The 288358-nt window shown below is 33.6% G+C and overlaps 9 protein-coding genes and 2 long non-coding RNA genes across 15 annotated transcripts; 4 read left to right on the top strand and 7 right to left on the bottom strand.

The window, feature by feature from the left end:
* The first annotated feature begins 16165 nt into the window (after window positions 1-16165).
* On the top strand, window positions 16166-20810 carry LOC145303741 (uncharacterized). Its single transcript, XR_013873801.1, has 4 exons — window positions 16166-16323; window positions 16835-16891; window positions 18142-18232; window positions 19885-20810. It is a non-coding gene; the product is annotated as an uncharacterized LOC145303741 (long non-coding RNA).
* On the bottom strand, window positions 20794-23532 carry LOC145303740 (uncharacterized). Its single transcript, XM_080145343.1, has 6 exons — window positions 23400-23532; window positions 22875-22988; window positions 22394-22488; window positions 21757-21863; window positions 21282-21377; window positions 20794-21161 (listed from the first exon to the last, which is right to left on the bottom strand). Coding segments are annotated over exons 1-6 (591 nt in total). The 5' UTR covers window positions 23402-23532; the 3' UTR covers window positions 20794-20984.
* Window positions 23533-47607: 24075 nt separating this feature from the next.
* On the top strand, window positions 47608-50794 carry LOC145303739 (uncharacterized). The gene is made up of 5 exons (XM_080145341.1): window positions 47608-47740; window positions 48122-48235; window positions 49390-49612; window positions 49752-49880; window positions 50414-50794. Coding segments are annotated over exons 1-5 (645 nt in total). The 5' UTR covers window positions 47608-47738; the 3' UTR covers window positions 50591-50794.
* A 2998-nt stretch (window positions 50795-53792) lies between these two features.
* Window positions 53793-98066, bottom strand: LOC145303901 (synaptic vesicular amine transporter-like). Of its 2 annotated transcripts, XM_080145562.1 has the most exons (23): window positions 97764-98066; window positions 82877-82915; window positions 82500-82600; window positions 77951-78035; window positions 77281-77348; window positions 76262-76328; window positions 75260-75317; window positions 74844-74893; window positions 72414-72472; window positions 69700-69783; window positions 69135-69230; window positions 68772-68849; window positions 68058-68134; window positions 67670-67767; window positions 66994-67107; window positions 66526-66577; window positions 65840-65903; window positions 65251-65302; window positions 64753-64820; window positions 64178-64240; window positions 63210-63298; window positions 62137-62250; window positions 53793-54509 (listed from the first exon to the last, which is right to left on the bottom strand). In XM_080145562.1, the coding sequence occupies exons 2-22, from the start codon at window positions 82912-82914 to the stop codon at window positions 62155-62157; spliced, it is 1557 nt and encodes a 518-aa protein (XP_080001688.1). In that variant the 5' UTR covers window position 82915; window positions 97764-98066; the 3' UTR covers window positions 53793-54509; window positions 62137-62154. The 2 variants fall into 2 exon arrangements, with proteins under 2 accessions (XP_080001688.1, XP_080001689.1); XM_080145563.1 differs by lacking the exons at window positions 82500-82600; window positions 82877-82915; window positions 97764-98066 and adding an exon at window positions 82320-82365.
* A 5357-nt stretch (window positions 98067-103423) lies between these two features.
* LOC145304082 (uncharacterized) lies at window positions 103424-111185 on the bottom strand. Its single transcript, XR_013873971.1, has 4 exons — window positions 111165-111185; window positions 109956-109991; window positions 104095-104150; window positions 103424-103665 (listed from the first exon to the last, which is right to left on the bottom strand). It is a non-coding gene; the product is annotated as an uncharacterized LOC145304082 (long non-coding RNA).
* LOC145304416 (uncharacterized) lies at window positions 111184-124450 on the bottom strand. Its single transcript, XM_080146295.1, has 22 exons — window positions 123635-124450; window positions 123243-123377; window positions 122975-123032; window positions 122636-122700; window positions 122328-122394; window positions 121758-121854; window positions 121068-121108; window positions 120774-120822; window positions 120572-120629; window positions 119909-119982; window positions 119161-119279; window positions 118733-118813; window positions 118335-118460; window positions 117928-118040; window positions 117443-117534; window positions 116700-116771; window positions 116224-116314; window positions 115854-115908; window positions 115453-115502; window positions 114833-114958; window positions 113959-114061; window positions 111184-112059 (listed from the first exon to the last, which is right to left on the bottom strand). Exons 1-22 carry the CDS (start codon window positions 124448-124450, stop codon window positions 111980-111982), a joined length of 2568 nt encoding a protein of 855 aa, XP_080002421.1. The 3' UTR covers window positions 111184-111979.
* Window positions 124451-126389: 1939 nt separating this feature from the next.
* Window positions 126390-136967, top strand: LOC145304239 (apoptosis-inducing factor 1, mitochondrial-like). The gene is made up of 13 exons (XM_080146081.1): window positions 126390-126537; window positions 126936-127076; window positions 129154-129291; window positions 129537-130282; window positions 131814-131987; window positions 132377-132493; window positions 133099-133166; window positions 133585-133655; window positions 133972-134084; window positions 134437-134492; window positions 136159-136215; window positions 136396-136503; window positions 136878-136967. Exons 1-13 carry the CDS (start codon window positions 126522-126524, stop codon window positions 136954-136956), a joined length of 1884 nt encoding a protein of 627 aa, XP_080002207.1. The 5' UTR covers window positions 126390-126521; the 3' UTR covers window positions 136957-136967.
* A 1761-nt stretch (window positions 136968-138728) lies between these two features.
* Window positions 138729-181035, top strand: LOC145304237 (uncharacterized). 4 transcript variants are annotated; one of them, XM_080146079.1, is made up of 31 exons: window positions 138729-138813; window positions 139157-139277; window positions 139934-140013; window positions 140506-140685; window positions 145618-145710; window positions 146479-146572; window positions 147047-147137; window positions 147963-148058; window positions 148603-148936; window positions 149283-149456; window positions 149804-149888; window positions 150636-150831; window positions 151296-151399; window positions 153229-153277; window positions 153995-154050; window positions 154666-154762; window positions 156964-157038; window positions 157588-157954; window positions 158297-158483; window positions 158721-158808; window positions 159449-159645; window positions 159931-160100; window positions 161573-161932; window positions 162345-162393; window positions 166581-166619; window positions 177833-177928; window positions 178064-178175; window positions 178461-178749; window positions 179107-179402; window positions 179708-180176; window positions 180480-181035. In XM_080146079.1, the coding sequence occupies exons 2-31, from the start codon at window positions 139174-139176 to the stop codon at window positions 180572-180574; spliced, it is 4722 nt and encodes a 1573-aa protein (XP_080002205.1). In that variant the 5' UTR covers window positions 138729-138813; window positions 139157-139173; the 3' UTR covers window positions 180575-181035. The 4 variants fall into 4 exon arrangements, with proteins under 4 accessions (XP_080002205.1, XP_080002206.1, XP_080002204.1 ...); XM_080146080.1 differs by having other exon boundaries at window positions 145618-145725; window positions 149283-149438; XM_080146078.1 differs by having other exon boundaries at window positions 145618-145725; window positions 159934-160100.
* Window positions 181036-182666: 1631 nt separating this feature from the next.
* On the bottom strand, window positions 182667-192142 carry LOC145304080 (solute carrier family 12 member 2-like). Its single transcript, XM_080145839.1, has 9 exons — window positions 192045-192142; window positions 188617-188773; window positions 188088-188154; window positions 187545-187647; window positions 187124-187242; window positions 185370-187016; window positions 184453-185157; window positions 184035-184120; window positions 182667-183478 (listed from the first exon to the last, which is right to left on the bottom strand). The coding sequence occupies exons 2-9, from the start codon at window positions 188760-188762 to the stop codon at window positions 183310-183312; spliced, it is 3042 nt and encodes a 1013-aa protein (XP_080001965.1). The 5' UTR covers window positions 188763-188773; window positions 192045-192142; the 3' UTR covers window positions 182667-183309.
* Window positions 192143-200581: 8439 nt separating this feature from the next.
* Window positions 200582-205755, bottom strand: LOC145304079 (bumetanide-sensitive sodium-(potassium)-chloride cotransporter-like). Its single transcript, XM_080145838.1, has 8 exons — window positions 205602-205755; window positions 204904-204970; window positions 204525-204615; window positions 204282-204400; window positions 202478-204124; window positions 201655-202356; window positions 201467-201555; window positions 200582-201048 (listed from the first exon to the last, which is right to left on the bottom strand). Exons 1-8 carry the CDS (start codon window positions 205739-205741, stop codon window positions 200970-200972), a joined length of 2934 nt encoding a protein of 977 aa, XP_080001964.1. The 5' UTR covers window positions 205742-205755; the 3' UTR covers window positions 200582-200969.
* A 62516-nt stretch (window positions 205756-268271) lies between these two features.
* LOC145304415 (uncharacterized) lies at window positions 268272-278459 on the bottom strand. The gene is made up of 6 exons (XM_080146294.1): window positions 278209-278459; window positions 271411-271551; window positions 270906-271015; window positions 270141-270564; window positions 268506-269208; window positions 268272-268327 (listed from the first exon to the last, which is right to left on the bottom strand). Exons 1-6 carry the CDS (start codon window positions 278314-278316, stop codon window positions 268272-268274), a joined length of 1542 nt encoding a protein of 513 aa, XP_080002420.1. The 5' UTR covers window positions 278317-278459.
* Between the last annotated feature and the right edge of the window lie 9899 nt (window positions 278460-288358).

Here is a 288358-nt window from a genome sequence, read left to right as displayed (position 1 = left end):
CAGAAACAAGCAACTTCTTTTTACTTATTATGAAATACATTTTAGAACAACATTTGGGTATAGTTCCACTTCGACGTTAGGGACTCCTGCGTTTGTCGTAGGACCGTTGCAACGCCTCTTAAGGGGCGTTCCGTTGTATTTTCACAGCAGATTTTCTCTTATTTTTAGCCCCTGCGGGGGACTCTAACATTGCGGGGCCAATTACCTAACCCTGCAGACAATCACCTAACCTAATATAACCTAACATAACCTATCAAAAGCTGCCGCGAAAATACGAAGAAGAGGGTCCTACGACAAACACAGGAGTCCCAAACGTCGGAGTGGACATTAACCTAACCTAACCTAACCTGCGGGGGGCTTATTTGTTCATTCATATCTTAACTTAACCTAATCTGAATAGAAATACTTAATAAAATTAATATTTTAACACTCCTGCGTGTACCCACTCTGTCGTTTGGGACTCCTGCGTTTGTCCTGGAACCGTTGTCACGAAAGGGACTATACCCCAACATTTTATTATAACGTAAAATATCATGAAAAGTGGAATCCTATTTAATGGAGGATAAATATTTCATATGTTTTCTATTTCTTACCTTGGATAAAAATATAAATCAAAACCGTATTTTTTTTGTTTTTGTCCACTTTTAGTTGAAACAACATTTCCTTTTTATTACCTACTAGCGGCTTCGCCCTAGCCTCAATGGGCTTTGCCCCAAGAGATGATACAAAAAAGTTAAGGTGAAATTCGTAAAAAAAATAAGAATACCTAAAATAAGGATATGTCCTACAAAAAAGAAATGGGGGGATTTTTTTGTTTTTTTTTTGGGGGGGGGGGGGTTGGGGGTGTCCCACCCCCCCAAGAAAATAGCATGAAACCACCACAGGACCAGTAGGTATATTCTTTAAAGAGTAGAATCCGATCGGTTCCGTGGTTACTGAGTTCTTAAGCTTCAGACGGACGGACGGACAGACATCAAGCTACTTTGTATTAAAGATGTTGGTTTGTCTAAACACTTTTGGTAGACATGCAGAAACATAAAAAAAAGTAAGGATAGAGATTTCTAGCTAGAATATGGTATTTATACAAAATGAAAAAAAAATACAGGAAGTTAAATTGTAATACAGTAAAAATTGAATGTCACTGCCCTTAGTTAAATTCGTAAATTAAGGACAAATATATCCATTAGAATCACAGATGAAACAAGCTTACATGAGCTAGATTGATAAACAAAACAGTACAATATAACACAGTAAAAAGAAGATTTATGTAAAAAGGTTTCTGTGTCACGCTAGGCTTTTTAAAGGGAAAGCACCACCTATTGCTAGCAATTTTATTTTCAGAGAAAGCCCAAAGTGTCATATGTGACGTCATAAAAATCCATCTCTTTTTGGGGGGTTTCCTTTCCCAAATCTCCACTCATCCTTCCTTTTTAGACGTATTTTTTTGACGACACAAATGACACTGTAGGCTTTCTCTTAATTTCATTGACGGACAGACAGATCTTAGCAAAATAGTACTTTTTTTAGTAAATTGGTCAAAATGTGTAAACATAAAATGAAATTAGCCTTCCATATCACCTAACTACATCAGTTTAACAAACATACTTTTATGTGAAACAAGCCTTAACTTTTTTTTAAAAACATTTTTAAAAGCGAAGCTTATTTATGGCCTGTACGTTCGTCTGTAACTAACATAAAGCTCTCGCCATTATGTTAGCATTGTCTCATCGATTTCAAATTTAGCATGGTGATTCCTGTTACTGTTAGGTACAACCTTGAAATAGGAGCAACTCGTTACAAGAAAATCCGTAAATCCATTCAAAACTTTTTTATATTTAAACAATTAATCTTATTTTTGGAACAACGATTTCTAGGATAACAAGGTCCAATATTTTTTAGCAAACCAACCCTAAAATAGAGTGCAAAAGTGTATGTCTTTTAACCGTTAACGTTCGTTTTCCTGTGGTCTGATTTTAAAGCTTCGGTTTTATGGATGTTGTTATCCTTGTTTTATTGCGTTTAAAATGACTTAATATTTAGGAACAGGTATATGTTAACTGAAGAAAAACAAATTGGATGTATGCTTGTGTGTATGTAGGCATCTAGGTAACCACTGGACTGATTGGATTATACTTTTCATGAAAGCTCAAGGTACTAAGATATAGTCTTTAATGCGTCAATTTGTAAAATAGAATGTGGACATTAATTGCTAAAGAATAAAAGACAAAATATATTTTCCGGTTGCATTAAACCTGTTTCTACTTAAATTTAAAGATTTTTTATACTTTATCTTTTGATATGAATATAAAAAGTCTTTTTGGTCGATCTTTTAGAAAGTCATGTGTTAGTGAAATGAATTAAAACACTTAACTTACACATACTACACAAAAAATCGAATAAATTTTAGTAACGTTTTATAATTCGAAATTGCTGTCAGTATGTCAATTTGTCCGCAAGAAAGTATTGAATAAGCGTAACTTAACTGTTTTATCAAAGATATACGGGTGACATTTATTTGTGATGGTTTGTCAATTCGTGATTTGTTTTGACTTTGAATGTTATCATTCTTGTTTATAATAAGTTATTTACTTTAAACCTATTTATCATTAAAAACTATTTCTCGTATTCATTCGAATCCGGTGGACAGGTACCGGTTCTCATCAATACGAAAAAACTAAATCAAGCATCGTATTATAAACCGCTTTCTACGAATATAGAAATGTACAATCATAAGATTAAAACCAGCTTTTTAGCCCGTGCCTTCGGCACCTCGGGGCTAAAAAATGGTTTTAATCTAATAATTGGACATTCCTATATCCGCGGAAAGCGGTTTATAATACGATGAAAGAAATAACTATTCTTTAACGCATATTTTTATTTAATCAGTCAGAAATGTGTTTGCTTTTTTGTTATTCATATCCCTTCCAGCGTGCCTACATTTCTGTTAATAATCACACAGGCAAGAAGTGATAGCATGTAATCAGGAGTAAGACAACGGCCGATAAATTGATATACATCTGCAATGATGGTACACAAAATTACCCTACTTGTAGATTGAAAAAAGTACTTAAACACTCAACTTAAGAATCCACATGTTAAAATTCACCAAAGTCCCCAAGGCCAACGATTAAGAAAACATTATAATGAAACTTTGGGGACTAGTAAAAAAACAGCTAATTGTTTTCTGGTAAGTAAAAATGATGAGCGTAAAGCAAAGTTTTTGTTGTAAACTGTTTAAATAATTGATCATCCCTAAAAAAAATTGTGTCGTTATTATGTCAACATGGATACGTAGTTAATGTGTCATAATACTGTCGATATTTTGTCAGCCGCGGCCATTTTTTCAAAACCAGGGAGGGAGGGGACATTGGGCTGTTTTTTACAGTAGTCCCCAAAGTTTTTTAACAACGTTTTCTTAATAGTTAGCTCAATAATTTTGGGAACTTTCATTTAGTTGTGATTAGTTGGTTCATTAAATTGAGTTTCTAAAGGTTTATACCACTAATTTTGTGTATCATCAATTTATCGGCCATTGCCTTATAACTTCAGATACCTCAATACCAAAGGATTTTTTTATTCTTTTATTGTTAATGTTCGTTTGTTCTGTAGTATCTTAAAATTTCGCTTGCTTGATTGTTGACGTCTATCTATAATACAAAGTAGAACGATGTCTGTCCGTCTGTCTGTCCGTCTGTCCGTCTGTCCGTCTGTCTGTCCGTCTGAAGCTTAAGATCTCGGTAACCGCTGAACCGATTGGGCTCTACTCTTCAGGGATTATACCTACTGGTCCTGTGATGGTTTTAAGCTATTTTCCTGGGGGGTGGGACACCCCCAACCCCTCCAAAAATGAAAAATACCCCCCCCCCAAAAAAAAAAAAAAAAAAATTTCTTTTTAATACTAAAATTAAAATAGTGGGGTCGACTACCCCCCCCCAAAATAATTTTTTTTTAAATTTTTCTTTTAAATCTAAAATAGGAAAAATTGGATTGATTAAACCTCTTGGGGCAAAGCCCCTAGAGGCTAGGGGCGAAGCCGCTAGTGTTTTATAAAGGATATAAGGAAATGTATGATAAAGTACGCATAATCAAGATTACAATCAAATTCATAGGATTAACATAAGTTTTCTAGAAATCAAATCAATGTTATTCATAGTTTATTAAATGTCATCCATTATCTCGTAAAAGCAAGGCTGCTGTCCATGACACGTAACATAAGGTCCAAGGATAAATTATAAGGGGACCAATGTATTTTTTGTTTTAAACACCAAAGTAACACCAACAAAATTGCACGACCATTGTCTGGAAGTCTTGTAATGAGTAGCACCTGTTAACGGGCCAAGGCATTCCCGCTACTCATGCTAATTATATAATGTGTCTGACATTGTAGCAGCAGGTACCATTTAAAGATCTTGTGTATCCCAGATTCGAACCCGACACCTCCCCTAGAGCAAGCCAACGCTTTACCAAATACTTCGCGGGTTTATACACCAAAAAGACTAACAACTTTTTGTATTCTTTCGTCCGATTTAGAGATTTTAATTTAAACATTTATGAAAAAAAAAAAATTTAACTACATATTAGTTTTCATGATGAAATTCTGTATCCCTATCAACAACTTTTGTTTTATTATTTTGTGTGGGAGGAGTTTTTAATCTTCCTTAAAATCTCATCGTTTAAAAAGTAATATCAATAATAACAAGGATGACAACATCCATAAAAGCGAAGCTCTGAAATAGAAGGACAAATGGACATTAACCCTTGTAGAGTGTCAGAACTGAATAAGTAGAATATTATTGCATAAGTCTAAATAAAATTGTAAGTAAATTTTTTCCAAAACAGCTTAAATATGTACATGATACTGTTCCAGGACATACTTACTTGATTATAGAGATGCTGCGCTTATAAAATTATAACTTGTTGTAATAGGAATCAGTACTCAAAAAACAGATGAATCAGATAATTTTAACTTACAAAATATTTTTGACAAAAAAAATAAAAATCAGCATGTTTTAAATAGACATACGGACTTTCTGGTAACGATTATAGAGTTGCTGCGCTACACAAGAAGAAACCTCATCCCTAAAATCGACAAGTCGAGCAAACAAACCCACCTACCTCCTTATTTTGAAATAAATCAAAAATATGTCTCTAAAAAAAGTTTTAAAAAAACTGTTTCAATTTCTTTTGAAACCAAATAATATCCGCTGGATTAGAACCGTTTCTCAGCAATACTATAAAAAATCATGTATAGTATCGTATTACAGACAATTTCCCACGAATAAAATAAATTTTTTATTATTTTTGTTATCCCAGCCTTTTAAAACTGGTTTTAATCTTTTAACTTACCATTCTAATATCTGCGGAAAGCTGTCTATAATACAATGTTTTGAATAACTGTTGTAAACTTTACATATAATTATGCCGTCAAAAATATCTATTCATTAAATTGCAATTTGTTAAAATATTTAATTTTCTTTAAAAAATTTCTGAAAATTTTTAGGTAATTTGTCATATATTAATTTCAGTAGGCGGTGACTTAATTCCTTATTTTCTTGAAGCAAAGGTACTCTGCAATTTGTAGGTGTTGGTATATCTGTATGTTGGTGTGCATCAGAAAATAGTGCCAAGGACAAAGGTCGTGCAATTAAAGGGTTGGTTATCCAATATTTGTTACTTTGTTAAATACCCTGGACGTATGTGAAGGTTTTTTAATAGGCAGTTATATTGATACTAGCCCTGCAGGGCGACCCAGCACCCAATATAACCTAACCTAACCTAATCCAAAGTAATAAATATGTCAAAGAAGGATTACCCAACTTCCAACATTATTTTTTTAAAAAGGTGTTGAGTTTTAGCGTCTAACCAGGCGCTTTAAGAGAAAGTTTTTTTTACTTATTTTGGTACTTTTTCATACTCGTTCAAAAAATTTATTTTGTCATACTTTTGACATGTAATATGTTGCACAACTCATTACTAACACAAAATTTCTTCTTTTCCGGCTTGGAACTAAATAAAGTGGTGCTTTTCTTTCAAGTGCCTGTTGAGCCCTGAGCCCCCCCCCCCCCCAACCGCTTTATCTTTTAGAAATATCCAATACTTTAAGAATTTTAGAAGATTTGTAGTGTGACAAAGTGACTTAAATATCAGCCAAGTGACGTCATAAAAATGAGGGATTGTAAATTTTTTAGGGGATTTCATTCCCACTTCTCCTCTCATCTCCCTTATTTTCATGACGTCGCATGGCTGATTTTTGAGTCACTTTTTCCCACTACGAAGATTTTATTAAATAAAATTTTTTCTAGTTTGCTACTACAAACGATGATTTCACACAAACTTTCTGTTGAGCCTTAACCCCCCCCCCTCTCTCTCCATCTTTTTAAGAAATTGAAAATTAGAGGGAAAAGGTGTAAAGTTTTTTATCCTATCGCTAACCCCTGCAGGGATTCCTAAAACCCAATAAAACATTACCTAACTTGATAAAAATATTAAACAAATAAACGAAAAATTACCCTCTTGCATATTTGTTAAAAAAAAATTTAATAGGGATATAAAGACAGTGTGGGGGAATTCAATCTTTACAGAACAAGCGTGCGTGTAAAAAAAAACAATGATTAATTAGTTTAGGAAATACAGATGTAATTTTGCTATAAAAGGTAAGTAAAAAATATTGCATAATTAATTTTAAAATAACTCGCATAAGGTAAAGAGATAATAATAATGTTGATTTATTCATGTTAGATTTATTCTATTGATTTCATACTTGGTATGATGATTCCTGTTACAGTTAGGTAAATTTAGAAATCGTAGCAAATTTTCGTTCATTTAAAACAAGCTGATTTGAGAACTTTTTTTTCAAGAATAATGATTTATAGGACGATTAAGCACTACATTATATCTCTAAAGTAAAGTCTTTAAAGTAAGTATGTCCTTCTTTTTGGTAAGATAGAAACGTAATTTTTGTTTGTATTTCTGTCTAATTTGTAAAGCTTCGCTTTTATTGATGTTGTCATCCATGTTTAATCGATATAAAATTTATATTTATTTCCAGAGATCTAAAGGGATAAGTCGATTGCTTTTAAATACTTAATGATGACACACAAAATTACCCCTTCTGTAGATTAAAATTAGTGGTTAAAACGTTTTAACACTCAACTTAATAAACCAACTAATCAAAATTTAGTTGAAGTCCCCAAAATTAAGCCAACAACGAAAAGAAAATGTTATTTTAAAATTTTGGGGACTAACATAATAATCAGCCCATTGTCCCCTTTCTCTCTCTCTGAATATTTCTAAGTTAACTAGTATGAACCAAGCCCTAAATAATATGTAAGAAAATTGCATAAAATCAATAATGAGTCATTTATAAAAATTAAGCGCATAATATATCCGGTTACTTCAAGGACCTTAGGGTTAAGACAATGAACGTTACAGCGGTGATAAAACGAAATTAAACCTTTGGTAGATGAAATATTAATAAATTTTTAAGTAATATTTAATATTTTCTGCTTTACTACTTTATATGTATACTAGCGGCTTTGCCCCTAGCCTCTAGGGGCTTTTCCCCAAGAGGTATATTTGCATCTTTTATTACCTGGAGAGCCTTAACTCCACTACCATTTTAAATAATTTTTTTAAAAATGGTGGGGGGATTTTTTTGTTTTTTTTTTGTGGGGTTGGTGGAAAATATAAAATAGCCTAAAACCACCACAGGACCAGTAGGTATATTCCCTGAAGAGTAGAATCCGATCCGTTCATTGGTTACCGAGATCTTAAGGGACAGACGGACAGACATCATTCTACTTTGTATTATAGATGTTTTTTTTTACAAATTTTCTTAAGAATTCATTACATTTTCCGTCGATTTGTAATGAGACTTTTATGGCTTGGTTATGCAAACATGAAAAAAATCAACATCATTAATTCTAATCAGGAGATATTGTAAGACAAAAAATAAATAATTCTATTATATCAAGAAGTAAGCTTTTTGTCTGTACAAAAGAATCTCGCCAACCGGTGAAGCGATATACAGGGTCGTTCAAGAGAAATGATTTTTTTAAAAACTTAATTATGCATCGAAAATAAAACAATTATGAAAAATCCTTTATATATTTGGAAAACCTGTTCTAGGACATTTATGTTTTAAATATTTAAAAATGATTATTTCAACAAATTATGCCCTTAAAACCGGTTTTTTCAAAGGCCTTTATTTTCGAAGATTTATGGATTTAAAGGGTGTGCAAAAAATACACAAACTTTAAAATTCCAATTGCGCGGCTTGTGTTAATAGTAGAAAAATATTATGCATATCGTTAGATTCGTCATAAGCTCTAATTTTTGAATATATAAGTACCGTTTTTGTGCTATTTGTGGTTTAGGAGCTACGTAGAAAATTGTGATAAAAAAAAATGAAACGTTTTAAGTAATTGGAACATTTTATCATGTAGCTCCTATACCACACGTACCACAGTAATGATTTTTATATATTAAAAAACTAGAGCATATGACGATTCTAACGATATGCATAACATTTTTCTACTATTAACACAAGCTGCACAATTTGAATTTCAAAAAGGTGCGTATTTTTTACAACCTTTAAATTAGTAAATCTTCAAAAAAGACCTTTGGAAAAACCGGTTTTTGGGGCATAATTTGTTGAAATAATCATTTTCAAATATTTGAAACATAAATGTCCCAGAATAGACTTTCCAAATATATAAAGGATTTTACATAATTGTTTTATTTTCTATGCATAATTAAGTTTTTAAAAAAATCATTTCTCTTGAATGACCCTGTAGTTCTCCCTTTCAGTGAAGCTTCTTATAGGTTCTATGATGGTTCTTTGCTTTCTTATTTTTATAGATAAGTCTGGGTAAGGTTTTAGCTATTTTATACCCTTCCTTATTGCTTCGAATATAGAGCCCTTAGATGTTAGGGGCGTAGTCACTTGTGTAAATATAATAAACAGGGATGAATAGGACACTGGACTGTAAATTATACTGGTCTCTAAAGTTATTTATAAACATGTTCTCTTATTCGTTAGCTTAAAAACTTGACTAGTTTGTACAATTTAGTGCAATTTCAACTGTAAGGTTTCGTGATTTTTTTGTATTTTTAATTGGTTTAGTATCTTTTACGGCCAGTTTATATACGTAATACCAATACGATAACAGTTGATTGTTATTTTTTTTCATCAACTGTTTTTTACTGTAAATGTTGTACTACATATGGACATTTTTATTGCTTTTTTGGGGTTTTAAAAACACTTTTTAACCATGCCTTTCTAAATTAACTGGCTGTCATTCCTTATTGGATGTCATTTTTCAGATCCGAATTCCAAAATGTCTTGGACCTGGGCAGGTTTCTGGATGGACGATCCTGTTTTCAGGTATAGTTTGCTGGTAGACCCAAAGCATTAACATAAATGATAGCCTTGCGGTCAGGGAGGTGTCGTGTTCGATTCTGGAACATATAACGTCATAACGTTAAAATGGTACCTTATGCTTTTATGTCAGGCGCATGATTTTTGCTCAAAAACTCTGGGTACCTTTATTGAACTTTGATTGGTTGGTTCCAAACTATATAGTGTCTTTCCTTTTCAAACAACAATTTTGGACGAACCCCAAACTGTCCCACTTTGAAAAAGACGATTCCAGTGACGTCATATACGTTTAGGGAAGGGGGGAAGAAAATCTCTTCTCTTTTCTCCCATCTCTTTTGAAGAAATTTTCTTCACCCCTTCCCTTTTTCTTTTCCGAAACATATATGACGTCAATGGAATCGTCTTTCTCAAAGTGGGACAGTTTGGGTTCGTCCAATTTTAATTATAACCATTTTTGTGCATAGTATTAAGTTTTGATTTTTGTCTTATTTTTTTTATTATTAGGTACAAACAAGGAGACTTTTTCCAATCTGGTCGACATAAGGTAAAAATTTAAGCATGGCTCTGAATCAGCCAGTTCTGAGCCATGGTAAAAACATTTCTCGTATTCATTCGAATCCGGTGGATAGGAACCGGTTCTCATCCATACGAAAAAACTATGTCTAGCATCGTATTATATCCAGCTTTCTACGAATATAAAAGTGTACAATCATAAGATCATAAACGGAAAGCCGTTTATAATACGATGAAAGAAATAACTATTATTGTAACCCTTGTCTATTAAAATATAATAAAATCGTAGGATTAATTCATCATATTTTGTTGACCCGGGACTTGGATCCCTTGGGGCCAACAAACAGGAGTTGATTCTAAAATTTATCTCTAGCGGCCATTGAAAGGGGATTGGGGTTTATCTATAATACAAAGTAGAACGATGTTTGTTTGTCTGTCTGTCTGTCTGTTTGTCTGTTTGTCTGTCTGTCTGTTTGTTTGTAGCGAAGGATCTCGCTAACCGCTGAACCGATCGGGTTCTCCTTTACAGGGTAGCTTTTCATAGGTCCCAGGAAGGTTTATAACTATTTTCTTGGAGGGTGGGACACCCCTAACCCCCCAAAAAATGAAAAATACCCCCCCCCCAAAAAAATTTTTCAATTTTTTAAAAAATCTAAAACACGAAAAATTAGTTTGATAAAACCTCTTGGGGCAAAGCCCCAAGAGGCTAGGGGCGAAGCCGCTAGTATTTTATATTGTCTTTGACTTTGGGTACTAAAACCAACTACCTATAATTGGCTAATTCATATGACTTTGGGTTATTGCACAGAATGCTACTAAACTGACCTATCCCCATATCACAGCATATCATTAAATCTACATACATTAAAAAAATATTTTGGATCATGGAAAGAAAACAAAGTCATTCCTAATTAGGACAGAAGTCACTGGAAATTGATCTAAGGAAGGCTACTTATGTCCTTCATCTAACAAATTCTAACTTAAGGGAGGTGACTTATGTCCTTTGTCTGACAAATTCTTACATTAGGAAGGCTGCTTATGTCCTTCATCTTGCAAAACATAGCAAATTCTTGCAAAACATAGCAAATTCTTGGAAAACTTAGCTTTTCTGTCCTTCACATAGCTAATTCTTGCAAAACATAGCAAATTCTTACAAAACATAGCAAATTCTTGCAAAACATAGCAAATTCTTGCAAAACATAGCAAATTCTTGCAAAACATAGCAAATTCTTGCAAAACATAGCAAATTTGCTATGTTTTGCAAGAATTTGCTATGTTTTGCAAGAATTTGCTATGTTTTGCAAGAATTTGCTATGTTTTGCAAGAATTTGCTATGTGAAGGACAGAAAAGCTAAGTTTTCCAAGAATTTGCTATGTTTTGCAAGAATTTGCTATGTTTTGTGAGAATTTGCAATGTTTTGTAAGAATTTGCTATGTTTTGCAAGAATTAGCTATATGAAGGAGAGAAAAGCTAAGTTTTGCAAGAATTTGCTATGTTTTGCAAGAATTTGCTATGTTTTGCAAGAATTTGCTATGTTTTGCAAGAATTTGCTATGTTTTGCAAGATTTTGCTATGTTTTGCAAGAATTTGCTATGTTTTGCAAGAATTTGCTATGTGAAGGACAGAAAAGCTAAGTTTTCTAAGAATTTGCTATGTTTTGTAAGAATTTGCTATGTTTTGCAAGAATTTGCTATGTTTTGTAAGAATTTGCAATGTTTTGCAAGAATTTGCAATGTTTTGCAAGAATTTGCTATGTTTTGCAAGAATTAGCTATGTGAAGGACAGAAAAGCTAAGTTTTGCAAGAATTTGCTATGTTTTGCAATAATTTGCTATGTTTTGCATGAATTTGCTATGTTTTGCAAGAATTTGCTATGTTTTGCAAGAATTTGCTATGTTTTGCAAGAATTTGCTATGTGAAGGACAGAAAAGCTAAGTTTTCTAAGAATTTGCTATGTTTTGTAAGAATTTGCTATGTTTTGCAAGAATTTGCTATGTTTTGTAAGAATTTGCTATGTTTTGCAAGAATTAGCTATGTGAAGGACAGAAAAGCTAAGTTTTCTAAGAATTTGCTATGTTTTGCAAGAATTTGCTATGTTTTGCAAGAATTTGCTATGTTTTGCAAGAATTTGCTATGTTTTGCAAGAATTTGCTATGTGAAGGACAGAAAAGCTAAGTTTTCCAAGAATTTGCTATGTTTTGCAAGAATTTGCTATGTTTTGTGAGAATTTGCAATGTTTTGTAAGAATTTGCTATGTTTTGCAAGAATTAGCTATATGAAGGAGAGAAAAGCTAAGTTTTGCAAGAATTTGCTATGTTTTGCAAGAATTTGCTATGTTTTGCAAGAATTTGCTATGTTTTGCAAGAATTTGCTATGTTTTGCAAGATTTTGCTATGTTTTGCAAGAATTTGCTATGTTTTGCAAGAATTTGCTATGTGAAGGACAGAAAAGCTAAGTTTTCTAAGAATTTGCTATGTTTTGTAAGAATTTGCTATGTTTTGCAAGAATTTGCTATGTTTTGTAAGAATTTGCAATGTTTTGCAAGAATTTGCAATGTTTTGCAAGAATTTGCTATGTTTTGCAAGAATTAGCTATGTGAAGGACAGAAAAGCTAAGTTTTGCAAGAATTTGCTATGTTTTGCAATAATTTGCTATGTTTTGCATGAATTTGCTATGTTTTGCAAGAATTTGCTATGTTTTGCAAGAATTTGCTATGTTTTGCAAGAATTTGCTATGTGAAGGACAGAAAAGCTAAGTTTTCTAAGAATTTGCTATGTTTTGTAAGAATTTGCTATGTTTTGCAAGAATTTGCTATGTTTTGTAAGAATTTGCTATGTTTTGCAAGAATTAGCTATGTGAAGGACAGAAAAGCTAAGTTTTCTAAGAATTTGCTATGTTTTGCAAGAATTTGCTATGTTTTGCAAGAATTTGCTATGTTTTGCAAGAATTTGCTATGTTTTGCAAGAATTTGCTATGTTTTGCAAGAATTTGCTATGTGAAGGACAGAAAAGCTAAGTTTTCTAAGAATTTGCTATGTTTTGTAAGAATTTGCTATGTTTTGCAAGAATTTGCTATGTTTTGTAAGAATTTGCTATGTTTTGCAAGAATTTGCTATGGTTTGCAAGAATTAGCTATGTGAAGGACAGAAAAGCTAAGTTTTCTAAGAATTTGCTATGTTTTGCAAGAATTTGCTAAGTTTTGCAAGAATTTGCTATGTTTTGCAAGAATTTGCTATGTGAAGGACAGAAAAGCTAAGTTTTCTAAGAATTTGCTATGTTTTGTAAGAATTTGCTATGTTTTACAAGAATTTGCTATGTTTTGTAAGAATTTGTTATATTTTGCAAGAATTTGCTATGTTTTGTAAGAATTTGCTATGTTTTGCAAGAATTAGCTATGTGAAGGACAGAAAAGCTAAGTTTTCCAAGAATTTGCTATGTTTTGCAAGAATTTGCTATGTGAAGGACAGAAAAGCTAAGTTTTCTAAGAATTTGCTATGTTTTGTAAGAATTTGCTATGTTTTGCAAGAATTTGCTATGTTTTGTAAGAATTTGCTATGTTTTGCAAGAATTTGCTATGTTTTGTAAGAATTTGCTATGTTTTGCAAGAATTTGCTATGTTTTGCAAGAATTAGCTATGTGAAGGACAGAAAAGCTAAGTTTTCCAATATTTTGCTATGTGATGGACCAAAAACCAATTTTATGCAAGATTTTGCTTTGTGAAGGATCAAAAAGCTAGGTTTTGAGAGGTGAAGGGAGGCTACTTATGTCCTCAATCTTGCAAAATCTTTGTTAAGGAAGGCATGTTATGCCCTTCATCTAACAAATTCTCACTTAGGGAAGGCTACTTATGTCCTTCCTAGGAAGGTGACTTCTGTCCTAATTTAGGAATGACTTTGTTTTCTTTCCATGATCCAATATTTTTAATAATTTTAGGCAGAGGAAAGATTTTGGAGAAATTATATACATGATAATGGAGGTAACCTAACTTTTAGTAAAGAAAATTATAACTAGTATTTGCATTTTCTGCGATCTTAAAACAAAACCCTACATGTGTATTATTATTTAACTAACATCTAGGGGCGCAAAAATAGTCAAAAACCATCCAATGGATAAAAAAAATAGCTCTAAACCATCCGTTGACCTATTTGAAGCTTCCCTATAAAGGAGAACTCAATCAGTTTAGCATTTATTGAAATCTTACAAAAAAAACTTAGTAATTTATATAATAGGTTAACCGTTTACAATTCTTTTCACAACTTAGATCACTTGTTATTGTGAAGTTTTCAGTTATAGAAAAGTCAAAATTGCACTTTCTTTCTTTAAGCAATCAATAATTAAAAGATTGTACCTCACTATTATAGATACCATCATGCCAAGTTTAAGATTGATAGGACAATTGCAACATGCCTAAATTAAAAATGTAAAACGTGGCAACGTTCTAAATATCTTTTATGATTTGGTTTATATTTTAGGATATAAATCCCCAACCTATTGGAAATACAGGTACACTTGAAAACCTTTTTAATTTCATATAATATTATATACGTTATTTTTGGTAGCACGTCTAATATCTTACGTACTTAAGTAAGCTACAATTTTATTCACAAACAAATTTTGTACCTTGAGGCTTAGGACTCAAAACCTTGCAGCCAAAGTTCTTATAAAAAATGGAAAGTAAATGATTAATGATTTTTTATTATATTTTAACTTAAAAGAGATTTGTTATTTTTTTCTTATGATAAGTGAATCTTTGAACAGTTTTAAACCGCTCTAAACTTCAGAAAAGGTTTATAAATATTTTAGAAAAGGGTAACTCCATCCTCCTAGGTATAATCGCTTCTAGAAAAAAATAACCCCCAATTATTTTTTTTTCAAACTAAAAGAGGAAGTGCAGGGTCAACTCCTCTCCTCCATTCCTCAGGTGTCCTTGGAAGCCTCTAGGGGCGTAGCTAATAGTCTGAATATAAAATATTTAATAATCTTTTTATTGTAGACAAACCCAAGTTCCTAAAGAAGAGCCACAAGAAGGTAAGTACACTCATGTTAGAATGGTCCTATCAATGTTAAACTTAATGTTAATGTTCGGCACAGGACATCAAAAAGAGTTAGAGTAGGGGGGAATGCCTTGGCCCCAAACAGGCGCAACTCATTACCATGCACAGTTAGGATCTCCAGACAAAGATCGTGCAATCATAGGGTTGGTTGTCTGGAATGTACTGTACCACGGGTATGAGGTGAAGGACCAAGAGTCTGGCCTTGAGTTGACAAGTTGACTGTGCAGTCCAGGTGCAACTCACCCACACGACATTAACAATTTTAAACTTACATAGGATTTCTATTTTTATGTTGATATCCTATATTCTCTAGCTAATTTCAAAACATTGGTTGGTAATTCAATATCTTAGCTTAGGGATTCATATGACAATTAGTCATAACTTGAGATAACATAATTGGAGTATTTTGCTTTTAAGACGACAACAAATATCAATAAAAATGAAGTAAAAATTTTTTTAATTAAAATCACTAAACCTTTCACATAAAATGATTGCTTAATTTAAATTACACACACAAAAAAAATGCTTAGTATATCTTATTCTAAGTAGGTGTATCTATCCCTTGAAAAGCCTGCCTATCTCCTAAAAACTTAATTAGTATTTTAACATTTGATTGAAGGTTTACAAAATAATTCGGAATCTTCATACAAATTATCTTATTGAGCAATAACCCCAGCTCACTTATTTTGAAAATCATTTGAAAAGAATTGGGGGAGATGTGGGGGGCAAAAAAAAATTATTTAAATGATTAGACTGAGATTTCGAGTAATCAGTGCTCAACAGACACTCAGCGTGAAAGCACCACTGTTTGTTTCTTTCAAATCAAATAAATATGTTTTAATTTATTGATTGATTATTTGCTTTCTCGTATTCATTCGAATCCGGTGGATAGGAACCGGTTCTCATCAATACGAAAAAACTATGTCTAGCATCGTATTATATCCAGCTTTCTACGAATATAAAAATGTACAATCATAAGATTAAAACCAGCTTTTTTAGCCCGTGCCTACGGCACCTAGGGGCTAAAAAACTGGTTTTAATCTTATAATTGTACATTTTATATCCGCGGAAAGCCGTTTATAATACGATGCGAGAAATAACTATTAATTTTAGAAAAAGAAGTGATCATAGAAGAAAAGAAAACTGACCAGGAATTATATCCATTACAATTTAACTATTTTTCAAGGTCGTTTGTTTTACTATAAAAATCAGATATTGTACCTCCTCAAAAAAATACGTCCTTTTCTGAAAAAGGATCAAATGTTTTTTTTTAATAATTTAATAATTGAATATAATAATGACAAATTAATGAAAACATATGCAGACTGAACCCATCGACGAAGAAGACATGAAAAAGATCAAAGAACTCGAGGATAAGGTTTGTGAAACCGATTAATCTGATTCTCGCAGATACTGAAAAACCATGTACCGTGCCGTAAAGACAAATTTTCAAGAATAGAACAATTTTTTAAAAACATTCTCGGGACCAACTAAACTGGAATTAATCTGATAATTTTCATTTTAATATCCGCGGAAAGCTGTCTATAATGCTATAATTATAACTTTTATATTTTTCGGTAGCGTAGCTGCCAAATTGTAACCTCTACAATAATTCTTCTAAAAAAGAGTTCAATTATCAAAAAATCTGGCAATTTCTTGACAACGCCTCTTAAGGGGCGTTTCGTCGTATTTTCACAATAGATTTGGATAGGTTATTTCAGGTTAGGTTGGTGATAGCCCCGCCGCAGGGGCTAGAAATAGGAGAGGAGCTACTAAAGAGGCGTTGTCACGACTATACCCAATTTTAAAAATATAATAAAATAATGGGGGGGGGGGGTGGAATATTGTTCGCTGGTAATTTGAGGGAAAGTTTATCTTTTTTGTTGTAGAAGAAAGAAGTGGAAAGACTTTGGAATGATTTGAGAATCAAAGGTTGGAAACGAAAGGTAATCTTTTAGATTTTCAAAGGTAGGGGGCATTGCACTATAAATTACACTGGTACCCAAAGTTTTATAATTCCGTTATGTTAGAGAGGTAGGGGACTTTAAATTACACTGGTACCCACAGTTTTATAATTCCGTTATTAAGGTAGGAAGGGGACATTGCACTTTAAATTACACTGGTACCCAAAGTTTTATAATTCCGTTATCTAATTAACTTTGGGTACTTTTATTGAATTTTGATTTGTATTCTCTACATAAATGAGTAATGTCAAAATTTTTCAACCAATAATTTTAATCTATGGAAGAGAAAATTTTGTTTATCATCATTGGGGATATATATCAAATTATTGTCCAATGTCTTATCCCTTAGGATCCCTGAGGAAGGATCAGCAATATTTGACATAATATCATTTGACATAAATTCATTTCACATAAAACATTTGGCATAAAATCACTTCACATAAAGGTACATTTGACATAAAAACATTTGCCATAAAGGTACATTTGCCATAAAGGTACAATTCACATAAAAACGTTTCACATAAAGATACATTTGACATAAAGGTACATATGATATAAAGGTACATTTGACATAAAGGTACATTTGACATAAAGGTACACTTGGCATAAAGGTACATTTGACATAAAGGTACACTTGGCATAAAACATTTCACATAAAGATACATTTCAAAGTGTACCTGAGGTAGTCATTTTCTCCCCGAGCATGGCAACCGGTGAACAGAATCTCAGTTCTGCACCACAAGCCTTGCATGACTGAAGTTCCCATGTCTATACAGTCATATTTATATGAAAATATTTTTAGAAGATTTTTGAATTTTTTTTTGAAGATTTTCCCCAAGGTAATTTTGCTTTCTTTTAATAATAATTAAAAATTTCTAAAATCTTCAAAAAAAAATTCAAAAATCTTCTAAAAATATTTTCATATAAATATGACTGTAAGTGTACCTTTATGTGAAATGTACCTTTATGCCAAATGTACCTTTATGTGAAATGTACCTTTATGTCAAGTGTACCTTTATGTGAAATGTACCTTTATGCCAAATGTACCTTTATGTGAAATGAGTTTATGTAAAACGTTTTTATGTCAAATGTACCTTTATGTCAAATGAGTTTATGTCAAATGATACTTTATGTGTAACGTTTTATGTGAAATGAATTTATGTGAAGTGATTTTATGTCAAATATTACTGATCCCCTGAGGAATAACAATGATCTTATCTATCTTTCATAAGGAGCAAGCTAGGAATCTGAAACCTAATGATCTCTGGGAAAGAGAGGATGATAGTGTCTCCAATTATGTTTGCTCTGTTTGTAGTACTCATGGTAAGTTTTATCTACAGATAAATATATTATATCTGCTCTGTTTGTAGTTCTCATGGTAAGTTTTATCTACAGATATTTATATTATATCTGCTCTGTTTGTAGTACTCATGGTAAGTTTTATCTACAGATAATTATATTATATCTGCTCTGTTTGTAGTACTCATGGTAAGTTTTATCTACAGATAATTATATTATATCTGCTCTGTTTGTAGTTCTCATGGTAAGTTTTATCTACAGATAATTATGTTATATCTGCTCTGCTTGTAGTACTAATGGTAAGTTTATCTACAGATAATTATATTATATCTGCTCTGTTTGTAGTACTCATGGTAAGTTTTATCTACAGATAATTATATTATATCTGCTCTGTTTGTAGTACTCATGGTAAGTTTTATCTACAGATAATTATATTATATCTGCTCTGTTTGTAGTACTCATGGTAAGTTTTATCTACAGATAATTATATTATATCTGCTCTGTTTGTAGTACTCATGGTAAGTTTATCTACAGATAATTATATTATATCTGCTCTGTTTGTAGTACTCATGGTAAGTTTATCTACAGATAATTATATTATATCTGCTCTGTTTGTAGTACTCATGGTAAGTTTTATCTACAGATAATTATATTATATCTGCTCTGTTTGTAGTACTCATGGTAAGTTTTATCTACAGATAATTATATTATATCTGCTCTGTTTGTAGTACTCATGGTAAGCATGTAGTCATAAATCTCTTCAAACTTTTGGTACAATAAGGTGGTAGGACATTAGCACCTGTAGAGTGTCAGAACCTATTAAGCGGATATAAAGGGAAAATAAGGTTGCGGGTAAAATCCGTACAGGTTGTGTGTTTTAATTTAATTAAAAACGGTAGTAGAACGATAAAATTTTCTGTTAACTTTTTAAAAAAAAATTTGTATATAGTTCTTTTCAATAAGAAATATTTATACATATAAGTGAATATTATCGTTTTAATACTATTTTTAAGCCTTAAAACAAACACTTTTACGGATTTTACCCGCAATCTACTTTTCCCTTTATACAAAATTGCAAATTGTGTTTAAAATTTTTATAAAATTATTGAATACAGGATACTGTTGTAGGAAATGCTTATATTTTGAGGACTTAACTGTAGGGATGCTTATTAAATTTTACCTTGTTGTATATTGGAATTAGGGTTTTCTTAGCCTTTACAAGACTATCTAATTGTATAAAGTAGTAAGAAGTTTTTGTCTGTAGCCAAGGATCTCGCTAATCACTGAACCGATGAGGTTCTCCTTTAGAATGAAGCTTCGTATATGTCCATGGAAGGTTTTTAGCTATTTTGGAGTACAAATCCTCTCGCCTGAAGTGCCCCTAGAGGCCTTTATGGGCGTATCCGGTAGTCTAATCATATAAATTAAGTAGTAAGCTTTTTTGTCTGTAGCCAAGAATCTGAACAGATATGGTTCTGCTTTAGAATGAAGCTTCTTATATGCCCATGGACGGTTTTTAACTATTTTGGGGGAGGATAACACTCCAATTAATTGCCCCAAGAGGGCTCTAGGAGCGTAGCCGCTAGTAATTTAATATATAAGGCATAGGAAACCCAAACCTCCTATTTATAATTAAAGCAACCATTTTTAAAATCATTAAAATTTTTCATTTTTAGGTGATGATGTCCAGAAAAGAGTTTAAGATTCATCAGATCAATTTAACAAAAATAACAGTAATGTATTATACATGTAGAATAAAAAAGGCATACAGTTTTTACTTTTTCCATTAATTGATTTTTTAGTCTCTATCGTCATTAGTATGGCCTAATAGACATGGGAACCTCTAAAACAGTGTTCTCCAAAAAGAGTTTCTTTGTGTCTGTTTTTTTCACACTTTATTTTATAATGTCCTCCTGTTATGTGATTTTCCTATGCAAGGTTGCGTGATTATTTATTATTTGTTTCATCGATTTTCAAGTTATTTTCAACTAAAAAAGCATTAGAATAGTTATTTTCCAGTATGACATGTATCTACGAATATAAAATGTACAATCATAAGATAAAAGCCATTGTATTTTAGCCCGTGCTTTCGGCACCTCGGGGCTAAAAAATCTGGTTTTAATCTTATGATTGTACATTCTCTAACCGCGGAAAGCTGTTTATAATACGATGCTTGACATAGTTTTTTCGTATGGATGAGAACCGGTAATTTTCCACCGGATTTGGATTAATACGAGAATATAAATTACAAAAGTTCTGTACAGTAATTAAAAGGAAGTCTAAAAACTTTTAATCTTTTTAAAAAGGCATCAGTTTCCATTAAAGCCAATCTTGTTTCTTTGTATAGATTATGCATAGAATAATACCATTAAAAAAATTCTCTTAACATTTTAAGTAATGATTATTGCAGATGTTTTTTTGTGTGGGCATTAATTTTGTAAATGTACTAATGAGCTTAATCTTTTATTAATTTGTATTTTAATTTACTTTTAAATTTTATTAACCAATCAGTATTGCTTTTATTATTATTATTACGTATTACTATTGTATTTTTAATATTTTTGTATTAATAAATAAAATAACAATAAATTTAAAACGTTTATTCATTTTTGCATGAGATTCCTTTTTAAGTTTCACAGATACAAATTGTTAAAGTCGAAAATCGTCAACAAATTGACTTTAACATAACAATAAATCAAGGTACAAAATAAATTAAGTTTAAAGTTTGATATAAAAAACATCAATCTTTTTATATAAAAATTAATGAGCGAGGTATTTAAGCAAACATATCAGTGCAACCAACGACAGTAGCACCAGTGCTATCCAGAACAACAACACGCATGCCAACTATAGAAGTCTTTGCATTGGCACCGTCAATGTTGTAGGCATCAGTACGGCCTTTCAGGTAGAATCCATTGATCAGGAAAGGAGGGGCGGTGATGTCGGTCAATTGCTAAAAAAAATTGATAGTAATAAGTTTTATGGAAGTGTGTTTCTTTTCATCTTGGAAAAATTAATTATTTACAGAATGACATGTATTAAAATATAAAGAATTACTGCTTAAGACACTCACCATTCCTCCGGTGGCAGAACAGGCAGCATTGATTTGGACCTTGAATGTTTTACCAGCAAGCTTCAACATGCCATCAGCGGAATCTCTCATCCAGATCTAAATAGACAGATAGATAGTTTAATTTGTATGAATACTGAATTATTTTGAATAGGCTAAACAGATTATCTGCTCTAATTCCAAATTTCAAATTCCATTTAAAATTAATGCCATTTTTTTAGGGAAAATTTAAATGTACTTTTCGAACAATACAAATATCAAGCAGCGTACTTTTAATTTAAAAAAAAAACAATTATAGGCCACGAAAGCATTTAGGGGCATTTGCTAGAGGGGCAGGAGGTAAGTTGGCTTATCATATTCATTTTGTTCTAAAATGGAAAAGCAAAAAAATAAGGAGATATTTTTTGCGCGGGCAATTTCTTTAACAAACAGACAGATTTATATTCTGTTACTTTTATAAAATGCATTGCCAACTTACAATGTATTCGGCGTCAGATCCAGTGAAGATATTCTGTTTGATCTCAGCATAACCAAACAGCCCCATACCCAGAGTGGCATCAAAACCAGCAGTTTTCATGTTAAAACCTGATTATAAAAAAATAAGAGTTTTTTTTGAGGATTATTGGAGCCCATTAAGAATCAAACACTCTAAAATTTGAAAACTTGAGCTCACCCATAGACGTTTATTTCCTATATAGATCTGACATGGATCTTTATGCGATAAAACAAGCTGTTTTGAATATGTTTAAAAAGTTTAAAAATGTGTAATAAAAGTTGTCGCAAATATAGGTATTAAAGAAGACTATAAAGTATTAATAGAATTAACTATAAAATATGGACTTGAGGATTTTTTTTGGATAATTTGCAAGAGAAATTTCGCGTATTAGCCTCTTAAGGGGTATTTCGTCGATTCCCCTATTTCTAGCCCCTGTAAGGGGAGGGGGGCTCTAACCCAGCGAGGCCAATAGCATAACCCTGCGGGGCAATCAACCTATCAAACCCAACTTAACCTATCAAAAACTACTGTTAAAATACGACGAAACCCCCCTTAACAATCGTTGTCACAAAGACTGATCCAAAAATTTCTCGTGAATATTCCCTTATGGATGAATTACCTGGAAGGTTGATAAGTCTGGTGGAAGCCTTGACTTCAGTAGTATCGACCTTAGCGTCAACTACTTGTTGAGGGTAATAATATTGGGGCACATATCTAGAATTATATAGATTTGTAAAAGCATTTTCTAAAGCAGGTATTTACTATATTGTTAAAAAGTAACTTTATGCAACTATTATTTTTGTAAAAACTATTTGAAAAGAAACATAAAAGATTCTTTTGAAGTATTCTTATAAAGAACAAATGTGTTAAGTTTGAAAATTTCTAAACTTTTAAGAGTATGAATGTAAATTTGATGAACAATAACACCCCGTCTGTAAAATAAAATTATTGGTTGAAAAATTTGGACACTAATTGGAAACCAATCACAATACAATAAAAGTACCCAGATTTTTAAGCAATGAAATAAGATAACCTAGTTTAAAAAAATTGAATACTATTGCAATAAACAGTCCAATGACACCTCCTTTCCTGTAAATTACCTAAATGGTGTCTGGGGCATATAATACTGGTACTGGGGGTACACTGGATAGTGGTACAGGGGGATTTGGGGGGCAGCAGTAGCCCCAACCACCAACAAAGCAAGTACAGCCAACCTAAAAGAAAAAGTCGCATGAAAATTTTGAACATTTAAGAATCAAAAAAAGATGTATAAAACAAAAACATGATTTAAATTAAATTTCATAAGTTTCAGCTTACTAAAAATAGCATATATATTCTAAATTGCAATTAATTTTATTATTTTAAGCTATTTTTATAATGAATTAGATAGATTTAGATTATGTTATTGAAACAAAAGATTAATGATTTAAAATAAGAAAATTATGAATAAGAAAATTTTTACAAGGATAAAAAAAAACTTTTTCCATATCAAAATAAAATTAAAAATTAAAATTTTTATTATTCGTTTAAGAGATACTCTAAAACCATACAAGCTTTAATTTTCCTATACATATAAAATACAAACATGTACACTTTTAGAAACTGAAACAACAAAAAAAACTTACATTTTACGGCTTGATGTGTAAACTTTCGTTTTTTGGTCTTGTAACGTGTTTACACTGTGAACGTTGGTGAATGAATGACCTAGGTTTCTACCATGTCAGGGTAGATAAAAGGGCCTAGGACCTAGTCTACCAAATTGTAATCACGAATTAGGGATAGACAAGCAGATTTTTAGAAATTAGAAGCATGCATAAAAAAAATGATTATCATTATATAAAGTAGTAAGCTTTTTTAGGATCTTGCCAACCGCTGAACTAATATGGTTCTCCTTTACAGTGAAGCTTCTTTTAAGTCCCGGGATGGTTTAAGGCTATTTTACCTTTATAAGAAAATGCCTTGGTATGGTTTAAGGCTATTTTATGCCCTTCCATATTCCTTCGAATGTAGAGCCCCTATATGCTAGGGGCGCTGCCGATAGTCTTATATAAAAGTAACAATATATCTGTTTGTTTTTATGTGTCAGATTAAACATCTAGGGTAATAAGTCTATCTTATAATATAAAGTAGTAAGGTGTTTTTTTGTAAGTAGCGGAGGATCTCACTAACCACTGAACCGATACGATTCTCCTTAACAGGGTAGCTTCTCATAGGCCCTGGTAAGGTTTATAGATATATTGGGGAGGGTAACACCCAACCACCAAAAAAAAACTGAAATATAAAATGGTGGTAGTCGAATTTAAGCCCTGAAGTGCCTCTAGATGCCTCTAGGGGCATAGCGACTACTTATAGAGATGGTAAGCATCTAAAATAAATTTCATGCATTAATTTTTGTTTTATTTGTATACCTTATCCATGGAGTTTGTTTCAAGGATATCAGGTCGATCTCATATTTAATCTCATACATATTATGTCGGGATATGGTCAGGGGTACAGGGACTGGTCAATGCAGGAAAAATATATCCTTCTTCAATCTTTAAAACCTAATATTTTGTCAATTATACCAGTATATCGTTTAGACAAAATTTTACCCCCGTTTACCCACTCCCTTAGCCCTGAGTCGGGGAGAAAATGAAATTTTTTTCCCCCCGATCCACATGATTAATGGCACCAAAGCTGCCTTTTTTATAACTAATTCTTGACACGCAATTTTTGTTTTATAAGCCATCGATTTTTACACTTAATATTTAAAATTCAGTTAAATTTGACATTTTTTTTGTGTAAGTGATGCTTTTTAATTTTGTTTAAATTTAGGCATGTTAAAAGCGTCATATGGTTTTCAAACTTTGCACGGTGATTCCTACAATAATTAGATACTCTATAATGTCCAATCTAAACATAATCTAATTTTCAAGCTTTTGTTATCCATTTTTTTATACGATATAATCTTATTACTTGATTTTTTTAATATAGATTCCTAGGATGATTAGAAACAATGTTATAAGCGTAGCATCTCTACAATCAAGTCTTTAACTATAAGCATTTCTATATTTAGTCATTTTGAAATATTTATTCTGAATTTTTTATCTTATGCTTTTATTAATGTTGTTATCCTTGTTAACTTTATTAGCTTTATTCTAACTATCGTTATGGTGAAGTCCTGGGTTAAAAACTAATTGGAGTACGATTAAAATTGATTTCTTAAATAATCAGTTTTCTCGTATTCATTCGAATCCGGTGGATAGGAACCAGTTCTAATCCATACGAAAAAACTATGTCTAGCATCGTATTATATCCAGCCTTCTACGAATATAAAAATGTACAATCTTAAGATTAAAACCAGTTTTTTTAGCTGATGCCTTCGGCACCTCGGGGCTAAAAAAACTAGTTTTAATCTCATAATTGTACATTCTATATCCGCGTAAAGCCGTTTATTATACGATGCGATAAATAACTATTCTTTCCTTTACAGAGAAGATTCCTTCTATTACTGTGTCTGTCAGTTTATGGCTATTTTTATTATTTAAGTAAACTGTTTGCGTGTATGAGCTTCGCTATTTATTGATGCTGTCATCTTTGATTATATAACAAGGATGACAACATCCATAAGGCGAATGGTACCCTCTCCAAAAATAGTTATAAACCTTCCATTTAAGCTCCACTGTAACGGAGAACCATATCAGTTGGACATCCTATTACTTTTACAAGAGGATTAATATTTGATTGAAAGTGACTGTAGGCGAAATGAAAAATTTCTGAAATGCCAAAAAACTACAAGCAGGCCTTTTTCAAGATATTAGGTGAAATCATAAACATATGTATTTTTAAAAGCGAAGCTTTTCTATAAGTAAGGTCGATCCGTCGGTACGTCTGTAACGGATAGATACCAGCCTTAATCAAGACATTTTAGAATTATCCTATCGATTTCAAACATAGTATGACGTATTTTTCAAGCGAAGCTTTCCTTTAAGTAAAGTCCGTATGTTCATATTATTTTTTAACTTTTTTGAGAACAATTTTTATATGATATAATTAGCCTATCCATCTGATTTTTGGAATAATAATTCCTATGACAACAATGTACAATATTTTATACAAAGCAAAGTCTTAAAGTCGAAAAATGCCCTTATCTTCAATTTCATGATTTTCAACGAAAACTAAACATAATTTTGCTTACTGATATCTGACAGAGTGTTAGTGATCTCTCTTTCTTCTGTCTGATTTTAAAATTTAGAGCTTCGCTTTTGTTAATGTTGTCATCCTTGTTACATATATACATGAGATAGAAGTAGATTGGTTTATCTGAAAAGTACATAAGATATATCTATAAGGTCATTTTCCACAGGCCCAATTCTTTAATGGGCCTTACAGTTCATAAATACGAAACCAAGAAAGATTACGTTTAATAGCTTAATCATTATAATAAAGTAACAGGATGTGTGTTTGTCTGTCTGTTTGTTTGTACCGAAGGACTTCACTCACCGCTGAACCGATCGGGTTCTTCTTAACAGGGTAGCTAGTCATAGGCAACTAGAGGACTCTAGGGGCGTAGCCGCTAGTAGTTGTTTATTGTATCGTATTATAGATAGCTTTCCGTGTATATCATAATGAAAAATTATAAATTTTGTTAGCCCTTAGTGGCCGAAGGCCAGAGCTAACAAAACTGGTATTAATCTTATGATTTATATATTTTAATAATTTTGGGAAAATTGTCTGTAAGACGATACGTTACATGATTTTTCAGCCTGGATGAAAAAACAAAAGCGAAAAATAGCGCTACAGACATACAGAAGAATGGTCAGACAGACACTTGAACTTATAGAATTGCTTCGCTACAGGGGCGTCCAAGCTTTTTTTGTGGGGGGTGAGGTAAAATAGCGCGCGAAGCGCGCAGCAAATTTTGTTTACCCCCCCAAAACTTTTACCCCGGGGGTAAAATTTGCTTGGGGGGGTAACTAACACCCTGAAATCTGTTGACAGGGGTAAATTTTAGGGAGGGTAATTAAAATTTTATCAAATATTTAGTATTAAAAATTTTTTTGCTAGGGATTTTTTTTGGGGGGGGGGGTAAATACCCCCTCCTAAATGGATGTTTTATTGTTAACAAGCGGCTACGCACCTAGAGGCCTCTAGAAGCACTTTAATGTTTTATTTTTTAATAATACGATACCTATCTATGTTGCATTCAAGTTTCTACAATATCTTACAATGTTGCATTGAAGTCTGTTTAGGTAAAAAAATTGCCTTCCTAGGGTCTCTGAGAAGCTACCCTGAAAAGGAGAATCATATCGGTTCAGGGGTTAGCGAGATCCTCAGGTACAAACATACAAACACACAGACAAACATACAAACACACAGATTAACAGACATCCTGTTACTTTAGTATAAGAATATGTTGCATTGGATTTCAAATACGGCTGAACCAAAAGAAGTTGACTCCTCTTTAAGACTAGTTGCTTCGCACCTAAACTTGAGGAAAAGTCGGGTGAGGGTGAATAATAGCTTCAAACCATCCCAAGATATTTATAAACAATATTTGACCTACAAATTTAGTTCTACTAGAATTATATTTGAATTTTAGGGGAGGGTAAAGGTGCCCTTCCCCAGTTAGTTATAAACCATTCCTGGAACTATTAGAAGCTTTATCTGTGTAGCGGTTTGCGAGATCTTAAGCAACATACAAAGGAAAGAATACGACATTTAATAAGAACTTATGAACGTACCAACCAACAACAAAATTATAGTGTAGATGTAGTTTAACTTTTCTCTAAAATTGCTATTTTACATTTGTATTATTCATTTATGTAATTGAGGGAGGAAGGGGACATTAGGGTGTTTATCACACTAGTCCCCAAAGTTTTTATGATAACGATTCTTATTCGTTGGCTTAACAACTTTGGAGACCTTAATTAAATTTTTATTGGTTGGTTCATTAGGTTGAGTGTCCAAACGTTTCAACTAATGATTTTAATCTACAGAAGGGGAAAATTTGTGCGTTATCATTGGGTGATGCACATCAATTTATCGGCAATTGTCTTATCCCTTCAAATCCTTGATGTAGACCAATTTTATGTTAATTTAAAGTCAAAACATAGTCATTATCATTCAAAAGTCCTCCTTCCACTTTCTCTTTCACTCGCTATCTCTCTCTCTCTCTCTCTCTCTTTTTTTCTCTCTCTCTCTCTCTTTCTCACTCTCTCACACTCTCTCTCTCACTTTCTCTCTCTCTCTTTTTAGAAGGGAAGCTTTTCTATGATTCTGAAGGTCGGTCTAAAACATGTAAAGATAAATGTAATTTACTGTGCAACAAAAGAATGATATTTTATAAATAGATGTAAATAAAATCCTTTCAAGATTCCGCTGAATCAAAAATGGTTAATGTTCCATTTTGAAAAGTCGTGTATCGTAACTAATTAGAATATCAGTTTTTATTCCAGTTTTTTTTTATTTTGCAATCCGCGAATTATACATATACTGGCTTTACCACACATGGATATTGTAATTCTTGTTTTCCTGCATAAAAGTTTATCTTGTCTTGTGGTTTTTTTACTACAGTTCCTAAAAGTTTTCCCCCAAACAGTTAAAAAGGTATTTATTATGCGATATAATTGTATTTTTGGGTATATAGTCCCTTTCGTGACAACGGGTGACAACGACAAGGAGTGTTTCATCGTATTTTGATTATTTTAGGTTAGGTTAGGTTTGGCAATTGGACCCGCAGGGTTTGAGCCAACCACAGGGGCTAGTAATAGGAGAGAATATACTGTGAAATACGACTATACGCCCCTTAAGAGGCTAGGTGTTGTCATTATAGGGACTATACCAATATTTTTTAAAGATTTATAAATTAACAAAGATGAAAACATTTATGAATTTTCAGTGACAATCCTTACTGTCCTAGGATTCTCAAATTTAATAAAAAGGTTGGGGGAGGTGGAAGTTAACCTCCCCCCCCCCCTTGTTTTCAATTTTAATTTTGATTAATCAATTTATCTTAGGGATAGATTAATTTACACTGCACTGTAACGTAGAACTATATCGGTTTAGCAGTTAGCGAGATCCTTCGTTACAATCAGTAAGACAAACAAACATCCTGTTACTTTTAAAAACCAAACTTTCAAATGATAATTCTTTAATAAAAAAAATGGCTGGTTTCTTTGAACACTTGACGTGTCCCTGGACTTGCTTGTATGATATACACGCTTCTACATGAATTTTTTTCTCCTAGAGAAAACGCCCATTAGGCTGGTTCTTTAATTTTACGAGTATCTATTCACAGGAAACTAAAAGGATAAGACAATGGCCGATTTATTGATGTACATCCCCACTGATGGTGCACAAAATTACTATTTTTGTAGATTACAATTAGTGGTTGAAACTTTTGAACACTCAACTTAATAAACCCACTTATTATAATTCAGTAAAAGTCCCCAAAGTTGTGTTAGCCAACGAATTTGAAAACGTTATTATAAAACTTATGGACCAGTGTAATAAACTGCCTGCCCATTGTCCCCTCTCTCTCTGTTTAAAAGTAGCGAAGCTACTCTATAATTACTAATTGCCGTCTAACTATCCGAGCCCGTCTAATATTTACTTTATGGAGGGGTTGGGTGGGGGAATATGATTTTCTTTGCTGCTATTAAAGATAAACAGGGGAAATCTTTGTGAATATTTCTGTATAAATGAGCATCCAGTATATAATTTACTAGGTGCTATAGTCTGACGGTAATGCTCTGAGTTTTTGAAAGATGAATGCCGCGTTTCAAATAGAATTTCAACAGAGTATACAACTTAAGAATTTAAAATTTTAAAATTATTATTTTAGCCATTTGCATAATGTCTAATACAGTTTTAAAAAGATGCATTAATAAATATGCAGCAAATATGGATTGAAGATAATTTGTTTCTCTTCCATGAAGGCCGTACCAACAAAAGCGAAATAATTAAAGAAATAGTTGTATACTCTGTTTAAATTTTGCGAATTGAAAAAACGCGGCATTCATCTTTCAAAAACCCATCTCTGACAGTCTTGCAAGAAAATGAAATATTTGCTCAGCTGCTATTATAGATGGATTGCTAGTTCTAATTTTAATATTCTACTATCCAATGAGAGAGCATCTATTCTATAACTAATTTGGGTCGTCAGTCTGTTTGTAGTGAGTTAGAGAACATCAAATTTATAACTGTTCTTATGATTTCTAAGCTTCGCTACTATTTGGATGTTTTCTTCCTTGTTCATACTTCGGTCTGGTACATGAACATGAAATTGGGTAAAGTAGAATTTATTTCTTATTGTCCTATGACTAGCTATATCCTCTAGAAATTAAAAGAGAAAATATTGCTCTCACAGAAGATAATTAGTATTTTCAAAGTTTGAGCTGGGTTTTTAATTAAAAGGTCAATATTTTTTTTTCTGTTTTCTTCTTTGAAAAGAAGTTTATGTTAACAAGGAAATCAACATCCATAGAAGCAAACATATCAGCGTGTCATACAAACTAACAAAATAGTAGTAAAAACGCATTCAATATTCAACTTAATTTACAAGTTTAAACGAAAATCCTTAAAGAACGTGTCTTAACTTTTGTATTTTTTTAGAAATAGCTAGCCGGTGCTTCTAGTAAGTAGTAGATGTAAAATGATCCATAGAATTTAGATATGCAATCGGTTTTTTTTGTAGACCTCTTAATTTTGAAGTAACTTAAGTTAAAAAGATAAGTTGGTTTGAACAAAAATAGTAAGATCTTTAATTTGACACCTTACTGTTTGAATTCTGTTGATTTTGTAGAAGCCCGGTGAATCAAGACTTGGAACTTTGGAAGCTCGTCACGAATGGGTTAAAACAAAATAACAAAAGTTAGGACACGTTCTTTGAAGAAATTTCTTTAAAAAGGTGTCTTAACTTTTTTGCTTTTTAATTAGAATAGCTAGTCGGTGTTTTTAGTAAGTAATAGATGTAAAATGGCCCATAGAATTTAGATATGCAATCGTTTTTTTGTAGACCTCTTATTTTTGAAGTTTTTTTTTAAAAATAATTAAGTCGGTTTTAACGTACTAAAACGCAACAAAATAATAGAAGAAAATTGCCAGTATTAATTATTTTCAAAAAAAACTTGAATTACTAAAAAAATAAGAGGTCTACAAAAAACCGATTTCATATTTAAATTCTATGGAACATTTTACATCTATTACTTACTAAAAAACACCGACTAGCTATTCTAATTAAAAAGCAAAAAAGTTAAGACCCCTTCTTTTAAGACTTGATTACTTACTTGATTATGACACGGTGTATAATGGTATAACCAGTAATCAATAAATAAAAAATCAATGGAATAGGACAATTATATCATATTTTTTTTAAATCTGATGAATAATTATAGAATATTTTAACTGTTAAAAAAATCAATAAATGATTAAAAACTGTCGATCCATAGATCTCTTTTCGAACCACAAGTCCGCAAAGAAGTACGACTTAATTCATTTTTAAATTAACAATTTTTCCTTAGGCAGTAATATGCTACATACTTATAGATATGGTTCATAAATGATATATATGTATACAATAGACATAGTTTCTTTTAAATTATTGGTTTTAAAACAAGGATGACAACATCTATAAAAGCGAAGCTCTGAAACTATAGGACAAATAAACATTAACACTTGAGTAGAGTTTCAGAACTGAATAATCAAAATATAAATGTATTTAAGTATACGAAACAAAATTGTGAGATCTATTGAACAACTAATTATATACAGGATATTGTTTAAGGACATACTTAATTAATTAAGACTTGATTATAGAGATGCTTTGCTTATAACAATGTATCTTGTTGTCCTAGGAATCAGTATACCAAAAATCAGACCAATCGGAGAATTTTATCACATAAAAATTAGTTGTTAAAAAAGTAAAAAAAAGCAACATGTTTAAAATGGACGTACGGACTTTTTGGTAACGATTAAAGAGTTGCTTCGCTTTCTAACTCGTACCTAACTCCTATAGGAATCATCATGTAAAGTTTAAAATCTATAGGACAATTCTAACATGTCTAAATTTACAAAAAAGAGCTATTCGTTACGGAAGGACGGACCGACCGTAATTATAGAAAATCTTCGCTTTTAATAATAGTAATTTTAGTATAAATAGGACAAAATGTAAATTACATGTACTTATTTACAAAATTAGTAGCACTGCCACTCTATAATTTGCTTACGATTTCGATACCTACTGAACCGATTGAGTTCTCAATTTACGGGAAGAAAATCACATAGTTCCCGGGGAAGTTTTAGGCTATTTTGATTTTAGATTTTAGATTTAAGTCTTTGGGTGGTTTAACTGCCCTTCTACATCATTTGAAATACAGAGTTAAATATAGGATGCTAGACAACGAACTGTTTTTGCATTTAAAAATTTTTGAATTCTTGTATAATGTTTTAAAATCGATTTACATATTATACTCCAGTATGGGCGGCTTCGAAACCTGTAGTTTAGATTCTAATTCATACTGAAATATCATTTATCGTATCGTATTGTAGACATTTTCTACGAACAACAAAATACAAATCGTAATATCATGCTAGTTTTGCTAGCCCAGGCCTTCGGCACCCTGGGGCCTGCAAAACTGGAATCAATAATTTCACAGTTTACTATTGACGGAAAGCTGTCTATAATACGATGCGATAATTTGTATTTCGTATTATAAACAGCTTTCCGCGGATATAAAAGGTACAATTTTAATATTAAAACCAGTTTTTTTTACCTTATGATAATACATTTTTATATTCGTAGAAAACTAGATATAATACGATGCTAGATATAATTTTTCCGTATCGCTGAGAACCGGTTCTAATCTATTGGATAATTACGATGACAATGCCACTAGAGGCTAGGTGCGTTACCATATATATTTTATTTACTTATTATTATTATTATTATTTCCTTTCAAGTACTATTATTCTAATTCTTAGTTTAGTTCTCACGGAGTTATGGTAACCCCCCCCCCCCTCTTCCTCCATCCTTATTCTACTAACCTAACCCAATTTGTTGGTCAATAACTAGATGTTCCAGCAAAACCACAGACGAAATGATAATTTTTTTAGTAGCACAGCTAATGTACAAACAGGGTCTGCTCGAACATCAGTCTGTATTTTAATTTATTTTAACTTTTTTAAAATCCTTCTTTGCTTCATACGTATATCCAATTTTAAGAAATAAATTTTATTTGTGTATCTCTTGCTTTTTAATGTTTTAAAATATTTGATGTATTTTTGCAATTAATTCAAGTATGACTGAAAAAGTTTACAGTGGTTTATATTTATTGACACAAAAAAAAACAGTTGTAAAAACGGCAGCATCCTAGCTATACTTGTTAAAATGTTAAAGGGACTGTGAACGTAAATTTTTCTCATCTTAATATCAAATCTTAACATTATCTCATTCATAATATCTCACAGATAAAGCAAAACGCGCTTTTGTTTGCTTAAAAAACGGCTTTTTCCGACGATTTTTATAAGGTAAAGGGAAAGGAAGAAATTTTCCGTATCATTTAAAATGTGCATTAAATTGCTTTTTTCTCCCATTATAGCTAAAATTAAACTTTTTCACATAGGTTTTGATTTTTCCTAACGGCTAAGCTGACTTTTAACATAATCCTTGCTTTAAACCAATGTATAGTTACTTAGAAATTGATTAAATAAGCAATATTTTATATTGAAAATAACAAAGCTAGAAACAGGTTTTTAAAAGCGAAGCTTTTCTATAATTAGGGTGGGTCCGTCCGTACGTCCGTCCGTCCATACGTCCGTCCGTCACGGATAGCTTTTTTCATTAATTTAGACATGTTAGAATTGTCCTATCGATTTCAAATTTTGCATGGTGATTCCTTTAGTAGTTAGGTACGATTTAGAAAGCGTAGCAACCGTATAATCATTACCAAAATGTCCGTACGTCCATTTTAAACATATTGATTTTTTTACTTTTTTAAATAGCTTTTTTCGTTAATTTAGGCATGTTAGAATTGTCCTATAGATTTCAAATTTTGCATGGTGATTCCTGTAATAGTTAGTTACGAGTTAGAAAGCGTAGCAACTCTATAATCATGACCAGAATGTCCGTACGTCCATTTTAAACATGTTGATTTTTTTACATTTTTAACAACAAATTTGTATGTGACCTAATTATCCGATTGGTCTGATTTTTGGTATACTGATTTCTGGGACAACAAAGTACAATATTATAAGCGAAGCAACTCTATAATCAAGTCCTAAAAATGTAAGTATGTCCATAATTATTATCCTGTATCAAGCAGTTTTTCAACAACTTTACCTACAATTTTGCTTTGACTCTTATACATTCGCATTCTGATTATTCAGTTCTGACATTATACAAGTGTTAATGTCCGTTTGTCCTACTGTTTCAGAGCTTCGCTTTTATGGATGTTGTCATCCTTGTTTTATTAGAATCCAATTAACTTTAGATGGCCCATCTCTTGCCCACCTTTAATTACAAATTTGTAAATAATAAAGACGCTATATTTCTTTATAAACAGTCTGATAAAAGTGTAAACTAATTCTCCAAAGTGGGTTATTTATTGTCCAACACAATAAAAAAGGATATTATTATTTTAAATAACCTATGAGATTCAACCCTTTGTAGACAGTGGGGTATTTTTTTGTCAATAATAAGAATTTAAAATAGGTCTTTATTACCTAATTACTACGTTATATAAAAAACTAATTGGCAATTTTATATCATAAAATAAATCCTTAACAGTAAGTAAATTGTTTCAACTATATATGACAAGTTACATATCCCTACAAACATTATAAGAAACAAAAACGTTCAAATTTTCCCTGTTTTTTCTTTTCCCTCCCAAAATACCTTAAAATCAAGGCATTATTCCTGGATATTTTTGTTAATAAGACGTTTTTGGATGATCAGTGTAGTGAAATGTGCTAAGAAAATGTTAAGAATTGATAATCAGATGAGAAATTTTTACGTTCACACTCCCTTTAATAGAATAAATCTATGGATGTATAACCAATTACCTGGATCACCATGTTGAGGAACTTTTTCGTCAGCTGGCAAATTGCTTTCTGCTCTTTTATATCGACTTTGCTGTGTTAATGTTCCCGACGCTGTTGGTTGATTTTCAAAGACCCAAGAAAATTGAAGTCTCCGGTAAGGAGGAAAGTTATTTAACCCTTTCCCCCTCTATTGTTTTACTCTAATGTATAAACTACAATTAAATTTTACTGTAATATATAAACATACCATAAGAAATAATAAAAGCAACCCTTTAGTCAATTGTCATAATATTGGCAGGGATCTAAAAGTATAAGACAATGACCGATAAATTAATGTACGTCCCCAATAATAAAACACAATATTCCCTCTTCTCTTAAGATTAGAATTATTGGTTAAAACGTTTGGACACTTAACATAATGAATCAACCAATCAAATTCAATAAAAGTCCCCAAGTTGTTTTACCAACAAATACGAAAACGCTTTTATAAAACTTTGGGGACAAGTGTAAAATACAACCCAATGCCCACTCCCTTCCTGTATTTTCATAGTGTTTTTTATATTTGCAAAAAAAGGTAAAATAGAAAAAAAACTTATTATACAAAAGTGACAGGATGCCTATATGTGTACGTACTGGCTATCCGCTGAACTGATAGGGTTCTCCTTTACAGTAAAGCTTAATCTAGGTCCAGGGAAGGTGTATAAATAATTTTAAAAAGTTATAGTGCTTACTAAATATTTTTTAATCTATGGTTTTACCCAGGGAGGGAGAGGACATTGGGCTGTTTAACAAACTAGTCCCCAAAGTTTTATAACAGCGCTTTCGTATTTGCTGGCTTAACCACTTTGGGGACTCTTGTTTAAACAATTTAACAACCACTGTCTTATCCCTTTAAATCCTTGGGTTTTACCCCTATTTGTAATTCTATTCCTCCACACACCCCCCCCCCCCCTCCCCCCCAACCCTCCATATATTGTTCCCCATTATTGTCAGCCACCCCCCCCCTCCCCCATTGAGAATTGGATTAAGTGTGTGTTATTGTTTAATTCACAAATAAAAGTGGTGGTAAGTGGTCAATTTCCTACTCTAATTACACACACACACACATACACACACACACACACACACACACACACACACACACACACACACACACACACACACACACATATACATACATAAACACACACACCCATACATACACTCAATATATGCATCTCTTAACTACTTATTACTACTATTAGTAGTGGCGTCCTCAGGGTTATGACAGAAGGGGGGGGGGGGGTAGAATAAGGGAAGTCACCAAATTTCAATTTAAATGCAATTTTTTTAACCAAGTTATCTTAGCCGTTGGTTAAAGAACTTTAAGAACTTATCGAATTTTGATTGGTTGGTTTTTAATTAGTGGTCTACAAACTTTTAAATCAAAATTTGGTATTATCCTCTTAAAAATATTTTTTTTATTTTTAAGATTTTTATAGTTCTGTCGGTGGGCGGGGGGTACCAAATTATTATCCATTGTATTATCCCTTGAAACCCCAAGTACATAAAACTGAACAAAAGTACATTAATGTCTTAGAAAAGCATACACCTTAAAACCAATAACATTTATATTGACTTAAAATATCGTTTAAATAAACTTTGCAATGAAAGCAAAACTTATTGTAATACATATTGTAAACAAAATTAGCAAATAAGTGTGTACATTACGTAATTTTTGTTAAAAGCGAAGCTTTTCTATAATTATGGTCGGTTCGTACGTCCGTCCGTTACAATTAGCTCTATTCGTTAATTTAAACAAGTTAGAATTGTCCTATCGATTTCAAACTTTGCATGCTGATTTCTATAACAGTTAGGTACGACTTAGAAAGCGCAGCAACTATATAATCGTTACCAGGAACGTCCATTTAAAACAAGCTGATTTTTTTCTTTTTGACAACAAAATTTTAAATGTTTAAATCATCCTATTCATCTGATTTATTGAATACTGATTCCTGTTACAACAAGCGAAGCATCTCTATAAACGTCAGTGTGTCCTTAAACAGTAATATGTATTTAATCAGTTTTGCATCAAATTTACTTATAATTTTGTATAGACATTTGCATTAATATTCAGTTTATTCAGTTCTTACACTCTACAAGTGTTAATGTTCATTTATCCTTCCATTTCAGAGCTTCGCTTTTATGGATGTTGTCATCCTTGTTTAAATAACGTGGAATAATAAAGTTTTTTTGTACTATATTTGTTGATGTTTGACAGATTAGTTCATTAGAATTATCCTAATCATCTGATTTTTTGGAGCAATGATTCCTAGGAAAACAAGATACAATATTTTAAGCAAAGCATCAAGTCATACAAATGTAAGTATGTCCTTATAAAGAATCCTGTATTTACGTAGTTTTGCTACAAGTTTATATACTATATTTGTTGATGTTTGACAGATTAGTTCTAATAATTATCCTAATCATCTGATTTTTGGAGCAATGATTCCTAGGAAAACAAGATACAATATTTTAAGCAAAGCATCAAGTCATACAAATATAAGTATGTCCTTATAAAGAATCCTGTATTTACGTAGTTTTGCTACAAGTTTATATACTATATTTGTTGATGTTTGACAGATTAGTTCTAATAATTATCCTAATCATCTGATTTTTGGAGCAATGATTCCTAGGAAAACAAGATACAATATTTTAAGCAAAGCATCAAGTCATACAAATGTAAGTATGTCCTTATAAAGAATCCTGTATTTACGTAGTTTTGCTACAAGTTTATATACCTTTCTTGATATTAATATTCTGGTTGTGGTTTTTAAGTTTGACACTCTACAAGAGTGCATGTTCGCTTATATGGATGTTTTCATCCTTGTTTTAATGAGTCCTGAACGTAATAGGAAAATTTTGATTTGGCTGTCATAATCATCAGATAGAGAGTGGACAATAGGCTGTTTATTACACTTGTCTCCAAAGTTTTATAATAACGTTATTTTATTAATTAATTTAACAACTTTTGGGACTTTAGTGAATTTTGATTGGTTGGATCATTAAGTTGAGTGTTCAAACTTTTCAACCACTAATTTTAATCTACTGTTGGTTAATTTTGTGTGTATCATCATTGGGGCTGTACATAAATTTATAATTATTGGCCATTGTCTTATCCCTTTAGATCCCTGCATAATCATCCATTTTTTTGGAACCAAATGTGGGCGTACCTCAATTAGGACTTTAAACAAGGAGTCAAACATTCATAATACTCATATCCTAATGTACGGAAGGATATCGCTAACTGCTAACCAGATATGGTTCTCCTTTACAATGTAGCTTTCAACAGGTCCGGGGAAGGTTTATAGCTATTTTTGGGGGGCGTGCTCTCATGTAGCTTCTAACAGGTCCTGGGAAGGTTTACAGCTATAGACAAATAGGCCCTAGAAAAAATACTACCCCCCAAAAAACGTTTTTGTACTTTTATCTTTCAGAACCAAATGTAAGGTCATCTAGGGGCGTAACCGTTAGGACCTGATTAAATCAATACCTTATAAGTGAAATTTACGATTTAAAAAAATATCAAATATATAATTCAATATTTATGATTTTTGTATATAAATAAAACTAACCTGTTGATTGCAATATCCTTGTTTAAAAGTCCTAATTAAGTTATGATCATAGTCAAATTGTTTTCAAGGTTCTTTTTAGAAATACCCGGTACAGTTATCAATCCTAAAGTTTTTCATTTTCCAATAGTAATAAATGATAAATATCAAAGAAAGAGGGGACAATTGGCTGTTTATTAAACTAGCCTTCAAAGTTTTATAATAACGTTTTGTTATTCGTTTGCTTAACAACTTTGGAGACCTTAGTGAATTTTGATTGATTGATTAATTAAGTTTAGTGTTCAAACTTTTCAACCACTAATTCTTATATAAAGAAGGGGTAATTTTGAGTATAATCATTGGGGATAACCATCAATTTATCGACCACTGTCTTAACCCTTCAGATCCCTGGATAAATATGCAAAAAAAATGAGGGAAGCTGAACGTTATATGCCACGTTATGCGTGTTAAAAAAATAATTACTTCAAATTTTCGACAAAAATCAATCTTAAAATATTTGTAGACAAGCAATTTAAGAAAAAACGCCCATTTTCATAAAAATTCTGACATGAAGTTTTGCCCTAAGCTTTTTTCCCATGAAATCTTAAAAAAAGTAAAGTGTACTGTTGGTGATTTTCAAAAAAGGGCTTCGCCCCCAGGGGGAGATACACATCCCTCCCAGATATTTGTTTTAGTTTTATGATACAAAAAGAGGTATCGTTTGGATGGTTAAACTTTGGGGTATTTATTTAAATTCAATCCTCCTCCACAAAACAAGGTTTGGTCCAGCCGTTTAAGAGATATTACTATACATATACACTTACACTAATACACACACAAGAAAAACTTAATACTGATTTTTTTTAAACTAGAGGCTGCGATTCTAGCATCTAAATATGGCTACTTACTTTAAGTGGAATGGAAGGGACAAAAAGACCTAAAATTTAAATTTAAAAAGCCTAAAACCATCCCAGTTTGGTTATCCTTAAATTGAAAACCTTCTCGATTAAGTGGTTAACTAGATATTAAAGGACAAACAGATAACCTCATTTGTACTTATAATTGAATTAGGGGAGGGGGGGTATAGTGGACATTTTTTCTAGGAGCAATTTATCTTGGGATAATTATAGAACTTCGGACCCATTAGGACCTTTACTGTAAAGAAGAACCGTTTCGGTTCAGTGGTTAGGAAGATCCTACGCAGTGAGACATCCTGTTACTTTAGTAAAAGGATACCTTTATGGACTGAATCATTCTTGTTTTTAAAGATATATAGTAGGTGAAAGTTTTAATAGTTACTACCCTATTTTCTCTCTCTCTCTCTCCCTCCCCCTCTCTCTCTCTCTATCTCTCTCTCTCTCTCTCTCTCTCTCTCTCTCTCTCTCTCACACACACTGTATTTTGAGTAAACCAGTACAATGTATAATCAAGGCTAAAAAATCGGCCTAGTAGTAATCACAGAAAAATGGAACGATAAATAACAAAAATAAGGAAAATTTTTTTTAAGGGCAATTTGGTTAGCATAGCATCACTAAAAGCGGATTATAACCTTTTTAGGCCATGTAAGAAGCTTACCTGAAATGTATCCATTTAGAACAAAAAAAACACACATATAGATAGACAGAAAGGCATCCTTTTACTTCTATTTAGGATATTTTCATAAGATATGTTTATTTTTCTTCTTTTTAAATATTATCAAATACCTTGTCGTCGCTAGACATTTAATTTAAATTAATTTTACTTTTTCCCTGGTTTTGGCATTTTTACATGTTAATTGACTTCACGAATACAGGAATAGTTAAATTGAAGTTGAATTAATCGTTTCCTCTAAATTCAAAGCTGTATAGAGTGTTTTTTAAATAGAATTTAGGTGATGATTAAATTGTTTAACATTGACCTCTCCTTACTTCCCTGACAAACTGCTACTGCCCTAGCTAAATCTAAATTTGGGCCTCACCAAAATGATTTCTCTCATACAATTTTTATCTGTCTATTTATCTATCTAATTATATATCTATTTATCTATCTATCTATCTATCTATCTTTCTATCTATTTATATATATCATTTTGTTTCAAAGTATCCTTAGGTTTTTCTCAAATTTGAGTAAAATTTAAATCTACTGAATTAAAAGTAGTAAAACTGTTCAAACTACCGCTGCTTGTTTAAGGCTAGAAATAGGATAAATCCCGCAGGATTAGATAACCCCGAAGAGTCCAAAAACATTAAAAATATAATTATTTTAAAATTTCTTGTTTAATGTTAGGTTAGGTTAAGTCAAGATTAAGAGCATCCCGATGGTTTAAAACATTTCCCAAGAAGCAAAATTTTCATTAGTTAAGCAAAGCTTTTCTATAACTAGGGTAGGTCCGTACGTTCGTAACGGATAGCTTTGATAGTTATTTTTAGGCATGTAAGAATTGTTCTATCGATTTAAATCTAGACATGATGATGTCTAAAACAGTTTGGTACAATTTAGAAAATGTTAAATTTATAGTTATTTGGAAAAAAATATTATGTGATATTGTCTATTGGTATGATTATTGAAATGCCAATTCCTTGAACGATTCGACGACATATTTAAACGAAATCATTTATTTAATCTGGTCTATGTTAAGCTATGATATTAAATATTCTAAATAAAAGCATATAAACGACATAATAACATGAACCTATTAATATAATTTTAAATATTTTGTTTCTTAAATAACAATAATTGCAGCCAAGCCACTTTCATAAATTATCTTTTAGCTAGCTGTGTAATCTAACACTTACTTTATCTTTTCTTATCCTTATTTTATCTCCTTCTTAATCACAAATAATCCAGAGATCTTAAGGTATAAGACAATGGTCTTTAAATTTATAAACATCCCCAATAATGATACACATAATTAATCCCTTCTTTAGATTCAAATTATTCGTTGAAACGCTTGGACACTTGACTCAATAAACCAACCCATCAAAATTCATTAAGTACCCAAAATTAATAAGCCAACGAATAAGAAATCGGTAAAAATAAAACTTTTGGGACTGGTGTAATAAATAGCCAAATGTCCCCTCCCTCCCTGCAAATAATCAAGTGCTCTAACACAATCACAAAAAAATTTGTCCATAAATATACAATTCACTTTATCTGTCCGAACGTCAGTCCATCCAAAACGCTATGGGTGAAATGCTATTTTTTCGGATTCTGTTTAAGATAGATTGCCTATTTATAGGTGAAGATACCCCTTACCAAAAAAAACATACATATTACAACTTGTTTTGGTCTGTCAGTCTGTTTGTTTTGCCACACTGTACATTTTTATATTGATGTTTAAAGATTCCGTGATTTTCTTTTAAAAAATTTTCCTTATTTTTTTCTTTCCTTCTTATTAAAAATGCTTCCTAATGGCAAATTCTCATTAAATGTTTATAAACTGTCCTTGGACCTATAAAAAGCTTCACCATAAATGAGAACCTTATCAGTTCAACGGGTAATGGTACCTTTAAATAAAGGTTGCAATGTTTTTTTTTGCTTATGAAATAATTTTAAAAGTTTGCGAAAAAGGAGAAACGCTGATAATGTTTCTTTTTATTACAGGTCTAAGAATAATTTTGGGTCCGTTAGAAAACATAATCAAACTTTATTTAAAAGCGAAGCTTTTCTATAATTAGGGTCGGTCCGTCCGCCCTTACGTCACAGTTAGTTCTTTTTGACAGGTTAGAATTGTCCTATCGATTCAAAACTTTGCATGATAATTCCTGAAGTAGTAAGGTACAATTAAGAAAGCGTAGCAACTCTATAATCAATACCAGAATGTCCGTACGTCCATATTAAACATGTTGATTTTTTAAAACTTTTTTAATAACAATTTTTTATGTGATAAAATCATCCGATTGATCTGATTTTTTGATTACTGATTCTTATTACAATAAGGTACAATATTATGAGCAAAGCATCTCTATAATCAAGTATTAAAAATGTCAGTATGTCCTTAATTCAGAATTCTGTTAAGAAGTTTTGCAACAAATTTACGTATAATTTTTTTCAGACCTTATATTTTCATATTTTGTATATTCAGTTCTGACACTCATAAAAGTTAATGTTCGTCTGTCATATTGTTTCAGAGCTTTGCTTTTATGGATGTTGTCATCCTTGTTTAAGTTGTTTTTTTCTATCTCTGTAGTGTTGGAAAATTGTGCAGCAAATTAATCAGGTACCTACAGTTTTATGTATAAGTTCTCTTATTTGTTGGCTTAAGAACTCTGGGAACTTTTATCAAATCTTTCAATGACGAAAGTTTTAAATCGTGAATTTGAGTCTACATAAAGGGTAATTTTGTTTATCATCATTAGGAATGAACAACAATTCCATCTCTATTGACTTTACCCTGGATAATTCAAAGTAGTATGAAAATAGGGTTAGGCACAAGGACATCCAAGCTTTTCTTTAGAGGGGGTTAAATGAGGTGCTTTAAAGGTTTATTGGTAGTAAACAGATGCATTTCTTTTAATTCTAAGGGGGTTAAAATGAGAGGTTTCAAAGTTTGAGGTAGGAAAATACCCCTCCCCCAAATATCTATGGGTAAGCATATATGCCACTGATAAATTAGAACATTTTTTCTGACCTACCAAACGAGGAAAAAGTTTATAAGTGCAAAATTTAGGCCGTCTCGTACAATCTATCTATCTACAGAATTAGCTAGCTATCTGGCTATCCTTAATTAGGTATCTGTCTATATGTGGTTCAATTGTACACATTAAATTGTCCCATCCGAAGAAAATGTTCTTAAAATTTTGTCTTCCACATTGATGAATTAAAGAAAAGGGTGGGGTAGTTTTTCGGGTCACCTTATCCTACGGGGTTACCCTGAACACAATATAATCTAACCTAACCTGGAGAAAGATTTTCCCTTATTTCCAATATATTTCTGAATAATGGGGGGGGGGGGAGGTGTTGTATATTAGACTAAGCACTGTGAGGCAAACTGCTGATTCATATTTTATAGAATCAAGAAATGACCCAATAACCTGACATTTTAAAGCTTGGTATGATTTGTTACCTTAATGTACCACAATTTTAAGAGTTTTTTCTCAGACGGGACAGTTTTAAATTTTAGTGGGCATAATATACAGCCTGCAAAATACACCCAACTTAACCCAGTGACGCAGATCTAAAGCCTTGTCAAACCTGAAGTTTGCTCTTCGGATTGTGGTCATAACTTTTCTGCAGATTTTTCTGCAATTAATCTCTAACAAAAAAATCTTTTATGCCTATTGTAAGTTAGTTTAGGTTAATAAATTATGGACTTTTAGAGCAATGGATATCTTTTGTCCATTAGTTAAAGAAACCAACAGGCTTAGAGCTATACCGTTGAAAGAATTTTTTCAAGTATGAGTTCGAAACCGATATATATATCCGCTGGATTAGAACCGGTTCTCAGACATACTAAAAACTAGCATCGTATTACAGACAATTTTTCACGAATATTAAAATAAAAATCATAAAGTTTACCAAAGTTTTTGTTAACCTGGGCCTTCAGCCCCTAAGGAGTATACAAAACTGGTTATAATTTTATATTATTCATTTTTATAACCGCGGAAAGCTGTCTATAATGCGATGTTATAAATAACCATATTGTTTTTACAGATAATCCATTTCATTGGTAAAAGATTTTTCCTTAAAGAAATAGGACGACAAATTATTTTATTATTCAATGATTATAGAAAGCTTAAAGCCTATGTTCAAATATTCAAATGTTCAAAAACAGCTCCCCAACCCTGTGGCGAAAACACCCAGTCCATAGGTCGGCCTTGGCGCAAAAATGGTTTCATTCATCAAACCTCATATGCCCAGGAAAAGGGATATTGCACCAGGCGAAAAAATTGTAACCAACTTTTTTTTGGAGGGGAGAGTAATTTTTCAGACAAAACACAAAAAAAGAGCAAATTAACATTCAAGTTTGAATTCGAATGATAGCTTCTTTTATAAAATCATCTAAATTGTAAAAAATAATAGATATTAAATATTAAGTACCTATCAATTTTTCTCTGGTAAATTATAGCTTGCAAATTTAAGGGCCCTAGTAACGAGATAAAAACAAGAATGACAACATCCATAAGTAGCGAAGCATAAAAAGTCATGCATGGGTCATAGGACGAAATAATCTAAAGTGCAGACATCAGCAAATTTTTTTTACCCCCCCCCCCCCCCCAAAAAAAAGAGATTTGTTAGAGATTTTTTATTTTTTTGGGGGGGGTATTTACCCCCCAAAAATATTGTTGGGGGGGAGGGTAAATACCCCCTCCTAAATGTTTGGGGGTGCATAAGGCACCCCCAAGGAAGGGGTCAATTTCAATTTGGGGGGGGGGGGGGGTAAAATGAAAATATTGTTAGGGGTGTTGGGTAATCACCCCATTACCCTCCCCCCCCCCATTGGTCGTCTAAGGACCAACGGACCAAATAATGATCTTTGTTATACGAAATCTTCACACAAAAAATTAGGCCATCTACCTCGAAAAATTAACATTTCTCCACAACGTTACGGATTGACGGATGGACAGACAGACAGACAGACAGACAAAGTAAAATACAGAGTAGCTTTGCTACTAAAAAAAGGAAACAAGATAATTTCTAGTTCATGAATATAATTAATGATTCCTGTGCTTTGAAAAGAGGTCCAATATTTTTTAACAAGAACAATTATGTCAATTAGTAGCAGGGCATTGTATATGTATACACACAAAGACAGACATCCAAGCTTTTATTTTGATGGGGGGGGGGTAAAAAGGAGAGGGGGTCCTTGACGTCTTGAAAATGGGGGGGGGGGGGGGGGATGAGAAGAGAAGTGGGAAAGAATATCCCTAAAAAAGAGAAGGATAATCCCTCAATTTTATGACATCACGTGGCTGATTTTTGAGTGACTTCTTCCCCTACCACTCTACAAGTATTAATATTCTTTGTTCTACAGTTTGATATCAAAACCTTCGGCTTTATGGATGTTGTCATCCTTGTTTTGTTAGAGAAATCGATTGAATCTGATATATCAATTAAATTTGAAAGTACGTTTCCAACTTGTTCTAATAAAAAAGGCTTGTCATTTTATTATCGATAAAGTCGTGCATTAACCTTTTAGACAAATTATTGATAGACTACGTTTTAATATTATTTCTACACTTTTTTTTAAAAGCGAAGCTTTTCTATAATTAGGGTCGGTCCGTCCGTCCGTCCGTACGTCCGTAACGGATAGCTTTTTTCGTTAATTAAGGCATGTTAGAATTGTCCTATCGATTTCAAATTTTGCATGGTGATTCCTGTAATAGTTAGGTACGAGTTAGAAAGCGTAGCAACTCTATAATCATTAATAGAATGTCCGTACGTCCATTTTAAACATGTTGATTTTTTTTACATTTTTAACAACAAATTTGTATGTTACCTAATTATCCGATTGGTCTGGTTTTTGGTATACTAATTCCTGGGACAACAAAGTACGATTTTATAAGCGAAGCAACTCTATAATCAAGTCCTAAAAATGTAAGTATGTCCATAAACATTATCCTGTATCAAGCAGTTTTTCAACAAATTTACTTACAATTTTGCTTTGACTCTTATACATTCGCATTCTGATTATTCAGTTCTGACATTATACAAGTGTTAATGTCCGTTTGTCCTACCGTTTCAGAGCTTCGCTTTTATGGATGTTGTCATCCTTGTTAATGTGAGCGTTATTTAACTGAAGCTTTACTAAGTGTCTTTAAAAATAAGCCATGTGACGTCACAAAAATAAGGGATGAGAGGAGAAGTGGGAAAGAAAACCCCCAAAAAAGTGATGGATAATCCCTCATTTTTATGACGTCACGTGGCTCATTTTTTGAAACACTTTGTAAAGCTCCTCGTTAATGGATGTTTCACTGTGTCTTTCTGTAGTAAAGGACCTCGCTAACCGCTGAACCATTATGGTTCTTCTCTGTCATGAAGCTTCTTGACTTGTAGATTGTATTTTTATAACTATTTTTGGGAATATTAACTTCAACCTTTCAAGATAAATCGCCCAAAGAACCCCCCCCCCCCCCCTCCCCCAGAAAAAAAGTAGAATTGAAATGGAGGGTCGACTACAAGAGCATAGCTGCTAGTAATTAATTATAGGAAGAAATTTTCTCGTATTCATACGAATCCGGTGGATAGGAACCGGTTCTCATCCATACGAAAAAACTATGTCTAGCATCGTATTATATCCAGCTTTCTACGAATATAAAAATGTACTTTCATAAGATTAAAACCATTTTTTTTAGCCCCGAGGTGCCGAATTGTACATTTTATATCCGCGGAAAGCGGTTTATAATACGATGCGAGAAATAACTATTAGATAATTCATATGGAAAAGAACAATTAAGAAAAGTTAAGAATGCAATAATTAATAAGCAAAAAAAATAGCATTCTTATCAAATGCAAAAAAGGAGAACACAGTAATAGTGTCTGACTGATTATGACGTAACAAAAAAAATTAGCCAATGAGAGGCCACTATAAATTTACCATTGGTCAATAACGGCCTCTCATTGGCTAATTTTTTTTGTTACGTCATAATCAGTCAGACACTATTACTGTGTTCAAAAAAGGATGGATGGACAATGACAAACACATGAGATATATAGTAGCTCTGCTACTAAAAAGTAAAATATATTTGAATAAAACAAAACTTGATTACGATACTGTTTTGAGGCGTTTGAATCAACATATCTTTTTAAAATTTAAAGCATGAAGTAAAAAGGATAATTCTAATTATAGGTAAGCTTCTCATAGGTTTGAATTTTCTTTTATCTTGATCGAGAGCGAGGATATGTAAGCCCTTCAAAGAATAGAGCCCTGGAAAGATCATAACCAAATTAATAATTAGATGGACGAAAGTTGAAACCAATTTTATGACAAACCATAAAAGTTAAAACAATAATAAAGTAATCTATACCCCCCCCCCCTTCTCCTTGCTTACTTTCTTTGCTAATATAAAATTTTACCCCTTTTAGATCAAGTAACATATGTAAGGTCCCCCGCAAGGATTAAACAAATTTGAACTTGGACTATTTAAACTTAAATTTACTTTATATTTAATCCATTTAGGTCCATTTTCAGTGCTACAATTTAATATTTTTTTCTTAAAGCAAAATGTTTAAAGTTTTAAATTCAGGCACTCAATTACATATATGTATGTAGTACATTAGCTTGAGATGTATCTATCTATTACACCTACTCCCATATAGACAAAGATAATGTTTTGACAGTGGTATTCCATATGAGGTCAGTAACGCAGTGACTTGCAAACTGTAAACACCTCAAAATTTTCCCAACAGTCACTCAACCCTATTAACACACACATAATGTAAGTATTTTACAATAAAGAAATTATTTTTAAAGGATTTTTATTTTTTCCTCAAGGATCTTTTTTCTTTCTTTGATATATCAAATTAAAAAAAAAAGCTTTTCGTTTTTATTTATGTTATTAATACTCATTTTTGAAACCTTTTCTATAAGCTAAAGTAGTATGATTTCTTATGTCTGTATGTATGTATGTCCTTTAAGATCTCGAAATTGTCCAGACTAATTTATACTTCATTTTCGGGGATGTTTTGCATTTGTCTAGGGTAAACAAATTTTAGGATACAACCCTTGTTTGGTAAGAGAAAAAAATTTGGGGGTGTTGGGTAGTCTCTATGTTCATACGTTAGTCTGTACGTCGATTAACATTATTTTTTTATTTTAGGTTTGCCCTGTTTGCTTTATTGGTGGTGGGCGCCACCGCCGCCCCCCAGGTGCCCCTGTATCAGTACCCCGTGTACCCCCAGTACCAGTACTATGGGTACCAGCCTCAGTTAAGGTACAGTCACATTTTTTAGGGAGGGAGGGAACTTTGGGCTGTTTATTACACTGGTCCCCAATGTTTTATAATAACGTTTTCTTATTAGCTGGCTTAACAACTTTGGGGGCTATATTGAACTTTGATTGTTTGGTTCATTACCTTCAGTATTCAAACGTTTCAACCACTTATTGTAATCTACAAAAGGTTTTTTGTGTATCATAGTTGGGGATGTACATTAATTTATCGGCCATTATTTTATCCCTGGTACTTTTCGTTGGCTCAAAGACTTTTAGTAATTTCAATCTACAGCAGGGATAATTTAGTTTCTCATGATTGGGGGTGTATAATAATTTCACGTTCATTGTCTTATCCCTTAAGTTCAATCTGAAACTTAACCAGTTTAAAATATTTGTAAAAAAAAATTCCTAAATTACGTCTAAATTTTCTCTTTGTTAGCATATAATTTAACCTAAGCTTTCTAATCTGACCCAATTCTACTTCAGTGGCCTTTCTTGAAAATAAGAATTACATGGGTTCTAAAAATTCATATGTTAGAGTTCTATAACAGTAAATTTTTACCTTTGTTAGACACTTACTGAACTGTTAAGACAGAGTGCTACAGTAACTTTAGAACCAACTGTCAATAAAAAAATATGCCTAGTCATGGCTTGTTCATAATATTACAAGAATTACCACAAATATTAATTGAAAATTCCAGATTTCCTCCATTTCTAGCAGCTGCGCCCCTAGAATCTAGGAAATATTACTTCAATTTTGTAAAAGTTGGTAGAATAATAGCATAAAACATCCCTCTGATTAAATCTGTAAATGAAATAGCCTGAAACCATTCAGGAACCTATATGAAACTTTTTTCAAAAGGAAGAAGTAGAACTCAATCAGCTTATAGTTCTCGAAATCCTAAGCTTGAGACAAAAATATACTTTACAAAATAAGATTAATTTTTGGCTCAAATACTTTTTTATTCCCACTCTCTATTGCTTACATTTATATCTCTAAGAATGCTTTTATAAAAGTTCTTATTAAACATAATATGAAAAAATTCGCGGCATATACGCTTGCGTTCAAAAATGGACCAATAAGAACATAGTATATAATCTCTTGATTGATTGAAACGAAGACGACATTAGCATTTTTATATATTTTATATTTAGATATATCCCCAGCCCTGTGTATCCTAGCTATTATTATCCTGGAGCCGTTTCCCCCGTCCAGGCTCAGACCCGCGGCATTTTTGGCCTTCCCGATGACATCAACATCCTTGGCTTCCAGTCGGCGAGTGCTGGCTTCTCGACCCAAGGCAGCGACAAAACCATGGTTCTCCAAGGAAATGCTGAATTCAAGCAGAACCCTTTCAGCAGCGATTCGTCATACACCGTAAGTACCTTTATTACTCAAACATTTTACAATTTATAAAAACATAAGTAGTAAGCAGTTTTATTTTCGAATCCATATTTCTCCTTTTAGTTATTCTTCTTAGATCTACTTGGTTTCTCCTTATATTTATTCTTCTTAGGTCTACTTGGTTGATGGTGGAAACGTGGATGTTGCCGGCACTGAGTTCAATATCTATGTGTACGACACTGCATGCACATCCTCTGTTTCAGCTTCTGACGTCACAGGAGCTTCTTCTTCTAAAGCCACAGTAAGTGTTTTTAATTAAATTTACTAGAGACGTCTGAGGCGGAAAGGGTTGTGACAAAAAAAATTTTAGTCCAAGTAGGCATCCCTGAGGCACCCCAAAGTTAAGAATTAAAGTAATTCAAATGCATTTTTTAATCACTGTTAGATTGCTTAATTATAAAAAGTTGTAGAAAACTTTGGTTTTTAAAGTTAATACAGTAATATCTTAAACATATTTCTGTATTAAACACACTCTTAAATGTGTTGATATTTCTCTCAACACAGATGAAAGTTTTGAACATTTCAAGTTCTCTTTAAGTTTAACTAAAAAATTTGTGGGTCAAAAAGCTAATTAATGTGCTATACACAGACAGACATGTAAACTTTTTGGAGACCATCGTTTTGGATGTCCCAAGGGCCATACGAACGACTAAAAAGCAATAAAAAAATTTAAAATGGTTGAAAACTATATGCGCAACGACTAGCATCAAAGTTTCTTATAGAAGCTGTAAAACTAGTAAACAACAATAAACAATTATGCCTTATTTTTTTTAGTTAATTGCCACCGTCACCGCCCCCAGCCTCCTGGTGAACGGATTCTACGCCAAGGGAACTACTAGCACTTACAATGTTGATGGTTCTAATAGCAAGACAACGATTAAGGGCAAATATATCTATGTCCTTAACAAAGACAAGGACACCATCAACGGCTGCACTGGTGCAATTGCATGATTACTTCAAACTAAACTACGAACAAAAGAACCGATTTTTGTTATTGTTATTATTTGTTGTTATAAAACAGTATCTTACTTTTAAGAGGGCCCCAAAAAAATCAATGCCCTTGATTATTATACAAAAAAAGAATCTCAAAATTGTTAAAACTAAATTTGTCAAATGTATCCAATTTCATTGAAATAAAAATTTAGATAAAAAATTGTTGTTGTTGTTACTTATCTAAGACTAGTGCTGCGCCCCTACCTGAGGTTCTGCAGTCGAAGATTGAACATATGGCCTAAAACCTTCGTACGACTAAAATCTTAAAATAAAAAGGCGTAAAGCCATCTGGGGACCTTTGTTAAGGTTTCCTAAAATGGAGAACTCAATCGGTTCGGTAGTTATGGAAATCTTAATCTTCAGAAAAAAAACCTTACTACTTTATAAAATAGGATTGATTAATAGCAACCATTGCAGGGATAGAAGAGGATCTAAGACTTTGGTTACTAAAACAAATGCAACTTTTCTTACTTTGGCTAATTTTAAGGACTTTGGGCACTAGTGCATAGAATGCCGCTAAAAAGTTATTCTCCAAGTAGATGAAGCAAAAAGAACTGTACAACATGAAAAAATTGATATCACATTTATTTTGGTTGGTTCCAAAAAAAAATTCTAGATAAATCTGGTTTTGAAGATTATTTAGCTGGAAATTTAAAATTGAATTTAATGGCCATTGTCCCAACCTTATATCGCAAACAACCCTTTAATTGTCAAGACCAGGGGCTGTGATTCCGAAAGTTAATTCCATTTAGAAATCTTATGATATACCACTTGGCATAAAAGACTAAAAAACCAAGGTTTATTGAGAATTGTCCAATTTGTAGAGGTTTTTTAAGATTTTCTCAGGCTAGGAACGAGATTTCTTTAAACGGTCAAAGGTTCCTGATTCTACTCCTCAATGCCTTTCCTGGGAGCACCATGAAGCCATAGTTCTGATTCTATAAATTTTGACACCCATTTACAAATAGCTATACAATTGTATGTCTGGTCGTCAGCGGTTTTAAGACTTAGGATAAATTTTAAATCATCCAGAGGTGTATTATACTCATAAAAATCATTTGCAGATCCCCGCTTTGACCCCAGAAAAAAAATGTCCAAATCGACCCACCCTACTATCCCTTGTCTCTGGTCAAAACACACGAATATTAAGGGATAAGTCCTGACGATAATTGTTTTGTTTACCCTACTCATGATAAACAAAATTATTAACCTTTCTGTATGTAATATTTATTCATTGAGAAGTGTATACACTTCTAGTTTGTACCAACCAATTAAAATTCCATAAAAATACCCAAAGTTTAAGTTAACCATGAGAGAGTTTGTTTATATGGTACCAGTGTTATTTTCATTTCAATGCCCCCTACCTATTTAAAAATACTTGGTGTATGTCGTGAACTTAAAAAAGTATCATTACTGGCCAATTTTATACAAATATTTTATTTACAACTAGCAGCTAGAAGCCTCTAGGAACACTTGAGTAGGGATAAAGCAAATTTTTTTCTAGGGGTGATTTCTATTGGGAGGGAGGTAAAACCCTTCCTCCAAAATATTTATAAACCTTCCCAGGACCTAAGAGAAGGTACCCTGTAAAGGAGAACCATATTGGTTCAGCGGTTAGCAAGATCCTTCGGTACAGACAGACATCCTAGCCTGTTACTTAATAATAAGGATTTACATTGTCAGTTTATTTTTTGTAAAAAAGATACAAAACTTCAAAGGCAGTTGTGGTCCAAGTGAGCGTGAGGCCTCTTTCCGCAGCTGCTGGGTCGGCGGAAAACGGCGGCGGATATTTACTTAACTTTTATGTGTCATGACTTATGAAAGAGGCCTTTGTTTTAACCTACCTGCAAACCTAAACTTTGAATGCAAACTCATACTCTTATTAAAAGCGAAGCTTTTCTATAATTAGGGTCGGTCCGTCCGTCCGTAATGGATAGTTTTTTTCGTTAATTTAGGCATGTTAGAATTGTACTATCGATTTCAAATTTTGCATGGTGATTTCTGTAGTAGTTAGGTACGATTTAGAAAGCGTAGCAACTCTATAATCATTACCAAAATGTCCGTACGTCCATTTTAAACATGTTGATTTTTTTACTTTTTTAACAACAAATTTTTATGTGATCTAATCATACGATTGTTCTGATTTTTGTTATATTGATTCCTGGGACAACAAAGTATAATGTTATAGGCGAAGCAACTCTATAATCAAGTCCTAAATATGTAAGTATGTCCATAAACATTACTGGTATAAAGCAATTTTTCAACAAATTTACTTACAATTTTGCTTAAACTCTTATATTCTGATTATTCTGTTCTAACACTATATAAGTGTTCATGTCCGTTTGTCTTACCGTTTCAGTGCTTCGCTTTTATGGATGTTGTCATCCTTGTTTAGTTTTGATTATTATTGTATATTATGGTATTTTCATCACTTTTTACTGCTTTGTTACGGTCCTAAAAGTTTTGCTCTGGACCTGGATGACGCTGCCAGGTTTTCTGGCATCCTGCGCACGCCAGAATGATGATATTACAAAAATTTTTATTTTCACTGATCTTTTACACCAAAAAATTGAAACCAGCCCCCCCCCCCCCCCTACCTACCCATTCTATTGAGGTTAAACAAGGATTACAACATCCATAAAAGCGAAGCTCTGAAACGATATGACAGACGAACATTAACTTTTGTTGAGTGTCAGAACTGAATATACAAAATATGAAAATATAAGGTTTGACAAAATTATACGTAAATTTGTTGCAAAACTTCTTAAATACAGAATTCTGTTTAAGAACATATTGACATTTAAATACTAGATTATAGAGATGCTTCGCTCATAATATTGTACCTTATTGTAAAAGGAATCAGTAATAAAAAAATCAGATCAATCGGATGATTTTATCACATAAAAAATAGTTATTAAAAAAGTAAAAAAAAATCAACGTGTTTAAAATGGACGTACGGATGTTCTGATAACGATTATAGAGTTGCTACGCTTTCTAAATCGTACCTAACTACTACAGAAATCACCATGCAAAGTTTGAAATCGATAGGACAATTCTAACATGCCTAAATTAACGAATAAAAGCTAACTATCTCGGACGGACGGACGTACGGACCGACCCTAATTATAGAAAAGCTTCGCTTTTAAAAATAAGACAATAATGAAGTATATAATATATTTGGATTAAATATAGGTGATATTATATAGACATACAATAAGATATCTAGCTCATTGATGTCTTTGTACAGACATCAAGATAGCTAGACATCAAATTTACAATAAATGAGATAGATAGATCTTCCTTACTTCTTAAATACGGTCAACTAGTGGATTCAAACTTGTTATTAGACATCTAATATTACAACATATAGATAATTAAATTATATTTTATAATATTTATTCAACCCTTAAATACTAAGTCCTTACATACTAATGTTTTTATCGAAAATTTGAAGCTTGTATTCTTTATTACAGCAAAATGTTATAGATGGATAAATTTGCCAATTTTCGATTTCTGACGCGATTTTATACAATTTTATGTTTAATTGTATTCATTATTATATGAGTTAATTCCTTATAAACTAATAAAAATCTTGTAAAAAATAATATACAGGATTTTTATGCCTTAAATCTAAATTTATATAAGCAAAACTCTGATATGTAAATTTTAATGAAACATATAACTCATGCTTAAGAAGAGTTTTATAATGCATTTTTTGTCCAATTACAAAAATTGGTTGTCGGAGCATCATAAACTGTTTTTTATTCAAAACTTCCAGATATATTATCTAATGACTTAGATGTTTTTATAAAGTCAGTTTTAAATGGGTTTTGAATTTTTCCATTTTTTCATGTTTCTTTCTTCATTAAATCTCATTCTGAAAAAAATAATAATTAATAAACAAGGATGACAACTATATAAAATTAGTGGTTGGAACGTTTGAGCACTCAACTTTTTAAACCAACCAATCAAAATCCACTAAAGTCCCCAAAGTTGTAAAGCCAACGAATAAGAAAGAGTTATCAAAATACTTTGGGGACTAATGTAATGACTGCCCATTGTCCCCTCTCTCTCTCTGGTAATTTTTAGTATTAAAGGAACTAAATATTATTTTTGAATCTTTCAAAAATTCTATTGATCTATAGCAAAATACTTTTAAAAAGGATACTTGATACGGGCAAACTTTCATTCTAAGATTTAATTTTATATGTATGTATATAGCTTAGAGGCCGTTTAATAGATCTTATCAAACTAAAAATTTGGTGTTTAATGAAGTCGGTTAAAAAATGTGTACTTTTCTTTGATAAAATTAATATCTTTTAATAGCTGTCAGATGTGAAGCTTGATAGCTTAATCCTAGCTGGCTTTATTTTATAAACAGTGTTTCCTTAATTATATAGAATTCAAATAAAGCAAAATATTGTAGCCGTCTATAATGCCCTAGCAAAATGGGGATAGATCACTACTTTTAGCCTATCTATTCTATTGACGTCAGGAAATGTCCTATACCCCATCCCTTTTTCTCTTCCCTTCTTCTTTTTTCCTCTTTTATGACGTCAAATGAATAGGTAGGCCAAAAGAGGTGACATTTATTTCTATTTTCCTAGGGCACTAAACACAACTACCAAAATATCTCTAGTAGGGGGTAGGAGGGTATACCTCCAAGGTAACAAACATTAAAATTTTATGCAAGGGGGGGACGGGAGGGGTGCAACTTGAACTTGACACCCAGGGAGGAGGGAACATTAAGCTGTTTATTACACCAGTCCCCAAAGTTTTATAACGTTTTCTTATTCGTTGGTTTTACAACTTTTCGGACTTGTTGAGTGTTCATACGTTTCAACCACTAATCTACAGAAGGGGAAATTTTGTGTATCATCATTTGCGCTGTACATCAATTTATCAGGAATTGTCTTTACCCTTTAGATACCTGCTCGACACCCCCACCCCCCTTGAAGAAAAACTAGCATTTATATTTTTGCTAATTCCAAAAACATGCATTTTTGTGGGAAGCACCTATACGCTTAACATGTCAAATTTGAAATTAGGAAATTTTGATTAAAATCTAGCTAAAAGTATTATTTGGTAAACCATAGGATGAAAAGTCATTTTTTTCAAATTTCTATTTTTTTTACCAATTTGATATTATGCTTTATTTATATTATTTTTAAATTTTTGCTCAAAAAAGATTTTTTTGGTGTTTTGCTAATTGTAAGAAACAAAACAGAATCCCCAAAAGGCTAGAGACGTTCCTCATAATATAATATAAACGTTTTCGTCCCAAGACATAACTTAACATTTGATTGCACGACCATAGTCTCGAAGTCCTCTAATATTGCATGGTAAGGAGATGCACCTGTCTTGAGCCAAGGAATTCGAACTAAACTTAATATTAAAGTCACGCATCTGACATTGGAGATGGGTCAATTTTTAATGTATTTTGTTATTATGCGATTTGGGCTGAGATTTAAACACATCACCTTTCCAATGACGAGCAGAAACGCTTGTTTTATGCTAAATCTGGAAATCTGTAAATCGGCTTAGGAATAGTTTTAAACTTATCCTTATATATCCTTATAGGATGTTATGAACAAAAGTATCTCTATAACCATTGGACTTATATGGTTCACCTTTACACATTTTTAAGTTATGTACAATTTTGCAACTTTTTCTTTTGAAAACTAAAATTTGAAAGTGTTGTTAGGAGCGTATCCGCTAGTAAGAACTTAAAGGAATCACCAAAAAGCTAGGGATAGAGGCCTTTCTATTAATTCATTTTTATTTTGGTATGGGAAAGCAAATATCAAAGTTTTTAAAAGCGAAGCTTTTCTATAATTAGGGTCGGTCCGTACGTCCGTCCATCCGTCCGTCCGTCCGAGATAGTTACTTTTATTCGTTAATTTAAGCATGTTAGAATTGTCCTATCGATTTCAAACTTTGCATGGTGATTTCTGTAGTAGTTAGGTACGATTTAAAAAGCGTAGCAACTCTATAATCATTACCAGAATGTCCGTACGTCCATTTTAAACATGTTGATTTTTTTACTTTTTTTAAATAGCTTTTTTCGTTAATCTAGGCATGTTAGAATTGTCCTATCGATTTCAAATTTTGCATGGTAATTCCTGTAATAGTTAGGTACGATTTAGAAAGCGTAGCAACTCTATAATCATTACCAAAATGTCCGTACGTCCATTTTAAACATGTTGATTTTTCTACTTTTTTAAATAGCTTTTTTCGTTAATTTAGGCATGTTAGAATTGTCCTATCGATTTCAAATTTTGCATGGTAATTCCTGTAGTAGTTAGGTACGATTTAGAAAGCGCAGCAACTCTTTAATCATTACCAGAATGTCCGTACGTCCATTTTGATTTTTCTACTTTTTTAACAACAAATTTTTATATGATCTAATTATCCGTTTGATCTGATATTTGGTATATTGATTCCTGGGACAACAAAGAACAATATTTTAAGCAAAGCAACTCTATAATCAAGCCCTAAAGATGTAAGTATGTCAATAAACATTATCCTGTATCAAGCAGTTTTTCAACAAATTTACTTACAATTTTGCTTCGAATCTTATACTTTTATATTCTGATTATTCAGTTCAGACACTATACAAGTATTAATGTCCGTTTGTCCTACCGTTTCAGTGCTTCGCTTTTATGGATGTTGTCATCCTTGTTAATTTGTAAAAGGCGTAGGAGTAGATACATGTCATGTCAGATTTAAATTAATAGTACAGTCTTTCAGTTCAGTTTTTAGTTTCAAAAAGGAAAATTTTAGTTTTTAAAAAAAAATTTTTTTTTTGGGGGGGGGGGAGAAGTTTTTCTATGGATGATTTTTCTTTGGAGGTTGGTGGCGCCATTTAATAGAAGTTATATCGGTTCAGCGGTTAGCGTGATCCTTCGGTACAGACATTCAGACATCCTGTTACTTTATTTTGTTACACTATTGATTGGTTTGAACTTAATCTACATACTGTGAAAACAAACAATCTCTAGTTTCTTTGTCTTTATGAATGTAGCATAAGATATTGGACCGCTTATTTTTTCAAGGAATGTATTTCTACTAAATAATTTCACCATATTCTTACATAGAGGTATAGGTAAAACAAAATATGATGTTAAGGGAAAGCCCCTAACCCCTTAAGATCTTGGGAATCGACCGACCTATTAGGTTCTATTTTTTAAGAATATCTCAATTTACTGGCTTTAATATGGTTTACTGGTTGGAAAAGTTGGAAGGAAAAACTTTGAGGTGAGCCCTAACTCTTTAATGAAAGACCCTTGTTACCAAAAGCGAAGCCAATAGATTAAATAGAAAATCACTTAAAACTTTTTAAGACTAAGAATCTCCCGTTGCTGTTGGTCAGATTCAGACAGGCAGTGTTTTTATATGGCTTTCTCTTTATATGCCCAATTTAATTATACAAACCCTCCCACATAAAATTTCTACTCCCTTTAAATTAAATCAGGAAATATAGTAATTGGTAGATTTGTTTAAAATAATATCATTTTTTGACAGTTTTGATTTAGTTTAATTAACGAATCCACTCTATAACTAACTTTTTTCGTCTATGAGTTCCTTACGGCTAGAGAGAAAGGCAATTTTCTAGGCTACTGTCTATAATATAAAGCTCAAGTATTTGGTAAAGTTTCCTATGACTTATGCGAAGTCACTCTTGACCGTCAGTCTGTCAGTAAATCTAAGAGAGTCATTTCATTATTTATAATAAAGGTGATTTTATTAAAGCTGCAAAGCTGAAATTTGTTAGAAAATATCCCTATGACTTATGCGAATCCACTTTTTAGATTTTTTTGTCAATATGTATGTTAGTAATACTTATTACATTTTTACAGAGGAAATGTGATTTACTTAATCCATCAACCATGGAACGCACACACATCCTTTTATTGACCTAACCCTCCCTATAGCTTTCTTATGCCTAGTTCAATTAGAAGAAATCTTGTTTATAGCGATGCTACTGTTTAATTTCATTTTCATCCAACATTTTAGATTCTTAGTGGTAAGGAATAGAAGAAGTTTTTACCAGGTTTAAAAAAACGTGTTCTAGTCGAGTATAGAGACCCCCAAATATTTTGAAACAAATCTTTTCAACTGTTTATTGATTAATCTAGGTGGGATTATGCAAGGTTAAAATGGGTACTGGGTTAGGGTACCCCGCAAATATAGGGGAAATGCACACCTCCCCCTCATATTTATTTTAAGAAAAAGGATAGAGTTTCAGTACTCAATAGTCACTTTGAGCTTTCCGCACCTAGTACTTTGCTAAATTACTCTCCTTTGAATGGATTGATCCTTGTAAATTTAATATTGTAAATATGTTGTAAAATAAGGTTTATCTTGACACGACTATCTCTATACAAGTTACGCCCATATACCCATAGCAAAGGATATCATTAGGAGCGAAGCTACTTTACAAAGTATTTTGTGTCTGTTGGTCGTTAGATCTGTTTGTAATTCTTATGAGTTTTAACATGTTTTTCCTTATTCGGATTCCTAAAAATTTTAATTATCTCTCTCTCTCTCTCTCTCTCTCTCTCTCTCTCTCTCTCTCTCTCTCTCTCTCTCTCTCTCTCTCTCTCTCTCTCTCTCTCTCTATCTATCTCTCTCTCTCTCTCTATCTCTCTCTACGATACCTCTTTATGTTGCGTAGAAGTCTCCAGCCGAATGAGAAGCTACCCTGTTAAGCAGAACCCGATCGGTTCAACAGTTAGCAAACAAACAAACAAACAAAAAATAAGCAAACAGCAAGCAAACAAACAAACAGACAGACATTGTTCTACTTTGTATTATAGATTACAGTAAAGATTCTTACATCACAAAATTTACAATAAAAGAGGGAAGGGAACATTGTTCTGAAAATTTTACTGGTACCCAAAGTTTCATACACACTATATGTTATTAGTAAGCTAAAAAAAACTTAGGTTACTTTTGTTGTATTTTGAATGGTTAGCTAAGGGCAGAAAAGAAATTTATATATAATTCATAGTATCGTATTATAGACAGTTTTCCGCAGATGGGATGTTTTTTTTTGCTTGAAGGGGCTAAATGCCCGGGATAATAAAACAGATATATTGATTATTTGGTTTTTCATTTAATTTTGTCTGTAATACGATATCAGAATGCTTTATTATCCATGTGCTACCATTTAAATTATATGTAAAAATTCACGTACTAGGGAAAAATTTTTTCTACATATATATTTGGTCCGTCTGTTCGTAACAGTTAGCTCATATATTTGATTAAGAATTAATTAGAATTTTCCTTTTGATTTCAAACTTTGCATAATGATTCCTGTAACAGCTAGGTTCAATTCATTTTTACATATTATGATCCTCCAATTCAATTCCAGTTTAAATATGAATTATTAGGACAATTTTTATTAGATATTATATTATAAGCGAAGCATTTCTTTAATCTACACTTTAAATGTAAGTATGTCATAGTTATTTCTCGCATCGTATTATAGACAGCTTTCCGCGGATATAGAATATACAATTTATATTCGTAGAAAGCTGGATATAATACGATGCTAGACATCGCTTTTTCGTATGGATTATAACCGGTTCTTATCCACCGGATTCGAATGAATACGAGAAATAGTATTGCGTTCAGATTGCTAAATAATGACGAATATTAGTGTTCATTTTAATTCATTCTGAGGTATTCAAGCAAACAAATATGGAATTTCTTGCTTTTTATTTTGGGTAAACGTATATTTATCTCCCATTTGTCTAACCCTGTATTCTAGGAAAAGGTTGGACCACTATACTAAACTACTTTCTAATGCTTTCTCATTTATTACATAGGTGAGAACTGAAAGAAGAGAGAAAGGGGAAAAGGGAGAGAGAAAGATTGAAAGACAGAGGGGAAAGAAGAGTGAGAGAGAGAGAGAGAGAGAGAGAGAGAGAGAGAGAGAGAGAGAGAAAGAGAGAGAGAGAGAGAGTGAGAGAGAGAGAGAGAGAGAGAGAGGGAGGGAGGGGTGAAAGTTTTCTAACTTGTTTTCATTTTGAAGCCTTAAACCATTTTATTTTGTTCATGCCTCAACCACAAAACCTAGTTTAAACAATATTATAATACAGGGACCTAAAGGGATAAGACAATGGATGATGAATTAATATTAATAATAAGATAAACAAATTAACCCTTATATAGAATAAAGTATTGGTTGAAATGTGTGGACACTGCTCGTTAATGTATCAAAAATTCAAATTTTACTAAAAGTACCCAAAGTTTTAAGGCCTAAGATAAGAAACATGATTATAAAACTTTGGGTACTATGTGTCCAATGACCTCTCCCTCCCCGATATGTCCACATTATGTCCTCATTTTCAATATTTATGTAAAATTATTGAGATAAGTTATATACAAAATGGCATTTTAAGTATGATATGATTTTAATTACGTTTGAAAAAGTATTTTGTACAAAATATTACGTAAAAGAAAAATAAATTTAAGCACATAAAAAAATCTAAAATCTTATTAATAAGCTTTTTTTGCAACGTATAACATATTATAAATAAAAATTTTATAATAAAATTGCCCTTTTTCTATAAATCGAAATAAATAAGTTTATAGTATTTCGTCATTTATTTACCATAGGCTAGATTAGGTTAGGTTATATTGGGAATGGGTAGCCCCGCATGGTTGAGACAACGCAGGCATAGATTACCGGGAATCTAAAGGGATAAGACAATGGCCGACAAATTAATTTATATCCCCCATGATGATACACAAAATTACCCCTTCAGTAGATTAAAGTTATGGGTTGAAACGTTTGAATATTTTAGTTTATGAATCAACCAATCAAAATTCAGTAGAAGTCCCTAAAAATGTTAAGCAAACGACTAAGAAAACATTGTTATAAAACTTTTGGGATTAAGAAACAGCCCATTGTCCCCTCTCTATCTGATAGACTGCGCAAGTTAAGGGCCATACACCATCACATGGGTTGGGCATTAAGTTATATAAGTTGGAAAGAATTTTAATGTTAGAGGGAGATTTGAAATCTGTATCAAATTTTAAGGATTTTTTTTATAAAATTCGTTTTTTGTATAATTCTTTATTTAAAAGCGGAAATACAATTTAAGTTAATCAATTTTGACATCTGTGATTGGTGGATTGAAAATTATCTTCGCTCTGATTAGAGAAGCTTAAGTGTCGCGCATCATTCAACCAATTAGAGCGCAGGTAGTTTCCAATTCACCTATCCTATTGGTCAAAATTTATGAACTTAAATTGTATTTTTGCTTTTAGATAAATAATTATACAAAAAACGAATTTTATAAAAAATATCCTTAAAATTTGATGCAGATTTCAAATCTCCCTCGAACTTTAAAATTCCTTCCAACTTATATATCCTATTGGGCATACAGAAAAAAAGCTAATAGTATCTTGTCCCCCCTCCTTGTTTCAATTGATTTAAGAGGGGGGATACTGTGCTCGCTAGGCATTTTTAGGGAAAGCACCAGTAAAATTACCTGTTTATCCGTCTGTCTTTATCTTTCAATATAGATTCTGTCCTCATCTGTGCCCATGATCTGATCATCAAAGTTGGCGTACTTCACTTTTGTCTTCTCACCAAACACCAGATGCTGAAAATTATTTTTTATAGAGCAGCTGCGCACTAATAATAGTTATAGATAGCTTTCCGCGGATATTAAAATAAAAATCATAAGATTAAAACCAGTTTTTGTTGACTGGTATTGATATAACTATTTTTTAGTATTTAAATTGTCTGTAATACGATGCAATACATGATTTTTCAATATGGCAAAAGGTTTCGAAGCCATATTGAAAAAGGTATTACAAAATCCATAGTTAGCTAAGCACAAAAAATCATGGATTGATTAACGGACGAAATGAGTTTTTGAGCAGATGGTAAAAAAAAGATAAAATATGGAATAATCCTCTTTTAACTCACGAAATTTCTAGATAAAAAATTATTATTTTCTTGTTAGGCTTGATAACAGACTGATGGAACAAGTAAATTATTTACTGGGATGCTCTTTGGTAAAGGGTATCATCGCTAAAAATAAATCAAATTTCTATCTTAAATAGTAGCCGAAAAAATCATATTTGTGCTACGGATGGACTGATGAACAGAGAACTTTAACTGTAGAGAAGCTTAGTAAAAACATTTTGATAAAATAGACCTTCCCAGGACCTATAAGAAGCATCACTGTGAGCGTGATCCTTTGATACAGACAAACATCCTGTAAGTTGTAACTCTTATATAATGAAAGGTTGGGTGATTAAAATTTTGTAAAACAAGGATAACAACATCCATAGAAGCGAAACGGTAGGACAAACGAACATTAACACTGGTCGAGTGTCAGAACTGAAAAAGCAGAATATAAATGTAAAAGTCTAAACAAAATTGTAAGTAAATTTGTTGAAAAATTCCTTAATTACAGGATACTATTTAAGGACATACTTACATTTTTTAGGACTTTATTATTGAGATACTTCGCTTTCAACATTGTACGGACGCTCCGGCCGTACGAACGGACCAATCATAATCATGAAAAGCTTCGTTTTAAAAAATACCCACCGAATTTTCATCGTTCTTTTCTTCAATTGTTTTGCCAGGAGGATTTTTTAGGTAGATTAAAAAAGGACAGTATATCAAACAGATGAATCCTAAAATATATTGATAGATAAATTGATTGTAAATAGATGAATAAATAGGTAGATTGATACATGAATGGATTGTCATTTGGATTCGGGATAGAAAAATAGATAGATAGATTAAAAGAGGACAGTATATCAAACAGATAAAACCTAGAATAGATTGATAGATTAATGTAAATAGATGAATAAATAGATAAATTGATAGATGAATGGATTGTCATTTGAATTTGGGATAGAAAAATAGATAGGAAGATAGACGTTGGACAATGTATCAATGAGATAAAAACTAAAATAGATTGATAGATAAATGGATTGTCATTTAGATAGATAAATAGATGAATAGATTAACAGAGAACAATATTTCAAACATATAAATCCTAAAATAGATTGATATATAAATAGATTGTCATTTGAATTTGCGATAGTTAGAAAGGTAGATTAAAAGATAAGAGATTAAATAAATTGATAGATTAATTGGTTGTCATTTTGATAGATAGATTAAAAGAGGATAATATATCAAACAGATAAAACCTAAAATAGATTGATAGATCAATTGATTGTCATTTGAGCTGTGGACAGATAAATAGATTATTCGGTAAAACGGTATTTGCAACCATTTCACAAAATAAGCTATGAACTATGTGAGGTTTTTGAAGGCTTAATATCTATAATACAAAGGTAGAACAATGTCTGTTTTTCAATAGGGAGAATCACCCACCCCAACCCGGAACGAAACTCCCTGAGAATAAATAACTCTTCAAAAGATAAGGGGGGAGGGGTTTGCTGAATTGCTTAAATTTTCAATGGAAACTTATAAAATGTTTGATAGCACAGTTTTTTTTTTGTCTGGTGAATTATGCCTGAAAAATATTTTGATTAAAATATTACCTATTCCATTCAGCATTTTTCGAAAGCCAATGTTTTTAACCAAAACTCCACTTAAAGATGGACCTGAAATTTTACTTAAACTTAATAATTCTATAAAATCAGTTTGATTAAATTAAAATTAAACTAACTAATTAAATCATAAGGCTTTGTTAACAGATAGTTGTCCTTTTTTAAATTTAACACAAAAAAATTGTGTTACTTTAAAAAAACAACAAGCGGCTATGCCCCTAAGCCTCTAGGGGCACTTAAGTGAGTAGGGGTAAAAGTCGACTCCCCCTCCCCCATTCTTAGTTTGAGTTTTAAAATTTTTTTGGGAAGGGTCATTTTTATTGGGATTGTGAAGATAACCTCTCCAAAAATAGTTAAAACCTTCCCTAGACCTATAAGAAACTTCACTGTAAATGAGAACCATATCGCTACAGCCAAAAAAGCTTATTACTTTATAAAATAGGGTTGAATTAGATTTCTTGGAAAATAAAAACATTGTGCTAGGTTGCGTGATAATTAAAGTTACAATTTTCTTTCAGCTATTTTAGCTAATACTCTATAATGAAAACAAAGTGAGGCGTACGTACCTACGGCAAAGCCAAGACAGAAAGCCACGTCGCCAATAGCATAAACACCCCCATACACAGCTGCGTGCCTGAAATTTAAAGTTTTGTCATTGTCTTTTCGTTATATACATTTTCTATCTGTCATCAAATCTATAAATATTTTTACTTAGGGAGGTAAGGGATATTGGACTGTAAATTATGCTAGTACCAAAGTTTTTTAAACACGATATCTTATTCGTTGGCTCACAAACTTTTCGGTACTTTTATTGAATTTGGTTCCGGAGTAAAAAGGTCTATGATTTGATTCTACAGAAGGGTAATTTTGTTTATCAACATTCGCGAAAATCAATTTATCGTCCATTGTCTTGACCCTTTATCTGTAAATCTATCTCTTTTTCTGAAGCTTTTTATATTGCCTATAAATAAATGATGTCATATTAATTGACCAATACAATGTTCTGCCAGTATGACGTCATACTTTATGGGCACTATAAAAAAACATATATTTTGCTGCTGTACCTGAGATCTACGAGGTTTCCAAGTTCAGGCATCATGGAGCTGTCAACCATTCCTGAAAATTTTAATATTTCAATCTAGTGGCGTACGCAGGGTTTTGCCAGGCAATTCTTGAGAAAGTGAAAAGGGGTAAGGCAGGTCTTTAAATTAAGAATTTTACAACTAGTGGATGTAATATGATAATCTAGTTAAACAGATTATAATCATTTCATGGCTTAAATTTTGATTTACATAGCCTCAAACCATCCAAGGACAAATTAGAAGAATCCCTAGAGCTAAATTGGCCCAGAGGTTAGCGAAATCTTAATGGACAAATAAGATAACGAGGCAGCAAATAGGGCCTAATAAAATATGATGTCATGACCAATGATAGGCCAGTGTGCATTGTAATTGACCAATGGTAAAATATGTAACAACCTATCATTGTACATTTGTATTGTATTTGTATGACGTATATTTTTGATTAGGCACTATTTCCTGCATTCAAAAAAAACTTAACATTTATATATTGAAAATAAGAACTTAAAAAATACTAATGTAAGACTCCACAATAGAAAACACAAAACTAGAAGACTAATGAATATTAACTAACCAATTGCAAAGCCCAGGGCCCCCATTGGAATAATCAGCTGATGAAAGGATGTAGCTAAAGGAACCTGAAAATAAAGAATTATCATTACTGAGACAAAGTTATTTGATTTGCAACAATATGCTTTAATATTTGATAAACATGAAAATGGAGGCAAACAAGTTTGTTTGTTGCTAATGTTATCCAGGTACTTAACCTCTAAGTGCCTATTGAGCACTGCAACCCCTATACACTTATTTTTAAACTAAATTGAAAATAAGGAAAGTGGGGTAGTTTTTTATCCAAGACCCAAAATAACTTAACCTAACGAGACCTAAAGTAATAAACCAACAAACAATGACCTACCCTCTCAACTCATATTGTCAATAAATTTTAAAATAAGTGGGCTCAGCAAGACACTTTTAGTGAAACAGCTGGTTTACTTGGATTTTGTTTAAGTTCAGCTGTTCCATGTTCATCAGCTGATTTGGAATTTGTGATAACCGGTTTCACTCACTCAAGGAGGTTGTGACGCTATTGATCATCACAGCCAAGTTGAGTGAGTCAAACAGATTATCATATGTTGCATCTTCTCAGAAGTCAAGCATCTCCATAGAATATGTAGAACTCCATTTATTCAACCAATTCTTCTTGAGCTCTTTCTGTCTTTTTGGAAGAATCATAAAAATCAACAATTTAAATCAACTTACCAACATTAATGAAATGCCAATTATTGCCAGCCCAATGAGAGATGCCCTCCATCTAAAAAAGAATTTATTTATTTATAGTTATATTGATTCATAAACAGCAAAGTTTTGTTCCTCATAACCCTTACTACTGTTTTTGTTAGTCGGATTTTACATTTTTGGGCGATTTCCCTCAAAGTGCCTAGTCAAGCAAACCTCCCCTCTCCCACTTCTAAAAATGAATTGAAAAAAAGGATGGTATTTTATATTTTATCTCAGTACCCTGCATGAATACCTGTACACCATATATTATAATTTTAACCAGCCTAACCAAAAGTAATAAGTAATCAAAAAAATACACTCCAACTTATCATTCAAATACTTCAAAAATAAGGTTTTAGGGGAGAGAACGGGTTAAGATAGATTCCTTTACAAATTTTGCTACTCCCAACCCATAACAACTAATTTCTGCTAAAAAATAAGGTTGCTTACCTTCCCATCCTATGGCCAAGTGGGCCAAACAGGTTTGTGCCAATAGCATATGAGATACTGGCGGGGAGGAAAGCCAAACCTTGCTGTAGTTTCTCACTCTTCATTACATCCATCCTAATACAAATAATACAAAAATGTATAAAAGTTATTTCTTGCATCGTAATATAAACAGCTTTTCGCGGATATAGAATGTACAATTATAAGATTAAAACCAGTTTTTTAGCCGAAGGCATGGGCTTAAAAAACTTGTTTTAATCTTATGATTGTACATTTTTATATTCGTGGAAAGCTGGATATAATACGATGTTAGACATAGTTTTTTCGTATGAATGAGAACCGGTTCCTATCCACCAGATTCGAATGAATACGAGAAATATATATATATAATCCAGATAAGTACCCGGATCCAGTGTTGGGGATCTTTGTTGTAAGCAAGCAAATTTCTTTCTGCTCTTTTGTAGTGAATTGGGTTTGTTAACATTATTGACACTATTGGCTGATATTCAAAGACCCAATTGAATGTTGACACAGGGTCCAAGGAGTGGGGACATACAGTTTTTAGACCCCTTAAATCTTAAATTAGTCCCATTTTAAATTTTTTACAAAATATATATCTTATTAGCATAAAAGTAAGATTAATATTTAAATCTTATAAATATCTTTGTAAATAACTTACATGTGTATTGGTAAAGATGGTTCTAACATAGCTATACCAGTGTTGGCAAATGTGATTGCTCCTGCAGCCACCAAGATGTAGGGATCTGTTATTAAGGCCTAAATTAAAATGTGAATTAATAAGTTAATGGTAAACCAAAGCTTTACAAAGTGTCTCAAAAACTCAGCCATGTGACGTCATAAAAATGAGGCATTATCCATCTCTTTTTTAGAGGTTTTATTTCCTTCTTCTCCTCTCAACCCTCATTTTAATGACGTCACATGGCTGAATTTTTTAGAGAGGTTCTGTGCTCATTAAAACACTTAGGGGAAACAAGGAATAAATAGCAAAATCAACAAAAGGCCTAAGGAGCTTTATAAGTGTTATACAATAACAATATTGATTATACCTTAAGACTTGGGGCATCTTCTTCTTCCATTTTATTTACAGCTGGCTGTAACACAAGCAGCTGTAGACAACCATCAGCTAAAAAGATTGATACATTTAAAATTGTATATTTACAGCTGGCTGTAAAACATAAAACTGTAGACAACCATCAGCTAAATAGATTAATACATTTAGAATTGCATATTTACAGCTGGCTGTAACACAAGCAGCTGTAGACAACCATCAGCTAAATAGATTGATACATTTAGAATTGTATATTTACAGCTGGCTGTAGCACAAGCAGCTGTAGACAACCATCAGCTAAATAGATTGATACATTTAGAATTGTATATTTACAGCTGGCTGTAGCACAAGCAGCTGTAGACAACCATCAGCTAAATAGATTGATACATTTAGAGTTGTACATTTACAGCTGGCTGTAACACAAGCAGCTGTAGACAACAACCATGAGCTAAATAGTTTGATACATTTATAATTGTATATTTACAGCTGGCTTTAACACAAGCAGCTGTAAATAACATCAGCAAATTGAAACTTTGTAGTAACAGTTAGCAGTAAAATTAATGTATACATTAATTTACAGCTGTAATACTGTAATACAATCAATTGTAGAAAATTAACTACATAAGCTTAATGTTGATAGATTTATTTTAAAAATTCATCAGCGTTCACAATACTAAAAAGAAACAACTCACTTCAAGAAGAAAAATGTTACCTAATGCCAAACAGGCTAGTATGAGAAATGGGGCTGTTTTTCCAAAGAACTCATACATGAACCCTCCAAAAGGTGGACCTACATGAAAAAAGAATTATAATATAGTATAATTTTCTTATTTAAAATATGCAAAACTTTAAATCTAACATCCATATCTCTGTTTATTTATCTATCCATATATCTATCTATCTATCTATTAAAGAATATCTATCTATCTATACTACCTATTAAAACACCAAGAGCTAGACCTCCTAGAACTATACCCATATCATTTCCTTTCTCTTTTTCATCTTGGTATCTATCTATCCATCCATATGTCTGTCTATCTATCCAGCTAACTGTCCATCTATCTATCTATATTACCTATTAAAACACCAAGAGCTAGACCTCCCAGAGCTATACCCATAGCATTTCCTCTTTCCTTGTCATCTGGGTATCTTTCAGCCAACATTCCCATGCCTAAATAAGAATATTTTATATATTTTTTCCAATTATTATTTTCTAAAATCTTTTATGAGTTTTTGCTTTCATATCTTATCTTTTACCATCCATGTAGCCCCATGTTGTATCACTTATAATTAATTTAATCATTTATCTATTTATCAACTATCTACCAATGTATTTCTATCAAATATGACTATCTTTCTACATTTCTATCTATCTATCTACATACCAGTTACAGTGGAACCAGAATAAGGCTCTATATATATACCTATCTATTCTCATATCTATATATCTACCCTTATCCATCTATCTATTTATCTATCTGTAAATTTATCTATCTATCGATATGTATATTGTATATCTAACATCTATCAACCTACCAGAAACAGAAGAACAAGAACTTCCCACATCCTGCAAGGCTCTGGCTATGAACAGCAACTGTATCTACCTTTCTTTCTTTCTGTATATCTATTTATCTACCTACCTGAAACAGAAGAACAAGAACTTCCCACACCCTGCAATGCTCTGGCTATGAACAGTACACTGTAACTCCGTCCGAAAGCAAAAACTAAAAATAAAAACAATTAATAAGACTAGAGTTTTATTGTTCATAATTAATATTATTAAGATCTTTGATTCAAAATGTATGAACTAAACTATAAATTTATATCATAAAACTAAAAGTTCCAATAGTTGTATTTCAATAATGTGGAATAACTATTAATATGTATAATAGACAGTTTTCCGCGGATAAAAAAAAACATAAAAAATTACAGATTTGTTGATAACCGGTTCAAAGCAATACTAAAAAAACTTCAACTTTAAAATATAAAGCAACTAATTAAAATCCTAAAATTCAGAGTTCAATATTTTTTACTTAATTCTTTAAAATTGTTATATTATAATAAAAAGTTGTTATTAATGTAATAATTTTTATAGTGTAAGTTAATGTTGAAAACAAAAAATACTATAATAACCTTTTATAGTACATCATTATTCATATGATGTGATTGTATGGCAGTTGTAAGTGAACTAAATGATATTAATATTATGTTGCTATCTTTTCAATGCGCTTTGTGGTTAATCAATTAAATCCCAGGGGGGAGTTATTATTCTACACGCCAGCTTTATCTTTACAAGGGGGGGGGGGGGAGGGTAGAGGATTAAAACAATAATAAAAAGAGGATTATTTAGAAAGTAGAAATGAAAGCATAAGTTATATAATCCTATTGTACGGGGAGAAATTCATCATGTGACGTCATAAAAATGAGGGAGATGAGAGGAGAAGTGGAAAAGAATACCCCTTAAAAAGAGATGGATAATCCCTTATTTTTATGACGTCACATACTGATTTTTGAGCGACTTTCTCCCCATACATCCTATTTGCTAAACTAACTTAGAAGCCCTCCATTAGAATGAGCATAAAAAAATAGACTAAAACCATTTCAAAACTAAAACTTTAAAATAAAATCCAAAATCAATCTCGGTATCTATGCGAAGATTCTCTAAAATGGAGAACTAAAATTATCCTAAGCGAGATCCTAGAAAGGATTAGTAAGTCGTGGATTTTTGTGTATGCCTGAAAATTATGATCTCATATATAGCAGAACCAATCATACCCATAATTTCTGGCAAGCTTAGAATTGGTCATGAAAGGTTTAAAAGCTTTTAAGAATAGGGGAGTGGGGGGGGGCCATAAGTCAACCCTCTTCCGTGTTGTTTACAAACATTTGAGTATTTAGAGGCTAGGGGCGAAGTCATAAAAAATTTAAGTCTATTTAGGCAGAATAATACAGAATTTGACTTTGTAATAATTTTGATGCATAATAGATATAAAAAGTTCAGAGCTGGATCTTTAAATCATTTCAATGGTGCGCCAAATCGGGTTGCTCCGAATTTCAGCCAATCACAGCGCGGCATTTCGTAAAATGCTGTGCTCTCATTGGTGGAAAGTTGGCTCACCCCGATTTGGCGCACCATTGAAATGATTTAAAGATCTAGCTCAGATTTAAAATCTCTTAATTTTACCGATATGAATACGTGGGGGGAATAATTCGACCACATTAATGGTTAGAAAATGTACATATTTTGATATTAAAAGGCAGCATTTTTTCATTTCTCATTTTGTGTTGTCTAATTGACCATTTATGGTTTTAAATCTATTTTGCAGGCATTTATTGTATCTGACCACAATTTAATATTTGATTATTGTCAATATTTGCTTACTGACACTCCAACACGAGTTTAAATATCAAAATTTTATATTATTTAAATCATTAAATATGTCATTTAAATAGACTTACAATTGAATACAAAAATATGTCAATTGCACAATTTAGAGAAAAAAAATTTAACTTTAGCTTTTTAAAATGTTGAACTTGTGAAATTATACACAAATGTCCTAAGAATCAATACATAAATAGTCCATTATTCTAATATGACGAGTTAAAATATAATTTTTTTTAACATTTTCTAAATTATTTACAAAATATGTCATTTAAATATACTTTTAATTGAACACAAAAATTAAGTCTTTTTAACAAACTTAAGACAATAGAAAAATTTGGAGCCTTTTTAAAACTTTTTACAATGGATCTAAGATTCCATATTTTTAAAATCAATTGAATAGTATAAAAATATTATTTTTTAAAAACCAAAAATAATCATGTTTGAAAGGGACAAATGGACTATCTCCTAAATTTTATAGAAATGCTACCAGTGCAGTGGCGTGTGTTAGTGGGATGTCAACACCCCTTTAAAATAGATATCGGGACGGCCAGCCAGCCCATTTTTCACCTTCTAAAGGTTCTACAGCCCCTTGGTGAATCGCTGTGCACGCCACCGGTTGGAACGCTTTCAAAGTTGTAGCTAAATGTTACAGAAATCAGCATGCCAAGTTTGAAATGGATAGGATAATTTTAACATGGATAAAATAACGATAAACAGACCTATATGTAGAAAAGGTTTGCTTGGTAGCTGTGTTTAGTGCCCTAGGAAAATATGGATGGATGTCACCGCTTTTAGCCTACCTATTCTTTTGACGTCATAGTAGAGGGAAAGAAACCCCCTAGAAAAGAGATAGGGTATAGGATATTTCCTGACTTCAATAGAATAGGTAGGCCAAAAGCAGTGACATATATCCCCATTTTGCAAAGGCACTACAGACAGCTATCTTTGCAGTAAAAAGAATATACTTACTGACTGTAGAAATAAACATGATGATAAATCCACAAAACATAGGAATACTGTAGCCTATCCTAAAACAGTTTTAAAAATGTTAAAAAAAATAAGTGATAATTGTAGAAAGTTTAGATGAGTATTTCCTTACTTGGACAATAGTTTAAAACAATGGAGGGGGAATGGGTTAAATAACTGTATATCCCCACCTCGTAGACCCTGTGATGACTTAGGTCTTTGAATATCAACTAGAATCGTCATAAATATTAACACAGCTAAATCGCTTCCAAATAGCAGAAAGCAGTTTGCTGGCAGACGAAAAAGGTCCCCAAGTAAGGGGCAATGTAGTTGTCTTGGTTATACAACTATACTAATTACATTTAATACTTGGACTAATCAAAGGACAGTGCAGGAACAATCCGACCACATTATTGGTTGGGAAATGTACACATTTTGGTACGAAAGGACTGTCATCTTTTTATTCCTTGAATAAAGGATTGCTTGAGAAATTCTCCGAAATTATGTCGATTGACTATCTGGGGTTATAAATCTCTTTAATATAAAGTTAGAGAAAAATTTCAATGTCGCCGTTATGCCGTTATTGTTGAAAGCAGATTAAAATTGGCGGAAAACTTAGATTTTAAATAAAGACTATGCATTTTTAAAGGCGACATAAGATTGAGATGGAAAGTCCGAATTACGACGAAGTATTTCAAAAGTAATGTGAGGGATTCCAATGCTCAACGGGGAAAACGCCGATCTTAAGACTTAAAGAGTAGTTTCGCAACAAGAAATTAAATCTATGAACAAGGGAAATAAATTAAAAATCATAATGCACATATAAGCTCTCCGTGTGTATTCACTTCCGCATATTATCACATCCACATTTATTTATACAATTTCAAAATAGTTTATGTAAAAGATAGGGATTCCCTCAAATTGCCAAGTCGAACCCCTCCCCCCCCCCCCTTCTTATTTGGTAATAATTGAAATAAGATTTTGGGGAGAATGGGGGGGGGGGGGAATTAGTTTATTAATTTAGGTCGGGTTAGGTTAGGTTATATCGGGTACTGGGTACCTTTATCTCGGCAGAGTTTGGGTACCGAATGTATAGGCCCAGAAGGGATTAAGCCTAGGGATAGGGGGTTTTATTGCTCGAACGGCACATTGAGGAAAAGTACTGGATATTTTGTTATTTATACATGTGCGGAAGTAAAGGCGCACCATGCATGTCTTTATGATAAATTTATATTTAATGTAAGTTAATCTTTTACAGGATTAATTTTGTTTTCATATTATAATGTACAAATTATTATCATAAATATTTAAATAGTAGTAGAGTTAAAATAATTAGAGTGTTAAACATTTAGTTTTTACAAATCATTGTAATAAAGTAACAGGATGTTTGTCTTATTGTCTGTTTGTACCGAAGGATCTCGCTAACCGCTGAACCGATATAGTTTTCTTTTATAGGGTAGCTAGCTCCTGGGAAGATTAATAACTATTTTTTCTTAAATGAGGGGGGGGGTATCAACACCCTTCCATGGGAAATCCCCACTAAAAAATACCCCCCCCCCCCTCAAGAGGCCTCTAGGGGCGTAGCCGCTAGTAGAAAATATAAAGTAGTAAAATTTTTATCTGCAGCAAAAGATCTAAAAAATGACATGTCCGATAAGGTATTAATCTTCAGGAAACCTTCAAATATGTCTTTGGGTAAATTCTGATTTTAAATTAAAGTCTTTTATGAACATATTCTAATTATATTTAGTCTAGTATGTATGAATTAATCATATTAACTTGCAGATTAAGTTGCAGAGAATATATTTTTTTTAAAAGTTGAAAAAGGTTTAATTACAGATTTAGATAGATAAATAGATAGAATAAGAGAGAGGTAGATAGAAAGAGATAGAGATAGATAGCTAGAAGAATAAATAATAAATTCATAATAACAAGAATGACAACTTTCATACAAGCGAAGCTTAAGGACAAACGAACAATAACTCTTGTAGAGTGTCAAAACCTTAAAGCAGGACATTATTATGCAAGTCTAAACAAAATTGCATGTAAATTTATTTTAAAATTGCTAAAGTACAAGAAACTGTAAAAGGACATTTTCAATTTTAAGGACATAATAATAAAGATTCTCGATCATTATATTATACCTTATTGGTATTAGAAATGAATCATTATTTCAAAAATCAGATAAAAAGGATAATAATATCATAAAAAAACTGTTGTCAAAAAAGTAAAAAATCAGCAAAATAAGGGATCTAAGTACTTTCAGTTAGCGGTAATAAAGTTGCTACGCTTTTAAAGTCGTACCTGACTATTACAGGAACCATCATTCAAAATTTTAAATTGATAGGACAATTCTAACATGCCTAAATTAATGATAAGAGCTACTTTAAGGACGGACGGAGGCCTTTGAAAGAAAGTTCAAGCATAGTTTACCTGTGTGTTAAAGGTCCAACAAAAGGATTTGTTATCAATTGAACCACAGCCTTAAAAAAGGAAAATTTAGAATTAATATGATTTATGTCTTTAATATATAATAAAAGAATGATATACGTAGCAGCTTAAGATCCCGGTAACCCCTTTTTTCCTCTTCTAATAGTTTGTCTTTCAAACGTAGGAACAAAAATCTATCACATCGTATATAGACAGCTTTTCGCGGAAAGTAAATCAAAAAGCACGTAATTAATTTTTTTGGCACCGAGATGTCAAAAGCCCGGGCCGAAAAAAAAGTTTAATTTCATGAAAAAGTCTCTACAATAATATACAATAAATGATTTCTCAGTATGGCTCAGAACCGGATCTAATCCAGCAGAAATTAATTGGATTCGAGGCCATACTGGAAAAGAATTTACCTTTGAAGCAAACATAAACCCAGTCTCAACATTCTCCTCAATCAGCTCCCGATGTTTTCTAAAAACAAGGATTACAACATCCATAAAAGCGAAGCTCTGGAATCTTTAGAAAGGACAAACAAGCAAAACTCTTGTAGATTGTCAAGACTTAAATGGACGTACGAACTAATTGGTAATTATCATATAGGTACAACGCTTCCTAAAACGTTTCCTAAAATTGTTATAGAAATCATCTTGCAAAGTTTGAAATCTATGGTACAATTCTAAACTGTTTAAATTAACGAAAAAAGCTAAATGTCCGTGACGGACGTGACCGAGCCTAATTATAGGAAAGCTTCGCTTTTAAAAATGCAAGGAAAAAAACGATATTGTTATAAGGATTATACATTATAGGAAATTTATTACAATTATTATGACATTACATAGAAATCAATAAATAATAGAAAAAAATTGTAATAATATCATACAATTTATAAGATAGTATACAAACGTAAAATTTCTTAGTAGATGAACTGCTCTATAATTCAAAATGTTCGCCTTTTTGTCCGTTCGCATTGAATTATGATTGGTTTGTTCATTAACTTTAGAATCCAAAAGTTTCAACCACTAATTGTAATCTACAGGCTGGGTAATTTATGTATTACTAGCGGCTACGCCCCCTAGAGGCCTCTAGGGGCACTTGAGGAGAAGAGAGTCGAATTTAATAACCCAATTTCTTATTTTAGATTTTAAAAGAAAAAATAAAATTTTTTTGGGGGGGCGGGTTTTTTATTTTTTGGGGGAGTTGGGGGTGTCCCACCCCCCCCAAGAAAATAGTTATAAACCTTCCCGGGACCTATGAGAAGCTACCCTGTTAAGGGGAACCCGATCGGTTCAGCGGTTAGCGAGATCCTTCGGTACAGACACACAAACAGACATCCTGTTACTTTAGTATAAGGATTATTGGAGAAGTACATCAATTCATCGGCCATTGTCTTATCCCTTTAGATCACTGATATTTACCTTTCCTCTGGAGAGAGAGTTGTTGTGTGGTGGTGGAAAGTCACGTGTTCATTCTCATAATCCTCATCTAAAAGAAGGTGTACTAACTTTTGTGATGTTTTTTTTTAAATAGCTACTCGGTGTTTTTAGTAAGTAGTAGATGTAAAATGATCCATAGAATTTAGATATGCAATCGGATTTTTTTTGTAGAAGTAATTTAAGTTTTTAAAAAACATTACTTTTTTAATTCTGTTGAGTAATTATTGAAAAAATCTATTTTGTTAAACACCGTTTAATAAAAACTTTGAACTTTGGGAGCTCGTCACGAATGGATTAAAAAAATAACAAAATTTAGGACACGTTATTTGGAATATTTCCCTCAAAGTGCCTTGTTGAGCACTGATCCTCGCCCCCCCCCCCCTATTTTTAAAAACATTGAAAATAAGGGGGAAGGGTAGTTTTTGTTGTTTGTTTGTTACATTAAGTGAGGTTAGGTTAGGTTATATGGGGTACTGGGTATAACCCATGTATAACCAAGAAGGGTCAAAGCCCCCTACTTGTTTCCAATTTATTTTAAAAACAAAGGTGAGTGGCGGATGTTCAGTGTTCTATAGGCACTTAAAGGAAAAGCACAAAATTTGGATTCACTCATGTCTGTCTGTCCGTCTGTATGTCCTCTGTATTTGCGTCTGTCTGTCCGTCTGTCATGTCTGTCTGTTTTCAATTTCTAGACCCTGCGGGGGGGCTCTAATCTTGCGAGGCCAATTGCCTAATCCTACGGGGCAATCATCTAACCTAACCTAAAATAACATAACCTATCAAAAACTACAGGGTAAATAGACGAAACGCCCCTGAAGAGTCGATGTCATGAAAGAGACTATACCCAAAATTTCTGGTGAAATTTTATTTTCTTAGTTGCTGAAAAACGTTTTGTATTTCTTGTAAAGAATCCTAAGGTAATATGTATTTACCATTTAATATTTTAATTCAATTTTAAAAGCATCTACTCTATAATTAATTTCGTTTGAATATCATTTTACCTGTATATGAAGAATTATAATCTTGTTCCAAAGTACTGTAGTCAATATAGGGGATAGTTACTGGTTCTCTAGATAAACAGAATTATAGTCTGGTTCCAAGGTACTGTAGTCAATATAGGGGATAGTTACTGGTTCTCTAGATAAACAGAATTATAGTCTGGTTCCAAAGTACTGTAGTCAATATAGGGGATAGTTACTGGTTCTCTAGATAAACAGAATTATAGTCTGGTTCCAAAGTACTGTAGTCAATATAGGGGATAGTTACTGGTTCTCTAGATAAACAGAATTATAGTCTTGTTCCAAAGTACTATAGTCAATATAGGGGATAGTTACTGGTTCTCTAGATAAACAGAATTATAGTCTGGTTCCAAGGTACTGTAGTCAATATAGGGGATAGTTACTGGTTCTCTAGATAAACAGAATTATAGTCTGGTTCCAAGGTACTGTAGTCAATATAGGGGATAGTTACTGGTTCTCTAGATAAACAGAATTATAGTCTGGTTCCAAAGTACTATAGTCAATATAGGGGATAGTTACTGGTTCTCTAGATAAAAAGAAAATACAGGAAGGAATTTTATACTTCAAGAGAATCTATTCTGAATTTAAGAATACTTTTATGTAAAGCAAAAGATCTATTTTTGGCGGACGGAAAATTTGAAGGCAAAATTACCTTGTAGTTGTTTGTCTGATGGTTGTCTGATGTTCAAGTTCATGCCGGTGTCGGATCTCATACAGGAAACCAGGTATAATTGGAACTAAATTTATAGATAGATAGAAGGATAGAGATTGATAGATAGATGTATACAAGATGAATAGATAGTTGATGCCAGTGCCGGGTCTCATACAGGAATTCAGATATGATTGGAACTAAATTAATAGATAGATAGTGGATAGATAGAAATTGATAGATGTATTCAAGATGGATAGATAACTATATAGTTAATGCTGGTTTCGGATCTCATACAGGAATCCAGGTATAACTAGATGGATAAATAGATTTATAGTTAGCGAGGTAGATAGATACTGCTGGTTTCGTATATCTTATAGGTATCCAGGTATAATTGGAACTAAATAGATAGAGAGATAAATAGATGGATATCTAATGATTGATAGACAGATAAATAGAAAGATGGATAGATTCAAAATCAACACAAGAAAACTCTAGGTAGATTTCTTTTCCCTTTGGTTTGGTTATATAGACAAAGTTAGCTAAGGGTTAGGCCAACACAGGTATAGACCACGATTGGCTAGGCAAAAAGTAAAACAAACTACCTCCCCAAATACTAAATTTCAATTCATTAGAAAAAATATTGGGGAAGAGGGTTTTGTCCTCGCTAGGCAATTTGAGTTAAAGCGCCCTAATATATTTTTCTGACATGTGGTTGTTGTGAATCATCTTGGTGTTAACGAGCCCTGTGGGAATAATAACCCCGCAGTGATAACAACCATGGATCTTAAGGGATAAGACAATGGTTGATAAATTGATGTACATACCCCAAATGAAGATAAACAAAATTACCTCTTCTATAAATAATAGTTTGGACATCACTAGTTTGGAATAAAAACTTAATATAAAAACCCATTTTGAGCCAATGAATAAGATAACATGATTTTAGAACTTTGGGTACCAGTGTAATATACAGTCCAATGTCCTATCCCACCCTGGTTATCAACCCTTTCCCAACAAAATCATATCATAACTTAATTATTCCATTTATTTATATTTTTTGCAATAACATAGAAAGGGGTGAAATTTCTGTCTGTAATGCCCCTTAAGATCTCACAAATGGCTGGGAGTTATATTCTCATAATTTTTTGTTGCTTATGAGGGTGGTTAGCTTTTTTCCTCAGGCAAAATCCATAACCTAAAGAACAGCCGTTTACGAGATCTTACTTAAAATACATACAATTCATCTACTTTAGTAAAAAGGATCAAGTACTGTATATATTTATATTTTATATAAAATAAATGTAAATGCGTGAAATTGAGCAAATGCATTCTTTATTATTTCTATCTAAATTTATTCATCCCCATCAATTCAGTGGTGTTGTGGTCAGATTCAGGGATAAACTGATTGTTAATCAATGTGTGAATACGTAATATTATTTCACAATATTAACGCACATACTCTGTAAGTCTCAATGTCTGTATGTAACTTTTCCTTAAATATATCTTTTATTGTTTAAGTTTATTTCCATCTGTTAGACCATTTGTCTCTCTTAAGGTTAATTTAGGCATGTTATAATTGTCCTATTGAATTGTGATTCCAGTAAAAATTAGGTACAATTTTAAAAATGTTGAACAGAACTCTATAATTAATACCAGAATATCTGTTTTTCATTTTAATCTTATTAATTTCTTTAGTTTTTTTGACAACAATTTTCTTATTCAGTTGACTAGAATCGTTTCACTGTTGGGGTTAGACAGGGCTTGTCAGCCGACTGAAAGCCACAGGGAAATCAACCTTTTACAAATGAAAAAAATTATCTGGAAAAAAATTTTGTAGAATTCAAACAGGTTTAGGTTATATGATTATACATATAAATAAATTATCCTAACCTTTATTCCTGGTTTAAATATATTTATCTAGTTGACTAGAGTGGTTTCCTTCATGGGTTTAGACCAGGGCTAGTCAGCAAGCTGTAAGTCTCAATGAAATCAACCTTTTACAATTTCAAAAATCCGCTTGAAAAAAATTTCAAAGCACCCAAATGGGTTTGAATGTGAGGCTTAGTCACAGCTGACGTGCAGCTGCCAAGCCCATTTTTATGTGTATAAATTCATAATCCTAACCTTTATTCCTGGTTTAAATATACTTTGCTAGTTGACTTTTTAAGTTGACAAGTGTGGTTTATATTCCCTGTGGTATTTTAAATCTGAACCTCAGGGATAAAGAATCATTTTTAACTTACAATTTGTAATATTTTCCTTAACCTTACAGATCGGGGGGGGGGGGGGGTCATATTGACCCCCCCCCCTATAGTTTTTTCAATGTCATTTTTTTTGTAGGTAAGATGGAGAGCTGTTACTTCATGACTTTTTAAGTTTAGTAATTATGCGTCGGCAAGAGTTGATTTTATTAGGATATCTGGTCTGTGTCGGTCGTGGTGTCCGGTCAAAGTCGGTTGGGTAGCACCAAAATTTAAAAAAAATTATAAATAGTGTTGTGTATAAGGTAGAAACCTATAATTTTTTGGTGAATACTAAGATATCAATGACCTTATGAGAAAAGTGGTGTTATGACCGTTTGACCGCACCCTGACTGACTTTATGACCGATTTTTGTCTGGCTTTTACTACAGACATATATCCTGAATATCGTGGCTTCTATTACAGCTAGAGACCTGAATTTTTTTTGGTAAATTCTGGAGCAACAATAAACAGATAAAAATATTAATTGGCGCCGCCAACCGCCGTTTTACCACCGTAACCGCCGAAAATGGCGGTTTCCGTTATTTGCCGTTTTTCGGCGATGATCAGAAAAAGTTATTTTTTTGTTATGAAAAATAAAAGTTCGTCCTAAAATTTGGTCATCCTAGCTGCAAAATTGGCCGTTCTACAGCTGTTTTAAAATTTAGCGGCTGGCCGCTAAAAAGCGGCTAAGGAGCGGCCTGGCCGCTATGACTAGAAAAAGTAATTTTCTCTAAAAATACACATGAACCACCAGAAAAAAAATTTAAGTCTTTATCTGTAACAGAAGCTGAGATAGAGGGGGGGGTCAATATGACCCCCCCCCCCCAATCTATTAAGGTGGGAATTGGGGCCCGATCTGTAAGGGTTAAGTCCATTCTTGTTCTTTTTTTTATTTTTGCAAGGCATAAGAAGAGTGTAACATATGGTTCCAGCTTGTTTTAAAACAGCAAAGAAAAGTACATAGTAAGAAAATAATTGTATGATTGCTTAATTCTAAGTCATATTTGTAAAACTTTTTTGCTTAATAATAAATAATAAAAATGTGTCTGCTTATTCCTTATGAGATTAAATAGATATATAGATTGTGTTTTGTATTTGTATTCCCTAGGGAGCTCATCTGTGAACACTTATACTTATGTGTATATCTCTGATTGTGATAGATAGATAGAGTATTAGAATTAGATAGATAGTGGCTTTTATTTGTATTCCCTTGGGAGCTCATCTGTGAACAAATAAACTTATCTGTATTTCCCTGATTATAATAGATAGATAGAGTATTTGAGTTTGATAGATAGATTGATACTTGTATTCCCTAGGGAGCTCATCTGTGAACATTTATCAAGCTTAACACCTCTTTAGACGATATCTATCTATTTATTTTATTCTAATATGTAAAAGTTATGTTTAATCTAGCAGTAAGACTATTTAATTCTAGAATAGAAAGTAGATGTCTTTTCTTCAGTAGTTGAAAAGCATATATCTTAAAGCAGAGATATTGCTACAAATTAAGATAGCAAGAAATTATCTATCTTACCTCCAGATGTCAGTTACATGTTATCTAGCAACAGAAAATAGCTACAAAATAAGATAGCAAGAGAGATAGAATTTGAAATAGTTACAGACAGATAGATAGATAGCAAGATAGAAAATGGATATCTTACCTAAAGTTGTTATTAGCATGTAATAAGAAGTAAAGCACAGCTAGAAACAATTACAGATGGATAGATAGAAAGATAGAAATATCTATCTTACCTACAGTTATTAGTTACATTTTATTTAGAAGCAAAAAATAACTACAAAATAAGATAGCTAGAGAGATAGAAAATGAAATAGTTACAGATAGATAGATAGCAAGACTCGAAATGTACATATATCTTACCTACAGTTGAAAGTATCATGTAATAAAGAAGCAAAGAACAGCTCTCAATAAGGTCATTGAAAATCAACCAATGGTGTCGGTTATATTAAAACAGCCAAGTAGTACAAAATAATTTGCTAGTAGACAAAAAAAGGTCATTGAAAAAGGGAGAGAGGTAGTAATTTGTATATACATCTATACTATAGATCTGTTCAGCTAGAAATAGTTATAGACAGATAGATAGTAAGATAGAAAATATCTATCCTACCTACAGTTGTTAGTAGCATGTTATCCAGAAGCAAAGCAATGGCAACAATTACAGATAGATAGATAGCAAGATAGAAAATATCTATCTTACCTAGAGTTGTAAGTAGCATGTTATCCAGAAGCAAAGCAATGGCAACAATAACAAATAGATAGATAGCAAGATAGAAAATGTATATCTTACCTACAGTTGTAAGTAGCATGTTATCCAGAAGCAAAGCAATGGCAACAATTACCAGGACCAATTTTCTTGATTCCCTGGCTTGATGGAAATGTGCGCCAATCCTAAAATAAATTGATTAATTCATCTTTTGAGGAAATCACAAAACGCGGGAACAGATACTTGCAATGGAATTGAAAAAAAAAAGACAGGTTTCTTCGTGTTGCATTAAGCTACAGAAGAAATTTTCTAATAAAACGTATTTTGATATTTTCGGGGCAGTTTAGGTTGAGCTAAGGTTATAAGAACCACACAGGAAGAGTACCCCGTAGAAAAAGTACTCTGCAGGGGTTAGAAATGTTTTTTTTTTAAATACCTTAGGTAATTTTAGATAAACATACCTGGTTCTGGACACATAGTCCCCAACCTTGGACCCCATCCTGAAACAAAATAGAAACAAATTACTTTAAACGTCAAATCTAATTTTTAATAGTATAGTTCATATAAAATAAATAAAGGAAGCCTGCAAGAAATACATCGATCTAACTGCTGAAAGACAGCCGCTAGTAGATAAAAAAAATTTCATATACCTAAAATGTCATTTTGAAAAGCGCATAACTTTTTTGTTATTGAAACCGAAGGCTTCAAATTTGGGATATTGGGTCTACTAGTGACAGTCTTTCAGCAGTTAGATCTGGGTTTTTCTTGCAGGTTTCCTTTAAACAAATTTGAAGATCTTAAACCACAAGTTACGCTACAAAATTTAAACTAACTGAATGAGTTACTTGCATAAATTTTAATTTGAAATTTTATGTTTTAAACCAATAGATTTATTAATCAGCATATTGGCTATTATGTTTTTCACCCCCAATTAAAGTTTAAATTACAAACTAAGTTCCCCCCCCCCCCCCCATCTTTACACCCCCAGACGATAATCTAATGTCCCCCTTTTTGTCTATACTACACCCGTCATGAAGCTTAAAACCCTGTGCATGCCCCTAATATAAGTGTTATTGCTGTGCTAACAATAGATAAAACTTAAGAGAGAGAGAGAGAGAGCTAGGGGGGCAGTGAGCTGTTTATTAAACTAGTCCCCAAAGCTTTATAATAACGTTTCTCGTATTCATTCGAATCCGGTGGATAAATAGCCTGTGCCTTCGGCACCTCGGGCTTAAAAAAACTGGTTTTAATCTTATAATTGTACATTCTATATCCGCGGAAAGCCGTTTATAATACGATGAAAGAAATAACTATTTCTTTTACGTTGGCTTAACAACTTTTATGACCTTAGTGAATACAGTTGAGTCTTCAAAAGTTTCAACCACTTTTTGTAATTTACAGTAGGGGTAGTTTTGTGTAATATCATTGGTGATGTCCATCAATTTATTGGACATTGTCTTATCCTTTTAGAATCCTGACAAAACTGTCTAATTTTTAACAAATCACTACAGCACTATATAATGATCTTTGACAAACTAATATTGAAACAAAGTAGTTAGTTGGAGGAATAGATATACAGATGTTCTAGATGGTCAATCTGGCCATTAATCCGTCAAACTTAAAAAAGGATTTCTAGACAAGGATCTAAAGGGATATATCAATATCCGATAAATTTATGCAAACCCCCAATGATGATAAACAAAATTACCCCTTCTGTAGATAACACTTAGTGGTTGAAACGTTTGGAAACTCAACTAATTAAACCAACCAATCAAAATTCAATTAGAGTCCACAGGATTATTAAGCTAATGAATAAGAAAGTGTTATTAAGAGACTAGATTAAGGGACTAGTGTAATATCAACCAATAAATTAACACTTACTAAAAATACCAAAAATATGGCAGGATTGTTCCTCCTTTGTTTTTCTATTTGCTGATATAGAGATTATGTGTCTAGTGTTTTATAACTATTGTTGGAGGGTTGTTAATTAGTAAGAATGAAATAATGACATCTTGCTAAAATTTTAATTGTCATTGGCATTTATACAACATTATATAACTAAAATTTTTACACAATTTTTAAAACTTTTGATGTTAAATGCAATAAATCTAAAAATATAGATGTATTGTATACCCAGACAACTAACTAAATACCCCTGTTATGGGCCTTTTTCGTCTGTTAGCAAATTGCTTTCTGCTCTTTGTAGCAACTTTACTGTGTTTATATTCCCGAAACTATTGGCTGATTTTCAAAGACCTAATTAAAAGTCGGCAGAGGGTCCTCGGGGTGGGGACATACAATTATTTAACCCTTTCCCTCTCTTTTCTTTTACTTTAATGATAATACATTGTTATCAAACGTATCGCAGCTTTTCTATAATTTTATCTATTCTTACGTAGCAAGTCGAATTTAAAAATATTATCTCAGCTCCTATTTAAGACAGACTGCTGAAAGATTTTTATCGTTTATCATATTTTGTTTATGACCTCTAAACTTAGCCAAGGATTTAAAGACAATGGCCGATAAATTGATGTTGTTCCCAATAATGATGCACAAAATTATATGGAGATTAAAATTAGTGATTGAAACGTTTGAACACTCATCTTAATAAATCAACCAATCAAAACTCACTAAGAAATTGTTAAGCCAGCGAATAAGAAAACTTTGGGGACTGAAGTGATAAAAAGCCCTTTGTCCCCTCTCTCTCTGAAATTTAGCTTTATATTTTACACTGTCTGTTTGTCCATCTATATACTTCGTTACTTAAGAATGTTGTCATCCTTGTTTCCAATGTTACTTAAAAAATCAATATCTCAAAAATAACAAAAAATCTTTATAAAAATATAATGATTATTAATGGGGGATATATCTCTGGGATTATCCATATTTTTCAGAGAGAGAGAGAGGGGACAATAGGGTGTTTATTATACTGGTCCCCGAAATTTCTTGGCGTTTTCTTATTCGTTGACTGAACAACTTTGGGGACTTTTGGTGAATTTTGATTGGTTGGATCATCAAGTTGAGTGTCCAAACGTTTCAACCATTAATTGTAATCTAAAGAAGGGGTAATCTTATGTATCATCATTGGGGATATACATGAATTTATCCCCAATTGTCTTATCCCTTTAGATCCCTGATATTTTTACTTTACTAATGCATTATTGCAAAGGTTTCAGTAAAGGGGGAATAAAATATTCAGCTAGCAATGGATGGATTACAAAAAGTAGTAAGAATTTTTGTCTCTTTAGTCCGTTAAGATCTAGCGTAACTTGACAAAGTGTCTAAAAAATCCGCCATGTGACGTCATAAAAATGAGGGATTATCCATATCTTTTTTTAGAAGTTTTTTTCCCACTTCTCATCTTATCTCACTCATTTTTATAACGTCACATGGCTGATTTTGAGACTCTGTCAAGTTACAGATCTCGCCAGCCAAGAAAAGAGTGACTTCTCCAACCTGCTTTACATAGGACTTAATAATGTTAAAACCAGCCAGTGCAGTGTTCGAATAGTAATTTATCCCATCGTATAATAGACAGCTTACCGCGGTAGAGGGACTAAGTGACTCAAAATCATCCATGTGACGTCATAAAAATAAGGGAAATGAGAGGAGAAGTGGGAAAGATAACCTCTAAAAAAGAGATGGAAAATCCATCATTTTTATGGCTGATTTTTGGGTAACTTTGTCCCTCTACCTTACCGAGTATAGTAAAATGAAAAATTAAAAGATTAATTACAGTTTGGGCCAACTAAGCTAATATTGATTTTTATTTTTTATGAATTCTCTGTTATAATTCGTGAAACTGTCTATAATAAGATTCAATTCATGATTTTTCATTCTGATTCAAAACCGGATCTAATGCAGAGGATATTAATCAACCCTAAGACATACTGAAAATAATTTATATTTGTTATTATTTCCGCGCAATGAATGGACGTAATCCTCCTTGCCCAATTGATTTCAAGAATTTCTTGATGATTTCTGAAACCTTACAAGCATTAGGCACTATGTTATGAGCGAAGCATCTTTATAATCAAGTCTAAAAATGTTATCATATCCATAAACAGTATACTGTATTTAGGAAACATTATATACAATTTTGTTTAGACTTATAAATTAATATTCAACTTATTAAGTTCTAAAACTCTACAAGTGTTAATGTTCGTTTGTTTGACCCTTTGATTTGTTGAGCTTCGCTATTTATGTTTGTTGTCATCCTCAATGGCTGTAATATATTTAGTACCAGGGATCTAAAGGGATAAGACAATGGCCAATAAATTGATGTACATCTCCAATGATAATACATTAGAGTAAAACACTAGAGGGAGAAAGGGTTAAATAACTGTATCTCCCCATCGCAACCGCCTTGTGAAACCTATCTATTGGGTCATTGAAAATCGACCAATGTTGTCGCTTAAATGTACAAAGCCAAGTAGCAGAAAATAATTTATAAGCAGACGAAAGAGGTCTTTGAAAAAGAAAAGGAGGTAGTTGTCTGTATATTCATCTATACTATAGATCTGTTGTTAATACACAAAATTACCCCTTATATAGATTTAAAAATTGTGGTTGAAACGTTTGTTCACTCATTTTAATAAACCAACCAAATCCATTAAAAGTTTCCAAAGTTGTTATGCCAACGAGAAATAAAACATAATTATAAAACTTTGGAGACTAGTGTAATAAACTTTCTCTCTCTCTCTCTCTCTCTCTCTCTCTCTCTCTCTCTCTCTCTTCTCTCTCTCTCTCTCTCTCTCTCTCTCTCTCTCTCTCTCTCTCTCTCTCTCTCTCTCTCTCTCTCTCTCTCTCTCTCTCTCTCTCTCTCTCTCTCTCTCTCTCTCTCTTCTCTCTCTCTGATAAGTACTCTTCTTTTTTCTCTTTTGTGAATATAAATAGCCAGCGATGGTAAAGTATTTATATTGAATGCTTCAAGATAGCTTAAACATTTTCAATATGGTAATAAGATCATAACAAGGATGGCATTTATTCAAAGACACAAAGAGCAAATTTCATACATTTTTTACTATACCTATTTGAGCATGCAATTTACAAAGATGATTTTTTTTAGCTGCTGGAATAGTTGAATGCAAAAAGGTTTTCTAAGAGAGAGGAGATACAATGCAATGAAAATAATTCATCCCTCCAAAACTTTCATTGGTTTGGACAAAATGATATTTTCCAAACTTTTCGCCGATAAATTTGCATTAGAATTTTCTAACCACTCGGCCAAAAAGATTGAAGCTTTATATAGGCTCCAACCTTCTGAGAGAAATCGCGCCTGAAAGAAAAATAGTCCTACCCCCCCCCCGCTATTTTTTTTTTTACTTTACTTTTAACTAAAATGGAAAATAGAGGGTCGATCTACCCCTTCCCACCATTCCATCAAGAGACCCTAAAGTATTTTAGGGGTGTAGCTGCTAGTTACAAATACTTGATCAAGAATAGTTATTTATCGCATATTATTATAAAAAGCTTCTTGCAGGTATAAAAATCTACAATTATAAGATTAACACTGGTTTTAATATTATGATTCTATATTTTTATATTATAGTAAAATAATACTATACGATACATAATTTTTCAGTGTGCCAGAGAACCGATTCTTATCCACCGGATAAGAATCGGTTTCAAAGTCATACTAGAATAGCTTTGCTCTCCCCTGTGCAATATAAAATGAAGAGATGAGAAAGAAAAGTGGCTGCTGATAAAACTGGTCAATCAAAACAACTTTGCACACTCAAATATATACTTTTTCTTTTTTTATTATATAGCATCATTGATACTGTAGTAGGTGGATGTTTGTTTGTGTGTTACATAGTATCTATAAATCTTTATGATCCTATTTACATGGTTTTCATAAACATTTTACCAAAATAATCTGTCCATTAAAATTTAGATTTAGATGTATTTCTAAAAAGACAGATACAGAGAACGTCCTTAGTCGAGCACAAAGCCAATCTACCTTATCTAATATTTTATTCAAAATAAACGGGTATGTATATTTTCGTAGTTGTCTATAGAACATTAGCAAAACTGGGATATATGTCATTGCTTTTGACCTACCTATTCTATTGACGTCAGGAAATACCCTATACCCCATCTCTTTCCATCTACTATAATGTCAATAGAATAGGTAGACCAGGTGACTTATATCCCAACTAAACACAGCTACAAATTTTCCCATGTCTAACCTCTCCAGTGCCTCTGCCTTCGATGCCCTAATCCTGCAGACTACTAAGTATTCAATATAACCAAAAGTAATAACAAATACTTAAAATACCCCTCCCCCTTATTTAAAAAAATATCTTTGTTCTCCTTTATTCTATCTCTAAGAAAACTAGTTTCATAGTATACACTGAACAGTTAATGGATGGGAAATAATGTCTACAGAAAACTAGTTTCATAGTCCACACTGAATAGTTAATGGAGGAAAAATAATGTCTACAGAACACTAGTTTCATAGTCCACACTGAAAAGTTAATGGATGGAAAATAAGATCTAAACGAAGGGAATAAAACAGGGAGGGAGGGGACAATGGGCTGTTTATTACACTAGTCCCCAAAGTTTTTAACTATTTCTTAGTAATTGGTATATTAACTTGTGGGACTGTTATAGGTCATTATGATTGGTTGGTTCATTAAATTGAGTGTCCAAACGTTTCTGCAACTAAATGTAATCTGCAGAAAGGGTAACTTTGTATATCATCAATTTAACGGCTATTGTCTTATCCCTTTAGATCCCTGGAATATAAAAAGTTGTCATCACAGAATTAAAAATAATTGAGTCTAGTGTTAAGGACTTTTTACACAGGGATGTGGCATCCCAAGAAAAAAAAAAACATTATTTTAATTTTTCCGCCAATGAAAATTATATTCTCTTATAAAAACTGTATTGTTTTCAAAACAAAAGGAAAAATATTCTTTCTTCATTTTAAATTCCTGTATTTTTTCTCTTTTTTTGGTAGATCGTAATAGAAACACATACTTTTAGGGGTATTCGATTTTGAAAAAAAAGTTAGATTACGTTGAACAGTACTTTTTTATTACAAATTACAATTAAAACAATAAAAAAAACTAAGCTACTCTATTTTATGAAAATGAACGTTCAAATTAAAAGCTTGGACGTCCTTGTAATATTTGTCTGTTACATTTGTTTTTGGAAAGTCTTAATTTTTATTATAGATTTAATTTTTTTTACATAATTTGATTATCCTAATCCCTTAATTTCAGAAACATTGATTCCTATGTCCACCAGGCATAATATTAAGATAAAAAATTCTGAAATCAAACAAATCAAAATTATTTAAAACAATAATCAAATCAGACTAAAGGAAAATTTTAATTAAAACTGTCTTAAACAATTTTTCCCACTTATACTGTTGCAATGCCATATTATATTATAGGTTTTTTTTGTCTTTTTAAATAAAAGTTTTTTGTTTAAAAGTAATTGTGCATATTAAGTTACAAAAAAGAAGCCCTTTTAAAATCTATACACAGGATTTTAACAATCTAAACCCTATTTAAAATCTGTACATTTTGATATAACAAGTATAATGAATATAATTCGAAGGGTAATGAGCAGAAATATTGCCTACTAGCGGCTTCGCCCCTAGCCCAAAGAGGTTTGATGAAACAAATTTTTCGTATTTAACGTTTAAAAAAAAAATCTTAAAAAAAAATTGGGGGGGGGGTTATTTTTCATTTTTTGGGGGGTTGGGGGTGTCCCAACCCCCAGGAAATAGTTATAAACCTCCCGGGACCTATGAGAAGCTACCCTGTAAAGGAGAACCCGACAACAGACAAACAAACACACAAACAGACATCGTTCTACTTTGTATTATAGATTACCAACCTAAGACTTGCAAACAAACAGCCTAAAACCATCCTAAGAACTACAAGATTAAACTCCAAAACAGGGGGGAACTTATATATCATATGATATATGCATATGTAAAATAATTTAAACATTTAAATCTCATTTATCAGTGGCTCAGCAGCAATATAACTTATGTCATTTCATATACAAAGAAGAATAGTATAGAAGAAACGATTATCTCTACTGCAAGGGTGTTAGTGAGTAAGGGCGTGAGTAACTGTTTTGAGACTGTTTTGAATAGTCGTATGTTCAAACGAACGGACAAATTTCAGTTAGAATACATTAATAATTCTTTAATAAAAAAAAGATAAGGAAATAATTATTCTTTTTATATCTTTAATAAATACATCAATAAATTTGATGTAAGAGGACCATTAATTGTATAAATTACTGTAATATGGGATAATAAACTCGGTAAACTAAGGCGTTCCCATGGTTAGGGGGTTGGGGGAGGGAGAGATAACTTGAGGAATTAATAATAAAAATTCCAGAAAGGTTTCCATACTTGTACAGTGTACACACTTGTTTCACAGGGACGAATTATCTATAAAATATAATTATACAATTTTCGATGATTTACTTTAATATATTATTTCATTTTTAGGGCTTTAATGACATGGTAGATAAAGGTTTCTAGAAGTAAGTATAATCAATAATATTGGTGTAAATTAAGTAACAGGATGTCTATGTGTGTTTTTCTACACTTAAGAGAAGCTTCACATAGTTCCCAGAATGGTTTTAGGCTATTTTATTTTTAGATTAAAGTCTTATGATTTTATGCTATTTTTGTCCCAATCTTACCATCTAGAAAATAGACCCACTAGATGCTAGGGGCGCAGTCGCTAGTATAATAAAGGTAATTAAAAAATATCTATTTAATTTAAATTTATGTCCACAACTAAGTATCACTCAGGGACTTAAGGAGATAATACAATAGCCCAGTTCTCAAAAGACAGAGGTGACCTCTGGAAATTTTAGGTCGACCTATAGAAGCTTTAGGTTGACCGATTTTATAAACGTATTTGTGGGTTGTAGTTGTTTAGGTTGACCTACAGAAAGAATCGGTCAACCTTTAAAAGTTATTTGTGAACTGGGCATATGGTCCATAAATTGATGTAAATCCCCATCCCCAATGATGATAAACAAAATTACCCCTTCTGTGTTAAAATTAGTGGTTGCAACGTTTAAAAACTCAACTTAATGATCCAACCAATCAAAATCCACAATAGTCCCAAAGGTTGTTAAGCCAATTAATAAGAAAACGTTCTTCTAAAACTTTGGGGACTAGTGTATTAAATAGCCAATTGTTCCTTCTCTCTCCGAGTATTACTACTGTATAAATGTAGAATTTTTATTAGACTTGTACCTCTCCTGGCTATTCTATTATATTGTGCAAAATTTTCCTAATCAGTGTTTTTATAAAATAGATAAAAAAAATTAGCTGTTTTAAAATTTTTCATGTGTTATTAAATGTTTATCATTATGTTTATAACATAATCCTTATAATAAAGTAACAGGATGTCTCTCTGTCTGTTTGCACCGAACCGAAGGATCCTACTAACTGCTGAACAGATATGGTCCTCCTTTATAGGGTAGCTTCTCATATGTCCTAGGAAGGTTTATTACTATTTTGGGGGAGGGTATACCACCAGCGTCCCAAAAGGCGCAGCCGCTAGGGTACTTATATTGTAACAATCAACCGTTAAAAGAAATGATAAGTCTAAGTTTGTTTTTATAGGCCTACACATACTATTTTTAATATCTTTAGCATGACGCAGTTTTGTATAAACTTCCCTATAATATTCCCAGCGTACTCTTAGTAACACAGTGTGAACCTTCTTTATTATCTTCATAAGTTCATAACACCCAATATAATTTTGATTTATTGGGGGACAGAGTCCGATACGCAAATATAAATAAGGACGGTTAAGGCCAAATGTGATATAGGTTTTGAAATGATAATATAATCATGAATGATCTAAAGCGATAAGACAATGGCCGATAAATTGATGTACATCTCCAATGATTATACACAAAATTACCCCTTCTGTTGAGTAAAATAGGTCATTGAAATGTTTGAACACTCAACGTAATAAACCAGCTAATAAAAATTGGACAAAGTTGTTAAGCTATTCAATAACAAAAGGTTATTATAAAACTTTGGGGACCAGTGTAATAAACAGCCAATTGTCCCCTCTCTCTCTGGATAATGATAAGGGCTTAAGGGAGGGAGTGAGTGGACTGTAAATTCCACTGGTACCCAAAGATTTAAATACACGTTCAAGAATAAGACAATGGCCGATGAAGAGATTTGATGATACACATCCTTACCCCTTCAACAAATAACAATTAGTTGTTGAAATGTATGACACTCAACTTAATGAACCAACCAATCATAATTCAATAACAGTCCCCAAAATTGTTATGTCAACGAAGAAGATAAAGTTTTTATAGAACTTTGCAGCTGGTGTAATAAACAACCCATTGTCCCCTCCCTACCTGACCTTTAAATTGAACTTACCTTATTCGCAAGTTCAATTTAACAAAATTGTTTGTATAACATGTATAATTAATTTTCTATCCATCATTACTATCTTTATATTATTTTTAAGGATTGAACTAAAGGGTGCTAAGTTATTTTTATTATAAATAAATAAGTGCACTAAGTACCATTAAAACAAGGACAATTATATGTACTCTAACGCAGAACAAACTGATCTATTTAAAGTCAGTATTCTCTCAAATCCGTTAGCATATTAATAAAAAGACTTTATTTGTTAGTAAATATTTCGCCAGATTCCATTATAGTGACTGGTAGAGCACAAAACTCCTCCTTGCATATTAAAGAAATTGAAAATAAGTGGGTGGAGGGATTATTTTAGAAATTTTTTTTTACTGTATGTCAGGTTAGGTTAGGATATATTGGCTAATTGGTCGCCCTGCAATTAGGCCCTTTCGACAAAATTAAACATGGGGGGGGGGGGGGGGGTGTTTGTCAATCACTTTGAGGGAAAGCACCAAATATTCCAAGCCTTTTGGTATGTGGTTGTAAGGTCATGGTTAAACCACATCAAATTGAGTGCATAATGAACATACACATAAAAGCAGTAGGACGTTAGTCAATAAGATCTTGATTAATAAGAGGAAAATTTAGGTATCTATATATGTACTTTAAGGAAAGCTTTATAATGTGAAATAATGCGTGTATACATATTATACATATTGGGGAACTGAACTTTTAGAGAGTGGAAGGGTTAATCAGCTTTCTCAGGGAAAGATGCTTTGTTTATATCATACAGCATAATCGCCCTATAAATCATTATTCCAGAAACCATATGAATAGAATAATTATAGAAAATTGTTTTAAAAAGTTACAAAAATTAACAGTATCTATCATGCCAAATTTGTAATCGGCAGTACAGTTCTAAAATGCCTGGATTACGTTACGTAAAGACGACCGATCCTATTTATAAAAAGGTTAAAAACGGTCGAAAATCTCTTCCCTGCTTTGAACTTGAATTTAAAACCTAGCATTGAAATAATTTTGATATAATATAATTGTGGATTCATGGTTCACATTCAAATATTATTAACATTGTAATCATACAGTAGAAGTTTATTAGTGGCTTCGCCCCTAAGGGATTCTCCCTGAGGGGGTAATGGGGTTTCCTCTTAGGATCTAAAGAGAATGGCCGATAAATTGATGTGCATTCCCAATGATCATACACAAAATCCCTTCTGTAGATTCAAATTAGATTGAACACTCAACTTAATTTACTAAGTCCCAAAGGTTTTTAAGTCCGCGAATAAGAAAACGTTATCATAAAACTTTAGGGACTAGTGAAGAAAAAAATACAGCCCATTGTCCCCTTTTTGGGTTTTTTTGAAATATCTTTTAAAAATCATAATCAAAAATATTTTTTTTCTAAATAGGGTGGTCAGGGCAGACTGCAATTATTTCGTCAGAATTCATCTCTGACCCCCCCCCCCTCAAAGGACCATAGGTATATGCCCTGAAGAGTAGAATCCGATTGGTTCAGTGGTTACTGAGATCTTAAGGGACGGACAGACAGACATCAAGCTACTTTGTATTATAGATATGAGTGTTATAAGAAATATGAAAAGTTATTATGGGTAATTGTTTAATAGCTTCCTTCGTATTAAGTGTACTTATTCTTAGTTCCGAATGGCTCTTTCTTACTAAATTTTGAGGGAGGGAGGGGACAATGGGGTAAATAACCGTGGTACCCAGAGTCTTCTTTATTGGCTTTTGGGGGGAACTTTTATTTAGTTTTGGTTGGTTGGTTTAAAAGTTTCAATTAATAATTTTAATCTACAGAAGGGGTATATTTGTTTATTATCATTGGGGATGTACCGGAATTTATCTTCCATTGTCATATCCTTTAAGATCCATGTAGATTACACAAAATTGTAGCTATTCAAAATGTACTTTTTTTCTCGTAACATTCGAATCCGGTGGATAGGAACCGGTTCTCATCCATACGAAAAAACTGTGTCTAGCATCGTATTATATCCAGCCTTCTACGAATATAAAAATGTACAATTATAAGATTAAAACCAGTTTTTTAGTCCGTGCCTTCGGCATCTCGGGTCTAAAAAACTGGTTTTAATCTTATAATTATACATTTTATATCCGCGGAAAGCCGTTTATAATACGATGCGAGAAATAACTATTATTTATTTCATTATTCTTTCAATTTTCGATATTACTTGGCTTATTTTGCATGATATACATGTATTTATTTTCTCTATGATTTATTTCTTTAAATTAATGTTGTTAAAAAATATCTGTGATTCCTGTAACAGTTAGGTATAATTTAGAAAGCATAGCAACTCCATAGTCAATACTATGACGTTGTTATGTTCAAAATAGAAAATCATTTAATGGAATTAAATTAGTCCTCTCTTAAATTTTTTCAAAGTCCTTGGGAAATTATTTTCAAAAATGGCTTCGAAACCGATTAATATCCGCTAGATTAGAGCCGGTTCTCAGCCTTTCTGAAATCCACGATCATTAAAATAAAATCATACAAATTAATACTAGTCTTGTTGACCCAGGCCTTTTGCCCGTCGGAGATAACAAAACTGAATTTAATCTTATTTTTTTATTTTAATATCCACGGAAAGATGACTATAATATAATGCGATAAATAACTATAACACTCTAAGAAATGGAGTTAATGTTAATTTATCTTTCTGTGTCCTATCATTGTACCTTGATAGAGTATAAGAAGAACAAAGATCATTATTTTTTTTACTGATGATGAGAAAAACAAGTTTAACAAGCAGAAAGTTAGATCACATGGGGATAAAATAATAGATTTATTACCCTAGATGAATACTCAGAAAGTCAGATCTCATGGGGATAAAACAATATATTTAATACTCTAGATGGACTGTCAGAAAGTTAGATCACATGGGGATAAAACAATACATTTATTACTCTAGATGGACTGTCAGAAAGTTAGATCACATGTAACAAAATGTTACACGTTCTAACCAATAAAATGGCCGGATTGTTCATAAACTGTGTTCTTATTGGTTAAATTTACTGAGTAGTGATCTAAAACTATCATATCTAATGATAAAAAGTTCACAGGACACTCAATAAATTTTATATATTTGCTTTTTTGAGAATGGAGAAATCACAGAAAAAAAAATATTCTTATATATTCTTGTTTTCCTTATTGCCATTTTTAATAATTTAAACCTATTCATAAAAATGAATATCTAATCTTTACCATAATTGTTCAAAATATATATTTTGCTGCCAGATTATTGCTTTAAAATCTCATTGTTACTTGAAAGCAATGAATCTCTAAACAATATGACAAATCGGGTTGCCGTTTTGTATTTTGAGGGAAAGTTAAATGCTGTGTTTTAGTCAAAAGAACATTAAATATGGATACAAAAAGTTAACTGAAGTACAAAAGCAGTGCAGTGGGACAAAGTTTCTTTTAAAAAGCCATGTGACGTCATAAAAATGAGAGAGATGAGAGAGTAGAAAAGAAAACTCAAAAAAAAGAGATAAATAATCCTTCATTTTTATGACGTCACGGGGCTGATTTTTGAGACACTTTGTCCCAGTACGTACAAAAAACTTTTAATAACTGGTATAAAATGATTTTAAAATCCAGTTTTTATCAATAATTATGTGATATAGTCTGACTTTAGATTATATACATCAATAATAATATAATAATTAATAGTAAGGCTTCAACCGATTAATATCCAGTAGATTAGAACCAGTTCTCACAAATACTAAAAATCATATAGAGCATCGTATTACAAACAGTTTTCCACAAATATCAAAATAAAAGTCATAAATTAATACCAGCTTTGTTATTACATAGTTTTCCTTCAAAGGTTAATTTAATATTTTCATTTTATTTAACTATTTTAGCAATGTAAAGCTAATAAGATTAAATCCATTTCCAATATAGATTTTTGCCGCTTTTCCTCAGAGTGCTATGCAGCAAATCAATCCCCCCTTCCCCATATTTATTATTAACTATAGGGGGAGGGGGGGTTGTTATTCTTTTTCTTTATGCCTAGCCCTGCGGAACCACAATGCACCATGTACCAATACAACCTAAACTAACCTAACTGACAAAAATTAAAAAAAAAAAAAAATAAAACTAGACCCTTATCAATTAATTAAATTTATTTCAAAATATTTGGGTTGGGGTTTAAGTGCGCGATATTCTTTGATTTAAGGACAGTCTATGTTTCTATTAATTAAGAAATCTCAAAAACGTAAAATAAATATGGCCTTGTACCATCCAAAACTTTAATCTAGAAATTTAATCTAAAACCATGTTAGAAAATACGTGAAGTTTCCTTTATAAAAAGACTGAATCGGTTTAGTGGTTGACAATATCATAACGAACAAACAAAAAAATTAACATCTTTAAATTAGAGGATAGCATGAAAAAGTTAAATTGCTGGGTCAAAAAAAGGAAAGAATATTAATAAGTAATTTGGAAAGAATTCAAACTTAATCAAATATATCCATTTCATGTTAATATTTATTCAGCGAAACTTTTCTATAATTGTGGTAATATACCAGTTAGATTCGAGTAAGACAACAGCTTTTTGTATGGTATAATTGTCCCATTAATTGGATATTTTGGAATAATGATTTTAAGCTTTGCTTTTATGAATGTTGTCATATTTGTTTAATTAAAAACTAGATTTAATGAAACAACCTAAAATTAAAAAGGTAAGAAGTGTGTCTGGTTCTAAAGCTCTTGAAAACAATGAACACTCATTTTAACATTTTAAAAGGAAAGTTTTTTCTTCAAAGAAAATTTATTTAATACAATACAATTCCTAGACTAATTGTGTGAACCCTTCTAAAAATTGTGATTCACCTACCTTTTTTTTGTTAGTGTTCAAAATTTAGTTTAATATTCATATGTTTTTTTAAAACTTAAGATTTAAATTTCTTACCTTTAACCCAAAAAAAAACTTAATAAAAAGCTCCGAGGCTAGATGTTGATGATACGTTGAAAATCCAAGATTTTCCAGTGGCCGAAAACGTTGAGGCGCATTGAGTCTCTGGTTGAGGGGGGGAGCTGTGACACAGTGACACAACTACTACTGTGTGTGTGTGACTGGACACTCTGGAGAGAGTGTGTGTGCTCCCTACCCCCCCACCAACCAGACTACTGAAAAGATTGACTCCATAAAGCTGGCAGAGAACTGGTGCCTGCAGCTGGTGGTCAGAGAATGGCCGCTCATCCAGCCATCTTCTCCCCAGCTCAGCTCAGTTCAACAAGTGGTGCCCCATACACCCCCCCCCCCCCCAACCCAGAGAGTTCAACAATGATTTTTGAGATGGGAGTGTGGTAGTGAGAAAATAAATTTGGTGTTTCTATAAAAAAAACCTGCAAATACACTTTTTTTTAACAGTAAAAGATAAGTCAATTAACAATTAAAATACATCCCTGATTTTAAAAATCAAAATTACCCTTCTGTTTATTAAAATATACTTTTTTCATGGATTTGAAGGGATAAGTCAATGAACGATAAATTGATATATACCCCTGATTTTGATGAAAATGATGAAAAAATAAATTAACATTTTTACATCAAAATTATTGGTGTAAAAGTTTGTACAGTGATCGTTTATACATCCCAATTTAGATTTAAATAAGAGTCCCCAAATTTTTTTTTATAATGTACGAATTATTACAATGCAAAATAAAAATTTAAGCTATTTTGAAAGAACGTCATTGATATGATGCTATGTTAAAGGGGTTTAATGGAAAAGGGGAAATAAAGGGAGTTATTATGAGCCGCCATTCTATCTGTGAGAGACCAAACCTCCCTTCTCGCGGAGGTTCGAGGATTTAGAGACCGATAAATTAATTTCCCTTCCCGCATTTTCTTACGCAACTGGTGTTTTCTTCAATAATATATCCCTCTCCCCTTTTATCCTAAGAAATAAAGGGAAATTGCCGCCAAATTTTTGGCGCTAAATATTTTTTTTTATTGAGGTCACTTAATGTTATTTCTTATTGCCCTATTCATCTTTACTTACGTCATATTAGTGCAGTGAAGCTACTCTATAATAAACTAGCGGGTTCGCCCCTAGCCAGAGGTAATTTAAAAAAAAATATTAAGTACTTCTGGTGCTGCGACCATTAATTTTGCATTTATCTTAAATTAATTGCCTTAAAAAAATTGGGGGGGATTTTTAATTTTTAGGGGGGTTGCGGGTGTCCTACAGCCAAGAATATAGCCTAAAACCACCATAGGACCAGTAGATATATTCTCTGAAGAGTAGAATCCGATTGGTTCAGTAGTTAACGATATCTTAAGGAACAGACGGACGGGCTGACAGACATCGTTCTACTTTGTATTATAGATTACTAAAAACAAGTGTCCATTTAATCAAATAGTTTTGAAAAATATTTTTTAATACGAAAGACGAAGCACAACAAATCCGTAATGTTATTAGTAATGTTTTCTTTTTGATGCTCAAGATCTCGGAAATTGCTAACCGGAATTTATAGTATTCTTCAATAAAGAAGTTTTCAGTTGACGGACCTAACCTACTTATGGTAATGACTTCTGTACTAGAGAAAAAAGATGACAACATCCATAAATGCGAAGCTTTAAAATAGTAGGACTAACGAACATTAAAACTGAATAAGCAGAACATTAAGGCATAATTTTAAAACTGTAAGTCAATTTGTTGCAAAATTAAGGACATACTTATATTTTAGAACTTGTCATAGAGTTGCTTCGATTATAACATTAAAGCTTGTAACAGGAATCATTATTGGACTTTCTTGTAACGATTATAACATTAAAGCTTGTAACAGGAATCATTATTGGACTTTCTTGTAACGATTATAGAGTTGCTAAGCCTCCTTAAATGTACCTAATTGTTATTGGAATCATCATGCAAAGTTTGAAATCGATTGTACAATTCTACCATGTTCAAAATTAACGAAGAAAGCTAACTGTTCGTAACGAACGGTCCGACCCTAATTATAGAAAAGCTTTGCTTCTAAAGAACATACATATACAAGAACATTCATATATAAAGAACATTCATATATAAAAGTACTTAAAAATGAAATTTAAAACTTTATTTAAACAGAATGTGATTGGCTTATACAAAATAGCAGTGTCCCAACTTTTCCACAAATAATTTTTTCATCTTCAATTTGGGTAATATTTCTTGTCAGACACGTTTTTAAGTTTTCTTTTTAGTGATAAATAATATAGCACAGAAATTTGCAACCGTACAATACCCTTTTTTACTAATTCTTAATTTGGGGACTTTTGTTCTTTTCTATTTGTTCTATTTCGTTAGATTAAAAATCTTGGGGTATTTTGTTTATCATCATTGGATGTATTATCCATAGTCTTGTCCTTTAAGAGCCCTAAATTTTCAAACAGTCGAAAATTACCCTGCAAAAACATTTTTTTTCACATGGTAATTAATTTTTTAGCATTAATTTTCAAATTACGTTTCAGGGGAGTTATAAAGGGAAAAATGTTTTTAAATTCAAATTTTTGAGATTTTGACAAAACACATCTCTATTATAAATTTTCCACCCTACAAATATTGGTACTTTCCCCCAAAGTGCCTGTCGAGCACAGGAAACCCCTCCCCTTATTTTTAAAATAACCTCTACGGGTGGCCCTAACCCTGCAGGTATAACCAGAACTAAATATTACCTAACCTAAATCCTCCACCATACAAAATTTATTCAAAATAAAGAGGGGGAAGGGGTTTTGGTGCTCAATAACTGATTTAAGGGAAACCGCCGAAATATTCTGTAAGCCTACATACACGTAGGACATCTTAATATTTCAACTATTTAGATCATACAACAAAGAATTTCATTTCCACAACTCAAGAGCGTGAAAATAATTTTAAGCAGACTCAATAGAAAAGATCTTTAATATGGTAAAAGATAGGAGGGTGGGAGAGAACCAGTGATATGAAAATGGACGATAAATTTATATAAATCCCCAATGATGATAAACACAACTAACCTTCTGTAGATATAATTATTGTTTAAAATGTTTGGACACTTCTAATTTGGAAAAAAATAATCAAAATATAATAAAAGTACCAAAAGTTCTTGAGCCAATCCATAAGATAACGTAGTTATAAACTTTGAGCACCAGATAAATTTACAAACGGAGGGGTCTTTTCTCTTGGGAGGTTATTGGTACCCTTCTACAAAATAGTTATATACATTTCCAGGACTTAAGAAATTAGATACACTATCGGTTCAGCAGTTTGCGAGATCCTACGGTAGGCATAGATAGACAATCATTACTTTTTATGCATAAAGATTGTTCATATATGAAGTTAATAAAGCTAGCTACAAACTTTAAAAATAGATTGACAGAAAAATTTTCAAATAATCTAGAATGTTTTTGGAAAAAATCTTTGAAAATAAAAATGACAAACAAGAAAATCGAAGCTGGAACAGATTTGTGTTTTTTTTTATAACATCTAACAATTCTATTACCTTATATAAAAGTAACAGGATGTCTAGTTTAAGATCTCGCTAACGGCTGATATGGTTCTCTGTTACAGTGAACCCTTATTTAGGCCTAGGAAATATTAACAACTATTTTGCAGGAGGGGTTTTACACCCTTTTAAAAAATTCCCCTGGGAAAATAATCTCCCACGACTACAATTTTTTTTCAGACCTGAAATTGTAAGTTTTTCTAGAGGGGTCTCTAGGGGCGTAGCCGGTCTAGTGAATAAATATATAATCAATACCTCTAGCTGTGTGTGTAGATATCATGACCTATGATCATGTATTTATGCATAATAATATTATAATGCGCTTAATAATCATCAACCAGAAGGAATTTAATTAAGAGGGATCCCACAGGACGGGGATATGCCAACTAAAAATTATATTTTTATTAAAACTTTCTGTAATGTAAATTAACATATAGTTAGAAAGTTACTGTATCTATTTTGACTATTTTATAGAAGGTTAATACCTCCATTTTTCCAAGAAAAATCACCCCTGGAACCCTCTCCCCACCCAAAAAATGTAACTAAAATTTTAATTAGAAGGCATCTAACTATACCCCTCCCTTAAATGCTCCTTGAGGCCTCTAGGGGCGTATCCGAAGGTTCATAAGGCAAGGACGATAAAATCTAATAGGAGCGATGCCTAAAGACATGCAGGAAAGAAAAGCCTTACTTAAACTTTAACATTGTAAGTTTGTAACTATTTAATGAAAAGAATGCAGTCTGACAGTCTAACATACAGAAAGACAGACTCAATTACCCCAAAAGTAGCAGGAAAAATATTTTTTTCTAGATGAAATATCCCTCACTTAAGTCTATAATATCATTAAATTATTTATAGCATTTTAGCTAGAAAAAAAAAGATGACAACATCATCCATAAGTAGCGAAATTATAGATAGACATTTATTTAGACAAAGTTAGGTATAAAAGGACGAGGATGACAACATCCATAAAAGGGAAGCTCTGAAATGGTATGACAGACAAACATTAACTCTTGTAGAGTGTCAGAACTGAATATACAAAATATAAATATATCAGTTTTGACAAAATTATACGTAAATTTGTTGCAAAACTTCTTAAATACAGAATTCTGTTTAAGGACATATTGACATTTTAAAGATTTGAGCATAGAGATGCTTCGCTTATGATATTGTACCTTATTGTGATAGGAATCAGTACTCCAAAACTAAGATCAATCGAATGATTATATCACATAAACAATTGCTGTTAAAACGTTAAAAATCAATATGTTTAAAATAGACGTACGTACATTCTGGTAATGATTACAGAGTTGCTATGCTTTCTAAATCGTACCTAACTACTACAGGAATCATCATGCAAAGTTTGAAATCTATAGGACAATTCTTACATGCCTACATTAACAAAAAAGCTATCCGTTACGGACCCGACAGACTGGGATATCTTTACCAAAATATCATCAATCTAACTGGAAGAGTAGCCGCTAAAATCCCGATTCCCCTATAGCGTTATAGACGGATAGACAGAGAAAGTATATTATAGAGTAGCAGTTGCTGTTTATTTGGCCTTTAAAGCAAAAATCTAAGAAACAGAAGATCGATCGAGTCCAGTAAACGCAGTTATTTTTTTTAAAAGTAAGATATGAAATAAACAGCTATTTGGTATTTTGGGTTGTACTTCTTAATACGACCAGTTAAAAATATGATCATACAAAAAAAGTCTTTAAGAAGATTTTTTTACCCTCTATCAATAATAATGAGCTATCTATCCAATCAAACTAAGGGAATAGTAGCTTTCACAATATTACGTAAAGTTGTGAGTAAGATTCCAGTCAAAGGCGCTTATTAATTCTAACTGTTCTTAATGAAGAAACGCATAGAATAATTACAACGCATATTTAGAAACAGTTTGGCCTAATAAGCGCCTTTGACTGGAATCTTACTCAAAACTTTACGCAATATTGTAAAGCTACTATTCCCTAATTAAAAAATTTGAAAACAAAATCTCGTCGCTATTGAAGAAGGTCAACTTTCATACAGCCGAAACCATAAAGGTTCCTTAGTCAAAAATAATCTCTCTTATCTATTAGTAATACAAGGATAACAACATCCAATTTATACAAAGTTTATTGTACGTTGCCATATAAAAATATAACAAAAAAATCACATTATTTATTGAAAAAAATAAGTTCAATATGAAGAAGGTACCTACACAAAAAATATTATGGAAAATTATTAAAAGTTCAAAGTATCACTTTTTATTTTATGTTTCAGCTTTTTAGCTTCGTGCTTCAGTTGAGATTTTGCTTTAGAATGTTCTGTCTTGAAAAGCACACAGCCGAGCTCACCTTTTTTTATACAAACATTCTAATAATTTTTTTAAATTATTTTTTACGTGTAAATACAATGAAAAATTGGTGGATTTCCCTCAAAATGCCTCTGGGTTACTCACCACCCCCCTCTTTTGATATAAAATAAAAATATTGGCTAGTTTAACATTTGATATGTTAGCCCCCCCCCCCCCAAAAAAAAAAAACCCACCAGGGGTTAGGGACTATTTCAAGCATAAGGAAGCTGTTACGGTTTTAGTGTTCTACTGGCACGATGAGTAAAACAACAACTAAAAAATAGAATTAAAAAATATACTTTAAGCTAAAATTTTACTCCCCTTTGTCAACTTTTGTATAGAAGTAAAGCCTCTGATCTATACACCCCTATAGATCGATCGGTTGGTAGTCCACCAAAATCTTAGTTAATGTTGTTATTTGTTTGTATTCCTGTGTAAACAGATGCCTTAGGTTTAAGAGATTCTAATTCTCCCAATGCAACATCAATCTATAATGAAATGTGTTAATAAAATAAAAAAATATAGGGGGGTGGGGGGGGGGGGGGGTAATGCAACCATCTCGTAATCAGTGAGCAAACGGCACTTACAATTCGAATTTCGATATAAAATTTTTCATGAGTAATCCTTGGTAGGTCTATTTTCCCTAAATCGAACAAAAAGTTTAAAAATTAACGGCTAACGGCTCAGCCGTTTAGCCGTTTTTGGCTATTTTTAGGGCAAATCTGCCATAAATTATGTTGGAATTAAATTTTTGAAACATATTTTTGCTTTAAATCATGTGAAATTATACAAAAAAACATTTTTAGATTTCTAGTACCGGCAACTAGCGGATAGAACCGTTTGAAAACGTTTTGGAGCAGCATAGAGTATTATGTGGAGATAGGTTTCGTGATGATTTCCCTTGAAATAGTTTTAAAAATGGCTAAACTGCTGATCCACCAGCCGTTAGCCGTTACTTTTCCAACTTTTTGTTGAATTTAGGAAAAAATAGACCTACCAAGGATTACTCATGCAAAATTCCAGATCAAAATTCGAATTCTAAGTGCCATTTGCTCACTGATTACGAGATGGTTGCATTAAACCCCCCCCCCCCTTATCAAAGGGAATTATGCACGAACAAGAGCAAATGATTCTAAGCCCCCTCCAGAAAAAAATAAAAAATTAAATGCAACCACATTCAAATGTTAAAAAAAATCTTACGCTTTTGCTTGTCAAAAAAACATCAAATATATCTTGTTGCTAAAAATTGCTTATAGGTGCTTTGATCGCCTTGCTCTCGTTCGTGCATAGTCCCCTTTATTCTATATTTTCTTCACGATAGTCTATCTTATGCATAATATGTAACTTGGTACATATAAGAGTTGGAAAAAAATCCGCCGACTTTTGAAAAGTCCGGTTTTAACCGGTTAAATATTGTGAAAAAAAGAAGGAAATATTTTTTGTTGTAAATTCTAATGTTTTCATACTGTGTGTACAGGCATTTTCAGAAAAAAAAATAAGTTTCATAAGAACAAGTAGTAATTTTGGACCTTTTTCAGGGTGGACTTTTGCTATGGATTTTTGTTAGTGATTAAAACCGGATAAAAGCCATGAGGTTTAATCTGCCCTGGACTTTTCCTGCCAACCCTGGTACATTTGTATCACAAACAAATACAAAGTAGTAACCAATGTAATAGGTACTATTCTTTAGAGTAATAGTAATGTTTACAAGAAAAATACCTAAAAAAGGTAAGGCCGGGTGGTAAATTATTGTATACTAGTGAATCGGTGGTGCAGGCACCACCTAAAAAATTATATTCTACGTTATCTCACTTCTGAATATTAACCCTATTCTTCCATTGACCTATCCCCGACTATTAACCTTTTTTTATTCCATTGACCTATCCCCGACTATTAACCTTTTTTTCTTCCATTGAGCTATCCCCGACTATTAACCTTTTTTTCTTCCATTGACCTATCCCCGACTATTAATTTTCTTTTCTTCCATTGACATATCCCCGACTATTAATCATTTTTCTTCCATTGACCTATCCCTGACTAATAACTTTTTTTCTTCCATTGACCTATCCCCGAATATTAACTTTTTTTTTCATTGACCCATCCCCGACTATTAACTTTTTTTCTTCCATTGACCTATCCCCGACTATTAACTTTCTTTTCTTCCATTGACCTATCCCCGACTTTTAAATTTTTTTTCTTCCATTGACCTATCCCCGACTTTTACTTTTTTTCTTCCATTGACCTATCCCCGACTATTAATCATTTTTCTTCCATTGACCTATCCCCAACTATTAATCTTATTTCTTCCATTGACCTATCCCCGACTATTAATCTTATTTCTTCCATTGACCTATCCCCAACTATTAATCTTTTTTCTTCCATTGACCTATTCCCAACTATTAATCTTTTTTCTTCCATTGACCTATCCCCGACTATTAATCATTTTTCTTCCATTGACCTATCCCCGACTATTAATCTTATTTCTTCCATTGACCTATCCCTCAATCTCTCTCTCTCTCCGAACCGTCCTACAAATCAAGTTACTCATAAAGATTATTACGACTTTTATAGTTTCGTTTATTCATCATTTTTTAAAGATTTAATGTCTCTCTCTCTCTCTCACTTCCCTTTTCTTCCGTCTTTATTTTAATTTCCTTATTTTTATTTAAAACCGTATTTATAATTTTGTCTCTCTTTCTTTAAAATATTTTAGGATCCCAATTTTTTTTGTTTAAAATTATCGTCCTGAAAGGGTTAAACTATTTAGCTAAATGTTAAATTTTAGTTTAATATCTGAACACATTCGGGCGCGTCGCTAGTATCATATTACATTAAAACTTAGTTTTCCTTGATTTACTATATTATAAACTTAAATTTTCTATTTTATGAATAGAAATTTAATACTTCAATATAAGGGGGGGGGGGTTTTAATGCAACCATCTCGTAATCAATGTATAAATGGCACTTAGAATTCGAATTTTGATCTGAAATTTTGCATGAGTAATCCTTGGTAGGTCTATTTTCCCTAAATCGAACAAAAAGTTGGAAAAGTAACGGCTGGCAGCTGGCGGCTCAGCCGTTTAGCCGTTTTTGGCCTATTTTCAGGGCAAATTCATCATTAATTACGTAGAAATCAACTTTTAAAAACATATTTTTGGTTTAATTCATGTTAAATGATAACAATAACCATTTTTTAAATTTCTAGTACCAGCTGCTAAACGGCTAGAACCGGCTGAAAACGGCTGGGAGCCGCCAAGAGTATGAAGAGTAGATAGGGCATGTGACATGTCTAGGGGTAGGTTTTTATGGTTGCTGAGCTCAAAAATGCTACCAAAAATAGTGGCGGCCCATCCATATGGCAGCTGGGTAACAGCTGCAGCTCAGCTGGGAGCGGCCAAGAGTAGAATCAGTAGATTGGGCTTGTGACGTGTCTAGGGGTAGGTTTTTATGGGTGCTGAGCTCAATTCTACTACAAAAAAATAGAAGCAGCCTATCCATATGGCAGCTGGGTTACGTCCGCAGCTCAGCTGGGAGTGGCCAATAGTAGAATGAGTAGGTTTAGCTTGTGACATGTCTAGGGGTAGGTTTTTAGGGGTGCTGAGCTCAAAAATACTGCCAAAAATAGTAACCGCCCATCCATATGGCAGCTGGGTAACGGCCGCAGCTCACCTTTAAGCGGCCAAGAGTAGAATGAGTAGATAGGGCTTGTAACGTGTCTAGGGGTAGGTTTTTATAGATGCTGAGCTCAATACTACTACCAAAAATAGAAGCAGTCCATATGATATGGCAGCTGGGTAACGGCCGCAGCTCACCTTAGAGCGGCCAAGAGTATGAAGAGTAGATAGGGCTTGTGACATGTTTAGGGGTAGGCTTGTGACAATTCTATTGCCTAGGGGTAGGTTTTTATGGGTGCTGAGCTCAAAAATGCTACCAAAATTAGTGGTGGCCCATCCATATGGCAGCTGGGTAAGAGCTGCAGCTCAGCTGGGAACGGCCAAGAGTAGAATAAGTAGATGGGGCTTGTGACGTGTCTAGGGGTAGGTTTTTATGGGTGCTGAGCTTAATACTACTACCAAAAATAGAAGCTGCCCATCCATATAGCAGCTGGGTAACGGCCGCAGCTCACCTAAGAGCGGCTAGGAGTATGAAGAGTAGATAGGGCTTGTGACATGTTTAGGGGTAGGTTTTTATGGTTGCTGAGCTCAAAAATGCTACCAAAAATAGTGTTAGCCTATCCCTATGGCAGCTGGGTAACAGCTGCAGATCAGCTAGGAGCGGCCAAGAGTAGAATCAGTAGATAGGGCTTGTGCCGTGTCTAGGGGTAGGTTTTTATGTGTGCTGAGCTCAATACTAATACAAAAATTAGTGGCAGCCCATCCATATGGCAGCTGGGTAACGGCTGCAGCTCAGCTGAGAGCGGCCAAGAGTATAATGAGTAGATAGGGCTTGTGACGTGTCTAGGGGTAGGTTCTTAGGGGTGCTGAGCTCAAAAATACTACCAAAAATAGGGGCAGCCCATCCCTATGGCAGCTGGGTAACAGCTGCAGCTCAGCTGGGAGCGGCCAAGAGTAGAATCAGTAGATAGGGCTTGTGCCGTGTCTAGGGGTAGGTTTTTATGTTTGCTGAGCTTAATACTACTACAAAAATAGTGGCGACCAATCCACATGGCAGCTGGGTAACGGCTGCAGCTCAGCTGAGAGCGGCCAAGTTGTGACGTGTCTAGGGGTAGGTTTTTAGGGGTGCTGAGCTCAAAAATACTAACAAAAATAGGGGCGGCCCATCCACATGGCAGCTGGGTGAGCTAGACACGTCACAAGCCCTATGTACTCATTATACTCTTGGTCGCTCACAGCTGAGATGCAGCTGTTACCCAGCTGCCATATGGATTGGCGGCCACTTTTTTTGGTAGTATTTTTGAGCTCAGCACCCATTAAAACCTAACCCTAGACACCTTACAAGCCCTATGTACTCATTCTACTCTTGGTCGCCCCCAGCTGAGCTGTAGCTGTTACCCAGCTGCCATGTGGATTGGTCGCCACTATTTTTGGTAGCAGTTTTGAGCTCAGCAACCATAAAAACCTACCCCTAAACATGTCACAAGCCCTATCTACTCATTCTACTCTTGGCCACTCCAAGGTGAGCTGCGGCCATTACCCAGCTGCCATATGGATGGGCGGCCACTATTTTTGGTAGTATTTTTGAGCTCAGCACCCCTAAAAACCTACCCCAAGACACGTCACAAGCCCCATCTACTTATTCTACTCTTGGCCGCTACCAGTTGAGCTGCAGCTGTTACCCAGCTGCCATATGGATGGGCTGCCACTATTTTTGGTAGCATTTTTGAGCTCAGCAACCATAAAAACTTACCCCTAGACATGTCACATGCCCTATCTACTCATCATACTCTTGGCGGCTCCCAGCCGTTTTCAGCCGGTTCTAGCCGTTTAGCAGCTGGCACTAGAAATTTTAAAAATGGTTATTGCTATCATTTAACATGAATTAAACCAAAAATATGTTTTTAAAAGTTGATTCCTACGTAATTAATGATGAATTTGCCCTGAAAAGAGGCCAAAAACGGCTAAACGGCTGAGCCGCCAGCTGCCAGCCGTTACTTTTCCAACTTTTTGTTCGATTTAGGGAAAATAGACCTACCAAGGATTACTCATGCAAAATTTCAGATCAAAATTCGAATTCTAAGTGCCATTTATACATTGATTACGAGATGGTTGCATTAAACCCCCCCCCCCCCCTTTGAATAGCAACCTGAAATAAAAAATTTAATTTATTCTTCATAGAGTAAAATAATGGGTCTTATCATTCTGGTCATTGAGAGTTTATTATTGATTTTTGAACCAGTATGAGTTTTTAACATCTGACCTTTGGAAAACTTGAGCTCGTTTATAGACATTTATTTCCTATATAGATCTGTCATGGATCTTGATGCAATACAACAGGCCGTTTTGTAAATGTTAAAAAATGGAAGATTTCATTAAATAAAAGTAATCGCAAATTTAAGTATTAAATGAAACTATTTGCTATATATATTCAATTTAACCCACGACAGACTTACATTAAAGACATTAACGATTTCTTATTCGTTGGCTAACAACTTTGGGTGAATTTTGATTGGTTGATTCTTTAAGTTGAGTGTTCAAACGTTTCAACTACTAATTTTAATCTACAGAAAGGGTATTACTATTTTGTGTATCATCATTGGGGATGGTACATCAATTTATCGGTCATTGTCTTATCCCTTTAGATCCCTGGGCGATATTACTAAAAATAATAATTACCTCACGGGCTCTACTAGCTCGAATGTTGTCTTCACTGCAAAAAAAGTCACCTTTTTATATTATAAAAATATATAATATAAAAACTTCTTCCAACCTAATACAGATATGGGATCTTTATATCATTTTAGTGGAGAGCCAGATCGGTTTGGCTCACCACTAAAATAATTTAAAGATCCAGCTCAGGAGTATGATATACATAAAGTTTAAGGGGTATAGCACAATCCAGACTTTAAGGGATAAGACAATGGACGATAAATTGATAGGTATATGTACCATGATGAAACCAAAGTTACCTCTTCTGTAGATGAAAATTATAGGTTGAAAAGTTTAGCCACTACTAGTTTGATACTAAACAATCAAATCTTATAAAATACCCAAAGTTTTTGAGCCAGCGAATAAGATAACATGGTTATAAAACTTTGGGTGCCTGTGAAATACATTTCTCATGCCTGCCCGACTTTTTATGTACAGTCATTAAGAACTTTATGATAAATGTAGAGCAATGAAAAAAAAGTCACTGCAAGATAGGTTTCGTGATTTTTCATGAATAAAACATTCCAACAATAATGATTGGGTATAGTCCTTTCCACGACATACCTCCATAAGGAGCGATTATCCGTATTTTTAAAATGGCTTTTTATAGGTTATTTTAGGTTAGGTTAGGTTATATTGTGTTAGGTGATTGCCCCACAGGGTTAGGTAATTGGCCCCGCAGGGTTAGAGTCCCCCGCAGGGGCTAGAAATAGGAGAAAAGCTACTGTGAAAAATACGAAGAATCGCTCCTTATGGAGAGATGTCGTGGAAAGGACTAATGATTTTGTTAATAACTATTAAGTTGTTGCGCTGTTAAAAGTTTTACTTTTTAATTATGGATTTAGCTCAAACAGACAATTAAAGTTAAGATGGCAGACAAAGATTCCCAACGATTACATAACCCTGACCTTAGTATGGAGCACAACAGTTGTATTATATTATTTAAAAACAATATGTTTCTATATTTAAAAGGATTGCCGAAATAGGAAAACGAAATAGCGCGTGTCGTCGTAATTTCACAGTAGCTTTTCTCCTATTTCTAGCCCCTGCAGGGCAATCATTAACATTTACCTAACCTAACCTAAAATAACCTACTGTGAAATTACGACGAAACCAACTACGTAACTTCGTTTTCTTTCCATGATCCGGATTTTCAATTTAAATGGTGACTTTCCTTTGGGCAGAATTTGACATCTTTATCTGGAATAAATAATTTTATAGAAGAATAATCAATAAATAAATGTATTTTATCAATATATAATCATTTATGTATACGTATTTTACATTATATAAATCAATAATAAACATAACAAAGATTTTATGTACATTTAATATCACAATTTAAATTTTTTTCTTTCAAAATTAGGAAAATAAATATCATTATAGTTATTTATCGCATCGTATTATAAACAGCTTTCCGCGGATATAAAAATGCACATAAATAAGATTAAAACTGGTTTTAATCTTATGATTGTACATTTTCATATCTGTAGAAAACTGGTATATAATACGATGCTCAGCATAAATTTTTCAGTATGACTGAGAACCGGTCCTAATCCACCGGGTATAAATCGGTCTCGATGCGACAATGAAAAAAAATTTAATCATCTTAAAAAGGATAAATTCTATTTTGACAAGCTTATGACATGGCAATTAATTAAAAATTCGAATCATGGAAAGAAAATTAAGAAGATTGTTTCGTCGTATTTTCACAGTAGCTTTTCTCCTATTTCTAGCCCCTGCAGAAGGGCTCTAACCCTGCAGGGCCAATTTCCTATCCCTGCCGGGTCATCAATTAACATTTACCTAACCTAACCTAAAACAACCAAAAAATCAAAAGCTACTGTACAAATACGACGAAACCGGCTACTTTTTTCTTTCCGTGATAAAAAAATTCTTTAAGTTTAAGCTTCGATTATACTGCAAGCAGATTAATTTTTCCTCCATAAAAAAATCACAGCACACATTTTGAAATAGATTATGTAACATTATCAAGATTCTTCATTTGGAAGTGTGTATAGACAATAATTGTACAGGTCTCGCAACTGAGTTAGGTTCCCGGATTCGCAGCCTTAATAATAAGTGTATCAGTATAGATGTATAACCCAGACAGCTGTCTGGTTTAAGCGGTGGGGAGCTTTTTCGTCTGCTAGCAAATTGCTTTCTTCTCTTTTGTACCGACTTGACGTAATTAAGAATACAGAATTTCTACATTTGAAATATATAAAAAAAGATGACATCAATTAAAGTGAAGCCTAATAAACAGAAAGTCAGACAAACAAAAATGAACAAGTAAAGAGTAGGTAATAATAAAGCATTTAATATACAATATAATTCAAAAGTTTTACCATAAATTCCGTAAAAAGCAATCCCATATTCAATAAAATACAGAATGCGGACATACTAACATTTAAAGACTTTATTATAGAGATGCTACGCTTTCTTAATTTATAGAGATGCACAGTTATGGAATCTTGACTACAAAGATTTTTTTATCCAATCTTGACAAGTGAGGTATTTTTGGAAAGAGGAATATGTATAGAAAACGCCTATGTAAATTAGAAAATCCGCAGAAATCATATTTGCAAGTTATTTGCAAAAATCTGCAATGTTAATTTGCAAAATTAATTTCTTGCCTTAAATGACAGATTTAGAAAAAATCTTTTTATGAAACATGTTTATCTATAAGTTTAGAACATAATTAAGGCAAAACAATTTTCTTTAGTGTTACTTTTTTCACCCTATATATGAAAAAAGCAGTTTCTCACAATTTATGATAAAAAAAGGTATAGGAACAAAAAATATGTTTTTTCTTGATGTAAACACAATAATTGGCATAAAATCTATCATCATAAACGTAAAAATCAGATATAGAATCCTTTTTAGAGGAAATATAGTGCAAAAAGTAACTAAGACATTTTTGCAAAGTATGAAAATCTAAAGAAAATAGTTCTTTTTGCTTTTGATATACATATCAGATAAATGTATATAAAATTAGTGATCAAAAACTATAAAACATGTTATAAGTTTTTTCAACACTGTCATTGATTAAATTGCACTTTTAGGTTTAAGAATTATGGAAGTAGTGCATAAAAACTCTTTTTATGAAGTAATTAAACAAAATAAATGCCAAAAAACCAACTACATAATGGTCTACTGCATTATAAAAAATGCCCAATTGTTGATTTGAATTTATTTTGTTTATTAACTTAATAAAAAGAGTTTTTATGTGCAACTTTGGTAATGAGTAAACTTAAAAGTGCATTTTAATCAATGATAGGGTTGAAAAAAGTTATAACTTGTTTTATAGTTTTTGATCACTAATTTTATATACATTTATCTGATATGTATATCAAAATCAAAAAGAACTATTTTCTTTAGATTTTCATACTTTGCAAAAATGGCTTGGTTACTTTTTGCACTATATTTTCTCTAAAAAGAATTCTATATCTGATTTTTATGTTTAGGATGATAGATTTTATGCCAATTATTGTGTTTACATCAAGAAAAAACATATTTTTTTGTTCCTATACCTTTTTTTTATCATAAATTGTGAGAAACTGCTTTTTTCATATATAGGGTGAAAAAAGTAACACTAAAGAATTTTTTTTGCCTTAAGTATGTTCTAAACTTATAGATAAACATATTTCATAAAAGATTTATTTATAAATAAGTCATTTAAGGCAAGAAATTAATTTTGCAAATTAACATTGCAGATTTTTTCAAATAACTTGCAAATATGATTTCTGCGGATTTTCTAATTTACATAGGCGTTTTCTATACATATTCCTCTTTCCAAAAATACCTCACTTGTCAAGATTGGATAAAAAAATCTTTGTGGTCAAAATTCCATAACTGTGGATGCTACGCATTCTAATTTACTGTTACTGGTATCATCATACCAAGTTTGAAATTGATAGGACAATTCTAACACTCCTATATTAACGATGAGGTCCAAAACAAATTTTACCTAAAGTTTTAAGTATCTCAGCTGCTTCTGAATTCATAGAGGGATAATGAATTAAACTTGACAGGGTCAGATCTTTCTTAGCCAAACAGAGATCAAAATATATCTAAATCAGGGAAAAGGAAATGTGATTCTGACAAACAATTCTAAAGGAAAATTTCCCCACAAACCTCTTCTCTTTTTTTTCTCTTCTTCTCATCCACTCTCCTTCAGTTACGTATAAACAAGTTTTACTCCATCCTTACTCCACAAGGTTTCGTGATTTTTCGTCCACATTTTAATAGAATTGATTGTCAGAATAGCTAGGCCTGATCTAAATAAGATTGTTCAGCATGCACTTGGCTATGTAAAAAGCTAGCTGGCCCTTCATGTAGTCATATACAAGCGTATAAACGTCACAACGTAGTAAAATAGTCTTGGCTATAAAATTTTTATAAATTTGATGATACAAAAATATACAAGAAAAATAGCCTACTACTTAGATATCTAATTATTTTATAGAAAAATTAGAATAAGTTTTATTTTTTTGCAATATTTTGATAATCCTACGAGAAATGGCTAAAATGGGGAGTGAGACCACTGTTTTAGAGATCCTGTAGCCAAAAAAAATGACAAGAAAACATTAATTTTTAATTGAATTAAATAAAATCTCTATGAATTTTTAAAATGGCCTAAATAAGGTTTTGATATCCCCCATAATAAAACTTAAAATCACCTCTTTTGTAGATTAAAATTAGTACACTCAACTTAATAAAGCCAACCAATTAAAATTCAGTAAAAGCCCCTAAAGCTGTTAAGCCAACGAATGAGAAAACTTTGGGGACTGGTGTAATAAACAACCCAATATCCCCTCTTTCTCTGTAAAAGCATACTATACCTGGATTTTATTACTAAAGGTAACATACACCAGAACAGGTTGAGTATTGCCAGGAGATAAGGTAAATTTGCCAGCAGTAAATGTTGAAACAGCCTCCTCAAACTGAAATCTTACTGATTCCTTGCCCTAAAATTCAAACAGATAAGTAATAACATTTTTGACTATTATAATAGTTGTAATAAAATAAATATTTCTGTTGCATTATTATTCCCTGCTTGGCAATACAAATAAGCTGAAGAGATAATGATATACCTTCCCAGGACATTTGAGAAGCTAAATTGTAAAGGAGAACCATATCGGTTCAACAGTTAGCAAGATAAGAACATATACAAAGAAAACACTGAAACAAACGTCTTTTTATTTTTATACAATTAAAAGTTTAGGTATGAATCAAGATATTTAAAAACTATTGAAAATATTACCTAAGCAAATTAATATCACCTTAGGTACAATGAAAATATTTTACTCTGAGACATCTAAGCCTTATATTCAAGGGGGTAAAAATTAAGGTTTTTCAAAGTTTTAACCTATAAGCACCTCCCCCTTTGACGTCTCAAACCGACACCAACCTTTAGAGGCCGCCAAGAGTGTATCCACAAGTATGAAATAAAATATTTTACCTGTGATATGATATAGGTTTCTCCATCCCAGCTGCAACAAACAACCTCTTCTAAACACATAAAAAAATAAGGGGCTTTCCCTAAAGTACCTGTTAAGCAATGAATGACGCTTTTACAACCGGCAGAAGTACAACTGGATGTTGTAATTGCAAAAAAAAACTCAAAGAAACTGCCATAAATACATCTAACACTGGTATTAATACATCCATTAGGTTTATGTTCAGTTCAGTGACATTTCTGATTCATATTTCAGGTTAGAACATTTAAGGGACAGGGACACTGAGGGTTAGAGCCTCCCCCCTGCAGGTTTCCTTTAAAAATGTGACAAGGGGTTGGGTTGTCAAGAAATATATAAGTGAAAGGGCCCTGTGTGTACATTAGACAAAAACATGAATATTTACCTAAGCCATCGCCAGTAATGTCCACTTTTGAGAGACACATCAATTGATGGTCAACCTGCAACAAATATCCATTCAAATCTTGTCATGGATGGTCAATGACATACAGACAAATTGATTTAAAATCTGATGTTCAGTGGTAAAAAAAATATGTCTTAACATTTATTTCTTTGTAGTATGACTGACAGACGAACGGATTGTGTAAATATTATACTAGATACTCATTGGTAAAAGGAATCTCCACAAAAAATCAGCCGTCTATCTTGATTATCAGCAGAGAATATCACTTTCCCCCCTAAACATAGCCATTTCAAATGATAGAGTAGCTTAGCTAACTAAAACATTAACTAATGTTCACTTAAAAATGCTTCACCTGTAAATTCCAGAGAATGTTATGAACAGGCTTCTTTTTAGCAATATCATCCACTAATAACACGGATCCATCAAGGGTGACAATAGCATACCTGTATAATAAAAATATTAAGATTAGCATTACTGAAAGACTTACGGACCAGGTAAATAAAATATGGTCATTGATTAGTATAGTAATCTTGAATAGCAGACGAGTAAATGACTGACGTACGGACTGATAGAGTGAATCATAGAGTAGCTTGCCTACTAAATAGGTATAGCATTTTTAATCTTAAGATAAAAAAGCATATACTACCTTATAATTACGCAAGTTCAAATTTATTCGAATACATCAAATTATAGCAGTGATATTGTGAATTGTTTATAGAAAGATAAAAACCTTGATGAAAAAAGGACAGCCAAGGATTGATAAGGATAGGTAATACAAATTTTCAGAAAATACTTGAGATTTAACTTGATTCAATACTTGTATCTCACCTGGTACCAGGACCTGAACCTCCAGTTTTAAAACCTCCCAGAATTTCAGAACTTACATTTGGATTGGCTCTCCTAAGAAGAACATATGTATGTATCTATAAAAGAATATTTCAAGGTTCTAAGTTTAACTATGTGATGTAAAATAATCGGCTTTGCTTGTCAATTTCAAATCAAGTTTGGCTTCGGTTGGTCAATGAGAAACAAATACAAACTATATAACCTAGTTTCCTTGAAAGTTTATCCCTTTTCCAAGAAGGCAAGAAGAAGATGATAAATTCACTGAGTGAAAAAGTCTTTGATTTGATACTTCTTAGTTATTTATTGAAATATATTTCGGTGGACATTGCACCCTCTTCAGTCTTGTAGTTTAACTGGATGTTAAAGAAGAGTCCAAAGTCATAAGAAAAAGTAAAAAGTACATATGTCAAAACAGCTGTCATGTACACTAATGTATGTACACTTTCAGGCCACCAGTCCACAGATTTGACTTGTAAGGTTCTGTCAGGGAGAAAGGGGACAAGGAACTGTAAATTACGCTGGTACCCAAAGTTTTATTAGTTTGCTCAAAACTTTGAGAAATTTTGAGGAAATTTCATTGTTAGTATCCAAAATTTTCAGCCAATAATTTTAATCTACAAAAGGTGTACCTAACATTGTTTGTTATCATTGGGGATAAATATCAATTTATAGTTCATTGTCAACTCAATAAAGATATCTCGTTTTTTTGCCACTTTAATGCATACCTCTGAATGCCCATAGGTTCATACTCAACAGTCATGGATGAAATATCAATTTCTTTCATATCTGGATTCAATTCATAATGCAGAGTTGAGATCTAAATTAGAAGATATTTAGGTGCTTTCCCTAAAATTTGCCTCTAGAGCTCTGAAACTCCTCGCTTATTTTAATAAAATGGGGGATTAGATTTAATCCACTATGACTTACCCCGTCAGGGGGCACTAACCCAGCATAACTACTAACCAAATATAACCTAACCTAACCTGACCTAAAGTTACAAACACGTGACATTCTCCTTTCAATTTATTAAAAAAATAAAAATGATGTGGTTCTATGATCAACGAGGCTCTTTGGGGGACAATGCCAATGTTAGTTTTCAAATTCTAAACCTTTTTGGAGCTCATACTTTTTACATTCCTTCACATCCCATGGTTGTATTTCATCCCTATACACAAGAACACTATATCTACCTAGTCAAAAAAACAATAACCTTAGATTCGTCCTGATTATCTGAGCTGGAGCCGTAGGAATCTCTCTTCTTCAGTTCTCCGCCTCCAGTTTTAATAACCTGAATTCCTCCGTCCTGATCACCGTTGGAATCTCCTGGTGAGCTTTGCATTTAGATAAGTCGCTAGTTACTGATATTATTCATCCAAGAATTTGGTAATTTCCATCAAAGTGCCTTGTCATGCACAGCAACCCATCTTACTTATGAAATATTACTTTTTACTTAGGTTAGGTTATATTGGGTACTAGGTAATTCTGCAGGGTTAGGGCACCGAAGTGATAAGTCTACCGCATTGGTTAGGTATAAGAATAAAACTATATTACTTCTTAGTTTTAATTAAATTTTAAAAATATGTGGGAGAGAGAGGGTGTTCAGTGCTCGATAGGAACTTTGAGGGAAAGCACAAAGAATTTCTATAAATTTATATATGAAGATATCTAAATCTAAATAGCTTCCTTTTTGTGTGATGGCAAATTCCTCAGCTTCCCATTTAACAGTTGTGTCACCACTCTCATCTAAAAAGGTAATTGAGGTAAAGCTAAAATTATTTTGGGGATCTTATGATAACAGTTGTCTTGCATAGAGGCCATCCAAAAGCAAAATGGTGGCTAATATGTAAGTCTAATTACAAGTCACCAAACACATAATCTTTAAACATTTCAATTTTGCTTTCATAAAATCTTTTTTTAAAACATCAAATATCTCTTAAAATATTTTTCTAAATATTTTTTAAAATTCTAGTAGTAAATATTTCTTGGTGCAAAAAAAGTGGAAAAATGGTTAATACCTCCATCCTCTTGTTTGGTTGAATCTTTGGTAGCATTTTTCTTGCAGCACAGTCTCATAAATGCTCCTCCAGGTTGACCAACTTTCAAAGATGAAAATTAATATTTTTTCTTAAAACATTATCTATTGATTAAGTAAGGACTTATAAAACTATATTTAATGTTAAATATTAATTTCCTTACTATTCTACAATTTATACTAGAAAATATTTTTAAAAATAGGTGGACTTTTCATTTACAACATGTTGCTAATTTTGACTAGAACAAGGCATTTGACAATGTGATTGTGCACATTGTAAATAACCTCTGTATTTTTAACAAACCAATTTAATAAAATAAAAATTGAGTTTTAACTTTTGATTAAGGAAAAATCAATTTATTTAAGTTTTTCTTTTTAATTCTAAAAGTGTTTTGATCCATAAAAACTTACTTAAAACAGCAGGATTCCCTTGAGAGTCCATGTTGAATGACACAGTTCCAATTTGAGAGGCAAACTCCCATTTGTTTATGCACAAAAATCTTCCAAATAATATTTGGGAGGATTGTCTCCTAAAAAAATTTTAAAAAGTAAAGAAAAAGTTTTAGGTAGGTTATGATTAGTTTGATAATTCTAGTGTATTTTCAAAAGAATAAAAAATACCATAAAATTTAAAAATAGTTATCCAGTGAGACTCTAGTTGAAGCTAATGATAAGAGTTAGCGGAAAGCCTTGGCTCATAAAATAATTTCCATGCAGTTAAAGCTTCTAGAAAAAGGTTTTGCAATCAAGTAGATGCTTGTCTAATCTGTGTTACTTAGAACAGAAAAGGCAGCAGTTTACAATGTCAATTATGATATGTAAGCTATTATTGATTGATTTACATCCTAAGAAACATATACCACATGGACTTAATTCTTACACTTTTTCTTGTACTCGCAATTACGCCCCTTAAGGACTCTAGGGGCATTAAAGGTGGGGGCAGAAGTCGATCACCCCCCCCCCCCCACCAATTTTAACACCTATTTTTATTTTTTTTTTCATGGGGGGGGGGCATTTTTCATTAGGAGGGTGGAAATATTTCTCCCATAATAGTTAAAAACCTTCCCTGTTCCTATAGGAAGCTTCACTGTAAAGAAGAACCATATCGGTTCAGCGGTTAGGAAGATTACTATTTTATATTATAGAATAAATGACTAACCTAGTACTTGGAGTAATATCTGAGGTGCTGATCATGTTATGACTGCTTGAATAATTCATCTCCCTTGAATCTCTGTGGTTATCATATAAAGTTTCATCAAAATATATATAACTACGCCCCTAAAAGCATCTAGGGGCTTTTGAGGAAAGATGGGGGATGGCGACACTCTACTTTTAACTTTAGTTATAAAAAGAATATGATAAGATTAATTTGTAGATTTTTTCCAGTGTCGGTTTTTCTAGGAAAGGTGGAGGTATCCTTCCCAAAATAGTACCTACCAATCTTCCTTAGACATATTTTAAGATATATTATATAGAACAATTTTATTCCTGCGGTTAGCGAGAACTTTATTTATTTCTATAAAGGATTATATTTTACTATCATTAAAAAGTTAAAACCTTAAGTTATTTAGGTATCTATATATAATTAACTTTTTAAAAATATTTTCGCTGGAAAAATTAACTGTGCATAAATTTGTGTGTATGTGCGTATGTGTAGCCATTATATAGCTACATGCACATGCGTAATTTGTTTGCCTTTTTGGTTACGCTGTAAAAAATTTGTGTTATATATAAAAGTGTCATTTTCTTCAAATTGTATTTACAGCTTAATAATCACAAAGTAATTTTGCTGTATTTTGGTATTAAAAATGAAAAATTTCCTTTTTTCCATAAAGAATTCTGGACTGACAGTTTCATTCCAGCGATACATTCTTACAACCCTTAATAAAAAAATATTATTAATACAATTTTTTGCAATCAGTCAATCAAACAAGAAGCGTTTTCATTGAAACAGAATTGTAAAATCGACGGGGTGATATATTTTGTTAATTCTAAAAGAAAGAAAAAAAAACAATACAATTTACCTATCTGTTAAACTCATAATAAGCTCCCATCTTCCATCAGAATTTATGTCTAAAAGTATTTAAACCTGAGTTAGAGTTTTAAAATAAATTTTTTATAAGCCATAACCCTGCGGGGACTATCGCAGTGGTGCTCTAACCCTTCAGTGCTACTTAGTGTCTAATATAACCTAACCTTACTTGACTGACCTAAAGTCATAAACAAAAAAAATAACGAACTACCTCAACCCTTAATATCAATCCACTTCCATAGTGCTCAACAAAGAACTTTGAGAGAACCCATAAGAAATTGATAACCTGATATTATTATGTCTCTAATATTTGCTGGAACACGTTGCCTAAAAAGAATATATGTTTTTTTTTATAAATAATTTAGTAGGTACCCAAACGTTATTTATAGGTATCTCTTATAAAACCTTTAACCATTAAGAGATATAAGTTTTCCGGAATTGTAATGTAGGGAGTAGATTTGAAATCTGCATCAAATTTTAAGGATTTTTTTTATAAAATTCGTTTTTTGTATAATTCTTTATCTAAAAGCGGAAATACAAATTAAGTTAATTAATTTTGGCATCTGTGATTGGTGGATTTAAAAAATCTGCGCTCTGATTGGATGTCGTACATCATTCAACCAATTAGAGCGCAGGTAGTTTAAAATCCACCTATCCTATTGGTCAAAATTAATTAACTTAAAATGTATTTTCGCTTTTAGATAAAGAATTTTACAAAAAACGAATTTTATAAAAAAAATCCTTAAAATTTGATGCAGATTTCAAATCTACTCCATACATTAAAATTCCGGAAAACTTATATCTCTTATTAACCATACAATATAATTGAATCTTTAAGTCTTGCCCTCACACAAAATAGTTATAAATTTCCCTTGGAACTATGAGAAGCTTTACTGTAAAGGAGAACACCAATTAGGTTCTGCAGTTGTTAGCGATATCTTATGTAGACATCCTATTTTTTTATAAAAAGGATAACCTGTAGCTTGGTTCAATATCCTCATCATCTGTTGGTTCTAGAAAATCAAATATGTACAACCATCCACATCCAGTTGCTACCACCAACACATTGCGCCCTTAAAAATAAAATAAAAAAACTTTTTAGATTAAAGATTAGATTAATATTTAAGGAAAATTGTAGAAAGTCTTGATTTTAGTAAGATTTTTGATTTGTACAATTACATATTCATTTACTATAAATAAAATTCCCTCAAAGTAACTTGTTGAGCAAAGAAAAATCCCCTCCCTCGATTTTTGAAAATTAAATTCAAAACAAGTGGGGGGAAGGGGAGAGAATTTTTGTTAGGTTAGGTAAAATTGGGTAATGGGCAGCCCCGCATGTTTAGGGTGGGAGGGCTAACATGCTCGACAGACACTTTGAGAGAAAGTACCCTAATCTATTTTCCAAACATTATAAAAAGTTAAATATGAATAGTCCCATTTTCTTGTAAAACTACTCGTCATTCTTAAAAAAAAACTCGTTCTAAAGTAAATCATTTACAATGAAAATTTTTCTACCTAACATTGAGAGTTAAAAGTGTAGCATTACCTTTATTTAACAGATCACCGACTCCAATTGCAGTTATCAAACCCAAGTTTGAACATCGTTTCCACACCTATGAAAGAATATAGTTAGCTACTTCTATTTTGTTAGGCGTGTGAATGTCTTTTAAATGACCTAGCGCGCCAATTTTTAATTTCCTGTCAAATATAGTATTTTTTATCAAAAGATTATTTTGAACAAAGTTAATATTAATATATTTTAAAATATTTGTTATGAACCTGTTTATGTTATGAGCTTTAAGGTTATATTGTAGATGTCATAATTATTAATTTAGCAACTAAATCCTTCCTTACCTCCCCTGAAGCACCTTTGTAAATATTCAAATCTCCCTCCATTGTTCCGATTATCAGCTCAAATTCTAAATAAAGTAAATAGGTAAGTATTTTTCAGCTTGAAAGTCTGCGTGCTACATGACATCCCTAAAACTATTTGAAAAAAGCTTATGCAATTTGCGGCTCATGTAGTGGGTACCTAGTCTTTAAGGAATAGGTGAAATCAACAGCAAGATAGGAATTAAGATTAACAGTTCAAGCCTTCTTTTGTTATCAAATTGGAAATATGAAAAATCAATTTCACGGACTCTTAGATAAAATTTTGAGTTAGTGTATTCTAATCAAATGAAAAAAGCAAACCTTCATCATTGTCAACATCCGCCAAAAGAACAGCATTTTGTGCCACTGAACCATTTAACTGGAATAAAATACAATGTAAATGATCTAATCTTTTTTTGGCAGCACCGTTTCTATACCTAAATATTAAATACCTAATAAATTCCTCTAATGTATGATCATCTACCATATATATTACTTTGTTATTCACTTGATATTTTTAGTAGTTTCGCTACTTACAGATATTGTCATCCTTGTTTTTAAATAGGCCGTTTTTAATGATCAATCTTACCTCTATTGATATTCGTTGAACAAAAGTGACAGACCTCATTTTAATTTCTGTAAAACATAGGTATATAGGTAGGTAATTTATTTTGCATTTTCTAATAATTATTTTTTTTGGATTCAATGAAATATTTCCCATTGCCTAAATTAAATATTTTTAGAATATATATCTGTTTATCATTAGTACATTGGTTTATTACAAGTAAAACATATTTCATTTTAAATAATATGAAATGATCATACAAAATAGAAAATACTGAACAAAATATTTCAACATATTTAGGGTAGAATTAGGTATATCCATTTTTAGAATTTATATATTTGGTACAAAGCTTCTAAAAAATAATGTTGTTGTTATGTATATGGACGTTAATTCCTTCTCTCTCTATACGTTTGAACTCCCCTTGGCCAGGCAGCTTCAAACAAGGGCGCGTAGGGTCCACTCCTGGCGGCTATTTCCTGCGCTGTATCACCCTGATTACTCATCAACGACAAGTCAACGTCAGGTTGCATCAACAACAGTTCAATTGTCTGTCTACTGTTAGCACTCATGGCCGCCACATGGAGGGGTGTCAATCCTCCCTCAGAAACCGTATTCACGGAGGTTCCTGCATTCAACAAAACTTCCACAATGTCAGAATTGTTCCACTTGGCGGCACTATGCAAAGGTGTCCAGCCAGTGTCTGTGGTGGCCAGGGGGTCAGCCCCCATCTCCAGCAAATATCTCACAACCTGAATATGATTACTATAGGCAGCTCTGTGTAGGGGGGTGTACAAATCTTCATCCCTGGCCCCAACCAGCCCTGGTGACTTCTCCAGTATATCCTTTACTATATCTAGGTTATTATTCTGAGCTGCCCAGAGGATTCTAGCTTCAGGTTTATCCTCTCCTGGGTCCTCATCCTCTTCATTATCCCCTTCATTGTCTTCTTCGTCAGTGAGGGAGTCCACTAGATGGTTAAACTTTCTAACATTAGCTACACTCTCTAGCTCATTTTCTTCCTCCTCTCCTTCACTGCTTGAACTATTAATCATCACCTCGTCACCGTTCTTGTCGGCAATTTCAGCCAATTTCGCCGCCTTCTTTTCTGCCTTCACCAGAGCCTTTTCTTTGGCCAATCTCATTTGATCTGGAAAATCGGCGAAATCTTCGTCTGTCCCGTCCTGCCAATGAATCTGAACTCCCCATTTTGAGGAATTATTTGATTCTTCCATTTTGATTTGAATTATTTTAACAACATTAATAGAGTAATATCTTAAAATGGTTCAGTGAATCAAAATTTTTTAATTTATATTATTTGTTTACATGAGGAAGCAGACGAATTTCTAGTTTGAATGTAAAAATTTAAACCAATCAGAGACAAGATCTCAAATTTAAAGGACCAATCAGAAACAAGAACAAAATTCAATGGACCAATCAAAACTTACTATTCTTCTATTGAACTTATATAGTTTCGTAGATTTTCAAAAATATTTTTATGGATTCTTTATAAAACTTGAAATTCTACGAATCAATTAAATTGCAAGATGCTTGCAAGACATCGATACATTACCGGATAATTATTTGAAATCGACCATATTAATAGACACGTATATTTCATTTGAGCTTAATTATTTTCTTAATCTAAATTATTTCTACAAAACAAGCACACTCCATAAATAATAATGGCGACTACCTCCCCCCATCTCTACCTTTAACCCCCCCCAACTTTCGCTTGTTTTTCCTTCCCCCACGCCTCCAACCCATGCATTTTCTGAATTAATTTATTAAAGGAAGCCGAACGCAAAATGTGAACCCTTTCCCAATAATTTTAAAAAGCTTAATTTGGTGATAAAATTGTGAAAAAAGTGAAAATTTAGTAGAAAAAGTTTATTTTAATTGATATTTGTATAATTTTAGTGAATTTAAAGAGTTTGTTAAGGTCTAAAAGCAGTGAAAACCGGTATTATATTAAAAAACTTATAACAAATTTTGGCTATTTATAAATATTTATAAATGTTTCATTTATTACCCAGTTTTGAATTAGGTTTTTTTTGTGTATTGCATGAAGTCATTATTATAGATTGAAGTGTATATATTATTTTCTATATGGAAGAAAGGAATACATGAGTTTTCTTCACGCCTTACAGCTAGTATGTCCTATTCCCATACACCGTAAAGTGGCGGATTCTGCAAAGGATGTTAAATTTCTACAATGTATTTAAAGGGGAATTACTGTTGAAAAGTGCTTAGAATCACTTGCTCGATCCCCTTTTACCCTGTATTTAGTGAAAAATATTAGTTTGTCCTTTTCTGTTTGTAGACATAATAACCATATTTGTTTATCTTTTGTAAACACTTCATTTTACTTCCTAACCATAGCATGATTAATGGGGGGAAGGGGACATATTGGGCTGATTATTGAACGTACTATATAGTGCTAAAAGTTTTATAATGACTTGTTAAATCATTGACTTAACACAACTTTGGGAACTTTTATTGTTTGGTTCACCAAGCTGAGTATTTAAACATTTCAACCAAATACTGTTAGCTGTAAATTACACTATTTTTAACCTGTTCCAATTTTCTGCTCGTGCCGACCAACAATAACCTGTATTTATTGTTATGTTTTTCAGGGGAAATGAATGTTTTACGATCATGTGTAGTCTCGCGGGTTCAGAGAGCTTCATATATTTTTCAACAGGAATGGAAATATTACTTTTAAGTATAGGTTAACAAAAAAATAATTTCGTACTATATTGTCTATTTTTATCACTTTATTTGACCCTTATCGTTGTTTACTTGAAAATGCTTTTTGTGTGCAAATAATTGATTATATCAAGAAACAAAACCCTTTAAATACACAAGAACCTATAGGCGAAGCACTAGAATTATTTATTTGTCGTCCGCAATTTTATTTTATTTTTTAATAAAACTAACTTTCAAAAACGGGTTGTTATGGTTGGGGGCGTGGGGATTGGATTGTTATATGCATGAAAGCAACTTTATCCATGCTTAAAATAACAACTTAACAAGAGCTATTTGCTACGTACTGACGGAGTACCAACCCAAATAGAAAAGCTTCGCCTAATTTGTTTTGTATTTTATTTTTAAAAATTTAAGCATTCAAACTTTTAATTCAATGAAATAATAATATATCCATTTTTGCCACAGCAAAGAACATTTACACAAACACCAATTCGCGCCAAAGCTCTGCAGAATTATAAAAGACCCAGTATTGATGAAATAGGCGTGCCTAGGGAACCATGGCAAAGAGTTTTTGAACGAAATCAAAAAAAATTCAATATGCATCTTTTGACAGGCACAGATTTTGCTTAAACTATATGTATACATTTCATAACATATTATGATATTGGTATTATTCAACTCATATAATGTAAGATGCTATTGTTTTATTTTATCACTTTACAATCCTAGAAAAATACCTATTACCAATGAATTTTTTCTTTATACCAAAGTTAATAGTTAATTTTGTATAACCTCCTTTAATATTATGGTCATAATTAGATGTGTCAACTCCCCTCTCAAAATGGCCAACTTACCCATTTTACACCCTTTAAAAATGTGCCCCACGCCTAAACTTTTGCAGTGCACACTACTGATTATAGGTACCTACATAAAACTTTTATAAAATTCTCAGGTGTTTTGTTATGGAACAACTTTAAGATTGATATTAAAGAGCAAATCTGTGTAACTAAGGTATAATCACTTGTGGTGGCAGCTTGTTGGTGTTTTGTAACACAATCAACTTCAATATGACCCCAGATTTTATTAAATCAGTAAAATATTCATCAATAACACCAAAAATTGATCATTCAGCCGTCGCCTCAGCAGCTTTAGGTAATATTGGATAAAAATTGTGTTTTTAAATCTAATGAATTTAGGTGTAACATCTTAAAACTAAGGGGGGGGGGGGGTTTAATGCAACCATCTCGTTATCAATGAGCAAATGGCACTTAGAATTCGAATTTCCATCTATAATTTTGCATGAGTAATCCTTGGTAAATCTATTTTCCCTAAATCGAACAAAAAGTTGGAAAAGTAACGACTGGCGGCTCTTCTGTTTTGCCATTTGTTTGATATCTATATTGTAAATTAGTCACGAAACCTCTCTCAACATAATACTCTTTTCTACTCCAAAACGCTATGAAACGGTTCTAGACGGTAGCTGTTGGTACTAGAAGTTTTAAAATTGGTTATTGCTATCATTTAACATGAATTAAACCAAAAATATGTTTTAAAAAGTTGATTCCTACGTAATTGATGATGGATTTACCCTGAAAATAGGCAAAAAAACGGCTGAGCCGCTAGCCGTTACTTTTCCAACTTTTTGTTCGATTTAGGGAAAATAGACCTACCAAGGATTACTCATGCAAAAGTTCAGATCGAAATTCGAATTCTAAGTGTCATTTGCTCACTGATTACGAGATGGTTGATTAAACCCCACCCCCCCCCCCCCTTAATTTGACCGTCGGTCTTTTTAGCTACCTATGCTTAATTTTTTTATATTTTCTATATTTTTATTATTTTATTATGACCAACGAATATCTGCCCATCAGGCTAAATTTTTCCGTTTGTTTATCCATGATTCGCTACACATGGGTGTTACTATCCTTATTAAATTTTTTTTTCTGCCTTCTTTTCCTTACCTACTTATTTTTCTACATTTAGTTTGATATATGTCAATAGTGGCTACGCCCACTTTAGGCCTCTAGGGGCACTTGAGGGGGTGTGTTTAATTTCGACGACCCAATTTATTATTTATGTTTAAAAGAAAAATTTTTTGGGTTGGGATGATTTTTTCTAGAGGTGTTTTCTCTTGAGAGGAGGTTGGTGGTGCCCTCCCCCCAGAATTAGGGATGGGAATCCGTCGAATTTTTGGGCCGGATTCGGATTCCGGATTCTGAAGGAATCCGTCAAAAAAAGTGACGGATTCTTGCGGATTCCGGATTCTTATTTTTGGCGGATTCCGGATTCGGATTCCGGATTCTTGCAGTATTTTAAAAGGCCGTCCGTCACAGAGGGATAGCTTTTTTCGTTAATTTATCACTATGTTACTTGGTTGAAGCCTTGATTTGTTTAAAGTGTTGACTTCCAGCATAACTAAAACATTTACATCACATTAGTAATTATTAAAAGGGGGGAGGCGGATGTGCCACTTTTTGAAACCAAAACTAAAAGTCAAAGGAACTCAACTTAAAAAAGAGATACAGGTCTGAGATTTTGCATGGCAGTTGCTTAATAGGGGTACAATATGGAACTGTAAAGAAACGGCGGCGCAACTGCCGAAAACCGCCGAGAAAAGGCAAAAAAAAAATTCGGCGGGAAACGCCGGTTTTCGGCGGTTGCGCCGCCGTTTCTTCACAGTTCCATATTGTACCCCTATAAAGCAACTGCCATGCAAAATCTCAGACCTGTAACTCTTTTTTTAGATGAGTTCCTTTGTTGACTTTTGGTTTTGGTTTCAAAAAGTGGCACATCCGCCTCCCCCCTTTGTTATGTAGAAATTATTTTTTTGATTTTTGCCTTCAAACAGAGGGAGTTGTAAGAAAAAAGACGGTAATTTTAGCCTACCAATTTAGAATCCGGAATCCGCTATAAAAAACGGATTCCGGATTCGGATTCCAAAATTGGCCGAAAATTGGGCGGATTCCGGATTCTGATTCCGGATCCGGATTCCCATCACTACCCAAAATAGTTATAATCCTTCCCAGTACCAATGAGAAGCTACCTTTTAAAGGAGAACCATAGCGGTTCAGTGATTAGCGAGATCATTTGGTACAGATAGACACACACAGACAGAGATCCTTTTACTTTGTTATATGGATTGTTTAGTCTAGCCATAGGTGATGTCAAAAGTATCTTACAGAACTTTTCCTGTAATTATCAAATTTTATCCAATACCAATACAAAATAGAATCTAATGATGAAATCGAAGACGACACACCTGCTGTAGCTGTAGAAGAACCCCCAGCTGCTGTCGTAGAAGAAGAAATCCCTGAACCTGTTGTAGAAGAACCTGAGCCTGTAGTTGCAGAACCAGAGCCTGTCAAAGGAATTTTCTATGTTTGAGTTTACTACTTACATCAAGTTTTTGAAGAGACCAAATTTCTATATCATTGAAAAATACTTTTATAAGAAAACAAAATTTAAAAGGATTACTCAACTCGTACCAAAATTTTCATTCTAAAATTCGGATTCTCTATGTGCCAATTGATTACGAGATGGTTGCATTAACCCCCCCCCCCCCTTACATTGTTTAATCTAAGATATAAAACGTAAAAAATTGTTGTTTATTAGAATCTGTCCCAGTGATAGAGGAGGAACCAGCTAAAACTGAAGTAGTTGAAGAAATTAACGTTGCAGCTGAAACTCCTGTCGCTGAACCTGAACCCGAACCAGCAGCCGCTGTTGAGTCCCCCGCCAAAATTCTTGAACCCCTTCCCGAATCCGTCCCATATCTTCTAGTCGGCGCCGGTACCGCCTCATTTGCCGCCTGCAGGGCTATTAAATCACGCGATCCTACCGCCAAAATTCTCATTGTCGGCGAGGAGGAGCGCCCACCATACATGAGACCTCCACTTAGCAAAGAATTATGGTTTGTTAACGACGACCAAGCCAAGAAAGATTTAAAATTTAAGCAATGGAATGGAAAGGAACGCAGCTTGTTATATGAACCAATACCCTTTTACACACCCATTAATGAGTTGGAAGAGTCTAAAAATGGCGGCATTTCTGTAGCAACTGGCAGAAAGGTTGTTAAAATCGATACCGTCAATCAAATTGCTCATTTGGAGGATGGTGCCACAGTTAAATATGATAAATGTCTGCTTGCCACAGGCGGACAACCTAAAGCTCCAAGATTCTTAAACAACGCCCCGGATGATGTGAAAGAAAAGATAACCTTATTCAGAAATGTTAATGATTTCCACAAGCTGGATGGTATTGTTAGTAGTTCCAAGTCTGTGACAATTTTGGGTGGCGGCTTCCTGGGCAGTGAGCTGGCCTGTGCTTTTGGACAAAGATCTAAACTTGGAGAAATTGAGGTAGGATTTTCGGTTTAGATCAGCTTAAAATACATTTAAAACACAAACTACCCTCATCTCCTTATTTTTAAAATGATTTGAAAATATGGAGCGAGCTTTTATTTTTTCGGGGCAAGCCTGTACCCAAAACAACCAAACCTAACCTAACTTAGTGTAAAGGAGGATGTGCATAAGGCCCATTTGTGCAGGGGGGGGGGGGTTTACTCGAGAACCCTTAGAGCTAGAGGGAGCTAATTTTGGATTTAAGCTTCTATGGGGCCAAAGTTACTTTTAAAATTATCGTCGACCCCCCCACCCCACCCCAAAAAAAAAAATTTTTTTGGGGGGGGGGGTTGGGGATTTTTTTTATTGCATTTCTCGCCGAATTAGGCAATTTGGAATCATTTGAGACCATGTTATTTTTTTCAAAAATTTTTCGCCTTACAAGCAACCCTGCGGGGGGACTAATTTTTTTCAAATTCTCGTTTATGAAGGTTTATCTTAAATACAGTATGCTACTCTCTTAGTTCTAGAGATAATTGGATGAAATCTTTTTGATTGTGTCACTAATTACCCCAAGTTTTGGTATCTTTAAAAAAAAAACGGCGGCGGGACCGCCGCTCCCGCCGTCCGCCGCCGTTTTCCGCCGCCACCAAAAAATTTTTTTTATTGCATTTCTCGCCGAATTAGGCAATTTGGAATCATTTGAGACCATGTTATTTTTTACAAAAAATTTTCCCCTAACAAGCAACCCTGCTGGGGGGATTTAGTTATTTTTTTCAAATTCTCGTTTATGAAGGTTTATCTTAAATACAGTATGCTAGGTACTCTCTTAGTTTTAGAGATAATTGGATGAAATCTTTTTGATTGTGTCACTAATTACCCCAAGTTTTGGTATCTTTAAAAAAAAAAACGGCGGCGGGACCGCCGCTCCCGCCGTCCGCCGCCGGTTTCCGCCGCCACCAAAAAAAAATTTTTTTATTGCATTTCTCGCCGAATTGAGCAATTTGGAATCATTTGAGACCATGTTATTTTTTTCAAAACGGAAAACGGCGGCGGTCCAGCCGCCGTTTTTTTTAAAGATACCAAAACTTGGGGTAATAAGTGACACAATCAAAAAGATTTCCTCCAATTATCTCTAAAACTAAGGGAGTAGCATACTGTATTTAATATATACCTTCATAAACGAGAATTTGAAAAAATGACTTACGTCGGGGTTGCTTGTAAGGGGAAAAATTTTTGAAAAAAATAACATGGTCTCAAATGATTCCAAATTGCCCAATTCGGCGAGAAATGCAATAAAAAAATTTACCCCCCCCCCCAAAAAAAAAAAATTGGGGGGGGGGGTCGACGATAATTTTAAAAGTAACTTTGGCCCCATAGAAGCTTAAATCCAAAATTAGCTCCCTCTAGCTCTAAGGGTTCTCGAGTAAACCCCCCCCCCCCTGCCCAAATGGGCCTTATGCACATTGCACATCCTCCTTTAATCTCTTTTGTGCATAGGTACATATTACATAATCTATACTATACTTTAAATATTTTGTTGTTTCAGGTATACCAAGCCTATCAGGAGAACGGCAACATGGCCAAAGTACTTCCAGAATATCTTTCTGAATGGACCACCTCCAAAGTTGAGTCTGAAGGTGTAAAAACTCTGCCAAACTCCAGCATTAAAAGCATTAAGAAGAAGGAGAATGGACGACTAGAGCTTGATTTAACCAACAAGGAATTAATCTTTCATTATAATATTTCACTTTTGTAGGGTGCAATTGTAAAGTTGTAGGAACGAATTAAGTTGCTTATTGTTTGTTTCAAGAACTCTTTTACAAAAGCCTTATATTTACTAACAATCTTAGGATCTTAACTTCTAAAGTGATAAGACAATTGCAATAAATTGACATACATACCATTTTTGCTGATCAAAATCAATTGTGGAAAAGTTAGGACACTACAAGTCTGGAACCAACCGATAAAAACTCAATAAAAGTACCCATGATCATCAAGCCAACGAATAAGATAACTTAATTAACTTTGGAAACCATTGTTATTTGCAGTCCAATGTCCTCTCCCTCCCAGAAGTAAAAAAAACAACCTATAATGAAAGATGAATTATAGACGATTGAAACCGATCATGTTGTAGTTGCCTACGGAATTGTGCCTGATAATACTCTGGCCAAAGCTAGTGGCATTAGTGTAGACGATGCTCATGGTGGTTTTGTTGTCAATGAACAGGAATGTTTTGTTTTCTATTTTTTGTATGGATGGATTAACAATAGATATATTACCCCTGATAGTCGGGCAAACACATTATTCCTTAAAGCTTAAAAACTAATTTCAAGCAGACGAAGATACACATTTGTTTTTTTTAGTCAACTATGACATTGACTAATCCTAATACAAGCGATGAATGTTTTAGACGATATATTTCCCCTAAGCTAGGTTTCTCTTAATAAATTCATTTATTATATGGATTAAATGAAAAAATACTTTGATTTCGAACTAAAAAATGTGAAAAGTTTTTTACCAATAATATTATCTTATTGTTCCTACACCCTTATCCCATAGGCTTGATTAAGGAATTTGGGATCTTGACTTTCTATATTTATTGTTTTATTCAACTATGTTAGTATTGTTAACCAAAGTTTTTTTTACCACTGAAATAAACATTTTGATTTTTCGCCAGTCAAATACAAAAGTCTTGTTTAGTTGGTGCCATGATACTTTTTAGTCAAAGGAAATATCCCTACCACCCCTTTCTTTTAAAAGCAACATAAGACATAAATAATCTTTGTGACATTTTGCATCTTATAAAAAGTAAATAATACAAAATCCTATAGTTCGAAGCCTGTCCTAATTTGTGGATTGCTGGAGATGCTGCTTCCTTCCTGGATCCTCAGCTTGGCAGGTAAAACTGAAGAAATTTTATACTGCGGAGTTTATCAAGTATTAACGAAATAAAATAGGGGACAATATGATGTAAATTATCCTGGTACCAAAAGTTTTCTCAAATAAAATAGGGGACAATATGATTTAAATTATCCTGGTACCAAAAGTTTTCTAAAATAAAATAGGGGACAATATGATGTAAATTATCCTGGTGCTCAAAGTTTGTTTTTAATGGCGCCTTCTCATTCGTTGACCTTAAAAGTTTGTTTATTGATTGGTTGGTTCTAGTTACTACAAGTGTGTTTCAACCAAAACTTTTATTCTAAAGAAGGAGTCTTTTCTTAATCATAATTGGGGCTGTTTTTGATTCAATTTATCGTCCATTGTCTAATCTCTGAAGAATAAGATCCATAAATAACTATTTATAATGATTTTAGACGAAGAGTAGAACATCATGATCATGCAATTGTTTCCGGAAGATTGGCCGGTGAAAATATGACAGGCGCAGGTAAAATTTAACGGCGGTTTTCCAAAAAGTAGCATATTTGAGCATGAATTGAAATTAAGGAAGGGGGGGGGGGGGGTTTCAAATATTTATGACTTTAATATGAAAGTCTTTTGAGTAGTGTCGCTACTCTATATCTCAGTTATATCAGTCCACCTGTCCTTCCGATTAACTAACAAAAATAAAACTTTTATTTGAAAGTTTTAGGTATGTAATACTTTGTGGGTTTCCGAATCCATAACTATGAGGTTTTATGTAAATTAGCTGCCAAAAAGCTGATGGTCTGATTTTTAGCCGTTATTAATATTTTTTATTCTAGACAAGGCTTACATGCATCAGTCCATGTTCTGGTCCGACCTTGGTCCTGATGTCGGTTATGAAGCCATCGGTATCGTAGACTCCAAGCTCCCTACTGTTGGTGTCTTCGCTAAGGTGTTTATACAATCAGTTTAATTTCTTGAGTTTTAATCTTTGAGAAAATGAGAAACCAGGGTGACCTCTTATCACTTATTTATAGTTTTTTTTTACAGTCATGGGGTTGGAGCCCCCGCAGGGTTTAATTTTAGGCATTAGAGAAAAGTAACTTCTCCCCGTTAATTCCAATTTATTTACCTCCAGTATCAGTGCTCTGAGGGCAAGTGTAAAAGCAACGAAATCTGAAAGAAATTTCTTAAAGAAAGGGCGGTTGACCTAGTTTTCCACAAAATAGCCTTAAACCTGCCCAGGATCAATCGACAACTTTATTTATATTTAACTGTATTTGTATAAACATAATTGAATCCAGGCAACAGAAACGGATACCCCCAGGGCTGTGGTTACAGAATCTGACGAACACGACAGGTACGTCCTTGTTTCGCTTTCGCCAGCTTTAAAAGAGGTGCAGGGTTCGAGTTTGTCTATCCATTTTGCATCGTACAGAAGACGTTAAAATGACATAAATTTGCGGGAGGGAGATATATACACCAACCTTAAAATTTTATTTTGAGAGGTAGGCCAAACCCGGCCTCTCAATATTTCCTCTCCTCTGACAAAACCCTACGCACGCCACCAGAGTGGGGAAAAACCCAGGGTTTTTTTTAAAAGCCCAACCCAACCCGTAAAAACCCTTAAAACCCTGGGGTTTATTGGTTTTTTTTCGGGTTTTATTGGGTTTTATAATTTAGGAGTCAAATACATTTGATATATTGATGAAATATTAATGTTTATGTTGTTGTAGGTAAAAGGTAAGCAAGATTTCACAATAAACAAGATAGATAATGAAAAAAACTGGCATTTCGATCAATTATAAACCCTTATTAGCAACGGTGCACAAAATATTCTATTAAGGGGAGGGGAGGTTAAAAGCTTCAAAACAGGGAACCTCCTCCTCTATTCCTAAGCTGTTAACCCCCCCTCCCAGAAATTATTAAGGTATTCCCCTTTTTACATCTCCTTAATAAAACCCTCTGCACGCCACTGTAACTATTTCCTTTCATAAATTGTTATGTTTTAGTTTAAAAATCAACTATGATTATGTAATTTACACAATTTATATATCATCAATTTAGTAGCAAAGCGTTTTCTGAAATTAAGTTTTGAGAGAAAGTAATTTCATAAACATTTGAACAATAAGTAGAACATCATTTTTATAAGGGGGGGGGGGGGGGAGGTTAATGCAACCATCTCGTAATCAATGATTAAATAGCACTTAGAATTCGAATTTTGATCTGAAATATTTTTCATGAGTAATCCTTGGTAGGTCTATTTTCCCTAAATCGAACAAAAATTTGGAAAAAGTAACGGCTGGTGGCTCAGCCGTTTAACCGTTTTTTTGCCTATTTTGAGGGCAAATTCATCATTAATTACGTAGGAATCTACTTTTTAAAACATATTTTGGTTTAATTCATGTTAAATGATATCAATAACTATTTTTAAAATTTCTAGTACCTACAGCAACCGGCTAGAACCGTTTGATAAGGTTTTTGAGCGACAAAAAGTAATATGTGGAGATAGGTTTTGTGACTAATTTGCTCTTAAGATAGCCGAAAAATGGCAAAACATCAGAGCTGCCAGCCGTTAGCCATTACTTTTCCAATTTTTTGTTCGATTTAGGGAAAATAGATTTACCAAGGATTATTCATGCAAAATTTCAGATCAAAATTCGAATTCTAAGTGCCATTGAATCATTGATTACGAGATGGTTGCATTACCCCCCCCCCCCCCCCCTTACTTTATATTTTTTTACGTTTTTTAGGTAAAATTTGCTTTAAAATGTTATTAGATACTAGTCTTTGAGTAAATAGAGATTTAATTTGTAAATTTTAACGTGAAATTTCAATGTTTTTTCAAAAACCCAAAAACCTTGGGTTTTTTTCAATGGGTTTTTTAAAAAACCCTGGGTGGGTTTTTTTGGGTGGGTTTTTTTGTATGCCCACCCTGCACGCCACTGATTCGTGCATATTCCGACGCAACTAAGATTAAATGATAAATCATCCTTGTTCATTTTTAACCATAATGGTATTTTCAGGTCTAAATTTGAAGAAACAGCTACCATAAAGGCCGTAACCCCTCAAACAGCTTCAGGAAAGGGTGTCAACATTATAAGAGAAAAATCCGTAAAGCATTTTTTTTGTCATTACATAAATGATATTTTTGAATTTTAAAAACATTTAATTATGTTTTAATAATATTATGAATAAATCTTAGAAAATTACGTGCGGAAAATTCTCCAAAAATAGTTGACACCCTGATGCGTAATAACAGGTAACGAGGACAACCAGGATTACGGCAAGGGCATTATTTTCTACCTGAAGGAGGACAAGATTGTTGGCATGGTCCTGTGGAATGTCTTCCAGAGAATGAATATTGCCAGGAACGATACTTCTTAAGTTTTACTAAACAAGGACGATTTTCTACAATTGTAGCGAAGGTTTGTAATTTTAAGTGATAAGCTTTTAATCCTTATATAAAGGTAATTGAATCGTCTTTCTGTAAAATAGTATTTCATTAGTTATTGAACCGATATGGTTTTCCTCTTCAGTGAAACTTCAAATAGATTCTATTTGAGTGGGAGGGTAACTCCACCCTTCCAAGAAGAATCGCACATATAATAAAATACTACCCCACAATTTTTTTTTGTAAAACTAAAATTGATCCATCAACAGACTTAGGAATCCAAAGAAAGATAGCTAGCTTGAATAAAAAATATACATTTTAAACGTAAATTGAGAAGTATCGACTTTTTAGACGTGTGTTGAAGGAGGGTAAAAGTTATGACGATCTGACCGAAGTGGCCAAACTTTTTAATATTCATGCTTCAGAATAAACAATAACATTGGAAAAGGGGACTTTCAAAGAAAAGAGTTCATGATAGTTAGTTTTTAACATGATCTTTTTCATGGAATTGTCCCTTTCAAAGAAAGGGGGGAGGCGGATGTGCCACTTTTTGAAACCAAAACTAAAAGTCAAAGGAACTCAACTAAAAAAAGAGTTACAGGTCTGAGATTTTGCATGGCAGTTGCCTAATAGGGGTACAATATGGAACTGTAAAGAAACGGCGGCGCAACCGCCGAAAACCGCCGAGAAAAGGCAAAAAAAAAATTCGGGGGGAAACGCCGGTTTTCGGCAATTGCGCCGCCGTTTCTTCACAGTTCCATATTGTACCCCTATAAAGCAACTGCCATGCAAAATCTCAGACCTGTAACTCTTTTTTTAGATGAGTTCCTTTGTTGACTTTTGGTTTTGGTTTCAAAAAGTGGCACATCCGCCTCCCCCCTTTAAAGCTTTTAGAGATAAAAGATGTATTTAGTTGTTATTAATATTGGGTGTGAAAGATTTTATAATGTTAAAAATTCTAAAATTCATTAAGTACTTAAAGTACGTTTAAAGTGTGCGCTGAAGTTTAAGTTGCTAAGGAGACATAATATATATTACTACGTTGTAAATAAAGAAGCGAAATGTGTCGTGTGACGTTGACACATATTTAGAACTAAATGTTTTGCAATTTGTTCAGAGTTTAAAGGGTTTAAGTTTTTTTGTTAAAATGTTAATTTATTACAATGCAAAAAATATATCATATTGTTTGAAAAAGAAAAAAATCTATTTTGGTAGTATGTAATAAAAGGTCATAAATGTGATAGATTTTATTTTGTTAAAAATAGAGCTTTTATATAATGTTTAAAGCAGGGAGTAATACCTTAAGGATACATTTTTAAACTAACACAAAAAAGTCAAAAAGAGAAACAGCTGAAAACCGTCTTAACTCGCCATGATATACAGTCACAGAACTAAAACTAGAATTAAGGTTAAGTTTTTGTGTTGTTTAAAAAGTAGCCCTCCCTCTTTTTTACACTTTTCTTTCTAGTCTCATTTTCTTATTATTTTTTTCATTTTCATATTTTCAATAGGTTACAGAGAATTTTAAAATTATTTTAAAATAACGTTGAAAATTTAAACACCATTTGTGTCAAAATTTTGTGAATTGATGTCTCCTGAAATTGGATAGAAAAGTTATTTATTGCATCGTATTATAGACAGCGCTCAGCGAATATTAAAATGAAAAATTATAAGATTTTTAAGAATTTTATTTTGATATTTGTAGTAAATTGTCTCTTAAGTAATACGATACTATACACGATTTTTCAGTATGGCTGAAAATCGGTTCTTATTCAACGGATTCATTCGTATATTCAAGATTCTGAACAGCAATTCCTGAAAAGTAGAATGAGTAATACAAACACACTCAAACATTAGGGAGGGAGGGTACATTGGGCTGTTTATTACACCATACTAGTCCCCAAAGTTTTATAATCAGGTTTTCTTATTCATTGGCTCAACATTATGAGGTTCATTTTATTGCGTTTTGATTGGTTGGCACATAAAGCAAGTGTCCAAACATTTCAAACACAAAGTCTACAGAAGGGATAATTGGGGATGTACATCAATTTATCGGCCATTGTCTTATCCCTTTAGATCTCTGCTCAAACATCCTACCTTTAGTACAAGGATGTGTGGTACTATTCACAAAATTAATTTTTACACAAATGGTAAGAAATTCTCTTTAAGAGTCAAACATGATTATAATAAACAAAATTTTTCAGAGGTGAAATGCAATGCTAGATGGTAGCACAGATATTATTAGAACAACAGACAAGTGATAGTATACAATAGAGGACACCAGGAGGTATGTTAACATAGGTTAGGGAGGGAGGGGACATTGGGCTGTTTATTACACTAGTCCCCAAACTTCCAGAGTTTTATTATAACTTTTTCATAATCGTTAGCTTAACTTTTTCTTAATCGTTAGCTTGACGTTTTCTTGAACGTTAGTTTAACAACTTTGGGGACTTTTATCTAATTTTATTTTGATTGGCTGGTTTATTATGTTGAGTGTCCAAACGTTTAAACCACTAATTTTCATCTACAGAAGAGATAATTTTGGGTATCATCATTGGGGATGTACATCAAATTATCTGCCCTTGTCGTATCCCTTAAGATTCCTGACTTATATTACCTTCGCTTTCCAGGTGTAACCAGCATCAGGATGGAGGCTGTCCAGGCCTTCAACCACGAGATGACCTCGTTGTACGAGGTCAAGCCGCCAATCTCCAAGGCGAAGATGACGGCCATCACAAAATCTGCCATAAGGAACGAATATAATGTAATACAAAAGCAAAAAAAAAACCGCCAGTTGAGATGAGAATCTTTTCTATATTTTGGTTTGTTCCGGTTGCGTCCGTAACGGATAGCACTTATCATATATTTAGTTATTTCATGATCGTTAATGATAAAATGTTTCATTTTCTCTCTTAATCGGGTCAGTCGTTAGGACCCCATAGAAGTCATTTTACACTAATTTTACTGAGCTAGGTGATTCCCACAATAGTAACGTATGATTATAAAGCTTAGCAACAAAAATTACCAGAAGAATTTTAAACACATTTCATATTCACTCACTCGATGTTTTGAATTTTGTACGTTCCTAACGCGTTAGTTTTCGTTTTAATCATATTAATTTACAATAAAGACATTAATAGTTAATTCTCGCATCGTATTATAAACAGCTTTCAGTGGATATAGAATGTACAATTATAAGATTAAAACCAGTTTTTTAAGTACCTCGGGGCTTAAAAAACTGGTTTTAATATTTTAATTGTACATTTTTATATTCGTAGAAAGCTGGATATGATACGATGCTAGACATAGTTTTTTCGTATGGATGAGAACCGGTTCTTATCCACCGGATTCGAATGAACACGAGAAACTAAATTAACTTTCAATATTATTATATTCATTGTGTTCAGAGCAATCAAGTTTTATAAGCATGTAGTACAGAGCGTGGAGAAATTCATACAGAAATGTAAACCAGAATATAAAATTCCAGGTATGATAATATGGTAGGCTCGTACCAGGAATCATCTGGAAGATATAACGATATCTTTACAGTCATGCCAAACGTCAGTTTTAAGAGTATTTTTACTGTCTGGAATTCTTTAATTTTAACCATTTTGGCATTAATAGCAGTTACATCATGACTTGGGTCTTTTAAGGGATAGGGGAGAAAGGTGGTAGTCAAACATTCACTATCAATTTTAGTTTTTCAAAAATGATAATGAGGTTTCTCGTATTCATTCGAAAACGGTGGATAGAGAAACCGGTTCTCATCCATACGAAAAAACTATGTCTAGCATAGCTGTCTATAATACGATGCGAGAAATAACTATTTTTCCTATCCCTTATCTAAGACTACGGCCCATGTGGGGCTACTAAGTATCCAATATGATCTAACCCGACCTAACCTAATAAAGTAATAAACAAAAAAATTCAAAAAATAGATAATTTTTTTCTGTTGTTAATATATAATTTTTGTGTTTAGGATTATATGTGATCGACTCAATAGTGCGGCAATCTCGTCACCAATTCGGACCTGACAAGGACGTTTTTGCGCCGAGGTTCGCCAAAAATGCTACGGCCACCTTTTTTTACCTTTACAAATGTAACGAGGAGGAGAAGTCTCGGGTTATCAGGGTGCTCAACCTTTGGCAGAAAAATACAGGTAAGCTTTCAAGTTTCTTTTAGCATCTAGCAGCTAAAGTTTGAAAAATATATGGTATTTATTCATACTTAACCTTAAGATTAATTCTAAAAATTAGGGTTGGCATCCGAATCCGGAATCCGCCCAATTTTTGGTCAATTTAGAATCTGAATCTGTATCCGGAATCCGTTTTTTAATAGCGGATTCGGATTCTTAATTGGTAGGCTAAAATTAGCGTCTTGAGTTTTTTCTTTCAACTCCCCCTTTTTTAAGGCAAAGGTTATCATCATTATATACAAAATCTTTTAAAATCTGGTTTGATTCTCGGAAGTGAATTATAGAGAACACCAAGAACATTAATTTTTAGGACATATGTAGCACTTAAGGGGGGGGGGGCGTAATGACATAAGCTCTTAAACCGTGAGCAAAATGGTCTAAATATTGAGCTAGACCCTTCAAACTTGGTATATAAGCTTAGTCCTATAGGTATTACATCTAAATGGCAAAAAAATCCAAAAAAAAATTATTTTTAGGTTAGGTTAGTTAAGAAAAACCCTGCGGAAATGGGGTTTTTAGGCTTTTTTGGGTCTATTTTGATGTGGAAACTTGCCTTAAATTGTTTTTTCTTAGGGTTTTAACTTAAATACACTGTATCTATTCATATGGACATTATTTAAGATGATTCAGCAAATCGGGGACCGACCCCAGGGGGCTGGGTGGGTGGCCCGCAGGGGTTAAGTTCATTTTTCCCAATATATTTGTTGTGATACATCAAATTATAGGTTTTTTAGGTCAAGGAACTCAAACTCTTAGCTAAAATAAGCATTAGACTAATCTGAAGCTAGCCCCAGCGGGCTAGGTTGGTGGCCCGCAGGGGTTAAGTGCATTTTTCTAATATATATCTTGTTATATATCAAACTATAGGTTTTTTAGGTCAAGAAACTCAAATTCTGAGCGAAAATTAGCATTAGACTGACCTGAAGCTAACCCCCCCGGGCTAGGTTGGTTTTCTTCAGTGCTTAAGAGCATTTACCTAACCTAACCTAGAAACTTACTTACTTACTTATTTTTACAGGTTTTTTTCTTGAATAAACTGTGTCTAATAATGAAGACTTTATTTAAGATGATCCAGCAAGTCGGGGACCGACCCCAGCGGGCTAGGTGGGTGGCCCGCAGGGGTTAAGTGCATTTTCCCCAATATATATGATGTGATACATCAAATGATATGTTTTTTAGGTCGAAGAACTCAAATTCAGAGCTAAAATAAGCATTATAATAATCTGAAGCTAACCCCAGCGGGCTAGCTGGGTTGCCCACAGGGCTTAAGTGCATTTTACCTAAGCTAACCTAGAAACTTACATTTATTATTTTTTTTAGGTTTTTTTCTAGAATAAACTGTCCATTCATGAGGACCTTATTTCAGATGATTCAGCCAGTCGAAGACCGACCCCAGCGGGCTAGGTGGGTGGCCTGCAGGGGTTAAGTGCATTTTCCCAAATATATATGTTGTGATAAATCCAATTATATGTTTTTTAGGTCAAAGAACTCAAATTCAGAGCTGAAATAAGCATTAGACTAATCTGAAGCTAACCCCAGCGGGCTAGATAGGTAGCCCACAGGGCTTAAGTGCATTTTACCTAACCTAACCTAGAAACTTTATTATTTTATTTTTTTTTTTTAGGTTTTTTTTCAACATTCATGAGGACCTTATTTCAGATGATCCAGCAAGTCAAAGACCGACCCCAGCGGGCTAGGTGGGTGTCCCTCAGGGGTTTAATGCAATTTTTTAAAAAGTATGTGTTGTCATACATCCAACTATAGGTTTTTAAGGTCAAGAAACTCAAATTTACAGCTAATAAAAGCATCAGACTAATCTGAAGCTAGCCCCAGCGGGCTAGGTGGGTTGCCTGCAAGTCGTAAGTGCATTTTACCTAACCTAACCTAGAACCTTACTTGTTTTTTTATGGTTTTTTTCTGGAATAAACTGTGTCTATTTATTAGAACATTATTTAAGATTTAAGACCCCAGCAGGCTAGGTGCGTGGCCCGCAGGGGTTAAGTGCATTTTTAGTTGTCATACATAAAATTATAGGTTTTTTAGGTCCAGAAATTCAAAGGGGTAGTTTTACGAAATGCATTTTAACTTAATTTAGTGAACTGCATATTATTAAATTGGTTAAACTACATTTATATGGCATATATTTGAAAGAATTTCAATTTTGATAGTACAATGTTAGCGGTGGAAGAATTTAATATGCTAATAGGATACAATTTTTTAATTTAATGTATACCACATACCACGAAAAAACTAGCATCAGGTTGCTATTGTGTTTTTTTTTAGCTCCAAATTGACTTAAAAAACCTAAAGTAAAACAACAACATAATTTGGAAAATTTACCCCTGCAGGCCACCCACCTAATCCGCGGCGGTTAGCCTTAGGTCAGTCTAATGCTTAAAATAGCTCTTAATTTGAGTTTCTTGACATAATAAACCTATAATTTGATGTATGACAGCACATACTTTAGAAAAAATGCACTACACCCCTGTGGGCCACCCACCTAGCCCGCTGGGGTCGGTCCCCAACTTGCTGGATTATCTAAAATAATGTCCTCATTAATAGACACAGTTTATTCAAGGAAAAAACCAAAAAGAATAAGTAAGTTTCTAGGTTAGGTTAGGTAAAATGCACATAAGCCCTCTGGAAAATCTACCTAGCCCGCAGGGGTTAGCTTCAGGTAAGTCTTATGCCAATTTTAGCTCTGAATTTGAGTTACTTGACCTTAAAAATCTTTATTTCTATATATATAACAAGATCTATATTGGAAATAATGCATTTAACCCCTGCGGGCCACCAACCTAGCCCGCTGGGGCTAGTTTCAGATTAGTCTTATGCTAATTCTAGCTCTGAATTTGAGTTAACTGACCTAAAAACTTATAATTTGCTGTATCGCAACATATATATTGGGAAAAATGCACTTAACCCCTTCGGGCCATCCACCTAGCCCGCTGGGGTCGGTCCTCGACTTGCTGGATCATCTTAAATAAAGTCCTCATTAATAGACACAGTTTATTCAAGAAAAAAACCTGTGAAAATATAAGTAAGTTTCTAAGTTAGGTTAGGTAAATGCTCTTAAGCCCTGCAGAAAACCAACCTAGCCCGGGGGGGGTTAGCTTCAGGTCTGTCTAATGCTAATTTTCGCTCAGAATTTGAGTTTCTTGACCTAAAAAACCTATAGTTTGATATATAACAAGATATATATTAGAAAAAATGCACTTAACCCCTGCGGGCCACCAACCTAGCCCACTGGGGCTAGCTTCAGATTAGTCTAATGCTTATTTTAGCTCTGAATTTGAGTTCCTTGACCTAAAAAACCTATAATTTGATGTATCACAACAAATATATTGGGAAAAATGAACTTAACCCCTGCGGGCCACCCACCTAGCCCTCTGGGGTCGGTCCCCGACTTGCTGAATCATCTTAAATAATGTCCATATGAATTGATACAGTGTATTTAAGTTAAAACCCTAAGAAAAAACAATTTAAGGCAAGTTTCCACATCAAAATAGACCCAAAAAAGCCTAAAAACCCCATTTTCGCAGGGTTTTTCTTGCCTAACCTAACCTAAAAATAAAAACTTTTGGATTTTTTTGCCATTTAGATGTAATACCTATAGGACAAAGCTTATATACCAAGTTTGAAGGGTCTAGCTCAATGTTTAGACCATTTTGCTCACGGTTTAAGAGCTTATGTCATTACGCCCCCCCCCCCTTTTCTTAATTTAAAAAAATCCTTTTAAAATATTGCTAGAATCCTGAATCCGAATCCGCCATTTTTTGACGGATTCTTGTAAGAATCCGAATCCGGTCCAAAAATTTGACGAATTGCGCCATCCCTACTAAAAATAAAATGTCCTAAAACCATCCCAATGCTTAATTCTGATATAGATGGCATTAAACCAACTTTGGACTTTTGGATGGTTAGCAAGATCTTATCTTAAGAGACTAACAAAAACATTAATACTTTATAACATAGAACTAGCGGCTTCGCCCATAAAGGCCTCTAGTGGCACTTGACCCCCTCAAGTGCCATTAGAGGCCTTTAGGGAAAATTGAATCCCAAACCCCATTTTTTGAAAAGATTTTTTTAAAAGTTTAAAACAAAAAAAAATTTGGGAGGGGGGAATAATTTTTTTCTATGGGCGATTTCTCTTGGGAGGGTGGTGGTACCCACCCCCATAACAGGTATAAAGCTTCCCGAACCCTATGAGAAGCTACCCTGTTAAGGAGAACCCGATAGGTTCAGCAGATAGGGACGGTCAGGGTTTCGGATCCGCATTGATTTTTTGCGGATCCGGATCCTCAAAATTTGGTCAGTGCGGATCCGGTTCCGGATCCTTGACAATAAAAATAAAATCACTAAACTTTTCAAAAATATTTATTCTTTAATTCGAAGTCAAAAATACTTTTAATTTTCAAGTCTGACCCTAAACCTTAAAGATTGGCTCTCATCAAGAGAATGTCTGAGATTTTATATAAATTTAGGTAGATTTTTCAATTTTTTCCGCATTTTTTTGAGTCCAAGGATCCGGATCCGCATTTTTTTGCGGATCCGGATCCAGATCCTTGGACTCGAAAATATGCGGATCCTTGCAGATCCGGATCCAGATCCGGATCCGAAACCCTGGGGACGGTACAAATAAACAAACATCGTTCTACTTGGTATTATAAATAAAAACAAGTGATTTTTGAATTAACGCAATTTTTTATCGAAAAAAATTTATTAAAAATATTTTTAAAAATGAGTTTTGTTTTTACATAACTTTTATATTAATACGAATACTAGCTTCCTTAAATCCTGACCAATTGGACGTTTTAGTTATCTTACAGGACAACTTTATAACTATTAAATAATCAGCTGTTTTAGAGATCTTACTCGCTAATATAACTATTTTAGTGTTCCCAAGTGAAGTAATCCAACCCCTGTTTGACATGGCCAACCCAGAATCCGAGATTTATAAACAGTTAGACCATCAGTTTAAAACTACAGGTATTCCAAACATTGGTAAGAAACATTTTTATTTTGGTAGCTTCCTAGTTATGGCGTTTGCCCCCCCCCCCCCCCCTCCTTAGAAATAAGATCTTGATTCAACATGATGATCTTTTGGTTTTTTTTTACCTTTTTGGTTCGATATAAGACTATTTTTGCAACTCTGAAGCCGCAAATCTTGACTTGATAATTTTCCTGTTTAAAGTTAGATAGAGGTTAAACTCTGGGATCTTAGGGATAGGACAATCAACGATAAATTGATGTACATCCTAAAGTTTGGACACCACTAGGTAGTTTGAAACCATCAAATCAAAATTAATTAACAGTGCCAATCTTAGTTTAATTTACAGCCCATTGTCCCCTCTCTCTCCCTGAGTTATTTATTGTTGGCACTAATGCAAAGTTTTTAGGAAAGTAGGGTTGGGGGGGGGGGGGGGTGTTGACGCTAAATTCACGCCATAAATAGGAAGTTATCCTTTTATTTATTTTTAACATTCTATTTAATTTTTTTTATATTTATATTTATTTTTGATTTTTTTTATTGTGATACCTTTTTAACCATCTGCATCTATTCAATTGTAATAAACTTTTTTAGCTAGGTATTATAGCTTTATTCTTTTGTTAAACCTATTTCTCAGCACAATTTATTAAATAATTTTCTTTATGTATAACACTCACTGTATAACACTTTATTGTTATCATTTTTGTTGCGCTACTAATGTTTGTAGTTGTTTTAGTACCTATATCATTTGTTTATTTTTGTTTCAGGAAAATTACATACCACCCCCTTGAAGGATCCCCCCAGCAGTAACAGAAGAGAGGAGGGGGGACAGAGAGATGGGGGTAGAGACACAAAATCAAGGAAAGGATCTTTGAATTTTTTTGTTCGGTTATTCTTATTCTTTATATTTTTAGAGTTAAGCGAAGCTACTCTATAATTAACTTTGTCTTTCAGTCAGTCGCTATAGGGAAAATGTGATTATTACGGCTGCTATCTTTTTCTAGTAAAGATACTCTGTTCCAACAAGCATCCAATATTTTATTTAATTGGTCTGTTAGTCTTTTAGACATTAATTCTGCAAAAATATAAATATTATAATTAAATCATATATTACACGTTTGAAAGGTATACCTAGTGGTTTTTTATAGATATATTCTTGAATTTAGAGTAAGACCAATGAACATTTCTTCATTAAATCACTTTTTTGCTTCGCTACTTGTGGATGTTCTCTACCTTGTTGAAAAATGAATTAATCGGGCATTCTGTTATTTTTATGATCCATTGATTTATCTTCCCAAAAAAGGAATTAAAAAATTCATAAATTCTATGAAACAGAGACAATAGTAGTAGTAACGGAATTGACAAGAAGGATCTACAACAATTGAACACAATCAAACAGCTGTTGAAAAATCCTCCAGCAGTCAAGGTGAGCACAGATAATCAGCTGTTTCATTTTTGCAAGTTGGTAGGAAAAATGCAAGTTGTTCATGATTAGTCCTTGTAAATACTATTACAAAGGGGGGGGGGGGGGCGAAAGTGACACTTTTTGAAACCAAAACTAAAAGTCAACAAAGGAACTCCACTAAAAAAAAGAGTTACAGGTCTGAGATTTTGCATGGCAGTTGCTTTATAGGGATAAATTATGGAACTGTGAAAAATCGGCGGCGCAACCGCCGAAAACCGCCGTTTCCCGCCGAAATTTTTTTGCCTTTTCTCGGCGGTTTTCGGCGGTTGCGACGCTGTTTCTTCACAGTTCCATATTGTACCCCTATAAAGCAACTGCCATGCAAAATGTCAGACCTGTAACTCTTTTTTTTAGTTGAGTTCCTTTGACTTTTAGTTTTGGTTTCAAAAAGTGTCACTTTCGCCCCCCCCCCCCCCCTTATATCACTATTATGGTTTATCAAAGATTGTCTTTTAGTATAGTTGCTGATCATAAAGTCTAAAATAATTTGAAAGTATTTTTATTAACTGGGCTACGGATAAGACTTACGGAAATATTATATTTATTAAGTAGCTTCACTACTAAAGAGTACATTTCCAGTATGGCTTCGATACCGATTGATATCCGCTGGAGTATAACTGGTTCTCAGCTAAACTGAAAAATCATAGCATCGTCTCACAGAATGTTTCCACGAATATTAAAATAAATGTCATAAAATTAATACCAGTTTTAAACTTATAATTTTTCTTTTTAATATCCGAGGAAAGCTGTCTATATTATGATGCGATAAATAACTTATTATTCTAGTTTGACAAGAAGCTGCTGGATTTTGACTATGGAAGCGAAGAAGAGGACAATGTAGACAATGATCCTGTTAACCCACAAACTATTGATGCTATTAAGGTAGATAGATAACTATTGATGCCATTAAGGTAGATAGATAACTATTGATGCTATTAAGGTAGATAGATAACTATTGATGCTATTAAGGTAGATAGATAACTATTGATGCTATTAAGGTAGATAGATAACTATTGATGCAATTAAGGTAGATAGATAACTATTGATGCTATTAAGGTAGATAGATAGATAGATAGATAGATAGATAGATAGACAGACAGACAGACAGACAGACAGACAGACAGACAGACAGACAGACAGGTAGAAAGCTAGTTAGATTTTTGACAGAAAGAAATACATCTACAAATACATAAGCTTAAAGCTTCTATCAAAGAAAGGACAGTAGCCGAAAAAAATCTTCCCCCCCAATTCAAAATCATATTTATGAAATACTATTCTCCGAACCTAGCTTGTAAATATTTTGAGGTAGATTTTTTTATCTGCTTTTTTTCTTTCCCTAGCATTAGTTGACGTTGAATTTGACAAGACAGGAGACTGAAAATTAACAATCGTCTCACTCAAGTTGAGTGAATATTTTGATATTAAGGCATTGCTTGATAACCCAACCCTGCTGAACTACTTGAAATCCCGCCGGGAAATTGACGACGAGCAGATCAGCCAGCTTCGCCAACTGTTACCTGGCGCCTTGGGCGGTCAACAAGCGCCTCCCTTACCACCTCAAACGTCTGCCCCGCCCCCAAATGTTAGTGGGGTGCTCCCGCCCTCCCACCAAACCATCCAGTTTAACATTCCTGGTCTCGGCGGCAACAATGCTCTTGCCGGTTCACCCGCCCAAGTTACGGCGGCATCCGCCGGTGGAGTGGGACCAGGTTCAAATCCGCCTGGTTTTATGTCGCATTTTCAAAATCAGAATTTTTCGGGTAAGTTACTTTTAACATCTAAAGACACCAAGTAATTAAGACTAAATAAAGATGTAAGTTTTATTGTTTGAAGCTAAGGATCTCATAAATAGGTCTTCCAATTTTTTTAGAGTTGCCTCATTAGGTAATATTTATTTTAAGGGGGTTTGGGGCTTTTGTTTCAAATTTTGGATTCACAAGAGTCGAGCCGTTAGTTAAGACCTAATTAGTATTTTTAGTAGAAGATAAAAGTAATAACCTGAAAAAGATATTAGTAATTATTAAAATTCACCTTGAATTTTCTTACTTTAAATTAATTTTCTGTTCATTAATAAGTTTTAAAAATAATATGATTTTTTTGTTCTAGGTCCCCCACCTGGTTTCCCCACAATGGGACCTCCACAGGGCTATCCCCACACTGGGGCACCTCCCCCCTCACAGAACCAAGGTGTGGCACCTCCCCCTGGTTTCCGTCCCCTGGACTCATCCCGTGCACCTCCGCGCCAATCCCCCTTGGAAGAAGGTAAAGAGGACTTTTCATGTAAGATATTTCAAGTGTTTTGACTATTTAGCCCAGTAAATATAAGCTTTAAAAACTAAATTAAAATGCTATACCTATTTAACTTTTTATTATTAGTTACTCTTTAGGGTCTGACTGTATGTATCTTCGCCCGATTCTAGTATATAATTTATAGGGTAAACTTATTTATTGATAGATTTTATAATGTGCAATATCGTTCGCTGAGCTTTCCAATAATATCTCATGAAAAGCAGTGATTTATTTAAAATACCTACCTGTCTAAAATTGAAAAAAAAACTTAATCTAAAACTCAAATATTAATTTTGTGTGTTGTTGGTTATACCTATTCCTGTATTCTGCCTGTATAGGGGAGCACGCCGGAGAGTCTGATGATGACGTCATAATGGTTGATGACTCTGGCCGGAGGCACAAGAAGAGTCGCAGAAGATCCAGGTATGATCCTTTGGTTGTATCTCCCCATATACGAGGACACTACGCGACGTTTACAAAGAACAGCTGACAGTAACATTAGTACCAATAAATGTACGATCCAGACAACTACTTGACCCAAGTTGCGGACACATTTTACGTCTGCTAGCCAATTGCTTTCTGTTCTAACTTTTTTTTACAGTGACTCTAATGTTACTATATTTCCGGCGTTCTTAGTTCATTTCTAAGACCCAATACAAAATCGACAAGGGGCCCAACCCCTTGGGTGGAATTACATATATTACTATTTTACTTTAATCTGGTACTTAAAGGTTCAACACCACGTTATCTTGTTCGTCGGCTTTGAAACTTCGTGTACATTTATGGAATTGTGATTGGTTAGTTCCAAACTAGTAGTGCAGCGGTGTATATTCTGCACAAGATTCATTTTTTTCCCCTGCTGCAAATCTTTTTTTTTCCCTCCAAGTTTTTTTCCAGCAAGGAAGGAAATAAAATGGAAAAATGGGAAAAAATGCTTTTAGTTCTCTTAATTTTTACTTTTTTTCCCCCCAACCACATATATTTTTTTATTTTTTCTCCTCCCCCCCCCCACCCCCCTCAGCAGGGTCAAATTTGAAAATATACACCCCTGTAGTGTAAAACTTATTAAACAACAATTTTGGTTACTTTGTCTTTTTGTAATGAGAAACCCTAATTAGCTCTAATTGCCCTGTAATCTTATTAAATTGCCTAGAAATTGTTTTTATTTAGGTCTAAAGATAGGCGGTCAAGATCGCGTTCCCGGTCCGGCGACCGCCACAAGAAGTCGAAGCGCCGTCGGTCCCGCTCCAGGTCCCGGTCACGTGACCGGCGCAAGAGAAGATCCCGGTCACGTGACAGAGATGGAAAGCGGAGTAGGGAGGAGGAGAGAGAGGAGAAGCGGAAACAGAAAGAGGAGGAAGAGAAGGTAAATTATAAAATTCTTTCAAAATTACTAAAACGTTAAAGGCAGACAAAAATGACAATACATTTAATAATAGAAAAAATGCAGCATCTACAATTTTATGTATTTTTAAAAATAAAATAATGGCATTGTCACTAGTATCTAGGGGATCTTATCTTTATTCACAGTAGGGGTAGAAAAAACTGCCTAAAACCATTTCTAGATATTTTAAATTGCCTTAAGCTTCCCTAAATGAGTGCTGCGGGGGGGTGTCTCACCCTCTGCAACAAAAGAGCTTAAAACCATCACAGGACCAGTAGGTATATTGCCTTAAGAGTAGAGACCAATCGTTTCAGTGGTTACTGAGCTTTTAAGCTTCATACAGACGGACAGACATCGTTCTACTTTGTATAATAGATTTTTAATAAGAAAGGCGGCTATAGTACATGTCCCTTCTTAAAACAAATTAACAATTTTTTTCTATTAAGGCGCGTCTTCATGAGGAAGAGAGAAAGAAGAAGGGCCTCCCCCCAATCAAACCTGGACACTTGTCTGTCTGCTCTACCACCCTTTGGGTTGGACACATATCTAGGTAAAGAAAGGACTCCCCCCAATCAAACCTGGACACTTGTCTGTCTGCTCTACCACCCTTTGGGTTGGACACATATCTAGGTAAAGAAAGGACTCCCCCCAATCAAACCTGGACACTTGTCTGTCTGCTCTACCACCCTTTGGGTTGGACACATATCTAGGTAAAGAAAGGACTCCCCCCAATCAAACCTGGACACTTGTCTGTCTGCTCTACCACCCTTTGGGTTGGACACATATCTAGGTAAAGAAAGGACTCCCCCCAATCAAACCTGGACACTTGTCTGTCTGCTCTACCACCCTTTGGGTTGGACACATATCTAGGTAAAGAAAGGACTCCCCCCAATCAAACCTGGACACTTGTCTGTCTGCTCTACCACCCTTTGGGTTGGACACATATCTAGGTAAAGAAAGGACTCCCCCCAATCAAACCTTGACACTTGTCTGTCTGCTCTACCACCCTTTGGGTTGGACACATATCTAGGTAAAGAAAGGACTCCCCCCAATCAAACCTGGACACTTGTCTGTCTGCTCTACCACCCTTTGGGTTGGACACATATCCAGGTAAAGAAAGGACTCCCCCCAATCAAACCTGGACACTTGTCTGTCTGCTCTACCACCCTTTGGGTTGGACACATATCCAGGTAAAGAAAGGACTCCCCCCAATCAAACCTGGACACTTGTCTGTCTGCTCTACCACCCTTTGGGTTGGACACATATCCAGGTAAAGAAAGGACTCCCCCCAATCAAACCTGGACACTTGTCTGTCTGCTCTACCACCCTTTGGGTTGGACACATATCTAGGTAAATCCCACAGATACCAGTCTAAATATTTTTGATAGATAGATATAACCTTTGTTCAAATTGCACATTTTTAAATAATATATATATCAGAGTTTCGGATCCGCATTGATTGTATGCGGATCCGGATCGTCAAAATTTGGTCAGTGCGGATCCGGATCCTTGACAATAAAAATAAAATCACCAAATTTTTCAAAAAAAATTTATTCTTTAATTCGAAGTCAAAAATATTTTTAATTTTCAAGTCTGAACCTAAACCTTAAAGATTGGCTCTCGTCAAGAGAATGTCTGAGATTTTATATAAATTTAGGTAGATTTTTCCATTTTCCCCGCATTTTTTTGAGTCCAAGGATCTGGATCCGGATCCTTGGACTCAAAAATATGCGGATCCGGATCCGAAACTCTGATATATATTATATTTAACAAAGTTCTAGTAGAACAAGTAGTTCTAATTTTTTTAACTTTAAACCCAACCCCTTCACTTGGTAAGGAATTTTATTTTTAAAAATCGATTTAGATATTTTTCTGTGAGGTACAATTTAGGCCCAAAAATGAAAATTGTACCTAGCCGCAGCGCGAGGCCCCCTTGCCTGCCTAGCTGCAGCTCTCGGCTCCATAGCCTATAACCTAACCTAAAATAGTTGTTTTCTGCCGGGGGGGGGGGGGGGGGAGGGGGGGGGAATCAAATTTTTAAAATTCAAAAAAAAGAGGAGAACGCCATTGTTATTTATTTTTGAGTTATCGAAGCTATTCTAAGTAATTTTGACTAAAATTTACTTCTTATAATCGATAATCATTGAATAAGCTCTTTATAGTGCCTATAAAAGAAAGCCGAAGCATCCCAAATGACGTCATATATAATAGTCCATTGTTCTAATATGACGTCATTCGAGGTACTTCGGTAAAGTGTTTTAATTTATCCACTTTTTAGAAGCACTATTAAGAGCTTCAACGTGTAATGCAGGTTATTTATAGCAACAATTGAAATATATGTAATTAAATTCAAATGATAAAATAATATTTTTATTTTAGACTGGTACAGCCAGAAGACTTATCTGATTGTTTTGGTACATATGGCGAGGTAATACAAATTAACTTTTTACTTCAAATCTAATGTTTTTTCCCTCGGTTATTTGGAGGAATATTTAACCTTAAGAAAAACTATTGCTGACAACTTTTATGTTGGTCAAATATGATTTTGGGGAAAGTTTTGTGCAAAATAGTTTTTCTTGAGGAAAATATCCCTGCCAGGCTAGTTCAGGTTTATTTGGAGAACCCTGCCAATCAGCTGATGATCAGCTGGTCTCAAGTCACGTGGTCACCAGGTCACGGGGTAAATTCTGCGCTTGTGTGTTATACCATACAGTTTCATAAGCGTAGGACTTTTCCCCTTGATCTGAGGACTTTTATCTTCCGGTTCCTGTGGATTGACGCCTCTGGTGTTGGTTTGTAATTTTCATGTTTTTCCAATAAACAAAACTGCTTTTAATCTTATAATGGTACTTTTTTTTATATCTGTTGAAGGCTGTTCATAATACGATGCGATAAAGAACTATTCTCATTTTTTTCCACCAGCGATTTTTCAAGGGCGGATGGAGATACCTAATGATAGGAAAAAGTATCAAACCCTTCCCTGAACCTATAAGTAGCTTAACTAGAAAAGAAGAACCATATCGGTTCAGCGGTAAGCGAGATATTATCCTACAGACAGGTCGACTTTCAAGCAAGTTTTCATGTAATGGTCACTTGAGGAAAAAAATTAATATTCTATTAGTAACCTAATATTTACTTTTTTTAGATCAATTCAATTGATTTGATTCCACCCCGAGGATGTGCTTTCATTTGTTTGAACAGGTTGGTACATTTCTTATTTCAAGAGCAATAATACAAATTGGTTTTTTTTTATACTGTCATTAGATTTTTTTAAAAATCGTTGGGTATTGTCGGTTTTATGACATTGTCTCATAAGGGGCGTTTCGTCGTATTTTCACAGTATTTCATATTTTGGTATTTCTAGCCCCTGTGGGGGGGGGGGGGGGAGGGGCATTTATTAAAATTTACCTAACCTAAAATAACCTATCTAAAGCTACAGTGAAAATACGTCGAAACGCCCCTTAAGAGTTGATGTCACGAAACCGACAATACCTAAATCTTCTTGTAATTTTAAACTACCTACCTAGTTATAGTTAATAAATAAAGATTAAATTTTAATATTTTGGTCGTAAAAAATATTTCGTGATTTTATGAATTATATTCTCATATTTATCGCATCAAAGTATCAGGACCGCATTTTTTACAATGTATTTTTTCTGTATACTTAATTGAACATACTTTAAGGAAATTTGATAACATAAAAGAACACCAATTTATAATAACTGCAGGAGATTAAATATTATTTTAAAGATAGATATAATAGCTAGGTACTTAAGCATTTATAACACATGTCCTAAAAAATATTAAATATTTTAGACGAATGGATGCTGCTCGAGCACTGAAGAGCCTGCATAAGTTTAAGCTCCATGGCAAGCCAATCACATTGGCCTGGGCTCCTGGCAAGGGAATGAAGGTAATATTGCTTGCAACCTTCGATAACAGAGATAAGACCATGGACATTTTACAACAATCTTTATTTAGTATAAGACAATGGATGATAAAGGGGGAGGTAGAAAGTGCTAAAAATTTCCTAAAGGTGTGAGTTTTAAGGCGATAATATTCACTAAATATGGCTATTCCTTATTGAATAGAACCATAGACAAAGAATTTTTATATATTCATATTTAGTGAATATTATCGTTCTTCTACCTACTGTTTTTATGCTCTCACTAAAACTCACACTCTTACGGAATTTTAGCACAACATACCTCTCCCTTTATGCACTTACCCTATGATTAACAATCTAAATTATCCCTTTTCTAGATATAAATAAAATTATTAGTAAAAACTTTAGATTGGTACATCAAGTGTGGAAACAACTAATAAAAATTCAATTTAAGTATCCAATGTTTTTGCGCCAACGAATAATATTACGTGGCTATAAAACTTTGGGTACCAGTATAATTTACAGTCTAATGTCCCATTTAATTGTTGAATAAATTTTTAGGATAATTAGATTCTCAAATCCTTAATTAAATTAATGGGAAATCAGTGTTAGAACAATCTTACTTTAATATTGGATAGAAACTGTTCATATTTTAGTGAGAAAGGACTCTTTTTTTTCATTTTGTCCACATAGTAAGTCAGATTTAAGGTTTTTTAAAAGCGAAGCTTTTCTATAATTAGGGTCGGTCCGTCCGTCCGTCCGTACGTCCGTCCGTACGTCCGTCCGTCCGTCCGTCCGAGATAGATAGCTTTTATTCGTTAATTTAGGCATGTTAGAATTGTCCTATCGATTTCAAACTTTGCATGATGATTCCTGTAGTAGTTGGGTACGATTTAGAAAGCGTAGAAACTCTATAATCATTACCACAATGTCCGTACGTCCATTTTAAACGTGTTGATTTTTCTACTTTTTAACAACAAATTTTCAAGTGTTTTAATTATCCGTTTGATCTGATTTTTGGTATATTGATTCCTGTGATAACAAGGAACAATATTATAAGCGAAGCAACTCTATAATCAAGTCCAAAAATGTAAGTATGTCCATAAACATTATCCTGTTTTTAAGCAGTTTTTCAACAAATTTACCTACAATTTTGATTCGACATTTATACATTTATGTTCCAATTTTTCAGTTCAGATACTATACAAGTGTTAATGTCCGTTTGTCCTACCGTTTCAGTGCTTCGCTTTTATGGATGTTGTCATCCTTGTTTTTAATGCAACCATCTCTTAATCAATGTATAAATAGCACGTAGAATTCGAATTTCGATCTGAAATTTTGCAAGAGTAGGTAATTCTTAGTAGGTCTATTTTCCCTAAATTCAACAAAAATTTGAAAAAGTAACGGCTCAGCCGTTTAGTCGTTTTTTGGCTATTTTTAGGGCAAATATGTCATAAATTACGTAGAAATCAACATTTTAAAACATATTTTTGCTTTAAATCATGTGAAATGATACAAAAACATTTTTTTGATTTCTAGTACCAGCAACTACCGGCTAAAATCGTTTGAAAACGTTTTGGAGCAGCAAAGAGTATTAGGTTGAGATAGGTTTCGTGATGGATTTGCATAGAAAAAAAAGCCAAAAAATGGCTAAACGGCTGAGCCGCCAGCTGTTAGCCGTTTCTTTTCCAACTTTTTGTTCGATTTGGGGAAAATAGACCTACCAAGGATTACTCATGCAAAATTTCAGATCGAAATTCAAATTCTAAGTGCCATTTATACATTGAATACGAGATGATTGCATTAACCCCCTCCCCCTCCCCCTTTCTATGGAATTTGCTTGGGGAAATTTCAGGGGTGTATATTCTACATGGGATCCCCTGCTCAGGGGGGGAGGGGAATAAAAAATAAGTGGTTGGAGGGGAAAAATGTAAAAGTTAAGAAAACTGAAAACATTTTTTCTATTTCCCCTCCCTCCTTGGTGAAAAATACTAAAAAAATGTGTGGTAGGAGGGATAAAATAAATAAAATATAGAGTTCTTTATATATTTTTCCATTTTCCCCTCTACTTGGTGAGAAAAAACTAGGGAGGGGGGGGGGGGGAGAGAAGAAAATAAAAAAATTTGTAGCCGGGGAAAAAAAATAAATCTGTTATTTACTGATCAGATTGTGCTCAGGAAATTTTAAATTTTAAATTACAAATAAATTATGAATTATTTTTATTTTAGGATAAACAATGGAAGGATTATTGGGATGTGGATTTGGGCGTTTCTTATATTCCTATCCACAAATTGGATCCACAGGTAAAGAACACTTTCTTTGCCTTATGAGAAAGAGACACCCTCTCTCCGTATTTTTGAATAAATTGAAAATAAGACTAAGGATTTCTTTCTTCTTTGGGTTGAAAGATTTAATTTTAAATACGTTAAAAGTAACTTTGATTACAATATTGTGTCCTTATTATAAAAAAAGACTTCCTTTCAGAAGGTAAGTAATCTATTTGTTAAATATTAAAAGTTATTTTTGTAATAACAATTAAAGTATTCTATTGACTCCAAAATTTGCAACAAAAAAAAAATATTACCTACTCGATAAAAACAGTTTTTTTTTATCATTTTGCTGATTTTTTAATAAAGGTACATCGATGATCGCATACAAAAAGACTAGGTTTAAGGTTTATGGTAGGATAACTCCACTAAGTCCAAATAGAACCATAGTAGGAGGTTGTTGATTCGCTATATCAAAGTTTTAATATATTTGTCATAGAGTTTATTATACACTGATATTTTGTCTGATACTTGTTTTACTTTGTTTTAAGTAAAGCCACGCATGTAACTTTTTTATTGTTTAAGGTTGATATGGCAGAACTAGAAGAGGGTGGAACTTTTGACGAAGACACCATGCCAGAATGGATTAAAACCATGCGCGGAGTTGCGCTCCATAATGCGCGCAACATGATGAACACACCGACTTTGCCGCCGCAAGGGGGCGGAGCCACAAATATTCCGCCGCCTACATCGTTCTCGGAAATTTTGCCTCCGCCAGGACTGCCGCCGGGGCTAAGTGTGCCCCAGCCGCCGGAGATAGCGCTGCCCCCCGGGCTACCGCCCCCACAAATGGATCATGGACAGATGGGGGGACCACCGCCCCACATGTTCCCTCCCCAACACGGTACTCCTGGTTTGCTGGGACCCCCTCCTGGTCTCTTACCTCCACCAGGTAGATTTTTTAAATAACTAGTGGCTTCTCCACTAGAGATGTGAAAAAAAAATTTATAATAAACAAAACATGTTTTTTAACTTTCTGGAAAGATTTGACCCAGGACTAACTATCTCAAAATATTTTTGTTGATTTCAGTTACCTAGGTAATCTATTGCTTTCATAGAATATTCAAGTAACTTTAAAAGTTTGTAGAAGCTATTTTTCGTTTGAAGTTCTACTTCAAGCAAGACTAGTATATAAATATTTTGAATTAATAGAGGAAGAACTTAACTACATATGTACATATATATAATATATTTAATTTGTAATAACTTTATTTTATGTAATATTTTTTTCCAGGACAAGGACCTCTGGGTAACCTAATATTGCGACCTGGATTCCCAGGGGGGCCACCAATCGTCTCCGGCCCACCCGGAGTCCCGCCCATGGTCTCTGGCGCTGCAGGCTTGATGACTGGTCCCCCACTGGTATCTGGACCCCCGCCGGGTTTACCTGGACTTAATACCAATCATCCTCCCCCAATTAGGTGAGTTTAATGAACTTTAATGTTAAAAATAAAAATTTGAACTTTACAACTAAATTTTTTGAACTACAATTGAAGGCCTATTGCCGTTAAAAGTATTGTACGATTTTATTCTTTAATAACAGTAAATATACATAAATGCAAAAAATAAAACTCTCAACTAGAATTAATTTTAAAAATATTTAAATTTGACGTCTTTGATTGATTGAACTTCAAACAACCTAATTATTTTTTTTCCAGGTTCCCTCCAGGACTGGCACTACCAACTGGACCTCCCCCAATGCTTGGAGTTCCCCCACAACTTCCCCCCATTCCTCAAAATAATCAGGTAAACATAAACTAGTTTTGAAATCGACGACATTTCCAACATCATCAGTAAACAAACTTTACTTACAAAATATAAAATAGTTAGGAACCAAAGATGCAATTGGTGCGCTTTGCTAAAGAAAGCACTCGAATACATACCGTTGTCAAAAACTAGAAGTTTGTATGCAGATAAATTTATCATTTTTCTTACACTTTTAATGTTTCATTTCCTGAGAAATTCAAGTACTAAAATAACCTGAATTGAAATGATGACATTATGGAAACATGTTAGGTACTTTAATTGTTCTTTCACTCAAACCTATTATCTACTAAACTATCAAAAACCCCAATTTTAAACGTTTTGATAAAAAAAATTGTAACTAATTCCCATTAGGTACAACATAGTACAATGTTATAAGTGAAACATCTCTATAATCAAGTCCAAAATTGCACGTCCTTATCCTCCTTTTAAGCAATTTTTGAAACAAATTTACCGATTTTTTTTTAGGTTTTATACATTTTTATTCTGCTTATTCAGTTCTAACACTCTACAAGTGTTAATGTTCATATGTCCTACCATTTCAGAGCTTCGCTTTTATGGATGTTGTCTTCCTTGTTCATGTTTAATGTTTGTTTTAAACTTTAATTGAATATTTGCCTAGATGATTGGCGAGGACAAGCGGGAGGATGACAAGGACAAGCATGACAAGAGTGACCGTGATCGAGATCGTGACCGCAGGGACCGCGACAGGGACAGGTCTTCGCGTGACCGTGACCGCGGCGGCAGGGACCGATCCCGCGACCGCGGGGAGCGTAGACGCGAGTCCCGCTGGGGAAGAGAGGATGATAAAGATAATAGGTTTATTTTTTAAGTAATTTAATATTGCAGTTTTTTAATGGAAAATTTTCACATTTTGCCAACTACGAACTTTAAATTGAAATAGATAAACTCTAGTCCAATTTTTGCAATTTATATAGGTAATACATTTTGCTTTATCTACATTTAAACAAGAGGTCAAATTATCAAAATGAATTTACATAATTGAGAATTTTAACAGTTTATTTTTAAAAATTACTAGAAAACCTTATTTTTAAAAAATGCTAACATTTTTGTTTTATTATTTAAGAACTATTTTTATATCAGCAGGCGTGACGACCGTTCTCGCGAAAAGGATCGCGACAGAGACCGCGATAAGGATGACCGCAGAAGCGGCGACCGTCGGGATCGTGACCGCAGGGATGATCGTGATGACCGCAGGAGTGGCAGGCGCGAGTCCCGCTGGGGTAGAGAGAATGACAGGAGTAGGGATAGGAGTGAGTACTATTTTAGATATTTTTCACCCTCCATTTAAATTGATTTTAGTTTTGTTGTGAGACCCTTTTCTTAAAAGAATAATAATATATGTGTGGGGTTTACTTTCAATTCCTTTTGAGGCGAAGCCGCCAGAAGCTAATAAACTGTTTCAAATAAACTAAAATCAATTTTCTTTTAAGAATTCAATTTTCTGATAATATTTTTAATATATTTTATCATATCAAATGATAAGTAAAAATGAATTTTTAAAGGTGTCTAAATTATCATTAATTTTTACTTATTGTTCAATATGATTTTAATGAAAGTATATAGGAATTATGTAATTTTCTTTAAAAAGTACCTATAAAAATGTAAAATGAAAGAAGAAAAAATGTTTGGATTGTCTTTTTCATATCTTAAATTATAAGAAAAGTACATAAGTTCTATTTACTTTTAAAAATAAGAGAACAAGTTTTGGTAATTAATGTGTTACAGAACAGGTAAGTATGTTGTTTTTATTGTAATAATATGTTTTTTTCTAATTATTATGATAGAGGAGTTGAACATTTTACTGGCGTGGTTTTGGTAAGTTAAAATACATGATATCCAGAAAGAGAGGGGACAATTGGCTGTTTATTACACTAGTCCCCAAAGTTTCATAAGAACTTTGGGGACTTTAGTCAATTTTGTTTTGTTGATTCATTAAGTAGAGTGTTCAAACGTTTCAACCACTTATTTTAATCTGGATAAATTAGTGTATTATTATTGTGGATTTGCATCAAGTTATTAGCCATTGTCATTAGATTCCTGCATAATTTGCAAAATTTAAAGATTAAATCATATGATATACATGATACACCTATAAAATATATGGATAGAATACAAAAATAATAAGGTATAACAACCAAGTATTAAAGCTACCAGAGGAAAAAAATGGATTGTGGATAATCACTTTGTATTATTTATTATTTAACATATCTATTCTTTTTTAAATAGTTAACAAACCAATTCTTGTTCTCTTAGAAGTTATGTCAAATATGGTTTGATCATTAGAACAGCTATTCTCAAAATGAGCGTAGCTTTTTTACTTTTTTTCATAATAGCAATTATAAGATTTTTTACCCTATTAGTGTTTTACAATAATGATCAAATCATAATAAAGAACAGCAAAATGCGTGTTCGGAGCTTTCTTGTTGAAGTTTTTGTTCCATTTTTTATGCAACTTTTATATTTTCCTTTAAAATATAGCTTCATTAAAACAACAAGAAAGCTTAACTCAGTGCAAAGAGTCATCACTGAAGAATAGAGGAACCGAAAAAAAATAACTCTTCAGGGATCGTACAGAAAATCCACGAAATTTTATTTTCCTGAAAAAAAATCCGCCATTTTTTTGTTGCAAAATTAAGTCTTAATGTATCTGTCATTTCACCACATATAAAGTATGTTTTAACATGTTATGATGAACCAGATATTGGAAATTAAATGTTTTTAGGCCCAACCGATCTTAAAGACGAGATTGCCAACAGCAAGCCCGTGGACGGCCAGTTTAACACGCCGCCGCCGTTTGGCGGCCGTGGCGGTTTCCGCGGCGGATTTGACGGACCGCCGCCAAGATTTGATCGCGGCGGAAGAGGCGGCTTTGACGGAGACCGTGGTGGAAGGGGTGGCTTTGACGGAGACCGTGGCGGTAGGGGTGGATTTGATGGTGGCCGCGGTGGATTTGATGGCGGTTTTGACCGTGGCGGCAGAGGTGGTCGCGGCGGATGGAGAGGACGTGGCGGATTTGATGGTGATGGATTCGGCGATATCGGCTTCCGTGGTCGCGGCGGCAGAGGCCGTGGCGGATTTAGAGGTAACTGCTTTCATATATTTAGATATGTATAATAACAGAGAGATTATTAAAGTTTAGTTTTTTTTATAGTTTGATTAACCTTATAACTTCCTTAACCATCTTATTATTTATCCCCAAAGATGATTTTTATAAAGTAGGGATTAGTTAATATTTAATTTACCTTGCCATGTAACATGTTTATTACGCCTTCTTCACTAATAGATTTAATGTTTTCTCATTTGTATAGCGTCTTTAATAGTAGTTATCAAAAGTTTGCCCAACGTCAAATTTGATGAAATACTGGCTACAAGAAAAAGAATGAAATGCGCAATTTATTATCTATTTCATTGATTTCTCTTCTCATTTAGTAACATTTAACTTTTATTTACAGGTGTAAGTTTTTATGAAAACTAATCTTGTTTATTTATTTCAGGCGGTTGGAACGAGGATGGAGGATTCAATGACAACCCATTTGATCAGGAACTTCATAATATTCAATATTAGTTAACTTTAATATTTTGTCAATTTATTAATATATTTTTTAAAAATTTAACAAGAATTACAACATCCATAAAAGCAAAGCTTTGAAATCGAACGGTAGAACAAATTATCATGAACACTTTTTAATGACAAACTAACATTTTTAGGGCTTGAGTATTGAGATGATTCGCTTAAAATATTGTACCTTGTTGTCCTAGTAATCAATGTTTTGAATATCAACATTACTATAGTATACAAAAAGTTGTAGACAAAAAAGTAAAATAATCAGTATGTTTTAAATAAATGTTTTAAAACGGATCCACCTACCCTAATTATAGAAAAGCTTCGCTTTTAAAATAATACAATAACCAACAGATAAAAAAAGATGCTTACGAGCAACGTCCAAGCTTTTTCATTTGGCGAGGGGGTGAAAATTCAAAATTTGAAATTTTTGGGGGGTAATTCTTATATCATATGGGCAAGGACGTCCAAGCTTGTTATTTTTTTAGGGGGTTAAAAATTCAAACTACGGCACCCCCCAAATTCAATATAATGGGGGGGGGGGGTGTAATCACTTCTTTACTCCCCCCCCCTCATTGGACGTCCTTGCTTACTAGTTTAACTTTTATTTTTACTGCGTATAAAGACGTATTAAGATAGCATAATTATGTTTGAATAATCTCTAATGTACTAAAAACCAATAGAATTGGCCTTTTCCAAGCCTTGTAAATGTACCATTTAGATTATTTTTTTGATCAATGGGTATTAGGCTGCATCTTCTTTATTAAATAAAAATGAAATTATTTCCACACTTTTCATTGTTTGTTCCTCTCCTAGTTGCCAAGTAATCAATATTTCCCAATAACATTACTGACTGTCGCACAAAGATAGTTATAGAGTTGTATTGCTAATAAGAACTAGTAAAAGTTTCTTTTCTAAAATTTGTTTTCAGTTGTAAGGCAATCAAAAAAAAATAAAGTTAAGGCTTTTCCCCTTATTTTCAAGGCCCAAAAATGGATTTTTAAATTTCTTAATTGGGGGGAAGACTTCATTTTTAATTACCTTTCTCGTATTCATTCGAATCCGGTGGATAGGAACCGGTTCTCATCCATACGAAAAAACTATGTCTAGCATCGTATTATATCCAGCTTTCTACGAATATAGAAATGTACAATCATAAAATTAAAACCAGTTTTTTTAGCCGGTGCCTTTGGCACCTCGGGGCTATAAAAACTAGTTTTAATCTCATAATTGTACTTTCTATATCCGCGGAAAGCCGTTTATAATACGATGCGAGAAATAACTATTCCCAAATGCCATAGAACCAGGGATCAAAAGGGATAAGACATTGGCCGATACATTTATGTACATCCCCCAATTATGATAGACAAAATTAGACCTTACATAGAATAAAATCAGTGTTTGAATCGTTTATACACTCAACTTAATAAACCAATTAATAAAAAATTCAGTTAAGTCCCCTTAGTTGTTAAGCCAACGAATAGGAAAACTTTGGGCAATATTTCTTTATTGTTTTTGCTACAAATTTTTTGTTACATATTTTGCTTAAATGTCAAGAATAAAAAAGGATGAAGACATCCAAACAAAAAATGAGATTTATAAATTGGGGAGGGGGTTATCTAGTATTATTTTTAAGCCTATGGTTTCTTTTGATTTTATGTTTGACCACATAGAAACTAAAAGTCTTTCTATTAAAGGATTATAGTTACAGATGAACTTCCCCCCAGGGAAAGAGGGGATTTTGGGCTGTTTATTACACTAGTCCCCAAAGTCTTATACTAATGTTTTCTTATTTGTTGGCTCAACAACCATGGAGACATTAATTGAATTTTGATAAGTTGGTTTTTTAGTTGAATGTCCAACCACTAATCTACAGATAAGGGGTTTATATTGTGTATCACCATTGTGGATGTACATCAATTTTTCGACCATTGTCTTATCCCTGAATCCCTACCTTTGATTTTATAATTTTTAAGTTGAGCATAGTAAATAAACAGATTAAGACAGACAAAACGACTTATTTTATCACAGATTTGCTTTTAAAATTAAATTGTTTGAAAAGGTTAAGTACTTAGAAAAAAATTTAATTGGCAGAATCCAAGAAGTTTCTTTTATAGTACAACTTCACGCCCCTATTTTGTTGTAACTTTTCTCTTATCTTTAATTAATAATTGAGTTTATTATAAATAGTGTCACCCCTAGCCTCTAGTAACCCGCAAGAAGAAAGGGGTGGTGTAGGGTCCCCAGCCAGATTTTAGTTTGGGGGTGGGGTGGATATGTTTTTCGGGGGATGTCACAATTCCCCCTCCGTCAAAAAGGCATGAATCTTCATTGGTACATACAATCCCCTGAAAAGTGTAGAACAATTATTTTATCTTTCTACTACTTAAAACTGACACCTTTATGGAACTTTAGCACAACCTACCTCTCCCTTTCTCTCAATTTGAATTGAAATGTTAATTTTCCCCAACAAATTTTTAAAAAACATTCTTTGGTTCACTGTACAGTTTTCAATTTAAGAACAAGTTACAAGTTTTATGTTATTAGCATCACCATTTTAAAATAAAGCAAGTTTCAATTCACCAACAGATTAGAAATACCTACTAAAGAGATTTTTTCTTAATTGTCTAAATTTTTATTTCTTTGAGGCATTTTTAAATTATGCCATGTAGCCAGATTGTCTTGCTTAATGCACAAAAGTAAATATCGTTTCGTTTGATCACAATTTTTGTTAGCAAAAAAATGTGTAAACATTATATTTTTTATCATCGTTGATAATGATATCTTTGTGGAATGTTATAATTTGATGCTTGATTTTAAATAATATTCTAAATCTTATTTAAAATTATCAACTAAATGATACTTGCTTAAAAAAACTTTTTGTTTAAAAAATATACAAAAGTTTCAATTTGGTGGGAATATATCTACATGCCTAAATTAAGGGGGGGGGGGGAGTTTTGACACAGTTGCGTAAACCTGGTGGTACCTAGGCTTTATGATTTTATCTTTAATAACCTATCCTCTCAGTTCAAAGATAAAGCCTAGGTACCAGGTTTACGCAAATGTGTCAAAACTCCCCCCCCCCCCCTATCATATATATGCTACGTACGGACGAACTGACCCTAAATTTAGAAAAGCTTCGTTTTTAAAAATTTGAAAGAAATTGACTTAGGACTTTCCGGTAGAGATTATATAGACGCAAAGCTTTTGAAACTGTTATAGGAAACATTATGCAAAGTTTAACAAAAATAGTATCATTCTAATTTTCTTCAATCAACTATCAGAGCTATCTTTTACAGACGGACAGTTGGACATACCTTTAATGTAGAAATCCTGCGCTTTTAAGAAATAAGATAATATGAAAGTGCTTTAAGAAGTGTTTTTAAAACTCTAGTTGATTCTTTTTAACAGCGTTGCGGAGCCGTTTGATTTTGGTGCGGCTCCGGTTCCGGCTCCGTGGAGCCGTCTGTGATGATGGCGGCTCCGGATTTGGCTCCGGATCCGACCTAAAATCAAGAAAAACTCTACATATTTTTTTCCCACGTCTATTTTTGACTTTTGAAGATTTTAAAAGTTCGATTTTTGATAAAAATGGACTTGAAAAACTTAAAAGGTGCATTTGCACATGACAAAACAAAGTTACCAAATTATAAATTATGAAAAAATCTCTTTATTTATCTAGTCCGGAGCCGTTTTGAACGAAAATTACGGTTCCGGCTCCAGCAAAATATGGCGGCTCCGGCTCCGCAACACTGCTTTTTAAGATGTGTTTACTTACCACCCCTTCCCCTCTCAAATAAAAATTTTATCGTGTGTTGAAATTTTGTCCTTGGTTAATAACGCAAAAATTTAACGGCGTTTTCACACTAAGTAACCTGGTGAGCACTCATCCCCTCCCACCTAATAAGAAATGTATTGCAACTTTAGGTTAGGTTATTTTTGGTACTGGTTGGCGCTGCAGTGTTTGGGCCCCTCGGGTACAGGCCCCACAGGGATTAGATATATGAAAAAAACTCCCCAATTTCATTTAATATGTATTTCAAAAATAAGGGGAGGAGATATCAGAGCTCGACTGGCACCTTGTACGAAATCCCCAATTAAACACATATGATCTGTATTCCTTGATAGCAAGTTAACTTATATTTGAATATTATTTAAATTTTCAGGAGGGCGGAGACGGAGGCGAAGGAGGCGGAGATTTTAATGAGTAAGTATTATTTTATTATTCACTGAACAAGGAATATTTTACACCAAGAAAAACTATTGTTCACTGACTTATCAATAAAAGTAATTTAAGCTATCATGTTGATAGCAAATGATAAAAAAGTAAATTTTATTAATTTAGAAAAATTCGGTATCAAAATAGTTCTTTTTGGTGTACAATATTAATTTTCATTGTATTAATTACGGAATTTATAAACAAATATTAAAACAGTGGTGTAAAAAATTAAATTAATCTTCTAATAAATCCCCTCAAATGTTCTATTTTCAATTGCAATTTCACTGAAAGGATAAAAATAGAAGTAAATAAAAGATGAAATTATCCTACTCCATTTTTTTTCTCATGTAACACATAAAAATAGCTCCAAACCTGTCCCTCGTACATTTTAAATTAAAAAGATAAACTTATTCCTAATTTTACTGTGTTTCAGCAAACTAATTCTTGATAAAATATAATCTTAAAAATATAAATTTTAGTTTAAATGACAGATACATTAGGACATTTATTTCTGTTAATTCAGAAATGATTTTTTAAAATTCTTATCATATCCTTTTAGTCAAGCCTTATAAAAATGCGGATTTATTTACACAAATAGATAAAAAGAAACAACAAAAAAATGGATCAAGTCTGTAATACGAAAATAAAGACTTTTTTGGTAACTTTAAATGCTACTTTAGGGCCTAAGGTTTTATGAATATTCATGAATTATTCAAAGTTGACAACAACAAAAAAATGCGGATATTGTCGGTATTGTGACAACACCTCTTTTTGGGCGTTTCGTCGTATTTTCACTGTAGCTATTCTCCTTTTTCTAGTCCCTGGGGGGGTACTAACCCTGCGGGGCATTCATTAACATCAACCTAATCTAAAATAACATATCAAAAGCTACTGTGTAAATACGACGAATCGCCTCTTAAGAGGCGTTGTTACGAAACCGAAATTACCCAAAAATGCTCGTCTTTCGTAATTCATACTTGATTCAAAATTTAATAAACAAAGAATGGATTTTCTGAAGATAAGTTGGTCAATATTTGATGTTTATGTTATAACATCAAAGCGTACATATTGAGATAATGACATTTTAAAAGAATGATAAAGAAATGGTAGGTATAATATGTATGTTATTAAAATAAATCTTTAAAATAATCGGAAATAATTTTATCTCTTAAAGTAAAAAAGTCTGTCTTTTCCAAAGGATCTCGTTTACCACGGAACCAGTATGGTTCTCCTTTAAAATTTAACTTTTTCTTTTAAAAACTAAAATTGAAAAGGATGGGATCGACCGACTTATCCCCTCCCCCCCTCTACCACCACCATCATAAGTGCCCCTAGAGGCCCTTAAGGGTATAGCTTGTATGCTTGAATCTTAAAAAATACTATATCAAGAACTTAGAAGGAATGGTTATTTTAAACGAATTCAGATGTAAATTATTTTTTCTTCAAATAGGATCTAAAGGGATAAGAAAATGGCCGATAAATTGATGTACATCCCTAATGATGATTCACAAAATTACCCCTTCTGTAGATATTTTTGGTTGAAACCTTTGAACACTCGACTTAATGAGCCATCCAGTCAAAATTCACTAAGGTCCTCAAAGTTTATACACAAACGAATAAGAAAACGTGAATTTTAAACTTTGGGGACTATTATAGTAAAGAGCCCATTGTCCCTTCTCTCTCTGTAACACAGTGCAAATGAAGGTGCTTTGACTTTTGTGTCAGAACCTAAATTGGGACATAGTGCATTTCATTACCCTAGGTTAGGTAACTTCATTTCACTTTTCAATAAAATCTAAAATGCAGCGGTTTTTCAGAAAATTAAATTTGAAAATTTCAAGTTTAATTTTCACCCACCAGGAGTTACCGCATAATCATGACAAGAAAAGCAACGATTATTTATTTAAGATTTTGAACAACTTTTAAAAGTTTTATCAGGTTCTTTATAAAACCACTCCTGAAGTGAGTTAATTAATGGGCATTTTTATCAATTGCTTTGCTAAGGTCACGGAAATTTAGCCTTAAATAAATCATATATAGAGAGGTTTTATGACTGACTTTATAAAAGCAAAGTTGTTCAAAATTTTAAATAAATAATCTTTGCTTTTCCAGTCATGATTATGCGGTAACTCCTAGTGGGTGAAAATTGAACTTGAAATTTTTTAAATCTAATTTTCTCAAAAACCGCTGCATTTTAGATTTTATTGAAAAGTGAAATAAAGTTACCTAACCTAGGGTAATGAAATGCACTATGTCCCAATTTAGGTTCTGACACTAAAGTCAAAGCACCTTCGAAGGCACTGTGGTAAGCTTTGTTTTAGGATTAATTAAGTAAATAAATTAGGGATTAGTAAAGGTTCAAAGATTCATTTTTTGACATATTTCTATTTGAAAAATTCGTTCAGATTTAAATTTCTCATGCGGGGACTAAAATTTTATTTTTAGTAGCGAAGCTACTCTATAATTTGAAATGTCAGTCTGTCCGTCCGTCTTAGTTTATTATAAAAGATAAAAGGTTGCAATTTTTTGACAACATTCCCATTGTTAAGGAGCACAATTAACTATAAAACATCAATGGCGGTAGGACCGCTTTTTAGCAGGTTTTAGGCTATTTTTCACATTTTTCTCCATATCTTTGGTGTTTATGGTCCGATTTCCAAAATTTTTTCAGTTATAGTATCAAAATTAAATTTCCTGTCGTTTCAAGAAAACAACTATGACAATCAGACTACCTTTAAGCAGGTTTTAGGCTATTTTTATATTTTTCACATTTGTTCTCATATCTTTTTTAAAAATTTGTAGTTAAAAATATCAAAATTAAATTTCCCGTTGTTTTGAGCATCCAGTATGTAATTTACTTTGACCGTCAGTCTGTTAGTCATAGTACCGAAATATAAATATTAAGAAATTTAAAAAAATGCTGAAAAGGTTTCGATATTTTTTTCCTAATATACATACTTTTGACAACTAACATCTAAATTCTTATACATATTTTTTGTGCTTCGCTACTTATGGATGTTTTCATCCTTGTTTATTTCTTTTGATCCTTGTAGAATAATTAATTGTTTTGGAAATAATCATTGATTTGTTAAAAATCACGAAATCTTGAGGTTCTTAAGCAAAACATTTTTGATATTTTTTTAAAGATTTCGTCAAAATCTGTTTTTATTACCTATCAATAAATATAAATGATTTCAAGGGTTAAGACAATGAATGATAAATAAATATACATCCCCAATGATAATAAAATTAATGGATGAAACATTGGGACGCCATTAGTTGCAACTATTCAATCAAAATTTAATAGTAGGATCCAAATTTTTTGAGCCAACGAACAAGGAAACGCAATAATAAAACTATGGGCGTTAGTGTAATAAATAGTTTAATGACCCCTCCCCCTCTTTGCTAATATGCCTTTCAGATAGAGTCGGTAAATACTACAATAAGTTGAATTTTATGTACCTAATGATTACGGTTATGATTTTTTCCCGACTTTTTTTAAAATTTAAGTAGTGCAATTGTATTTATTTTGCATTTTTGTTAAAAAAAAACACTTGTTTAAAAATTTAAACCCTTTTGGACAAGTAAAATGACAGTAATTTCACTTTAATTTTTTTTCTCCCCCTTATGGGGGTCAAAAAACAATTGCATCAGAACCAGGGCTTTATGGTGCTCCCAAAAAAGGCTTTGAGAAAAAGAATCATTAACTTTTATCCGTTTCAAAATATCTTGATCCTTGCCTTAGAAATGACTGAAAAATCACTATTTTTAGAATTTTTGTGAATTGGCTATTTTTATTTTTTTTTTAGATTTCTCAGACTAGGTAAGTCTAAGGAGGGGGGGGGGGGATCCCATAATGATTAAGATACAGAGTAGCTTTGCTCATAATATCTAATAAACAAACGTCCTTGGCTTAATTGTCTTCAGAGATAAGTAGAACAAAAGTGACAGTTATTAAATTAAAATTATATCAGAGAGGTAGGAGTCATTGGCCTGTTTTTGTTTTACCCTAGTCCGCAAAATATAAGGTACTCTTATTCGTTGGCTTAACAACTTTGGGGACTTTTATTGAATTTTTATCGGTTGAATTTTCAAGTTGAGTGTCCAAACGTTTCAACCACTAATTGTAATCTGTAGAAGGAGTAATTTTGTGGGGATGTACATCAATTTATCGACTATTTTCTTATCCCTTTAGATCCCTGTAATAAAATATAGTTAAAAGGGGGGGTTTTTAATGCAACCATCTCGTAATCAATGTACAAATGGCACTTAGAATTCGAATTTCGATCTGAAATTTTGCATGAGTAATACTTGGTAGGTCTATTTTCCCTAAATCGAATAAAAAGTTGGAAAAGTAACGGCTGGCGGCTCAGCCGTTGAGCCGGTTTTTGGTTATTTTCAGGGAAAATATATCATTAATTACGGAGGAATCAACTTTTTGAATGATAATTTTACATTATTCAGTCCACAAATGATACTCTTGGCATTTTATAGCTTCTACCAGCCTTTTTTTAGTCGATTCTAACTGTTACTAGCTGGTACTAGAAATTTTTAAAAAGTTTATTGGTGTTATTATCGATAATTTTGCCCTAAAAAAAGCCCCAAAACGGCTAAGCCGGAAGCCGTTAGCAGTCACTTTTCCAAATTTTTGTTCGATTTTAGGGAAAATATACCTACCAAGGATTACTCATGCAAAATTTGAGATCGAAATTCGAATTCTAAGTGCCATTTATACATTGATTACGAGATGGTTGCATTACCCCCCCCCCCCCCCCTTCATGTATAGCAAATAAATCAGGGAGTACGTCAATATAAAAAAGTATGATTTATTGTTTCTTGACGCAGTTACTCATTTTCTTTTTTACAACACCGATCTTGTTGTCTGTTTTACACCCCAACTATTTTTATTTGGGTGGGGGGGGGGGGGGGTGATCAAAAAGGTTAAGTTAATGTCCTAAACCTTTGCATGGCACTGCTTATAATACTAAAAAGATTCTTTTAATTGATTTTCCTAAAAAAAAATATGATTATGTATGTAGAATATTATATCTGAACATGCTGTTAGTAAATTCTAGTTTTTCACCAAATCTTTCTTAAAATCCTTATAATAAAGTAACAGAATGTTGACTGTCTGTCTGTCTGAATGTACCTAAGGAGCTCGCTATCCGCTGAACCGATATGATTCTCATTTACAAGATAGCTTCTCATAGGTCCTGGGAAGGTTTACAACTAGTAAACTCCCATGAGTAAATCGCCAAAAATAATTAAAAATCGCTACCTATCGGATAATTTTGGTATGAAGTTAAAAACAAAAAAACAACAACATCTAGTGGCGAAAATTTTTTTTTTGGCAAACAGATGATTTGGTAGATTATCTACACTTTTGGGGTTTTATAGTTTAAACTTGTAAATACTTAATGTAAATTTGAAATCTCTCCTTAATAAATCCACTTATGGGGCATTTCTCACAATTTATTTTTTCTCTAATTTACAATTGTGATTTAATAAATCACTGGACTATAAAATTAAACTGATAAACAACGTTTTATGACCACGTTATCTTATTTGTTGGCTTAAAACTCAATTCTTTTGTTAAATTTTGATTTATTAGTTCTTAACTAGAAGTGTCTAAACATTTCAACCAAATATTAATCTACAGTAGGGGTAATTTTGTTTAACATGATTGTATCAATTTATCGTCCATTTTCTTATCTTTTAGATCCCTTCCCTTTTTCTTTTAAATAAGTTTCAATTAATCACAAGTGTAAAAGGGGGAAGTTGCACGAAATTCATTTGAACTTAATTTTTTCATGGTCAATGGTTTAAACTAGGTCTATAATAGGGCATGTATTTTAAAGAATTTCAATTTTCTACCACGTAATTTTTAAAATATCAAGACTTGAAAATCGTATTCTTGTGATATGCCGTTTATATAGCTTGTTTATTCTCACTCATAAAACAGCATGACGACTAATTTTTTGATGTCTCATGGTTTGTTATTTATTGTAATACAAAATTATATGTGTTTAATGGTATTTTTGTAACTTATGCTTAAAATCATTTTTCTGAAATGCACTTCATGCAACTATCCCTTTAAAAATACGATGAATAACCACCCTCCCACCCCCTTTCCCTAAATTGTTTGTTCTAAATTTCAAAGGAATTATTAGACAAACATTATTATCTCAGGGTATAAGAAACTATCTGTAAATATTCAGGGATGGGGATTGTCTGATAACATTTCATAAGCATTTGCGGTTCTTTCCCCTAATGTGGCCTATGAGCTCAGAAAATAAATTCAAAAAGGGGGGTAGTCTCTTTTCTTTATGTCTAATTTCTGTGGAGGGACCAAACCTTGCTTGAATACCCTGTACTCAATATAACCCAACCTTGCGAGGCAATCAATAACAGTTACCTTACCTAACCTAAAATAACCTTTCAAAATCTTCTATGAAAATAGGATGAAACCCGCTACTTCGTTTTCTTTCCATGATCCAAAGTTTCACATTCAATCGCATTAGCCATCCCCAATCCTATGCATATTATAAATCATCATTAGACAAAATGATAGATTAAGCTCGCTATGATGGACTCTTATCTTCACACAAGTATAATGGACATAGATATTTATTCTCAAAGATAATTTATCAAAAATGTTAAGTATTCCAGGATTTAATCAAAAGAATAGCGGGGTCAGGGGTTGAATAATTTAATGCACACGGGGTGGGGACCCTGTGCCGAATCTAAATTGTGTCTTTGAATATCAGCCAATTGGGTCGGAAATATTAACACAGCCAAGGCGCTACAAAAAAGACCATGTAGAAAAATATTTAAATTTTTCCGTCAGTCAAAATTATTTGAATCAAAAACGTGGGAAATTTATAAATTTTTCACGGTTTTTATTGGGCTGTGCACCTTGTGCATTTTTATTAAATCCTACTCTCAAAAAATGTGTTGCCGTTCATTTGTTAGCTAGCTGTAGTCAAAGTTATTTGGTTTAAGCAAAAACCTAAGTAGATTTGTCTTGATTCATCAATATTTCAAAAATCAACTGCTTTTGAAAAACATTTTAAAAATTATGACATATTTTTTACTGGGGTAAAATCTCCCCGGGGCAATGAAGAAAAATAGAAAAGGAGAGGTCATTTTCTAGTAAATCCCGTAAAGGTGTGTGTTATAAGGCCTAAAAATAGTAGTAGAACGATAAGGTGCTCTAGATATATGTATTCCCTATTGAATAGAACAATAGGGAAATTTTTTTTTTTTTTTGATAACCGTACCTGGATTATCTAAAAAAAATACGAAATTTCTATCAAACGCTTTGTTTGGCTCAAACTGACAAAAATTAAAAAAAAATATAATTATAATAATAATGTTTTCTATAGGTACAAGGTAAAGGTTAAGAACAATCTATACCATTAAACAAAGGAAGAAGTCATTCTTTACAGGTTGATTTATTATAATTATATTTTTTTTATTAGTGCCAGTTTGAGCCAAACAAAGCGTTTGATAGAAATTTCAGATATTCCAGGTACGGTTATCAAAAAAAAAAAAAAAAATTTCTTCCCTATTGTTCTATTCAATAGGAAATACAAATATATAGAGCACCTTATCGTTCTACTACTATTTTTAGGCCTTATAACACACACCTTTACGGGATTTACTAGAAAATGACCTCTCCCTTAATGACTGATTTCTGACAAGGGTAAATGGGTTGAATTAAGGCATCCTTATTCCTGATCCTAAGCACATTCTCTTTCATTCTAAACAAATATTTACTTTTCTTGACTTAATTTGATGCTCTATATTCTATACAAACAATAATATTTTAGTTTGGATTAAAAAACTACAATTATACTTTATTGTTTAGATATGTAGATTAATTCTTTTTAAAGAGCTAAAAGAGGCTTTTTTATCTTATTAATTCTATTTTATACATATGACTCATAAAAATTTTCGAGAAATAAATCTTTACTTTGCTTCTACTGGCCTTTTGACTTAAAAAAGAACTAAAAACCTGCTTATGACCTAAATAAAGCATTCCTTAAATACAGAACTAAAACGATATCTTAACTAACAAGAGTCATGTTACAAGATATACAAAAAACCTTTGTATTATAGGAAAGAAAAATTCACGTCAGGACGTGCAACGCATTTTTACATAAAATTTTTTTTACAGTGATAAAGTTTTCTTATTAATTGGGTCAACTATTTTGGGGACTTGAATGGATTTTGATTGGTTGGTTTATGAAGTTAAGTGAACAAATGTTTCAACCACTAATTGTAATCTACAGAAGGGATAGTTTTGTGTATCATCATTATCTATCGGCCATTGTCTCATCTTTTTAGATCCAGTGAGAAATCCCATCCATTAAAAAAATTATCAACACACAATTTCGATGTAAATTTAATTTTGTACCTTGAAAATAATGGAAATTCAAATAAAATGGAGGCATAACCTTGTATCTTATCTCATTATGATTAATAGTACAATTAATAAGTCCTTGGGAAATTAATTAGGTCAGGGCTTTCAGTCAGGAATAGGAATACTGCATCCAAAGTAAAATTATTTGGCCGCCATTCAAATTTAGACAATGGGTTGATTTCTTCATCTGGCTGGTTAATTAATGGTTATTTCTCGCTTCGTATTATAAACAGCTTTCCGTTGATAAAAAATGTACAATTATTTTTTTAGTGTCGGGATGCCGAAGGCACGGGACAAAAAAACTGGTTATAATCATATGATTGTACATTTTAATGTTCGTAGAAAACTGGATATAACACAAGGCTATACACAGTTTTTTCGTATGGATGAGGACCGGTTTTAATCCACCGGATATTAATCGGTTTCTAATAAATACGAGAATAGTTATTTCTCGCATCGTAATATAAACGGCTTTTCGCGGATATAGAATGTACAATTGTAACTAGTTTTTTTTAGCACTGGCTAAAAAACTGGATTCGAATGAATACGAGAAGGAATTATTTATTTTATCAAAACTTTCCGACTAACTTTTTTTTTCTTTAAATGAAATATCCATACCTGGATCTAAATTATCTATGCATAGAATTATAGAATCAAGGAAGCGTACTTTCCATTGTTTGCCTAATTACGGGGTTGAAGTATAGGTTATTGTGTTAAACAAAAATGTAAAAAATTTTAATTTTTAAACACGCATAAAAAAGTTTTATGCATGTAGGTAAGCGCATGCAGTTCTTTCTTAAAATTAACATAATTTTAAAAATAAATGATAAAAATTATAATTATATCTTAATACTGTTCAAGTAAATATTGGGCAGTTTCTCTCAAAGATCCTTGTTGAGCACTGAACCCCTCGGTCCATCCCTTTCATTTTGAAATAAATTGATAGTAAGGGGGCGGTATTCTTGAGTTTATTTATGACTTTAGGTCAGGTTAGGTTACATTGGGTACTGGATATCACCGCAGGGGTTACGGATAGGGAAAAAAGCTGAGCAACCCTCACCCCACTGCATGTTTATTTATTTTTTTCAAAAATATGGGGGGGGGGAGTAAGGTTTTTTAGTGCTCGACACGCTTTTTGAGAAAAAGCAACAAATGTTTTGATAATGAACAAGGATGACAACATCCATAAAAGCGAAGCACTGAAACGGTAGGACAAACGGACATGAACACTTATATAGTGTCAGAACTGAATAATCAAAATATAAATGAACATGAGTCGAAGCAAAATTTTAAGTAAATTTGTTGAAAACTGCTTTATACAGGATAATGTTTATGGACATACTTACATATTTAGGACTTGATTATAGAGTTGCTTCGCTTATAACATTATACTTTGTTGTCCCTGGAATCAATATACCAAAAATCAGATAAATCGGATGATTAGATCACATAGAAATTTGTTGTTAAAAAAGTAAAAAAATCAACATGTTTATAATGGACGTACGGACATTTTGGTAATGATTATAGAGTTGCTACGCTTTGTAAATCGTACCTAACTACTACAGGAATCACCATGCAAAATTTGAAATCGATAGGACAATTCTAACATGCCTAAATTAACGAAAAAAGCTATCCGTTACGGACGGACGGACCGACCCTAATTATAGAAAAGCTTCGCTTTTAAAAATCCAAATAAAAAAACAATGCTTTTAATATATTTCATAACAATAGGAAATAATATTACCGTACTTCTATTCCTGAGCTAAAGTATAGAAATGAGACAGTTATGATTCTTAATTAATCACGCACCTGTAGAAATTATTCATATTTGAATGTCATGAATTTTATTTAGACTTTGGACTATTATTAAAACGGTATAAGTGGCCTCAATTAAACTATTTGCACATTTTTTATTTTCTATTAACAAAATTGGACAAATATAATGAGGATACAACTTTTTGTCCAGTCTCAAGTACTATTTTATTTACTAGCGGCTTCGCCCCTAGCCTCTAGGGGCTTTGCCCCAAGAGGTATTAAAAAAAATTGGAGCTGCCACAGTATCAATTTCAAAATTTTCGGGTAAAAAAATTACAGCTGCCCCAGCATCAAATTCAAAATTTTAAAAAAAAATTTAAAAGGGGGGAGATTTTTTGTTTTCTTGGGGGGGGTTAGGGGTGTCCCACCCCCTAAGAAAATAGCTTAAAACCCCCACAGGACCAATAGGTATATACCCTAAAGAGTAGAATCCGATCGGTTCAGCGGTTACTGAGATCTTAAGGAACAGACGGACGGATAGACATCAAGCTACTTTGTATTATAGATTAAGAAGAAAAATGTAATGTTGTCCTATATAATGTAAGGTACTGATGTGATTAATTTCAACTGTAAAAAAATCTTCTTACGAAAAAAAGTTATAATCTACATTTTATAGATAATTTGGCAACAAAATTATGTTGTATCATGTGCAGTTTACGGTAAAATGTGCCTGGCATCGAATATCTCCAAAAATCGATGAACTTTAAAGGCAGAACATCATATGCTAAAAAAAAATTTAATTACAAAATAAGGACTTCAACTAATCTGCAATAGCCATTACTCAATAATGCACAAATATCTCGCATATGACGATGAGAGGTCTTAACATGTACGTTTGGCAGCTAAGCTCTAGCAGCAGTCCTTAGATTTTTGGAGATAATAGGTAGATAGTTGTTCACATTAACATTTTAGTTACATAGATGTTCTAAACTTATGACCTATTCTTCAACATTTTTTTCAGTGGTGGATTTGGACGTGGTGGATTTGGTCGCGGCAGAGGCAGGGGAGGACGTGATTGGGATGATAGAGGTGGTCGTGGTGGCCGTAGGAATAACAGGTATGTCAACATAGATAGATAGACTTTATCTTAGGATGCTTAAAACAAGTAGTGTCCATACTTTTTAACCAATTTACAAAAAGGCAATTTTATTTATCGTCCATTGTCTTATCCCTTAAGATCCTTGTTTTTTAGAAGGAGAGATTGGGAGGAGGATTATGATCCTGATTGGAAGAAAAATTATGTCGAAGAAGAGAGACCTGTAGGTCCTGATGGTCTTCCAGCTTGGACTGTGGTTACTCCTGAGGTTGGTGCATAGATAGATAGGCATGATTACAAGATAGACACATAAACAGATTGATATTTAGACAGATATATACACAGTAGGATATACAAAGAGAGATCTGTAGGTCCCTCTGGACTTTTAGCTTGGACTGTGGTTACTCCAGAGGTTAGTGGATAGATACTGATAGATAGACAATAGACAGTTGAATATATAGGCATAGGAGATTTCTACATTGATCTTTAATACTGGCCGATAGAGTTTATTGAAAATTAGATTTATTGTGCTTAATATATTTTCTTTTCATAGGAAAAAGCCGCTCAAGAGAAAAAGATTGCTGACGATGCGGCTGCAGCTGCCAAAGCCGCTGATGACGCGGCTAACGCAGCTAAACAACAAGAATCGACCGACGGAGCCCAAGAATCAGCCGCCGACTCCAACAAGGCGGACAAATTAGCTGGTCAACAATCTGAGTCTGCTGACCAAGGCCATGAATCCAACATGGCCGACCAGGTTCAAGAGTCAGCTGATCGTGGTCAAGAATCAGCTTATCAAGGCCAGGAATCCAATATGGCTGACCAACACGACGGACCTTCAGGTAAATTTCCTAACATACCTATAACAGTTAAAAAATAATAGTTATTTATCGCATTATCGTATTTATCGTATTATAAACAGCTTTCCGCGGATATAAAATATTATACAATTATAAGATTAAAACTACCTAGTTTTGTTAGCCCAAAGATGCTGCAGGCACGGTCTAACAAAACTGTTTTAATATCATGACTGTACCTTTTTTTATATTCGTAGAAAACGATGCTAGACATAATTTTTTTGTATGGATAAGAACCGGTTCTAATCCACCGGATATCGGTTTCGAGTGAATACGAGAAAGCACAATCTCACACTCCACCAAAAGATACTTTCTAGTATCAAGATTATTTTGATTTTTTAGGTCAAAGTTTCAATGACAACAGACAGCAGGAAAACTTCGGTGATTCCGAAGACCATCAGGCCAGCCATCGCGGGCATGAAGAACAGACCGGTTATCAGCAAAGTGAAGGTGCCGACCGTGAAATGGACATGGATCAAGGTGGTCATGATCATGACCAGCAAGTTCAAGATGACCACCAAGATGACCATCAAGGGCAAGATGGAGGTCATTATGACGACAATCAAGGCCAGGATAATTCTGGTCACCATCAGCATGGACAAGAGGATATGAATGCCCCAGAGACAAATGATAATCAGGTATTAAGAACGTTTCATTTTTATAAAGATAAAAAAAATATTGCAGGTTGAAATGTCCATAAGGTTTTGTTCAGTGGTGCGAGGTTCACCAAAATAAAACACTCTTTAACTCAAATGGAGGGGGTTGTTAGCTTTAAGGGTTTTATTTTATTTTCAAGTGTAGGAGAGAGGGGCTGATTTACTTAACTTGAAATCTCCATTGGTTGTTTTTTTATCTTATATTTCTACCATATTTTTTTGATTTTCAATAGATATGTAAATACCTATCCTCTCTAAAATTATGCCTTAAATCTTAACCATTTTAGGGTTTTAATAATATGGATCAAGATGATCACTTTGAGGCCCCTGCCGCCCAAGAACAGCATTATGACGCGCCTCCCGCCGCTGCCCAGGAGGAAGAACAGTTTATGGCGCCAAAAACTCCGGAGGAACGCTTCGACTCTCCGCCCCCCGCCGCACAGGAACATCATTTTGAGGCACCTGACCAACATAACAATGAGGACCAGGAACAGTTTAATAATGCTCCCCATGAACAAGAGAACCATTTTGAGGCATCATCAAGCGGTGTTGAGGCACAGGAGGCTAATTTTGAAGCTCCCGCCGCTGAGCAGTATGAAGCACCGGCTACCGAACAGTTTGATGCACCAGCCGCTGAACAGTATGAAGCACCGGCCGAGCAGTTTGTGGCACCTGTTGCTGCGGCTGAGAATGATTACAATGATGATGCTCCACATCAGGCAGAACAGCATCACTCAGAAGCTGCACCAGAATCAGGTATTAACTTTGGTGTTAATGTAGGACAGCTCCCATTTATCTTGAGGGATAATGCAATGGACGAGAAATTGATTTACCCAATTATGAAAATCATGGTTACTCCTTATATAGACAAAAATTATTGCTTAAACGTTTGAATACTGCTAGTAAGTAGGAAGGTCTTTTAATGGCAGGTGTTCTAGTAAAATTAGATTTTTAATGAATAAAAATAATATTTTTATAAGCATATTTTATATGTATATTCTAATAAGGTAGGTAGGTAGGATAGGATTTTAAGTAAATATCTAATATTTTTTATTTTAGATGCAAAATGCGGCGATGAGACTGCGGCCGACGTTACCTTAGTTCTCAATGCTTCAGAGGCCGGAATAGACGACACCACAGCCGCTAATGAATAGCTGCTGACTGCTATAGCAGCCGTACAGCTGCCGTGCCCATCCATTTTGTTTTGTTATTAAATTTTTTATACTTCACGTAAGACTATGATTATTATAGTAAAATGAGTGTCTTAAACTAAACTAAAGCTAGGGACTGAATTAAACAGATTTATTTTTAAAATCTGTAGGTAATCAAATTGTTTGAAATTTTTTAGTAGATTTTTAAAGAATCATACGATGCTCATTTAATACCTATTTAATTTGTATTAATATATCCAAAAGATATCACTTTTTACGGCTATTAAAACCCCTTTTTTAATTTAAGCCCTTTTTATTTACTTGTTTTTGTATATAAGGATTTTACGAATATTAGCGTATGACTTGGTCCTTATCTATAATAGGATTTTTTTGTTCTTTGATTTTGTTGAAACATGTTTTTTTTTGTAATAAATGTGTTTTGGTGTAAAATAAATATTCTTTGTAGCAAACTTAGTTTATTTTTAAAAGCCATGCTTTTCTATAATTAGGGTCCGTACGTCCGTGACGGATAGCTTTTTTCGTTCATTTGAGAATGTTAGAATTGTCCTATCGATTTCAAACTTTGCATGATGATTCCAGTAGTAGTTAGGTACGATTTAGTAAGCGGAGCAACTCTATAATCGTTACCAGAATATCCGTAAAACATGTTAATTTTTAACTTTTATAACAATCAATTTTTATAGTATAAAATCATCCGATTTTTCTAAATGTTTGGAATACTGATTCCTGGGACAACTAAGTACAATGTTATAGGCGAATCATCTCTATAATCAAGTCCTAAAAGTGTTAGTATGTCCCTAAAAATTATCCTGTATTTAAGCAGTTTTTGAACACATTTACTTAAAATCTTATTTCTACTTTTGTTCATTTATTTCTGATTTTTCAGTTCTGACACTCTATAAGTGTTAATCTTCGTTAGTCCTACTGTTTTAGAGCTTTTATGATGTTGTCATCCTTGTTATGCCTGAAATTAAATTGGTTTCAGGTTTTCGTCTTCAGGATACAATCGTATTAAATATCCTATTACATAAAGTAGTAATGTTTTTTTTTATGTCTGAAGCTTAAAGCTCTCAATAACTACTTAACTGATTAGGTTTTTTATTTTAAGTAAGCTACACATAGATCCTGTGATGGTTTTAGGCTATTTCATATTTATGTCTGGATGGTTATAAGCTAATTTAAAACCCTTTCTGTCCCCTTTAATACAGACCCCTTAGATGCTTCGGGCGCAGTAGCTGGTCCTTATAATAAAGTAACAGGATGTTTGTCTGTACCGAAGGATCTCTTTAACCGCTGAACTGATATGGTTCTCCTTTACAGGGTAGCTGGTAATGTTTATACCTATGTTGGGGGAGAGTAACACCACCATCCTAAGAAAAATCGCCAAAAATAAAAATGTTGCCAAGCGGGTTTTTTCGTAAACCGCTAAAACCCCCCCAAAAAAACTAACTTGCCCTATATATCGACGAAAAAAATATTTTTATGGTTAACAGCTGACCTTGACATAGATTGAAAAGAATAGTTATTTCTCGCATTGTATTATAAACAGCTTTCCGCGGATATAATATGTACAATTATAAGATTTGGCACCTCGAGGCTAAAAAACTGGTTTTAATCTTATGATTGTACATTTTTATATTCGTAGAAAAATGGATATAATACGATGCTAGACATAGTTTTTTCGTATGGATGAGAACCGGCTCCTATCCACCGGATTCGAATAAATACGAGAATAGTTATTTCTCGTATCGTATTATAAACGGCTTTCCGCGGATATAGAATGTACAATTATAAGTTTAAAACTAGTTTTTTTAGCCCCGAGGTGCCGGAGGCACCGGCTAAAAAAACTAGTTTTAATCTTATGATTGTACATTTCTATATTCGTAGAAAACTGGATATAATACGATGCTAGACATAGTTTTTTCGTATTCATGAGAACCGGTTCCTATCCACCGGATTCAAATGAATACGAGAAAACATTTTACGTGCCACCATAGGCCGTCCATTTTTTCTATTTAGATTCTTATGAACATATCAAACTATAGAAAGTAGATTTGCGAATAAAAACATACAGTTAAATAATTAATATAATTTATTAGAATAAATAGGAATAAATAAATAATAGTTTGATCTAGGTCAAATATAATACCTACAACATGAAATGAATTTTCTAAAGTACAATTTCACTAACAAAAAAATAATGTTTTAATGGACTTTTTGAACAATTAAATTGAAACATTTGGAATGTGTTATGAAGTAGTTTTTTTCTGTCATTTCTGAAAAAAAAATACATTTTTGGAGGACAGAAAATAAACTTTTTGTTATTAGAGTTATCAAGCAAGATTTTATTTTTAGGACTCAAACATAATTTAAAGATTATTGGGCCAGTGTTAACTCTATTGTGATGTAATATAAAAGTCTCCATGAGTCTATTTACAAATAATGATGACGGAATAGTTATTTCTCACATCGTATTATAAACAGCTTTCCGTGGATATAAAGTATATAATTATAATATTAAAACTAGTTTTGTTAGCTCAGATATGCCGAAGGCACGGGCTTACAAAACTGGTTTTGATATTATGATTGTACATTTTAATATTCGTAGAAAATTGGATAGAATACGATACGATTCATGATTTTTAGTAGGACTTAGAACCGGTTCTAATCCACCGGATATAAATCGGTTTTGAATCCATACTGGAGAGAGAAAAAAATTATGAGTAAAATGTGAGTACTGAAGTTTGGTTTCCTCTGGTGAGGAGGACGGGGGGCAGGCCCTTGGTGATCATATCCAGCCAGGCCATGTACAGCGGGGCGGGGGTCTGACCCTTCCTCGGCAGCGGCAAGGTTATCACTATCAATTCTGAGTTCATGGAGTTCTCCCTGAAATTAATATATTTTTAGATTATAATTAAAACACTTTTGGAGTTCTCCACTGTTAAATTAAAGTACAAGGACGTCCAAGCTTTTATAGGGGGGTCATTTAATAAACTGTTTAAAATAAACACCCCATAACCCTCCACACCCCCCTCCCCCACAATGGGCGTCTATGATTAAGTAAGTTATAAACTCTTGATAATGTACGATGCCAGTATGTAAACAACAATTCAATATTTTTCACCCTAGAAGTCAATTGCTTTACCAAAATCGAGGTATTAATTCCATAAAAGTAACGGGGTAAGTGTGAAACAATATGGTTTTACTTTACATTGTAGCTTCTAATAGGTCCTGGGAAGGTTTTTAACTATTACCAACTCCATCCCAAGAGAAATCCATCTAGAAAAAAATGTCCATACCCCCCCCAAAAAAAAAAAAAAAAATTGAAAGTGTGGGGAGGTGTAGACTTCTCCCCTCCCTCCCAACCTCAAGTGCATAGCCGCCAATAATATGTAATTCCTAATAAAATCTGGAAATCATTGAATTATAATAATCTAATTACCTTAAAATTTCAGCTGTTCTGAGGTGTCTGTTTGTTCTTTCTTGATTTGCTTTAATGTCCTCATTATCTGCACTGTTTCCATATCCCTAAATAAATATGCAATTTTTATCTTTACATTTAGCTATTTTTCTACCAATTCTGTATTGTTGTATTACAAAGGTCGTTTAATCAAAGAGTCATGATTGTCTGCAATTTTTGTGATGTTAGTGCCTTGGAAGTTAGAACCTACTTAGAGTTCTGGCACTAGTCGATATAAATCATTCCTAGATGTATTTAGAAGGTAAATACACATATGACTACTAAAAGAAATGCTATTTTTTAATTCAATATCTCTAGTATGATGTAGTGTGGGAGAGACTGAAACCTTTCCTACAATCCAGATACTCTGCAGATAAAATAAGAATATTTATGATAATACCTGTAAGATTTGCTCAAATTCTGCCTTGGTCTCTGCTTTAGCTTTCTTAGTGATGTCAGGAATGACCACCACCTCTGTGAAGTCTATCCTAAATTTGGCCAGAAGATTACTAAGATTTATTTGACTACGATCAAGATCATCGGGCCTGTTAGACAAGGAAAATACTCTGAGCTTGCACTTTTCAAATTGTTTGCGTGTATGAAGAATGTGGGGTAAGAGTAGCGTGAGACCACCATCATCGTACAGCCAGTAAACATCAATGACTCCTTCTCTCTTCTTTGTGATTGTAAACTGTTGAATTTCATCTACAATAGGCTTGGGTAAAGGTCTACCTTCAGTATCTCTGTACACTGCAACAGTTTTCTTTTCCTTCTTAGACTTCTTGCTGTCATCAGCAGATGTATCTTCTTCCACTATTGTCTGCTCAGATCCTACTTTAGCAGAGTAGTCACAGCCGTTGGGTAGCCTCAGGACACCAACAGACATTTTCTTTTCCAGACAGACAGTCAGAGATCTGAAATATTCCTCAATGCTGATCGCATCATTGTTACCAGCCTTATAGCCTATCAAGATCATATTTGGGGACAGTTTGCCTAAGCCAACCATGTTCACCATGTTCTTTACTCCCTCACTGTAGCTTTCTGTTTGTTGAAGTGTGTAGAAACTCTTAATGCTGTGGTCCTTGAACCAGGTTTGAACAGTTTCCTAAAACAATCAAATATGTTAAAAATGTGAATATTATCCAAGACATGAAGAATACTTTTAAGATATCACTACCATTTCTAGAGAGTTTTTGAATAAGTCATCAAACCCAAACTCCATTGTAAAATATTCGACTGCCCTTTTAAGATAAACCTTTCTTACAATTGGTATTAAATACTTTGTTTCAGAAAGTTGTAAGTAATTAAAAGTATTACCTTCAGAGGTTCTTCATCTTGAAGGCTGTTCTCAGGTAGAATGTGTCCACAAACCAACAAAGACATCTTCTTTGTTAACAGGTTAGCAAAGTCTACCAAAGGCTTTCTGTGAGCAGGATTACCACTCATAACAAGAACTTTGGGGCGATAAGTCTTGATGTGGTCTTTCTTTTCATTCAGACTGTAGGAGTTATTCAGGGCATTTAGGAAGACAAGAGCATCAGCAGAGCTTCCCCAGTTTGTTTCAGGTTTCAGGTAGACCATAAAAGCATACAAAACAGCAATAGCTGCCACAGTGCCGACAGCTAAGATCCACTCAATCAAGAACATCAATGCTACACACACAATTGCTCCTAACAGAGATACCCAAGGATTGTAGAATTTGAAAGATGGTCTCCAGCCAGGTGATTTGGTCATACTGGAGTGGAACACAGAGAGATTCATGAGAGCATAGGCAGCAAGGAAAAAGTTTGATGCAAGTTTACCAATTGCATTAAGATCTCCAATCATAAGACAGCCAAATGCAATTATGAATACAAGGATATAGCCTCTGAAGGGGTCATTATTAGCACCTTGTCCCTTGGCAAAGAACTCTACTTTGGGGTATATCTTATCCTTGCCTACAGCCTGTAGAACCCTAGGAGCACCAACAAGACTGGCAATTGCTGATGACAGAGTAGCTCCATAACATCCGCAGTATACAAGATATCCAGTGCCAGACAAGAGTGTCATGGTTTTCTGGTCAATGGCTGAACCAAACTTGCACCCTTCACTGTAATCTGAGATCAATTCTGAGATATTTTGTCTCATATTGTTAGCTTCAATGGAGCAATCATCATAGCTGGGGAATGTTATATTTGGGAATTCTTCCGAAGTACCAAGGTAATCTTGAACATTGCCACTGACTTGCTTCAAGAAGGTAAATCCTACCAAGATACCATAGCCGATGTAGGTAATGTAAGTAAAGATGATGGCAAGTAGTGTGCCTTTTGGAATAGAGTAGGCAGGATCTTTCAAATCTCCAGAAAGATTGGCACCAGCAACAATTCCAGTAACAGCAGTAAAGAACACACCAAACACTGACATGAAACTGTTCTCCTTGCCAGTTTGTTCATCCACTAAATAGGCAGAATCAGTATTATCCTTTGCTGCATCAAGACTCCAACCAACAAATCCCTTGGCACGTCTGGTATCTGAGTCTGTGTAGAGGGTTTCGCCAGGTAAGAATGATCCTACCAACATGTCAATCTGAGCCAGGATCAGCAGTACAAGCAACAGCTTCTGAACTCTGGTGACCCAATCCATTCCAACAATAGCAAGGACCAGGATTAGAACCAAAACAATAGTGCCAATCCATCGGATATCATTCAACCTGTCATCTGGAGTTCCAACAAAGCCTCCAAAATCTGATACATCATAGATCAGATCAAAGACATTGTCAACAAATCCAAGTGTGTAGGTGGCAACTGAGATTGAGTTGGCAACTGTAAACATGATGCCAATGGCTCCACCAAATTCAGGTCCCAAAGCACGTGAGATCATGTAATAGACACCACCACTGGCAATTTGACCATTGGTGGCAACTGCTGACATTGATAATGCAGTAATCATGGTGACAGCATTACACAGTGTAATAACAAGCAAGCCCTAAATAATAAGATTTCTTATGTTTTTATTCAAGCCAAACTTAGTTAGAAAAAAAGAAAATGCTTTATCTATTGAAAATTATCATACTAAAAAACTTTTCAACCCACCTGAATCATACCAGCTTGACCAATGACCCAGGTTAATCTGAGGAAAAGCATGACACCCCAAATATTGAGCAGACATCTCATGAACACTCCCTCAATCCAACCAAATTTAACTACCTTGCCTAAAAAAAACATATATCATTAATTTTGAAAGAAATGAGCTAGAGGCTGAGAACTATTCTTAGAGCAGATGAAACAGGAAGGCAATAATCAATATCATAGTATTATTAAGTTCAAATATCTCCAATTGATGGGAATTAAATGTTTGAGAAATATAATGGACTAGAAGCTGCTACTTTGAAGGCATGTTCTTAATAAAAGATCTTAAAGGATTTATATAAGGCTAATCTGAAAATCTGAGAACTCAATATTGGTTCCCTGCTTCATAAGGTCTTAATAAGCATGGAAATAAAAACCTGTTCACCTTTTGGTTTAGCATCAGTGGTAGCACCAAGTTCAGCTTGTGCCTCCTCCTCCTCTATCCTCCCCATCTTCTCCCCCAACATCAGCTCCTCCATTGTGGGTCTCTGTGATATTAATATCAATGATTATGGGCCAAATCATAACAAATTTCTTAGGCTATACTAAGAGTTTCTCAATCCTTGCATATTACTTTGTATCTATGTTGGGCTAATAAAAACCTAACTTCTTGGCTAGTCTAGAAACTTTTAAAAGATTTGCACAAATATCTGATTGTCATTTAATTATAGCAATGTGCAATAATCATTTTTGCCAGCTTTACATCTTCTATTATCTTTAATATTAGGCCAAATCCTGAATCATAATAAATCATAATAAACTCCTATGCTACAAGTTGAGGTTGCAAAAAGTTCATTAGATCTTATAGATCAAAATTAATAACTGTTAATTGGGGTGTATATTAAAACCCAAAAAATCAAAAGGTAGTAATAAAAAAACCTAAGGAAATTGCAGTCCTTTTTTCAGCTGTTCACGAGATTTTAATTACCTGGTCCACATACATCTTGCTGAGCTTCCTGTAGTTGTCCTCTGAAGGTATATTCTGTACTGTCATCCTAAAATAAATCCAGGTTAATTAGGAAGAGATACTTCTGAAATAAGATGAAAATTTTTCAGTTTTGTTTCCCAAGGGAGTTTCAAAGCCATACTGGAAACATGTATCTTTCCTTCAATAATCAATATCAGAATTTGATATTTTTCCCACTTTTAAATTATGATTGACCTATTACACTATATTATATTAGATAATTATAGAAAAGTAAAAAAATAGCGATTATTTGCTCTAATAATGGGTTTGACAATTAGCCATTAAAGCATCAAAAATTCATTTAAAATAGATCTATATTTAACACCATTATGCATAAGTTAATTGAAGTTATTGTTTTGAATAAATATAAACTTGAAGTCTGTATAATATCATTTGGTTATTTGCTTATAATGCTACACTGAGTGGATAGGTTAATGGACTTGAAAATAAGATACTTTCATGTAAAAGTCATCCCGACAATCTTTAATACCTGGATAAACTCTTGTCAGGCTCATAGACATATGTATGTCCATTATTGACAGGTCTACCAACATCCAGGAACCCTCCTCCACCCCCAGGGGGTGCTGCTGACCCCTCAAATCCTTCATTTGACCGGCCTTGGTCTGATTGCTCCATCCTAGAGTCACCTAACAAATAAAAATTCCATTAATTAATTAAAAAATTTTATGATTATATAATCGACTTAATTTTGACATTTTTAGATATTTAATTTACGGTTTTTTTTTATTCTGTTAAAATATCCTTCCTTGCTAAACCTTCCAGATTTTTTGTGATTGTTACAGGAATCAACGCGAATTGTATATACAACGCTTTATATCCTAAAAGGAAGATTCCAATAAATTAAAGTATGTCAAACAATTCAAGTAAAGCAAACAAAAACAGATAACGGCCATAAAAATTTAATTCCTATATTGATTTACTTTATCATTTTAATACAAGCGTAGCTATTCTATAATTAGTATATCTCTGTATGAAAAAAACGCATAGCTTTTATCGTTAATTAGAAGCATGTTAGAATTGTCCCACCGATTAAAAATTTTGCATATTTAATCCTGTAACAGTTAGATGTAACTTAACAAAGTGTCTCAAATATCAGGTATGTGACGTCATAAAAGTGAGGAATTATCCATCTCTTTTTTAGGGGTTTTCTTTCCCACTTCTCCTCTTATCTCCCTCATTTTTATGACGTCACATTGCTGATTTTTGAGACACTTTGTAACTTACCAATTAGATTCAATTTAGAAAGTGTAGCAAATCTATAATTTAGGGTTGGACCGGATATCCGACCATTTTCAATATCCGGCCGGTTACCGGATATTGAAGCTATCCGGATAAGGGATATCCGGCTGATTTTTACTGCCGGATATTCGGTTATCCGGCCGGATATCTGGTAAATTGCCGGATATCGAGCGTTGGACAGATATCCGGCCCAACCCTACTATAATTATCATTGTATTTTGTCTGCCCGTTTCATTTATTTAGCTTCGCTTTTTTAGATATTGAAAATCGTTGTTAAATTAAAAATCTTTAAATTGTCGTCCTGTTTACTTTATTGATATTGCTGCGTTACTTGTGTCATGGACATAGTTGTTCTTGTCAGTAAAGGACAGGGATCTTAAGGGATAAGACAATGGATAATAAATTGGTTTATGCCAAATTATGTTAAACAAAATAACCCTCTTTGAAGTTTAAAATTAATAAAGGAATGGGCTTTGGGTACTAATAAAATTCCCAATCCAATGTCCCCTTACTCCCTGATTTAGGCACAGGCTTAATTCATTTGTTTGTATTGATAAATAATATTTTCTTATCCATAATTTGTTTTTCTCATAACACAAAGATAAAATATTCATTGTTTACATTTTTATTACATCATAATTAAATAACATTTTTAGCATTTTGTAAAAGAGAAGCTTTTCTATAATAAGGGTATGTCCGTCCGTCCGTAACTGTTAGCTCTTTTCGTTAATTTGGACAGGTTATAATTGTCCTATCGTTTCAAACTTTGTGTGATGATTTCTATAGCAGTTAGGTATGATTTAGAAAACGTAGTAACTCTATAACCGTTATCAGAATGTACGTTCGTCCATTTAAAACACGCTGATTTTTTAGTTTTGAATAACAAATTTTTATGTGATGTAATTATTCGATTGATCTGATTTTTTGGAATACTGATTCCTAAGACAACAAAATACAATGTTATTAGCGAAGCAACTCTATAATAAAGTCCTAAAAATGAAAGTATGTCCTTAAACATTATTGTGTATATAAGGAGAACCATATCTGTTAAGTTTTTAAAAAGATTTACTTTTTTGTTTCGACTTTTATACATTTATATTCTGATTATTCGGTTCTGAGTTCTGACACTCTGCAAGTGTCAATGTTCGTTTGTCCTACCGTTTCAGAGCTTCGCTCATATGGATGTTGTAATCCTTGTTTTTATTAAAAAGGTGATAAAGCTATTTTCCCTTTAAAATTTCCACAAACTCTCTTTTAATATTACTAGCAGCTTAGCCCCTAGACTATAGTAAGCCGACTCAAATAATTGACCCAACAAATATTTAGACCTTAAAGGACAAAAACCATACTACTTTATACTATAGGGTAGGATTTTGAAGTATAACATTTCACATCAGGGATCTAAAGGGATAAGAAAATGACCGATAAATTGATGTACATCCTTAATGATGATACACAAAATTCCCCCTTCTGTTAATTAAAATTAGTAGCTAAAACGAATAAACGCTCAACTTAATGAATCAACCAATCAAATTCACAAAAGTCCATAAAGTTGTCAAGCCAACGAATAAGAAAACGTTTTTATAAAACTTTGGGGACTAGTGTAATAAACAGTCCATTGTCTCTCAGGGTTAGGGCACCGCAGGTAGTTTTCTTGAACCCAACCAATAAAGATTTATTAAGAGTACCCAAAGGAAATAAGTTTTTACATCTTTGGGTACCAATGTAATTTACAATCTAATGTCCCCTCTTTCCCTGATATAACCTAAATATTTGACCGACTTGGATAATTTTTAACTAGATTAAAAAAGCTTTGGGCCCAACCGATGATCTTTTAAAGTATCATTGATACCTATGTAGGGGGGGGGGGGCATTGTGCTGTTTATTACACTAGTCCCCAAAGTCTTATAACATCGTTTTCTTATTTGCTGGCTTAACAGCCTTAGGGACTTTTTATTGAATTTTGATTGGTTGGTTCATTCAGTTGAGTGTAATCTACAGAAGGCGTAATTTTGTGTATCATCATTGGGGATGTATATCAATTTGTCGGCCATTGATACCACAATAATGAAAAACAATGTTAGCGCCGTCATTAGAATCGGACGAGAACTGGTGTGTTCATATACCTCATATACAGGGTAAGGCACATAAATCCGGACTTTTTTAAATTTTTAAACAAATGAACATAAAATCGTCAATTTTAAAGATTCTATTGCATTTTAAAAACTGGGAGGCAGGATAGGTATATGACTATTAGATTATTCAAAAAAATGACCGCCAGTCTCATTCACCGCCTCTACCCGCCTCCTCAACCTCAACGGAGTATTATACAGATATTTCTGTATTAAAATAATGGATAGTTAAATATACAGACATGACAATGACCGATTAATTTATGTACATCCCCAATGATGATTCACAAAATTGCCCCTTCTGTAGATAAAAACTAGTTGTTGAAACATTTGAACACTCAACTTAATGAGCCAACCAATCAAAATTCAGTAAAGTCCCCAAAGTTGTTAAGACCTATACAAGGCTTCAATGTTAAGAAGAACCATATCGGTTTAGTGGTTAGCAAGATCATTCGGTACAGACAAGGAGAAATCCTTTTACTTTTATTTCAGGATTATTGTATGCATATAATAAAATGATATTTACTTGATTTAAATGTTGTTAGCTTAGATGTGCAATAATATTGTTATTATTACAGAATTTGATAGATAACAAATAACTGGAGTATCTTCACTCAAAATTACTCTATTTATCATCTCAATTATATCAGGATAAATAATATTTACATTTTTTATTTTTTTTCAAAAACCTATATCCTTAAGAAAACCCATTTTTAGCCAATTTAAAATGTTATGGTTAATTCTTAAAAGTCATATTTAACCCTGTAATAGTTTTGATTTAAATGTAAAGATAGTAAGAGATTAGAGTGGGCCAAAACAACAAAATATGGAAAATTACTCCCGGAATTTTTTGTGACGGAGGTTGTATGAAAACGATTTGATTCCTTTTTTATGTAAATTAATTTTTTAAAATTTAGGTAAAAATTGACACGCCCGATTTTTGACACCCCCCTTAAATGAAAATTAAGCGAGGTGTGAGCATTAAGGGGAGTGTATTAGCAAGAGGGATGTAATTTTAAGGTCAGGCGGGTAAGAGTTTTATGGTGGTTTGATATAAATTTCTGATAAATATGTCTTTTGGTTGAATATACATAGAAAAAAATATATTTTCTCAACCTCATATGACATACTTACATATAGTAATCTATTCAGACAGACATACAGTTGTGTGGGGAAAAAACTAGATAAATGTAAAAACATTTGAAATGGATTGATAACTTAGTGCACAAAGCCCCAAATTATGTTAAATAGAATTACACCTGGTTAAAAATGTTTGCACACGCCTAGCTTGTACCAACCGATCATGATTTTATTAATAAAAAATATAATACACTTTTAATTATCATGTTATTAGTCTGAAAAATCTAATTTTACTAATAATGTCACCAGACTGACAAATCTACTCTTACTAATAATGTCATCAACCTTACAATCTTTTTTTACTAATAATGTCCTCAGCCTGATTAATCTACTTTTAGTAATAATGTCCTCAGCCTGACAAATCTACTTTTACTAATAATGTTCTAAGCCTGACAAATCTACGTTTACTAATAATGTCCTCAGCCTGACAAATCTACGTTTACTAATAATGTCCTCAGCCTGACAAATCTACTTTTACTAATAATGTCATCAACCTTACAATCTAATTTTACTAATAATGTCCTCAGCCTGACAAATCTACTTATACTAATAATGTCATCAGACTGACAAATCTAATTTACTAAAGATGTCATTAGCCTTATAAATCTACTTTTTGAAATTAATAATAACTCGATAAATCTATTTTTACTAATAAAGTTATAAGCCATACAAAGAATTATTAGATAATATTTTATTTAATACTGTCAAAATTACTTTTGATTACCAAGAATTTAGAGTAATAAAAAAACATATTTCCCTACCTTAAGATTATTTAACAATTATTGCTGTGAAATTGTTGCTTTGTTTTATAGGTATTACATTAAAGTGTAAAATTTGCATTGTAAACAAATTAGATCAAGGTAAGAACTGGAGTTCATTGTTACAAATTTTACAAAATTTGAAACTTGAGCCACATGAGAAAGTTTGCTTTTCTGCATATGTTTTATTTTGCAGCAAAGTTGCTCTTTAACTAGGGCATGATCATCCCTTCATCCATTAGAAGCTTAGTCACTCTATGCTTGCTCATACGAAAAAATATTCAAAACTTCTCATGTAAATTCTCATCAGTTTTGACAAATGAAAACAAATAATTTAAAATCTAAATATCTCTGACCTAAATGAGCTTACTAATGAAATTAAGTTATTTTTTAACAATACCATGCAAATCCTGTTTGTAGATATTGATAGCTCTGCTTTTGGTTGCCAAATTTGTTTTTGTTATTGTACAGTTAAGAAGGGTTGCAGCAAATGGTGAAGGTTTGAAAATTATCATTTTTCAAAGAGTTTTAATTGCAGTTACTTTAAAAAAACACATGTGTTTTGGATGTCTAGGGCGCTGTACACTCCATATTATTTAAATTAAAATTTTAATTAAATATCCCTATAAAAAAATTTTTTGGTGCAATTCGCGCGGAGTTTAACCACTAAATATTTAATAGTATTTCATTATTGGGTAGGTACCTTTTTACATTATTAAATTACCCCCCCCCCAAAAAAAAAAAAAAATTGTACCCCAGGGGTAAATTTTTTTTTTTTAGGGGGGGGGGGGTAAAAAATTTACCATTACCAACAGATTTCAGGGGGGGAGGTAATAACCAAGTGGGTAAAAATTTTGGGGGGTAAAAAAAATTTGCAATGCGCTTCACGTGCCATTTTACCCCCAAAAAACAAATTACCCCTCTTCAAAAAATTTTATCCCCCCCAAAGAAAAAAGCTTGGACGCCCCTGCTTTAGCCAAAAGTTTATTAATTTGTCCCCATTTTAAGAAGATCCTTGTACCAGCTTTGCATTCCCTGGCAAAAATCCTCTCCATCATAGTTGTACCAGAGTCCCCCAAAATATAACACTGCACCTCTGCTCTACAACTGAATTTGTTAGTTTGTCTGTCCATGATTTCTAGAAACATCGCTGTAAGTTATCATCCTGTTAGGAAATTTAGAATATTTGAGCCACCCTAATTTTACATAGGAAACAAACGTTTATAATCTTTCGCACAAGCTAACTCTTTTAATGTTAGACAAGATATTTATCGCATCGTATTATAGACAGCTTTCTGCGGATATTAAAATAAAAAATGTTTGTTAGCCCCGAGGTGTCTAAGGCTTGGGATGGCTGTGAATCAGTTCTACTCTGGCGGATATTAATCGGTTTTGGAGCAGTACTGGAAAACATCATTATCTATTTCAATTTCTAAAGTTAATTTTTTTTTCAATTTTGATATCAGACACATGGGCATGGGTCGGTAATAGTGTAAACAAATTACCCAAGGAGGGAGGGGACATTGATCTGTTTATTTCACTTGTTTTTAAATAACATTTTCTTATTCGTTGTCTTAACAACTTTGGGGACGATATTAATTTTTATTGGTTGGGTTATTAAGTTAAGTGTCCAAACGTTTTAACAACTAATTGTAATCTACAAGAAGGGTAATTTTGTGTATCAACATTGGTGATGTACTTAAATTTTCGGCCATTGTCTTAACCCTATAGATCCCTGCAAATTACCCCTCCCTTGACATAAATGTCAATGGACTAAAATACTAGCGGATTTGCCCCTAGCCTCTAGGGGCTTTGCCCCAAAAGGTTTAATCAAACTAATTTTTCGTATTTTAGATTTAAAAGAAAAAATTAAAAAAAAAATTTTGGGGGGGGGGGAATTTTTTTTTAGTCGGTCCATTATTTTAATTTTAGTTTTAAAAAGAAAAAAAAATTGGGTTGGGGGTGTCCCACCCCCAAGAAAATAGTTATAAACCTTCCCGGGACATATGAGAAGCTACCCTGTAAAGGAGAACCCTATCGGCTCAGCGGTTAGCGAGATCCTTCGCTACAAACAAACAGACAGACAGACATCGTTCTACATACTTTGTATTATAGATATCACCTGAATATTATAGACATGAAATATTTTGTCAAGAGCATTCTCTCAGGGATAAGACAATTGACGATGAATTAATGTACATCCCAAATGATGATACACACAATTATTTCTTCTGTAGATTACATTTAGTTGTTGAAACTTTTGGACACTCAACTTGAAAAACCTACCAATCTAAATTCAATCAATTCCCCAAAGTTGTTAAGCCAACGAATAGGAAAACGTTATTTTAAAACTTTTGGGACTAGTGTAATAAACAGTCCAATTTCCCCTCCCTCCCTGGCATTCTCCACTGTTGAACTTTATCGTCCTTGTATTTGGAACATTTTATTTGACATTGAATAATCGTTTTAGAAACAAAAATGACGCATTTAATATGAAATAATAAATTTTCCATGGTACTATATTATCTTATCTCTGGTTTTCTGGGGGAAAAAAAAAATTATTAGTCGCTAAAAAATATCAGTCATAGGGTTGTTGACAAAGGAGTGCCAAACTAACCCACGCGGTGGGGGCGTGATTTAAATGTGTAGTATACTCCTTTTGTTAAAACTCAATTTATGGTTTTGTATATAATTGCAACGTATTTATAAGACTTTGGGCAGCAATAAAATGAGACGTTGGGTATCCCTCTAACTGAACCGATTTTTGATTAGTCAACGGATCTAAATTTGTCTCGGCCAGGATATAATTAAAAGCCTAAATTGGCCAATGAATAGCCGAAAACGATATTTTTAAACTTAAAAAATTAAAAATAAAGAGCTAAATGAGCGATTGCGTCTTTCTCTTTTTATCGACAGACGCACTTGGATATATTATTTTCATAATGAATGATATGTATTTCCGATTTTAACGTCAGCTTATGTATAAATTTGGTGAGCTATATTATTGAGTAGCGTTGTTAAGTTTGGATGGAAGAATTTTGTAATGAAAGCGAAAGTGGGGTAGAGAATAAGGGATGGGGTAGGAACCAGTTACAATAAATCCAAAATCTCTTGTCAGTGGATCAAATTCCACCCCATTTAGGAGGAGGTATTTTTTTGGGGAAGGGGGTTTTTTTTATCACCGCCCAAAAATCAAAAGACTATTTAACCTCTTGCAAAGTCCCTAATACTGCAGAACCTATAGTCTCGGTGCCATAATCCCTCGGGGATACCCTGTACCCAATATAACCTAACCTAACTGACCTAAAAACAACAACGAAAAATCACCCCCACCTCCCAATTTATTTAAAAAGAAGAAGTGAGGTGGGGATTTCTGTACTCATTAAGAAACTTAGAAGGATACCTCCAAGAAATTTAATGCAAAATTACCTGAATTTTGTCTAGATTCCTCTCAGCCCATCCCCTTTTTGATCTAAGAAGGGGATGAGACCAATCAAGGACAGGGGGGTAATCATGACTTCCCCCAGTCTTCAACCCCCCCACAAGACCCCTAATCCTCTGACAAAACTCTGTGCATGCGCGTCTGAACATTTTATTGCTTAATTTAACTACAGTATCAGTTTTGCTCATTTTTTGGTATTATAACTTATAATTAGTGTCTTTAGTGTCTGTTACAGGTAAAATTCACTTTATTAAAAAGCAAAACTCAATTATTTGAATTAATATACAGAAGATATAACTTTTATATTACACATTTCATAAAATCTTTGTATATACTATGAATATTGAAACTTATCTCTTCTACCGAAACATAGAGTTTATTCTATGAGATATGGACCGGATTTTTCTGGCATTGTCCAGTCAAATGTGGTTCCATCCAGGAGCCAGGGAAAGGGAAAAAGAAGCATATTTTTTTTTTCATTCTGTGAAATTTGCTTTTTATTTGATCATAAATGACACGTAAAAAATGTATGTTTGGTACATCAAGACAATAAAATATTCGGATCATGGAAAGAAAACGAAGTAGGGGGTTTCGTCGTATTTTCGCAGAAGCTTGTGTTCGGTTATTTTAGGTTAGATAAATGTTAATGATTGCCCTGCAGGGTTAGAGCCCCCGCAGGGGCTAGAAATTTGAGAAAAGGTGCAGAGAAAAATTCGACAAAACCCTCTACTTCGTTTTCTTTCCATGATCAGAATATTCTAATCTTTAAAAGTAGAAAAGTGTTATTTAAAGAATATTGGGGGGGATGGAAAAAAGTAGTATTTTTGTGATCAAAACAATTTAGATTTAAAAATTCACAATTACTATCCTTAGTCTCAAGCTATAAAAGAGATAAAAAGGAGGTTCCTAAAAAAGTGTAATATCATAAATTTACAGTAAGTTTGATACAAAATTAAAACTGTGCTGTATTGTGTATAAATAGGAAAGTCATTTTTGACCTTAAAGAAAGTAGTTAAAACTGTGTGATTGACCCAAGTAACTGAATAAATCCCTGTTTTAAATACAGATATTGTTACAGATGTTATAGGAAACCACCTAGTTATAATAATAATCTAATATTACCTTCCTTGTTAAAAATTTATACTATAGATGGTTAGGAGTAATATTATAGACTTTAGAAATGAAAATATAGAAATATGACGTCAAATCAACACGTAGATTTAAAACTTCACGGAAAGGAACATATAAACTTATGATGTCACTAAAATCAACATATAGACTTATGACGTCATTTAAATCAAAATATAGACTTATGACGGCATTAAAATAAACTTTTAAACTTATGACGTCGCATAATTCAACTTATAAACTTATGACGTCACTGAAATCAACTTATAGTCATATGACATCACTGAAATTAACATATAGATTATTGATGTGTAGAAACAATCATATAGACTAGTGGTATGCATAGAATTTTGCCAGGGGTGCCCAGTTTTTTCTTGTGTTTGACTCCCCCTTAAACAATAAATGATGGGTATAGAGCTTTTAGGAGGTGAAATACAGACAATAAATGACCTGCGACTGTGTCTCAACATGTATCGCATCCGCTAGTCGTAGGGTAGGTGATAGGTCTTAATCTCGGCCAGACACAGCGTCATAACTAAAGACATTAAAATGATTCTTACTACTGCTATGTCAGGTGCATGACATAAATAGGTAGAGTAGGGGGAATGTCTTGGCGCAACTCATTACCATGCACATTTAGGACTTCTTAGACAAAGGTTTTGCAATCAAAGGGTTGTTTTTTTTTGTTGGATGTTACTTGTGTGTTAAAGTATAGCATCCCATTACAAGTGGGTTTGGATAGGGGGTGCGCATACTGCATGATATTAGCACCCCTCCAAAACCAAAATTGTAGTGGGGTTTTATTTTAGGAAGGGGGGGGGGGGAGGTATTATAGACCAAAAAAGGGTTTGATGGTAGTGTCAGGGTGTATTTATTGTTAAGTGTTTATTGTTAATTGATTAATTGCCGCACGAAAGGGGTTGTGACTTTTTACCTTGTCTTCCCCCTTAGGTGTTTTAGGGGGTTGTATAAAAGGGTTGTATGCTCTTGTTAAGGGGTTTGTAGAGGGGTTTATTGAGGCGTACTCTTAGGGAAGGTATCCATCCCCCTTAATTTTGCCTGGAGGGCGAATCCACTCTCCTAAAACCCCTTGCACGCCTTGGATGCAATTTTATTGTTATCAGGGTATATACAACTCCAAGGTGTCCATCCCCTACATAATAAATATATTTAAAAGTCAAAAAAGCCATGCCAAGTTAGGACTTCCAGACAAAGTTTCATCAATCAAATATTAGGTTGTCTGTTTACAAAATACCACGAGGATTTGGTCAGAAAATGAGACATTGCTACCCTTAGCTTTCCTTGGTTGTTGGACCTGACTTTACAGTGTTATGAACAGCAGACTATCTGCTAAAGGTAATATTGTTACACTTTTTGATAACCCCTTTGAAAAATTGAGAAGGTTGACAGGGGGATGTATACAGACAACAAGAAGATTGTTTGGTTTCGTCAAGAGAGTGTGAGGGTGTAAGATATACAATTGGTTTAAACTAGGATTTCCAATATGCTATTGGCATAAATATTTTAAGGGGAGTTTGGAATCTATGTGTATAATGTTATTGTCTAATTGGAGATGGGTGAAACCAAAATACTCAAAATCAAACAAGCGACCTTAAAATTTTTAATGGGTGGGACTTTTTGAACTTGGTATCCCCCCTAACTTTTGCCAGGGGAGTTGATACACCCACCTTCTTTATGCTTCTGCTAGAAATTAACACAAAATATTTTACTTTTCTTTATTTTGGACAAACATTAAACAATCTATTCTTTATACAGTGTTTTTTTTTATGAGAACTTTTTTGAAAGCAATTGTACCTTAATTATAGTGATTAGAATTTAATGATTAATGTCTTATTCTTTTCGTTTTTTATAGCCATTAATAGAAAAGCAAAAAAAATTTTCAGTTTTCATTTAAAAAGTACAGCAAATTCAAAACTTAGGTGTCAACATCTAAAATGGTTTCAGTGCATTTTTCTTATACTCAAATCTTCTACCCTTTGCAAGAATGGAGGGAGTACTTTTGGGGGCCATTACTCCCTCCCTGGTTGAGATATGGCCTTCAAACTTTAAAATTTTCTAGTACATGTCACCAATAGTATCTGTATCAATGTTTAGCTCTATATCCCAACTTTGAAGCGTTTTGCAGCCTTTCTTGCAAAGGGTAGGAGATTTGATCATAAGAAAAATGCGCTAAAACCATTTTTAGATGTTGACACCTAAGTTTTGAATTTTTGAACTTACAGTACTTTTTAAATAAAAACTTAAATTTTTTTTGCTTTTCTCTTAATGGTTATAAAAAACGAAGAGAATAAGCCATTATTCATTAATTTCTGATAACTATCAGTGGGGTAAAATTGCTTTCAAAAAAGTTCTCATAAAAAACACACTGTATTTTTCATTTTAAAGATAAATGTTTCTAGCTCTAGAAGGGTCCTATATTGTGGGGCTTTTTTAAACGACCTAACCCAACTTAAAAAGGACTAAAAGTACTTTGTTTTCAAAAAGTTTTTTGACCACTATACATCCTCAAAACAGAATTGGTTAAATGTTAAAAGCTAATTAGGAAACTAAGGTGAAAATCAATTTTGAAAAAAGTAAATAAATAACATTTATTGAAAATAATAATAAATAATAAATATAAAATGATAATGATTACATTACAATGACTAAGATATAATATGTTTAGCTAAATTCCAGTATTTGATCAGAAATAGGAACTTGGATTTGTATGGCAGGTTAAACATTAAAATAAAAACCAAATATTGCATTTAATTCATTATTTCATGGAATCATTTATTTAATTAAATAAATAAATGCTAAGAAATTGATTAAAAGTTATAGTTCATGACTAGAAAAATGACAATGAGGAAACTACAAATAATAATAAAAGTAACTAAGAGTAGAATGTCAGCACCGATGACTGGTTTCCTCTTGTAAGCAGAACTGGAGGTAGACCCTTGGTGATCATCTCCAGCCAGGCCATTTACAGAGCAGCTGGAGTCTGGCCCTTCCTGGGCAGGGGTAGAGTTACCACAACCAATTCAGAGTTCATTGATTTCTCCCTGTAAGTAAAAAGAGTTTGAAATGTATTGCAATAATCATTTTTGGAATATTTGATGTTAATATCAATAGCAGCTACGCCCCTAGAGGCGTCTAGGGGCAATTTAGGTGGTGATGAATTAAATTTGACCCCCTACCCCTAGTTTTAGTGTTCAAAATAAAATTATTACCCCCTTATTTTTTTTTGTCAGGGGCGAGGTTACACCCACCCAAAATAGCTATAAACATTCCCAGGACCTATGAGAAGCTACCCTGTAGAGGAGAAATACATCGGTTCAGCTGTTATTGAGATCCTTCAACACATACAAACATCCAGTTACTTTATTATAATAAGGATTATTCCAGAAAAGGATTGAAATGAATAAGTTTGCTGAATATTCTAATATTACTTTTAAGTTAAAGATTAATCTTGAAATATACCTCAAAATTTCTGCAGTTCTTAGATGTCTGTTTGTTCTTTCACTATTAGCTTTGATGTCAGACTCACTTACTGTGCTCATATCATAACCCTAAAATAAAAATAGTTAAATTATGTTAAGAGTGTTATCTAATAATTGTTTAAAACACATATAAAATGTTGCAGAAATTATTTAAAAAATACTAATTACCTTAAGAATTTCTTCAAACTGAGCCTTAGTTTCTGGTAGTGCCTTCTTGGTGATATCAGGAATGATTTCAACTTCAGAGTAATTTATCCTAAACTTGGCCAACATGTTGCTGAGACCAATTGTGCTCTGATTGAGGTCCTCTGGTCTGTTAGTTAGAGAGAATACTCGTAGCTTACAACTGGCAAATTGTTTGCGAGTCTTGAGAATGTAGGGTAGGAGAAGAGTCAAACCACCATCATCATAGAGCCAGTAAACATCAATTGTTCCGCTTCTTTTTACTCCAGTGAATCGTTGGATCTCATCAACTACAGATTTAGGTAGAGGTTTTCCATTAGCATCGCGGTACACAGCAACTGTTTTCTTCTCTTTCTTAGATTTCTTACTTTCTGTAGTGTTAGGGACTTCTTCAACAAAAGTTTCTTCAGAAGCTACATTGCCAGAGTAGTCACATCCATTTGGTAACTTCAGTACCCCCACAGCCATTTTCTTTTCAAGGCAAAGTGTAAGTGTTTTAAAGTACTCATCAGAACTTATATTATCATTTTTGTTACTCTGTAATCCCATGAGGACCATATTGGGACAGAGCTTACCAAGACCTGTTAAATTGATCATATTCTGTACTCCATAACTGAAGCTGTCAGTTTGTTGGACAGTGTAAAAGCTCTTGATGTTGTGGTCTCTAAACCAAGACTCCACTGTTTCCTAGACATATACATCAATTTAAAACAAATATTGAATAATCAAATGGAATTTTTGAAGTATAGTACCTTGCAGAATTACAAATTAAATGGTTACTTAAAAGATTTAAAATTAAAATTCTCACCTTGAGAACCTCCTCATCTTGAAGACTGTTTTCAGGAAGAATGTGTCCACACACAAGTAAGGAAATCTTCTTTGTAATGAGATTTGCAAAATCTACCAAAGGCTTTCTGTGTGCGGGGTTTCCACTCATCAAAAGAATCTTAGGTCTGTACGTCTTAACATGGTCCTTCTTCTCATTTAAACTGTAGGAGTTATTTAGAGCATTCAGGAAGACAAGAGCATCTGCTGAGCTACCCCAATTGGTTTCAGGTTTCAGATATACCATGAACGCATACAGAACAGCAATAGCTGCAACTGTACCAATTGCAAGAATCCAATCAATTAAGAACATTATTGCTACACACACAATTGCTCCTAACAGAGATACCCAAGGATTGTAGAATTTGAAAGATGGTCTCCAGCCAGGTGATTTGGTCATACTGGAGTGGAACACAGAGAGATTCATAAGAGCGTAGGCAGCAAGGAAAAAGTTTGATGCAAGTTTACCAATTGCATTAAGATCTCCAATCATAAGACAGCCAAAAGCAATCAAGAAAACAAGGATGTAGCCTCTGAAGGGGTCATTATTAGCGCCATGTCCCTTGGCAAAGAACTCTACTTTGGGGTATATCTTATCTCTACCAACAGCTTGGAGAACCCTAGGAGCACCAACAAGACTGGCAATAGCGGATGACAGAGTAGCTCCATAACAACCAACATAAACCAAATAACCGGTAGCTGAGACAAGAGTCATTGTCTTTTGATCAATAGCAGAACCATATCCACAGCCTGTTTCATAATCTGGGATTATTGCTGAGATGTTGTCCCTCATCAAGTTAGCTTCAATGGAACAGTCATCAAAACTTGGAAAAGTTACATTTGGGTATTCTGCTGAAGTGCCAAGGTAATCTTGAACATTGCCACTGACTTGCTTCAAGAAAGTAAAGCCAACAAGGATACCATAGCCAATGTAAGTGATGTAGGTAAAGATGATAGCTAAGATGGTACCTTTAGGAATAGCATAGGCAGGATCTTTCAGATCTCCAGACAGGTTGGCTCCTGCAACAATACCTGTTACAGCTGTGAAAAACACACCAAAGACAGACATGAAATTGTTTTCTTTTCCAGTTTGATCATCAACCAGATAGGCAGAATCAGTATTATCCTTAGCAACGTTCATATTCCATCCCACAAAACCTTTGGCATGTCGAGTATCAGAATCTGTGTACAGGGTTTCACCAGGTAAGAATGATCCTACCAACATGTCAATCTGGGCTAATATCAACATTACCAGAAGAAGCTTCTGAACTCTGGTGACCCAGTCCATTCCAACAATAGCAAGGACAAGGATTAGAACCAAAACAATAGATCCAATCCACCGAATGTCATTTAGTCTGTTGTCCGGTGTTCCAACAAAGCCTCCAAAATCTGAGACATCATAGATCAGATCAAAGACATTGTCCACAAAGCCAAGTGTGTAGGTGGCAACTGAGATTGAGTTGGCAACTGTAAACATGATGCCAATAGCTCCACCAAATTCAGGTCCTAGGGCTCTTGAGATCATGTAGTAGACTCCACCACTAGCAATCTGACCATTGGTGGCAACTGCTGACATAGACAGACCTGTGATCATGGTTACAGCATTGCACAGGGTAATAACCAGCAAGCCCTAGAATAAAATCTATGTAAGCAATGGTTTACAATTATACAATTTTTATTATAGGTTTAAAATGTAAAGATATTATTGCTGTCTAAAATTGCCTTTTTCCCCAGCAAATATCCTGGCTTACAAACAACTAGAACAATTTTTTATTCTCTAAAAATACCTGAACTAAACCAGCTTGCCCAATGACCCAAGACAATCTGAGGAACAACATGACACCCCAGATGTTGAGGAGACACCTCATAAAAACGCCTTCTATCCAGCCAAACTTCACAACTTTACCTAAAAAAATAAATTTGTTGTTGAGAGATATATATACTATTGGCCTTGTTAGAATTTCATAACTTTTCCGGCACATGAAGTAAAGTTTTTCAGTGTGCAAACTAATCCTAAGAACTCTCTGTACCTTTTAGCTTCTCAGATTCTTGAGTTGGAGCCATCTCTTCATCTATTTTTTCCATTTTTTCACCTAACATAATCTCCTCCATTGTAGGCCTCTAAAATATAATTCACCTTGAACAATGATATTTTTTCTTATAAAAGCAAATTCAACAATTATGTTTAATATTAACAAATACCTTAGATAAAAAACTTTGTGTAAGTCATAATATGTAAGTCATAAGGGTTGGGATAGAGGAGTTTAGCTTGCATTATCATTCAAAATTTTAACCCTTTGGTTCCACTACCTTTGTCCTAAATCTCTAACACAGCAAAACATAAATATCTTCAAAAAGGGTGCCTCTTTCAATGAGCTCTTTATTGAAGAAGTAAATATATTAAATTACCTGATCCACGTACATCTTGCTGAGCTTCCTATAGTTGTCCTCTGATGGAATATTCTGTACTGTCATCCTAAAATAAATCCAGGTAAATTTGGAAAGTAATTTATAGTAAGGCTTCAAAACTGATTTAATATCTGATGGATAAGAATTGGTTCTGAGTCATACTGAAAAATAATGTTATATGTCATATTATAGGCAAGATTGTTCTGTAAAATTATAACTTTACATTGTTTAAAACAATGAATCAAATATGAGAAAGATAGCATTGGAGAAATGTTTCTTTAATTTAATTGTATAATATTATGATATTTTAATTTCTCTATAAGGCTAAAATATTAATGTCTTAAACTAGCCATAATGGTGATCAAGAGAAACAGGAAGACAATCATCTTTCTACTTTTACATTATCAAATATACTTGTCCCTAAACTATTAATAGTTTGTTCTGGTATCATATTATAGACATCTTTCCGCAGATTTAAAATGTACAATTACAAAAGCAGTTTTTTAGCCCTGAGATGCTGAAGTCACAGGCTAAAAAAACTGGTTTTAATCTTATTATTGTTCATTTTAATATTTGTAGAAAGCTGCATATAATATGATACTAGACATAGTTTTTTCCGTAAAAGTTAGAACTGGTTCTAATTGACCGGATATTAATCGATTTTGAATTAATACTAGAAAATAGATTAAAATATTGACCTGGACAAGCTTTTATCAGGTTCATAGACATAGGTGTGGCCATTGTTGACAGGTCTACCAACATCCAGGAAGCCTCCAGCAGCCCCACCTGGACCACCATCAAAGCCCTGATTGGCCCGACCTTGTTCACCTTGCTCCATCCTCTTGCTCACCTAACCTGTAACAAAATTTTTTCTTTACTTTTCAGATTTTGTTAATATTGTCATTTTAAAAGTGTAACCTTTTAGAAAGATTTAAAAATCTTAGTTGGCAAAATCAGCGATCTTTAGGAATATCTTTACTGCAATAGATGGTATTATACACTTAGGTTTTTTTCAATTTTGAAATAACACCCCCCTCCCCCCCACCAAAAAATTTTTGAATCTGGCAGCGGCGCTCGGCCCCCTGGCCTGCCTCACCGGGGTAAAATTTGCTTGGGGGGGTAATTACCCCCCCTGAAATCTGTTGGCAGGGGTAAATTTATTTTACCCCCCCCCCAAAATTTACCCCGGGGGTAAAATTGTTTGGGGGGGTAATTTAAATTTTATAAAATATTTATTATTAAAAATTTTTTTTATTCAAGATTTTTTATTTTGGGGGGGTATTTAACCCCCTTAAAATTGTTTGGGGGGGGGTAAATACCCCCTCCTAAATGGTTGGGGGTGCCTACGGAACCCCCATGGTAGGGGTAAATTTTAAATGGGGGGGGGGGTAATCGGCTTATTACCCCCCCTTGGACATCTATGATTCTTTTATTAACATTTTACAAGATAGTTGTATGAATGGATATAGATTACGTGAATATTGTGACAGGGGAATTTTGTGGACTATTAGGTTTCCTGTTATAGTTCTCAGATATTGGTCAATACTTTCCTCTATGGTCAGAGGAGTATATGGTATAGAGTCATAAGGAGGAAGGAAGGGGGGTTATCGTTTAATTAGCGAGCTGGGAGAAACATTTGATCAGAGGGTATGCTAAAATATCTCACGATATCCTTCATTTATTGGTCCAATTTACTGACTAGGTATTTAGATCTACTGTATCTATTGTTAGAGAGAGAGAGAGAGAGAAAGAGAGAGAGAGAGGGGGGGGGGCAATGGGATGTTTATTACACTAGTCCCCATTTTCTTTTTCGTTGGCTAAATAACTATAGGATTTTTAATTGATTTTGATTGGTTGGTTGAGTTGAGTGTCGTCAAAGCGTTTCAACTACTAAATGCAATCTATAGAAGCTGTAATTTTGTTTCCTATATAGATCTGTCATGGATCTTGATGCAATAAAGCAAGCCGTTTTATAAAAAATCTGTCGAAAATAATTCATAAGGTAAAAAACAGAAAAAGTAATTGCTCATATAGGTATAGAAGAAATCCTAATTAAATATAATCTCCATACTTTTTTTTGAATAGATTATTCTTTTCATAGACGTCCAAGCATTTTATTTTGGGGGGGGTAAAATTTTTTTAAGGGGGGGGTAATTTGGTTTTGGGGGGGGTAAATTGGTGCATGAAGCGCGCTGCAAATTTTTTTTTACCCCCCCCCCAAAATTTTTACCCCAGGGGGTAAAATTTGCTTGGGGGGGTAATTACCCCCCCTGAAATCTGTTGGCAGGGGTAAATTTATTTTACCCCCCCCCCCAAAATTTACCCCGGGGGTAAAATTGTTTGGGGGGGTAATTTAAATTTTATAAAATGTTTATTATTAAAAATTTTTTTTATTCCAGATTTTTTATTTTGGGGGGGTATTTACCCCCCTAAAATTGTTTGGGAGGGGGTAAATACCCCCTCCTAAATGGTTGGGGGTGCCTACGGAACCCCCATGGTAGGGGTAAATTTTAAATGAGGGGGGGGTAATCACCCCATTACCCCCCCTTGGACGTCTATGATTCTTTTATTAACATTTTACAAGATAGTTGTATGAATGGATATAGATTACGTGAATATTGTGACAGGGGAATTTTGTGGACTATTAGGTTTCCTGTTATAGTTCTCAGATATTGGTCAATACTTTCCTCTATGGCCAAAGGAGGATATGTTATAGAGTCATAACTACTAAATACAATCTATAGAAGCTGTAATTTTGTGTATTAACATTTGGAATGCACTTCAATTTTAATAGCCATTGTCTTATCCCTTTAGATCCCTGATCTATTGTCCAATAGTCCAGTTTGTGAAATTTATCTTGTCTACTTGATATTGGTGTATCTAGTTTGTGAAATTTATCTGGTCTACTTGATATTGATGTATCTAGTTTGTGAAATTTATCTGGTCTACTTGATATTGATGTAAAGATGACCTCAATATGGGAAATTTTTAAGTCTTATTTTTTTTTTTACAAAAAGACTGTCTTTTTGAATTTACTTTGAAAATTGACAATTTAAACAATTAATACTCAGAGAGGATAGAAACATTGAATTGTAAATTACGCTGGTACCCAAAGTTCAATAAACACTTTGTCTTATTCGTTGGCTCAAAAACATTGGGTTCTTTTATTGAATTTTAATGGTTAGTTCTTAAATACTATATATAAAACATTTAAATTTTGTTTGTCGTTAGTTGGAATGTATATCAATTCTATACCATAGAGTAGATTTATGATTTGTTTGTGAGTATATTATGAGCTCGTAAATGGATTGACCAATAAGTACACAGTTACTTTATATTGGCAGATTTTAAGCTTTTTAAGTCGTACTTTCTTGTAGACGGCTCTAAAAAGCTAAATAAATCGGCGTAGAATTTGCAAGGAAGTTTGATACTGGTATAGTTTGGTTTTACAGTATTTGCATTGAAGAAGATCTAAATATTGGGATAACCCATCCCCCCTCCCCTAGATGGTAGGAGCGAAGCCACTAGTATTTAAAAAATATTTAGTAAGTACAGTCTTATTGATTCCTCAGATGTGCATACCATAACGTAGATAACAACCATAAATCTATCAATATATATACAACAACAAATATTTCCCACATTTTTTGGGAGCAAAGCATCTAAAGTTAAATTTGGACCTGTTCGTCAGTATGTCTCAACATGATACATCAAATTTTTTGTCACTAAATTTTTCGGTAATATCCTCTTAGAATTTTTTTTAAATTTTGAAAATTTGAGTACATCCACCCCCCCCCCCCCCCCGACAGCGAACTATGCCTGCCTAGCCGCAGCGCTCGGCCCCCTTGCCTGCCTAGCCGCAGCTCTCGGCCCCCTTTCCTGCCTAGCCGTAGCGCTCGGCAACTTAGCCCATAACCTACCCTAACCTAAAATAGTTGTTCGCTCTCGGGGTGGGGGGGGGGGGTACTGAAATTTTTAGAGGATAACGCCAATTATTCCAGGTCAAAACTTGATCAACATATACATATAAAGCTTCCCTGAAATGAAGATATAATCTGTTTAGTAGTAAAGCGAGGTAAAACCTGGCTATTTTAAGCTACACCCCTAGAGGACTCAGAGAAGAGAGTGGAGGGGGGGGGGGGGGTGGGGATGAGTTGATCCTCCAATTTCCATATTAGTTTTAGAAATATTTAGTGAAAAAATATTCTGTTGACTTTTTTTTCAGGGTCGATTTCTTAGATGGGGAGAGTCGACCCTCCACTTTCTATTTTAGTTTTAGAAATAAAGTAAAGACAGGGGCAATTCATCTTAGACTAGCGGCTACGCCCCTAGAGGCCTCTAGTGGCACTTTTTTATATTTAGAATATGTCTATGTTGCGTATGACGTTTATGTTTGCGTTGAAATCTCTTTTAAAATCGAGAACGTAAAAAATTTCTCTTAGGAGGGTGGTGGTACCCTTCCTCAAAATAGTTAAAAACCTTCCTGGGAATATAAGAATCTATCCTGTTAAGGAGAACCCGATCGGTTCAGTGGTTAGCGAGATAATCGGTACACACAGACAAACAAACAGACAAACATCCTGAAGATTGTGGAGGTATGGTAATTCTCCAAAAAAGTCATAAACCTTACCTAGACCAATAAGATGCCTAAATGCAATCGGTTAACAAGGCCTGTCATTTTTATAATCTATAATACAAAGTAGAATGATGTCTGTCCGTCTGTCTGTCCGTCAGTCCGTCTGAAGCTTAAGATCTGGGTAACCACTGATCCGATCGGATTCTACTCTTCAGGGTATATACATATTGGTCCTGTGGTGGTTTTAAGCTATTTTCTTGGGGGGTGGGACACCCCCAACCCCCCCCCCAAAAAACAAAAAATTACCCCCCCATTTTTTTTTTTAATTTGATACTGTTCCAGTCGAGGGCAGTTCCAATTTTTTTCCCCCGAAAATTTTGAAATTGATACTGGGCAGCTCCAATTTTTTTTAAATTACCTCTTGGGGCAAAGCCCCTAGAGGCTAGGGGCGAAGCCGCTAGTTAGGGATAAAGAATAAAGAATAGTCAAACTGTCATAATGTTTGTTGATTTGTAATCTTTGCTTGTATGGATGTTGTCATCCTTGTTCATTTTTTAATTTCAGAAATTTGTAAAACAATTGTTATGGAATTTGAGGGAAAAAGTGTGTATCAGACGTAAATAGTTCTATGGAAACAAGGATGACAACATACATAAAAACAAAGAAAAACAAAACAACATTTACAATCACAGAAGGAATGTGAATATTCATACTTTTAAATTCTTTACAACTTTGCTTTGATGAAGTCTTTCATAAAACCACTCTATATAAGATTTATTTAAGGCGGAATTTCAATGACCTTAGCAAAGCAGCTGATAAAAATGGCCATTGGTTAACTCACTTCAGAGTGGTTTTATGAAGAACTTTATAAAAGCAAACTTGTTCAAAATTTTATATCAATAATTTTTGCTTTTCTTGTCATGATTGTTCGATAAATAAACTTTTTTCATCTGGCCACGCAACAGTGAATGGTATATAAATGCTATGCTTTTAAAATTATTCTTCAATCATACATAAATTTTCATGCAAAGATTGAAATCAATAGGACGCTTTTAACATGCAGAAAGTGTTTTTAAAAACAAAGTTTTTTTTATGAGAATTTTTCTCCCAATATAGCTTCGAGAAAAGCTAGGAGTATAAATTTAAGAAAATTATATGAGTAAATAATCACGAAACCTTTGAATAAGAAAACTTCTACTTTTGAAATTAGAATTACAAAAAATAATCACATCTTCTATTCCTACAACTTTAAAAGCGTTTCTAATCTATAATTGTCCATCTTCCTTGTAGCATGATTTACTTAACTTTCCTTTCATGGATGTTACCATCCTTGTCTTTCTGTGTTATTCTATCTCGCAAAATATCTTTCTATTATTTCTTTTCTTGCCTATTGAGTGACCTTAACCCTTTGAAATGACTCTATAGCGCTTATAAAAACAAGGATGACAACATTCATAATGTCAAAATTAATTTGTAATACAATTGGACAAAAAATTTTAAAATGTTAGTGAAAAAATTTTAAGAAATAAAAATAAAAATAAAAAAATTTAGCATCAGATAATACTATATATTAATTTCATTACTGGATATAAGGAAGATTCCAATACTTTATTGAGTATTACTTAGTGATCTATGGAGTAATATGTGTTACTAAATAAAGAATGTGCATTTTATAGTATTATCTAATACTCTCTATGGAATAAAATTCAATACGCTAGAAGGAAGTTTTTAATACTCTGGTTCGTAATTTTTGTTACTCTGTAGCGTAAGAATTGATACTAAAAACGTAATATCTCTGTATAGTAATAGTTATTACGGTATATAGTACTACATGGTGTTATTATAATATATTCATTTTGTTAATACAGCACACTTACGGGTCCAGGTCTAATACAACCCCAGCGTATCAATTAATACTAAATGAAAAAATTATTTTTACAGTGTAAGTAGCGGAATACAAAGATGGTGATTGAAATGAAGAATAAAAAATAATAAAAATTACGAAACCTTTAACATATAATTCTCAATATGTTTCAATATTCATATTTTTTCACCATGACTGATAGACTGACGGACCAAGTAAGTTATTTACTGGATGCTCATTAGTATAAGGGATTTTTACCAACAATTTTCAGCCGTCAATCTTGAATAGCACCCAATCTTGAATAGCACCCAATAAAATCACATTTCCCCCACGGAATAACTTACAGACAGAAAGATAAAGTGAATTACAGAGAAGCCTCGCTACTAAAAAATAATTAAAGGGAAGTGAATGTCTTAATTCAAAAGTTTATTTACCGTTTTTAATTAAAGTAAGACATTTAAAGTTTTTTATTATTAATAAATGTTAAATAAAGTTTTTTTAAAGACATTAAAACTTGGTTTTAATTAATTTTTAGGCATAAAGTCCCTCTTGTATATTTCATGTTTTTAAAGAGTATGTATATGTATACATATATATTTATATATATACATATATAAATATATACTTAAAAGTAAAACAACATTTTATCTTGAATTTTTATTTTCTTTTACTCAGAGTTTCTTGCTTCTGTATATATGTATTTATCGAAATATCTCAAAAATCGCTGAACCGATATAGTTCTCCTTTACAATGAAGCTTCTTATAGGTCTATGATTTAGGATTATTTTAGTAGAGGGTACCTCTAAAAAGACTTAATGATAGAAAAGCTTTGCTTTTTAAAATAACTTAGATTTATATTTTATTATTCCTTTATCTGTGAGTATTTTTACCCCCTGGTAGTTTTAGCAAGCTAATTTATCTCTAATAGACTTTACATTTAATATTGGGCTTTATTTAAAGGCGAAGCTTTTCTATTATTAGGGTAGGTCTGTACGTCCGTCCGTAACTGCTAGCTATTATCGTTAATTTAGGCATGTTAACTCTATGATTGTTACCAGGTCCTTAAACATATTTCAATAATGTATTTAAACCAATTTTGCAACAAATATACATTCAATTTTGTTTAGACTTTTAAATTTATATTCTGACACCATACAAGTGTTGATGTTCGTTTGTCCTACCGTCTGACGTCAGAGCTTCGCTATAATAAATGTTGTCATATTCTTGTTTTGTTTTATAGATTCTTCTTCATATAGATTTAATTTGCTGATGAACCGTTTTACAACCTGCTGAGATACTTAAACATTCTAATATCAAGATAATATCATACAAATAAAAAGATTTTTTTATGTGAAAAGACGATTGCATCCAAGTATATAAAAAGATTAGATTATATAAATTAATTATATAATAGGATTAAAAAGATATCCTATTATATAAAGTAGTAAGCTTTTTTGTCTGTAGCGAAGGACCTCGCTACCCGCTGAATCTATTTGGTTCTCCTTTACAGTGAAGCTTTTTACAGGCGTAGGGAAGGTTTTCAACAATTTTGGGGTGGATATCTCCACCCTCCCAAGCGAAATCTCCCATGAAAAAAATGGAAATAGTCCCTCTCGTGGCAACGCCCCTAAGGGGCGATTCGTCGTATTTTTAAAATGGCTTTTGATAGGTTATTTTAGGTAAGGTTAGGTTATATTGGGTTAGGTAATTGCCCTACAAGGTTAGGCAATTGGCCCCTCAGGGTTAGAGCTCCCCGCATGGGCTAGAAATAGGAGAAAAGCTACTGTGAAAAAAACAAAGAATCGCCACTTAAAAAGCGTTGCCCGCCCTAAATTAACTCTTTTATTTTAAAACTTAAATTTAAAATTGGGCGAGTCGCCTCCCCTCACCCCCCCAACCTGAAGTGCCCCTAGAGGCTTATAGGGGGCGAAGCCCTAGTCATTAATATATTTTTGAAAAAAACAGTACATTGTTATACAGGAGGAATAAATGGAAACTTTTATTTTCAGGTCAAAATGACATTCCACCGATATAAAATTTCAAGGGTTTATATCGACTATATGGCTTTAATAAAAAGTGATCGTGACTAACATAATATCGACACATCGACATTGATATGAAATTATGCTGATATAAAAACGAAACCATTTTTTGAGAAGGTCAATATAAGTTTTAATTTTAAAAAAGGGTGGGTGAAGCTTGTTTTTTTACCCTACAAAAACATATATGTTATAATATTGGAAGGGGGGGGAGACCTAAATAACCTTCAAATAGCCCAAAACCAGACAAAAATACATACATGATTATACAATCATTAGTTGAATAAGCTTAAGAATCCAGTAAGTACTGAACCAATTGGAATCTCCATTTAAGAAAGCTTCAGTAGGGTTTTAGGCTACTTTATTTTTAATTTGACTCTTGAAATTTAACTTATATTCCTAGGGTATACAAAACCCCTAAATTCATGGGGCGCAGCCGCTAGTTAATTAATAAAATCATGTATTGGCGAAAAAAGTATAAAAATAGATGAGATGTGAAAAGTATCGCTTAATCAAACATAAATTTTTGTGTATTCAAATCAGATGAATTTTTTTTCACAAAATTATATGCAGATGGATTCTTTAGCTTTTTTTCAAACATCTGCCTATAACATAAACTGTTTATAGATTTAATAAATTCCTTTATGATAACTTTTTCTGGTCTTTATGATGTAACTAGCGGCTATGCCCCTAGAGGCCTTAAAGGGCACCGAAAATGGAGGTAAGGGTATTCGACCAACCCCAATTTTCAATTTTTATTTTTTAAAAAAGAATTTTTTCTCTGCAGGTGGAGTAATTTTTTTTTCACTATCGGCGATTCCTCTTGTGAGGTGGTGGTATCCACCCTCAAAATAGTTATAAACCTTCCCAAGACCTATGAGAAGCTACACTGTAAAGCATAACCATATCGGTTCAGTGGATAGCGAGATCTTTCGGTACATACAGACGGACACAGAGATCCTGTTACTTTATTATGAGAATTAGAGAAAGGTAATGTATATATTTGGTAGATATTTTATATCTAATACAATATAATTGCTACGGCCTTTAAGTTGTACCCAACTTCTATAGGAATCATTTTGTCAATTTTTAAACGTTACCCGTTCCCCTTCTAGTCTACCTTCTTGCAGGAATAGTCTCCAAATCACTTCATTTTCCTACAATCTAATTCAAATTCCTTCGGCTTTTACAGGACAATTATAGGCAATCATCGACCCTAGGAAATATTTATATCACCTATAGTTGTTTAATATTATAGAATTACAATAGAATTTCTACTTAATCTAACCTAAGTATGTTGTGATATATTCAGAAAATTTAGTCTTTAAAAATCAGACTTTGGCAAAATTTAGCATATGTGGTATTTCTTTCTTTGTGATGTTATAATTTGATTTTTATGTACGGCATTGCGCATTTCTGTAAATTTGTAGGTGAACAAAACTCCTCTAGTTTATGGACTAAAGGATCATATTTTTGACCTAAATCTTTTTAAAGGTAAAAGATGACCCATGAAGGTTTTCTGATGTTCTGTGGCAGCTAAAATCAAAACATTTTGAAAAATTGTTATTCCAAACTGAATTTAATTAAGAGACATCATTACCAAATAAAACCTTTTTAACTACAAAATTATTTTTAAAAATGACAGCTGCCAAAAAAAGGAAGCTCTAAAACCATACTGTACACCAAATGAACATTACTACTTGCAGAGTGTTAGGAATTAATAGACAAAATTTATGAGTCTTAACAAAATTGTATGTAAAATGTTTCAAATTGCTTTAAAAACTTATTTCAAATTTTTTAAAAAATAAGCATGTTTTGAGGGACATACATTCTTTACTTTTAATGGTTATAGAGTTGCTATGCTTTCGGAATCATACCTACAGGAATCTAACATTAACAATAAAAGTTATAAATTACAGAAGTATTGCCGTACTCTAATTATAGAAAAGCTTCTATTTTAAAGGCATTGAGCGGTTAGTTAGATCCTGACAATCATGTGTATGTATGTAAATGCCTGGAAACCCTCTAGAATTCTGCACACAATTACATAAAGCAACAATTTAGAGAGGGCTCTTTATAGACTTAATATAATATATACTCACTTTTCAGGGATGTAGGTATAAAAATATGACGTTTTAGTCCTAATCTTTATATAAAAGTAACAGGATGTGTGTCTTTGTGTACCAAAGATCTCGCTAACCGCTAGACCAATAAGGTTCTCCTTTAAGTGAAGGTCCTGGGAAGGTTTATAACTAACTGCTTTAAAAAAGAACACTTGTGTTGTGGGATATTTATTTTTCCTTCATTGTGCTATCCCTGATCCCTGGTCTGCTCTATAGGTGCATATTTCCAAATTTGGTTGGCTATGAATTATGACGCAACAAAAGAAAATATGAAAGGGAACAGTTTATGTATGAGATGTCACGACTCTCACACAAAACAGTTAAATTTTCTTCTTAATAAAAAGCAGAAAATCAGGAATATGGACGATAAATTGATATACATCAATCGAAATATAATTACTCGGATATTGCACCAGATTTTCGTCTAGTCTAATAAACTGGTAATTCCAGCTGGCTAATACAAAAATACTATTTACAACAATCTATTCCCCCCTACTGCATGCAGGAACCTACTGACAAATAAACGAACACTATATAGTATACTACCGGCTTCGCCCCTAGCCTCTAGGGGCTTTGCCCCAAGAGGTTTAATCAAACCAATTTTTCGTATTTTAGTAAAAAAAAAAAATTGGGTGGGGGGGGAAATTATTATTTTTTTTTTTTTTTTTGGGGGGGGGAAGTCGACCCCACTATTTTAATTTTAGTTTTAAAAAGAATTTTTTTTTTTTTTTTTTTTTTGGGGGGGGGGTATTTTTCATTTTTTGGGGGTTTGGGGTGTCCCACCATCCAAGAAAATAGTTATAAACCTTTCCGGGACCTATGAGAAGCTACCCTGTACAGGAGAACCCGATCGGTTCAGCGGTTAGCGAGATCCTTCGTTACAGACAAACAAACAAACACACAAACAAACAGACAGGCTTCGTTCTACTTTGTATTATAGATAAGCAACCTAAATTGACGAAAAAGTTTAACATTTCATAAAATCCACAAGAAAATCAATTCTTTTTCAGATTTATTTATTAGTTCAATTATTATGACCGCTTCTATATTGGAACCAACCAAGTTTTTAATTACGTGGTTATAAAATAAATCTGTAATGCAAAAACACATGAACGTTGTATGGCTTGGATTTGGGAGGGAAGAATGATTAGAATATATTTTCATACAAGTTTAGGGAAAGTTTTTTGGGGGGTTTCGGGGAGAGATTACTTTAAAAAGACAGTGCTTACATGTTTCCAAATAAATATTTATAATTTTAATTTGAGTTGTCCTTTTGTTTTAGAAGTTTTTTTCATTTGTAAAGTCTTTATAAAATTTTTTTTATTAGATGTAGAATCTTTTCTCTAAAGTTTTTGTATGTAAAATGTTACTTATTTTCCATCTTTATTTTTAAAGGCGAAGCTTTTCTATAATTAGGGTCGGTCCGTCCGTACGTCCGTCCGTCCGTCCGTCACGGATAGCTTTTTTCGTTAATTTAGACATGTTAGAATTGTCCTATCGATTTCAAATTTTGCATGGTGATTCCTTTAGTAGTTAGGTATGATTTAGAAAGCGTAGCAACTCTATAATCATTACCAAAATGTCCGTACGTCCATTTTAAACATGTTGATTTTTTTACTTTTTTAAATAGCTTTTTTCGTTAATTTAGGCATGTTAGAATTGTCCTATCGATTTCAAATTTTGCATGGTAATTCCTGTAATAGTTAGGTGCGAGTTAGAAAGAGCAGCAACTCTATAATCATTACCAGAATGTCCGTACGTCCATTTTAAACATGTTGATTTTTTAACATTTTTAACAACAAATTTGTATTATTATTTATCCGATTGGTCTGATTTTTGGTATACTGATTCCTGGGACAACAAAGTACAATATTATAAGCGAAGCAACTCTATAATCAAGTCCTAAAAATGTAAGTATGTCCATAATCATTATCCTGTATCAAGCAGTTTTTCAACAAATTTACTTACAATTTTGCTTTGACTCTTATACATTCGCATTCTGATTATTCAGTTCTGACATTATACAAGTGTTGATGTCCGTTTGTCCTACCGTTTCAGAGCTTCGCTTTTATGGATGTTGTCATCCTAGTTATAGTAGGACAGACCTTAATTAAGTGATATAGTTAAAAATCAGTAATAAAAACAGAATACGCTAAAAGATGTATCTACTGCTGCTAAATCAGATGCGCGACATTAGTAGTAAGAGTAGGAAAAATGTCTTGGCCCCAAAAAATTATTAATTAATTTGATAAATTTTTTCTCGAAAATATTACAGCATACCCAGGAAAGCTTGATCCAAACTAATGTAAACACTGTTCAAACTTTTCTGCCACTAATTTGAATCTACAGAAGAGGTAATTTTGTTTATGATCATTGGGAATGTATATCAATTTATTATCCATTGTCTTATCCCTGAATATCCCTGGATGTTACCAGTATGTGTGTTTGCCAGAATTTTTGCCTATCTCAATTCCAATCTTTAGCTTCTCTGTCGGTCGCATGACTCATTTAGGAAATTTGTACTTTAGGAAATTTGTACTTTGTGTACGCTACGCCCCTAGAGGCCTCTAGGGGTACTTGAGGGAAATTGAGGGGGGGGGGGGGTAATTCAACCTCCAATTTCAATTTTAAATTTTGTAAATTTATTTAGGAAGGCTATTTTTGTGCAAGGAGTTTTCTCTTATAATATTTAAGGGCCACAGTAAAAGTGTCTGACTATGACGTCAGAAAAAATTAACAATTAACCAATGAGAAGCCAGTATTCACAATGGTAAAATATATAGCGGCCTCTCATTGGATAGTTGTTAATTTTTTCTGACGTCATAGTCAGACACTTTTACTGTTTTCATATTTAGGTACCCTCCCCAAAAATAGTAATAAGTAATATAAAAACTTCCTAGAACCCAAAGTTTTAAATACACTTACCTTCATTCAATGCCTTTACATCTTTGGATATTTTTCATAATTCTTAATTTGATTGTTCAAGCTTATAGTATCCAAACTATCGACCAATGTTTATGATCTACAGAAGAGAAAATTTTGATTTTACTTCATGGGATGTAGATCAACATCATTTTATCGTCTATTGTCTTATCTCTTAGTTTCTTTGTGTTTGATATTAACTGCACATTATATAATTCTTTAAAAGTACAAATCTAATCCTATACACAAATATTAAAATAAACTGTGGTAAATCTGCATGCCATACTCGGACTACTCTGATCCGAAAACTTAATTTTGTCCCCCTCAAACCATCTCTCACTTTAAATCTATTTCACACTATGGAAAATAATTTTTGTATTTTTGGAATTTTAAAATTTGTTGTCAGGAATGTTATGGGATGAGACAAAGGGAAAAAAATTGATATCTCTCCCCAATGATAATAAACAAAATGGCTCACACGAAGGAGACTAGCACTGAAATCGAAGAATGAAGAAAGCTAGTACCAAATGTCTTAAAGTAAAGAAAGCTAGCACCCTAAATCATGAGTTCTATACCAGGGATCTAAAGTGATAAGACAATGGCAGATAAATTGATGTAAATCCTCAATGATGATACACAAAATTATCCTCTTTGTAGACTACAATTAGTTGTTGAAAGGTTTGGACACTTAATGAACCAACCGATCAAATTACAATAAAACTCCCCAAAGTTGTTTAGCCAAAGAATAAGAAACATTATTATTGTAAAACTTTGGGGACTAGTGTAATAAACTGGTACTATACAGAGAGGGATAGGACAATGGTAAATGTTATTGCTTCCTGAATTTAATGTTTTGACCCTTCTTAATTGTATTATGTATTAATAATACATAAATTGCTCCTCCCTCTTTCTCACACAAAATATGTCCCGGCCCTTTTACACCTAAAATCCCTCCCACTATTAGAAATATTGTAAATCTTAAGGATGAAGAACCCTAGCACCAAATGGTGTAAAATGAAGGAGACTAGCACCGGTGCTAGTCTTCTTCATGTGAGCCAACAAAATTATACCTTCTGTAGATTAAAATTATACGTTGAAAAGTTTGGACACTTCTTGTTTGTACCTACCAATCAAGATTTAATAATAGTATTCAAAGTTTAAGAGCTAAAAAGATAAGATTGAGTGTTTATAAAACTTTGGGTAATCAAAATCATAGGTCAACAACAAAAATTCTACCACAAAATTTTCAAATTAAAATGACTTTTGATAAATAATATGTTAAATTTTATGTCAATTATTGCCTCATTACATCATTAATGTCCATAAATAAAAAGATTGAGAAAAAATCCCATTACCATTACTAGGCATACCTAACTAAAAATGAGAACTATTATAAAAATTTCGATATAAATGAAAAATCCGATTATTTTGATATTGTTCCCATTGTGTCCATTGACCTCTACACCACCCCCCCCCCTCCCCACCCCCCTCCGCCCATTATTCTGAATATGCCATATCTGATATGTTAGCCATGCATTGAGATGTTTCCAAGATCTTAAGATGATAAATTTCCAACTTTTCTCCAAATATCTGTCTATCTATATTTCAATTCATTGTCTATTTATCTGTATATTTGATAAAAGCAATTTTTTTTGCTCAGATACCTAAAATAAATTTTATATGTATTAGGTATTGTCTGAAGCTTATGAAATCAATAATTACTGAACTGATTGAGTTCACCTTTTTAAAGAAACTGCGAATAGGTCGCAGGTAGGTTTTAGGCTGTTTATTTTTATATTTAAGCCTATGTTTGGGAAGGCTTTAGGCTAATCCTTTTTGAATAAAGGACCTAGATGCTAGGGAAACAGCCACTAGTTACTCTATATATTTCGATATCATTTAAGTCGTTTAAAATTAACAATGTAAAATCCCTCCAACAAATGGAGAATCGCCACATCTTGGAGGCGACTCTAAAGTTGAGACCTTTTTTGTTTTAATAAGTAATGATTTGTTGTTTATTATCATGAACTTATTCTATATATCTAAACTTTCATTGCATTGGCGCGATTTACTCCAGTTTACTACTCTGTAATTGGTTAAAAATTTCATGCTCTAATTTCCAACGCTCTGATTGGGCAGAATTTCTATGCTCTAATTTCCTGGGCTGTGATTGGCTGGAGAATCTAAGCGCTCTAATTTAACAATGCAATCAAGATTAAGCTGATTTATAGGGGGGTGGGGACGTGATATAGGGGGAAGTAGATCAGTGTTATTTTTCGCGCCGTTTTTGTTGATGTATTTTGAATAAAATGAAGAAAAGTTCGTTAGTTAGTTTTTTTTATTAAATCTAAATATCTTATGATTATATATTTTTAATTGTATAAAACCTAACTCTATTTAAATTGCTTTAAGAATGTCTAAAATACACAATAACCGAGGTAAAAAAAAAATAAAAAAAACTATTTTACACCACCTTTTTTATCATTAATATTGAGAAAAATTAATTTTTTTCTCTCTGTAGGTCAGTAGCTTAAGATCTCATTGATCGCTGGACTGATATAGTTCTCCTTTACAGTGAAGCTTCTTATAGGTCCAGTAATGATTTTATAATATTTTGGGGGTCGGTACCTTCACCCTCATAAGAGTAATTGCTTCTGGATAAAAATTTGAGAAACTTTTCGATCTTGGAAAAAAAAAACAAAGTAGCGGGTTTCGTCGTATTTTCACAGTAGCTTTTCTCCTATTTCTAGCCCCTGTGGGGGAGGGGATCAATTTCCTAACCCTGTTGGGGCAATCATTAACATTTACCTAACTAAAATTAACCTATCAAAAGCTACGGTAAAAAATACGACGAAACCCGCTACTTTGTTTTCTTTGAAAATGATCGAAAATTTTTTTCATCATCAAAACCCCCGTCCCTTGAATTAAGCCTGAAATATTATTTAAATTAAAAATTCAGAATTCCATTTGAAACAAGCTTCAAATATATAAATAAAATGTTGGGTAAGATTAATAATACATACTTGTTCTTTATGGATTTTCATTCAAACTAAAAAAGGTGATAGGTTCGAATATCAGATTGAAACCTCGTCATAACCATAGACTTTAAAAGTGTTTACTATTGCTGTTAAAGTATGGAAAATACCTTGACCCATAAATAGGTGCTACTCAATACCATGCACAGAGGCGTTTATTAAAATGAAGTTCCTAATTTCAAAAATAGAAAATTAGGACCAAAGTTCTTTCTAGTCCTAATATCCAAATAAGTAAGTAAAGCTAAAAATCATATGGCAATATACCCCTTTGACTTATCCCTGGAAATTTTTGTAAGTGAGAGATATAAAAACTCATACATTTAAAAACTTTATGTTTCTCTTTAACATGTTTTTAATCTTTATAAAAAATTGAAATATTTTTGTGTCATGTTAAAATGAACTTGGATGGTATGTTTATAAGCAGTAGTTATATATCATGCATGATATTAGTTCAAGTGAGCTTATGATATATTTCCTAAACTCAAAATACTCAAAAAACGTTGGGTAATAATCAAGGATTTTCTAAAGGTTTTAAGTATTTATTAAATACTCAATGTGTTTGTGAAAGTTTCTAGATCTATTTTTAGGGGTATGCTAAGATTTTTAGCTTAAGGAGGGGGGGGGGGGGGGGAGGGGGAATAAGAAAATAAGAGGTTATATTTATTTTCAAATAACTCCCCCCCCCAAAAAAAAAATCAGTAAAAAAAGATTTACAGTACATTTAATTTTAGTTTAGAAAGAAATCAAGGCAAGATTTTAATATTTTTACTCAAAAAAAATTGTGTATATATTGATACTATGAAATGTAACCTTTCCCTGAGCTGGTTAAAGGTGATGTCTAGTTGTCAGACTCACCACTGAGATTTCAAACACATACAATCTTTATCTCATTCTCCTGCGTAACATCTTTACAACACTCAGTTTTATCTAGCATCTAGGAGCTACGCATTCGAAGTAGTAAGGAAGTTGGAAAATTGCCTTAAAAATTCCTCATGTATAAGAATCAATTAACCTAAAACCATCCAGGGACCCATAAGAAGCTTTTATAAAATGGAGAACTCAATCGATCCTTCGCTACAAACAAAAAAAGCTGACTACTTTATATAATACTAGCGGCTACGCCCCTAGAGGCCTCTAATGGCACTTTGAATGCTTTTTTTAATTCAAATATTTAATTAGAGAAATAATTGGTTTATGTTTCGTTGAAGTCTCTTTTTTAGGAAGGGAAATTTTTTTCTAGGGGCGATTTCTCTTGAGAGGGTGGTGGTACCCTCCCCAAAAATAGTTATAAACCTTCCCGGAACCTATGAGAAGCTACCCTGTTAAGGAGAACCCAATCGGTTCAGCGGTTAGCGAGATCCTTTGGTACAAACACACAGACAAACACAGAGACAAACAGCATCCTGTTACTTTAGTATAAGGATGATAATTCAATATATATTAAATCTTAAATAAAACTTTTAAGGTGTATGATGAATAAGAATTTTTACTTTTTACTTTTAATTTTAGGGTTTCTTTATAAATATGATTACATGAATAATTAGAGAACCCTAACTCCAAGGCTAGCGTAGCACATTTTGTAGGTTTGGACCTTTTTATCCTTGTTTTCGCTAACTGCTGTTTTAGTTATTCATTTTTATCTCACTCTTTATCTCTTTTTCTTTATATCTCCCTTTTTAATACGTTTTATATCTACCGCTGTTTTTTTTTATAATTCATTTTTTGGTGTGCCACTAGCCTTTAGGACATATGAGAACAATGAAAGTCCTACAAAAACATCCAAATATTTTGGAAGATGATTAAAGTACCTCAGCAGATTATGACGTCCTACGATAAAATAACCAATGAGAGGCCAGCATAAATTTTACCCCTTGGTCAATTACAGTGTATACTGGCCTCTCATTGGATATTCTATCGTATGACGTCATAATCTGTTGAGGGACTTTAATCATCTTCACTATTTTGTTGTATTTAAAAAATTATCAACATTGAAAATACATGTATACATTTAATGATGACCTTTTTAGCTATTTAAAAGATAAAAATATGATCAGAGGAAAATTCATGGTCTTATTCATTAGCCCCTTTTAATCAATAACTCCCATCTACAAAAGGGGTAGTTTTGTTTATCATCATTGAGAATGTACATCGATTTATGGGCCATTGTCTTATCCCTTTAAATCCCTGAAAGATTGGGCACATATATAAAAAAAAGGGGAGCTTCACTCCTTAATATCTAGGTGTAAAATTAACCACGACACTTTTAAAATATAATTTATTATTAGTAAGAACCTACTTATTACAGTTATTTTCAGATAAAATTCTTTAAACGAGAAGATTTTCTACACATGGGATGTGTCCATCCGTTCGTCGTTGTTTAATCATTTCTTTAACAGCTTGTTGATATGTGGAAAACGTTTATCGTTACGTCAAACTCCATACATTCATTTTAAACTTGTAAAGTTTTCAGCCTTTTTTAGGAATAAGACAATGGACGATAAATTGATCCCCAATAATGATAAACAAATTATTCCTTCTGTAGATTAAGTTTAGGTTTAAATGTTTGGACACTACAGTTTGTACGAATCATTAAAAATTTAATTAAAGAACCCAATGTTTTAGCCAACGAATAAGATCACATGGCTGTAAAACGTTGGCTACATTTGTAAAATAAATTACAATGTCCAACCCCCAACATGTTATGATTCCTAGGACAATTAAGCACAATAAAAAATCTCTATACCAAGGACCTTAATACTATAATGTTTACTAGCGGCTACGCCCCTAGAGGCCTCTAGTGGCACTTTAAATGTTTTTGTTTGTTAAAGTTAATTTTTTATATACGATACCACCTTATTTGACGCTGAAGTCTCCCAGATTTTAAGAAAATTTTCAATTTTTTTGTCATTTCTTTAGGGAGGGTGGTAGTACCCTCCCCCAAAATAGTTAAAAACCTTCCCAGGACATATGAGAATCTACCCTGTTAAGGAGAACCCGATCGGTTTAGCGGTTAGCGAGATCCTTCGGTACACACAGACTGACACACAGACAGACAGACAGACAGACAGACAAACATCCTGTTACTTTAGTATAAGATTTGTCCTACAGTTTGTTTTTTTGAAGCTTCGCTTTTCAGGATATTGTCATCCTTGTTCCTATGAAATTTGTTTCAAAACTTTTGAACATCTTGCTTTATTAAAAATTATAATAAATCTATCAGTTTGGCGTTTATACATTGACAAACTTAGACATTTCTTTTTATAAATATGTATATAGTTTAGTTTAAATGCCATAGAAGGAAGGGATAGATCAATTGATAAAAATATATTTGCTCCCAACTTTTAACCAATTGAAAATGACAGTTACCTGTAAATATTGATCAAATGTTAAATATATAAGGATGCAAAAATAATGCAGTTTGTTTGAATAATGATTATTTATTAGGGTTGGGCCGGATATCCGGTGTGGCCGGATACCGGATATTGAAACTATCCGGCCGGATATCCGGCCACACCTAATATCCGAATACCGGATATTGAAACTATACGGCCCAACCCTATTATTTATATATAGAATTTTAGTAATTTCTGTAGAATGGAGGAATACTTCCTCTTACCGCAACCTCCAATGGCTTGCTATAGAGTTTAGGACATAAAATATATATATTTAACAAGGATGACAACATCCATAAAAGCGAAGCACTGAAACGGTAGGACAAACGGACATTAACACTTGTATAGTATCTGAACTGAAAAATCGGGACATAAATGTATAAATGTCGAATCAAAATTGTAGGTAAATTTGTTGAAAAACTGCTTAAAAATAGGATAATGTTTATGGACATACTTACATTTTGGGACTTGATTATAGAGTTGCTTCGCTTATAATATTGTTTTTTGTTGTCCCAGGAATCAATATACCAAAAATCAGATCAAACGAATAATTAAAACACTTAAAAATTTGTTGTTAAAAAAGTAGAAAAATCAACATGTTTAAAATGGACGTACGGACATTCTGGTAATGATTATAGAGTTGCTACGCTTTCTAAATCGTACCCAACTACTACATGATTCATCATGCAAAGTTTGAAATCGATAGGACAATTCTAACATGCCTAAATTAACTAATAAAAGCTATCTATCTCGGACGGACGGACGGACGGACGGACGTACGGACGGACGGACGGACCGACCCTAATTATAGAAAAGCTTCGCTTTTAACAAGTGATTCATTACTATCTATCTATCTAAATGAAAAATGATCCAGTAGGCCGCTTTTCCCATGGTTTGTGATCAAATGAACATTAAAAGTGATTTTTAAAGTCAATTTATTACACTTTTATCACATGAATATAACAGTATAATCATAGAACTTTTTAGTGCAATTCCGTCTTTTTTTATGGTCTTTAAACTCTCCTTTACTTTTTAGTTCCACTTCGCTAACTCAAAAATGTTTGATACTATCACTCGAATTCTGTATTATTTGATTTTTTGTCATTTTACTAGGCGATCAATTGCTTTACACATCGGCAAAATTAAATGTACACATAATATTACAGGAATCTCAGCAATAATTTTCAGTCTTCTATCTTAAATATTAGCTAAGAAAATCACAAATAGAAACTTTATATCTTCTCGACCACCAAAAATATATATTCAATATGTTTAAGTTACAAAAATTTAAATGGGCTAAAAACTGTTTTTGGATCATGTTACTTGTAGATGCAGCGCTGCACTTACAAGTAACATGTTTAACTTTGCTAAACCTACAAGTAACATGTTAAAGGGAGATAAAAAAAAGGAGATAGGCAGACAATGTTAGTTATATTTTTATTGAAAATAAGCTTTTTAGTCATTTCTAAAGAACTTCAAAGCCCCAAACAACTTCCTTCATCTTGAACCAAATTAAACCAGAACTTTCTTACAAAGTTATTTGGATGAATACATGTGGAGGGATCGCTATAATGATAATGAATTTTACAATTTGTGCAACCATGTGTAATTATTTAATAATATTTTTGCATATATTCAAAGCCATTACTAATAAATGTTTAGCTAACGAATTAATCTTAATTGTTTCTATTTATAATCATATCTCTATAGGGAATGGAGGGGGGATATTGCTGCACCTACAAGTAACATGTATGAGTTTGCTGCATCTACAAGTAACATGTGATAAGCGCTGCATCTACAAGTAACATGATCCCTGTTTTTAGTAGCGAAGCTACTCTATAATTCACTTTGTCCGTCCGTCAGTCCGTCAGTCAGTCCGTCCGTCAGTCAGTCCGTAACGCTATGGGGGAAATGGGATTTACTCAGCTCCTATATAAGATAGAATGCTGAAATTTTTTGACAACATTCCCATCCTTAAGGAGCACAATTGACTATAAAACATCATTGGCGTTTGGACCGATTTTTAGCAGGTTTTAGGCTATTTTTATATTTTTCACATTTTTCTCCATATCTTCAGTGTTTATGGTCCGATTTTCAAAATTTTTTCAGTTACAGATATCATAATTAAATTTCCCGTCGTTTAAAGGAACTACCATGAAGGCCAGACTGCCTTTTTAGCAGGTTTTAGGCTATTTTTATATTTTTCACATTTTTCTCCATATCTTCAGTGTTTATGGTCCGATTTTCAAAATTTTTTCAGTTATAGATATCAAAATTAAATTTCCCGTCTTTTAAAGAAAACAATCATGACGGCCAGACTGCCTTTTTAGCAGGTTTTAGGCTATTTTTTTTATATATTTAACATTTTTCTCCATATCTTCAGTGTTTATAGTCCGATTTTCAAAATTTTTCAGTTATAGATATCAAAATTAAATTTCCCATCTTTTAAATAAAATAACCATCACGGCCAGACTGCCTTTTTGGCAGGTTTTAGGCTATTTTTATATATTTAACACTTTTTTCCATATCTTCAGTGTATATGGTCCGATTTTCCAAATTTTTTAAGTTAAGGATTTAAAAATTATATTTTTTGTCGTTTTAATAAAACAACCATGACGGCCAGACTGCCTTTTATCAGGTTTTTGGCTATTTTTATATGTTTTACATATTTCCTCATATCTTTGTTTTTTCCCATTATTATGAGCATCTTAAATATAATTTACTTTGACCATCGTCATTATGCAAAATAAAACAAGGTTTCATGTTTATTTTATCCAATAAATCTATTCTTGATTTTAGTAAAAACCTTTTAAATCTACCTGTACGTATTCCCATCAACGATTTTTTGTGCTTCGCTACACTGTTAAAAATAATTTTTTTATTTAGTATCAATTAATACTCTGGAGAGTATTGGACCCGTAAGAACGCTACAACTATATAATTAATATATAACACTATGTAATACTATGTAACACAATAATTATTACTATACAGAACCCATACATTTTTTAGTATCGATTGATACGCTCTAGGGTACTATAGAATACACTGTAGAAAAGTTTATTAAAATAGTAATATTTTATACGTTGTAGAGTATCGGAAAATACGCTGTAGAAATGTTTCTTGATTTAGTACTATTTCATACGCTGTAGCGTATCAGACAATACGCAAGAGAATGATTTATTAAAATAGTAACTATTCATACGTTCTAGGGTACGAATCTGTACTGTAAAGAATAATTGAAACAGACACCATTCGTGCACACCTCTCATGGAAGTGTTTCAATGCTTGGTCGTTTTAGACAAAGATGAAAAGTTACTATTTATGCTCAGATTTATAATTTTGTTTTTTGTAATTATGACTGACCATAGTTTTTATTTTTAAGGATAATGTTTAGTCCTAAACATCTTTAAAGTAATTTTTTTACTAAATTTACATTTAAATTAATGTTTTATGGCTCTGCTTGGTATGTTTGTTGATATAACAAAATGTATATGTACATATAATAATCATATATTATAAACTGATCTTTCATCCAAAGTAAAACAGTTTCATACTCTCCAGAGTATCAAAAATTATGATAGAGGGTAACAACAATTGCGAAGGAGGGTAATGAAAAATTACTTCTTCAGTGCTGAATTTTATTCCCAAGAGCGTATCGGATAATACTCTACAGACAAATACATTATTTAGTACCACATGTTACTTCACAGAACATTACCTAATACTTAATACAGCATTGAAACTTCCTTGTATCATAATGAGGTTTTTTTCCTAGTACATACGGATTGATACTATACATTAATGTGAAGAATATATAGTATTACCTGATGCTAAAAAAAAAAATTATTTTTAACAGTGTACTTATGGATGTTGTCATCCTTGTTAATCTTATAATTGTACATTCCTATAATCGTAGAAAACTGGATATAATACGATGCCAGACATATTTTTTTTCGTATTGATGAGAACCGGTTGTAATACACCGGTTTCGAATGAATAGAGGGAAAAAAATTCCCAAGCATCATCAACATCTCCCCCCAAGGCCCCTATGTCAAAAACCCCACTTGACCCCCCCCCCTTTGTTTCTGCCGTAATAAAAAGATTATTAATGACTATAAAATATGGAGTGTATACCAGTTAGGGAGTTGAATCCATTTTTATAGAAGCAGAAACATAAACTATGATTATGGTTTGGACCCTCTAAAACTGTAATCTACCTTTCCACTTTCCCCTCTCTTGGTGAAGATATCTTCAACGCTGATACGATTTTTGAAATGTAAGATTCTACTTTCCCTTCTCTTGGTGAAGATATCTTCAACGCCGATAAGATTTTTGAAATGTAAGATTCCACTTTCCCCTCTCTTGGTGAAGATATCTTCAACGCCGATACGATTTTTGAAATTTAAGATTTCACTTTTGCCTCTCTTGGTGAAGATATCTTCAACAAGAGAGACAAAAGTGGAATCTTATATTTCAAAAATCGTATCGGCGTTAAAGATATCTTCACCAAGAGAGGGGAAAGTGGAAGGGTAGATTACAGTTTTAGAGGGTCCAAACCATAATCATAGATTATATTTCTGCTTTTATAAAAATGGATTCAACTCCCTAACTGTATACTGTATAGCCTCTTGTTTTCTTGAAAAATTATAACAAATCCACCACCCCCTTTCCCCAAATCTATGTGTCATAAAAACCTGCCTCTCTGGGCCTCTCTGGCCCCCCCGCCCCCACCTCGCAGTAAACAATATAATTTGGATGAAAAATTATAACAGCTTCTTCATCTTCCCCCTTTTAATTTACCAGATTTCCATTAGAAATTTTTGCCCCCCTTTTTTATCTCAGCATTAGACTGATAAGACTATAGATTGGTCAAAAAAGTTTTTGTTATTAGACATTTTATCCCAAAAATGTATTAATGGTAGATTAAAATCATTAGATTCTAATAATGTTTTGTCCGCAGTCAATTCACTAAAGAATAGGTTAATAAATGTAAGAAAGTTGAATATTATTTTCAATTAAACAAGAATGACAACATCTATAAAAACGAAGCACTGAAACGGTAGGCCAAACAAACACTTGTATAGCGTCAGAACTGAATAATCAGAATAAGAGTAGAAGCAAAATTGTAATTAAATTTGTTGAAAAAATGTATGATACAGAATAATGTTTATGGACATACTTACATTTTTAGGACTTGATTATAGAGTTGCTTCGCTTATAATATTGTACTTTGTTGTCTCAGGAATCTGTATACCAAAAATCACATCAATCGGATTATTAGATCACAAAAAATTTGTTGTTAAAAAAGTTAAAAAATCATCATGTCTAAAATGGACGTACGGACATTCTGGTAATGATTATAGAGATGCTACGCTTTCTAAATCGTACCTAACTACTACAGCAATCACCATGCAAAGATTGAAATCGATAGGACAATTCTAACATGCCTAAATTAACGAATAAATGCTATCTATCTCGGACGGACCGACCCTAATTATAGAAAAGCTTCGCTTTTAAAAAGACAATCTATTATTCTTCTATTATTAAACATTAGCTTACTTCTAAATGAAAGAAGTATTTGTCCTACTATCACTGTGGACATTTTGGGATAAAAAAAAACAAAAAAAGAAATTTTTGCGCATAACATGTTAATAATGCCACATTTATTATTTATTGGTTAATAATAGCTGACTTTAGTAAGGTTAAGACCTTGACAAGTAAACAGGTGAAAACCATCACTATGCACAGTTAGGTCATATCTAATCTTATACTTTGTGTTTATCTAGAGGATAAAAGGCAGAACTATTCAATTTTAATGTTAGGGAGGTTGTTGACACCCCACCCCATCCCAAATCTACACACTTATGGATCCAACAAATACAAGGTATTAAAAAGGTGGAAGATTTTATACAACTTTATTTTTCCCTTTTTTTTTACACAAAAGTGGTTCAATGTGATACATATAAAAAGAAAAAATTGGAGGGAAAGGGGGTTCTGCCCCGGAGGGTTCTTTTATTGGGGGGTATGTTCGAACGGAGAGAAATCATTTTATGTTTTTACATTGTAAATAAAAAAGTCAAGTTATATTTTTTAGTATATTTTTTTTCAAAAATTATGGCAATTAATCACTTTAATCAATTCCAAACAGACACTTGTGAAAATTGAAGTTCTCTTGTTTATGCATGAAGACATAACCCCTATTCATCAAATTATATTCATTTATAAAGTATGACAGATTCGAACCTAACACCATCCTGCTCTTTCAATTGAAGCAATTTGGTAGGGCGGGGATGTCAGAAAATTAACCTAAACAAACTTTAAGACTTCTATTAATCTTATCTGAGAAGGACAAGCCATTAGGACCACAGATTTCACAAATATTCAGTTACAGACAAAAAAAAACCTTACTACTTTATATGATAGGATGTTAACTATACTTCATTAAATAAAACTGTTCATCACTGACAAAATGACATTCTTTTAGAGTAAAACACTAGAGGAAGAAAGGGTTAAATAACTGTATCTCCCCATCGCAACCACCTTGTGCAACCATTCTATTGGGTCATTGAAAATCAGCCAATGGTGTCGCTTATATTATCAAAGCCAAGTAGCAGAAATTAATTTAGAAGCAGACGAAAGAGGTCTTTGAAAAAGGAAGGGAGGTAGTTGTCTGTATATACATCTATGCTATAGATCTGTTGACATTCTAATGACTTTAAGAATTGCTTATTTATAGCACAACGATTTGTGAAAGAAATTTAAGCGGTTTTACATAAACATTGAAATTATTGTGTGGATGGTGTTATCAAATAACCGTTCCATGGGAACACAACTAAATTTTCTCTGAGAAGCTTTCAGGAATATAGGGGGAGTTATGCACCCGCTAGTTGTCGTGTTTTATAGTCGCATAAGTGCTATTTCTCTTAACCTCTAGGGGCTTTGCCCCAACAGGTAATTTAAAAAGAATGGGAGATTTCTTTTTTTTGGGGGGATTGTGGGTGTCCCACCCCCCAAGAAAATAGCATAAAACCACCACAGGACTAGTAGGTATACTCCCTGAAGAGTAAACTCAAATCGGTTCAGTGGTTACCGAGATCTTAAAGGACGGACAGACAGACGGACGGACGGACGGACAGACATCAAGCTACTTTGAATTTTAGATAACTATTGCTTTTTCCGTGTTAATCTTCGTGAGTGCATTGACTTGTATCACCACACACATACTTATTTTAGAATTATTCCAGACAATCAAATTTAGAGAAAACAAGGATGACAACATCCATAAAAGCGAAGCACTGAAACGGTAGGAGAAACGGACATTAACACTTATATAGTGTCAGAACTGAATAATCAGAATATAAAAGTATAAGAGTCAAAGCAAAATTGTAAGTAAATTTGTTGAAAAACTGCTTGATATAGGATAATGTTTATGGACATACTTACATTTTTAGGACTTGATTATAAAATTGCTTCGCTTATAATATTGTTCTTTGTTGTCCAAGGAATCAATATACCAAAAAACAGATCAAACGGATAAATAGTTCACATAAAAATTTGTTGTTTAAAAAGTAGAAAAATCAACATGTTTAAAATGGACGTACGGACATTCTGGTAATGATTATAGAGTTGCTACGCTTTCTAAATCGTACCTAACTACTACAGGAATCATCATGCAAAGTTTGAAACCGATAGGACAATTCTAACATGCCTAAATTAACGAATAAAAGCTATCTATCTCGGACGGACGGACGGACGTACGGACGTACGGACCGACCCTAATTATAGAAAAGCTTCGCTTTTAAAAAACTAGATAATTAGACGTTCTTTTATTAGTTGTGTGTTTAAAGCGAAGCTTTTGACATTTAGGACTTGTCCTGCCAATCATAACGGGTAGCTTTAATGTTTAATTTAGGTTTGTAAGAATCGTATACAAATTTTTAAACAAGGATTCATAAATCAATTAGGTAAAAACTAATGGCATTCTATTCAAGGGTTTATGTCGACCAACGTGATTTTAAAAGAAAAGGTCGTGGCTGACATGATATCGACGACAGTCTAGTTAATTTATGAATACACTAGCGGCTGCGACCATATCTTCTATTGGCTTTAAAAGAAAAGAGAGAAGGAAACAGAAAAATAGCCTAAATCCATCCTGGTATTTATGTAAAGCTTTCAAAAAGTAAAACTTAATCAGTTCAGTCACCATTGGTTGTTGAAATCTTAAGCTTGATACTTATGAATGCTATCATCTTTGTTTATATTTTAAGGTTAAAGATTGAACAAAATATATTATTATTATTTGTACAAAAAATATTTCAATTCTTGTGTTATAAGTCTTGACTTTAATCAAACATATTCTGACATTCAATCGCAGAAAAGTGCATTAACTTTCCTATTACTACTATACTTGATTTATTTTAAATCAAGAATAGTTATTTCTCGCATCGTATTATAAACGGCTTTCCGCGGATATAGAATGTACAATTATAAGATTAAAACCAGTTTTTTAGCCCCTAGGTGCCGTAGGCACGGGCTAAAAAAACTTGTTTTAATCTTATGATTGTACATTTTTATATTCGTAGAAAGTTGGATACGATGCTAGACATAGATTTTTCGTATGGATGAGAACCGGTTCCTATCCACCGGATTCGAATGAATACGAGAAATACTTTTTAAAGAGCTTGCAGGGAGGGAGAGGTCATCAGACTATAAATTACAACTTGTACCCAAAGCTGTGGTTGACTAAAAAACTTTGGGATACTTTTATTTAATTTTGATTGGTTAGATCAAAACTTGTAGGTTCTAACATTTTCAACTAAAGATTTTAATCTACAAAAGGGGTAATTAAGTTTATCTTTTTTGGGGACGTATATTGATTTATCTTCAATTATCTTATCCCTCAATGTCCCTGAGAGCATGTATTTTGAATGTTTTTAAATGAGACAGACGTTAGAATATGTAATATTCTAAAATCAAATATTAAAGTATATGAAAAGAGTAAACTTAGAGTAAACTCTTTAAATTACTATTATCTGTCTATCTTCTTGTCTGAAATGTTAAATAAACAATTGACTTATGGATAAGACAATGGATGATAAATTAATGTAAATTCCCAATGATGATAAACAAAATTATCTCTTCACTAGATTAAAATCATTTGTTGAAACAATAACCTCTGCAAGTTTAAACCAACCAATCAAAGTTTAATTGCAGTACCCAAACTATTTAAGCCAATGAATAAGAATACTTGTTTATGAAACTTTGGGTACAAGTATAATTACACCCCAACGTGAATATTAAAATATTATTGTTATTTTTATTGGTAAAAAAGTTTAATCCTTGTCTATTGTCCCTCGGTCAGCAATATGTAAGTCTTTTGACGTCTGATTTGCATACAATATTTGTGCTAAAATCTTGCTAAACCAGAGGAGTGGTGCATGTACCATAGAAAAATATTGTATAGAAGTTTATACAGGTACTTTTATATTCTACATATAATATTAATAGATAGAAAGATTAACAGGTAGAATATTTGTGCTAAAATCTTGCTAAACCAGATGAGTGGTGAAAGAGCCATAGAATGATATTGGTAGAAGGTTTAATAGGTAACTTTTATATTATACATATAATATTAGTGAATAGAAAGAATATTGGGTAGAATATTTGTGCTAAAATCTTGGCAAACCAGAGGAGTGGTGCATTGGTCATAGAATTATTTTTTGGTAGAAGTTTCAATGGATAATTTCATATCTATAATACAAAGTAGCTTGATGTCTTTCCGTCTGTCCGTCTGTCTGTCCGTCTGTCTGTCTGTCCCTTAAGATCTCGGTAACCACTGAACCGATCGGATTCTACTCTTCAGGGAATATACCTACTGGTCCTGTGGTGGTTTTAGGCTATTTTCTTGGGGGGTGGGACACCCCCAACCCCCCCAAAAATAAAAAAAAATCCAACCCCCCAAATTTTTTTTTTACATTTTTTGTAAAATCTCAGTAACTGCTGATCAAATTGGGCTCTACCCTTCTGGGAATATACCTACTGGTCCTCTGGTGGTTTTGAGCTATTTTCTTGGGGGGTGGGACACCCCAACCCCCCCAAAAATAAAAAAATCCCCACTTTCAAATTTTTTTTTTTTTTATTTTTTTTGTAAACAAAAACCAGTAATTGGGGTGGGGGAACCCAACTGCAACATGGGGCGAAGCCCCCATGAATCCCCCCCCCCCAAAAAAAAAATCTAAATATTTTTTTTTTTAATTTTAATTTTTGTGTATGCGAACAACCTAGGTCTAATTTTTACGAATTGAAATTTTTGTGTATACGGCAAACAACCTGGGTTTAATTTGTACAAATTAAAATTTTTGTGCATAAAGCGCACAACCTGGGTTTAATTTTACCACAGAGTAATTAAACAAAGAATAATTTTTTAAATATTTCTATTAAGGAGGGTTGACTTCCCAAAACTATATAGGGCGAAGCCCCTAGAGGCTAGGGGCGAAGCCGCTAGTTCTACATAAATTATTTATGAATAGAAATAATATTGGGTAGAATGTTTGTGCTAAAACCTTGCTAAACCAGAGGAGTGGTGAATGAGCCATAGAAGAATATTGTAAGAAGGTTTGAATGGTGCTTTAGTATTCTACATATCATAATAATAGATAGAAAGATTAACAGGTAGAATATTTGTGCTAAATTCTTGCCAAATCAAAGGAGTGGTGCATGGACCATAGAAAAATATTGATAGAAGGTGCAACGTTTGCTTTAGTGTTCTGCTTATAGAAAGATTATTGGGTAGACTAATTAACTTCGTAAAATAATAAAGTATAGAAAGATTTGCATTTACTATTTGTGCTTAAATCTTCATAAACCAAAGGATAGGTAGATAGATATGTAGAAGTAGATAGGTAGATAGATAAATAGAATGACAGTTTATTTAAGTCCAACACTTGCTAAATATATTTTTTTGCAATGCATACAATATTTTGAACGTTGCTCCAAAAGCGCGCAAGATTTATCTTTAATCTCCTAAGGACTTAATTTTTTTTTACAAGAGAAAAAAACTAATTTACTGTAAAAATAACCAAGGTGATATTTAAAGTAACAGCAAACAGAAAACTGGTCCTCTTGAGATTGAGAGTATCATCCTGAAAGTCATTAAATCCCCCCTTATTGACACAGAAACAGTCCCAAGTACAGGTTTGAACAGAAACCTCCTCCCCCCCCCCAAAAAAAAAATAATTATCACGTGCCAAAGCTCTATTATTTTCATCTGTCACAAACTTATTTTTTTTTCATTTTTTAAGCCACAGCGTTTTGCCAATTTGCATGTTGATGAATTTTTGTTGTCCGTATCATCTCCTCCGTTATCCTTGTTTGTGTGAGGCGCAGCTTTAACTTAGATTTGAACAACAAGGATGACAACATCTTTCAAACGAAGCTGAATAACAAAATTAATCATTTACAAATTTAGAGTAATAGAACTTTAACAATGAAGAAATAATATAACAATGCTTATAAAAATTCAGAAAGCTTAATTGTCTAGAAATCATTATTTTAAAACAAGTAAAAACTGAACTTGTTTAAAATGGTTTTCCTCGTATGTCTAGTCCTTTTTTTGATTAAAAGGTTAGGTTAGGTTATATTAGATACAGGGTAGCAAAGACTGTAAGGAAAACTCCCCCTCCCCTCTGTAAGTTTAATTTTTAAAATAAGGAGTTTTCTGTGCTTGCTGTTCACCCCAGCAATCATTAGAAGCCCCTAGACTCTAGGGGCGCAGCATATAGAGAGACACAAATTATAATGAAATATATTTGTATGATATATATTATATGTGGAGAGAATCTTCCTTTTTTATTGTGGTGTGAAAATTGACAAAAAAACCATAAATAATGTAGGCCTGAGAACTTTGACTTTTCCCAGGGGAGGGATAGTACTTCTCAATAATATAGTTAATTATTTCCAATATAATCAATGATAATAAAAATAAGACATAATTATAACTATCTAAGCCATAAATTGAGGTATCGGAAGCCGTTCAAAGTTTTCTGGAGAAATGGAGTATCAATTGTTGCAGAATTATACCTGGAACTTAAAGTTTCATGGAGAACTTGAAGATCAGTTGCTTTAGGATCATACCTGGGAATCAAAGTTTCCTGGAGAATTGGAGGATCAGTTGCAGCGGTATCATACCTGGTACCTGAAGAAAATTTTGTTTAGTCTCGAAGAATAATTCAGTATATTTTAACTTCTAATCTGTAATAAAATAATAGTAGGATGTCTGTTTTTCCGTTATAAGCTTAAAATCTCGGTAACTACTAACTCGACTAGGTGCAGTTTTCAGGGTATATACCACCTGGTACAGAAAAAATGCGGAAACCTTTCCCAAGAAAAAATGTAACTCCCTCCTCAAAATTTTTATATATTTTTTTTCATTAAAAAATTTGAAATGCTTTAAGAAACTAGATTCACTTTTAAAATAATGCTTGTGCTACATTAAAGTTCTGTTAAATAATGTAAAGGGCCGGGTCGGCTAATGACACCTTCAAGTGCTTGGAGTTCCTATAGTTTATTTTGCAAGAATGTTTTTCTCTGTTCAATTTTAGACTCCAGCTCTGTTTAATATTTCTTTATACGAGAGTAACTTTTACACATTTAAAATTATGAATTATTGTAAAAATTGTTTTTTTTTGTGCTTTCCCTCTAAGTGCTTGTTGAGTTATGGAACCCACAACCCCTTATATTATTGAAAAAGATTTAAAAGAAGGGAGTTAGTTTGTTTCTTGTACATTAACACTGCGGGGCCTTTACCTGTGATGCCTCAACCCTGCAGGACTACATAAGTACCCTATATATCAAGGGGGGAGGGTTGCAGTGTTCAGCCATTTTTTTATCTTATGTATCTATATTAGTTAGACTACAAAACTCAAAAAAATAAACTAAAAGTAATTGCAAATCAAGACATGAACAAAGGCAACAGAAAGAAAATTTTTTTATTATTCTATTTAATTCACTTGATTTTTTGAAAATGGAAAAATAAAAATAAAATTATTCTCTTACACGAAATTACTCTATGGCAAGCTGCAAAATAAGATGAAAAAAAGATGGAGGAGGTTAAAACCTAATAGAGAGTTTGTGGATAAAATAGAGATAATTTAGAGCCATATAATAGTTATTTCTCGCATCGTATTATAAACGGCTTTCCGGGGATATAGAATGTCCATTTATAAGATTAAAACCAGTTTTTTTAGCCCCGAGGTGCCGAAGGCACGGGCTAAAAAAAACAGTTTTAATCTTTTGATTGTACATTTTTATATTCGTAGAAATCTGGATATAATACGATGCTAGACATAGTTTTTTCGTATGGATGAGAACCGGATTCGAATAAATACGAGAAAATGTTATTAAACATTCTAAAGTGTGTTTCTTTTATATATGTTCAATCATGTTTTCGTAATGAGTCGTCAAAAAGCAAAGATACTTAAGAAGTTTTTTTTACAATCCCAAGAAATTAGAACTTAAATATTCACGTTTTATTTAAGTTTCTTGGAATAGAAAGATATTTAAAAATGGATTTCTTAAGCGTGTACAGAAAATTTGTAAGATTTTTTTTACGCAGTTTAACTTTTAATAGATAAAGTGATTAAACCAAAAGCTTTGTATTAGTCTGTGGAATTATTATTAAAACATCTTAAACATGCTGATTTCACCTATTTAAAGGCTAGGCTTCCTGTCGATAAAAAATGGGGAAATATGTCACCGCGTTTTGGCTTACGTGTTCTATTGACGTCATAGTAGATGGAAAGAGGACAGGGAAATAAAACTTCTAGAAAAGAGATAAATTATAGTATATGGTATTTTATGACGTCAATAGAATAGGCAAGTCAAAAGTGGTGACATTTATCCCTATTTTGCGTGGGCACTATAGACAGCAACATAAATACAATTTCTTAATATCTTTAAAAAATAATCAGTCTAATATCTGTTCAGTGAAGGGGAAAAAGCTTATTTTTAATAGGAGAAAACTACCATGTGGTCAAAAAAGCCCCAACCCCCCTCCCCCCAATTCTCCACAAAATCTCCGGGAGAAAAAATTAGATAGAGGGGGGGGGGGGGGAGGGCATGGGATAGTGGTTAGACCACGATGACTGTTATGGTTAAAGGGGGCAACAATTTATGGTTTAGATAAATTTTTAGGGTGCCCCCACAATGTAACATTAAAATAGTAAATACCAAAATAGCTGAATACAAGTCCAGAAGCATTTTAAATAAAACTTAGAACTGGTCCTGGTTAGGTTTAAGTCTATAAAGTTGTGATGGTGCTTAAAATACTAGTTTAACATAATGAGAATTTATCCATATGGACCAAATAAAAAAATTTCAAATTACAAAATGCTACTTCATTTAAAAATATGTCTAAAAATTAAAAAAAAAGATTAAAAAATAACTTTTAACATTTCTTATAATAGTTGATTTTTGTTTTTTGCCATGGACACCAAAATTTCTTAAAGAAGCAGGAGGGCAATATATCTAACCATAAGGGGCTAAAGGCCAATCTGTAAGTTCAAAGAGGAGGGAATAGCACCCCCCAAATTCCTGCTAAAACCCTGGAAAGAGGGGCAGGAGGAGGTTATAGGGCAATATGGTATTGATGTCTAAAAATATTTCATTTTCATGGGAAAAAATTGGCTGAAGCGGTTCACAGGCGTACTCTGGATTATAATTTAGAGTATTTCAGATCCTGGAAAAGGTAGACTACAGTTAGGGAGGTGACCTTGAGTTGTCAACCACACTGGTACCCCAAGTTTTATAAACAAATTAAACTGTTTTAACCTATTTTTGAATGGGGGGTCAAAAATATACTAGGACACCTATAGAATCAGACTGCAGAGCCCAAATTTGAATTAAGTTCCCAATAAACTTTTTTTGGGGGATTTAAAAATTAATTTTTAGTGTTGCTGTAATCGTTTTGACCAAAGCAAAAGCTCTTTTTTTACTTCGGGTAATATTGTGGCTCACAGAACATTTTTATATAATTCACTTTATAATGATACAATAAAAAAACATTACTCTGTTCATTGAAAATAATTTTTTTTTCCTATACAAATAATTTCATTGAAAAATCTAACATTTACAATAAAACAAATAATTCTGAAATCTAACCAATAAGAAGTCTTGTTTTATATAATTCTTTACAATTAAATTTACGTATTTCCAATGTAGTTAAATATTTTTTATTTAATTAAAATGAAAAGAATTAAAACCATACACATAAAAGATACATACTTTTTAAAATTATTTTAAAAGATAAGTTTGAATAATCTTATTTTATAACACATTTGTATATGTGACAAAAATAAATTTGTTGTATTGCATAAACATTTGTTGTCATTTAACCCTTTACAGCCATTTTTTATGTTTTTAAAATAAGTGAGAGAACACAAACATGTTAATGTTAATTCGTTGATATATTATAAAGAATTAACTTTTTAGTGAATTTTTATAGTAAAATCATAAGGCCTAATTTTACTCTATACCAGAATACAATATTTATGAGACAAAACACTCTAAAAGCTACGAATTTTATCCAAATAAAAAAAGACCTTTTGCTTCAGTCAAAATGATCACGGCAACAGTAAAAATTAATATCTAAATACCAAAAAAGTTTATTGGGGACTTAATTCAAATTTAGGCTCTACAGTCTCATTTTACTGGTGTCATAGTATATTTTTATATACGTTTTAAAAATAGGTTAAAAACAGTTTAATAAAAAATCATATCGGCGTTAATGATATCATCACCAAGAGAAGGGAAAGTGGAATGGTAGATTACGTTTTTTAAAGGGTCAAAACCGTATTCATAGATTATATTTTAGCTTCTATAAAAATGGATTCAACTCCCTAACTGTTAACAAATTTTGATATGTTGTTTCAAAATTTGAAGTTCGAAACTTTTCAACCTAGTACAGTTAGGGAGTTGAATCCATTTTTATAGAAGCAAAAATATAATCTATGATTATGGTTTGGACCCTCTAAAACTGTAATCTACCCTTCCACTTTCCCCTCTCTTGGTGAAGATATCTTCAACGCCGATACGATTTTTGAAATATAAGATTCCACTTTTGTCTCTCTTGTTGAAGATATCTTCACCAAGAGAGGCAAAAGTGGAATCTTAAATTTCAAAAATCGTATCGGCGTTGAAGATATCTTCACCAAGAGAGGGGAAAGTGGAATCTTACATTTCAAAAATCGTATCGGCGTTGAAGATATCTTCACCAAGAGAGGGGAACGTAGAATCTTACATTTCAAAAATCGTATCGGCGTTGAAGATATCTTCACCAAGAGAGGGGAAAGTGGAAAGGTAGATTACAGTTTTAGAGGGTCCAAACCATAATCATAGATTATATTTCTGCTTCTATAAAAATGGATTCAACTCCCTAACTGTACTAGGTTTATCTACAGATGGGGTAAATTTGTTTATAATGGTAATGGATGTTATTAATTAAAAAGCTTTATTTTCAAGTTTGATAATTAAGAAGATGTATTTTTAACAGCTATAATATAGCTAAACAATATTTATAATTATATAAAGGAAACTCTTAGACTAGTCTAGGAAATTTTAAATAATTCGGTACAATTTTCATATAATAAATATTTTAACATGTCAAAATACTAATAGTTTTAAAACACATAGTTTTTCTGTATTAGAATGCAAGTCTCATCATTCTTCTTTTTTAACAATATGTAATTCTAGAAAAGCATGTATTTTTCTTCTCGAACTTCCTTCTGACTACGCGACTAACGCGGTCCAGATTTCTTAAGATATGTTCCTAATGGTTGCGCTTCCATGAGCTTTGCGGTGCTTGTGCAATTTCGTTAAATTATCAAAATAGCTAGAATGAGCGTTTTTATTATAACCGCGTTATCTTATTCGTTGGCTCAAAAACTTTGGCTACTTTCAGTGATTTTTAATTGGTTGGTTCCTAACTAGTAGTGTCCTAAAAAATGGGTAATTTTGTTTTTCATCATTGGGGATGTACATCTATTTATAGTTCATTGTCTTATCCCTTAAGTTCCCTGAGACTATACTTTACAGTATCTATGCAGTCTAGTACATAAATGATGAACTTTTATCTGCACTCTACAGTCTCTACTCAGTCTCTTTGACTAATAATATTTATTATCGTTATCTATTACATTTTTACAAAGAGAGAGAGGAAACAATGGACGGTTTATTACACTAGTCCCCAAAGTTTTTATAATAACGTTTTCTAAACGTTGGCTTAACAACTTTGGGGACTTTAGTGAGTTTGATTGGCTGATTCGATAAGTTGAATGTTTAAACGTTTCAACTACTAATTTTAATCTACTTTACAGAAGGGGTAATTTTGTGTATCATTATTGTGGGAGTACGTCAATTTATCGGCAATTGTCTTATCCCGTTAGATCCCTGCATTTTTAGCTTGTTGTTGCTGAGCATTTTATTTTTATAAATTTATAATTTTATTTATGAAAAAGATAATCTGGTTTTTAAAATAATTACTTTTCACTTTTTAGAAATAGTCAAGCCCTGAACCTTAGCAAACTTCCCTGTAAATACAAATTGTTTAATCCTGCCGTTTATAGAGTTTAGAGACAGACTGATATACATCCTTATCATATAATTGTTGTTTTACCCCTTGTAACTATTGGAGAGCGGGGGGGGGGGGGGTCGGAGAAATAGCTTAAATCCATCCAAATACAGTTTTAGAACTTCTATCAAAATTGAAACCAGTATTTTCCGAGATCTTAAGCTTTAGACAAAAGACCTTACTACTTTATATTACAGGATTATTTTCTTAACTTTTTTGAAAGTATTTTTGGTATATTTAAGAAAACACTTTTTCTTAGTCCTCTCTGAAAATTGGCACCCCCTTTTTTCCTTTATTTAGTGAAAATTTCGCACACTCCATTAATAAATTATTGCAATATTTTGGATTCCGAAGATTTTTTGCAATTTTGTTTCTTTTTTTTCGTCTGTTTATCGCTGACGTTCAGCCTTTTGGTATTTTTATTAATTAATTATTTTTATCTTTTAAAATCAGAATTATTATAAAACAAGGATGACAACATCCATAAATCAACAAAACAAATTAACGGCATCTCTTTTAAATTTTGTGCTTATCTAACTTCAAATAGCCGAAATCAAAGATGGACATATTAACATTATAGCACAACAATTATAGTGATGCTATGCTTAGTCTTATTCTATCTTTTAGGATAATTGCTTTAGCTTCGTTTTTTATGAATAGTTGTTTCCTTGTTAAGTGACTGAAAACTTTTTTTGTAAGATTTTATTTAAAGAATGATATAGACTTTATTTTAAACGTTTCATTTCTAAACAAGGACAAAAAATGATCAAATATTAAGCTAAATAATTATAAGAATTATGTCATTTTAGCTTTGCAATGTTTTATATTTTCAAAAGTGAAGCTTTTCTATAATTAGGATGGGTCCGAACGTACCTACCTTATGGCTTTTATTAATTAATAAGTTAGGTATGTTAGAATTTTCCTATTTCACATTGGCATGCTGATTCCTATAACAAAGTAGCAAATCAATAATTAATAATAACCCTAAAGTCCGTATGTTCCTTAACAACAAGTTGATTTTAAACCTTTTTTTTGCAAACATACTATTCATCTGATGTTAGGAATTATGATTTCTAGGACTATTTTGGAAAAATTTTTGGGAAAATAGTTTTTTTTTGTTTGACAATATTTGGGTAAAAATTTAAAAATTTAGAAAGTACTGGTAGATAATTCAGAGAGAGAGAGAGAGGGGACAATGGGCTGTTTATTACACTAGTCCCCAAATTTTTATCATAATGTTTTCTTATTCGTTGCCTTAAAAATTTTGGAGACTTTATTGAATTTTTATTTGTTGATTCATTAATTTTAGCGTTCAAACGTTGCAACCACTAATATTAAATCTACGGAAGGGGTAATTTTGTTTATCATGAATTACATTAATTTATCGGCCATTTTCTTATCCCTTTAGATCCCTAAGTAGATAATTGTAGAGTAGCTATGCATGTAAAGTTGTAACCACTGCATCATTTACACACCCCTCCTTAACCGAACTTTAGATTAAAAAAATTTCCCAAACATTTGGACAATTGGGCGTTCAAATAGGACCTAGTGGTAATTAGAATCAGTTGAGAACAAAATCCTAGCCGTTCCTTCTTGCCAGATATCGCCATTTTAAGATTTTAAGTAAAATTACACTAAATATCCAAATAAAAACTTAAATCTTCTTTAAATTTTGTAGTATAATTTTAGTGAGACAGCCCCAAAACAGAGTATCTTTGCTCCTGTGGCCAAACTGACTGCCTGGAGTCCCTAACAGAGAGTGCCTTTATGTGTTAACACAAGTAGGGATTCGAACCCATTCCCAAAACTAACCAAGGTGGAAAAGCTGTGTATTACAGCATGAGGTCAGTATTTTTACCACTGACAGATGAAAGGCAAGGCCTATCCTAATGAGAAACCCAATCATTCACCCACAGGCACCAGTGAAGCACCTTGGAGGTCTGCACCACATGTTTTCTGGGATGTTGTTCACCTGCACCCATGGATTGGGCAGGTTGAGACCCAATGTTGCCCTGAGGCTCCCATTAACCCTGTCATTTGGGCCAAGCTCAGAGTGATGTCACACACCTGGCGTTTGCCATGTCCATGAGATGCTCCCCTGCCAATCACAGATCAGCACAGCCGCCATGGAAGGATAGCTGCAGGTGGTGGGCTGCATACTTTTGATCAAGATGCAAGTTAGCACTACCCTGATCTTGATCCTCCAGGAGATCATGGTAGTGTGCATCTTAAACTATGCCCTGATCCTGGGAGGGTTCTTTCTGAGGGAGTTGGGGACACCATTACTGTTTGACAAACCCAAGCTGATGGTAAGGATCAATAGGAAGAGTAGCCATGGTCGCCCCCACTCACATTAAGCAAGTGGTCCCAGCCCTGCCAACCCTGGGGAAGGCCAAGGACCCCTCCCACAACCAGCGGCTGAAGGCAAGAAGCACTCTAGTCGTACAATCAGCTGTCTATTCAGGGCAGCTTTCATGAAGCCACTGCCAGCCACAGCTCTTGTCCCCATCAAATTTCATGAGGTCATTTTAGAGCTGACCAAGATGCTCTCCTGCCAATTACAGATCATCACAGCCGCATATGGTGGGCCGCATACCTTCGATAAAGATGCAAGTTAGCACTACCCTGATCTTGATCCTCCAGGAGATCATGGTGGTGTGCATCTTGAACTATGCCCTGAACCTGGGAGGGTTCTTTTTAAGGGAGTTGGGGACACAGTTACTGTTTGAAACTATCCATGGTGGAATAGCTGTATATTACAGCATTGGGCTAAGGCAATGCATGAGTTGGGGACACAGTTATGTTTGCAACTATCCACGGTGGAATAGCAGTATATTACATTATTGAGCTCAGGCAATGCATGCCCCTCTGGATACCCTCTAGCTGTTGTTGGTGATCAGCAGGTTCAGCTCCTTGTTAAAGTTCTACCTGGGGTCCCCATAGTCAGGCCCCTGCACTGGAAGTTAGGACTGGTCTTGACCACCATCTCTCTCCTTGACCACTTGCTTAATGTAAGTGGGGGCGACCATGGCTACTCTCCCTATTGATTCATACCATCAGCTCAGGTTTGTCAAACAGTAATGGTGTCCCCAACTCCCTCAGAAAGAACCCTCCCAGGATTAGGGCATAGTTCAAGATGCACACTACCATGATCTCCTGGAGGATCAAGATCAGGGTAGTGCTAACTTGCATCTTGATCAAGGTGCTCCACTGGTGCCTGTGGGTGAATGATCAGGTTTCTCATTAGGATAGGCCTTGCCTTTCATCTGTCAGTGGTAAAAATACTGACCTCATGCTGTAATACACAGCTATTCCACCTTGGTTAATTTTGGGAATGGGTTCGAATCCCTACTTGTGTTAACACATAAAGGCACTCTCTGTTTTGGACTCCAGGCAATCAGTTTGGCCACAGGAGCAAAGATACTCTGTTTTGGGGCTGTCTCACTAAAATTATACTACAAAATTTAAAGAAGATTTAAGTTTTTATTTGGATATTTAGTGTAATTTTACTTAAAATCTTAAAATGGCGATATCTGGCAAGAAGGAACGGCTAGGATTTTGTTCTCAACTGATTCTAACTAACACTAGGTCCTATTTGAAAGCCCAATTGTCCGAATGTTTGGGCAATTTTTTTAATCTAAAGTTCGGTTAAGGAGGGGTGTGTTTATATATCTAAACTGTAAACAGATACATACATAATTATTTTAATTTATAATATTCAAATTCCAAACATGGGAAATTTAGTGGATTCTATGATCAACCTCATAGCCTAACCGCTCCCCTTAAAAAAATGAAATTGTTAAGAATTTTTTACTACACGTCTACGTTCTGAGCATCAAAGAGGTAGGGTAGTAAAATAGCCTAAAACTATCCCAAAGCTTAAATATAAAAAGAAGCCCAAACCCATCCTGTTATCCATTTGAAGCTTTCTAAAAAAGGAAAACCTAATCGGATACCTTGTTTGTGAGATCAAATGGACAAACAAAAAACATTACTACTTGATATAAAAGGACTAGTTTCTTCTCTATTAGCCTTTGGGAAAATACAGAGGGAGTTCAGAAAAATAGCCTAAAACCACCCCAAGACATTTAAAGCATTTTAAGAAGTACAAACCATTGGGATCAGTATTTTTCGATATTTGTAGCATAAGACTATTAAAAACCTTACTACTATATATTATAGGATAACATACAACATTTTAGCAAATGATATCTATCATGAAAAAGACTTGAAAATACTCGATAAGTTTAATTCCCATGATCCGGTAGTAATTTTCTTTATACAACAAGCACTGAATTTCTTCAACATGCTCAACCAATTACGCAAAGAAATGTTCTCCGCGTTTTTCTACTAATAATTGAATAACAATCATAAAAAATTATACCAGTTTTAGCCTATAGCCTCTCGGAGCCGACAAAATTGGAATTAAACTTATTGCCCTATTACGATGCGATTAATTACTATTAAAACATAAAAAGATTATGTGATATTAGCAAAAGCATTTATTTGATTTTCTCGCTGTTTTGTTTGAAATGTATGATTTCTAAAATTATTCATGTGTATCAAATATAATCGATTTTATTTATTGTCTTCAAGTTTGACCAAGTTCTTATTAAATGAGAAAAATAGTTTTAGAAATTTTAGATTTTTTTTATCTTCTTTGATTCTATAATATATTGCTTTTTTATTGCTTATTTTGTTTCATCTTCTAGAAAAAGCCTAAAGTCACTCCACTCCAAAAAAAATCATTAACATAAGTTAACATTAATTGTGCTCTATTTTTAAAAGCGAAGCTTTTCTATAATTAGGGTCGGTCCGTCCGTCCGTAACGGATAGTTTTTTTCGTTAATTTAGGCATGTTAGAATTGTCCTATCGATTTCAAATTTTGCATGGTGATTCCTTAAGTAATTAGGTACGATTTAGAAAGCGTAGCAACTCTATAATCATTACCAAAATGTCCGTACGTCCATTTTAAACATGTTGATTTTTTTTACTTTTTTAACAACAAATTTTTATGTGATCTAATCATCCGATTGATCTGATGTTTGGTATATTGATTCCTGGGACAACAAAGTATAATGTTATTAGCGTAGCAACTCTATAATCAAATCCTAAAAATGTAAGTATGTCAATAAACTTAATCCTGTATAAAGCAGTTTTTCAACAAATTTACTTACAACTTTGCTTCGACTCTTATACATTTATATTCTGATTATTCAGTTCTGACACTATATAAGTATTCATGTCCGTTTGTCCTACTGTTTCAGTGCTTCGCTTTTATGGATGTTGTATCCTTGTTATATCTGTATCTATCTTTGGGTATAGTCCCTTTCATGGCAACGCCTCTTAGGGGGCGTTTCGTCGTATTTTCCCATTAGCTTTTGATAGGTTATTCTATGTTATGTTAGGTTCAGTTTGGTTAAGTCATTGCCCCGCAGGGTAAGGCAATTGGCCTTGTAGGGTTAGAGCCCCACGCAGGGGATAGAAAAAGGGGAAAAGCTACTGTGAAAATATGATGAAACACCCTTTAAGAGGCGTTGCTACGAAAGGGACTATACCTCTATACCTGAATGTGCCTTGTCGAACACACACCTTGAAATAATTCAGAATGATTTTAAGGACGAATATTATTTTCTTGTAGTGTTAATTATTTTTTTTTCTCAAAAAAATTTGTGCGTGTGTGAGGGGGGGCTGCGGTCTGTGCTTATTAAACTTATCAAGGAAAACATCCATGTAACAGTTTATTGTTATTTTCACCCATAAGATTATTACTTCCACGTTTTCTGTTTGGAAATATGTATTGCTAAATAATCGTTTGCTTTTACTAAATTTAACTATTTTAATTGATATAGAATACATGGATATTGTGAGAAATTCTCTTGAACCCTGGTAGAATGTTTCTCAGAGCTGGCTAATACAACCCAACTTTATGACTTTATCCCATCCCATCATCTGACAATTAAGAAACGAATTGACCAATAACTGAGGACTATAATAGCATTAACCTAAATGTATCACAAAAATTACCCTTTAACAATATCCAAATATTTTACATCCATTCATATACAGAAAGCCATGGAAAGAGGGATAGACCAATATAATCCAATGTGAAATTCTCTCCCCATCACTTATAAAGAAATTTATTCCCATCAAAACGTAATTTAACTTTACGACCGTTGACACAATCGATATATAAATACTTGGATGGTGCACCAGATTTTCATACACTCTAAGCTAATAAAGTGATACTTGCAGCTGGTTAGATCAAAAGAATCCCCACCAAATTTGCCCCATCCTCACTTGTTCTACTGGATGAACGAACTGACTAATAAATTAGGTCCATATTAGCAACCTAAATTTATGATAATATTTATATTGTCAATATATCCACGAATATAATATTTCCATTGTTGACACAAAATCCATCGTTACATAATATTTATTTATAATCCATTAACTTATCCCTCTGTTGCTTTCCAGGGATCTAAAGTGATAAGACAATTGCCGATAAATTGATGTACATCCCCAATGATGATACACAAAAGTACCCCTTCTGTAGATTGAAATTAGTTGTTGAAACGCTTGAACACACAACTTAATGAATCAACCAATCAAAATTCAATAATAGTCCCCAAAGTTGTTGAGCTAACAAATAAGAAAACCTAATTATAAAACTTTGGGTTCTAGTGTATTTGTGGTAAGCCGAACGTTTCAGCTCACAGGGTTGCGAGTTCGAGTCCAACGAGCCTTAGCCTTGAATTATTCTACCAAAACAAACTAGCAGGATTTAGTCATACAGAAATTATATATTTAACTGAATAATATTTACAATGAATGTTTACTATATATATACAACAGATTATAACAATGGTTAGGTTTGAAGGGGGTGTGGGACGCAAGGGCTTAGCTCCCGGCGGTAGACAGGCTGTGGGGGCAGCTGTGGTAAAAGGGGAGGCAGCGCCTCCCGGTTGTATAATCGCGTGAGGGGCGCGTGATAGCTGCGTGTTTGAGCCCCTCCCCACATTTAGGCAGGCCAGTTTGACCGCTGGATAGCGGGGTCAACATCGGTCATGAGATAAATGGTGATATAATAAGATTAGTGCAGAGGGTTTGTTATGATAAGTCACAGCGTAGCAATTCTGTAAACTGCCCGTCCGTCTGGCTGTCGTATTACCACAACCTCCCCTTCAAGGGTTGCGGGGCTCTCGAGCCACCAGGCCTTGAACCTGGGGATACGACAACCTATGTCTGCGCAGGACGGGCTCTTCCTGGGGCACAGCTCGGTGGAGGACAGCTCTGGCTATACAGGCTCCGCGGGACACTCGCTGCTCGGTCTGGCTGTGGTTGGATATCAGCATTGTCAACTCCCGGTTGGCTTCCAGCCGTGGGTTAGCGACGGCCAAGCCCCGTCGTTGGAAGTTTTGCCTCGTCTGCAGAACTAACTCTGTCTCGGCTGGTAACTGGACACGGAGGCCTAGGCTAACTCTGGAGGCTCCCAAGGGGGGAATAACGATGGAGGCAGGCGCATAAAATTCCATGGGGGCGCCTGCTTGGTCTAGGTTGCTGGGCCTCCTAGCTCCTACTCTGATGGGGATGGCTGTCATCAGCAGGGGGCACATTGCTTCAGCTTCGTCCTCTGGGGCCGCCTCTTCCATCGCAGTGGCCGCCTCTCCTCCTGCAGGCTCGCAGGTTCTCCATGTCAGTATCAGGGTTCCAGATGGCATCTCTGGGTGGCTCTGGAGCTGGCGGCGGCGGCGGTGGTTCGTTGGGTTGATGCTGCAGGTTCTCTTCTATCGGGTCACGATCCTGGCCGCTAGGCTGTGGGGCGGCTGCGGCTGGCTGGTACACTGGGAACTGTCCTGGGTCACTAGCTGGCGGCGCCGCAGCTCCAACCGGCAGCTCGGTGGCATCCTCGTCGCCGTCCAGGTCGCCTTGAATGTCTGTTGGAATCTGATGGGCAGTCACATCTCCAGTGTATTTGCGCAGTCGGCCTACATGCGCGGTGACTTCCGAGATCCTGGCGGTTGGTGAGGCAGGTTTGATGACATAATGGACGTCTGTAGCTTGCCGCACTACCTTCCAGGGGCCAGTCCATCTCTTGGTAATCTTGGCTGCCTTCCCTGGCACCAGGCGGGGGGCCAGGTACCAGACCAAGTCTCCAACCTCGTACTTGGCCGTGCCTTCGTAGGCTGCCGCGCTCCTCCGGATGGTTCCCTCCTCTCGCTGCTGGATGGCGTCATACACTGCATGGTAGCGTTGCAGGAGAGCTTGGACGTTGGCTGGAACCGAGGCATATTCTGTGTCTGGCAGCCGGAGCACCATGTCCACCGGAAGTTTGGCCTCTCTCCCAAAGTAGGCCAGGAACGGGGTCACGCCGGTGGTTCTGCAGGCCTTGGTGTTGTAGGCGAAGGCAATGGCAGGCAAGTGTGGCTCCCAGTTGTTGTCGTCTCTGTCTAGGAACAGACGCATGCCTGTGTTGAGCGTCCGATGGAACCTTTCCACTCGGTTGGACTGCGGGTTGTAGGGCGGTGGATGTGTCAGGCCAATCTCAAGCTTGGAGGCCAGCTCCTTGAATACCTGGCCGGTGAACTCCATCCCGTTGTCGGAGTGGATCTTCAGGGGGCATCCGAACGTGGCCAGGTGGCGGTGCAGCAGGGCTTCAGCCACCGTGAGGGTGGGCTTGTTGGGGATGGCGTAGAGGCTGACAAACCGGCTGAACCCGTCTTGACAGGTGAGGATATAGCGGTTTCCAGCTGGGGTCTCTGGCAGCGGCCCCACCAGGTCAATAAACAGGACTTGCTGTGGATACCCCTGGCGGGAGGGCACATGTATTCCTAGCTTCAACCTTTCCTTGGTAACCTTCTGGACACACTCAGGACAAGTCTGAACCATCAGGCGGACGTCATGGGACAGGTTGGGCCACCAGAAATGCATGGCGACGCAGGCGATAGTAGCGTCCATTCCAAAGTGCCCGGCCATGGGGGTCCCATGGGCTAAAAAGAACGCGTCCTGCCGGAGGGCCGAAGGCAGCAGGTATCTTGTTCTTTCCCCTGTCAGGGTCTGGTCAGTGGTGGTGAGGCAGCCATGCTCGTCAAGTCCCAGGGCTGTGAAGCGGCTGGCGTACTGCTGCTCGTCTCGTTCCTTGCCGCGCAGCTCAGCCTTAGTTGGGGCTCTGCCATCAGCCACCCACTGGCGGACACGGAGCAGGAGAGGGTCCTGTGTCTGGGCTTCTAATACTCTAGCCGGGTCCAGTCGTGCGGAAGGGGGCCGGCTAGCTGCGGACTCCCCTAGCTGGCAAAGGTTGTGGATGTACTCAGCCTGCTCTGCTAATTCTTCAGCGGTAGCTGTCGGCATGTTGGCGTCCTCCCGGCGGCTGAGGGCGTCGACGTTGGTGTTCTGGGTGCCAGGACGGTGGCAGACAGTGAAATCTAGGGCCGCTAGCTCCTCCTGCCAGCGGGCCACCATCCCTGTGGATGTGTTTAGCGACTTCATCTGTAGCAAGGCTGAGGAATCAGTGTTGATCTGGAAGCTGCGGTAGGACAAGATGCCGTGAAATTTCCGGATTCCATACATAATGGCAGCCATCTCTCCCTTCCAGGACGGGTAGCGAGTCTCGGGGTCGGTTGTCTTGCGCCCCACGGCGGCAATCAGCCTCTCCTTGCCGTCCTGGCATTGACTCAGAATGGCAGAGATGGCGCGGCTGCTGAAGTCTGTGGTGAGCTGGAATACCGCCGGCAAGTCAAACCTGGGCGGCGCTCGGATAGGGGCTTGGCGGAACTTGTCCTTGAGCTGTAGCAGCTGGGCTTCCATCTCAGGCGTCCAGGCTAGGGTCTTGGCCGTCTTCTGCCAATTCATCTCGTAGGTGAGGTCGGCATACTCTGGGATGAACAGGCGGTAGTATCCAAAGAACCCCAGAAGCGCCAGCAAATCCTTGGGGGTGCTGGGGGCCGGCCAGTCCAGGATACGGTCAATATAATCCTCTTGCATGGCTATCCCCTCACGGCTGAGGGTGTGGCCCAGATAATCCACCTTGGCTCGAAACAGCTTGGTCTTAGCTGGCTTGAGGCGGATTCCTCCCCTGCGGTGGGCTTCCAAGACCTCCCGGAGCCTAGCCAGGTGGGCCCAGGTATCCTGGTGGAAGGTCAGGACGTCGTCAAGATATGACTGGAGGTTGGCTGTACCTAGTGGATTTAGGACCCCTGCAATAAATCTGGAGTAGACAGACGGTGCCGTAGCAAGGCCAAAGGGCATCCTTTTCCATTGATACAAGCCCCTGGGGGTGGTGAAGGCGGTGCAGGGCCGGCTGTCCTCAGACACACGGATGGTGTAGTACGCGGCCACCGCGTCTAGGGCACTGTAGACGCGGTGTCCCCCAGCTCGTTCTACCAACTGCTGGATCCTGGGCAAAGGGTAGCTATCCAGTTCCAGGCACTTGTTGAGGGCTCTGTAGTCGACGGCCCAGCGGGTGCTCCCGTCCTTCTTCTTGATGGGCACCAGGGGGCTGCTCCAGGCGGAGTCTGAAGGCTCTATGACTCCCTCTTGTAGCCAGGTGTCCAGTTGTTTCTCCAGCTCAGCCTCCTGCCGCGGGTTCAGATCCCTAAATCTCTGGCGGATCGGCTGGGTCCCTGGTTTGAGGCGCAGCTGCAGCTCTACTACGTCCGTGCAGCCGGGGGTAGAGTTGGAGAAGACGTCCCTGTATTCTGATAACAGGGTCCAAACCTCCTTTTTGAGCAAGGGGTCCTTGCGCAGGAACTCGTTGTCCTCCATCTCAAGGGCCTCCCACAGCTCCTGCATATCTGGGGGCTCAACAGGCTCTTGGAACGAGTGGAGACGAGGGGGAGGCTTATCAGAAACCTCTAAAATGTCAGGCTTGACTAGCTCCCCAGCCACTGGGAGGCCAGCGTCCAGCAGGAGGGGCGTCTCCCCTTCATTTACCACCAGCACTTGAAACACGCTGGCGGAGCCAGGCCTGTGGGCATACAGGCCTTCTGGGATGACAAGATCCTCCCCAAACCTCTGTTCTGGGGCAGCTAGTTGGATGGCATCCTTGGTACGGTGTCCTACTAATTCAACAGGGACAGCCATGACACCGCGGCCAGGCAAGACCACCCGCTTGGCCGTGCGGAGTTGGGGGGGCTGGCCGTCAGTTGGAGTGACAGCGCTTAGCCTATACGTGGCTGGTGCGGGGTCAGCTTCGGCTCCGGGACCCACCGGCCGCGACTTGACGGGCTCGGCCTCGGGAGGGGCTGACGTGTCGGAGCCAGGTGTGGCTCCGAGGGCGTCCGGCCACGATTTGACGGGCTCGGTGCTGGGAGAGGCCGGGGCGCTGGGACCAGCCTGGGCTCCGTGGGCGTCCGGCCGCGACTTGACGGGCTCGGCGCTAGGAGAGGCTGAGGCAGCGGAGCCATGCGTGGCTCCGGAGGCGGCCGGCCACGACTTGACGGGCACGGCGCCGGGAGAGGCTGGTTCCTGGGAGTTGAGTGTGGCTCCGGGTGCATCAGACCGCGACTTGACGGGTCTGGACTCGGACTTGGCTGGCTGAATGGCTGGGGGTCCCAGGTAGAGGGGGCCAGGTGGACACGGCTGGCCGTTGATGAAGGTGTCGGTGGAGAAGATTGGTTCTGGAGGGCTGGCAATCTCAGGGAACGTTGTTGGCAGGTTCTCCAGCGGCACCTTGGGCACTGGGGGCAACCCCATGGCTAGCAGGTTGGTCCCCCTATGGGCGTTGAGTGCAGTCTCCACCCAGTGCGTGCCTTTCTCGACCACACGCGGCTGCTCTGGCAGTGGGCCTGGCAGAGGCCCCTCGTAACTCAGCTCTCTCTCGGCTGTCTCCCGGTCGATGGGGACGCCACGGAGTGGGATGAACTCCCCACGCACCCACAAGCAGGGGGGTTGCATGTCGAAACAGAGCCTAGTTCCGAACTCCTTGAGAAAGTACCCTCCTAGGTTCAGAGGGTGTGAGAGATTCCGTACCACAGTCACGTGGTACAGATGGAGTATAAGGGTGTGTGAGACTGCCATATATAATTCTTTCAATTTTCCTATTACCTGGAGGGGCTGGCCTTCCTCGTTAGCAGTCAGGATTTGGGTGTTGTCTGGAATCAACATGCGTTGCACGCCCATTGCGTGCATGAGGTGTTCAGAAATTACAGCAGACCCTGGTACACGGTTGCCAGAATCGACCATGGCATCAACCTGTACATGCTGGGCAGGGTCAGGAGTGGGAAACCTCACCCTGATATGGCAGGGGAAGTGGAGGTCCTGCCCTTGAGACAAGGGGGCCTCCCGTTCGGCTGGGGTTGGCAGAAACTTCGGTGGTGGCCGAACCGCAGCTATGGTGGTATCGCTTACCATGGTGGCTTAGCCTGTAGCTTCGAATCACTAGAGCTTATCAATTATCACTGGGTCAACAATTTTATATTTCTTTTTATCACTTGGTTGACATTTATACACACTTATGTGTTGTTATCACTAGGAGCTCTAGGTGTGATTCTGGAAGCACTGGCAGCAGGGAATGTCCGTCCTGCAAGGTTCAGAGGGGTGACGGCGGCAGGGAATGTCCCGTCCTACAGCGCCGCTGGTTCGAATCCCGAAAATGGCGGCAGGGAATGGCCCGTCCTACAGCGCCTCGGGTTCGAATCCTGGAAGGCAGCGGCAGGGAATGTCCCGTCCTGCCGTGCCTGTTGCTCAAATTCTGCTATCCGTCGCAGTGGTAGGCCTTACTTGTGTGCTGAAGCTTCGCAGCCACACATTGCCTTCTCAAGGAGACCAGCACCCAGCTGTCTGTCTCGTAGGTTTGGCCTGGGTGTCCTGGGGCTTGTCCCAGCTACACTTGCCAATTTAGACTCAGTTCTGTAGCCGTTTGAGCTAAATTATCCGATTACCGTGGCTGCGCACCTAGCGCTACTCCTACACGGTACGGAAAAAGCGTCTTAACTGGCGCTTTTAGCAGGCTAAATCTGCTTGCCGTAGGCCAAAGGCCCACATATTGCGTTCAAAATGATGGAATTTCGACCTAAAAAGGCCGTCTCACGGGTCAGTTGGCGGCTGATTGTCCCCTTACTTGCCAAAGGGTCCAATCAGAGGTAGAATAGGCTAATTTCTGTAAGGCTCGATTGAAACACGCTGACACCAAGATGTGGTAAGCCGAACGTTTCAGCTCACAGGGTTGCGAGTTCGAGTCCAACGAGCCTTAGCCTTGAATTATTCTACCAAAACAAACTAGCAGGATTTAGTCATACAGAAATTATATATTTAACTGAATAATATTTACAATGAATGTTTACTATATATATACAACAGATTATAACAATGGTTAGGTTTGAAGGGGGTGTGGGACGCAAGGGCTTAGCTCCCGGCGGTAGACAGGCTGTGGGGGCAGCTGTGGTAAAAGGGGAGGCAGCGCCTCCCGGTTGTATAATCGCGTGAGGGGCGCGTGATAGCTGCGTGTTTGAGCCCCTCCCCACATTTAGGCAGGCCAGTTTGACCGCTGGATAGCGGGGTCAACATCGGTCATGAGATAAATGGTGATATAATAAGATTAGTGCAGAGGGTTTGTTATGATAAGTCACAGCGTAGCAATTCTGTAAACTGCCCGTCCGTCTGGCTGTCGTATTACCACATATTAAACAACCCATAGTCCCCTCTCTCTGGGTTGCTTTCACTAAATTTGCCTATTTAATAGAAAAATGTCATCAATCTATTATACTATCAGGGATCTTAAGGGATAAGCAATGTACCGTCCCAATTATAATATATAAAATTACCCATTCTGTACATAAAAATTATTGATTTTAAAGTTTAGACACTGTTTGTTTGAATAAACAAAGTACCCAAAGTTTTTTAGCCAAAGAATAGGAAAACAGGAGTATAAAACTTTGAGTACCAGCATAATTTACATTCCAATGTCCCCTTCTTCCCTGATAAACCAACAATCAGTAATAAACAGCAAAATTTTGTATACATTGAGATTTAGAAAGTGTTTATAGAAAACAACCAAGTTTTTAATATTTGATTCACGTATACAATAGAATACTGAAGAAGGTTAAATAATATCACTAAAGTGTATTTTGGATCATGGAAAGAAAACTAAGTAACGGGTTTCGTCGGAAAACAGTAAAAGTGTCTGACTATGACGTCAGAAAAAATTAACAATTAACCAATGAGAGGCCGCTATATATTTTACCATTGTGAATACTGGCTTCTCATTGGTTAATTGTTAATTTTTTCTGACGTCATAGTCAGACACTTTTACTGTTTTCGTTTCGTCGTATCTTCTCTGTAATTTTTGATAGGTTATTTTAGGTATATGTTAATTATTGCCTCGCAGGGTTATAGCCCCCCGCAGGGACTAGAAATAGGAAAAAAGCTACTGTGAAAATATGACGAAACCCGATACTTCATTTCCTTTCCATGATTCTGTATTACTAAGGAATAGCTTTTTTATGCATGGATTGATTAATTTGTATTAAGGACGTCCAAGCGTTTTTTGAGGTTGTAATAAACTGTATTGTTAAAAATTTTAGTGGGTTCAAATTAAGGGTTTCAAATTTTAAGGGTGTTAAACATTCCTTTAACCCCCCATCACTTCTTAAGGTCTAAACTCTTTTTTTTGGCATAGTTCCTACTAATAGACTGTACTCTCCCTTTTCCCCTATAGCCCTGCGTGACTCTTTTATCATCTACTTAACCTACCATATATATCCTAAAATAAATAACTTTACACTTTGCTACGTTTTGAACATTAAATGACAATAATTTGCGATAAAACTTTAAAAATAATTCTCAACTAACTTTGCTAAAACTGATAAAGAATTATTTTGTTGTTTTGAAGATTCTCCGATTTAGTGATCCATATTCTGATGGGACAAGCGAATCCAAAGCATAGCGAATTTACCTATTCCATGTTGATTTCATAATAAGGATATGGCACTTGACAAAAAAATTATTGCTTTTCCCCTTTATTTTAATAATAATGAGCTTGTTGCTTCGTTTTAGCTTCTAGGGGAGGTCAGGAAAACAGCTTAAAACCACCACAGAATATTGTTAAAAATTTCATGAAAAGTAACACTAATTCGGAGACAAAATCTTTATTACTTTATATTTTAGCATAGGATAGCTAAGTATGCAATTTTAATGCTGTACATTACAATGATCCTTTATAAAAAAGTAATAGGATGTCTGTAAAACAAGATCTTGAAAACCACTGAACCGACATGGCTCTCCTTTACAGTTCAGAACTATTTTAAGACAAAAATTAATCTTACATTGACCTATCTCTCCTATCCACCCAACTTTCTTTTATTACCAAGTACGCATCAATTAGTAACTCAATAATTTGCCACAGGCTCTTTATGGTCAAAAATGTCGAAAAAAACAAGGATTAAAACTTTCATAGAAGCAACTATGACAACTAATGATGACACACAAAATTACACCATCTGTAGATTAAAATTAATGGTTGAAACGTTTGAGCACTCAATTTAATAAACCAACCAATCAAAATTAAGTGAAAATCCCCAAAGTTGTTAAGCAAACTAATAAGAAAACGTTATTGTTAAACTTTAGGGACTAGTATAATAAATAATTAGCCCATTGCCCCTCTCTCTATGCCAGCAAACACAGGGATACGATAATGTATAGGTAATAAATTTAAAAATATCCCCAATAAGGATAAATAAGATTACCCCTTCTTTAGATTAAAATTATTTGAATACAATAAGAATACATCTGAAAAATAAAACAATTTACAGTATGGCTTCGAAACCGATAAAATCCTCTAAATTAGAAACGGTTCTCCGTCATACTGAAAATTCATGTATTGCATCGTATTACAGACAATTTTCCACGAATATTATAATAAAATTAATACTAGTTTTGTTAGCATAGGTTTTCGACCCCTCAAAGCTAACAAAACTGGTTTTACTCTTAGAATTATCTATTTTAATTTCCACTATCTATTATACGATGCGATAAATAACTATCAATATCAATACGTCAAATATAAAAGCCTAGAACCAAGTACGTTCAAATGTGCCCTAATTTTAAAGTAGCTACTCTACTGAAAAAAAACCTAACACTAATAACCCATTCGCTACCTTTAATTATAAAATTTATAGGGCATGCTAGCAATAAATTATATCACAAATGACCGTCTTTCTAACTGTGCAATCCGTGCAAAAAAGATCTTTTGTGGCCACGTTTGTAAGGATTTTTGCACTACACTTTGTGATGAAATGAATTAGTGTTTCAAGTATGTAATGATTACTTTTAGGAATAGATAATTGGCAGAAGCCTTGGTCAAAAATCAGACTTAAAACAGAACCTAAACTTTTAAACCTTAATTATTTCAGATTAAGGTTTTTAATAGTTATTTCTCGCATCGTATTATAAACGGCTTTCCGCGGATATAGAATGTACAATTATAACCGGCTAAAAAAACTGGTTTTAATCTTATGATTGTACATTTCTGTATTCGTAGAAAACTGGATATAATTCGATGCTAGACATAGTTTTTTCGTATTGCTGAGAACCGGTTCCTGTCCACCGGATTCGAATGAATACGAGAATAGTTATTTCTCGTATCGTATTATAAACGGCTTTCCGCGGATATAGAATGTACAATTATAAGATTAAAACTAGTTTTTTTAGCCCTGAGGTGCCGGAGGCACCGGGTAAAAAAAACTGGTTTTAATCTTATGATTGTACATTTCTATATTCGTAGAAAACTGGATATAATACGATGCTAGACATAGTTTTTTCGTATGGATGAGAACCGGTTCCTATCCACCGGATTCGAATGAATACGAGAAAAAGTATTATGGCATTTGAACTTACCTTTAATTTTAAGTCCAAAAATCTAATTACCAATTAAGTTGCAATTTTCTATTAAGAAGACAACAAAAATTGTTTTATAAGTGTCAATGTTCCTTGATTTGCTTATATAAATGTTGTCAGCCTTGTTTTTGAAAGTGATTTTTTTCCTCAAAATTTAAGGTCAGTTTGTCCTTATGCCGCGCTAGCGGATAGTTTTCATGGTTAATTGAGCATGTTATAGTTTTCCTTAAGATTTAAAACAGCACATGGGGATTCCTGTAACAGATAAGTACATTTCAGAAAGTGCATAACTCAAACTACTAAATAATATTATTTGTTAAGCCTCACCATATAGATGATGTCATCCTTGTTTTAAAAAAGGGGTAGGGTAGTTTCTTTAACAGATCTATAGTGAAGATTATATACAGATAACCACCTCCCTCCCTTTTTTAATGATCTTTTTCGTCTGCTACCAAACTGTTTTCTGTTACTGGGCTGTATTAATATAACCCACACCATTGGTTGATTTTCAATGATCCAATTTAAAGTCGGCAAAGGGACATTGCTATGGGGAGAGTTTTTAGCCCCTTCCCTCTCTTGTGTTTTACTCTAATGTATCTTTTGTAATTTGTAACATGGGCTAATATGAGCTAAAATTATGTAATTAAAGCTGGGCAAGATTGCGAATGAATATTTGATGGTGGGTTTATTAAGGGTCCGAGTTTGTAGAGCACATATTTTGTACAGACAGGTTTCGTTGAGTTAAAAATATACTAAAATGTACAAAATAAGGAGATTCTTAAAATCTCAATATTTTTTTGACGTTTGAAATAGGTGTTGTACTTTTAAAACATGCGTATATTCTCGGTATAATGGGTGACTATCATCGATGTGTTACACATAATAATCGGTCAATTGAATTTGAGTTTCCGATTGTGTACATAGAACCCTCATCCTATCTCAATAATTACTTTAGGTAAAAAAGCTTCAAACTTCAAAAAAATCAAAATTTGAAGCTTTTTTAGCTAGTAGTAAATGTTGAGATAGGATGAGGGTGCTATGTACACAATCGGAAATCAAATTAAGTTGCCCTAATAATCAGCTTAAGTAATAGGTTAATGAAAGATAGACCAATATATACAAAGTTACACAAGGACAAACCAGAATCAATATTATGATCGTTTATTCTAACCCAGGAAGAAAGAGGACAATGGACTGTTTATTACACTAGTCCCCAAAGTTTTTGATAACGTTTTCTTGTTCGTTGGCTTAACAACTTTTGGGACTTTAATGAATATTAATTGGTTGATTCATTAAGCTGAGTGTCCAAATGTTTCAACCATTGATTGTAAAATACAGAAAAGGAGATTTTGTATATCATAATTGGAGATGTACATCAATTTATCGACCCTTGTCTTATCCCTTTAGATTTCTGACTTTAACGTCTCATAGAAAGTTATCGAAATTTTGCTTATATATTATAGGTAGCAAAGCTGATTTCACTTCAGAAGAAAAACAATTTTGTTTTACCTTTTCTTATGTAAAAAACGATCAGTATTAAAAATCTCATCCTTGCATAAAAGTGACATGATATTTGTCTGCCGCGTGTATGTAGGGAAGGATCTTGGTAACCGTTGACCTGATATGGTTCTCATTTACAGTGGAGCTTCTTGGAGGTCCAGGGAAGGTTTCTAACTATTTTGGGTAAGGATATCTCCACCCTTCCAAGAAAAATCGTCCTTTAGCTTAAAGGGGCGTAGCCGCTATTATCAAGAAAAGTATTAACATTAATGGAATAAAATGAAAAAGTTTGAAGGGGGTGTCTTTTAGAGTCAAAATAAAAGTTAAAAGTTAGAAAAAAGTTTATCCATATAAAATTGAATTATTGTAATATTAATCTAAAAAGGATATCAACATCCATACACGTTGAGCTCCACAAATAAAACAGTAGACAGAAGTAACCATAGTGTTTATCTGATCGTATTAGGATTCCCCATTTGCAAATAAAGTAGATTGGACAATTCTGTGATTTAAATATGAACTCTTTTGTAAAGAAATAAAATTGGCTCACGGACTGTTGGTAACGGATACAGAGTTGCTACGATTTTCAGACTATACCCAATTGTTTCCTCATGCAAGGCATGGAATTTATAGGACGGTTCTAACGTCCTTAAAGTTTAACAATAATATGGAATAGCTATGCTACTTAAAACAAACAAAAAAATTTCAGCCAAAAAATATCAAATTTATGCGAGGCATCGATCATGCTCTTTTTTAATCTCCAGCTGTTTGTATAATTTTAAACCGAAAATATTATAAACACTACTTAAACAAGGATGACAACATCCATAAAAGCGAAGCTCTGACACGGTAGGACAAACGGACATTAACATAGTGTCAGAACTGAATAATCAGAATATAAATGTATAAGAGTCAAAGCAAAATTGTAAGTAAATTTGTTGAAAAACTGCTTGAGTCAGGATAATGTTTAAGAACATACTTACATTTTTAGGACTTAATTATAGAGTTGCTTCGCTTATAATATTGTACTTTGATGTCCCAGGAATCAGTATACAAAAAAGCAGATCAATTGGATAATTAGATCATATAAAAATTTGTTGTTAAAAAAGTAAAAAAAAACATGTTTAAAATGGACGTACGGACATTTTGGTGATGATTATAGAGTTGCTACGCTTTCTAAATCGTACCTAACTACTACAGGAATCACCATGCAAAGTTTGAAGTCGATAGGACAATTCTAACATGCCTAAATTAACGAAAAAATCTATCCGTTACGGACGGACGGACTGACCCTAATTATAGAAAAGCTTCGCTTTTAAAAATAGATAAATCATAAACACTTTTAAGATACGTAATTGTACAATTTATTTCATATCATATTTTATGTTTTCATCTTATAACAGGGTTAACAATATATAGATATAGGTACTGATTGAATACTGGCTACGCTTTATAAATTGTTACCGTATTCTATAAATCGATAGGAATATTCTAACATGCCTAAATAAGATGCTATATAACACACCAGAATATTATTATCTTAAAAAATGTAACTTTGATATATGTAGAAATAAAAAGCAATCTTTGGACAATCTTTTCATTTATAAAAGTCAGAGCTTTTTAAAAAAATGTTATAATAAATGTGTTGTAATGTAAAGTAATCTATCTAAACCTAATTTTATGATGGACAAACGTGCAAACACAACAAAAAACTAGCCGCGCTTCTAATAGCACAAATGTATGAAGTGCAGCAGTTTCCGTCCAGTTTTAAAGCCATTGGACGTGAGATTTTATGAAAAATATTATTATTATCTTTTTAGATAAAATATTTATACAAAACAGCATTTAATAAATAATAGCAACTTACGTATTAGGGAGGGGATAATCAACTATTAATAGCTGTACTGGTACCCAAAGTCTTATAAATATGTTATCTTATTCGTTGGCTTTAATACTTTGGGTACTTTTATTGAATTTTTATCTTCAGAAGGGGCAATTTTTAATATCATCATTGGGAATTTATATTAATCGTATCCCTTAAGATCCGGTGGCATGGTACTTCTTATATGGATAGTAGTAAATGCTGCAATATCAAATAGTAATAGAAGTAGTTTTTTTGAGTTTTAACCTACAAAAACAGTTGATCTTTTTGTTATCTTAAAAGGCAATTTCCCTCAAAAAAGCTGTTCGAGCAAAAAACCCAACCCCTTCTTACATAGTAGTGAATTTGAGTATAATTTTTGGCGTTTGCGGATTAGGTATTTTTTGTTAGAATGAAAGAACACTTTTTAGACCGTAATATTTTCACATGGTATGAAATTATTAATTTTACCATCAGTCAATAAAGCGCATTTTCTTAGCTTTTACTTATAATATAAGTATTAAATACGTCCACTTTTCCTAGGTGGCATAGGCGTCCAAGGGGGGGGGGTAATGGGGCGATTATCCCCCCCATATTTAAAATTTACCCCTACCCTGGGGGTGCCGTAGGCACCCTCAACCATTTATGAGGGGGTATTTACCCCCCAAAAAATTTTACCCCGGGGGTAAATTTTGGGGGGAGTAAACAAATTTTACCCCTGCCAACAGATTTTAGGGGGGGTAAATACCCCCCCCAAGCAAATTTTACCCCCGGGGTAAAAATTTGGGGGGGGGGGGGTAAAAAAAATTTGCAGCGCGCTTCGCGCGCTATTTTACCCCCCTCCAAAACCGAATTACCCCCCCCTTCAAAAAATTTTACCCCCCCCCCAAAATAAAAAGCTTGGACGCCCCTGCCAGGTGGGTAGTCGAAATTGGATTGAAACTGGTCCCCAAAGTTTTATAAGCATATTCTATCGTTAGCTTTCACCAATGATTTGAATCAAAAGAAGGGCTAATGTAGTAGATCATCATTGGTGATGTACATCTTATCTCTTAAGATCTCTGATTTTGTCATAAGTCAATAATGAAATTTTCGTTTACTTGCAGAGTTGGTGCCTTTTTTCCCAAGGAAAAATGGAAAACTATACCTTATGTAAATTCAACATAAAAACACATCTCTTGTTTATTGACTTAAAAATTTGGGGACTTTTTAACAAATATTAATTGAGCTGCATAATCAAGTAGTGTCTAAACTTTTCCACCTATGGTTTTAATTCACAAAAGGGGAAAATCTTGTTTATCATAAATGTGGGTGTAGGACAATATTTCGTCCATTGTCATATGCATTAATATCCTAGATAATACTGTATTGTTTAAGTAATCTTTGTACACGTTTTGACCAGAGAGAGAGAGGGGACAATGAGCTGTTTATTACACTAGTCCCAAAAGTCTTATATCAATGTTTCTTTTTTTTTGGACGCACTGACGTACAGACGGACACACAAAATAAGCAGATTATAAAGAGGTTTCGCTTTAAAATTTATTAAGACTATAAACAATTTTTGTAAAAATCTACATATATTTTCTAAAAACAACTATAATGACTATAAATTTATAATATTAACAATCAAAATATTCAAAATACATTTCTTCTATATATCACACTATACGTTTTATTACAACATTCTATTTTAAATCACATTTAAATTTAATTTATAATTGAGATTACAAAATACTTATGTACAAAACTATATAGGATAATTATGTTCAAAATTGGCGCAGTAATAACAAGTTGATAAGATAAAAAAATTAAAGGGAGGGATAAGATAATAGTTAATAAATTTATATACATCCCCAATGATAATGATAAAAATACCCCTTTTGTAGATTAAAGTTATTGGCTGATAAGTTAGGATATCTTAGTTTAAACCAACCAATCATATTTTTTTAAAAGTACCCAAAGTTTTGAAGTCAACAAATAATGTATAAAACTTTGGGCATCAGAGAAATTTACAGTTCGAAAAAGAGAAGCTTTACAAAGTGTCTCGAAAAATCAGCCATGTGACGTCATAAAAATGAGGGATTATTTATTCCTTTTTTTAGGGGTTTTCTCTCCCACTACTCCTCTCATCCGTCATTTTTATGACGTCACATGGCTGATTTTTTTAAACACTTAAAAAAAGAACCGAAGGACAGACAGACACAAACACTTATAGTGTATCTTTGCTACTAAAAATAATGTACACTTACAAAAAAATATCCTTTAAGTTAGCAAATATATTATTAATTTTGATAGCTAGCTGGCAAAAGATCTTTTGTTTCTGTATAAGAAGATGGGATGACTCTTATTTATTACTAAACAAAGGATTCTATTGATTTGATAAAAAGTCCAGTTTAATGTCATGGTTACCAACATTTTCTTAAAAACAAGTGACGCTTTTGTAAATGATTAGAGAGAGAAAGAGAGAGAGAGAGAGAGAGAGAGAGAGAGAGAGAGAGAGAGAGAGAGAGAGAGAGAGAGAGAGAGAGAGAGAGAGTTAAAGAGAGAGAGAGAGAGAGAGAGAGTTAGAGAGAGAGAGAGAGAGAGAGAGAGAGAGAGAGAGAGAAAGATAGAGAGAAGAGACAAACAACCCATCTATCTAAATTCCTTTATCTATTTTTTTGTATGATAAATTTTCTATATTTTTGCTAATAAATGTAAAAAAAGCTTTAACGTCTTTAGAAACTTAAACCTAACTTTTACCCGATGACGACCAGTGAAAGAGTTAAAATATCTGGTAATTTTGGCAGCCCCGTTTATTGTTATATTCGCTTGAGAGTGCCTTCTCTTCCGCATATAATCACATCGAACTAGGGTTTTATACCAACCACCAAAAGGACAGAATACCAAATAATTAAAAGACAGTGTCTAAAAAATTAGAGGGATAGTTTTTGCTATTGTAAAAATGCGGGTTTGAAATGGATATAGTAAATGTGAATATTATGACATGGAAATTTAAGTTGCTAATACAGTCCTCAGATATTGGTCACTATTGGTCAATATTGTCAGGATGGAGGGGGAGAGGTATCGTTAAATTATTAGCCATCTGGGAGAAACATTTTATCAGGGTAAGAGAGAATCTCTCACAATATCCACGTATTATATATCATTGGTTTTGAGTAATTGCAAATGTGCTACTATGTACGGTACTGAATGCACACTCTACTCTCCTGATCGTGCTATAAACATGAAAATTGCATTTTGATTGCATTACAGGATAAAATCAAATTTTATAATAAAAAACTTCAATGTTATAAAATTGCAACTCAAACGATATAAAACACAGCTATAGTAGTCAGCTATTACAATCCCCGTCATGCTAGAGATGTTAATTTTTTAAAGATTATTTTTCATTACTCGGCTGTTATTTGTAATCAAAGGTTGTGCAATCAAAGGGTTGATTGTAAAAAGTCACCCATATATATATACTTTTTGTGAATTTTAATCGGTTGGTTCTAGTATCCAAACTTTTAATCGAATCATTTTAATCTTCAGAAAGGGTAATTTTATTTATCCTCATTTTTGGGGATGTAAGTTGAATCATTGTTCTTCTTATTCCTTGAGATCCCTGGTAAATAGAGAAAGTCGAGCAAAAAAAGACATGTGACGTCATAAAAATAAGTGATTATCCTTCTCTTTTTAGAGCGTTTCTTTCCCACTTCTCCTCTCATCTCCCTCATTTTTATTACGCCACATTGAGCAACTTTCTGCATTTACGATCCCTCAGTTAGCATCATACCGTCAACGGGTAAACATGTCAATACATGTATTCCCCTGGTTTGCACTGAGTGTGTAAACAATTGTCAGTAATTAGCTTTCTGGGCGAAATTGATATGACATTGTTGTGTGAATATGAAAACTAAACTGTCCTCTACCACCATCAAGAAGATTTCATCCTGGTTCCTGTGGTTTTTATGCATAAATATATTTATAAATAAAAATATAAATATAATGCATAAAAAGATTATACAGTTTTCTCCAAATAATAACCTAAATAATATCCCAAAACAAAGATGTCACCTGAGACTAATTATGTTGTGTCTGTGTACCCCACCCCACCCCCCTTTCCTGCCACCCAAGTACTACAGATGTCATCAGCAACCTACAGTATCAACTTTCATATTTATATTTATCTGCTCTGTGAAGAAGGATATCATTTGCGGCCCCAGAATTTCCCCAATTGCTCTTTCCTTTTTATGCTAACTCTCCATTTGTTTTATACATTTGGATACTAAAGGCTTTGTAGCTGGGCCTTTTTCATGCACCTGTATGAAGCTTTTATAAATCTGCTACAAGATTCTTGCAGCTGACTGGCGGCTGCCTTAAAAAATGTAGTTTCTACATTTTTTAAGTCCTCAACAATCCACAGAGATCTTGGACTGTGGCCCTCCAACACCCCACATTCTCCAACCTCCACTCTGCTTACTATCTACTTATCAATTCAACCATGTATCAAACTTGCTAATATCATAAAGTGAAAAGTGAAAAAATAACCACCAAACAAGCTAACCAATGATCTAACAAACGAACGTGCTTAATAACTGAAAAACAAGTACTTTGTAATACTATCTTTAACTATTAAATAATGTATTAATATAAATAATATGTACTAATTGAACCTAACATACTAACAAAACAATAATCATAACTTTATTTTCTTTGTATATTGTTTCATTTAATGAAATAAATATTCTAAATGTAATGTAATGTTTGAACCTTGTTTAAAAACCTTGAAATTTGTATGGCATAATACCACACCTTGAAGGGAGAACAAAGCAAATCACTATACAATTATAAAGAAGGGAGGTTGGTGTCTTTTCTATTCTAATAAGGAATGATACAATGGACGATGAATTGACATCCACAATGATGATGAGCAAAATTACCCCTTCTGTAGATTAAAATTATTGATAGAAAAGTTTTTACATTACTATAGTTTGCAACCAATCAATTAAAAGTGAATAAAAGTTTTTAGCCAACGGATAGGATAACGGTGTTATAAAACTTTGGGTACCAGTGAAATTTATGAAGCACCAGTCTGTTCAAGTACCTAAATTACTATAACTTAGTATTAAAACTTTATTTCACTTTAACCGCTTTTTAGGAAGAAACATAAAATATTCCATTCACCCAACTTTAATAGCAACTCAATAACAAAAACAAAACAAAAAATACAAATCAAAGTAGTTAAAGACTTTTTAAAAATAAAGAATACAAAATCTATAAATTGTTAATTCAAAATAAAATTTTGCTACTTGTTAATAGATTTTGACTAATATTTGCAATAGTATATACAATACAAATGATCACAGAAACATGAAAATAAAATAAATTAATTAGAGATAAAAATTAAATTGTGATTATAAATATGATTATTTACATATGAGACTCAATAAAGTTAAAAAAATATATTTTTAAACTGAAAAATAATAAAACATATTATCTTTTAAAAACTTGTCTTCTTGAAATTGATATATCTAAAAGGTTTTTACTGCTAGCTTGCGAAAAATCAGTTTTTTACAAGTGCAAAGTTTTTTTTATGCCTGCCAGGTTTTTAATCTGATTTTTCTTTAACAGCTACTGATAAGTCCATGGCATGGCCTCCATCACCTAAATTTTAAAAACATTAAATATAACAAAAATGTTTTACAACCAGACCTAGTTGCTGCCTATACCCATTCAAGGACATACGTGATAAAATTGTTTCTAATATTCAAGATTTTCCCGTTTTATTTATTTAATTATCATTATTAGATGTAAGCAATCTTGTTTCTTTAATATTTCCTACCTGTAGGTAGAATATCTCTCGTTGGCAGACCAGAATATGCTTTCAGCAATGTCTGGTGTTCTCTCAGTAATTCAAGATGGCGCACAGTCAACTTTTGTTGGTCAGCTGTTGTTGCAGATTCAAAATGGCGCCGGCTGGCGGGAGATTCAGTGAGAATTTGAAGATTTTCTTTATGCAGCTGACTTGTGAGGGGTAGAGAGGGAGGAGAGACCGCCCTTGAGTCATCTGCAGAAGATTTTAAATCAGGAGAACTAGGTGGTGACAGTTCCTCTTTCACTTGATCAACATTAAGATAAGGCGAATTTCTTCCATCGGGCTTTGAGGGGCCAAACTCCTTTTCTTTCAACATTTCTAGGTAGCGAAGATGCTCTTGAAATGACTTTTGATACTCCATGACGCTTCCTGGTACAGTGGAGTCAGCTGTTGACACAGGAGGAATAATGGGAGCGGTCAAACTGTCATCATTTGGCGGGCTTTTTTGTCCAGCAGCAGAGGCCAGGGAGAAGTACAGGGAGTTGGCCAGGAAAGGGTTGGTGGCAAGCAGGGGGGAGAGGCGGTAGAATGAGAAAGGGTTGGAAGCAAGGAATGGCAAGGGTGGGGGAAAGTATAGGTTATGAAGGCTAGTTGGGGGAGGGGGTAAACCGGCACCAGCCGACGGAGGTGACAATCCTGAAAGATCGCCAAGTTTTCGAGGAGCAGGCTTCTGAAATGAAAAGGAATCAACAGTTTTCTACAACAAAAATGATTATAGAATTGAGCAATTACCATTATGAATTAAGTCATTAACATAAATGTTAAACAAATCTTTTTAGAGAATCAGAAGAAGTAATTTAAAATTAAGGTGTGAGAAATAAAATGCAGAAGGAGTATTTGTCTGTCTGGATGTTTGAAATATTTGTTTTAAGTCATGTTTAGCATAATAAATGACCATCAAATTTGAAAGAAGAAAACATTTTTAGAAATATAGGTTTCAAAAACGAATTTGACAATAAATTAAAAGATATACAAAACTGAATTTTTAGCTGAGAATAATCCTAAAAACAACAGTAATAAAAATAATTCAAGCTCTGTAATTACAGTGAGGGAAGCTATATTTTATAGAACACACTTTTCTTTTTGAATTTAAATGAAGTTTATTTCTGATTAAAACTATAATTTAAAATTGTGCAAAATTTGAATAAAATTCTACTAATTCAGTATTATGTAACAATGATTTTAAATTCATAGAAAAGTGCAAACAAAGAATAAAGTTGTAAAAAATACAGCGGTAAAACTGTCCAAAACATTTTAAAGTGTAATTTCTTTAAATGTTTGGATTATAGTTTTAAACTTTATGTTTAAAAAAAGCTTTTAGTGACTTTTATACATTAATTATGATTTTAAAAATAAATTATACTGGTATCTTCAAATCAATTTATAATCATTTGCTAATGAAAACACATAAATTAAATTTTATATGACTATTACATCTAAAAATGGCATGTTTCTATGTTAATTAAGTTGTTTAAATCATGAATGTAAACTAGTGAGAATAAGATCTTTAATTCTTACGTCAATATTTGCCAGTTAACCTCAAATTTCTCTCCCCAAAATGGTTTATTTACTGCGTGTCAAAGAATGACAAGAAAAGCCTACCTCTATTTCTCTAGGACTAGACTTGAGGGACCCATCAGGAGATGATAGGGTGGACACATTCAATGGAGATGGAGATCTGCTGGAACAATCTGACTTCTCTTTCTTCATTGGAGAGGAAAGTGGTGAGTGTGAGGAGGAGAGTGGTGAAGCCAACGCAGTTAGTGGTGAGTGTGCTGAAGACAGTGGTGATGACCCAGAGAGCATTGATGAGAGCGGCAGTTGATGGTGTGCCGCAGGGTGATGTGGCGGGGGCCAAGATATTGTGGGAGGCAGACTGCTGCCGAATGGGGATGAATGGTGGCTCATGCTTGTGACAGGTGGTGGGATGATCGAGGGTGGTGCTGATGGGTTGCTGCCGCCGCCTTTGCCGAGGTTCTGCTGCATCAAACAGTGGATTTTAAACCAGTTTGACCGCCTTCCATACCTGGAAATTTATCAATATTAGCTACAGTAAAATTAATATAAACAAAAGACAAAAAATAGAAAATTGAGTTAAAATGCAGGGATCTTAAGGGATAAGAAAATGACCGAGAAGTCGATGTACATCCCCATTGATGATACTCAAAATTAAAACTGTAGATTTAAGTGGTTGAAACGTTTGAACACTCAACTTAATGAATCAACCAATTAAAATTCATTAGAGTCCCCAAATTTGTTAAGCAAACCAATAAGAAAACGCTATTATAAAACTTTGGAGACTAGTGTAATAAACAGCTCATTGTTTTTTCTCTCTCTCTCTCTCTGTAAAGATGCCATTTTGTTTACCTGGAGCCAGACTTGGACATGCCAACCATGAGACATTTCCTGAGTCTGCAGGCTTTACAGGCTGTTCTGTTCTTCTTATCTACCACACATCTGTAGTTGTTCTTACATTCCTAGATAGATAGATAGATAGATAGATAGATAGATAGATAGATAGATAGATAGATAGATAGATAGATAGATAGATAGATAGATAGATAGATAGATAGATAGATAGATAGATAGATACATAGATAGATAGATAGATAGATAGATAGATAGATAGATAGATAGATAGATAGATAGATAGATAGATAGATAGATAGATAGATAAATAGATAGATAGATAGATAGGTAAATGAAAGTTGTAAATTTAATACTTAATAGGATGGATAGATAAAGGGATAGAAAATGTATGTTAAGTAAGATAGATAGTAGATAGGTGGATAAATAGTTTTAAAGATACAATATTTAAATGAAAGTATTTTCCCAAAAACGGAAGTAGCTAGTTTTTGAAAATGAATTTTACCTGGATTACTGACTGATTATTACAAGTTCTGCCAAAAAAAGACTTGCATCCCTCGCATGTAAATGCTCCAAAATGGAATCCAGCAGCTGGCTCCTCGCAGACACGACACAGCTGGTTTTGCAGCGGGTCTATTTGGTCTCCCTAAAACATTAACAATTACAGATGAAGGATCAGGTAATTGTCAGGAATATTTGGATTTACGACGATTTTGTCAAACTTTTTAACTTGTTGTTAAAACCAAAATTGCTTAGCTTTATGGACACAATAAAAACTGTCCCGAATTTGTATGAATTTTGAGGAACACGACTCCAGTGACGTCATATTTTTCTTTCCCGAAAAAGGGAAGGGGGGAAGAAAATCTCTTCAAAAGAGATGGGGAAAACCCCCTTTTCTCCCATCTCTATTTTCTTCCCCCCTTCCCTTTTTTTCCTTCCCCCTTTCCTTTTTCGGGAAAGAAAAATATGACGTAACTGGAGTCGTGTTCCTCAAAATTAATACAAATTCGGGACAGTTTTTATTGTGTCAGCTTTATGTATTATATCCCTAATTAATATGAAAAACAACAAAAGGACAGACATTACAGAGTAGCTGTTGATAATATGATGAATATATGGGTCATCTCAAAAAACGCCTATCTCAGAAAACGCCTATCTCAAAAAACGCCTATCTCAAAAAACGCCTATCTCAAAAAACGCCCATCTCAGAAAACGCCTATCTCAAAAAACGCCTTTTTCATAAAATGCCCACTACATTTAAAAAAAAATAAAGCCTAATTTATAACTAGCATTTAATAGAATAATAAAATACTTGTCATTCATGATCTCTTATTTAAAACACAAATAAACAGTTACCAAATCAACCAGTCAATAAACTATGTAAAAAGAAGGATGAAATGGTAAACTAAAGAGTAGCTGCTATATTAAGAGAATAGGGAAGGTTTAAATAAATGGAAAATGGGGGATGGGAGAACATTATTGAAGGGAGAACTTATTAGAGGAAAGGGTTTGATTATTAAAGGTTATTCAAAAGTACATCATTTTTGAATCTAATAAAAGATGAACTGAAAATAGTTGCCGAATGTGTACGCAGTTTCCTGGGTGTTTCCTCATCCTAGCTCAATATTTACTACTAGCTACAAATCTTCAAACTTTCCTTAAAAAAATCAAAATTTGAATGTATAAACGATTTATACATTATAAATTTAAATTTTTTAAATTTTGGTTTTTTTTAAGTTTGAAGCTTTTTTAGCTAGTAGTAAATATTGAGCTAGGATGAGGAAACACTCAGGAAACTGCGTAAACATTCGGCAACTATTTTCAGTTCATCTAATAAAAATATGATGGAATATAGGGATAAGACATCAAAATAACCTTACCCTATTTTTTCCCCAAAATTCATCAACTATGGAAAGTAAAATCTAAAAAAAATGTTAAATTACTTTATAATTTATAATAATTATTCTAAACAAATCTTTTTTTTGAGGAACAGCTATATAATTCTGATAATATTAAAGCATATCATACTCAATAAATAATTTGTATATTATTTGTGTATGTTAATAATTATATAACATGAATCTAAAATTTCTTTTAAGCATAATAAAAACTAGAACAAAATTTTGTGTTTTCCAAACTATTTATCCTTTCCTTACACCCTACCCAAATTTCACAACCCTATTTTGAAATTCACCCAACCCAAATTCCACATTATCTTTATCTCTTAACAAATTTACTAGGTTTAGTCATGTTTACAATATTTCAACTTGATGTTCTGTTAATTCATGATATAAGGTCAGATGATAAAGAAGATAAATAAGAAGTATGCTTTATACAGCTAATAGTTGTTCATATTATTGTAATATCTGAAAAGTAAACTTGGTTGTTTGCAAACATGAATTAACTAGGTAAAAGTTTTTGTTATTTAATTGTGATCAATTTTCAAAAAGCAAACCTTTAGTATGTTGTTGCTCAAAATGCTTTAAAAAATAAAAAGTGCCTAAGGAATGTACAAGAGTGACATTATACTTCAGGGATAGATATTTCAATAAGAAGATTTATAATGTACATATTGTACAATATTCACAATACCTTCTTAAACTGACATGTTTTACTACAAGACAATTTTTAAAAATGTAGTAGGCATTTTATGAAAAAGGCGTTTTTTGAGATAGGCGTTTTCTGAGATGGGCGTTTTTTGAGATAGGCGTTTTCTGAGATAGGCGTTTTTTGAGTATAGCCGAATATATAAACATTTTAATTCATTACTTTATTAATGAATATATATATTATGAATTATGTAATTACTAATTTAGTATAATGAATAAATTAATCAAACTAAAAACATAAAAAAATTGGTGAAATCTCTTATTTTGTAAGTAACAGTCAAAATCTTAAGGGATCTTAAGGTATTAATTTAGACATCTGTAGAAAAGATAGAGCATTTGTTATTTAAAATTTAAAAGTAGTAAGGAGTTTGTCTCTATTATAAAGTATTGCTAAGCACTTAAGGGAATAGTTCTTTAATCTATTCTTAATTTATAAACCAAAATTGCCCAGAGGCTAGGGATGCAGCTGCTAGTATTTATACCTTGAAGCAGTAATACGGTTTTAGAAAGTAGATGGTTGGATAAATTTTGCCTGACTTGAAAAATATTGGACAAAAAAAAATGCCTTCACTAGCGCTCGCTAATTACTCAAACAGTTGGGAGAAAAAAATTTCATGACTTAAAATGCTTTGTAAAAAATCTAGATTGACTTTTTGCCGCTGAATGTTAATGCATTTTGTGGCCGCCAAGATATTGTTTCAATCATTGTACTACTGCTACTATGTCAGGCAATAATGCGCAACTGATTTTCATTTATTAAAGGAATTTCATATAAAGTTCTTGCAATTAAAAGTGTTGGTTGTCAATAAGTGTACAATAGTTTAGACATTAGCAAAATTAATTTTTTTCCAGAATTCAAAATTTTTTAAAATATGGGGGAAGGGGTAGTTTTTCTGTATTTGTGTATTCTTCAGGCCAAGTAAGGTTAGATTATATTGGTTACAGGTTAGCCCCGCAGAATTAGGGCATTTATTCAAAACTATTAGGGTAGGATTTTGTGCTCGATAGGCATTTAGACAAAAATATGAGTTTCAACTCTATACTTCAATACAAGAGGAACATATCAAAAACTACTTTTTAGTCATTCAATTAAAGTAAAGTTTTTTTTTGAAAGGTTACAATTGCCATAAGAATGTAAATTGCATTGATTTAATTCAAAATAATATAGTACATGTTGTAAAATTGTTCTAAATATTTGGTGTCGACCAAATTTTGCATCAGAAAACCATTAATTTCAAGGCCCAGCTCTATTCCTCACTAATGTACCCCTAGGATAGGGTTTTTCTTTGTTGATAACAATTAGAACATGCCTTAGGAATAAAATAGTGTTGCACTTTACAAAATTTGTCTTCAAATCTATTTACAATTCTCTAAATTAAAAAAAATAAAATTCCTTTTTTTTAAATCTGTATATTGATGTTTTCGCCACAAAAGACTTAATAGATTTCTATTTAATAATATTAGTAAAAATATACATATTATTTATAAGTTTATAATATTATTATTTTTCTACCTATCCTACATATAGGTATATATACATGAATAAAATATAATGAAAGTTAATTGGTATGAATTAAACATTAGGTTTACAGCTTTTTACACAGTTTTTTGCTGCCCTTCTTTGCCTCGCCCCTTTCTTGTATGTTCAATTAAAATTACCAATATTTGGAGGGGGGGGGGGGGGGCGGGGGGGGCCGGGGGGGAGGGACATCAATGGATTATTTATTATACTAGTAACCAAAGTTTATAATAAATTGTGTTTTTGGGTACTTTTATTAAATTTAGATTGGTTGGTTCATTAACTAGCATCAGTTACCAAACGTTTATTTCGACACATAATTTATACTACAGAAGGGTTTTTTTTTGTTTGTCCTTATTGAGGATGTAGATCAATTATCTCCATTGTCTTATCCCTTAGGATCCCTGTCAATACTGAAGTAGTTGGATGTATGAATGAGTGTTTTATCAGAGAGAGGGGTGGGGGGGGACAATAGGCTGTTTATTACACTAGTCCCTAAAGATTTATTAAAACGCTTTATTATTCATTTGCTTAACAACTTTGGTGACTTCAGTGAATTTTGATTGGTTCGTTCTTTAAGTTGAGTGTCCAATTTTTTCAACCACTAATAATTCTTTTATTTCGCGGTTTTACAAAAACATATTTAAAAAAAAATTTTTTTTACTAAAAAAGTTGAATATTAATAGATGGTCCATAATGATCAAGTAGCATGAAAATGTAAATAAAAACAATATTTAATTCATATACACCTTTTACAAAATCTAGATTTATGAGAGGGGATTGAAATATGGTGTTCAAATGGATAGATTTTTATTGTGTCTCAAAAATCAGCCATGTGACGTAATAAAAATGAGGGAGATGAGAGGAGAAGTTGGAAAGAAAACCCATAAAAAAGAGATAGATAAACCCTCATTTCTATGACTTCACATGGCTGATTTTTTGAGACACTTTGTTCAGCTACATAATTTATTTTGTAAAAAAAATAAACAAGAAATTAGAGACAGCCAATTTTGAGAAGCAGTTGATAGTGCCTAATAAAATTAACGCCATACATTACAAATGACCAATGTTAGGCCAGAATACATTATACCATTGGTCAATTAAATTGTATACTGGCCTATCATTGGTAATGACGTCGTATTTTATTAGGCTCTATCAACTACTTCCAATTTTGAAATTTAATTGCTAGTTTTGATACCCTATAGTTGAAAAGAATTTTTTAAATTTTATTTTATGTTGAAGCGGGAAAAAGTCACGAAATCTCAACAGTGAATCTTTTACTATAAAGTTTATCCAATTACTTAGGCTATCTTATTTCAATTAAGATTTTGGCTCATGGTAAAAAAACGAAGTAGCGGGTTTTGTCGTATTTTCACAGTAGCTTTCTCCTATTTCTAGTTCCTGCGGGGGTCTCTAACCCTGCGGGACAGTCATTACCATTTATCTAACCTAACCTAAATTAATCTATCAAAAACTCCTGTGAAAATACGACGAAACCCGCTACTTCGTTTTCTTTCCATGGTCCAAGATTTTTATTCACCTCCCCTCCATTAATTATAAAAGCTCAGATGTCCCTACAATATATTAGTAAAATAACTATCCTTTAAAATTTATTTCATGATTGAGCTATAGTATTAATGCCTGGCCATAAAAAATAATTCACATTAATTACCTTTTTTTCAAGGTTAAAAATTAAGATAAAAACTTGTAAACAATAAGGATATAAGATTTGTAATAATCATGAAGACAGTGATATTGCACTTGCTTTGAATTATTGCTTTATACATGCAATATTGAAGTATCATCCTTAATGTAACTCGGGAAGGGAGGGGACATGGGACTGTTTATTACACTAGTCCCCAAAGTTTTATCTTAAAGTTTGAAGATGATTAAAATCCCTTAACAGATTATGAAGCCATACGATAAAATAACCAATGAGAGGCCAGCATAAATTTTACCATTGGTCAATTACAGTGTATACTGGCCTCTCATTGGCTATTCTATCGTATGTCGTCATAATCTGTTGAGGGACTTTAATCATCTTCTAATGTTTCTTATTTGTTGGTTTGACAACTTTTATTCAATTTTGATTGGTTGGTTCATAAAGTTTAATGTCAAAACATTTCAACCATTTATTGTAATCTACAAAAGGGGTTGATTTGTGTATCATCATTGGGGATGTACATTAATTTATCGACCATTATCCTTTCAGATCCCTGACCTATAATCCCTTTATTTTAATCTGGCCAAAAATATGTACACAATTCTGAAGAATTAAATTTTCAAAACCTGGACGATTTGAACTTTCAGGATCCGAAGCTGCAGGACCTGTACCTGCACGATTCAACCAATGGATAAACTTTAAATTGTTTTATTATGGAATCGTCAACTTTAAATCCTCTTAGTAAAGTAACAGGATGTTTGTCTGTCAGTCTGTCTTTACCAAAGGATCTCGCTAACCGCTAAACCGTTATGGTTCTTATAGGTCCAGGGAAGGTTTATAACTAATTTTGGAAAGGGTACCACAGTCCTCCCAAGATAAATCGTCCATAGAAAAAAAATTATCCCCCTACCTTAGAAAAAAAAATTCCTGAGCTGGATCTTTAAATCATTTTAGTGTGAACCAGATCGGGGTGCGCCAAATTTCAGCCAATCACAGCGCAGCATTTTAAAAATTGCCTCGCTGTGATTGGCTGAAATTCGGCGCACTCCGATCTAAATCACCATTAAAATGATTTAAAGATCCAGCTCAGGAAGGTTTGTTGTCACCCTGTGGCCTCCAGGAAGGTGAAATGAATGTATTTAAAGTACGAATTTAATCAAAATGATTTCAAAGTTTTCAGATAAAGTTTTAAAATTTAATGAATAATAAGGAGTTAATTAGAAATTAAATTTTGAATTTTGAAGTACACATTTAATAGATAAAAGTAAGAAATATCTATCAATTAATTTTAAATGCCGAATCTGAAGAGCTTTTAATTTCAAAAGTTAAAAGTTTTGATCATTCATTAAGGAAAATCCTAATATTTCATACAAATTTCTTTTATTCTGCAATTAAATACAATCCTAAAGTGAATAACTAGTAAAGTTTTAAAACCGTACTTTTAATGCCTAATTTTAGGTTAGGTTACTTAAAAGTTAAGGAGGCCTTAAGAGCTAAAACAACTATTCTAACCTTAGGTTCTGGAAATGATGGTGGGAGTAGTTTGTGATGTTCTGGCAGGTGCTGACCGAATCCCGGGTAACCCGCACCCGAAAACATCCTCCCGATTTCTATGGTCATAGAGGAAATTTTTGCCGACCGGGGTATTTGTCCGAGAATATATATTCTTTTTTGTCGCGCACTTTTTTTTGCGGAATTTTTTTATTTGATTTTTGTTATTGTCATTTGATGGATTTTGTCACTTATTTCATGATACAGTTATCCTGAAAATAAATAAAATTATTAAATTTAAAAAAAAAAGATACTGTGATTATAGACTAGCGGCTATGCCCCTATAGAGGCCTATAGTGGCACTTTAATTTTTTTTTGTTCAAGTCTCTACGATACCTCTTTATTGCTTTCAACTTCTACGATATTTCTTTATGTTTCGTTCAAGCCTCTCAAATATTCTTTTTTTTTTGATTTTTAAAATTTCTCTTAGAAAGGTGGTGGTGACCTCCCCCAAAATAGTTATAAACCTTCCCGGGACCTATGAGAAGATACCCTGTTAAATAGAACCCGATCGGTTCAGCGGTTAGCGAAATCCTTCGGTACAGACAGACAGACAGACACACAGACAGACATACACACATCCTGTTACTTTATTATAAGGATTTAGAAGTTTAAATTTACACAGATACAACATAATTTTGAGTGTATTGATTTATTAAAGAAAAAGTATTTTTGCTATTTGAATTTAATCATCTCAAAGCTTTAGAAATCTTTATTCAAAAATCATTACCTTTTAGTGGTTGTTAAAAAAAAAATCACTTTTCACTATCAACAAATCTTTTTTTCTATAGTTTGTTATATGTCTTTTTAATAATAAGAAATTGCTCAAGCAAAAAAAACTATTTGAAATGCAAAAATTGTCGCTAAAACTGAGTGCGTCACGCGCCTGACGATACAGCAGAGTACACACACGGCACCTTAGCTAGAGAACTGAATCCCTAGTTCATCTTCAAAATCCAGAGCCCGTCCCAAGCTGCCTAGGAACCCCCAAACCATCCCCCCCCCCGCTATTCCAAAGCTGCTTAGAAGAAGAAACCCCCCGTGAACATTCCCCTAAGAAAATGTTCCCCTCCCCCCTTTTAACTAGAATAATATCTTCAGAAATATGTAACATATCGCCTATATACATTTCCCTCTTTTTGACCCCTCTTTCTCTATGTGTTAGGGGGGGGGGGTATGTCCTTTTAACCCCCCCCCCTCAACAATTCTCCTTTATGAAATCAAATATCCATTTCTAGCCCATTTGCCAAATAAAGGGGGCCTCCTTTGCAGTCGTTTTCTGAACTCTGGTTTTAGAAGATGCGCCTTATATCATTCCTCCCCCCCCCCCTCGTTTGCTAAAAGTTTTTGAAGGAAGGTGTTAGGGGCACAGTAGGGAGTCTGGGGGGAAGGGGGTTGCGGGGGGGGGGGGTAAAAGTACCACTCCCCTACTGGTATGTATATATATGGCCGGTTTGAAAGTTTTCCAGATGCAGAAAAAAACTATGAAATAGCATTCCATCTTAAACTTTAATTCTAGTGTTATTTTCATGATAGTTGAGGGGATTCGAACCCGGGGCATTTGGAGTTGAGATCACCGGGTTATTCTAGATTCTCTCATCTTCCTTCCGGGGCCCTTACACACATACACACACACACACACACACTCACAAACTGTCACTAACCGACAGACAGACAGACAAACAGATAAAATGCAGAACTATATAAGACATACATACATATTATAGATATGTACATTTATGTTAGATATTAAAGGGTACTGAGATTCTAAACTTAGAAAAACAAATTTTTAGAATAAGAAAACTTATTTTTTAAAGATATTTACATAGCATAATGCTCTGCCTAGACTTTTGTTTTAATTGGTTATATTAATTGTTATTGAAAAAAAGCTAATTTCTATCTACATTGAATAAAAATCATGAAAAAAGTTTTTTCGAGTCTTATTATTAAAAGAAGGCATTCACAAAATAAAAACCATTGCTTTAATTTTAAATCAGAAAAGGTAATTATAAGATAAATTTCATCTCATTAATCATTAAGGTTATTAATCATCACGAAAAAAAGACTAAAACCTGAACAGCGCCTATACAAGGCTTCGCAGAAAAAAAGAGAAGATGAATAAAGTCCCTCCAGAGATTATGATACAATAAAATAACCACTGAGAGGCCATTCCATTGGCCTCTCATTGACTATTCTATAGTATGACGTCATAATCTGTGGAGGGACTTTAATCATCTTTAAAAAAAGACCTTCTTTTTAAGTAGGTATACTTATATTTTTGATGATTTTTCCTTTTCACAATAAATATACCTGTCTTTTTTTGGTTAAGGGGGGGGGGGAGTTGGAGTTGTGTACCTACATGAGACCATAAATGAACGTGAGTATATTTATTGTTGAGAATGGCAGATTAGAAACACATCCCGTTTATGGTTATATGTACTAAGTTTTTATATTTATATGCTATAAGTAAAGGTCTTCAACTGTGTTATTTAGTTTTCAATTGTATTAGATTTAGATAAGATTTTGTTAAAAAAGCCTTTTCTAAATATTTAAGATTTTAGTAGCTTTTTTTTGTACTTTAGCAAATGCCAACACATATTTTCATATAGAATTTTTTCTCGTTTTTTTTCAGTGCAGAATGCTGCGTATTCTTATTTCCTTTAGATTTCGCGTATTTTTTCTGCAGTGCAGCAATGCCGCGTAGAATTATTTCCTTTGTCTGTTTGCGGATTTTTGTGGCTAATTGGTATGTGATTTATGATGGGTGAGATGATGTGTTACAAGGCTGACACCGGACTACAACTTTTTAGAATCGTTATCACCGACAATAACTTTTTGCTCTCTCTCTCTCATAAACTACATAAAGGACACTAATGTACTTTAATTTGTATTTGAATTACTTGAATAATCAAAAAACAAGGATGACAACATCCTCAAAAGCGAAGCTCTGAAACGGTAGGACACACGAACATTGACACTTGTAAAGTGTTAGAACTGAATAATCAGAATATATGTGTATAATAGTCATAAAAAATTGCATATAGCATTATACTTTGTTGTCCTAGGAATCAATATTAAAAAATCAGATCAATGAGATAATTTTATCATATAAAAATTTATTGTTAAAAAAGTTAAAAATTTACATGTTTAAAATGAACGTACGGACATTCTGGTAACGATTATAGAGTGGCTCTAAATTGTACCTAACTGTTATAGGAATCATCATACAAAGTTAGAAATCGATAGGACAATTCTAACCTGTTTTAATTATTCATGGACAAATGTTTTTTATGAAAAATATAAATCTCACAATTGAATTTTAGTATTTAAGCTAATGTTAAGAGTGACTTTTTAATGCAGTAGATGAAATTAGTAAGGTCTAACCTTTTTAACCTTAAGGTATATGTGTACACAAATATCATAGAAAGTGCTTTTTCATCACAACTAATTTACATTAACTCTAGGTATACATATCTTCTTTTATGAGTTGGCCTATATGTGGTAGATTTTTTACCTATGTGATAGAAAAGTTAGTCTATGTGGTAGATAGTTCGGATTTGTGGTAGATTGTTAGGCTAAGGTTGATAGGTTAGCCTATGTTGTAGATAATTTAGGCTATTTGGTTATGTAGCCTGTGTGCTAGACAGTTAGCCTATGTTGTGGATAATTTAGGCTTTGTGGTAGATTAGTTAGCCTATTTGGTATTTAAGTTAGAGTAAGTTGTAGATTGTAGATAGCTTTGTGGTAGATTAGTTAGCCTATTTGTTAGTAAATTTAGCCTATGTGGTAGATATTATGCTTTGTGGTAGATAGGTTAGCCTAAGTGGTAGATAGGTTAGCCTATGTGGTAGATAGTTAAGCCTATTATGTTATTTAGCCTGTGTGCTAGACAGTTAGTCTATGTGGTAGATTATTTAGCCTATGTGGTTGATTAGTTAGCCTATGGGGTAGACAGTAGACTTTGAGGTAGATTAGTTAGCCTATTTGATAGATAGTTCAGCCTATTTGGTAGTTAGATCGACCTAGGTAGTAAATAAGTCAACTTATATGATCGATAAGTCAATTAGGTGGTAGATTGATCGACTTAAATGGTATAAAAGTTAACCTATATGTTATATAGGTCAGAATATGTTTTAGATCTTTCATATTTTAGAAGCAAAGAGGGGTATGAAAAATGAAGAACACTATTTGCATACAACTTTTCCATAGGTCTGAAACACCATTATTATTATTTTTATTGTTAAAAATATTTGTTGTAAGCTTTTGTATTAGAACACAATTAATTCTTCCATTTCATTTGAACTTGAGGCACAATGTCTTATCAATTACGTTCGCTATTTGAGATTGTCGTTTCTTGGAGATATCATATAAACACTTAAAAAATCATATAACACATATATGGTAAGAGTATTTTTAGGGCCTTACAGATTAAAAAGGGAAAGTGTTATTTTAAGTTTTTAATGATTTAATATTTTTCGAGATTTTCAAAAAACTTATTAAAAAGTCACGAAACCTTTTCTAGAATTTTACATTTTTGAAATTCTGCTGCTATGTAAAGCTAAAAGTTTAAACGCTTTTTGAACTAGTGGCTTCGCCTCCTCCCTTTGATTTATTTATATTAGGGAGGGGGTTTCAGTAAGTTCATTGTAAGAGGATTGGGAATGTCTTGGTCTATTGACAGTCGCAACTCATTTTCATTTTTAGTCAGTTTTCACATTATTAGCAAAAAAATTAATAATGTAAAAGTTTCTAGAAAAAAAGATTATTTTTGCCTAAGGAAAACTAGAAAACACCCCTTACAAAATTTTCTTTAATTTCTCGAGTGTTGAAAATTTGATTTCCCTGTTGAACCTTAGTGTTTTTGTTATATCAACTTAAGAAATTACATCTCGGTGTAATGTTTGATGTCAGAATGATTAAATCTTTATATAAAAGAAACAGGATTTCTCTAACCGCTGAACCGATATAGTTCTCCTTTATAGTGAAGCTTCTCACAGGTCCATTGAAGGTTTAAAACAATTTTGGAGGTCGTATCTTAACCATCCCAAGAAAAATCTTCCCTTAAAAGATGGAAAATAATCTGATTTTAAAAAGGGTCCTATGACAAACGCAGGAGTGGATAAACACAGGAGTGGACACTTAACCTAACCTAACCTATTTTAGACCTTATTTTAGGTTTTTTTAATGACTACCCCTGCGGGGGGCTTATTTGTAAATTCATATCTTAACCTAACCTAATCTGTATAGAAATACTTAATTAAATTAATATTTTGACACTCCTGCGTTTGTCCACTCCTGCGTTTGGGACTCCTGCGTTTGTCCTGGAACCTTAAAAAGTAATTTCGATATAATGACATTCATGACCACATTTACATTAATCTATATAGATGACATAAAATTATATGTCAATTAAATATCACCAAGTTCTACAGGATAAAGGAAAAAATGTTTCCCACGTGAAATATTTTCACGGTTAATTAGATTTGGATGATTTTACTTCAGCGATATCAACTTTTTTTTTGAAAAATTAAAGTTTTCATACAATTAAAACTATGTAACTGGTCAAAGTGTCTAAAAAATCAGCCATGTGACGTCATAAAAATGAGAGAGATGAGAGAAGATATGGAAAAGAAAACCCCTAAAAAAGAGATGGATAATTCCTCATTTTTATGACGTCAAATGGCTGAATTTTGAGACACTGCACTTGTTTTAGCCGTTGGTGAGATATTATTGAGACACAAAAATGAATTTTGTATTGAAATGTGTTGCTTAAAAAAGCAAAGCATGATTGAATTTAAAATGGACACATTGACTTTCTGGAAATGACAATATACTTTCTACGCTTTCTAAATTGTATTTAACTATTACAGGAATCATCATGTCAAGTTTGAAATCGATAGTACAATTATAACGTTCTAAAATTAGCAATGAGCGAATAAATTAAGATGCTTTTCATTATTTTTGTCAACCCTGACAAAGTAATCTGTATTTATTCAAAGATTTCTATGACAATTCATTTTCTCATTCAGATTATTAAACCATAACGGTGTGACATCAGTACCGTAAATCAGCAAGGTTGACAAAAATTCGAGCGCAGCATTACAATAAAATTGAACGTTTTCATGCTGTTCATGGTTATACACCCTTCAGACAATTAACTATTTGATTGGAAGACCTTTGTCTAAGAAGTCCTAATTGTGCAAAGTAATGAGTTGCGCCTGCTTTGGGCTAAGGCATTTTCCCTACTCTAACTATTTATGTCGCACACCTGATATAGCAGCAGTAGGAACCTAATATCTATGGTTATGAAGCGGTATCGGGTCGAGATTCGAACCTATCACCTATATTTGATGGCAATGAGAATTTACGCAGTTGATATTTTTGTGAATATTATGAACACTGATTTTTGTATGAATTAAAGGGGGAATCGTTATTAGGACTGTTACGAATTCAAAATTTTAATGGCTTTATAATCAATGCGAGAATAGTTATTTATAGCATCGTATTATAAACAGCTTTCCGCGGATATAGAATGTACAATTATAAGATTAAGTCTAGTTTTTTTAGCCCCGAGATGCCGAAGGCACGGGCTAAAAAAACTAGTTTTAATCTTATGATTGTACATTTTTATATTCGTAGAAAGCTGGATATAATACGATGCTAGACATAGTTTTTATGTATGGATGAGAACCGGTTCCTATCGAATGAATACGAGAAAAATGTAGATTTTATTTTAACAAAACGGAAGATTTTTTGTAAATTAAGGCATGTTAGATCCTTTCAACCTTAAAAAAGGATTCTCGCAACATAATAATCTAGAAAGCCTAACAACTCTGTAATCGTGGTAGGGCCCATAGAGGCAACCCCTCAACTTCACATTTTAGCTTTAAAAAGAAAGAGTAAAAATAAGTTTTTTTGGTGGTGGATATTTTTACAGGGTGTTTTCTCTCAACCTCCGCTAAATTATTCATAAACATAAACCTATACAAAGTTCACTGTAAAGGAGAACCATATTGTGTCAGCGGTTAGCGAGATTTCTAGGTACAGACAGATATACATCCTGTCACTTTTATGTAAGGATTAAAAACACTATTTTGAATACGATATCTAGGATTTTCTAGGTAAACTTTGTTTGATACTGTGTGGGTAGGGCTCGAACACGCGTCATCTTCCTGAAAAAATAACATAATGATTACTAAAATCTTCTCTATCCCTCTAGTCCCTGAAATATTTCATAGTTCCGTGATTTTGGATTGTGGGAAATCTTATAAATTCATAGTAAAGAAAAAGTGTAATAAAACTTATTTTTAATCAAATATTTTCTAAAATTATGGTCGGCCTGTCAGTAGTTCTGTAATTTTTTTTGGTTCAAAAGGTCCCATTTTTATTTACCAATTACTTCTCATTTGGATTGAAATTAATGGTGGAAAAGTATAAACTTATTTTTTATTCAAATTAATCAATATTACCAACCAAAGCTTTAAGCCAACAAATGTCAGATTGAGTTTGTAAACTATTTTCTTTTGTTGGGGAGGGGTCTTTTAATTTTTGAGCTGATCTTAATATTTTGTTTGTTTTAGAACATTTCTAAAAACTGCACTGAAATGGATTTAGTTTATTCTTGTAATATATGTGAATTACTTTTTGACATTGACTCATGATAACTATACTAATGTCTGTATAATTATCTATCTTTCTATCTTTTTTTTATGTATTTATCTATCTATCTTTTCATTAGAGAAGCTATTTCATAAAATACTGTGTCTGTCTGTACATCTGAAGTGTAATGCTATGAAGGAATTGTAATATATTTACTCAGCTTGTACTGTACTTATAATAGAGAGTAGAAAATGAAATATTCAAATATTCTATAACTGACATTGATATTTTTTGGGGGGAATTTTTTTAGGGTCGATTTTTAGGTGGCACCCTCTTCCAAAAAAGTTATAATCCTTCAGTTAAAATGCTTCCCTTGATCTATGAGAAATTTCCTTATAAAGGAGAACCATATCGGTTAATCGGTTAGCGAGATTCTTTGGTACAAACAGACAAATACACATTCTATTACTTTTATGCATTAAATAAGACTTAAAAATTTCCTTTGAATAAATCTCTGTAACTTAATTTGTCCGTCTGTCTGACAACTGTTCTTAATATTTCAATGAAAACAGTAAAAGTGTCTGACTATGACGTCAGAAAAAATTGACAATTAACCAATAAGAAGCCAGTATTCACTGTGGTAAAATATATAGCGGCCTCTCATTGGTTAATTGTTAATTTTTTCTGACGTCATAGTCAGACACTTTTACTGTTTCCTATTTCAATATTTTTGTGCTTAACTACTTATGAATGTTATCATCCTTGTTAATTGTTGATTATGCCTTTTTTCTATAAAACTTAAATCTTATGTTTTATTACTATGATGAATCATACATTCGTCCAAATATATTTTAAAACAGATATTTAAACCAGTAGGGTAAAGCAGTAAAGCACTATTTCTTTTGATATAGGGGGTGGGAAGGGGTATGGGGTGCTGGTCTATCCCAAAAGACTGCCTTTTAATTTTTCTTATTCATACGTATAATACTTAAATTATAACCACATTTACTTATACAGAAAAAGGATAACAATATCCACAAAAGTTGAAAATCATTCCCTGCTGTTATAATAAATCCTATGCAAAGATTGAGCTCAATAGATCAATTTTAACATGCTTGAATTAGTAAAAACTATCCGTTATGGACGAATAAACCAACGGCAAATATAAGAAAAGCTTTGAGTTTTAAATCTGCAACTTTTTACGCAACATTTAAATTCCGATAAAATGGTATTTCCAATAATTTTAGCAACCTAAAGCCATAAACACACGATAAATAAATATAAAAAAGTATGACAACATCCATTAGTAACGAAGCACTCCAAATTTATGGAAGGACAAACAGACTAAATGAATTATAGAGACTATCAATAACAAATATTTTCTATGTCTTTTATACTTAACGGACATACTGACGGACAAAGTAAATTAAACACTTGATGCTCGATGATACAGGGAATCTTCACAAAAAATTTCACCCGTCTGTCCTCAATCGCATTTTCCCCATAGCTTTACGACGGACTGACTGACGGACAGACAAAGTGAATTATAGAGTAGCTTCGCCACTAAAAACAATTTACAACAAGATTTCAATATCCAAATAAAAACAAAAATCATTGTCGGGGATATTGACATCTTAAAAGAAACACTTTACCTCTATTTTCTAGTAAAAATCAGGAAGAATATTGGACTGTCAATTATGATCGTACCAAAGGTTTCATAAACCACGTTAACTTATTTATTGGCATAAAAACTTTAAGTACTTTTATTGAATTTTCATGGGTAGTGTTTCTATTCTACAAAAGGGGTAATTTTTGTACATCATCATTGGTGCTGTATATCATCTTATCTCCATTGTCTATCTCTTAAGATTCCTGAACAAAAGTCTAAAAAAATAAAAACATATCTATAGTATAGATGTCTATACACTTCCTTTTTCAAAGACATCATTCGTCTGCTTTTAAGTTATTTTCTACTACTTGGCTGTGTTAATATAAGCGACACCATTGGTTGATTTTCAATGACCCAATTGAAAGGTTGCTCAAGGTGGTTCCGATGGGGAGATACAGTTATTTAACCCTTTCTCCCTCTAGTGTTTTATTCCAATAAAATAATATTAATAGAAATTAGCACTTGGCGGTCTAGTGATATAACCAGGGGCGTCCAAGCTTTTTTATTTGGGGGGGAGGGGGGGGTAATCTTTATTTCATAGAGGCATTTTTTTTATTCGGGGGGGGGGGTAAAAATTAAAAATCCAAACATTGGGGGGGGGGGGGTAATCAACCCATTACCCCCCCCCCATTGGCGGTCTAGTGATACAACAACGTAATTAAAAAATAATTTTAATGTATAGTAAACATGGTTCAAAATTCTGGTTTGAAATTTAGAATAAAAGCCTCGTTGTACTATACTTTAACAAGGACAACTATGTCCTTAGGTAATAGAGATATGTAATAGATCAAAAAAGACTATTATATCCTATATGGAAAATCAAAAAGATAGAAAAAGCTAGCT

The sequence above is a fragment of the Acartia tonsa genome, chromosome 13, assembly GCF_053477335.1.
Source record: "Acartia tonsa isolate MP-2025a chromosome 13, ASM5347733v1, whole genome shotgun sequence".
Taxonomy (NCBI): Eukaryota; Metazoa; Arthropoda; class Copepoda; order Calanoida; family Acartiidae; genus Acartia; species Acartia tonsa.
This window is presented reverse-complemented; position numbering and strand designations above follow the sequence as displayed.

What these genes read in the sequence shown, in the direction of transcription:
- LOC145303740 (XM_080145343.1), bottom strand. An exon ending in CAGACTTATCAACCTTCCAG is followed by an intron (nt 21,864 to 22,393) that starts GTAATTCATCCA and finishes TTTTATAATCAG; the next exon opens with GTTTTAACATGAAAACTGCT. An exon ending in GATCTGACGCCGAATACATT is followed by an intron (nt 21,378 to 21,756) that starts GTAAGTTGGCAA and finishes CTGTCTATTTAG; the next exon opens with ATCTGGATGAGAGATTCCGC.
- LOC145303739 (XM_080145341.1), top strand. An exon ending in GGGTACCAGCCTCAGTTAAG is followed by an intron (nt 48,236 to 49,389) that starts GTACAGTCACAT and finishes TTTTATATTTAG; the next exon opens with ATATATCCCCAGCCCTGTGT. An exon ending in GCAGCGATTCGTCATACACC is followed by an intron (nt 49,613 to 49,751) that starts GTAAGTACCTTT and finishes TATTCTTCTTAG; the next exon opens with GTCTACTTGGTTGATGGTGG.
- LOC145303901 (XM_080145562.1), bottom strand. Translation starts at nt 82,914, where the DNA reads ATGGGGTCCAAGGTTGGGGACTATGTGTCCAGAACCAG. An exon ending in TTATAATTCTTCATATACAG is followed by an intron (nt 76,329 to 77,280) that starts GTAAAATGATAT and finishes ACCTTCTTTTAG; the next exon opens with ATGAGGATTATGAGAATGAA. An exon ending in ACTCTCTCTCCAGAGGAAAG is followed by an intron (nt 75,318 to 76,261) that starts GTAAATATCAGT and finishes CCTTGTTTTTAG; the next exon opens with AAAACATCGGGAGCTGATTG.
- LOC145304416 (XM_080146295.1), bottom strand. Translation starts at nt 124,450, where the DNA reads ATGGAAGAATCAAATAATTCCTCAAAATGGGGAGTTCAGATTCATTGG. An exon ending in TCTTTGTGCTTTCCCTCAAA is followed by an intron (nt 118,041 to 118,334) that starts GTTCCTATCGAG and finishes AAAGCTCACCAG; the next exon opens with GAGATTCCAACGGTGATCAG. An exon ending in CATTACTGGCGATGGCTTAG is followed by an intron (nt 115,503 to 115,853) that starts GTAAATATTCAT and finishes TTATGTGTTTAG; the next exon opens with AAGAGGTTGTTTGTTGCAGC.
- LOC145304239 (XM_080146081.1), top strand. An exon ending in GAATCTGACGAACACGACAG is followed by an intron (nt 134,493 to 136,158) that starts GTACGTCCTTGT and finishes TGGTATTTTCAG; the next exon opens with GTCTAAATTTGAAGAAACAG. An exon ending in ACCCCTCAAACAGCTTCAGG is followed by an intron (nt 136,216 to 136,395) that starts AAAGGGTGTCAA and finishes CGTAATAACAGG; the next exon opens with TAACGAGGACAACCAGGATT.
- LOC145304237 (XM_080146077.1), top strand. Translation starts at nt 139,174, where the DNA reads ATGGAGGCTGTCCAGGCCTTCAACCACGAGATGACCTCGTTGTACGAG. An exon ending in AAAATCCTCCAGCAGTCAAG is followed by an intron (nt 147,138 to 147,962) that starts GTGAGCACAGAT and finishes TTATTATTCTAG; the next exon opens with TTTGACAAGAAGCTGCTGGA. An exon ending in AAACTATTGATGCTATTAAG is followed by an intron (nt 148,059 to 148,602) that starts GTAGATAGATAA and finishes TTTGATATTAAG; the next exon opens with GCATTGCTTGATAACCCAAC.
- LOC145304080 (XM_080145839.1), bottom strand. Translation starts at nt 188,762, where the DNA reads ATGGAGCAATCAGACCAAGGCCGGTCAAATGAAGGATTTGAGGGGTCA. An exon ending in GCAAGATGTATGTGGACCAG is followed by an intron (nt 187,648 to 188,087) that starts GTAATTAAAATC and finishes TTAATATCACAG; the next exon opens with AGACCCACAATGGAGGAGCT. An exon ending in CACTGATGCTAAACCAAAAG is followed by an intron (nt 187,243 to 187,544) that starts GTGAACAGGTTT and finishes TGTTTTTTTTAG; the next exon opens with GCAAGGTAGTTAAATTTGGT.
- LOC145304079 (XM_080145838.1), bottom strand. Translation starts at nt 205,741, where the DNA reads ATGGAGCAAGGTGAACAAGGTCGGGCCAATCAGGGCTTTGATGGTGGT. An exon ending in GCAAGATGTACGTGGATCAG is followed by an intron (nt 204,616 to 204,903) that starts GTAATTTAATAT and finishes ATTATATTTTAG; the next exon opens with AGGCCTACAATGGAGGAGAT. An exon ending in AAGATGAGGAGGTTCTCAAG is followed by an intron (nt 202,357 to 202,477) that starts GTGAGAATTTTA and finishes GTATATGTCTAG; the next exon opens with GAAACAGTGGAGTCTTGGTT.
- LOC145304415 (XM_080146294.1), bottom strand. Translation starts at nt 278,316, where the DNA reads ATGACCATAGAAATCGGGAGGATGTTTTCGGGTGCGGGTTACCCGGGA. An exon ending in ATGTCCAAGTCTGGCTCCAG is followed by an intron (nt 270,565 to 270,905) that starts GTAAACAAAATG and finishes ATAAATTTCCAG; the next exon opens with GTATGGAAGGCGGTCAAACT. An exon ending in CTAGTCCTAGAGAAATAGAG is followed by an intron (nt 269,209 to 270,140) that starts GTAGGCTTTTCT and finishes TTTTCATTTCAG; the next exon opens with AAGCCTGCTCCTCGAAAACT.